The sequence below is a fragment of the Equus caballus genome, chromosome 11 (genome assembly GCF_041296265.1).
Source record: "Equus caballus isolate H_3958 breed thoroughbred chromosome 11, TB-T2T, whole genome shotgun sequence".
NCBI lineage: Eukaryota > Metazoa > Chordata > Mammalia > Perissodactyla > Equidae > Equus > Equus caballus.
Window position 1 is genome coordinate 4,045,507 of NC_091694.1, and position 244,400 is coordinate 4,289,906.

The 244,400-nt window shown below is 54.8% G+C and overlaps 3 protein-coding genes, 6 long non-coding RNA genes and 1 other non-coding gene across 13 annotated transcripts; 5 read left to right on the top strand and 5 right to left on the bottom strand.

Moving 5' to 3' along the window:
* The first annotated feature begins 14,798 nt into the window (after positions 1-14,798).
* DNAH17 (dynein axonemal heavy chain 17) lies at positions 14,799-125,531 on the top strand. 3 transcript variants are annotated; one of them, XM_070225874.1, is made up of 81 exons: positions 14,799-14,914; positions 15,826-16,201; positions 16,792-16,985; positions 17,918-18,110; positions 18,330-18,429; positions 18,691-18,776; positions 18,979-19,104; positions 19,829-19,981; positions 20,103-20,192; positions 22,029-22,196; positions 22,448-22,564; positions 27,338-27,603; positions 28,386-28,581; positions 30,911-31,057; positions 35,608-35,716; positions 36,737-36,840; positions 38,888-39,028; positions 40,978-41,121; positions 42,928-43,110; positions 45,748-46,002; positions 47,292-47,461; positions 48,145-48,367; positions 49,663-49,779; positions 49,918-50,004; positions 51,534-51,686; positions 53,459-53,707; positions 55,492-55,614; positions 56,716-57,063; positions 57,150-57,241; positions 57,655-57,781; positions 58,560-58,712; positions 60,001-60,126; positions 60,305-60,412; positions 61,097-61,228; positions 61,551-61,711; positions 62,347-62,503; positions 63,267-63,371; positions 65,574-65,731; positions 66,220-66,358; positions 66,536-66,763; positions 67,220-67,357; positions 68,625-68,757; positions 70,667-70,794; positions 71,505-71,653; positions 75,515-75,797; positions 75,891-76,064; positions 76,275-76,482; positions 76,667-76,832; positions 79,212-79,314; positions 80,029-80,176; positions 80,547-80,638; positions 82,071-82,232; positions 82,748-82,912; positions 83,102-83,293; positions 88,959-89,225; positions 90,381-90,542; positions 92,151-92,384; positions 93,717-93,881; positions 95,594-95,689; positions 95,861-96,078; positions 98,464-98,671; positions 98,989-99,104; positions 100,711-100,903; positions 101,214-101,449; positions 102,145-102,267; positions 103,698-103,902; positions 104,488-104,652; positions 104,950-105,090; positions 105,337-105,507; positions 106,291-106,413; positions 107,057-107,250; positions 110,419-110,567; positions 111,699-111,826; positions 112,645-112,872; positions 116,268-116,459; positions 120,489-120,668; positions 121,061-121,243; positions 122,362-122,544; positions 122,998-123,141; positions 123,705-123,930; positions 125,170-125,531. In XM_070225874.1, the coding sequence occupies exons 2-81, from the start codon at positions 15,857-15,859 to the stop codon at positions 125,415-125,417; spliced, it is 13,392 nt and encodes a 4,463-aa protein (XP_070081975.1). In that variant the 5' UTR covers positions 14,799-14,914; positions 15,826-15,856; the 3' UTR covers positions 125,418-125,531. The 3 variants fall into 3 exon arrangements, 2 of the variants coding, with proteins under 2 accessions (XP_070081975.1, XP_023507673.1); XR_011422768.1 differs by lacking the exon at positions 110,419-110,567; XM_023651905.2 differs by lacking the exons at positions 14,799-14,914; positions 15,826-16,201; positions 16,792-16,985; ... (48 more) ...; positions 82,071-82,232; positions 82,748-82,912 and having other exon boundaries at positions 83,107-83,165; positions 83,255-83,293.
* Positions 87,522-94,928, bottom strand: LOC138916087 (uncharacterized). Its single transcript, XR_011422769.1, has 3 exons — positions 94,721-94,928; positions 93,543-93,946; positions 87,522-88,373 (listed from the first exon to the last, which is right to left on the bottom strand). It is a non-coding gene; the product is annotated as an uncharacterized lncRNA (long non-coding RNA).
* PGS1 (phosphatidylglycerophosphate synthase 1) lies at positions 124,583-163,175 on the bottom strand. Its single transcript, XM_070225875.1, has 10 exons — positions 162,928-163,175; positions 153,633-153,822; positions 151,059-151,136; positions 149,374-149,473; positions 148,357-148,546; positions 147,238-147,416; positions 144,914-145,435; positions 135,102-135,250; positions 130,137-130,266; positions 124,583-125,262 (listed from the first exon to the last, which is right to left on the bottom strand). Exons 1-9 carry the CDS (start codon positions 163,062-163,064, stop codon positions 130,147-130,149), a joined length of 1,665 nt encoding a protein of 554 aa, XP_070081976.1. The 5' UTR covers positions 163,065-163,175; the 3' UTR covers positions 124,583-125,262; positions 130,137-130,146.
* On the bottom strand, positions 149,303-149,421 carry MIR9106 (microRNA mir-9106). The gene has a single exon (NR_128133.2). It is a non-coding gene; the product is annotated as a microRNA mir-9106 (primary transcript).
* A 97-nt stretch (positions 163,176-163,272) lies between the features above and the next one.
* On the top strand, positions 163,273-167,385 carry LOC106782941 (uncharacterized). The gene is made up of 3 exons (XR_001380356.3): positions 163,273-164,063; positions 164,540-164,906; positions 166,236-167,385. It is a non-coding gene; the product is annotated as an uncharacterized lncRNA (long non-coding RNA).
* Positions 167,386-175,733: 8,348 nt separating this feature from the next.
* SOCS3 (suppressor of cytokine signaling 3) lies at positions 175,734-179,003 on the top strand. Of its 2 annotated transcripts, XM_023651604.2 has the most exons (2): positions 175,734-176,049; positions 176,616-179,003. In XM_023651604.2, exon 2 carries the CDS (start codon positions 176,704-176,706, stop codon positions 177,391-177,393), a length of 690 nt encoding a protein of 229 aa, XP_023507372.1. In that variant the 5' UTR covers positions 175,734-176,049; positions 176,616-176,703; the 3' UTR covers positions 177,394-179,003. The 2 variants fall into 2 exon arrangements, with proteins under 2 accessions (XP_023507372.1, NP_001116851.1); NM_001123379.1 differs by lacking the exon at positions 175,734-176,049 and having other exon boundaries at positions 176,704-177,393.
* A 10,239-nt stretch (positions 179,004-189,242) lies between these two features.
* Positions 189,243-194,503, top strand: LOC138916345 (uncharacterized). Its single transcript, XR_011423546.1, has 3 exons — positions 189,243-189,380; positions 193,158-193,283; positions 193,825-194,503. It is a non-coding gene; the product is annotated as an uncharacterized lncRNA (long non-coding RNA).
* A 1,537-nt stretch (positions 194,504-196,040) lies between these two features.
* LOC138916088 (uncharacterized) lies at positions 196,041-197,441 on the bottom strand. The gene is made up of 2 exons (XR_011422770.1): positions 197,336-197,441; positions 196,041-197,090 (listed from the first exon to the last, which is right to left on the bottom strand). It is a non-coding gene; the product is annotated as an uncharacterized lncRNA (long non-coding RNA).
* Positions 197,442-199,439: 1,998 nt separating this feature from the next.
* LOC111775577 (uncharacterized) lies at positions 199,440-209,797 on the bottom strand. Its single transcript, XR_002811302.2, has 3 exons — positions 209,669-209,797; positions 200,587-200,696; positions 199,440-199,681 (listed from the first exon to the last, which is right to left on the bottom strand). It is a non-coding gene; the product is annotated as an uncharacterized lncRNA (long non-coding RNA).
* A 15,676-nt stretch (positions 209,798-225,473) lies between these two features.
* Positions 225,474-231,953, top strand: LOC138916089 (uncharacterized). The gene is made up of 2 exons (XR_011422771.1): positions 225,474-225,934; positions 230,735-231,953. It is a non-coding gene; the product is annotated as an uncharacterized lncRNA (long non-coding RNA).
* Positions 231,954-244,400: the final 12,447 nt, after the last annotated feature.

A 244,400-nucleotide genomic window follows, 5' to 3' on the forward strand; every position in this document is an offset into this window, starting at 1 on the left:
CGACCCTGGGATATGACGGATGTAAACCTAACATCTTGCTATTGTTTTTTTATTTGTCCCATCTGTTTTCTTGTCCCCTTTTCCTGCTTTTTTTTAGATTAAGTATTTTTTGTGATCCTATTTTATCTCCATGATTGTCTTACTGGCTGTTAGGGACTGAATTGTGTCTCCTCAAAACTCACATGCTGAAGCCCTAACCCCCATTGTGATGGTATTAGGAGGTGACTAGGGTGAGACGAGGTCATGCGGGTGGGGCCTAATCACTAACCAAGGGATTAGTGCCCTTGTAAGAAGAGGCAGGGGAGCTAGCTCTCAGTGTGAGGCCTTCGCGAGAAGTGGCCGTCTGCAAACCAGGAAGTGGACCCTCACCAAGAACCGGATCTGCCAGCACCTTCACCTGGGACTCCCCGGCCCCCAGAGCTGTGGGAAATAAACTTCTGTGTTCAAGCCGCCCAGTCTATGGCGTTTTCTTGCAGCAGCCTGAGCTGCTAAGAAGACAGTGGCTATTCCTCTTTTTTTGTTTTTCAATGGTTACTCTAAAATTTACAGTATACTAGCCACTTGGCTGTGATAGCTGTCACGGGTAAGTGTACGGACATACATACAGTTATGACGACGCCTGCAGTTCACTTGAAAATATTCCCCTGTAATTGGTGTGACCATTTGTGTGTCGAAGAGATGATGCTTTAACCCCAGGAGTCAGCGGCTAACTTGCTCTCCCGGATGGGCTGCACAGTCCAGGGTGGTCAGCTGGCATTTCGCCTGAAAGGGCCGCCCTTGGGAAGTGGCGACTACATGTCCTTCTAGCTGCAGCTCAGTCCACAACAGGCGCTGCACGCATTGTGTCAAAGATTGTTGAAAGGGTGTTGAAAAGATTTTTTTTTTATTGTTGAAGTTGGAAACCTGCTGCTGAGCCCAAGGGATGTGTGCGTGGGCTGCAATTTAGAGAGACTCCCCCCGCGTGGATGGGGTGCGAGACTACCTGCACCCCCCACCCCCCAGCGGCGGCGAATCTGGAACAAGCCCTCGCTGGTCCTGGGTCCAGCCGTGGGTCCAGGAGGACTTCTGACAGCATGATGCTGACCAGAGGCAACTGGAACCTGCTGCGTCTGCCCCAGCCCCTTCCAGAGCGCCTATTTGGAGCAGGGATGTCAGTCCCGCCTGCAGCTTCAGCGGTGGTGTCGTGCCTGCTTGGCTGGTTAACGTTGACCTCGTCAGTGCCATTCTGTGTGGTGGAGGCTGCTCTGAGACTTGCTTCTATTGTCATCCAGCGGTGAGGTTGGAGGGGGCCGACTCTGCCTACTCAGGCACTTTTGGTAGCTCCCGTCAGGAACCAAAAGGACTTTCCAGTTGTGCATGGTGTGGTCGTATCACAGCTTAGCTGAGCTCCCACAGATCCAAAGGGAAGAGTTACATCACTGACTCTGTTTATGAAATCATGACACTCGTCGTCCAGTCTCATCGACCAGGTATGCAGTTAACAAACAACTTGGCTGGTAAATTTCCGTCTGCCCTCATGTTGGCCAGTTTTCCTTATAAACTAACAGGAAGATGTCATATTTTAAAAGGTTTAACAAAATGGTTAAAAAGCCACTAGAACTGTCCCCTTGGGGGATTTCTAAAGAAGTAAGATTATTTAAAGTGAACAAATACGAGAATTTCTAATAGGTGAAACAATTATATCATATTTGGCAACAAAATCAAAATAACCATGGAGATAACTCCTAATATCTGTTTTTAAAATAGTAGGGTCTATAGGGAGAATTTCTTTCAAAAGCAGTTGTTTTCTCACTCATTGTTAGATGTTATCTCTGCATTGCAGAAGCAGATTTGTGTGTGCGCGCGCGTGTGTGTGTTTAAATATCTCTGGGGTAGCAATTTGCTGAGAAAAACCTCAAAAAATTGCTGAGAGGAATTTCAAAAGACCTAACTAAACGGAGAGAGCGATCGTGTTCTTGGATCAGAAGACCCCATACTGCAAAGATGTCGTTTCTCCCCGGGCTGACCCATAGACTCGACGCAGCCCTAATCAATATCCCGACAACTTTTTGTAAAAAAATAGAAACTGACAATCTGATTGTAAAATTGCTACGGAAATACAAAGGACCGAGCGTAGCCGAAATAACTGTGAAAAAGGAGAACTCATTGGGAGGACTGGCACTGCCTGATCTCAAGACTTCTTATAAAGTTACAGTAATAAGGCAGGGTGGTGTTGGCATGGAGATAGACAGACTGGTCCGTGGAACAGAATAGAAGGTCTGGAAATGGACACCAACATCTGTGATCAATTTATTTACGACAAAGGTGGAAGTCGACTCAATGGAGGAAAGATAGTCTCTTCAACAGATGGTGCTGGAACCATTGGACATTCGTGTGCAAAACTAGAGACCTCCGCCACATCTCACATTTTGAAATTAATTCGGGATGGAGCATAGACCCAAATGTAAAATCTAACACTCTAAAACTTCGGGAAGAAAACGTCAAAGAAAATTTTTGTGCTCTTGGGTTAGACAAAGATTTATAGATACATCAAAATCAATCTATAAATGAAAAGTGAAATGAAGTGAAGCCACAGATTGGGAGAAAATATTTGAAAATCACATATCTGTTCAAGAATTTATATCCAGATTACACCGAGATCTCTCCAAACTAAATAAGAAGAAAACAACCTAATTTGAAAATGGACAGAGGACTTGAGCTGACACTTCACTGAAGGAGAGATACAGATGGCAATTAAGCACGTGAGAAGATGCTCAACAAAATTAACCATTAGGAAAGTGCAAATTGAAACTACAACGAGATATCATCCCTATCTACTAAAATGGATAAAATTCAAAAGCCTGACGATACCAACTGCTGGAGAGAGAACTTCATCCACGGCTAGCAGAAACAGTACGGTGGAAAACCGTTTGGCAGTTTTTTAAAAAGTTAAACATATCCTCACCATATGATCCAATAAACTACTCCTGGGCATTTAGAGAAATGAGAACACTGTGTGCATAACAAGCCGTCACTGCACCCATTTGTCAAAACTCATCAAATGGTATACCTAAAACGGTGAGTTTTACTGTTTGTAATTTATATCTCAAAAAACCTGAATTATAGGGGCCGGCCCGGTGGCGTAGTAGCTAAGTTCGCACACTCTGCTTTGGCGGCCCAGGGTTTGCGGCCTTGGATTCCAGGCACAGAGCTACACGCTGCTCATTAAGCCATGCTGTGCCAACATCACAAACAAAATAGAGGAAGATTGGCACAGATGTTAGCTCAGGGCCAATCTTCCTCACAAAACAAAAACAAACAAAAAACACCTGAATCATAACATCCCTTCATGATAAAAACCTTAGTAAAGTCGGTGTAGAAGGAACATACCTCAACATAACAAGCCCGTATATGACAAGCCCATAGCTAACATCCTCCTCAATGGTGAGAGGTGATAAACCTTTTCCTCTAAAATCAGGAGCAAGACAAGGGTGCCCACTCTCACCTCTCCTATTCCACACAGTCCTGGAAGTCCTGGCCAGAGCAATCAGGCAGGAAAAAGAATGAAAATCCGTCCAAATCAGAAAGGAAAAAGTAAAATTGTCTCTCTTGGCACATGACATGATCTTAAATGTAGAAAATCCTAAAAACTCCACCAAAAAACTGTTAGAACAAAAATAAATCCAGCAGTTTCAGGATACAGGATCAACAAGAAAAATCAGCTGTGTTTCTATACACTAACAATGAACTATCTGAAAAAGAAATTAAAAAAAAATCCCATTTACAATAGCATCAGAAACAATAAAATACTTAGGAATAAATTTAACCAAGAAGGTGAAAACTCTGTACGCTGAAAACTCTAAGACGTCGATGAAAGAAATTGAAGAGAACAAATGAACTCCATGTTCATGGATTGGAAGAGTTAATGTTGTTAAAATGTCATACTACCCGGGGCTGGCCCTGTGGCCGAGTGGTTGAATTCCCACGCTCCGCTGCAGGCGGCCCAGTGTTTCGTTGGTTCGAATCCTGGGCGTGGACATGGCACTGCTCATCAGACCATGCTGAGGCAGCGTCCCACATGCCACAACTAGAAGGACCCACAATGAAAAATATACAACTATGTACCTTGGGGCTTTGGGGAGAAAGAGGTAAAAAATAGAATCTTTGAAAAAAAAAAAAGTCATACTACCCAAAGCCATATATAGATTCGATGCAATCCCTATCCTATTCCAATGGCATTTTTCACAGAAATAGAAAAAATAGCTCTAAAATTTGTGTAGAACAACGAAAGACCCCGAATAGCCAGAGCAATCTTAAGAACGAATGAAGCCGGAGGCATCACGCTTCCTGCGTTCAGACTATACTGCAAAGCTATAGCAATCAAAACAGTATGGTGGTGTCATAAAAATAGACACAGGCTAATGGAAGAGAATCAAGAGCCCAGAAATAACGCCCTGCATATACAGTCAACTAGGATTTGACAGGGACCCAAGCACACTCAACGGGCAAAGGAGAATCTCTTCAATAAACAGCGCTGGGAAAACTGGAGGTTCCCATGCGAAAGAATGAAGTTGGACCCCTATCTTACACCACTCACAAAAATTAACTCAAACATAAGACCTGAAACCATAAAACTCCTAGAAGAAAATGTAGGGGAAAATGTTCCTTGACATTGGTTTTAGCAATGATTCTTTTTGGATATGACACCAAAGCTCAAACAACAAAAGCAAAAGTAAACAAGTGGGACTACATGAAACTGAAAAGCCTCTGCGCTGCAAAGGAGACCATCAATAAAATGAAAAGGCAACCCGCAGAGTGGGAGGAGATATCTGCAAACCATCTATCTGGTAAGGGGTTAGTATCCAAAACACATAAGGAACCCACACAACTCAATAGCAAAAATAAAAATAATCCAATTAAAAAATGGGCAGAGGACCTGAGTAGATATTTTTCCAAAGAAGACAGATGAATGGGCAACAGGTATGTGAAAAGGTGCTCACCATCTCCAATCATCAGGGAAACGCAAATCAAAACCACAATAAAGTGCCACCGCACGCCTGTCAGAACGGCTCTTATCAAAAAGGTAACAGATAACGATGCTGGCAAGGGTGTGGAGAGAAGGGCGCCCGTGTGCGCTGTCGGTGGGAATGCAAACTGGTGCCGCCGCTATGGAAACAGTATGGAGGTTCCTCAAAAAGTTAAAAATAGAACTACCATATGATCCAGCAATCCCATGTCTGGGTATACATCCAAAGGGAATGAAATCACTATGTTGAAGAGAGAAATGCACTCCCACGTTCATTGCAGCATTACTCACGATAGCCAAGACATGGAAACAACCTAAGTGCCCATCAACAGATGAAGGGATAAAGAAGAAGTGGTATATATATACAATGGAATGTTATACGCATTATGCACATAACAAAATTTACCGCCTTGACTGTTTTAAACTGTGCCATTCAGTAGCATTTAGTACATTCACAGTGCTGTGTAACCATCACCACTGTCTGGTTCCAGAACTTTTCCATCACCCCAAAAGGAAGCCCCAGTAACCCATTAGCAGTCGCTCCTGATTCCCTCTTCCCCCAGCCCCTGGCAACCACTAATCTACTCTCTGTCTCTATGGGTTTGCCTATTCTGGGCATTTCATATAAACGGCATCATGCAGCATGTGGCTGTGGCTTTTTTTTTTAATATCATGTTTTAAAAGATTTCTCTTCCTAATTTAAAACTGAGCAAAAGATCGAAGCAGACACCTCTCAAAGAAGGAAGGTATACAGATGACAAATAAGCATATGTAAAGATACTCCATGTCATATGTCATCAGGGAAATGCCAGTTAAAACAACAATGAGGGGCCAGCCCTGTGGCCGAGTGGTTAAGTTCGTGCGCTCTGCTTCAGTGGCCCGGGGTTTCACCGGTTGGGATCCTGGGCGCATACATGGCACTGCTCATCAAGCCAAGCTGAGGCGGCGTCCCACATAGCACAACTAGAAAGGCCTACAACTAGAATGTACAACTATGTACTGGGGGGCTTTGGGGAGAGGAAGGAAACAGAAAAAGATCGGCAACAGATGTTAGCTCAGGGGCAATCTTTAAAAAAAAAAAGTGAGATACAACTACACACCTATTACAATGGCTAAAATCCAGAACACTGACAATACCAAATGCTAACAAAGATGTGGAGCGACAGGAATTCTCATTCATTGCCGGTGGGAATGCAAAATGGTGCAGCCACTTTGGAAGACAGTTTGGGGGTTCCTTACAAAACTAAACATACTCTTACCGTACGATCCAGCAATCATGGTCCTTGGTATTTACCCAAATGAGTTGAAGGCTTACTTCCGCCCAAAAACCCTACACACAAATGTTTATAGCAGCTTTATTCATAATCACTAAAACTTGCAGGCAACTGTCCTTCAGTAGGTGAGGGGATAAATAAACTGGTCCATCAGACAAGAGAATATCATTCAGCGGTAAAAGGAAAGGAGCTACCAAGCCAGCAAAAGACGTGGAGGAACCTTAAATGCATATTACTTAGTGAAAGAAGCCAGTCTGAAAAGACAACAAACTGATTCACTGTATGATATTCTGGAAAAGGCAAGACTATGGAGACAGTGAAAAGATGAGTGGTGACCAAGGCATGGGGTGAGGGCGGGATGAGGAGCAAGCACGGAGGATTTTTAGGGCAGTGAAACGACTCTGTGTGATACTGTAACGTGGGTGCGTGTCATTACACGAGTCCAGAGCCACAGGACATACACCACCAAGATGAGCCCTAATGCCACCTGTGGACTTCAGTTATTAGTAATGTATCAGTATTGACTCATCAATTGTAACAAACATCCTACGGAATGCAAGATGTTAATAACAGGATTATCGGGGAGGCAGGACGGGGATGAGAGGCATATGGGAACTCTGTACTTTCTGCTCAATTTTTCTATGAAGCTAAAACTGCCCCCCAAAATAAAGTCTCTTAATCAAAAAAAAAGTCATGTATCAAATAATTGATATGTTTTCCCAGTTTTATTCAAAGACACGTGTAACTGCCCTTCAAAACTTGGTGAGACTCTCCCCAGAGTGTAGGCTCTTGCCGTTTTGGTTAGCGAGGGCAGGCTGCTCCCAGGTAAATGTACCGTTTTTCTGTGGCTTTAGATAACATCAGCAACGGCGCCAGCACCCCACCCCCTGCCCCATTTTTGCCTCCTGCATCTCTGGATCCTGGCTTCCACGGTCTACTCGTGCATGCACATCCCCTGGGGACGGGGTGGATGCAGGTGTCTGACTGAGTCGCAGGGTGGGGTTGGAGATTGTCCATTTCCAACAGTTTCTCAGGTGGTCTGGTCCGAGGACCACCATTTGAGTAGAAGGGTCGGGTTCCAGGACCTTAAAACAAGGCTTTGCAATTAGAGTGGTCCTTTGAGCGGCGTTCGGTGAATTGGAAAATCAGATTCCAAACCTGGCTCCACTAATTACAGAATGGGTGGTCCTGGGACAGTTCCCAGCCCCCCTGAGAGCCACAAGGGAATTCTTCTGGGTTCCTGACAGGTCCCCAGGAAACAGCCAGCCATGTCACTTCTACTCCAGTTATCGCAGTGCTGAAGACAACCTTAGGGCCACCACCTAGTCCTGGTGTGCCTGGGACTTTCCTGGGCTTAGTTCTGGAAGTCTCAAGTCCTCAGAAATCCTCTGTCCCGGGGACACCCACCAGAATTATTAGTGCTTTCACGCTAGCAATGAAAGACACAGAAGACAAAAGGAGTGCTATGATTCAAGTTCCTCATTTCTCGAGAAGCCTTCAGGGACCCAGGCCAGACTTCAGGGACTTGTGCCTTGGGTGACAAATCCCCAACCCACCCCAGAGTCAGCATCTCAGGCTCCATCTCAGCCGGTGCAGGAGCCGCCCTGCTTCCCTGATAACCTCGCTGACTCAGGAGGCTGGGGCTGCCGAGACAGCCCCGTCCTGCGGAACGAGTATCCTGGGGGTAGATTTAGAGACGGCGGGCATGAGTCAAACCACAGGCAGGAAATTTCATTTCCAGACCTCGTGCAAATTCTTCTTTCCTGACTCATTACTTTTAAGGCACGTTTCGTTTTGCAGACGAAGCTGAGGAGCCCCTCCTGCAGAGAGAGACCCGCCCCCAGGCCTCATGTCTCTCCCTCCCCTGAGGTTCGGAGCTGAACTTGAACTCTCCTGGTAAACACAGCGTTCAGGAGGGCCAAGCTGTTTTTATGGGAAAAGCCTAGTGTCTGGCAGCCTTGGGCCATTGTTTTCACTCTCAGATATTACTCAGAGCATTTGATTTTCATCTTGGGGGTATTTTCTTCTAGTATGAGTTATTATAAACTGAGTCACTCAAGAGGAGATTATGCCATAACACTGTTTAAGGTTTTTTTAATATTCCAAAGCAAAGGGGTCTTTGTCCTTTTAAGACGGAAACACTTGATGTTTCCAGGGCTCTGGTAGGGGCCCAGCGGTAACGTTTTGGAAACCATTGGAGGGATGGACCACGGACCTCTGGAGCCCAGGCTGTCCTTGGATACTGCCCCGCAAAAGTACAGAGCGTGCCGAAGGGGCGATGTGACTGACGGGCAGCTGGCATGGAAAATGACGGTGGGGAGAGGGGCAGAGAAGCAGGCTCACGGCCTGGGACTGGCCGGGGCCTCCTGGGGCCTCTCCTGGAGGAACTACAGGGACATCGGAGGTCTGCCCCCTTAGGGTCAACGATGAATGGGCCCAGCTTCGAGGTTTTTGGGGTGAAAGCAGCTCCAAATTCTGAGTCCCTCGGATGTCATTCTGCTGTGCGCTGGGAAGCGTTTGTCCCTGGGTCGAATCTGTCCGCGTTTCTAATTTGTTTTGTCAGCTATTTTTGCTCTACAACAGGCCAAGGGCAGCAACACTCGCCTGCCTCTGAGGGGCGCTGACTCCCTCCGGAGCGGGAATTCCCCACCCTGCCCACATGTAGACCCAAAGGGGAGCTTTGGGAGCTCCCACTTTTGGCCCTGACCCTCTGGAAGTAGTTCTGGAAGCTTCCAGGTGACCCCACTGTGCGGCCACGTACAGAACCACTGCTTTTGGCTGCACCTGCTCCTCAGGTAACCAGTGGGGCTTGTTGAAGGGAGCTCAGGCCCTGCGGGTGGGGCTCCCCCAAACGTGGACGACCATGCAGAAAGGAAATAGGGGAGGGCCTTGACACCTAGGGAGAGGTGGCTGCTTCAAATGAATTTACTCGAAACAGAGATCAATCTTTACTCTGAATCAGTGGGTCTCTGCCTTCAGCGTGCGTTAGGGCCTCCCGGGGCTTGTTCAATATGGTTGCTGGGTCCCCACGCCCGGGTCCCTGGTCTCAGCAGTCTGGGGAGCGCCAAGCACCTGCGGCCCTAGGTCCCTCCCAGGAGATGTGGGTTGATGCTGCGGGTCCCAGGACCCCGCTCTGAGAACCAATGTCCTAAGGAATGCGACGAAAGTAACAAGCTTCATTGGAGCATTTTTAGAAATAAAAGTGAAAATTATGGAGAGCTTCTTTTATCTTACATTTAATAGAAATATAGACTTCAGGCGCCATAAGTTCTTAGAACAAGAATGAATTGGGCAGCGTGTGTGCAATCAGGTGAGCGGAAGGGCAGGGGGCAGAAAGAAGCGGAGGGGCAGCCCGTGCGGCCCCCCTGGGCCTCAGCTGGGCAGAGAGCAGGGCCCCTGTGTATCAGGGATGGGTGGCCTCGTCCACAGCAGGTTCTGATGGACTCAGGACACTGGCAGAGACAGGGCATGGGTCCCAGAAGCGGAAGGTATAGCGTGCCTGCCTGACATGAAGGTTTTGATGCCAAGGCATCCATTTCAAAAGACATCCATTTTGAATGAACAGATTGCCAGCTGTATGACACAGCCACTAGCAAAACAACCAGATAGGGAGCCGGACCCCATACCCATGAAGGTCCCCTTTCAGAAAACGTGGTGGGAACGGATAAGCCTGGGGCACCACTTGAGTGACCCTGCCTCAGTCTCCCACGCTCTAATTCCCACTCTCATGCATCCAGTTAGCCAATAATGAGTGATCCCCTCGAAACCCCAGACACCCCACTCTTAGACCCTAACAATTGCAGAGCCTGAGGTCAAGGCGTGCTCTCCCTCTCTCTGAGTCCCCACGACCTCTCTGTGTGGCCCTCGGTCGAGCCGGGTGCCCTCCAGGGCCTGTGTGATAGGTAAATCTTGGTCCTCACTTCTCCCTGATGGTTTTTGCTGAAGTGCGTCCATCCTGGGATCACAACAAGAAGCACAGGGCTGGTCCAGCCATGACGTCAGCCCCAGTTATTCGGGGAGTGTCCGTGGGTCTTCTACCAGTAACATGGGCTCGGGCGAGAGCCTCAGGTCATCACTATCTAGAATGGGCCCCAAACAACAGAAGGGCCCCCCATGACTGCAGAGAACACAGGGGCCAGACCCCTGTGGCCAGACCAGCCCACAGGGGAGAGAAGCCCTGAGGTCTGTCAACCTCCTGCTCCCCAAAACACAGAACCCCTTATTAGGTTGAAGCCTGACAAAGACCCCCTCCTTGACCAAACTTGGAACAGGTTGCTCTGAGCCCTCTCTTCAACAGGCCTTGTTCCTGGGCCTGCCCTGGGCCTGCCTAAGCCATCTTAGCGAAAAGCCCTGCTATGTTACCCCCACCCCCGACATCGACATCGGATCAGGTTCCTCATCCTGGCATTTGATGTCTGCGTCCTCAGCTGCCTTTAGTGAGAATCCTGTTAGGTTCCTTTCGCAAGAATCCCCCTCCCTTGGTGTCTGCGGTTAGTGATCTTCCATTCACCTTCCCCCGCGCCGCTCACTGGCTGTAAATCCCCAGCTGTCTTTGGAGTCGAGAGCAGCTCTTTGCTCTCTCGCAATAGTGCCGAATAAACTCTGTCTCTATCGCCTCTAGCTGATGTCCAGCTCCTTTCCTGCGGGACCAGCCCACACAGGCGTGTCTGTCAAGCCCCTGCCTCCACAGGCAGCACTGCCCGCTCCCCCTGTATAGACAAAGCCAGATTTTGCTGTGAAATCCTCTCACTGACCTGCCCTGTTTCCCAGCCTGGATCACTTGGCATCCATACATTTCTGTGCCTTGTGGGGGGCCTTACTCCAGGGCTTGCTATGCAGAGACCCCAAAGGAGAAAAGGTCCCCCGGCCTCCAAGGTGCCTGGCCTTGCGGTGACCCTTGAAAACCTAGCAGGGGGAGACATCTGTCTGGCCACACTGCCCTCTTTGTGAAGGAAGAGTCCCCTGCTGGGCCAGGCGGGTTCAGCCCTCCCTTTCCACCCAACCCGGGGGCGCGGACATCCAAGGCGGCCCTTCCTCCTGTCCCCTCTGCTGGGAACTCAGCATGAGGACATGTGGCCAAAGTAGACAGCGAGAGGATGTGTGTGGTGGGGGGAGTGATGAGACCCAGATGGCCCGGCCCCCGCTGTCTGCAAGCATCCCCAGCAGGGGAAGATTGTCCTGCAATTGCATTTAATGGTGGGTCACGTCTGTCGTGAACTTGTCTTCCCAGTTAATTCAGCAGGGAGGAAGTGCTCCCAGGGGACTGGAGCAGCCGATGAGCCTCTCGGCTCGTCCCCCACGCGGGCTGTGACCGTCAGAGCAGAGGAAATGAGGGGATGGTGGGCCGCAGCTGGCCACCCAGTGCTCTGCCCCAGACGCAGACATCAAGATGCTTCACGTGCACACTGCCCTGGCCGTTTCCGAAGGGCCCGCTGTTTCTGCTGCAGCGTGGACAGTGTGTCCGTATCGAAGGTTCCTTGTGTCATCTAGAAAACGTGAGTCCTTCTCTATCTTCTTTGATCAGGTGGGACCACAGGTGTGACCTTTCTCCACGTCACTTGTGAGTCTCTCCTTCACGCCAGGCAGAGCACAGACCCCAGGGGCCCAGAGCTGTGGTTTGAGGGCCAAAGCGGTGTCTCCCTGACTCCCTGCCGTGTCCATGATTCCACCACCAGACATTCGATCCTTTGTGTCTAGGCGACACATACACCCTGGGGAGTACAATTTGTGTGGAGGTTGGACCCGGAGCTCAGGGAGGGTTGACCCACAGGAGGGAGGGCTGCCACCTCTGTTAGGTCAGGTCTGGTTGTGGACGATTCAGAAAGCTGCCTCTGGGGGCTTCTGTTTTCCACCCGAGTTAATGGCCGAGTCATCTGCTGAGGGGAAGAGAAAGGTCAGTCGAAAAATGCAGGTTCAGAAGTGTCAACAGCACGGCGAGTTGACAAAAAGAAAATTTTTAATTGAAAAAAAACCGACCCAGCAGAAATAGCAAGCAGTATGTGGGCCTCGGCGGGTGCACAGGTGTGTGCCTGTCCCCAGCACTGCTCAGTGGCCCAGGAGGCCAGGGCACTGATGAGGTCATCTGTGTGGACACTGACGTCCCCTGGGGTGATGCAGAGGAGTGAAATCTGACAGTGATCTAGAACCCAGAGTCCCGAGGGAGTGCAGGATGGCAGGATGGCAGGATGGCGGGGGTGTGAAGGGGAAGGCACGAAAGTGGCGGGACAGCCTGGCTCTCAAGGTGAAGTGGGGTTTCTGTGTGCGTGGTAAAATAGAACGTAAAATTCACCATTCTAACCATGGCTGAGTGCACAGCTCAGTGACATCAGGCACACTCACATTGTTGTGCAACCATCGCCACCATCCATCTCCAGGAATTTTTCACCCTCCCCAACTGAAACTCTGTCTCCAGGACACGGTAACTCCCATCCCTCCATCTCCCATCCCCCGCTGACCTCCCTTCCCCTTTCTGTGTCTGCAAATTTTACTCTCCTAGGAGCCTCCTGTGAGTTCATTTCCCTGATGACTAATGAAGTTGAGTGTCTTTTCATGTACTTATTCATTTGTATCTCTTTCTTGGAGAAACGTCTCTCTATATCCTTTACCCATTTTTAATTATGTCATTTGTGTTTTTATTATTGTTATGAGTTCTATGTATATTCTGAATACAAGTCCCTTATCAGATACATGATTTGCAAATGTTTTCTCTCACTTTGTGGGTTGTCTTCTCACTTTCTTTGCAGTGTCCTTTGAAGCCCAGAAGTTTTTCCGTTTTGATGATGCCCAATTTATCTGTTTTTTCGTTGGTCTCTTATGCTTTTGGCGTCCCATGTGCGAAACCGCTGCCTCCTCCCTGGTCACAAAGATCTACTCCTGTGCTCTAGTCTAAGAGTTTTATAACTTAGCTCCTACAGTTAGGCCTTTGATCCATTTGTAGTTAATTTTTGTAGCTAGCCTGAGGCAACTTTCCTCCTTTGCATGTGGATATTCAGTTGTTCCAATACCATTAGTCGAAAGACTGTTCTTTCCCACTGAATTGTGGCACTCTTGTCTGAAATCAACTGTCCACAAAGGTGAGTTGGTTTCTGGACTCTCAGTTCCAGTCCACTGACCTGTGAGTCCATCTTCGCGCCAGCAGCACTCAGTCTTGGCTGTGCTGAGTTTCGACATCAGAAAGCGTGAGTCCTGCAACCTTGCTCTTTTTCAAGATGGTTTTGGCTGTTCTTGGTCCCTTCCATTTCCATATGGATTTTAGGCTGGGCTCTTCCATTTCGGCAAAAAAGCCAGCTGGGATTTTGAGAGGGCCTGTGTTGAATCTGTAGATAAGTTTGAGAAGAACTATCATCTCAACAGTGTTGCGCCTTCCGGTCCGTGAGTGGGGATGGCATTCCGTTCATTCAAAGCTTCTTGAACGCCTTCCGGTGACGTCTTGTAGTTTTCCGTGTGTAGGTCTTGGCCTTGTTTTTAAAAAAATTATTCGTGACTATTTTATTCTTTTGGTGCTATTGTAAATGGAGTTGTTTCGATAATATTGTAAAATGAGGATTGCTTTCTGAGTTTCATTACCGGGTTGTTCATTGCTGGTCTACAGAAACACCGAGGATTTTTGTATGTCAATCTCGTATCCTGCAGCCTTGCTAATAGTTGTTTTATAGATTTATTAGGATTTTCTACGTACAGGATCATGGCATCTGTGAACAGAGAGAGTTTCACCTCTTTTTTTCCGTCTGAAAGCCTCTTTTTTCCTTTCTTGCCAAGGCCCCCCGGCTGGAACCCCCAGCATGGTGATGAGGAACAATGGTGAGAGTGGACGCCATCGTCGTGCTCCCGACCTTCGCTCACTGTTGGGATGAGCTCCAGGAAATAAAGTGCGTCTTCCGCTCCCTCCGCCCGGCCACCAAAGCTGGCTTTTCCAGAAGATAAAGGGAAAATGCTGACAGAGGCAGAAAGCGATTGATCCCAGGTGGAAGCTCACAGGGGAAAACAAAGTGATCATGGGGGGAAATCTAATGAATATTTATTTATTTAACTACCAACTACTTAATTACATTTTTAATAATAATAAGGTTTTAGAACTAAAATTCACAACAATGACGTATAAGTTGGGAGAGAATGCCTCATCCAGGAAGAGGGCAGAAGCAAGGACTGTTACACTGTGACAGGTCAGGAGGTGTGTGATAATGTCCACGTGCCCCGAAAGAAAGACAGAAGATGTATAATAACTGAGCTAATAGGAGGAATGAAATAATAAAAATTATTTAATCCAGAAGAAGCCAAGAGAGGAAAAGAAAGGGAACCTAGAAGAGGCCAGGCAGATAGAAAGGGTTTAAGAAGATGATAATTTAAATGCCAATATATTAGTAATTACGGGACATGAAATGGGCTAAATGCTCTAGTTCAAAGGCAAAGATTGTTGGATGGAGTTTTAAAATATTACAGCCTGAGAGCCTGTCCACTGTGGGGCGTGATGGAGGGTTGCTCATTTGCTGCGCTGCCACTGGTCACTTGAGAAGGTTCCAGAAGTTCCATGGCAGTTGGAGCCCCTCAGGGAAGGGAGCCGTTTGCTTTACTGGTCTGGGAAAGAGCTGCCCATCAGTTTGTCCTGCTTGAGACTGGAGCAGCCGTTTGCCGTCAGGTGGGTGCTCGGAGGCAACGCTGGGGGCTTCAGAGGACAGAGGACCCAGGCCCTGGCGGACGGGAGACCCATCGCCCACCCGGCCCCTTCCTGGACGGCTGTCTCCCCGGTGTCCTCACTGCAGCCGCTCCAGACTATTCTCCGCCCTGCGTGAGCCCACAGTCTTCTCCTGGAAGCCCCCCACCCTGGCTTCTTCCTGTCAAGTCCTGAGGGCCAGCGTAGGTCCACCTCCCGGAGAAGCTGTCTCTGAGCTTCTCCCAGGGGCAATGTGAGCAGCTTCTGGGGGGTCTGTGAGGAGTCAGCAGTTGGATCCCTTTATGGGCACGTGGTGGAGAGTGCAGGGGGGAGGGGAGAGGCTGACGAGCAGGGCAAAAGTTGGGGTACACTCTGGCTGGGGTTAGGACAGGGAGAGCATGATGGGCTTCACACACTGAAGGTCAGGGCCAGCCCTCCTCTTTCCGGGTTTTGCCCGTGTCCTAGGGGTGCCATGTCCTTCCATCATCTCCTTTTGGGACCCTTCAACCTGACGATGCCATCTTCTCGTTGGGCCTTCCCCCACCCCTCAAGCCTTCAGACTATCTCGCCGCCATCATTTCCTTTTCCCCAGCATCCATGTCCACCTTTCCCAGCCTGTTACTTCATGGTCACAACTCACACAAGCACACACCACTGTTGTGTGGCCCCGCTCCACGGTGCCACCCACAGCGAGGCAGGGCCGGCTGTCCAGCCAGGGCAGACGGACGTGACCTCCTTGTGCCTCCCTCAGCCCATCCACAGCTGAAAGCAACACACTCACGAGGACCCTTTTTTCCTGCTTGGTTAGAACAGGGATGTCCAATGGTTCTGGTGACGGATGGGAAAGCGAGATCCCCAGAAGTTGTGTCGCATCCGTGTCTCTGCTCATTTAACAGGTGACCGCGGGTGGTGTAAGGAAACGTCAAGATGACGATTACACCAGATGTCAGACTAGAGTATTTGGAGGGAATAGCTTCTCTCATCCTGAAGTTCAAGCCGGACAAGTGGAGCAGGATGATTGGAATGGAAGAGAACGTGGCCTTGTTCACCGAGTTCTTCGAGAAGCCGGAAGTCTCGGTCCTGGTGATGACGCTCCATCCCTCGGGCATGATCCTTCCCTGCCTGGGCTTCCCAGCGTCGCTCAAGTCCAAAGGAGTTTACTTCATCAAGAAGAAACCTGAAAACATCAGCAAGAGCGACTACAAGGACCGTTTCATCTACGGGGACATAAGCCCGGCACCTGTGGACCAGCTGATTGCGATCGTGGAGGAGGTGGGTGCACCCAGGCGGCCCACCCTGGGCCAGGGACGGGGGGCTCAGGAGGAACAACCTCTGTTTCTCATACTTTCGGGGAGTGGGCTAGAAGCCGGCTAGTCAGAGGGTGGTCCGCAGCCCGGCAGCATCAGCACGGCCTGGGAGCTGGTTGTAAATGCAGAAGCCCAGGCCCGCTGCCCTGACAGCTGGGACAGGCCTGCCGTCTGACCGGGCCTCCAGGCCATCGCCTTGGTCTCTCTGGATCTCATGAGAACCTCGTCCCTGCCGGCAGCTGTGGAGGGTGTGGGCCATTCGGACAGTCGACAGGCCTCCTCAGCTCTAAGACTTTGAGTGAGGAAGGGAGAAAATGGGCTGCTAGTTCTGCCTCTCTCTGCTGTCCTGCCTCCTCTGGGTGACACTCTTGGCAGGTACGGCAGCTGCGGCACGCTGGCACGCTCTGGCAGTCAGACCGGGCAGAATGCAAGTGACCCAGTCCTCTGGGCGTTGCTGTGCTCATCTGTGAACACGCACGGAGGGCTCCCCACTCCTCCTGGGGGTCACTGAGCTGGAGATGGCGCGGGCAGAACTAGAGACCCATTTTCTTTCAGGTCCTCTACTCTCTGTTGAACCAAAGTGAAAACATGAGCGGATGGCCCCGGGTGGTCTCCGAAGACATTGTGAAGCAAGTCCACAAGCTGAAGAACGAAATGTTCGTGATGGGGGGCAAGATCCGAGGGAAGACCCTGCTCCCCGTTCCAGAGCACCTGCGGAGCCTGCACGGCACGCGGGAGTCCATGGAGAGGTAGGCAGGCCTGGCCCGGGGAACGCGCTGGGCGGAGAAGCATCTCACACCAGACCACCGAGGACAGTCTGTCCCACTGCAAACGAAACATACGAGGGCAAGATGGTGCTGGAGTCCAAGGTCAAAGGCACAAGGACAGGACAGGATGAGGCGCTGGAGCACCCTCAATTCCAGCTCTGGCAACCGCTGGACACCTGTGCTCTAGCCCCACCTCCATCACACATGTGCACCCGTCCCGGCATCACATGACATGCAAAGGATGTCACATTGTCATACATGTCACACAGCCAGGAAAAGGATACCCAGCTTTTGGATGTGGGGACTGAGGGGCAGTGAGGGGCATGGAAGGGATTTTCAGCAGGTGGAGGCTGCAAGTCAAGGGGGTGTAGCGTCCCAGGGACCCCAGGAAGCACGTGAACCCCAAGCTGTCCCCTCGCACCTGCCTGACCACCATTTACAACTGCCTGGTGTCTGAGTGATGCCCTTGAAGCCGTTACAGTGTGATAGCTTGTTGCATTTGCTCGCATCAGAGGGCGACCTCTCCTGGGGGGCTCATCCTACGGGCAGGTCCTCCCTGGGTTGTCCACCAACCCCGAACACATGCCCTGTGGTGACCCCCATGAGAACTGCCGGGAGGAGCCGCCTTGAGCACAGAATTTATTCCAGAGTTGGTCCTCCTCTGCCCCTTTCTTCGGGGTGCTGGCATCTCTGACAACACCCAGCATTTGCTCAGGGTCTGTCACAGCAGGGAGGTTTGGGGAATCCTCCGGCCTCCCGCAGGTGACTGTGAGAAGCCCCGGGACATGAGGCAGGACCGGTGCCTCTGCTGGTTCTTTGGGGCCTGTTGGCTGAATGAGGGAGGATTCCCGCCCAGAAGGGCCAGGGCTGTACCCGGGGCCGTGACAGCATCTTCTCGACCTTCTGCTCTGCAGGATTCCCGCTTCCCTGGACAGCTCGCTGCTGCACGCCATCGAAACCATCATCATCGACTGGTCCCACCAGATCAGAGACGTGCTGAGCAAGGACTCAGCCCAGGCCCTGCTGGACGGGCTGCACCCCCTGCCCCGAGTGGAGTTCGAGTTCTGGGACGCCCGGCTCATGAACCTGCAGTGCATCCATGAGCAGGTGACGCCTCTTTGTCGCCGCGGTGACCGGGCGCTCAGCTGCTCAGCCAGGCGAATTCATGAGCACCCACCCTCTCTGTGCTGATCCCCAGGAGCCCCGAGGGGACCCAGATAACCTGCGTCACTCCTCAGCTCCAGCCGGCTGCAGGGTCAGGTGGCCCTCGTCTGGGGTCTGCCAGTTTCTACTGAAGGGTTGATATTCTTCTTCTCTCCTTCTCAGCTAAATAGGCCCAAAGTGAACAAAATAGTTGAGATCCTGGAAAAAGCCAAAAGCTGCTACTGGCCAGCCCTGCAGAACGTGTATATGAACATCACTGAAGGTAAGCTGGTGACCCGCCCAAGAGCCGCGAGAAGCTGGGGATGCCTTCTGGGAGGGGCTGGGGGAGGCCTGGCACCAACCCCGGGGGGCATACGCCTCCCCCATAAGCAGCTTCCCTGGGCCCTCCTTTTGAGGAAGGCCCTGTTTCTTAGGAGCAAGTCTCGATACACACACACAGCTGCACCGTCGTCATTTCTGACCACCGCAGGTGGGGTCGATTTTCGCTCTCGCGAGCACAGGCACTTATTCTTGTTCTGCGCAGGGCTGAAGGAAGCCAACGATATTGTTCTGTATCTGAAGCCGCTGCGGATCTTGTTGGAGGAGATGGAGCAGGCTGACTTCACGGTGGTATGTTGTCAGGAGGAAGGTCACTTTGCAGGGGCTGCTCTCGTGTCTTGGGGAGCGGGGGCTGCGGGCCTCTTTGCTGTGATCAGGGGGGTGGTCCCAGGGAGTGCCTCCTCCTCCCACTTGGGGGTCCCCTCCTGGAGCTGTGGGGAGGGGAGAGCTGAGGTGGCGCCACAAAGCGCACGCGGGGCCTGTCTCTCCCCAGCTCCCGACCTTCATTGCCAAGGTGCTGTACACCATCTGCTTTATCTGGGCCACCTCCGAGCACTATAACACACCCTCCAGGATCATCGTCATCCTTCAGGAGTTCTGCAACCAGATCATCGAGATGGTACCCTCCCCCAGCCCGTGGCCGCCCCATCGTTACCATCGGATCCTCTCTCCCCTTCCACCCGGTTGTCCCCCTGCTCACACACCCCGGCCATTTAAAAGCAGGCAGAGATATTGGCACAGGGATTTTCAGGCCTGGACTAAGCTTGGGCCCTCTTGGTGGCCACCCAGAGTTCTCCCAAGACCTGGGCAGTGGCAGCCCAACCTGCCCCATGTTGGGAGGGAGGCAGAAGGGAAGGGGGCTACCCCTCACATCCCAGCACCCCAAGACTCGGACAGGGGCTTTGTGGGCTTTATCTGGTCCTCTGCCGAGCCGCCTCTTGTCTCTCTCAACACAGATTCCCTCTCCTTCCTTCTCACGAGCACGCATTTACTGGCCCCCGCTGCAGGACGGAAGGGCACTGGAGCCCGGGATCCTGCAGCCCGTAGCAGGACTGGATTTCTGGACCCCTAGTCATCTGTGACCAAAATCGGTTTTTGCTGCAGGCTTAGCTCGGGATGAAGGGGCAGGGGAGAGAAGCAGCTTGGTCTGCCGGAAACCGCCCAGTGGTTGGCAGGCGGGTTGGGACGTGAACCTGAGGGACAGCTGATGTGTCGTAAGAAGCAGATGGTGGGGCCCGGTGGTGGGTCATCTCTAAGCGCCAGAGCAGCCTTCAGACACAGGGTGCCTGGACAGCCCCCACATGACTCGTCAGAACTTCGGGGTGTCTTCTCTTCTGCCCCAGACACGAACTTTCCTGAGCCCAGACGAGGTGCTGAAAGGCCTGCAAGGGGAAATCGAGGAGGTTCTGAGCGGCATCTCCCTGGCTGTGAATGTTCTCAAGGAGCTCTACCGCATCTATGACTTCTGCTGCGCCAACATGAAGCTCTTCTTTAAGGTGCGCCGTGAGCTGCAGAGCGGCCGTCCAGCCCCCCGAGGTTGAGTGGGTGTTAGCCCTGCGCGGAGTCCGACGGAGCGGCTGGGGCCAACGTGACCTTTTCTCTGGCGCTCTCTCCTAGAAAAACAAGGAGCCGGTGCCTTGGGAATTCCCTTCTTCCCTTGCATTTTCCAGGATGAATTCCTTCTTCCATCGCCTCCAGACCATTGAGGTAAAGGTGGAATTTGGTTCACCTTCGCCGACTCTGCGCAGGCTGCCCTACCTCAGGATAGCTGCATCTCCCATCCTCACCCCGCTTTCAGATAGTCTCTCGGGAGAGAAAACGAAAGTCACACCCAAACATCCATGTCATCGGGAAACCGAGCCGTTGGGCCAGCCTCCTCCTAGCCCGGAGCTGTTAGCCAAGAGCAACAGTGACCCATTCTGGTTGCCCCTCCCCTTATCTCCTGCCCTTTGTCTTTGAGCAGGCTGACGACAAATCAAGTGACCATGGTCAGGAAGCCTGGAGGCCAAAGGGAGGGAGGTAGTGGGATACGTACAAATTAAGACGTAAGACGGGCCCTGCAGAAGCACTGTGGGTGCAGGGGGCGACACATAGCAGACGCAGATTTACAAACGGTTCCAGACGGTCTCCTCTGGGCGAAGAGGAGAGGGTTGAGGATGTGGGAGGGCAAGAAAGCTTTGCTTTTTGTTTTCTAACCTTCTGCAGGTTTTTTTTTTTTTTTTTTAACTTTCTGCACATAGTATTCACACCTTTGAAAAGGGGCAAAAACCATCCTGGAACCATTGGGCTTTGATTTGATGGTGGCGCCTTTAGCAGAGGCTTTAGAAAGCCCTGTCTGGGTTGCATCCACGCCCTCTGGGAGGCAGAAGGGAGGCCCACATAGGATTCCGGAATTTCCATCATGGGGTGCTTGCTTCTTCATGCCCGAAGGCTCCCAGCCTGAGAACTGAGGGTCCCAGCCAAGTTTCTGGCCAAGTAGCCGTTAGTTCCTACATTACAGATTCTGAGTCAGGATGAAGTTTCTGGGAAAGAGGGGCTTTTGAGGGTGGGGGAAATGGCCTTCCTGTCCACCCCCTGCCACATGGACCACATCAGCCATGCCAGCCTTGTCCTTGTCCTTGGGTGGGAAGCCTGGGAGCTCAGGGAACGCCCATGCCGTTGCTTTTCGTGGGTTTGCTTTGGTTACGGCTCGACGTGTCTTGGACTCTTTGGGAAAATGGCGCCAACCTCAGCACCAGCTTAGGGGAGTGAAATGAGCGCCATATGCACATCTTCAGTCCAAATGGTGTTGGGTGCTGTGTCAGACCCTGCTTGTGGTCCTCAAGGAGACTTTGGGATCTCAAGTGGGAAATAAGAGCTGCACACAGAAGTGTTAGATAACGTGATGGGACCGAATGGGATTAAATGCCAAAACAAAGAATGCAGATAGCAAATGGGGATTCTGGAAAGGTAGGCACCACTGTGGGCTGCAGTAGTCAGGAAAGCCTCCAGGAGAAGGCCAGACGAGAGCCACAGCTCAGAGGAAGCAGAACACACACGCGCACATCCGTCAGGCATCCTGTACGGTAGGGGGCATCCTCTCAGACCACCGTCAGGGACGGGCTCTGAGTGTGGAATGGTCTCCCAGGAAGCACAGAATTTGAAGCTTAGCAAGAGCATCAGAAACGACGGCATGCCTTTCCCACCGCTTCCTCCCACAGCTGAGGAAACGGAGGCCCCAGTAAAGTGTGGTTTGTTGAGAGACACATTTCGGCCAGCATAAGTTCGGGACAGGAACCGAGCCATCATCTCCTCCTCCTCCGTGTTCACGACTTGGAGATGATTCACGGAACTCTTCCTCCCGTCCCCTCTCCCTCTGTTCCAGAAATGACTTTAGAGAACGTTAACACAAATAAACAGAGGGCTCCCAAGATTGTCATGTGGCCCTGGGGCATCGCCCTCCGGGCTTCTCCCTGCTGGGGTCAGATCTGGATTAGTGACTGAACCATTGAGTTTGGTCACGAAGATGAATTGACTAAGTGCACTGGATTTTTTCTCCACCAGGACCTTTATAAAACAGCTATTGAGTTTCTGAAGCTAGAGAAAATCGAGCTTGGGGGCGTGAGGGGGAACATCCTGGGAAGCCTGGTCACGCACATCTACGATGAGGTCTTCGAGCTGGTGAAGGTTTTTGCTGACTGCAAATATGACCCCTTGGACCCTGGCGATTTGGTAAGTCGGGAGCCTTGGCTGGATCACTGACCAATGCCCCAGGAGTGGGAGGACACGCTGGGGGAGTGTGTGGCACACAATCCCAGCACATTTTTTGAGGACGTCACTGTGCACTGGAGCAGTCCACAGGCGATGAGCACGCCAGCTAAGATGCAAGCCCGCGTCCTGCCCGTGGGCTTGGGGGTGTTAGACCGAGAGCTCCTCCTACTTTGCACGCTGATTACGAGGTTGACGTTTTAATTCGCTTTTAGAGTTTTGATGACGATTACGCTGATTTTGAGACCAAAATTCAAGATCTGGATAGGCGGCTGGCCACGATCTTTTGCCAAGCGTTTGACGACTGCGGCTCCATTGAGTCCTGCTCAAAGGTACGCGTGAGTCGGGGCTCTGCGCTGCCGGCGGACTCACCACAGAGCACGTGCCTGATGCTGGGAGCGGCTGAGAGGGGGGTCTGATCATCTTCATTTAGAGATAAAGAGCTGGGCTCGCGAGGGCAGGGACCTTTCTCACCGTCTGGGAGCTGCTCGGCAGTGAGCACCTGGAGCAGCTCCTGTTGGGTCTCACTGCCGTTTCTTAGAGCAAGAGAAGGAAGTGAGCAGGAAGTGAGTTATTTTACTGATTCTTGTGTCCTTTTATTCCTATTCGATTCAATTCCCCCACTGCATAAAAGAGCAAAAGTCAGAGAGAGGCAGAATTGCTATAAAAATAAAATGCACCCACGTTCTGCTCGCTGAGCTGAATCGACATGCTCTTCAGCGTTTGAGGCTCAGGAAGCAAACCTGGGGTGTTGTGGGGAGCCATCTCTGAGTGGTGGGCGGTGGCCGATGTGTCTCTGTCTTCTGTGGACTTTTCTACCATTCAAAGTTGCACTCATTAAGTGTATGGTACTTTTACAAATGGAAAAAAGAAATGATGCTATGAAAAAAGCATTTTAAAAGCTGGATTGTAGAAAAGCACTAAAACCCACAGAGAACGTCAATTCCAAAGAAAACCACAAGTGGCCAATCCACACGTCTGTTTGAAGTTTGACCTCACAGATAATCAGAAAGCGCGTTTAAAACAGCAAGGTGCTGTTGTCACCAATCAGGTTGGTTAACGTTGTGAGGAGCCAGACCCTCTGGTCCCCACTGCTGATTGGCGCACCCCTCCCCGAGGACCCCTTGCCAATGGGCACGATGGGGGGTGGAGTGGGGGGGGCCTCTGAACCTTTCTGGTCCAAGCTCACATGGTGGCCAACATTTGGGGCCCACAGGCCGGTTCTCTAACTTGCAGAGAGAACGATACGCTGAGCAGCCGGGGCACTCAGACACAGCATGAAGTCTCTCTGCCCCCGTCTTCCCAGGACTTTCTGATTTTGAAACTGAAAGTCCAGCATTTCAGGGACCCCTTCGGTCCCAGGCACACTGGGGCCCTCACCAAGCAGGCAGGAGGTGCCAAATAAGCGTGAATGAGAACAGAAGGAGCCTGGGCGCTGGTCATGTCTTATGGCATCAGTCTCTTTGCTCCATAACAAATTACCACAAGGGAAGCCAGCACTGTAAATAATAAACTCAGAAAAACATAATGCCCAAAGAAAAGTTACATCCCTCCCCCCCCATCAATGTATCTGTGCTCAGAAGTTAAACAGACACGATGATGATTGGGTTTCCCAGCATTGTGCATGCATCCCGGTCTCAAAAAATAATGTGGCGTTGATGACTCAGGCTGCACAAAGACCCCCACTCACTCTGGCTCATGTACTTTTGAGATAGAATTCACACGCCGTACACTCCACCCACTTAAAGTGCACAATGGCTCTTAGTATATTTAGAGTCGTGCAACCATCCACAATCAATTTTACGTCTTCATCCCCCTCAGTCATTCCTCATTTCCCCCAACCTCCCCCGGCTTGGACAGTCACTAATCTACTCTGTCTATATGGATCTCTGTTCTCACATGGCACTTTAAGGATGTTTCTAGGAGCCAACGTGTACAAATTGAGAAAGCTCAGATAGAAGTTCGGATTTTCACCCTCTCTTGTAAAAGTAGATCCGGCCACACGGGATACACAGTGTTTCATGGTAACAAGCAGCTAGAGAGGAACAGCTGCTGTTCCCTGTGGACAGAACATGAGTGGTCCAGTTTGCCCCAGTGCCCACCACTCCTCATTGTCCTGGCCCAGCCTTCTGCTGCATTTGTGTGGCCTGCTTTGCCCCACAAGCGGCTGAGAGGGGCTGTCTGCAGGATGCAGTGTGTGCGGCTGCAACCTACAGCCTGTCTGGAGAACGGGCGCTGAGTATTGAAAGGAGCACGTGTGCGTGTATGCTGGGGAACTTCTTATTCCCCTGCCCACTCTTACGTGTGTTTGTCCACTAGGACTTTGCAGGTCGGGGCTCTCTCTTCCCTTCCCTTCACGAGCCTCCAGGAGCTGCGGGAGTGACACGCCCGCAGGAGGTGCCCAGTGGTCCCTAGAGGATCTCAGGTCCCAAGCGCAGTTCTGAGCACTGTGCTGTCTTTTTTAATTCTCACAACAACCCCCGCTGTTTGCTAAACTCATTACCTACAGTATCCATCCCATTTTACCAGCTCACACAGGTCAAGAAACCTGCCCAAGGTCACACAGTTAGCCAGCAAGTAGAGGAACCAGGACCCCGAACCAGCCATGAGCTTGACCGCTTCCAGGGCCCCTGTTCTGAACCACTCAGCCAGCCGGGCCCCCGTGGCGGGAGGCAGTCGAGTGGCCTGGGCAGCCCAGGTGGTGGCCATCTTTCCGGAGGATGTCATGGCTGGGCTTCCTGGGGCTGAGTTGGGGACCCAGGAAGCCCCCCACCCCTGAGCACAAAGATCTGTCTAATGCAAATACCAGGATGTTCCTTTGCCTTTTAGACGTTCTTTTGAAAAATGCAAATACAAGGGAATTTGAAGCTCTGCAAATGTAAGGATCACTTAAGTCTTGGATTGAGTTGGTGCTCCAGGCAAAATATCAATGAATGCAAATTAATACAGCGCCTCACTCTGTTCCCTCCTCTGGGACACTCTGCCCCCAGGTGGCTGCCTCATGCCACCTTGCAAGAGGGGCTTCCCTCCACTCTCCTCCCTCAGTGGCAGCCTCCCCCCTCCCCTCCTTCCCTCTCCCCTCCTTCCCCCTCCCCAGTCTTCCCTCCCCTCATCCTTCTCTCTCCCCTCCTTCCCTCCCCCACGTCTCCCCTCTCCCCTCCCTCCCTCTCCCGTGCTGATGCTGAGCTGCTCTGTTTCCTTCTTAGCTCTCGGCCTCCCACTGTTCTGTTGTATAGAGATCTCTATGTGTTCATTGCCTTCTCAACTAGAATATAAACTCCCTGAAGGCGGACGCTTGGTTTGGGTTCATGCAAAATGGAGCCCAGCACATAGTAGGTGCTTGTCAGCTTTCCCTGTGGAGGGAGCTGGCTCCCTCTGAGGGAGTCTTGGGGAGGCAGCCTCACTCTGGGGCAGACCTCGGGTGTGCAACCCCAGAACCCAGAGGATGTTAACACAAGGCTCCAAGGGCTGCCCACCTGCAGAAGGGTCCCCAGCAGAGGTTTCCAGCCGATCCTTTAATTTGGAAACAGCAGGTCCTCCCTTGTGAGGGGGTCTCCAAAATTAAAAGGCGATGCTGCAGCTGACCGGCTGGGCATGCCAGGCACTTAGCAGCCTTCCCCTCCTGTGAGGGCGGCACCCCCAGACCTCCCACCCGCAGGATACGGCTGGGTGTCGTTTTCCAGTAACGGGAAGGGTTGATGCCTCTAAGCTGACGCACCTGTCCCCTTCGTGAGATGAGGACATAGTCACCCCTGGGATGGGGGGAGGCGGTTCAGGGGGACACGCACTATGGCGCCCGCAGGATTGAAGCCCACCCACCTGGGCCTTTCTCCTGTAGCTCGTCCCTCCTATTAGGCCTAAATCCAGCTTCTGTTCTCTAAAAGGAAAAGTCCTTTTCTAAATTTTAACTTTAAGTTTATGCTAGCTTAAAAGAAAAACAAGGGCGAAAACAACTCTTGGGAACCATTTCCATCTCCATCTGCTCGTCTTGCTCTCGGTACCTGAGAACATTTTCTTCCCCATTTGACAACCCTGCGCTCTGATTAGGACAGGCCCTGGGGCGCCCTCCCTCCCGCCGGTCCCCTCCATTCCCTGCATGCTCCCAAGCTGCCTCAATGCTATTTCTCGCTGTCAGTAATTCACACATGGCCAGGAAAGTTCTAGAGCAATTTTCCACATGACCTTCTCTTGGCAGCAAATAAAATTAGCTTCCTTCCTAGAAGCCAGAAGCCAAAAAAAAAAAAAAAACGTAAACGTGAAATGAAGGGAAGAGGAAAGGATAGGGGAGAAGAAGTCGGGAGGGTCATAAACCAAGAAGGGAAACGTTATTTTCCCAACTGTCACGTGTCCATTTTTAAAAATGACACTGGCGACCTAATATGTCGTAGCTGCCCTGCGGGGAACTGTGGTTAGAACCTCAGAGTTTCAGTTTCTTCCCAAGGGTCAGTGGCTACTTCAGCTGGCTTTTTGGGACCTGAAAATCTCTCCTCCTTTCTCTGCAGCCACCATTTTTAGGGACAGTGGTTATATTTTTCAGACCAAAAACTGGGGCAAATCTGAGAGTCGGGTCCCACCCTTGAGGCAGCAAGAGCTGTGGTCATGTATCCCGGAGAAAGTGTGGCTGCCTGGTCTGAGCATCGTTAGAGCAGCCCTCTGCCGTGGGCGCCACCGGCCCCCCGCGCTCATTGGCTCGGCCAGTGGGGAGCCCCGGCAGGAGATGGGAGGGAGGGAGGAGAGGGAGCCTCAGGTATTTCTCCTCCCCCTGTGGGAGCATGTGGGGGTGACTTCAGGGGGTGCAGAGCTTCCAGAACTTCTGTCACATGTCCACCCCACACAGCCTCTGCCTCCAGGTTCTGGTAAGGGCCCACCTCACCCTCCAGTATTTTGGGACTCAGCACGTGTCAACATGAAGATCACAGAGGCATTCATTTAACCAATTGTTACACAGAGAAAGGTCCAAATGGATCTTTATCTTGGCAGGGTACCTGCTTTCTTGCTCCTGAAGCTTGGCTGCACACATTGCATCAACAGCCATGGGGCTGGGCGGGATGCATGGGGCAGGCGGTGGGGAGCCTACTGAAGGCACATCTCTCGTCTCTCTCCAGCTCCTGTACATGTGTGGGGGCCTCTTGGAGCGGCCTCTGATTCTTGCCGAGGTGGTACCCAGGTACTCAGTCATGCTGGAGCTGTTTGATGCTGAGCTGGACAACACCAAGGTCTTGTATGATGCCCAGATTGCAGCCTCTGCAAACGGGAATATACCCCCAATCCACAAAAACATGCCCGCAGTGGCCGGGCAGCTCAAATGGAGCCTGGAGCTGCAGGAGAGGCTGGAGACCCCCATGAAGGACCTAAAGCATGTAGAGCACCCGTGAGTGGCGGCACCGGGTGGGCAGCGCCCCTCCACGGCCGGGGCCGGGGGCGAGGGCATCTATCCCAATCCCGAGGCAATCTGACGCTTCGTATTGGCGAAGCCTTTACTTCCCAAAGCACAATCCCAGAGGACACCCCAGCCATGTGCGCCCTTTCCTCCTGCGGGCGCCTTCTCGGCAAGTGTGGTCAGAAAGAACCTGGCTTGCCCTCTGCTGATGGTCAGCCTGATGGAAATTGTTTAACAAAGGCCACTCAGATGAGAACAAGCACAGGCTGTCCACTCCGAGTCTGCCGTGGCAGGGAGGTGGCCACCATCACCTGCGTTTGGCCGAGACTCGAAGGCAGGCAGTGGAGTGGGACAGCTTGCGGAGGAACAGAGGGAAGCTTCGGGTGTGCCCCGCGGGATCGAAGGCTGTTGGCATGGGGACTAGAAGAGGGGCATCCCATGTGGTTGCGTAGGGGGCGTATTTAGCCATCTCTGGTTGGTCCTAAGTTGGAAGGGAGGGCGAAAATGAGGGAAGCTGGCCGTTGCTAATCAGGTCCTGGCCATCTGGGGCCAATTGCTCCGGGGTTATTGTTTGACTTGCTGGACTGATTGCTGCAGATTGACGGCCATTGTCCGTCTGTTTACTCAGGCTCTCGGCCTGGAAGAAACAGAAAGTGAGCTGTCTGTGTCAGCGCCCCCAGGTCTGACAGACAGAGTTGGGACTCTAACGAGGCCCCAGAGGAAGCGAGAACGTGGGGCCTGGGCCTCACCACCCCATCTGCCTCTGATGGCAGGGTCATGTCCAGCGTGGAGGCCAAGCTGACCTACCAGAAATACGACGAGATGATGGAGCTGCTGAGAAGCTACCGAGAGAAGATCTACCAGCAGTGGGTGGCAGGAGTGGACAAAGATTGCCACTTCAACCTGGGGCAGCCCCTGATACAGAGGGACCCCATCACAAACCTCATCCAGGTCAACTTCAGCAAAGCGGTGGGTGCTGTCTTGCCGCCGCGTCGGGGTCCCGGGTTCCACTGCAGGTGGGGGTGGGAGAAGCCCGAAGCCGCTGAGGCCACTCCCCTTCTGCCAAGTGTTCTTGGGGGATCGATGCTTATGTCCTGGTTAGCTAAAGCTTTATTATTTAAGTATTTTGAAAAGTATGTCCAGGATATTTTTAAGATATGAGACAAAATACCTTGGAAATGGCTTCAATAATTACATGATTTTAAAGCTTGGCTACCTTTCCTGGACTCCCAAGAGGGAACATCAATTTGAGAATTTACAAAAGAAAGGAAAAAAAAAAGGTCTTTGCAGCATCTGAACAAACAGGACACCTGGTCACGTCGGGCAAGCTGGAGAGAATTGGTAGTGTGGGCTGGGCCCGGAGAGTTTAGATGGGCACCAAGGACCAAAGCAGAGCAGCCTTCTGCCCACAAGCACTTGCCCAGCAAGGAGGCGTTTGCCCCGCTCTGAACAGGGCTGATACCAGGAAGGCAGGACACCCAGGTGTGACTTCCTCCAAAAGCTTCTCTTTCACTAAAGTTCGCTCTTTCTTTCATTCAACGAGTATTTGCTGAGCACCCCCGTGTGTCCTGGGATAGTCAGTGAGCCAGCGGACAAAGCTCCCTGTCCTCCTGGGGCTCACCTCCCTGGGGGGAGGTGGAGGGAGACGGGGAGAGCTGTGTGAGAGAGCAAGGAGAAGAGGGGATCACGAATTAGCACGACAAGAGAGGTGAAGCCTGTAACACTGAGAAAATGGTGATGGGTACCTCAAAGGAGCGGAAGGGCGGGTCAAGGGGGTCAGTAGAGCGGAGGGAATGGGGCAGGTTGCTGTTTGGGACGTGAGCACACTTGCAGGAGTAAGGCAGTTGGCCAAGCAGAGATCTGCGGGAAAGCCTTCCAGGAGAGCAAACAGCTACAGCGAAGGCCGGAGGTGTGAGTGTGCCTGGTGTGTTCTGGGAGCGGCAGGGAGGCCAGCGGAGCAGGTGGAATGAGCTCAGGGAAGGTAGTGGGAGAGGAAGTGGAGGGGAGGGCGGAGGAGGGGGGAGCACAGAGCACAGGGGAGGTGGGTGGAGAGGAGGTGGGGCGAGGGCAAGGACAGAGCACAGGGGCCTCACAGGCCGTCGGGCACTTGGGTTTTTGTTGTGGGTGAGACGGCAGTCATCGCAGGCTTTCGAGCAGATAAGGGCTTTGGTCTGACTTACATTTTTCAAGGATCCTTCTAGATGCTGTAGGGTGAATATACTGAGGAGAGGGCAAGGCTAGCAGCAGGGAGACCAGCTGGGAGCCTTTTGCTGGAACCCAGCATGAGAGATGCAAGGGTGGTGGCCAGGACGGGAGTGGCAGCAGTGAAGGTGTGAAGAGCGATTGGACTTTGATCACAGAGCCGATGAGCCAGTTGATCCAGATGGGTTGGAAATCCAGCTTTGAGGAAGAGCAGAGTCAGCCCCAGTGTTTGGGGGTGGGCAAGGAAGGATGGAATTGCCAGAAGCTGAGATGGCAGCTGGAGACAGCAAGCGGAGCAGGCTACAGGGCAAGATCGACGGAGCACATGTGTCTCGTTGAATTTGAGACACCAGTTAGCCATCCACATGGAGACATTGAGTAGGCAGGTGGATATATGTGTCTGGGGATCAGCAGTGAGGTCTAGGTCGGGGACCTAAATGTGGGAGTTCTTAAAGCCATGAAGTTGGGTGAGGTCACCAAGGTGAGAGTAGATCGAGAGGGACAAAGCTCTGTGGCTCTCCAACGTGCAAGTCTCGAAAGCATCAAGAGAGACTGATGGTGGTGACCAGAGAGTCTGGAGCCCCAGACACTGTGCACCCAGGAGAAGGAGTGACCAGCAGCTGAGCGGTCACGCGAGATGAGGCCTGTGAAGTGACCAGTGGATTCAGCCACATGAAGGTCACGGACCCGGAGGAGAACAGCTTGGTTGAGCAGCAGGGCAGAAGCTCTGTTGGAAGGAGCCCTGTTTTCATCTCTTGGCTGTAACTAGGTGGGAGGAGGGGGGAGAGGGAAGGCTGGATCCTGCGGAGGACCCAGGTGAAGCCCTGAAGCCTTTCTCCAACAAGCTGGGAAGTTACGATGGTGTCGTCCACCCACGCTGGCGACGCCAGCACTTTCTGGCTTGGGACCAGTAAATAGGGCGAAGAGGTCCTGATCCTGCCGGCAGCTCCCCTCCCCAGACACACCTCCCCCCAGCTTTGAAGTCCCCCTGTGGACAGGCTGTAGCAGCGTCCTGGGGACAGACCCTCACTTGTGTTGCCAAGTGTTGTACCATTGAGGTCACCCCTGACCTTCTTGTCATCTTCATTTGCCTTAGTTGGTGGCTGTTCTGAGAGAAGTCAAGTACTTGAACTTCCAGGAACAAAAAGAGATCCCAGGCAGCGCCGAGAATCTGTTCTCGCAGCACGAAACCTTCCGGAAGTTTGTGGGCAACTTGGAGCTCATCGTCGGCTGGTATAATGAGGTGAGCCGGCAGAGTTTTGTTTTGTTCTGTTTGCCAAGTTTCGGGTTTTGTTTAGAACAAACACAGGTGTTGGATCTCCAGGTGCAACAGAATCACTGACTTCCTTCTCACATTCAGACGTGGTTTGGAGCCACTCTCCATTATTCACCCAACGGCGGCCGCAAAGCTGGCGACAACTCAAAACAGCTGATGATGGAAATCTTGCTTCTGTTGGACTTCGGCTTCCATTACACGCCTGTTTATAGATGCTGTACGCTCCTAAATATATTTTGCTTTGGGTAATATCAAAGTCATTGGAGATTACTTCCGTTACACCCATCGAAGTGTATGGGGTGCATTTCCTGGAATCGACTAGGATTATGAATCTCCCAGCAGCATGTGGTGAAGAAGCCCAGTGTGAGGTGCTGCCTCGAGATAACCAGAGAGGTGCCTGGGGAGGTGGCTGGTCCACCCTCAGCTCTGTGGCTCAAGAATTCCTTTTCCATCTTGACTCCTGATGTCGATCCCATCTGGGGCTGTGACACAAGCACCATAAAGAGGCTGGTCATCACTGAGAGTTCCCAGTCACTGACTAGCCTTGGGGGACAACAGGGCTGCTCGTTCTGAGAGCCTCCTTCCTGCGTGGGAACCCCTGGGAGCTGAATCAGTGACCAGAAGGGACCTCGAGAACATGGACTCAGGGCACAGCATGCAGTCAATATGCCCATCCTCGTTCTAGGCACCCCCTCTCTTACAGACCCTACCCACAGATCCCAAAAAAGGCTGCCATTTGTACCCCACGACCTCCACCCCGCCCCAGGCCGCAGCAGGTTAGGCCAGATGTGGACACTGTGTCAGTTTCCTGTGGCTGCTGTAACAAACGGCCGCAAACTGAGGGGCTTGAAAGAGTACTAATGTATTGTCTTCCAGTTCTGGAGGTCACAAGGCCAAAGTCTGTTTCCTTCTGCTGAAAGCGAGGTGCCAGCAGGGCTGCTTCCTTCCGGAGGCTCCAGGGAGAATCGCTTCCTTGCCTTTTCCACCTTCCAGAGGCCGCCCGCGCGCCTTGGCTCGAGGCTCCGTCTTCACTGCGTCTTCAGATGGCATGACTCCCACTTCTGCTTCCGTCCTCACATTGCTTTCTTCTCTGTTGACCTTCTTGCCTCCCTCTTACAAGGACCTCGTGATTGCATTGGGCCTGCCCAGATGATCTAGCGTAATCTCCCCGTGACAAGGTCCTGAGATGAGTCATGTCCGCAAGTTCTCTTTTGCTGTGTAAGGTGACGTAGTCACAGGGCCCAGAGATTAGGACGAGGACATCTTTGGGGAGCCATCACTGAGCCTACAACAGACACCTAATCCAAAAAGGGGCTAAGATTCTCTCTCCGCAGAATGCTGGGAGTTCGGAATTGGGTCGCAGCCCCATTGACGGTGGATCATGGGGGAGCAGAGAAACTGAGAGTGAGCAGAAACACAGGCTGCAGCAGGAAGGGAGCAGGGGGTGGAGCAAGTGGCCAGAAAGGCCTCGAGAGAGCAGACGTGGACTTTGTGGGGCCAGTCCCCCCACGCATCCGTGTCTGTGGGGTTTCCTCCAATGGAGTTTCCTCCTTGGAGCTCACTGTCAGTGCACCCTCGAGAGACCTGTGCTGGCTCCAGAGGGTCCTGTTTCTTTCAGCCAACTTGCCCCCAACTGGAACAGCTGCCTGGGGCCTGGAACATTTTTGTTTGTGTTTTGTGTCTCAATCTGTCCGTGAGGTGCTTACTGGCTCCCGGGTTCCTGACGTGAGGGCGTCTTTTCTAGAGACACATGGGCCAGGCCTCTGTTTTTCTCTGTTTTCTTGTAGGGGTCTTGTGGGGAACGCCCAGGCCATCAGGACCACTTCCTGTCCTGTCCCTCCCCAGCCCCTTGCTGGGTTCTGAGTTGGTGTTAACAGAGCATAGATGTGCCGTGTGCCTTCCTCCTATGAGAGAAAGAAATGGCATCGGTAATGCTGTGAATCCAAAGGGTGTTTCTGTCATCCAGGACTTGCCTACAAGACGTCTCACACGGGGGATGGTGGTCAGATGACACCATGTATTTGAACAAGCCCAGAATTCAATCCCCACTTCAGATGCCACCCAAGAGAAGCGTTGGAATACCGAAAGACTCAGTGCGTGCCTGGAGAGGCTGAGGAAGCCCCGGCTCTGGGGGGACGTGACCTCCCTTCTGAACGGGATGGGAAAGCCGAAGGCGACGTGAGGCTCGCCGGGTCCTGCCATCTCGTGGATTTATCAGAAATATCACCCTGTCCCACACACACCTACAAATAAATCCACCTCAGATCCATTTCTTACTCAACTCCAGATCCATTCCTTACTCCATCCAGAGAATTAGGGCATTGGGTGGTAATGCAATCTACAATGTGTCCAATAATACTGTTATTCTCATTCACTTCATTTGCAAGATAAAATCTTAATTGACTCATTTGTGCTGTGGACCATGAAGCACAGTCTCTGCTTTAAGTGCATTTCCTTGAATTCGCTTTCTCCAGAAACCGCTGTCTTCAGCATCGGACGACTCGTGTCCATCCGTCCCCTGGGACACCACGCAGCCATGGTGTTTAGAGAAAATGAAGGTGTGGGGGAGACAGTGATGCGGAAAAGTGCTTGTGGGTTATTTTCAGTGTAAAAGACTTTCTACAATGCTACAATCAGAAAAAAACCCTCAACAAATGTTATTTAGAAAAAAACCAAAAATTGATCTTCCATTTCTGTATTTGCAAACAAAGCCCAGCCGAGCACAGGCTGTTCAGTCCGTGACGCGCGTTGGCTTCAGCTGAGTGGTCTTGTTCTGCTGATAAAGATGCTGGGCAGTCAGACGGGAGCTGAGCGCTTGCAGCCGTGGATGCTCTTTTCTGTCTTTGGAGATGCTCCTGGGCCCCTTAGACACGCTTCTTATTCTCAGCATGGTTTCTGTTGCTGAGACACCGCGGGCCTCCAGACTGCGAGTATGCACTGATGTGTGAAGGAGGCAAGAGTGGGTGTGGAGCTTTGGGGAATCTGCTGGGGTCTTTGCGGGACCCCTCGACTGTGCTTTTCTCCCAGATCACGCTGCTGGGAAAAATGCCCTAAAGGTGTGGATTTATAACACAGCCTGTTGAAAAGCAATAAACAGGGGGTATTAATCGGATCTTCTCACCACAAGCATTGTTTACGCTGGCTGTCACAACGGCATAGTAATATTTGGCTACTTTTCTGGGCTATTACTGTGAGAAATGGTCAATAAATCGCCCTCCCGAGTCTCTGAGTGACCGTATGAGTTGTGGGCAAGAGCCGCAGCCCAGGCTTCACCACCCAGGAGCGGCCCCCACCCACCTCGGCTGCCCCTTGGGGCTGGCCCTGGGTTCTGACCTCGCCGCAGCCTGCCGTCTCTGCTCGGGTCGGTCACTGGAAACTCAGCACCTTTGTCCAGCTGCTTAAATTCCGTGCAAAGGGCTCCCCTCTGACTCTACTCACCGGGATTTGGTTGCAAACATCCTAAAGAGGCACGTGGTGAGGTTATCTCACTCAGGATGTATTCTAAGCAAGGGCTCCATGACTGGGAGGAGCCGCCCCGTGTAATTGTTTCATAACCCGACTCTGATGAATGGAATCATATTTCACACGAACTCGCTTTATGATTCTGGAGACCGTTTGTTTTACTTCTGTCTGGTTTCCACTGGTAATAGCTTTTAAGCTTTATTTCTCTGCCCTTACCCACTTTTCTAAGAGTTAATCGTCTGAAAACATTTGAAGGCAGTGGCGGGGGTGGGGGTGGGGCTGGGGGCACCATTTAAAGGACTAAATGTATGTAAAGAATTATTCTGAAAGGCAAATAGTCAGCGTCTCATGTACAGTTGTAATTCTGTGTACATCCCTTTCTTTATAGAGTAGAAATGTCCTTGAAAAGTTATATAAACATCAAAATGTTGCTAGATAGAAGGATGTTACAAAGGGCGGACGGTGCTTGTTATTTAAAGGAATAATTTATAAAAACTGTCTACACTCTCCTCCTTTTTCTCTGTTTTGTGAGTTGAGGCGTTCAAGCGTTAAATTAGTTTCTTGAAGCAGCTGGAACTGTGTCAAGACGCTATGGAACCTGTACTCCTGTTGACTCTGATCTGTTAACAGCTTGAACAGCTTCTCTGCGATCCTGGACTCCTCGAGCATTAGATTCATGACCCAGGAGAGATTCTGAGCCCAGAAATGCCCCAGTCACCCATGTGTGTTTCCCTGATTCTCTGATTATGAGTCTAAGCCAGATTTTTAAAAGTTTTGGATTATACACTCACTGTTTTTGTGTTATTGTACTCCCTTCTCTTTCTACCCCATAACATGGGTAATTGAGAGTTAAGTATATACATAAATCCTGGGTAATAAAAATAATTGTAAACGTTGAAATCTCCTGAAATTTGATTTACATGTAATTCTCAATCAAATAACACTAGTTGTAACTGGCTTGGTGGGTACCGAGTAATAAGTCCTTACCGTAAGACAGTTTTCGGTCTGGCTGGATTTGGAACAAAGGCCCTGAAACTGTAGGCTTCGTTTTGCAGATAAAGACCACTGTGATGGACGTAGAATTCCCACTAGTGAAGTCGGAGTTGGAAGCAATCGATGTGAAGTTACTGAGCGCTGAAACGACGTTGTTCTGGAACGGGGAAGGTACCAAGGCCATGTTCATTTCACGTAGGGCTAAACTGGGGGGTGGGGGGTGGGGGGTGGGGTCCGACCTGTCTGGCTTCTGTCCTAAAACATACCCGAGTGGCCGCTTCTGCCTTCTGGCTCGGTGGGTCCACTCTGACCGCAACGGGGTTTCGTTTAAAGCTGAAGGATAGTTGCACCTGCTTGCCCGGTCCCAGCAGCCCATCTGTGTCACGTACAAAGAGAATGGGCAAAGACTCCTTGGCAATAACCGAGGGTTCCAAGTTTGCGAACTAGACTCGCTGGAGGCCGGGGCAGTGTGCTGGTCTTCCACGCGGGCACGCTGCCGCTGGCTCCGGGCAGAGATCCGAGAAGTAGAAGTGCCCCCATGAGTCCCCTTCCTCCCTCCATCCCACCGTGGGATCAGGCGGAAGAACCTCATCCCCAGGACCCGCCTCTGGGTAAACAGCACTGCCATCGTTTGCCCCTCCATCAGGACCTTCCAACTTGTCTTGCGCCATCTTTTCAGCCCTCCTATGCCGTCTCCTGCCTCCACTACCTCACCTAGAAGGAGGGACTGTGCACTGACCCGAACCTGGCTCCACCTGGACCTTTCTGTGCAAGGAAGCCGTGTGCTTCTTTTTTCTCACTTCCGCCCAAGAACATGTCTCTTCCAGCTGCTCCAATCCAGGCCTCTGAGAGCTTTCTAAGGAAGCTCGAGTCTCTCCAGCGTTCTGTCCATGGCTGGAGGGGCTGGGGTGCCCAGGGATGGGGGTCCCTTGGCATCAGGAGCCTGGAGTTCCTGGGCGGAATTAATAATCCGCCTGTTTGGGGATAGGGAAGTTCCGCTTCCAGAGAGGCACAATGTGCATTATTCCTCAGCACTTCCTTTCAGGGAACTCGCAGTGATTTCTTCTGCTTCACGTTCCAGATATTCACACAGGTGCTGTCTTGTAATAATGAGTGTTAAGCCAGCTCAAGAGAAGTTTTCATTTCGCTAAGTCGTTCACTTTGTGAGAGTCCTTTACGCTTATATTTTAGGGGTGTTTGAATATATTCAAGAGATGCGAGAAATTCTGTATAACTTGCAGAACAGGATGCAAAAAGCAAAGCAGAATATAGATGGAATTTCCCAGGCCATGAAGGTGAGTAAGCTGCAAGGCACAGAGTGGGGCTTAAATGGAGACCCAGGAGAGGTTCCTGGGGAAAACGGGCCCCGCGGAGATGCTCACGGAACGCGCCACAGGCAGCGGGAGCCTGCTCTTTGAGGCTCTGGACCGCACAAAGATGTCAGGGTGGTCCCAAGGCAGAAAAAGTCCCTCTGCAGAATTCAATTCCGTTCCACTGAGCTCAGCAAGTGTGCGTGCAGGGTCCCCTCTCTGCCAGGCAGGTGCCAGGAACAAGGAGGGGAAAGATGCGCTAACTCGGCTCTGCCTGCAGCATGCTCATCGCTCCTTATGGAAGCAGCACGGTCCCTTTCACCCAGCCCAACGCAGAGAACGGGGGTGGCGGGGGGGAGTCCTTCCCTAGCCTCCCCTGTGGTCTGTCGTCAGCGCCCTAATTTGCAGACATCTGCAGCGATAGCTCCAAAAGGAAGTTTTCAAAATGCCCGCTCCCATTACTTTGCAATGTCTATGTAACTCTATTTTATTTTTAAAACAATCATGTTTATGCTATATTTTGCATATCAAAATTAAATAACCAAGATGCCCCACCAGCCCCGCCACGCACCCCCGCCGAGATCGCGCTTCGGAGCAGGCTGATATCCACCACCTCCCTTTCCACCCCCACAGACTCCTGGGTTGAAATCATTTGGAATTTCTGATCCTGGCCAGCATTAGTGTTTTTTGTTAGAACACATCTCTTCTATTTGGAGACTCCTTTGGCTTTTCACAGCATGAAACTTCTATGTTACAGTTCACGTGCATTTCATCACCACCCACGTAGATGTACTCAGTACATCACAGATGAAAATCATGGCTCACCACTTTTTCTTCTGATTCAGTTTTCATTCGAATGGAGTAATTCCTCAAGTAATTTCCTCAGAAAGTCTGCATTGATGACGTACTTTCTGAGTCCTTGCTTGTCCAAAAATATCTTTCTTTTGACCTCACCTGTGGCTGTCTGTTGTCCAGGTAAAGGATGTTTTGATGTGGTCCTTTTCTTTCAACAGTCTAGAAACATCCCTGTGTCAGTCTGCTCGGGCAGCTCCAGCAAGTGCTGGAGACAGGGCAGCTTAAACAGGAGAAACTTATTTTCTCACAATTCTGGAGGCTGGAAGTCCGAGATCAAGGTGCAGGCGGGGCTGGTTTCTCCTGAGGCCTCGCTCCTTGGCTTGGAGATGGCATCTCCTCCCTGTGTCCTCAGAGATCTTTCCTCTGTGTGTGCCTGTGTCCTGATCTCTTCTTCTTGTAAGGAGACCAGTCATGTCGGGTTAAGGCCCACCCTAGCGACTTTGTTTTAACTGAATCCCCTCTTTAAATACCCTTTCTCCAAATATGGCCACATCCTCAGGCACTAGGGGTTTAGGACCACAACGTATACATGTGGGGGACACAATTCAGCACACAGCAGTCCCTGTCTTGTAGCTTCAACGTTGAGAAGGTGGACAATGGCATGACTTTCCTTTTCATGTCCTCATTCTCTCTGTCTGGAGGTGTGTGGAGTTTTTCAGTATCTTCGAGCTTCAGAACCCTCACCAGGGTGTTTCCAGACATGCGTCTCCTCTTGTTAATGTTCCCTGGACTCCCTTAAGGGTTTCCATCTGAAAATGGCAGCATTTCTTCAGCTCATCAACACCGTGTTTAGTCATCTGTTCTGTCACATGTGTCTCTTTCTGTTCTCTGGAGCTCTGATCATCTCCACATTCATCTCCGGATCTGGCCGCCTTGTCCCCTACCTCTTCATTTATGGCTTCCCTCGCCCTCAGCTCCTTTGGTGCCCTGACAAGAGAGTCAGATTCCTTCCCCAAGAGTGACTCCTTTTGGGCCTGATTGGGTGAAGCATCCCAGACGTCTCTCTGCCCCTCAAGGCCCTGACTGGTTTTGAGTTGTCATCTAAGGCTCTCTGGTCAACAGTTCTCAGGGGCCTAGGCCTCTCCGAGGTCAGCAACGGACAGGGATGTTCACATCAGAGAGTGTGCAGTGAAGGAGCGTTTTCTCCAAAGACTTTTCTCTCGCGTCTTCCTTTCAGGATTGGTCTGCCAACCCAATGTTTGAGAGAAAGGACAACAAGAAAGAGGCTCTGTTGGACTTGGATGGAAGGATGCTCAATCTCAACAGACGCTACGCTGCGGTCAAGGATGCTGGCCAGAAGATCCAAGCCATGGTTGCAGTAAGGACACGCCCAGGAGGGCCATTGAGAGCCTGCTTGCTCTTCATTAAATGGCTCAGTGGTCACAGAAGTCTGTGATCTTTAGTCCAACAGTCTTGTTTGAAAATAGCAGACCATCCCAAACGTGCCCTTTGAAGGCTGAGTCCCCTCGTCACGTGTCTGCCCTCTGTTCTAAGGGGATCAGCACCCCCTACCCCGCACAAAGTTGGTGTAGACAAGTGACATCTTGGTACAAAGTCAACAGCTCTTGTTTCCCTGAGATAAGCTGCTCGAGGGCAAGCACTGTGTCTAACCGGCGTCCTTCATGGTTTGCCCATGGTTCACCAGTGGGAAGAGCGAGGAACATTGGGGGTGTGTGCATGGCGTATCTGTGCCAACACGCTCAAATCAGGATATGTGAGGACGCACACCTCCTGTGCTGCCTAGAGAGCAGGAGATTCCTTTTTGCCAACAGTCTCAACGGTCCGTGAGCCCATGTCCCTGCTGACACGTTCAGAGGGAGAATGCAAAATGGTAGCCTGGCGTTCTGGAAGCTCTGCTTAGATTCCTAACAGTGTGGGTGTCCTTGTGCCTCCCTCACTTGGCAGGTGTTTTATCCAGCTTGCATCTTAGCTTTTGTATCTGAGGCGAATGTGAAAGGTGGAACGCTGCATTGGCCTGAAAAAGGGAGAATTCTCTCTTGAGCTCAAGATGTTTTCAGGGCAGTTTTCTGGGGTTCCCAGGGCATGGTGCAAATCATTGGTATGGACTTAAATGATGGGTCACCACACCCACACAGACCAGTGGGCCCCACGGGGAGGAGGGTCTCTCGCTGGCTGTTCTCATGATCACCTCATTGCTTGGAAGGTCGTTACCCCAATGGAGTGACTTGACTGGACCAAAAAATATTTTGTCTTTTTTCCAGATCCTCTTCCTTCCCTCTTTGCCATGGTGCCAGAAAGTCCCACTAAATTAAGATGTTAAACTGCAAAAATGTTACTTGAAAGAGTTAAGCAATTACCCTGCTAACACTCTCAGAAGTGTTGTAAACAAAGCCCAGGACAAATCCATTTGGCTTAGGGTCAGGCAAGGGATCGCAGTGCAGAGCACAGGAAGAGGGCGGGCGAGGACGCAGGGCCGTGGGGTAGGACCCTGGTGAGGCAGAGGCCAGCTAGCCAATGAGACAAGGCTTTGAGGTCACATAGATTTGCCAGAGTCCTCTACTTCCATGATAGTCATTTTAACCATTTCTTTCTACTTTACGCTGAAATTATTTAAGCCTGTGTCTTCTCTCCTCTATTGGAATATACCTGCCTGAGGGTACAGACTGGGTCCTATTCATCTTTGTATTTCCCTGTCGCACTCGGTGTCTTACAGATTCATATGTCTACCTATCCATCCCGTCATCCACCCATCCACCCTCCCACTCCCCCATCTATCCACCCACCCACCCATCCATTCATCCATCCACCAGCTCCTACTCTGTCCTAGGCATACTGCTGAGTGCTGGAGGTACAATGGTGGAAAAGACAGTCAATCGCTGTCCTCATGAAGCTTGGCTCCAAGGGGGGGCGTATAGACCAGAGTCAAATAAAGAAAAGAATTCAGAGTTGTCATCTGTGCCATCATGGGCACAAATAATGGATTGCTAGAGAGAATATAGGTGGGGGAAGGGACAGGAACCAAACCTAAGATGAATGGAGGGTGGTCAAGGAGGGCCTCTGAGAGGAGGTGACATTTGGGTTAAAACCTAAACTATTAGAAGAAGCCAGATGCGACGAGAATGGGAGAGGGTAGCCTGCGCAAGACTCTGCCATAGGAAAGAGCCCAGCACATTCGAGAAGCTGGGAGCAGAGCCGGGCATCCGGAGGATGTGAACAAGGGCAAGGGGGGTCCAGAGAGTCATTGAGCACGTTGCTTAAAGAGGGAACAGGTGAACCAGTGGAATGACAGCTGACTGCTGTTTGCAGGAGAACGCAGAGCTGTTCAGAGCGGACACAGCGAGCTACTCCTGGAAAGACTACGTCAACCACATCGACGGCATGGTCTTGGAGGAATTTGACCACTTCATCCGCAAATCCCTGAACTACCTGATAGACAACATGGTTACAGATGTGAGTTACAAATATTAGATAGATTATTTCTTTACAAACAAACAGACATTAAAATCTGCCTAGGGTGACTAACCCACCCCAGTGCTAAAACCGGAAGTCCTGCATCCCGGGACTGCATCCTCCTCAGTCCCAGGCACTCAGGACACCTGGTCACCTTAAATCTGCCGCACCATGAATCGGCCGTAGAATACCTAAGTGGACCTGAGGAGGTTGTCCTACCTTGTCTCCAGGTGACGGGTAGCAGGCACCACAGCCCCTACTCACATTGATTGGGCGGGGGGGGGCCCTGTCAGCAACATCAGCCCCTACCCTACTCGACTCTCAGCCAGGTGGGTGGAAGTGTAAGCCAGATGAGCAAACGGGACGGGATGTGCAGGTTCGTTGCATCCCGGCACGTTCTCCAGCGTTTTCCGTGGGGTTGAGCCCTTCCCTACCCATGTCTTTTTGTTATATGGCTCCCAAATGATTTTGAATATGGCCAGTAGGGCAGGATCAAAGACCCCCAGCGCCCCCCCGCCCCTCCAGGAAATGATGGTGGGGATGGCACTGAGACACCCTGTACCAGCCACAGAGGGCGGATGGCCTGTGCCTGAGCCCAGCACGTGTGCCTCGAAGGCCGGTGGTCACCAGACACTCACGGACCCTACATTCTGTTGATGAAAGTAGTCATCACCACCGACTGCAAGTTTCCCCATGCAACAGACAGCCCTGCAAGGTGTCAGCAACGGAATTAACCAATTTACAGTTAACATACAATTATAAGTCATAAATTACAGTTTCAAAGTGAGCAAAGTCACAATCAAAACTATGAGGACGCCCCGATAACAAAATGTACTCCTCAAGAAGTCCCAGGGTGTCCCTAAGTGGCCCAGTGAGAAGAGCAGACCCCCTGAGCTAGCAGCTTTAGAAAAGTCTGGTCATTTGAGTTCATGACGATTGAACTTTCATACCACTTAGCATCTGACTCAGACACTAGTCAACACCCTCCCTTGGTCATAGAGCAAACCAGGGGGCTCTCAAGTCAACCACTCCCAGGGCCAACAGGCAACTCTGTTTGGAGGAAGATAAGAGGCCATGGAGCGGATCTCATGGCCACCCGTGGGCCTTGGCCCATGCTTTGGGATTCACTGGTATGTCCAGCTATCCTCCATCCCATCGCCTTACAGAGGCTGGCCCACTCAGCCTTGCAGCCTCACGAGGGGATCCAGGAACACGCAGGGTTACTGTGTGCATGTGCTTTGTAAACGGGAACCTCTGATGGGTGTGAGGGCTCGTCCTTTTCAGAGCACAGGGAAGGCTGTCCTGCCTGGCTGTGACCCCACCACACACTGTGGCCGTGGCTGCCAGCACTTAAAAGTGAGCCAGCCACGACTCTGCATACTCTGTATGCTACCGAGCCATTTAATCCTCACAATAACCCAAAGAGATGGGGACAGTTGTTGTCTCTGTTCTATAAAATTATTATCCTCATTTTATATATTTGGGGAAATTGGGGGGTCAAGTGTCTTGCTCAAGGCCACAGAGCTAATAAGTAGCAGATTCAGGCTTTGAACGGAGGTAGCTGGTCTCTCGTCTGCACTTAGAATCACTGCCCTCTCCTGCCCTGGACTGCTCCAGCCTGCTTTTGGCCCAATGGTGGTTTCAGACCCCTTGCTGAAGAACCCACTGGGGCCACCTGCCCTGCAAAGTGGTCCCAGCCAGTGGGAGTTAGCCCTATACATTGGCTGGTGCCCAGAGTGAACATCTGGGCATTGAGAATGGCTCAGCCAAGGGCGAGGCATTGACCCCCGTGATGACCTGTTTCAGGAGAGTGTGGCACCGCTGTTTGAGGTCCGCATGGAGCTGGAAGAGGATGGGCTGGTCTTCAGTCCGTCCCTGGAGATGGGTGGGACCCGTGGCTTCCTGGCGCTGATCGAGAGCCTGATCAATGACATCTACAATGTCGCCAAGCTCATCCCCCGACTGGCCAAGGGCAGAATGAGCTACAAGGTCAGTCTGGGCTTCCTACAGCCCACCCGCTTTCTCTGCGTGGGCACCCATTGCTTTCCTAATTCAGAATTGCCTTCCTAACTCAGCAATGCCTGGTTATTTACATTTTAAATGATGATGGTTCTGAATGTGACGAGAAGCGAGAGGTTTTCCATTCTATCAAGTTCTATCACAGGACCACAGACCTGATTTCTGTCCCTACTCTGGAAATCCCATACGTCTTCCCAAAGTGGCTTCTCCCCAGTCGGCCTGGCTTTCATTCCTCCGGCGCCTCCCCACCCCCAGTGAGACGTGAAGGGCGTGTTCTTCCCCGCTTCCTGGTATTCCGCTGCCTTCTGTAATTTAAATGCTGGGACTCTGTCAGCGCTCAGGCGATTGGACAAACATCCAGTGGCGCTCCACATGCGTTAAACACCGGCCTGCTGAGTAGGACATAGTCAGATCAGATTCTAGGGAGGCAAAAGGCATAGGGAATTTGGCGCCCCTGCAGGGGGGCGGTCTAAGGAGGCATGTTTGTCAGAGCATTGTTTCTATAACAGTAAAACGAAAATTGGAAAAGACCTCAATGTCCATCAAAAGGGGAGTCGTTCAATAGATTCTGGCCCATCCATGCAAAGGCATCTGGGGGAGTCACAAAAATGAGCCAGGGGTGGAAGGATGCTCGTGACGTGCTATTAAGTGTTTACCAAGTTGTGGAACAACATTTAGAAATGATTTCATTCATCTAAACAAACACAAATCTGTCCTTCCATGGATACACTCCAAACTGTTCAGAGTGTGTACTTCTGGGAAACAGGACAGGAATAAGGATGGAGGGAGCACTGAGGATGCAAGGGGGGCTTTTAATTTTATATATTTCTACATTGCTTGAAATTTTTGATGATGGGCATGTGTTATTTGTAATAACGAATACGGCAAAATGCTCTGTACTATTAGGGGGACAGGTATGTGTATATGCACGTGTGTGGGTGCGTGTGTGCTTGTGTGCATGTATGTATGTGTGTGTGTGTGTGTGTGTGTGTGTGTAGTGAGGTGAGGACACAAGAAGAAATACCTGGCAAGGTCAAGGACAGCTTGCTAGAGGAGATGACATGTGAGCTGAGCCTTAAAGGATGGGAGGGGATTTCCAGGCAGATGGCGTCAGGCAGAGAAAATGCCTTGAGGATTTCTGAGCCACAAAAAGGTGACTTGCCTGGTCCAGGCGCATGCAGCAAGCTGTTCCGGAGTTCAGAATAGAGTTGGCCACCAGTGATCAGCTCAGGTACGGATGTGGGACCCAACTCACGCCAACGAGAGCCAGACGCCCACATGTGCTCTGGGATCTGACGGGATGCGTGTCTGGACTTCCTGCACCCATCCTGGGGCCCTGAGAGCGGCTTCATCTACTGATGAAGAAGATGATGAAGAGCGAAGCAGGCTGAGGGTCCTGGTGATCAAACCACACTCCAGTCTATGGGCCACCCCCCATCTCGTCTGTCACCACGAGATTTTAATTTATGGAGGTGACAGAGGGACATGGAGAGGTCAGTGCCACTGAAAGAAAAGCTGGGTGCTGCTCACGGTTCTCCTGGAACTGCAGGGCCACAGCGGGGAGCACCAGGTTTGGTCAGGAGGGAGAAGCAAGAGGGAGGAGAAAGCCCTGGCCAGTCTTTCTTGGGGTCTCCGAGGGAAAGGCGACAGGCCGGGGAAGCAGCTTGGGTCTGGCCAGTGTGCATCATGTCAGCTGGGCTCTGGGCTTTAGGGCTGGTGCCCAGTTATCTGGTGCCTAGCCCAGGCTGATTAGGGCAAGGGGAGGCCCGGATAAAGGAGGCGGATGAGGGTGTAAACTTGGATTGGTTGGTTTGCACATGAAAGGCGTGCTCGCTCCCTGTCCCAATCCTTGGCTGTCTCTAAGAACTGGCCCTGGGAGGGGCAGTATCTCCCTAGCCAGCAAGATTTTTTAACCTGTCAAAGCATCTTAAAATGCAGAAAATAAAAAACATGATTGATACACAGCCCCCATCTCAAGATTCTCTGGTTACATAAGCCAGCAGTTGTTTTTTTTGCTTACATCAACCTGGGTTGGGTTTTCAGTCACTTGGGACTCTAAAGCTCCTGTCCAGAGGGGCCTCGCACGCCCTTTGCTCTAGCCATCCACAGCTCAAACACCCTGCTTCCTCCCAGCGCAGGGCCTGTGCACGCATTTTGCTGCTTCTCTTGCTCTTTGCCTCCCTGTCCCGTCCATCAGCTCTCAGACCAATGGTTGCTTCCTCAGGGAGCATCCCGGCCTCCTCCCCACTGCCCCTCAGAGCAAGGGCCGGGCTTGCGATGTTTCGTGTCTGTGATTCTCTGATGAACGTCTGACCCCACCGGGGCTGTAGCCTCCGTGTGAGCCCTGTCCGTCCCCAGTGGCACACAGCAGGTTGAATGAATGAGTCGATGCATGAGTCACCCTGGGGTCTGCTGGGCCAAAGTCACATTCAGCACACCTTCTCATGGGAGAACATTGCAAATCAGCACACGTCCCTATTTCCCATCTTGAGAGGTTAGCAACGCTTCTGCCGACAGAGAGCCGCTCTCCAGGACGAGGTGATCAAATCTAAGTCCTGAACGCCAGCAAAATGCTCACCTGTTTGTTTCTCTCCTGCCCCCTTCCAGACGGACCTGGAAGACGTTACTGACCTGATAGAGATGAGGGAGGAGGTGTCCAACCTGGTTATCACTGCCATGAAGGCGGCCGAGGAGTACCAGGACTCCTTCGAGAGGTACTCCTATCTCTGGACGGACGACCCCCAGGAGTTCATGAAGAACTTCCTGATCTACGGGCGTGCGGTCACCCCGGAGGACTTGGACGGCCGGGCCGAAATGTCCCTTCCCAAGACCCCACCCACGCTCGCCCAGTTCCAGCAGCAGGTGCGTGTGAGCCCCGCCCGCTGGCTTCCTGGCCTCCGGAATTGCCCCGTGGAGGATCGCTGGTCTTGGTTTGAAAGGGGTGAATGGTTTTAAAATGTAGGTTTTATTATAAGTCAAGAGACGACTGCCATTGAAAAGATAGTCTGTGACTCACGGTTCCCAAGAGGAGGGGGCCCGCCAGGCCATGCGCGGCCACACGAGAACGAGGACGCTCCAGGGTGGGGGAGGAGGCAGAGGGAGTGAGCGGACAGCATGGGCAAGAGCCTGTATTGGGGTTTTCTCGGTCAGGAGAGGCAAGGCAAGCAGGCTGAGGATTGGCGAGTTTGAATCGCTGCAGTGGACTGCGGGGTGTCGGGACTGGCTGGCACCTGGCCTGGGGTGATCAGGACGGGGCAACACTGGGCCAGAGTGTAGGACCCTGTGAGAGCCTGATAAAGGAGGTGCTGGCGTGTGGGCTCTGGGTTGGTTGTTTGTGTAGGAAAGGTGTGCTCCCTGGGGAGTTGTCTGCCATCTCTAGGAACGAGCTCTCCCTGGGAGGGGCAGTCCCTCCAGGGCCGGCGAGGCCCCCGATGCCAGAGCATCCAGAACATAGAACATAAGAAAACAGGGGCCGGCTCTGTGGCCGAGTGGTTAAGTTCGTGCGCTCCGCTGTGGTGGCCCAGGGTTCGGATCCTGGGCGCGGACATGGCACCACTCGTCAGGCCACGTTGAGGCGGCGTCCCACATCCCACAACTAGAGGGACCTGCAACTAAGACATACAACTATGTACCGAGGGTTTGGGGAGATAAAGCAGGAAAAAAAAAAAAGGCAAAAAAGAAAACATAGTTCGTGTAGGAGCCGCTGCCTCTTTTCCTGATTAGGCAGAGAAGAGAGAGAGAGAGGCTGGTGAGTGGAGGTGACGCACCCAAGGAGAGATGCACAGGGGGGCACATTTTGCCGCACAAGGATGGGGATGGCTGGCAGAACGTGCCAGCCCTGAAAAGGTGAAGCCATGTGGAGAGGGCAGAGTTAAGGGGAGCCCTGCAGGTGCCATGGCCACACTCACCTCCAGTGGCTTTTGTCCTGTTCTTCTTCAGAAGCCCTGCTGGCCTTGCCCAATGCTGCCCCTCTCTGATGTTATCCTGGGCTGGGGATAGACTGCTGGGCACAGGGACCCCCAGGGGTGCTGGAGAAGGAGACTAGCCGGCAGTAAGGGCCTCCCGCGTGCCAAGGCTCTGTGCGGGGCACCCGCCCTGTGCCGGTGTCACCCCCACGGCCGCCCGCCCAGTGAGCAGAGGCTGTTTTCCAGATCGACTCGTATGAGAAGCTGTACGAGGAGGTGTCCAGGAGCGAGAACACCAAGGTGTTCAGCGGCTGGCTGCAGGGCGACTGCCGCCCCTTCAAGCAGGCCCTCCTGAGCACCGTCAAGCGCTGGAGCTTCATGTTCAAGCGACACCTGAGCAACCACGTCATCAACAGGTGGGCGCCAGGACCCTGCCACCCACCCTGCCGTCATCCTGACCGCGACCACAGCCCAGGAGAGCCCGAGAAATACACCAGGGGCCTCCACAAACAGCCTTCCGTGGAAGCGCATGGTGTCGGGGGGCGCCTCCGCCAGGGAGGACACGGGGGCGAAGGCCAGGCTAGGAGGCAGTGGCCCCACCAAGGGCAGGTCCCAGCAGAAAGGGGCCACCTGGCTGTGAGCGAAGGCTCTGTCCCTCTGTCCAGCCCCTATCATGGAGCACCTGCAGTGTCTGGGCGCCAGACGCTGGGGAAAGCTCTGGGAGCCTGGGTCTGGCGGGGAAGCCTCGTGTGAGGACCATAGCTGCGCCGTTACAGGTAGTGGTCAGCCGTGGGCTGTGTGGGGCCAGAGGGAGGACGATGGACTGGAGCACCCTCTGGGAGGCCGGCCAAGGCTCTCTGGGATGTGGCCTTACGCCAGGACTTGCTGGTCAGTTTGAGCAGAGCTGGCGAGGCGTGCGGTGACATGTGGGCAGAGACGCAACAAGCAGCCGGTGTCCTGAGAGGGACAGGAGCTGTGCCTCCCTCGGCGGGGCCTTGTGAAATAAGCGGGGAGCGCTGGCTGCGGTCCCTCTGCTCAGACGGGCCTCCCTCCACCCCGGGCGGCGCCCTCACTGGTGGTTCTTGCCTTCCTTCGGCAGCCTCGCCGACCTGGAAGCCTTCATGAAAGTTGCCAGGACTGGCCTAACGAAGCCCCTCAAGGAGGGGGACTATGACGGCCTTGTGGAGGTTATGGGCCATCTGATGAAGGTCAAGGAGAGGCAGGCGGCGACTGACTCCATGTTTGAACCCCTGAAGCAGACCATCGAGCTGCTCAAGACCTACGGGGAGGAGATCCCCGAGGAAACGCACGCGAAGCTGCAGGTGGACGCGGGCGCCTCGCCATGGCCGGGGAGGGGGGGACAGCCAGGCTGGCTGCGGCAAGGCAGTGAGGGAGAAGGGCTTGAAGCTGCACGGCACTTTACAGCGGGTTTAGGCAAGGTCAACAGTCAGCACCACAGCAGCTGGTGGGCGACTGGGCTAGTGGGGAGGGATGGAGAAGACAGTCCTGGGGCTGCTGCCCCCCACCGCTGGAGTTCCAGCCTCCTCCCAGATCCGGCTGCCTCTCCTCCCTGGCTCCCCTTCTCTGCCCCGGCTCTGTGTCCAGTCACACAGGCGCATTCCCCCTGCCGGTAGGTGCTGACTCAAGCTGACTCAAGCCAGTGCCCAAGACCCCACAGCTGAGAGGGTAACAGGCTGTGGGGCAAAGGGGGAAGGAGCTGGAAGGCTGACAGCCACGCAGAGCCAGTGACCACGGTGACCCCGGGCTGCCCTGGCCTGCTTCGGAGCACATGGTGTTTTGACTGAAAACAAGAGGGCGGTGCCTTCCCCTGCCACCCTGCCCAGGCCCAGCTAAAGACCGGGATGGAAGTGTGCGGCCAGTCCCCAGGGGCTCCGGGCCATGGATGGGGTAGCTGGTGTGATCAATACGGCGTTTGAGGCATGCCCCTGCCTACAGAGAGCGCTTGTCAATTGCAGGAGAAAGTGAAACAATGTGTCTTCCATCTGTGGGCAAAGAATTCGTGGGCTGGGATTTTTTTTTCTTTAAAATATTTTATGATCATATGTACATATTTTCCCAAGTGTGGAGTAGTTGGAAAATACAAAAACTCATCTGACTGTTACAGCCGTTCTTGAAATGGCAAACTTACAGAGATGGACAACAGGTGTGTGGTTGCCCAGAGTCGGGTGGGCGGGTGCAGCTACAGAGAGAACGCAGGGAGGTCTTTGTGGTGACGGACAGTGCTGTGTGCGGCTTGTGGCGGTGGCTACAGGAACCTATGCATGGGGTAAAATTGCCTAGGACTACACACGTGCACACATGCATGCACATACATGTGCATACATGTTCACACAACACGTGCACACACACACACTTGCACAAATAGATTGGGGTGAAAACTGAGAGGTTCTGTCGTCTAGTTCAGAGAAACACACCAACGCCGGCTTCCCGGTCTGGCTGTTGACAGAGCTGTGTAAGATGCCAGCACCCGGACGGGGGGACGGCATGCAGGACTCTCCATCCGCTTTTACAACTCCCTGTGAGTCTATGATTATTTCACAATAGAAAGTTTTAAAAGAACAGAGAAAGGAACGGCCCTTGGCCTCTCCTGCCGTAGGAACTGCCAGAGCAGTGGACAAACACCAAGAAACTGGCCATCCAGGTGAAGCAGAACGTGGCGCCCCTCCAGGCCAACGAGGTCAACATCCTGAGGCGGAAGTGCCAGCAATTCGAGGTAGTGCGGCCCCCCGGTGGGGCCGGGCCTCGGGGTACAGGCTCTCTGATGGGGGCAGCAGCGTGCGGGCTGCGGGAGCCATGGCAATCCAGGCTGGATACGGGCAATGCAAGCCGTCTCCGTGCGGTTCTCTTGCAGCTGAAGCAGCACGAGTTCAGAGAGAAGTTCAGGCGAGAAGCCCCCTTCTCCTTCAGTGACCCCGACCCCTACAAGTCCCTGAACAAGGTACTGTTGCTCTAGGATGAGATGGGGTCGTAACTCTGGGAACCATGTTGCTTTCTCGTGTTTTCTCAAGCTGTCATTCTTCTCGGTCCAGAAACACAGCCTCGGTGCAGCTGTCCTCCAGGCCACGTGTGTGTGTGTGCGTGTGTATGTATACATGTGTATGTGCATGTACCTGCAAACTCGGACGTTCCATGTGGTCTTCCCTGCATGGGGGGCTGCTTAGAGCTCCACTCCAGGCCCACAGCTCACACCCATCTGAGTCTCCTGCGGCCTCGCAGACCCGCCCTGCCGCTCAGCTCTGCTCTCCCTCGGAGGTCCCCAACCCCATTCACATTCAGCAGTTTCCTGTCACCGGGCTTAGCACTCACCTGTCGTCCCTGACTCCTTTCTCTCCCTGGCCCACCACCTGCAGCCAGTGGCCAAGCCTCACCCGTGTCCCCTCTCTGTTCCCACGGTCCAAGTCCATGGTCAGCGTCCAACATGCAAGTTCTACAACTTGCTGGACCCGGCAAAGCACTCAAGCTCAGGCCCTGAGGGCTCTCACGGGGCAGGAGGTCAGGAGGGTGTGGGGTGCATGGGGCCTGTCGGGGAGCCCCCGGGAGCACAATGGGGCACCACCAATGCCTCTCTGCTCCCAGCACAGTGCTCAGCACCCACTGTGACCAGACCAGCCCCCCCTTCTGCCTCACTCTGCAGCCCACAGGCTTGAGTGCAAGGGACCCCCAAGATGTCCTTCAGGGTCACCCATGCTTTCCCTCCCCCAAGCCTCTGCTTTTTGGCTTGCTCAGCTTCAATGCCCACCATTCCCAAAGGTCAAAATCCAGCCCTTTCTCCATGGCCGTCTTCTCACGCCACATTCCCTAAACCAGAATATGGATGCTCCCAGTCGCTCCTTCGAGCCCCCGGAGCCCTTATCCACAGGGCCCCAGGCGGATTCTTTGAAGAGACCCATGTGGGCTCCATTAGGTAATCATATCCACGCGTGAGACAGGCCCTTCTGCGGCGGAGTGCGTACACTGGGCTACCCACCTTTGTGCCCACGCAAACATACAACATGCTTGCTACCAAAGCATTGGCAGCCGTCCGCTCTGAGTCATGTGGTTTGGGATGACTCTTTTTTTCCTCCTCTTTGTCTAGATTTTTCTCATTTTCAAAGCAATCAAGCATTACTTACATAATTTTTAATAAGATAAAAATATGTCTATAGTGTGAAAATTGGGGAAATTCTAGGAAATCACGGACTCTCAGGAGGAAATTGGGCATTCGTACAATGTCCATTGGAAGTCAGTCCTCGGGCCTGAAAGCACAAAGATAAACCACTTTCCCGTGAATTCAGAAGTGAGGGGGCGTTTGAAGGTGGGCAGGGGAGGGCGCTGCTCCCCTGGCTGGAGGGTTTTTGTACAGGTGTGTGGGGGAAAGACAGCACAGTGATGGCTCTGAGAAGGTTTGCTCGCATACAGCAGAGGGAAGGGAGGACGGTGCCGCTGGGCGTGGGCCCCCCGTTTACTGCCTCCCTCGCCTGCTCGCAGCAACAAAAGAGCATCGCGGCCATGGAGGGCATCATGGAGGCGCTGTGCAAGTCTGGGAGCCTGTTCGAGGTCACAGTCCCAGATTACAAGCAGCTCAAAGCTTGTCACAAAGAGGTCCGCCTGCTGAAGGAGCTCTGGGACATGATCGTCATGGTGAGGGGGACGGCAAGCCGCTGGGCACGGGGTTGGGGGGCAGGCTGACATCGATGGTACCCAGGGCGGGGGGGCCTCTGCACGCGCTGTATCCCGGCACCAAGAGGAGCTGCTCCCACTATCCTTCGGCTGTTAAGATGCAACAAGCGCATTGGATGGAGGCACCTACTCTCCTCCGGTCACTCTACCCGACACTAAGGCTTTGTAGGTGGCGTACGTGCATGTGTTAGCTCCCGCCAGTTTCTCTCCTCTTGGCTCACCTGTTTTCGAAGATATTTTAGCTCTTCTCTCTTATCCTTTTGAATGAACTTCAGAATCTGTCAAATCCCCCTCCCCTCCAAAAGAAAATTATTCTGACTTTAAATGAGCTGGATCTTCCGGCGAGCTAACCTGGGGAGAGCTGCTCCCTTGGCAGCACTCAGGGTTCCCACACAGGAGCGTGCTCTATCTCTTCGTTTATTTCATTTTTAAATATACCGTAGTAAAATGTTGTAAATGTCTTCATTCTGGCCATACCGAGTCTACGTATTTCTTCCAAAGAGGGAAAAGGTCTTTGGAGTTTAGGCTGCATTACAAATGCCCGTAAAGAGAGAGTGTGGACTGAAGCTGCCTGACAGTTACTTTTTTGCAGTTAGCTGAATTAGAGTCTCTTGGCTATGAGTGCCATCACAGAACACGGTTGCTAAAGTCAGAACGAACCGCATACTGCACGTTCCCAGGAAACAACAGTCAGCACAGACGAGAGGATGGAGGGTGTATTTCCCAGGGGATAAGACTAAGCATCTACAGTCAGGATATTTCGCAAAAAAAGTGTCCAAAACAAACTAGCCAGGACACTTTATGATAACAGGATACAGAAGAAGCTTAAAACCACCAGAAAGGGCCATTGATTCCTATGGGGGTTGAGGTTTTGAGTTTTTGTATCTTCAAGGTCAATCTCTCGTAAACACCCCCAGTTTGTGTCTTATCTGACATGTGTGCTTGTCAAGCTCAGGCCTTTCCGCCTCAAGCACCTGGGTCACCATCCCTGTTTTCCTCGAGGATGAGCACTGCCAGCTTCACAGCCACTTTCAACGCCCTGCGAATCGAAGGCTGCAGGCCTCGTGGTGCTGTTTCCACTCTGTAGGGTTATTCCCAGGTAGCTTCTGCATCTTGTTTCCTACTGTCGTGAATGAAATGTCTTCTATTATATTTTTATCAGTCAGTCTAAACTAGGCTGCTCTGCAGTAACTAACAGCCCTAGAGGCGTCTCTGTGTAGTTAACAATGAAAGTGTATTTCTCGTCCATGCGAAGTCCACACTCCAGCTCCTAGTTCAGGAGCCTCCAGGCAGCACATCCCTATGCTTCCATGATCGCCAGGGCAGGCGCAGCGAACCCTGAGCCAAGTGTCAGTGATTACATGCTCCTGCCCCCCAAAGGGTCAGGTGTCACTCTCGTTTCATTGGTCAAGTTACGTGGCCACACCAAGAAGTAGGAGGAGCTGGATCCTGGGGAGCAGTAACGAGGCCACCACAGGATTTTGCCAAAGGATATTTTAACTGCTAACTTTTAGGTTGTACCCTTAAAAGTTTTTAAAACTTTTTTTATCTTTTAAGTTGTAGCTTTACAACCAGGTTGATTTCCCCTTGTATCCACCCACTTTACCAAACTCTGTTATTAGTTCTAAATATTCCTCACTGGGTTTTGCTCCCCACGAGCAGTGGCAGTGAGGCGGGGCAGCTCTTCCTGTATCTTCCCTGACAAGAGTAGACAGTGGGTGTTTGCATCTCAGGTAAATACCAGCATCGACGACTGGAAGACCACCAAGTGGAAAAACATCAATGTTGAGCAGATGGACATAGATTGTAAGAAGTTTGCCAAAGATGTGAGGTCTTTGGACAAGGAGATGAAATCCTGGGATGCCTTCGTGGGGCTGGACAACACGGTGAAGAACATGATCACGTCCCTGCGCGCCGTGAGCGAGCTGCAGAACCCCGCCATCCGGGACCGCCACTGGCAACAACTCATGCAGGCCACACAGGTACCGCTCGCCGTGGGGGCTGGAGGGCACTGCCTCTGACAGCGGCCGGCCTGGCTGCAGGACGGACCGGCCTGAGCTGCTCAGCCGGGCGACCAGGCCTGGTGCTGATCAAGCCGGGTGTGGGCAAGGCTGGCTTCACGCACACGTGACGTGGGCAGTCACACAGGGCTCTGCGCTCAGAGGGGCCCTGCGCAGAGTTGAATGCTCTGCAGTCACCATCTTGAAATTCTTAATCATTTTAACAGAGGGCCCATCATTTTCATTTTGCACTAGGCCCCGCAAATTATGTAGCCGGCTCTGGTTGTAGGTTGAATGTCCACAAGGCTCAGGAAGTTTAGGGTGGATGAACAGCTGGATCTCCCAGACTCCCCAGGAGCACAGAGTCCTAGTGCCCAAATTTCCTGAGGATGCTCCTGAGTGGGGGGTACTGGCCTTGACACCCACGGGAGCCAAACAGGAACGCTCCCCACTGTCAGCAAACATTGAACAGAACTATACCGGACAGCTGCTCTGCAGAGGCCCCCACACAGCTGCCAGGATCCAAAGACAGAACACGTGGCCTCTGCTCTGAGGGAGGCAAAGAGAGAAAGCCCAGGGCACACGGTCCTGTTCGGAAGGCCCGGTGGAATGCTCGGGAATGATTCTACAAGTGTAGAGGAGGCAGGGCCTCCGAGGGGAGGGAAGAGCAGGAAGGGCTGCAGGAGCACGTGGAAGGTGGCCTGGGCCCGGGGAGAGAGAAACACAGCGACAACGGAAGGGTCGTCTTGAGTACCTGAGTCCCGAGACCATAGCTGGTCCAGACCGCTGGCCAGCAGGCCTGTGCGCCCGATCCAGGTGCCCTGGGAGATCCCCGGGCAGTGACCAATTAGCACTAAAATGCCCCAGGATTTCAGCACAGCTGAGGACTTAGTGAGAGCCGGCCAGAGTTTTTCCCAAACATCATCGAGAGACATTCAATTCCAGCCGTTGGTTAAACCGGTTTCCGTGGCGAGCTCAGAACCCGGGCTCGGAAACATCTGTCTGTGAGAGAAGAAAATAAGCTCGGGGATGGGGAAGGGATGTGAGGACTGAGTGGCACGATGCAGACACCTGCTATTGGACTCAGCCACGCCTGTTACTACACGCCAGCTCTGAGGTGGTGCGTCAGTGTCCTGTGGCTGCCGTAACAAAGGACCACACACTTGGGGCTCGAAACCACAGGAATGTGCTCTTTTGTGGCTCTGGAGGCCAGAAGTCTGAAATCAAACTGTTGGCAGGGTTCCCTCCCACTAGAGTCTCTGGGGAGGATCCTTCCTGCCTCTTCCAGCTTCTGGGGGCCCCAGGCACTCCTTGGCTTGTGGCCACATCACACCAGTCTCTGCCTCTGTGGTCACATGGCCTCCTTCTGCACGTCAAATCTCCCCCTCCTTTCTCCTCTAAGAACACCTGTCATTGGGTGTAGGTCCCACAAAGTTAAGCCAGGATGATCTCATCTCAAGATCCTTAACATTGACAAAGACCCTTTTTCCAAATAAGGTCACGTTCTGAGGTCCGGGGGGACATGGAATTTGGGGAACACTATTCAGTCCACGGCAGGTGGCTTCTGCTATCACACGATTTTACAGGGAGGAAAGGCAAGGCTTGAGGCAACTCGTGCAAGTCATGGATCCAGTGAATGGTGACTCAGAGCTTCCAGCTGCTCCTTCTGCAGCCGGATTACTCACTCCCTGCGTCTCCCAGGACACAGATGTCCTCGACTGGAGTACAAATGACCGTGCATGGAACATTCCTATTTTTCCCCCCAGGTGAAATTTGAAATGTCAGATGAGACCACCCTGGCGGATTTACTCCAGCTGAACCTACACAACTACGAGGATGAGGTCCGAAATATCGTGGACAAAGCTGTGAAGGAGTCCGGGATGGAGAAGGTACCCTTTGTTGGCATCGAGATGCCCTTTGTGTGGGATGACGCTGGGCCTGCCGGCCCCGGCCAGCGCCTGCAAGTCTCTCATTTCACGTGGGGTCCAGCGGTCACTTCACACAAAAGGAAAGGTTCCTGGGCCTTCTCTTACCTAACCCACACAGAAATCTTATAAAACATTTCCAGAGTTTATTACCAAAGAAAACCCCAGTCCCGTTCCTGTCTACAGCTCCGTCTCTGCATGCAGTGGTATGCACATTTAGGAGCAACCTGAACTCTCTCCGTTCACGGAGCAGAGTCTGGTCCTGTCTGCCTCGTCCTCGGCCTTCTGAGGAGCTGAAGGCGGGCGGGCGGGAGGACGGGCCTCATCCGGCACCTGGGCTCGTTAATGGGCCATGGGCTGGGGCAGCTCCAGGCCACGGGGAAATTCTGGAGCGCTCCTTTGGCAGTTCAGATCTCTCTCCTGGCCTGTTTTGTGAGTTTGAATTGTCACATCTTGGCTTTCTTGTTTTTTCTCTTAACAGCTTTATTGAGCTATAATTCACATACCATACCATTCACTCATTTAAACTGCACAATTCAATGGCTTTTAACACATTCACAGATATGCGCAACCATCACATATTAGAATTAGTCAATTTTGGAACATTTTCATTATCTCAAAAAAACTCATACCGCTTAAGCTATCACCCCCCATCTTTCATAGCCCCCACCCCAGCTCTAAGCAACCACTAGCCTGGTTTCTGTCTCTATAGGTTTGCCTATTCTGGACTTTTCTCATCAATCAAATCATACGTATGTGGCCTTTGGGTCTGGCTTCTTTCCCTCGGCATGTTTTCGAGGTTCATCCATGTTGTAGAGTGTATCACTACTTTGTTCCTTTTGATGGCCAAATAATATTCCCTTATAGGGATAGACTGCATTATTTTATCCATTCATCCATTGATGGACATTTGGGTTGTTTCCACCTTTTAGCTACTATGAATAATGTTGGTGTAAACATTTTGGCTTTCTTACGGTGGGGTTTATTCTGTGTTCTGGGAAACTCTGGGTCCTTCTCAGCCCCTCGTGCCAGATGCTCTTTGACCTAATTTCTCTTCCCCTGAAGGTGCTGAAAGCCCTGGATAGTACCTGGTCCACCATGGAGTTTGAGCACGAGCCGCACCCGCGAACGGGCACCATGATGCTCAAGTCAGACGAGGTGCTGGTGGAGACGCTGGAGGACAACCAGGTGCAGCTGCAGAACCTGATGATGTCCAAGTACCTGTCCCACTTCCTGAAGGAGGTGACGAGCTGGCAGCAGAAACTGTCCACGGCAGACTCGGTCATCTCCATCTGGTTTGAGGTCCAAAGAACCTGGAGCCACCTGGAGAGCATCTTCATTGGCTCTGAAGACATCCGTGCCCAGCTGCCGGAGGACTCCAAGCGCTTTGACGAAATCGACCTGGAATTCAAGGTGAGCACAGCCTGGGCATTTCCAGAAACGACTACATTGGAGAAAATGGGGCTGCTGACACCTTGGCGGCCCCCGTCTCTTCCCAGGCCTTGATGGCAGATGCAGTGAAAACGCCAAACGTGGTGGAAGCCACCAACAAACCGGGTCTCTACAACAAACTCGAGCACCTGAAGAAGAAGTAGGTCGTCCTCACACCTGTGCAGACGAGGGTTGTCGCAGCAGCAGGAAACCCAGTCATGTGCCCCCTGCTGGCCTGGACCGGGCAAACACCCCTCACCTGCACCCCACACCTCCCACACCCCATAGATCCCCCCCACACTCCCCTACCCTCACACCGGTGCTCATGCTCCCGGCCACATCCCACCATGCTGCCCCATCGGAGGAAACACCATCTCCGGAGATTAAACAGTGCTCCCTCCTACCCAGGGATGCCCGTGGGTCAGGGGCTGGCAAAGAAGGAGTGCGTCAGCTTGGAAGGTCTGAATTACACAGGGGCTGTGGACGACAGACTGGGCGTCTCCAGGGCTGTCCGTCCGGGAGCGGGGGGGCTGCAGAGAAGGCTTCCACAGCCCCCCACCCCCCTCCTCCCAGCTTGGCCGTGTGTGAAAAGGCCTTGGCGGAATATCTAGAGACAAAAAGACTGGCTTTCCCAAGATTCTACTTCGTCTCCTCGGCTGACCTCCTGGACATTCTCTCCAATGGGAATGACCCCGTGGAGGTAGGCGAGCCCCTGGCATCCTGAACTTGGGCCCACTTCCGGCGCGACCTCCAGACTCCAGGCGGCCCCAAGTCTGGGTACCCTTAGGATGTTGGAGGCGTGTCCATGGATGTCCCTGTATCCCCTCCATGAGCTCATCCACGCCAGAAGCTGCCCAGGCACTCATCTCAGATCCTGCCCTTTACCACCCGTGCCTCATTTTCCTCATCTGGAAAGTGGGTTCGATGCCAGGGGCTTAGCGAGAAGCTGTTTTTGAGAGATACGCCCACACACTAGGTCGCCCTCGGGCTCATTCTAATAAATCTCAGGCCCCAGGAGCCAGGGAGAAAATGTTCCTCGAGGCTGTTCTGAAACAGAGAGGGTTAACCAGCTAGCTGAAGGGAACGCGACTATATTTGAATCAAAAAGTTACAGGACTCAGGAGATGAGTGCACAAGGGGGGGCCGGAAACTTAGGATCTGAGTCTGTGAGTTAGGGAAACGGGCCCAGTGCCTGGGACAGAACTTCTCCAGGAAAAGAGATGTTCGGGGTCAGACACTGGTCTCTAAAGTGCCGGGTCTCCTGGGCTGGTTCTGGGTCCTGCCTGAGAGCAGTTTGCGCCGTGCCCTTTCTTGCTGAGGCATGTTTAGTTAACGTAGATCAGAGAGGAGGGGACTATATTCCAAAAAATGAAGGATGCTTAAAGCCACCCAAGCAAGACCCAGGCCGTGTGGATCCGCCTTTCACATCCCTCGGCTGCATAAGCCAGTGTTTCCTCCCCCCACCACCCCCTCGCCAGGTGAGCCGCCACCTGTCCAAGCTCTTCGACAGCCTGTGTAAACTGAAGTTCCGACTCGATGCCAGTGGGAAGCCTCTCAAATTCGGCCTGGGCATGTACAGCAAGGAGGACGAGTATGTGGATTTTGATCGAGAGTGTGACCTCTCAGGGCAGGTGAGTGTGCGAGTCACAGAGTGAACAGACAGGGAGCCCCCACGATGACAGTGCAGCGGCGTAAGAGCCACACACCCTCCTCAGGTGTGTCGGCGTAGCTACCAGCCTCTGACTGTCTCTCTCTCCTCTTTCCTCTGCCTCTCTTAGAACAAATGCGTGAAGGGCCTCTTTATAGAATTTCCAGCACAGCCTTACCCGTAGAGGATGAGGTGCACCTTGGGAAAGAGGAGAGGAGAGGAGGGGAGAGTTGAGTTTATTAATGCCACTGAAGTTTCCTGTGGCCAAGGGGACTGCTTTGAAGGGGGCCACACGCCTGAACCCCCAAGTTCTACCACCTGTTCAGAATCATCAGCTTTATTGCTTTGATAGATAGAGAGGTCTCGCCCCCTCGCTGCCAGCTGGTTCCCTTTTCCAGCTTTCCCAGCCCGAGAAGGCCGGCTCCTTCTGTCAATAGCAAACGCCCTGGCTGCCCCTCTCCCCTCATCTCATTGCCCAACTCTTGATCAAGAAACCGAATCAGCTTTGACGTTAGCCTCAGCAAAATGTAATTTGGAGGCAAAACAGCTGGGAAAAAAAGAGAAAACCTCCCGCAAGAAAAACTGAGCCTCACCAATTTGGCGTTTGAGGGCCTGGCAGGTTTGCTCTGTGAGCATGTGGCTGGCGGGGCCAGGACGAGATCCTCCATCGCAGTTCATTCACATTCATTTCCTGCGCTTAACTCCTTCCCAACACAGGCGAGGTCTGCCCGAGCTTTATTTAGTTACAAAGAGAAACCAACCTGATTATCCCATGTGAGTTTCTCCCCCAGTGGCAGTTAGTTGAGGGTTTATATCCTAAAATACAAACTAGGCTTGTCAGCAAGTTTGTCCCACGACCATGTTGGACCCTGAGACAATGCTCTTGAGGAGCAGGTGGGGTCTCCGTTAGTCAGAACCTGCCAGGGACATGAGGGGACAGACGCTGTGTCCGGAACATCGGCAACGCCTCGGAGGCTTGGACAGAGCCTGTCTTCTCTTCTAGATTTTTCTCTGATCCCCTCCCTCCTCTGCCTAGAAATAACGTATGCACACAAACGCCCAATGCAACACCTTTTGCCTGGGCACCGCTGGGCTTCCCAGCCACATGTTTCAAGCAAGCCATTCTTACCGCCTTGTGAAAACCTTGACAATTCTACCCCTGGGAGGAGGAGGGTGATAATGGTAAATTTTCTTTTTTTTTTTACAACAAAATAAGTCATTGGAACCAGGTGCACTCACAGCCTCTCTGGTCAATGTGGCCCCATCCCCAGGTAGAGGTCTGGCTGAACCGGGTGCTGGACCGAATGTGCGCCACGCTCCGACACGAGATCCCGGAAGCCGTGGTGACGTACGAGGAGAAGCCGAGGGAGCAGTGGATCTTTGACTACCCAGCCCAGGTCTGCGGCGTGGCTGGGCGCACGGACAGCGCGGAGGGGACGGGTCTGCTGGACTCTCGCGTTCCCTGTTAACCACAGCCCTGCGGAAAGCATAGACTAACGACTGGTGTGAACTGCCTCCTTGGAAGTAGAACGATGCTCACTGTGCGGGCCTTGGGGGGGCGCTGTCTGTTTTCAGATTGCGCTCACGTGCACTCAGATCTGGTGGACCACCGAGGTGGGCCTGGCGTTTTCCAGGCTGGAGGAAGGCTACGAAAATGCCATCAAAGACTACAACAAAAAGCAGGTGTGTGGTCCCGTGCGTCCATCTGAAACTCTGCCAGGAGATTACCAGGAACTCCTTAATCGTCTAAGGTAGCGCCTTGTGGACCTGTCGTTTCCATTGGTCTAAAGCAGTCAAATGACGGCAACCCCGGGTGGTTCTGCCCAAGAGTAACCACTTCTGAAATATGTAACTCTGATTTCTTGTCTGGAAATCATCAAATGCTACTGAGAGTCTTTTTTTTTTTTTTTTAAGATTCTTGGTTAGAAATTTAGAAATTAAAGATAATTTTTAAATGGAAAGAGGAAAAGCTCCCCAGATATAGCCACTGTCTCCAGATTCTTATCTAGCCCTCTAATCTTTTTGTTTGCATATAATTGACTTATACATAAAAATATGCAAACTATATATAAAACCCTCTATTTTTACTTAATATCCACCATCCTCCCTCAGCATTAGATTTTCTTCTACCACATCATTTTTAGTGGCTCCATGGTATTCCACTGGGGGGCTGTTCCATAGCTTACCCGACCCCTAGTGGAGAGATATCCCAGAACTTTCTTCTGTGTTCCATGATTGCAAAGAAGAACCTGGTGGTCTTCCCTACCCAACTGTGAGCTCCCTAGGGACCCCCTCAGCTTGCAGACCCCCCAGTGGCGATTGGCTGGCACCACTTGGTGTCCAGCAAAGGTGCCTTTGCTCCTGCAGATCAGTCAGCTGAATGCGCTCATCACCCTGCTCATCGGAAACCTCAGTGCAGGCGACAGGATGAAGATCATGACCATCTGCACCATCGACGTGCACGCCCGGGACGTGGTAGCCAAAATGATCCTGGCCAAGGCAGGTGTCGGGGAAGGGCCCGGCGCTCGGGGACTCCAGGCCTGTTATCACTTCTTCCTGGGGGAGGGGACTCTATTCCTGGCAGTGGCCACCCCCCCCATCCCTCTCTTGGACTCGCCCCTGGTAATCAACTGAAGAGCAATCCAGTTGGAGGTGCCCGATCTTCAGTGAGGTGCAGCTGGGGCTGTGTTAGGGTTGATGCGGGCACTGGAGGAGCAGCCGAGGGTGGGGAGCAGCCCCGGGTGGGGCTCAGGGGGCGGCCTGTGGTCCAGCAGGCCTTCCCGGGGTGAGGCTGGCTCTTAGGCTCCCGCGCCTTGTGCAGGTGGAGAGCTCCCAGGCCTTCACCTGGCAGTCCCAGCTGCGGCATCGCTGGGACGAGGAGAAACACCACTGCTTTGCCAACATCTGTGATGCCCAAATCCAGTATTCGTATGAGTACCTGGGCAATACGCCGCGGCTGGTCATCACCCCGCTCACCGACAGGTGAGGACGCCCCGTCTGCTTTGTCCAGGGCGTTGGTGCCCGGCCCTGACGACTCAGGAAAGGAAATCACACTTCTTCATTGGGTTCCTCCCCATACCTCTGGGTTGTTGGGCCCAAATGTAAGCTGCCGAGGCTGCAAGAACCAGACATTTGGGTGGGGGGATCTGCGTGCAGAGTCAGTCCTGCCGGCCGCCCAGCCTCAGGTGCCGCGTTCTTGTTCCCTCACCCTGACACCAGCTGAGTGGCCTGGGGGGGAGTTGCTTTGCTCTCTGAGGGCCTGCAAAGTGGGGATATGAGTTCATGAATCCTCATGGGCTTGTTGAGGATTGAGCGAGTCGTTTAACCCCAAAGAGTACTCAGACCAGAAGCTGCTCAGAGAAAAGCCCCAGTGCCCGTGATGTGGCCACTCTTGTTTTACTAGACGCGCCCACCTCCCAAAGGCGGTGGTGGGTACAGCGCCTGTACGGTGTCTGCTCCTTAGTCACATCTGAGTTCCTCCCCTGCCCTGTCCCTTTTGTGCCTCCTTGGGGCTGAGCAGGTGTAGCATTAACACGATGAACTGAAACCACAATAAAAGAGGAAGCCGGGCGGCTGTGGGGTTGCTGGCACTCGAGATGTTCAGGGGTCCCTTGCAGGTGCTACATAACCTTGACCCAGTCCCTCCACCTGATCATGGGCGGAGCGCCCGCTGGCCCCGCTGGGACCGGCAAGACAGAGACAACCAAGGACCTGGGCAGAGCCCTGGGCACCATGGTGTACGTCTTCAACTGTTCCGAGCAGATGGACTACAAGGTGTGTGTCCCAGGCCTGGAGGTGGGGTCAGAGGTCCCCGTGGAGGATCAAATACAGCACCTCCCCAGGAGGCTGTGGCCTCCGCGCCCGGAGTGAGCTCTGGCTGTCTGGATGCCACAGGCCGAACCTGGGGAGGAGCCCAGTGGATGGACTGAGCAGCTGTGCCCCCCCCAACCCCCCCCCCCCACTGGCGGCCTTGGCCCTCCCAGGAAGCTGGGACCTCTTCGGCATGACGAGTGTGTCTGGAAGAGGCTCCCAGGGTTGACAAGCCCAAGTCCAAATGTCTTGTCCCACCTGTGGAGGTAACATCCTCCCAACCTCACTTCCAAGCTTGCCCCAGCAACTGGGGACTCCAGAGTGAGCGCCCCTGTCGTAGTTCAGCCTAGGGCTTCTGAGGAAAAGCAGGCAGGCTTGGGAGGGGAGCAGGGGTGGGCCAGGTCCCAGCTGTTATCAAAGACTATGCTGGACAGCATCAGTTCTCAAAGGGCCCCAGGAGAGAGGGTCCCCTCAAGGCCCAGGACTAAGCAGCCTCTGGTGGTGAGGGGAGTCAGGGGGTGGGCCCTGAGGTCAGGAGCCTGGCCTGCAGGTGGCGTCCTCCCCATCTGTCTCTGAGCCTCACCACCTGGGGGACCATCCTGAGACTGAGGGCGGGGCCAGCTCCCCCTTCTGACTGTCAAGGGCGGGGAGGCTCCGGGCAGGCCTCGGCCAGCTCGCCGCGTCTCTTCCTCTCCTCAGTGCGCCCTTCTCCAATCTCCCCTTCTAGTCCTGTGGAAACATCTACAAGGGCCTAGCGCAAACTGGGGCCTGGGGCTGCTTCGATGAGTTTAACCGGATCTCGGTGGAAGTCCTGTCCGTGATTGCCGTCCAGGTAGGCCCCGCCGTGTCTCGGGGCCAAGCCCGGGCACTCACTGCTGGGCCTCCTCTGGCTCATGAGCTTTCCTGTAGAGCCAGTTCCGCCTGCCCCAGGGGTGGCGTGCACGAGGATGAGCGAGACCCCAGCCCTGTCTTTTGGGGGCCCACGGTCTGGCGGGGTACACGTACACAGAAGAGAAAACAGTGAGAGTCACATACGGTGGCATGTACGTAACCGAATGTAGATGAGGGGGTGATTAATTTTGCTTGGGGGACCTGGACAGACGGCTTTCTTATACCTATCAGTGGAGTTGGGCGTTGAAGGATGCATAGGAGTTTAACAATTAGATAAGAGTGCTGGGAGAGAATAGAAAGAAAAAGGAGAAAAGAAGGAAGGGAGTGAGAGAAGGAGGCAATGTGCCTGGGTATTTTGGGAACACCCATGACAGAGTGCAGGACACAGCATGGACAGGTGAAGCAGGGCTCCCAGGTCAGGGGGCAGCCCTGGGCTGGCATGACCCCTGGCTGCCAGTTAAATTGCCTATGGGGGCCCCGCCCCGCATGTTTGGCCGAGCATTGCTGCATCGTAAACACGTGCCTCCGTGATCCTATGCGCTGGAGCTGAGAACCAGGTCCTCGCAGGGAAGCTGAGGCCAACCTTGGGGCCCAGGCTCAACTGTGATATTCCAAAAGGACCCAGAAGTCAGGATGTTGATGGTGCTCAGACCCGCCCCCCACCCACACAATAGAGAGATGAGTAGGTACAAGCCCCCTGGACTTTCCAGACCACGTGTGAGGTGAGGCTGCGGGGCAGGCTGAACAGCCCCCTCAGGTACGCAAGGCAGGCGGGCGGAGGGAGCAGAGGAGGGCGTGGATGTGTGAAACCAGCCCCGGCCTCTCAAAACCCACAACCTGGGTGTAAACCCTGATCTAAATTTACTGATTTGTCTCCTTCATTCTGTGCTTGGCAGTGATTTAAACTCTCTGTGCCTCCATTTTCTAATCTGTAAAATGGTTTCAATGACACGGGTTTGCTGGCGGGATTAGAGGTGCACACAGGGAGCCGGCACCTTCCACTGTTATGACCCTCCCTACGTGGAGTTGTCCCTGAGCCCTGGGGTGGAGGCCAGTAAGGCAAAGACAGAATGACAGGCAGCCAGCGTCCCCAGGACCCGCAGGCAGTGCTGGCCGCTGACCCCCACCCCCAGTGCAGGAGCAGAGTTAGTACCCAACCGCCAAAGTCAGTGAACAGACCTCAGAATATTTATGTAGAGACCATATCAGGCAGTAAGTGTTTGATGACTCGAATGGAGGAGCAAGAGGGGAGGCAGTGAAGAGTCCTAAGGTCCCCACCCCAGCCCCGAGCCCTGCCAGGGTGTGAGCTATCCCCGGGCAGACTGGGCTGGGGAGGAAAGTCCAGGACAGCCCTAGCGTGAGCTTTGCTCTAAAGGCAGAGACTTAGGACATGCAGCCTCTGGAAGGTTTTGACCGTGAGTGCCGGGTGCCCTCAAGTGGTAGCCTGGAGGTCTGCAGCCACCTCCGCAGGAGCAGAGAATGGACAGCAGCTAATCCCTGAAATTCAGCTTTCACCCAGTACCACTTTCTTAAAGAAGGTCCATCCTCCCACGGGTCACTGCCAGGGCAGGAACGGGACACCTAACATGGCCAGGAGGGGGAACACCCCTCAGCAATAATGAGGAAGGAACCATCAATACAGACACAACCTGGCGGGATGTCCAGGGCAGTGCACTGGGTGACAACAGCCCATCTCAGGTTACACCCTGGCCGATCCCACTTAGTAACATCCGTGGAATGACAGAAGGACGGAAGTGGAGAGCAGATCAGTGGTTGCCGGGTCAAGGAAGGGGTGGGGGCGGGAGGGAGGTGGGTGTGGCTCTGGAGGGCCACATTGGTCCTCACTGTGCCAAAGTGTCTCCACGGTCCGTGTCTGTGTCCCGGTTGTGATACTGCACTATAATTGTGCGAGATGGTACTGTGACTCGGGGCCAGACGCTGGCGAGTGGGGCATCCTTTCTTACAACTGCCTTTGAATGTGCAATCATCTCAAAAGTTAAAATTCTTTTTTTTTTTTCACAAAAAGAGACCAAGAGGGTCCTCTGCAAATTCTTAGCCTCACGCTTTAACACAAATGAAGACCCGTCCGGCCTGTTGAAGCTGGCCGTTCCCATGCTGACGTGTCTGTGTGCCCATTGTTTAGGTAAAGTGTGTCCAAGATGCAATTCGGGCCAAGAAAAAGACTTTTAATTTCCTGGGAGAGACAATAAGTCTCATCCCCACGGTCGGCATCTTCATCACCATGAACCCTGGGTACGCGGGACGCACGGAGCTGCCCGAGAACTTAAAGGCCTTATTCCGGTGTGTGGGCCCGGGCCAGAGGAAGAAGTGCCTGGGAGAACGGGCGGAGGAGGGCAGAGGGCGAGATGGGGGGCGGAGAAGTTGTGGAGACAGGGCTCCCGGGTCAGAGGGGACTAGCGGGCCAGGGCCTCCTTAACAAGCAGATGGTGGACTTCTTGCTGCCCGTGTTCCCAGGGCTGGAGGGCCCCATTTGAGGCACAATCTGCCTGTTGGTACAAGACAATGGAAGCCAGGGTTCAGGGCGACTCTCAGAGGGGTCGCATGGAGTGACTGCAGGGCCTGGAGACCCTCCATGTGGAGGGTGTGGGGGAACAAGAGAGGTGGGCAGGGGAGAGGGGAGCAGGGCCGGGAGTCCGACACCTGGCCCTAGAATCTTGACCAGTGATGGTGTGGGCCTCCTGGCAGGGGTGTGCACCTAGCTGAGGAGGGGCAGGTGGGGCGTGGGAGGAAGAGGAAGGAGCCCAGGCAGACCCCGCTATCTCCCCCAGGCCCTGTGCTATGGTGGTCCCCGACTTTGAGCTGATATGCGAGATCATGCTGGTGGCCGAGGGCTTTCTGGAAGCCCGCCTGCTGGCCAGGAAGTTCATCACACTCTACACCTTGTGCAAAGAGCTGCTCTCGAAGCAGGTGTGTAGACAGTGTCCTGGGGCCCACAGGGTGGGGCGGGACAACATTAAAGACTCCGTTGACCCAGACTGGCTTCCACACTGGCCCGGTGAAGCCTCCACACGTGCCAGTAGCGCCCCCCACTGGCCAGTGTGAGAAGGCGTGCTCACGGCCGTGCACCCGACGCTCTGCCCACAGGATCATTATGACTGGGGCTTGCGAGCCATCAAGTCCGTGCTGGTGGTGGCTGGCTCCCTGAAGAGGGGCGACCCCAGCCGGGCAGAGGACCAGGTGCTCATGAGGGCACTGAGGGACTTCAACATCCCCAAGATCGTGACCGACGACCTGCCCGTGTTCATGGGGCTGATCGGGGACCTCTTCCCAGCCCTGGACGTGCCTCGGAAACGGGACCTGAACTTTGAAAAGGTAGGTTCTGCAGGACCTCGAGTCCAGCCTGGAAGCCCAGCCGCACCAGGGCCTCCCGCCTGCCAAGGACGGCTCTTTCCATCACGTGTCGGGTTGGTACCTCAGAGTCAGGGGCAGCATTGGGGTAGGTGGCCACGTCTGCCAGCCAGCGATGGACACACACGCACGGCTCCCTCTGCTACGAGAAACACCCTGAGCCCACAGGCCGCCTCACCAGCCCTGGCCAGCCCTGTCTCAACACTAGGGAGTTGAGCAAGGAACCCAAGGGGGCTTGGGGCAAACCCAGCCCCTGCACGGAGGTCTCAGTAGCGTCAATGGCAGGACCTGCAAACATCCACGCCGGAGGGCCGCCATTTTCTTCTGGCATGTTCCGCTAGGCAGGAAGCTCCCCTACCCAGAAAGGCCACCTGGTCCTTGCACCACAGGCTCAGGCCCCGTCCTGCATGTCCCCCCCAGATCATCAAGCAGAGCGTTGTGGAGCTCAAGCTGCAGGCAGAGGACAGCTTCGTGCTGAAGGTCGTGCAGCTGGAGGAGCTGTTGCAGGTCCGGCACTCCGTGTTCGTCATCGGGAACGCAGGCAGCGGCAAGTCTCAGGCACGCCACCCTCGCGGCCGCGCCCTGGGCCTCCTCGAAGGGCCCTGCATGGTTCCAGCACAGTGGTCCCCACCCCAGGGGCCCCAGCCCAGTGCATCCGGGGCTCGAAAGGTGTCGTGGGCCAGGAAGGAAGCTGTGGGAGGGTAGAGGAGGAGGCGAGGAGCGGCCATGGGACGCTGGTCCACTGATGAGGCCCTGCTCCTCCTCGGTTCTCTGATCTTCCTGCTCCTTCCCTCTCGACACCAGTCACTTGCCTTCCTGCGGCCAGCTCCCTGCCCTCCTGGCCCCGCCTGCCTCCCTGCACCAGCCCCCCATCCGCCAACCTCCTGTCCCCTGCCATTGCCCGGGGCATGGTGAAAAGCAGGGCGTGGTGGCCAATGTCACTAATATCTGTAACACCGGAAAATTCTAAACCAGCCAAGAGTTCAGCTAGACGCCCACAGGATAGACTGTTATGCTATTCTTAAAGGTCATTTCCCAAGACTAGTAACCTTGGGACGCTCACAGCAAGTTATTTTTTAAAAGGCAGAAACCGTATGAACACAATTTTCTAAAAAAAAAAAAAATATATATATATGTATATCTGTCTGTTTACACACATATACATATGAAACATCCTCAAATGTCCTTAAAAGCCCTTTCATCTGGGTGGAGGAATTATGGGTCATTTTTTTCTCTTAATTTGTTTTTCTTTTTTTTTTTTTAAAGTTCCGGGTTTTTTTTCTTTTTTGGTGAGAAAGATTGGCCCCGAGCTAACATCTGTTGCCAAGCTTCCTCTTTCTTTTTTCTCCCCAAAGCCCCAGTACATAGCTGTATATCCTAGTTGTGAGTCATTCCAGTTCTTCTATGCGGGTTGCTGCCACAACATGGCTTGATGAGCGGTGCACAGGTCCATGCCCAGGATCCGAGCCCGTGAACCCCGGGCCATCGAAGCAGAGCACATGAACTTAACCACTCCGCCACAGGGCCAGCCCCCTCTTAGTTTGTTTTTCGATGAGCACATTTTACTTTTATCATCAGGAAACTCATGAAAATTGTCCCAGGTCTTAGCGTGGTCTCCAGGCAAGCGGCTTTGCCGTCTGCAGATGAGAAGGTTTACAGCTCACTTCCTGTCACCCGGGTCGTTGTTAGGGGGACAAACTCACCAGTGTGTCATCAAAGCAAAACAGACCAGAGCAGGGATTCTGCCTGTGGTTCGCACGAGGGGCCCCTCCCACGTGTGGATGGCGCCCCAGCAGCCCCCGTGAACGCCTCCGCCTCCACGCAGGTCCTCAGGTCGCTCAACAAGACCTATCAGAACCTGAAGAGGAAGCCGGTCGCCGTGGACCTGGACCCCAAGGCCGTCACCTGCGACGAGCTCTTTGGCATCATCAACCCGGCGACCAGGGAATGGAAAGACGGTACTGGAGCGCTGGCCCCAGGGGCCGAGCAGGGCGTGGGGTCCCCAGGCATCACACCCGGGCCCACTTGATTCTGGTCACTCGGCCGTGCTCCATGCTGTGAACGTGTGAGACTTTCCCGCGTGCCTGGCGAGGCCCCTGAGAAAGACCCTCAGCAGGCCTGGGGCGGGGCAGCACACACACACACACACACACACACACACACGGCGCACGATGACGGTGCTTATGAAAGCTGTGAGAACATGGATCCCCACCCCCAGGTTGGGAGGAATTGGAAGCCACAAGGACTTGGGATGCTTGAGCATCAGCGGTCCTGCCCTGAGCAGGCCAAGGGGAAGGGGCCCCCTCCCCGAGGCGGTTGGGAGGCGAGCCTGGAAAGCAGGCTTGAGCCTGGTTGTGGCGGCCCCGGAGCCGTGGGGTGCTGGGAAAGGAGTTTCTCCAAGGAAGGGGTTTGACGGGGTTTGCACTTTGTAGAGAGAACTCAGGGGACACTGGAGGAGGGGCTGGAGAGGCTGGGGGTGCGGACAGGGGTCGGGAGGTTCGGGGCGCCCAAGACACAGTCCAGGTGGATAGATGGGCACTGAGGAGGATGGAAGAGGCAGGGCACATGGCTCCAGGGGGATGCTGCCCACACTCACCCCGTCAGAGCCTCCGTGCGTCCCCCTCCTAGACTGGAACCCAGAGGGGGCTCTGCTCCTGCGTCCTGCCTCAAGAGGCCTCCCCAGCCCCTACTCCTTCTCTACCCCTTGCCCTGCTTTCTCTTCGTGGCTTGGTCACCCTTCCTGTCATGTGACATGTCTATATCTGCATCTGTATCTTTCGTTTCTCCCCCACTAGAATGCACTTCCATGGAGGTTGGCAGGGGCTCTGATTGTTCCCAAGTCCCCTGCTCCGAGCCTGACACATTGAGAGTGCTCAGCAGACCTTTGTTGAATGAAGGAAGGAAGGAAGGAAGGAATGGAAGGGTAGAGTGCCGAGTGTGGGTCATGTTCCACGTAGGGGTGCTGAACCTCAAAGAACTGAACAAGACTGGAGTGGGGGCAGGCCTTGGCAGGGTCAGAGGAGGGCAAAGGGCAGGGCCTGGGGTGCGGACATAAAAGAGGGTCCTCAGGGTCAAGGACAAGGGTGGGAAATGAGCCCATGGCCTCCTGTGTGAGGGCCTCTGCTGTCCCTCTGAAGCAGGGACAGGCCACCTCCAGGAGAGAGAGGCCAGGGTCAGGCCCAGTGGGGACTGAAGGGGACAAGGTTGGTCTCAGCCTCCGTGGCCTCAGAGAGCACTTCAGAGAGCACCTGGTCTGCTGTTGGCTGCTTGCAAGTCTGCTCATTCAACCAGCCTGCTCACTCACACCAGTGCTGCTCACTCACACCAGCCTGCTCACACCAGCCCTGCTCACTCACACCAGCCTGCTCACACAGGCCTGCTCACTCACACCAGCCCTGCTCACTCACACCAGTGCTGATCACTCACACCAGCCTGCTCACACCAGCCCTGCTCACTCACACCAGCCTGCTCACACAGGCCTGCTCACTCACACCAGCCCTGCTCACTCACACCAGCCCTGCTCATTCACACTAACCTGCTCTAACCAGCCCTGCTCACTCACACCAGCCCTGCTGGCTCACACCAGCCTGCTAACACCAGCCCTGCTCACTCACACCAGTGCTGATCACTCACACGAGCCTGCTCACACCAGCCCTGCTCACTCACACCAGCCCTGCTCACTCACACCAGTGCTGATCACTCACACCAGCCTGCTCACACCAGCCCTGCTCACTCACACCAGCCCTGCTGGCTCACACCAGCCCTGCTCACTCACACCAGCCCTGCTCACTCTCACCAGCCTGCTCACACCAGCCCTGCTCACTCACACCAGCCCTGCTCGCTCACACCAGCTGTGCTCTCTCTTAGGCCTTTTCTCCACCATAATGCGGGACCTGGCCAACATCACTCACGATGGCCCCAAGTGGATCGTCCTGGATGGGGACATAGACCCCATGTGGATTGAATCTCTCAACACTGTCATGGATGACAACAAGGTTCGAAGGACTCCTGGATTCCAGAGCTAACCCCAAAACCACAATAACTGGGGGGAGCTCGAGGGAAATGCCACACTTCACCACCTGCCACACATGACAGACAGAACCTGCCGTAGACTGGGACTTGGCGGGGGGGGGGGGGTCTGTCTGGAACTCTGCGCAAAAAATTATGAACAGGGCAAGTCCCCGGTCACGAGATGTGCTCCTCATATGACGCCCTGTCCTGTGTGCCCTGTCTTAGGTATTTTCCAGCAGCAGCAGCATGGGTAAAGGGTGCAAATGTGGAAAGCATCCTTGTCTAATTGACATATGGCATAACGTGGAAAGGATAGCTAATATCCTAGAAGGCAGAAACAGCATTCAGAATTATCTAGAAGTAACTTAAGAAAAGGGTTCTCAGTCAGGTGGAGGGAACTCAGGAATTCCCGGGGAAGGGGAGGGGTCACGGTTAGAAAAAGCAGATTTACTATCACAGGGAAGTCCTACCTGGTGCACCCGTCTGGAAGCCTCTCGCATTGTCCCGGGGTGGGTGGGGGCACTGGCATCAGGGACGGCTGAGAAACGCCGGGTTGGGGGAAGCTGGTCAGCTGTGGGGCGTGGGTGCGGGCTCCCTGGCTCCCTCCTCCTGGTTCTGAGAGGCATCGTGTGACGCACCATCAGGACGACAGCCACGTGCCGCTGAAAACTCACAGGCCAGTCTCCCTTCCCAGGTCCTCACCCTGGCCAGCAACGAGCGGATCCCCCTGAACCGCACCATGAGGCTGGTGTTCGAGATCAGCCACCTGAGGACAGCCACCCCGGCCACCGTCTCCAGAGCTGGCATCCTCTACATCAACCCTGCTGACCTAGGCTGGAACCCGTGAGTGGGATTTTAGTTCTCCTGCTCCAAACTGTGGCAGAGAAAGACGAGGTGCAGAGGGACACCTGCATGCGTTCATTCATTCATTCATTCATGCGATAAGTACCGTGTGCTGGGCCCTCCCCAGGCACCAGGGTCATGGTGGCGAAAGGATGAGGGACAGACGTGTAAATAAGTGATGCGAATGCACAGTGAGGCTCCAACATGGCAGCCAATGAAAGGGAAGGTTGCACCAAGGGTAAGGGGGGAGGGGCGAAGCCTGTCTTGGAGACAGGAAGTCTTCCTGGAGGAGTTGACACCTGAGAGGAGAGGGAAGTTTCCAGGTGGACAAAAACTGGGGGGAGCACTCCAGGCGGGAACCAGCCTTTACAGGGACGTGGGGGGCGAGAGCGTGAGGTTCCCAGGGCCAGGCAGTGGTCGGGTTTCCTGGATGGAGCGTGAAGCGCGAGGATGCTCTTGGTAGGAAATGTGAGGATGCTGGACCAGCTGCAGGGCCAGTATACAGGGGCCCTTTCTGCCGTGAAGAGGAGAGCTGCTCATGCCGGTGGGCAGTGGGTGGTCTCCGGGGATGGGGAGGGAGGACGGATGGATGTTTGCGATGGTTGAAATCTTGAGAAATGGAAGACTTCGCTCTGAAGGCACGTGCTCCTGCTTGACACAAGGCTGGTCACTGACAGAGCGCGTGCCAGGACAGGGAGCCTCACCCTTCCGCATCTTGAGTAGGAATCCTGGTGCAGCATTCCAGGGCCGACAGGCTCAGGAGAAATGCCTTGGCTGCAGGCGGTTCATTCCTTCATTCATCCAACTTGTACTTTCTGTGCACCTACTGTGTGTCCGGCCCTAGGAAATTCCATGCAGGGGGACTAGATTCTCCAGGAGAGCTGCGGAGAATGGCAAGAGAAGTCTGGAAACCAAGACCGTGTTGAGAGGAAGAGAAATGCATGGGGGATTCCAGAAGTATCAGCCCCAAAGGCAGAAGGGAGATGGCGTCCCACATACCCCGGGAGGAAAAAGCTTCCGGAGGACGGTGGGGTCGAGAGGGTCACATCCAGAGGGTCCAGGAGCCAAGGACAGAAAAGCTGCCACTGGACTTGCAGCTGGAAGCCCATGGGTGGCACAGGATGGAGAACTTCTTGGCGTGATGGGGCAGAAGCCAGGTGGCGGTTCATTGGGGAGGAACTGGGAGGAGGCACTAGAAATGCAGCTCTTTCTGGAAATGAGTCTTGTAGCAGCTGGGGCGACGAGAAGGAAAGTTTGTTTTTTCAGGATGAGGGTGATGTTGGAGCATGGGGAGCAGGCACGGGTGTTTCCAGGGGCGGGCAAGTGTGTGGGCGGAGAGAGGGAGGAGGTGCAGGGGTTCCTGCGTGATGAGCCTCTCAGCCTCCACAGTGGGAAGTGAGACCAAGTGCCGGAACATGGCAAGGCCAGGGTCTGAGATGGGCACCTGAGCACAGTGGCCTCTGCAGGGACAGGACGGGGGGCTGGCCTGACCTACAGGGGGCTGAAGGGCCATGGAGACCCAGCAGTGCTGTGTCACCTTCTCTAGCAACATTGTTGTCCCACTTCTGTCAGTGTCCTGTGGCTGCTGTGACAAAGGACCACAAACTGGGTGGCTTCCAAAATGGAAGTTTATTCTCTCCCAGTTCCGGAGGCCAGAAGTCCGAGATCAAGGTGTGGGCAGGGCTGGTCGCTCTGGAGGCCCTGCGGGAGCATCTGTTCCAGCCTCTCTCCCAGCTTCTGGTGGCTGCCGGTGACCCTGGGTGTCCCTTGGCTTGTAGGCACCTCACTCTAGTCACATGGCCGTCTTCTCCGTGTCTCAGCCCATCTTCTCTCTGCGCGTGCCTCTGTGTCCCAACTTCCCCCTTCTAAGGACCAGTCATTGGATTAGGGCCCACCCTAATCCAGGATGCCTTCATCTCCAGGTCCTTAATTTGATCACATGTGCTAAGACCCATTTTCCAAATAAGGTCACATCCACAGGTCCCGGGTGGACATGTCTTTTGCGGGGGCCCCCATTCTGCCCACTACACAACGTTTGAGAGTTTTCAGGGTGGGCAGCAGACAAGGCAAGAGACCAGAAACACAGTCTGCGTGGCAGCTGTTAGAGGCAGGGATGAGAAGGGGCCGGGCTGGAGGGGCGCGCTGGGGACGCCCGGCAGGGTGGAGAAGAGAGAGCCAGCAGGTAAGCCTGTATAGGCAGAGGTGGGAACCCGAGACACGCCCTTCAGCCAGGAGCAGTTCTTGGGGCCCCCAGAGGGGTGATCAAGAAGACGAGCGCCTCTTTGTGGGGGACGAGGGAGGCCCGAGTTTTGCTGGAGGAGAGAAGTGAAGAGTCTGAGAGACGGACCAGCACCAGCCCAGAGGGAGAGCTGTGCTCCCGCTCCCGCAGGTGGCTGCCGGGCAGCAGTGACTCAGGCGGCGAGATGGTGGAAGAACTCATCCTGGGGGGAAGTGAAGCGAGGATCCAGGGCCTGACGGGTCCCAGCTGCCTGGGGGCAGGGCCAGGAGCCCGCCTCAGCACCGGCAGGGAAGCCGACTCATCCTCCGTGTGTCTCTCCGGGCTCAAGTTTCAAATCAAAGCCGGCATGCGCATTTGCATGCACCAAATGACTCCAACCAAGGCAAAATTAAAATTTGACACAACCGCCTTGAAAACAGAAGGCAAACGCTGCAGTCTATGTATAGACTTGCAAATTGGTCTCTATTCTGAAGAGCCACTGTCTTTGGAATCCAGCTCCCGACTGGCCCGGCGCTGGGGCCCATGTTTTGCGTGCAGACATGGATTGTCTAAAGGCCTGATGGGTTTTCCTGGATGATCCAGGGTGCAGTGGGGCAGAGGGTTGGAGCTCTCGTGTCTCTGTCTGATGGCGGGGCAGTAAGAAGCAGTGCTTCCCGTGCCTGAGCTCCAGCTGGCTCACTCGCAGACACAAGGGCGCGCCTGTCGGCTGGGCGGCCAGGAGAGCTGTTCGGTGACGTGAGCTTCCTGCTTATGCTCCCATCCTGGAAATGACGGCTCCTCGACTGGCGAGGGAGCAGGCGCTCTGCATGCTTTTAGGGGATACTTACTTAGCACTCGCTGTGGACCACGCTCCCTTCCACGGGCTTTGTAAATATCAGCCCAGGCAGTCCCCTGAAATGGGAGTTATTACCTTCACTCCCATTTACAGATGGGAAATCTGGGACCCCGACATGTTGAGTAACTTGCCTAAGGCCACTGCTGGCCAAGTAGAGCCCATTACAAACCCAGGCAGCAGGGCTCCAGGGTCCACACCCTTGTCGTTGTGGTGGACCGCCTCTATGCCACCCACTCCAGAGGTGGCTGTGTGCCAGACAACCCACCATGGCTCCTCAGGATTGCCTGCTGCATGGGTTTGGACTCTTCCACTGAACCTGACAAATTCAACTCAAACTCACTGAAGCACACAAAAAAAGTCTATTGGCTCAATTCACCGGGGCATTCATCAGGCATGGCTGGATCCAGGAGTCCAGATGGTGTAATAAGATATCCCTGCTCTTCTCTCCTTTCTCTTCCCTTCCCATCCTTTCTCTCCCTGCCCCCCACCAGATATTGTCATGAAACCTTTCTCTCCTCTCTCCTCCTATACTCAGCTCTCCTGCCCTCAATATTAGCTTCATTTGAGGCAGCAAAGATGGCTCCCAGTTGTTGTAGGCTTACAGCACCCCCGCAGCTAGAATCCCAGAGAACGAGCACACCCCCAGGATCCTCATGAGACCCTCCTAAGGTCTGTGACTGGCCTCATCGCCAGGCGGGAGCACCAGAATGATGTAGAGGCACCAGGAGGTGTACACTAACGAGAGGGACGTGGTGGCCCCGTCACCGGCGCCTCCCGTCTCCCCCAGGGTGGTGAGCAGCTGGATTGAGAGGCGCAAGGTGCAGTCGGAGAAGGCCAACCTGATGATCCTCTTCGACAAGTACCTGCCCACGTGCCTAGACAAGCTGCGCTTTGGGTTCAAGAAGATCACGCCGGTGCCCGAGGTCACGGTCGTCCAGATGATCCTGTACCTGCTCGAGTGCCTGCTCACGGAGAAGAACGCGCCGCCCGACTCCCCCAAGGAGCTCTACGAGCTCTACTTCGTGTTCGCCTGCTTCTGGGCCTTCGGCGGCGCCATGTTCCAGGACCAGGTGAGCGGCCGCGGCCGAGGGGACCCAGCCGCCGGGAACGGGCCTCTCGACCTCCTCTAGCTGGGCCCTGGCTTCGTTTTTGTTTTCTAACAGCTCATAGATTATCGAGTCGAGTTCAGCAGATGGTGGATCAACGAGTTTAAAACGATCAAGTTCCCCTCGCAGGGGACCATCTTTGACTACTACATAGACCCTGACACCAAAAAGTTCCTGCCGTGGACGGACAAAGTGCCCGCCTTCGAGCTGGACCCCGACGTCCCACTGCAGGTAACCTCCCCAGAGTGGGGACCATTTACTGACCATTTGGGAGCAAGACTCGGTGCCCCAGCCCACGCTTCCTGATGGAATGTCCAAGTGCAAACGATTTTCAACAGTGGGACCTTTTCAGTAAACCTGGGGATTTAACAAACCCCAAGACCTCTGTTGGGGTCTGCAAGAAGTCAGCAGGAGGAAACGCTGTCCCTGCCCTCCCCCCAGGCCTCTCTGGTGCACACCATCGAGACCATCCGCATCCGCTACTTCATGGACTTACTCATGGAGAAGTCGTGGCCGGTGATGCTGGTGGGGAATGCGGGCACGGGCAAGTCGGTGCTGATGGGAGACAAGCTGGACAGCCTGGACAGCGACAGCTACCTGGTGCAGGCTGTGCCCTTCAACTTCTACACCACCTCAGCCATGCTGCAGGGTGAGGCCAGGGCCGGGGCTGGAAGCAAGGATGTGTGTCGGGGGGCCAGGGCTGGGAGAAGGGATGCGGGGGTGGGGGTCAGGGCCAGGAGCAGGGGTGCGGGGGGCCCGAGGCTGGGAGCAGGGGGCTCTGGGCCCCCCGGCGTCTATCCGGCACAGCATGGCCAACCTGCTCCCTCCTCTAGGGGTTCTGGAGAAGCCGCTGGAGAAGAAGTCAGGGAGGAACTATGGGCCACCAGGCACCAAGAAGCTAATCTACTTCATCGACGACATGAACATGCCGGAGGTGGACAAGTACGGGACGGTGGCCCCCCACACACTCATCCGGCAGCACATGGACCATGGGCACTGGTAAGTGAGTGGGGGTGGGGCTGAGGTGAGGGGCAGGGCTTCAGGGGCCAGGAGGGGGCCACAGGGCTGCCCGGGGGTCCATCAGGGTCTCCTCTCCTCATCCATTCCACAGACAAGCCCTGGGCGTCTGCTAGGCCCCAGGCTGGCAGCTGTTCCCAGAGCTCCCACGGAGCAGCACAGACACAGACAGGTCCCTCCTCCATCGAGGTGTCCATCTGGTGGAGGAGGCAGAGAGGTGCAGTTAGAGTGAAGGGAGAGCTCTCAGGGAAGACCCCCAGGGTGGTCAGGGAGGAGCCCACTGCTGGCTCAGAGACACTCCTGGGGTGGCCGCACTGCAGCTGCGAGCAGGTGGCTGAGGTGGGACTGGCCGTGCAAGCTTGAAGGGAGAGGGTCCTGGGCAGAGAAACGCCACGTGCACCGGCCCTGGGGCAGGAGGGAGGATGGCACGTGGAGGAGCCAAAGGAGGCCAGCGTGGCTGGAGGGTGATGGCTAGAGGGTGGGGCGCCCAGGGCAGCTGCAGCCGGACCCCAGGACCCATGGGCCACTGGGCAGGGGACAGGCTTTCTCCCCAGGGCAACAGAAAGCCAAGGGTGGCAGGTTGAAGTTTGCAGTTTGGAAAGATCAGAACATTTAGTGCGGTTAAAATAAGCGTCTCTTGAAATATCTGGCAAGTGGCCTGGGTACGCCTGGGGGTTCTCAAAGTAAAGGAACCTGAGAAATCCCTTCAGAAGTCAGTCAGAGGATGCTCAGAGTCTGCCCCTTACTGCCAAGAAACAGAGGCACCAAGGGGTGGTCGCCTCCTCTCGGTCCCAGCCCCAAGGAGCGGCAGAGCTGGATGTCAGGCCCATGATCGTCTGACTCCATCGCCTGCCTTTCCCCCGCTACCCGGCGCCCGCTCACAGCGCTAGCGGGCTGTGGGAACCCGCACGGACAGCAGAAAAGCGAGGGCGAGCTGCGGGGAGGTGACAGCCGGGCCAAGAGCGACACCCTGAGCGGGGCCTGGAGAGAGCTCCACGTCTTTGAGGAGCTGATAGTGGTGTGGGATGGCCAGGGCCGAGAACACGTGCTGAGGGGAGGAGGCAGGAGGGGAAGACAGGAGAGAGACTGTGAGGGCCGCCCATGTCCCCTCAAGGGGGCGCCACTGTGAGGCCCGGGAAGCCCCCAGTTCCACGCCCTCAGAGTGGGTTCATCGGGTCACGCATTCCTGCAGAATTTGCTAAACTGAGATATTTTGTATTCTTTTCTTTCAAAAGGGCCCTCAGAGTCAGGAGGCTTCAGCCCTGGGTCCACACCTGCCCGAGTTTATCCTGAAGGATCTGTAGGAGGGGGAGGCATAGTCAGATGTGAAAGATCCCTCTAGAATATCAGAGAAAGGTGGCCCCACGACCAACAGGGAAGGGTGGGCTGCTCAGTGGCTCTGTCAGCAAGTGTGGAAGGAACAGCAGCTCCGAACACCAGCTGGCACGTAGACGAGGGTGCGGCCCCTGTGGAGTGCAGACCCACAAGCGAAAGGAGAGAGTAGGAGGTCGGCAGAAGAAAACCGAGGAGAAGGTCTCCGTGACCTGCAGAGGGAAGGCCTTCTTAACACAAGTTTCCGAAGCAGAAAGTAGAGGCCAAAACAGGACTACTTTGATTTACATAGAAATTAAGGACTTTTGTTCTCAAGAGACACCAGGGGCAAACCTACACACAGAGTTTACAGAATGGGAGTAATGCTTGCAGTGTCTAAAACTGACAGTGGAGGATTATCTGGAGTGGTCAAGGAATTCCTGTAAAGCTGCAAGAACAGGCAGCAACCCCCAACGGGAACAAATGCATCATGGGGGAAAACCCAAAAGGTCAAGTACATGAAAAGACGCGCAAACTCTTCATATCCTTTAAACCCATCTGAGCCCCTGGAAGGTTTAGCAGTGCCCTGGCATCAAGGAAATTATTCTGCCTATTTAATAATCATAATCATAGTGATTAATAACTACAATGATTGTGGGGGGGGGGTGGTAAACATTTATTAAACACTTGCTGTATTTCAGGTACTTCCCAAGTGTGTTTGCGTGTGTTAGCTCATTCCATCCTCATAATGACTCGTTGCACAGATGAGATACTGAGGCACGAGAGGGTAACCAGCTTACCTAGGGTCCCGATGCTACTAAATGGAAGAGCTAGAGTTTGAACCCAGACCTACACGCTAAGCCACTCTGTTGCCTCCTGTTTAAAGATTTTTCTTGACAGCATGAAGCAAAATTGGCTGTTTCACATATAATTCATATTTATTGGGGTTTTTTTTTAACCACATGCAAGGCATTATTGGAGTAGGGTGGGGGGCCGGAGATGGCTCCTCCAGGCCGGTGGCACACCTCTACACTGGTCTCCCTCGTGCAGGTATGACAGACAGAAGCTGACACTGAAAGATGTCCATAACTGCCAGTATGTGGCGTGCATGAATCCCACTTCTGGATCCTTCACCATCGACCCCAGGCTTCAGGTAGGCAGCAGTCAATCTCGGTTCGCTCAGCTGCCGTGGGTCTGAGGCTCCCTTAGGCAAATGAGAGTCAAAGCATTGATCTGGGCTGTTAGGGTTGCGGGCTGACATCCTCCAGAGAACTCCCCAACCTTTCAGAACGTGTCAGGAAATTCTGGGGAGCGGGGGTGTCAAGAGGCTAGCCAGCCCTCCCTGTGATCCCAAAGGGCTGCCAGATTTAGCAAATAACAATACAGACGCCCAGTCAAATCTGAATTTCAGATAAACAGCAAATATTTGTTTAGCATAAGCATGTCCCGTACAATATCTGGGACATTCTTATACTAAAAAAAAAAAATTATTTGTTGCTTATCTGAAATTCAGATTTAACAGGATATTCTGTGTTGTATCTGCAACCCCACCCAGGCAGGACCTCACCTCTGAATTATCTAAGCAGATGGAGACCCGGAATACAAACCCAGGTCTGTGCTCTGAGACATGCTCTTGCCTCTGCCAACATTTGTCTTGAGAGCATGAAGTAAACTTGGCTGATTCAGATATAATCAATATTTAATGGAATTTTACCACATACAAGACACGGGGAGGGAAACTGTCCATTCTGATCATGCTCAAAAGACCTTAGACGATGAGGACAGAGTCTGCTCCCAAGAAGGTGGCCCGGGCCGTGAGCTGGTGCCCGAGAGCTGCCTGACGCGGGTTTGTGGTTGTTCCGGACAGCGCCACTTCTGCGTGTTTGCCGTGAGCTTCCCGGGCCAGGAGGCCCTCGCGACCATCTACAACACGATCCTGTCCCAGCACCTGGCCTTTCGCTCGGTCCCCATGGTGGTTCAGAGGATGAGCAACCAGCTGGTGGCCTCGGCCCTGGGTAAGCTGGCCATCTCCTCTCCTGTCATTAAAACCCACTGCTTTATGGGGCTGATGGCTTCTTCAGATTTTCCCCCGGTAAATATTTTATTTATACTTTTAAATCAATATTTTTAAACGATGCTATGTTTCAAGAGGAGCTTATAGTGAAATCCGATTGCTAGAGGGGGAGGCAGAGGATAGGAAGTTCAGCATACAGAAACGATTTACACGTCAGGAGGGCGGCAGACTTCTTCCCTCCTCAGCTGCGCACATTCTTACTTAAGTCACCATTTGATAGTCCATTTGCTTTAGAAACTATATCTGAAGCTTTGCGCTTCCTGAGGCCATTAAGAGTACATAAGAATCGATGTGTCTTTTTCCTATAACAGCCCTGCATCAGAAGGTCACAACGACATTTCTTCCTACCGCCATTAAGTTTCACTATGTCTTCAACCTCAGGGACCTCTCCAATATTTTCCAGGTACCTGCTCTTTTAGCTCTATGTCATGCCACCTTATGGCCAAGTCCCTGATCCACAGGTGCTCTCCTCCTTGCTGCTCTCAGGAGAGAAAACAAAGTGACCTATGAACTGACGACAGTGATGGTGATGATATTAATGATGATGGTGATGATCGCGATGATGTTGATGATGGTAGTGGTGATGGTGACAGTGATAATGATGGTGATAATGATATCGATGGTGATGATGAGGATGGTAATGATAGTGATGAGGGTGATAATGACGATGATGATAGTATGATGACAATGGTGGTGATGGTGACAATGCTGGTAATGATAGTGATGGTGATGATGATGGTGATAATAGTATTGGTGACAGTGATGGTGATGAGGATAATTGGTGGTGATGATGAGGATACTGATGGTGGTGATGATGATGATAGTGTTGATGGTGACGATGATGATAACGATGACGATGATGATGATGGTGATGATGGTGATGATGGTAATAGCGACAGTGATGGTAATAGTGATGATGATAATTGATGGTAATAGTGATGATGGTGATAGTGACAAGGATGGTGACGGTGATGATGATAACGGTGGTGGTGGTGGTGATGACAGTGATGATGTTTCCTCTTATTTATCGACTGTTTAGTGTGAGCCTAGCACTGGGTTTGGCCACTTACACCTCTATTTTCTCCTCCAAACAACATGTAATATGTTCAAACGTTCCCATTTTACAGAAGGGGAGCCCAAGTCTCAGAGAGGTTAAGTCATGCCCATCTCCTCCCACTTCAAGTGTCAGCTCAAATGTCACGCCCTCAAGAGGCCCCTCCTCATCCCTATGCACCCTGTCTCGCTGCCTCTGTTTATGTCATTCATAGCACCCATCGCAATGTGCAATTACCTTGTTATTTTGTTTGCCTAGTTACATCTCCCTACTAGAACACCAACTCCATGAAGGTAGGGTCTGTTGTGTTGTCACTGTGTTCCCAGAGCCCAGGAGAGTGCAGACCCTCAATAAGCACCTGTTGAACTCGCCCAGGTCACTTGGTTGGCAAATGGCCAAGGCAGGACTGGGCCCAGCCAGGCTTCCTGCAGAGCCCAAGTTTGTAACCCACTTTTCTGTGCCTTTGGTAGTCTGGCTCCCCTCCACGATCAGCCTCTCTTACCCCTTCTCTACCAGCCACCCCATTAAAGGATGAAGCCCTCAGCCCTGTCCTGTGAGGAAAACTTCCCCCCGTCCCTCAGGCCACAGACACCCCCTCCAGCCTCCAGGATTTGCATGGTCTTGGCAATCAGTGGCTTTCCTGGCCCTGAGTAGACATCGCATCAGGACCTTAGTGGATCACTCCCCGGGGAAGTGCCCATCTTCTCATTTCATCTACGTACAGCACTTGGCTTTCCCGGTAGCCCAGCTAAAGATGCTGACCATGCTGTGTCCGGGGCAGGGCCTCTTATTCTCCACAGCAGAGGTCCTGAAAACCCCGCTTGACCTCGTTCGCCTCTGGCTGCATGAAGCTGAAAGAGTGTACGGTGACAAAATGGTTGAGGAAAAAGACCAGGAAATATTGCGCAGAATCACCATTGCTTCCACCAAGAAATTCTTTGATGTAAGTCAAGCCACCAAGTTCCTCTGCTGAGCCCAGACAGGCTCCAAGCGGGCAGAGTGCCTGGGGCCAATGATAACCCCAGCCCTCTCGGAAGGGCCCTTGGGTTGGGATGGGAAGGACCACATTGGGTCCCACAAAATGACTCTGTCACGAGGGGGTCCATCTGAGTGAGAAGAAATTGATCCCTCAGTAGATCGGGCCGTGATGACCTCACTCCATCCACTTGGAGCGGAGGACGACCCTGCTGGGGTCACTGTGCTCGGCTCCGGTGTCCTGGGTTTTCTTGGCACAATTGCCTTTTTTGGATGATCAGTTCATTCCTGATATGATGGGGATTGGACCAGCTCATCAGGGAATTTTGTCCAGTGGTTTGCACAGCCCCTGGCAGCAGTGGTTTGGGCCCCTGAAGACGGCCTGGCATCCTGACGTGACCATGGTAAGGAGCTAAGGCTGCTGTTGACTATCTGTGTGCCCGTGGTGGCAAACAGCACAAGCATCCTCTCTCTCGTGTCTAGGATCTTGGCGATGAGCTCTTATTTGCCAAACCAAATATCTTCTGCCACTTTGCTCAAGGGATCGGCGATCCCAAATACTTCTCGGTAACTGACACGGCTCACCTGAACAAGCTCCTAGTGGACGTCCTGGACAGTTACAACGAAGTCAATGCGGTCATGAACTTGGTGAGTAGTGCTCGAGCTGACAGCACCGGATGCGGATTTCTCCTTCTGTCTCATTGTAAACATCCCAATGGCACTCTGGGGCTGTGTAACTCACGGCAAACGTTGCTGGGGGACTGATGAGACCCCGTGCTCTGCAAGGAGGTGAGTCCACGCATGGTGCCATGTCGAGGCCTCTCTCGGTGTCTCCAGGTGCTGTTTGAAGACGCCGTGGCTCACATCTGCAGGATCAATCGCATCCTGGAGTCTCCCCGGGGTAACGCCCTGCTGGTGGGGGTGGGCGGCAGCGGCAAGCAGAGCCTCTCGCGCCTGGCCGCGTACATCAGCGCCCTGGATGTGTTTCAGATCACCCTCAAGAAGGGCTACGGGATCCCGGACCTCAAGGTGAGACGCCGCTTTTCAATAAGCCGCCCTTGGGGAGGGGAAGCGGAGAAAACTCTCAGCACTCCCGTTTCCAAAATGAAGCCAGCCAGCACCGAGCCCCCGAATGGCACCAGCGGGGTCTTCAACTTAGAAAGTAAAGGCCAGGAGACATTTTGGCCAGTGCCCACGCCCATGCGACGAAGGTGAAAGGAAGTGTGGGTCTCAATTACCTGGGAGATTTGAGTCCATACCGTTGACAAGGGCAACAGCAGCAAAGGGACTTGGTTCTGGCCCCTGGTCACTGGATGGTTCTGCATTGTCCCCAGTTCTCAGAACCGTCACTGGCTGTCTAACTGCATGGGCGGGGCCCCGGATGGATGCTTTCTGAATTAATGAAAGAAACACTAGTGTAAACAGGGCTCCCATCCCCAAGACATGCTGCCGCGGCTCTTTATTGATTTCTTTTTCCCGAAAATTTGCTCTCTCGGGGAACTGTGCTAGTCAAACATGATTAGTCGTCACAGTGCTTCAGATCGGAACTGAAGTGCATTTGACCACGTCACATGGGCACCTCTCTCTGCCTTGGTGCTGGGGCTGCTTCTGTTGGTCAGGACAGTCCAGACCCACGAGGACCCTCCCTATGCCACACGGCCCCAACGCAGCCCTGGCCCGGCGGCTTTCGCTGGACGGATCTGGAGCCCAGCCAGAGCGTGGCGCCCTGGGACCTCTGTGGGAGGGGGTGGTCTGTGGGCAGAGGCCCTGGAAAGGACAATGGGACAAAGAGCTAATTCTCAGCCCTGCTCTCCCAGCACGGCCAAGCAGGCTGTGCCAGGGACGGCAACCTCTGGGTGGGCATCTGGCTTCTGGTTGTCAGTGTCCCCAGTGCATTCTACTCTTTCTATCAAGGTACTAACCCACTGGATTTTTAAATCCAAGTGTTAAGGGACAAGGTCTTCCCAGCCTAGGTTCTCCCAAACCCTACCTCCTGGACTGAGTCCATGCGCCATGGGTCTGCCCGGTTCTCACCTCGGCCGATTGAGCTAGTTCACACTGATCTCCCCAAGGGCACTCAGGGTGGCTAGAATCCTTGCATCTGGAGCTGTGTATTTTTACTGAGTTTTCTCCATTGAAAAGTTTCTATTCTATTGGCCAAATAGCGTTGGTTTATTTCATGATTGCCTCACACTCTCCGCTCCATCCTCATGAGGATTTTGTTCCGGGTCCCTCACTTGAGGGCCAGCGGTGGGTGTTCAGTGTTAACAGTGTTATTTCACTCGAAGGCGTTGGCTGTAGCAGCTCCGTGATCCGTTCTCTCGCAATTCATTACTCTACGCCCGCAGTGAACGGGCTCTGCACTAACCATTCGTATCATTTATTAAGCAGCTTCTATGGATTTGGAGGGAAGGCCAGAGAGATACAGGGCTAACAGACTTTGCTTGTATTAGGGGAAGCAGACTCCTGAGCAGTTACAAGATGTAATTGTTCTAATAACAGTGTCACAGTAAGATGTTATATGTATATGTATGTGTTATTAGTGTAACATACACATTCACAATGACATGATAGATATTATGTCATAAAATCCCTTCCATCATCTGTGGGCGCCCACTGGACATCAGAGATATGGCAGGAAAGGGGTCCGGATCCAACCCCGGGAACATCATGTGCCACGTGGAAAATCCTGGACTTAGTCCTGAGAAAACGAGATACCATCAAGATGTTTGAGCAGAAGAGGAGCAAGACCTGGCAGTGTTCTGGAACAAAGTGGAGGACGGTCTGAAGACAGCAGAGATTGCCGCAGGGTGACCGGTGGGGTGGTGCCGCAGAAGCCCGGTGACCCCACCAAGGCTGGAACCGGGCAGTGTAGTGAGAAGGGAGAAGGGAGTGACGTGAACCAGAACCTAGAGGTGGGCCAGCGAGGGCTCTGCCTGCCCCATGGGAGCGTGGAGGCGGGCGCCTTGCTGGGATCCTACCCATTGACCCCAGCTCCCCACGCACAGTCCCCAGGCCAGGTGGCAGCGTGCTTTTTTTATTCCTGTGAGACCTTTCCCAAGGCTGGAGTAGTAGCCCAGAGAGCTGGGCCGGACCCTGTGGAGAAGCCCTGGAAACTGAGTGAGGGGCGGCCATGGTCCAAGCAGGCCGGGTGGCCTCCCTGACTTGCAGCTGCTGTTGAACAAGGAGGGCCGGGGAGCGGCCATCAGACCAAGAGGAGGGCGGAAGCTGGGCCTTGTGTTTGTGCAACCTGTGACGAAGGTCTGAGAAAGCTCCCTGTCCATCTCGCAGCCCTGGCCACACCCCTTCTTCCCACTTCCTTGAGACCCACTCCCAAATCTTTTTTTTTTTTTAGAATTTTTTTTTTATTTGATTTTTTTCCTTTTTATCCCCAAAGCCCCCTGGTACATAGTTGTATATTCTTCGTTGTGGGTCCTTCTAGTTGTGGCATGTGGGGCGCTGCCTCAGTGTGGTTTGATGAGCAGTGCCATGTCCACGCCCAGGATTCGAACCAATGAAACACTGGGCCGCCTGCAGCGAAGTGTGCAAACTTAACCACTCAGCCACGGGGCCAGCCCCCCACCTCCCAAATCTTGTCTCCACATTCCTTCCTCTCTACCGGCAACAATGACGGCTACAGCGAGGAAAAGGGCCTCTGCAGTGTGTTCTAGCCAGAGAGGGGACCCGCAGGAGCTGAGCTTCTGGAGCTGACAATGCCGTTTGCAGCTGGAGCAGTTCTAGCATGATGGCGCCCTCAACCAGACAGGAGATGACGGGGGAGAAGTGGGCTGGGGGCAAGGGCAGCCGAGACGCAAATGCTGGGAGAAACCACGATAATGAATGCTGCGTTGCGTATGTGGGCGTCTGAGGAATTTAGGGGATACTGGGAGGAGATGACTGACACGCAAGTGGACATGGAGGTGGGAAAATGCAGGAAAAGGTGGGAGGTGGAGATGTCAGGACAGGCCACACGGCCAAAGAGGGTGGGAGTGGAGGAGAGCATGCAAGAGAGGATAAACAGGCTGAGGCAGGACGGAATCCCCGGGGCGGACAGGACGAGGGCCACGGCACAGAGCAGCTGTCAGCAGGCATGCAGCGAGTGCCACGGTGGGAGCTGTGGCCAGAAGCCCAGAGACGGTGGAGCTTTGAGATGGTGGGGTCAAGGCCACAGAGAATCCAGACAGATGGCCCTGTGGTCTTGGCCATAGCAGGCTCTCCTGGGGGCACTGAGAGAACCAGGGGCAGGAGCTGAAGAGAGAGCGAGGAGGAGAAGACGCAGCTGAAGAGGAGTCGCAGGGCCGAGGGGGCCGGTCCTCCACAAGCCGAGCCCTCAGCTCCCTTCACAGGCCTTACGGGCCTTGGGTCTTTCCAGAATCTTCTGCTCTGGCCTGGATCCTGCAGCAGTTAGTAGGCTCTCTCCAAGCAGCTTCCCTTGCCTTGGCGAGCCAAGCTGAGCCGGATCGGAATCTGAACTTGGTGCCACTTCGCAGCTTTCCCCCCACCGCCCAGGCATTCCACCTGCGGGCGTGAAGAGCCGCCAGCGGTGTTCCTGAGGACGGGCCCTTGTGCTCCGGACCTGCCGGAAGCTGCCATCAGCGCCTGCTCTCCTCGCTCCTCCTCCCCGGGGATGGCCGCTGGACCCACACCTGCAACTAAGCCTCCATAGTAGACACATAGCACGAACTCCGGGATTGTCGGCCTCCAACCAACGAACGCGATAGCTGATAGCGCTGTGAACTGAGAAGAGCGATTCTGTCTCCAGGGCAGCAGGAGGCCGAGTCCAGGGGTGCTGCCGGTGCCGACTCCCACCTGTGGCCTCTGCCTTTCCAAGCCCAGGGCTTGCCTTTGACGTTTTTTTTTTTTTTTTTAGCTCATCAAACGCACGGAATTTGTGGTTGACGTTTGACCCCAGTCACCACTCCCCCACCCCCTCGACTCCCGCTCAGGGACCTCGGCGATGTTCCTCTGAACAGAGATGCCAGGGGGGCGGGCTGCTCCCACAGGGCAGAGCTGAGCTTTTAAACGAGTACGGAGGCCCGCAGGCCTTACAGGAAGGTGAGGCACTGTAGAAAAGCAAATCAGCAAACTGAAAATTCACAGTGATACTTAGATGATGCCGACGGACATTTTTAACGTATGTTTACAATCGACATGTAAATTGGTGTATTTTTCAAAAATAGCAAGCTATTCATACTACTCTATGATGCGTGGTCGGTGAGCCAAGGAGTCGAAAGAAAGATTTCTTGGACTCTCAAGGTCTGGCAGTAGTGCTGTTTTATTTAGAGAATAGTGTGGAATAGCATGGGAACGGGACCCAAGGGCAGGAGGAGGTGCTGCTGGCATGGGGAGCTCCTGCTGCCGCTTCTGCTGCAAACATGGGTGGAGAGTAAGGCTAAATTTAAGGCATAGGTATGTGAGTTATCTCTTTATGAGACAAAGGAAAGAATATGTAAAAAGAGTTGTTAAAATGGTATCAGTGCCAGTAGGGCCTGGTTATTGGGTGGTCCTATAACTTTTAGATAAGAATCAAACCGGATTAAGTAAATGACAGAAGCCACCGCTTAAATATTATCTTCAGCTAAAGACAAAGGAGGATGTTGGGGGGGTGGTCAGTTACATGAGGTTGCCAGACAGTAAATAACTTAAGTCCTTGCCTTCCCCGTTAAGAGTTTCCAGAGATAAGGCCATCCCCCCTTCCTCCTGGTGCCGAGGGAGACAACCCCCACAGATGGAGACTTCCTTCACAAATGCAAATGTCTCTCATCTGAAGGGCAAGCAAATTCCACTCCTTGGAGCCCCCTTCTCATCTGCAGTTTTTAAAAGTAACCAGCCTAAAATAATCCTCATCACTCTGTAACATGCTGCTACTTCTTTTTTTTTTCTTTTTTTTTGCTAATCTCCTTCATTTATTCTTCCAGAATGACCATGCACTGATTTGTCGAGCTGTCTCTTTAAATCCTGCTAGTAGAGTGCTGGCAGTCACCTGAAGTGTGGGCCTCCTCTGAGGAGGGCTCCTGCTTTCCAGGGTGACGGCTCCCAATCCAAGCCTGTGGGGATTTCTTACGGGCCTTTTTTAAGGTCTCCATTTCAGGGCTTTTTTCCTTTTTCTCTGTGTGGTAAAACATACATAACACAAAATTTATCACTTTAACTATACAGTTGAGTGGCATTAAGTACATTCACATGGTCGTGCAACCGTCATCACTGCCCGTCTCCAGAGCTCTTTCATCTTCCCATCCCCCTCCCCGGCCCCGGCCCCCGCCGTCCTACTCTCTGTCTCTATGAGTTTGGCTGCCCTAAGTGCCTCGCGTAGGTGGAATCATACAGTATTCGTCCTATTGTGACTGGCTGGTTTGACTGAGCGCAATGGCCTCTGGGCTCCTCCTTGTAGCAAGTGTCAGAACTCCCTTCCTTTTAAGGCTGCATGCTCTTCCACGGCGTGAATGGACCCCACCATGCCCCCGCCACCTGTCCGCGCACGCTCGGCTCGCTCCCCGCTTTGGGCTGTCGTGAGCGGTGCTGCTATGAGTGAGCGTGTTCTCCACTCGAGGCTTTGGGTGGATTGCCTTCTACAGACCCTACACATTGTTTACGAAGCCGATCGCCAGGTGTCCCTTCCCGGGTGGTTGTGGGGGACGCTTCTACCTGAGCATCTTCTCGGCAAGGACCCTAAGCCTGTCCTCCTTGGGCCCAGCTTGACCTGACGGCGCAGTACATGAAGTCGGCTGTGAAGAACGTCCCCTCCGTGTTCCTGATGACGGACTCCCAGGTGGCGGAGGAGCAGTTTCTGGTGCTGATCAACGACCTGCTGGCCTCGGGGGAGATCCCAGGGCTGTTCCTGGAGGACGAGGTGGAGAACATCATTTCCTCCATGCGACCGCAAGTGAAGTCCCTCGGCATGGCCGACACTCGGGAAGCGTGCTGGAAATTCTTCATCGAAAAAGTGCGCAGGCAGCTCAAGGTAGGAGGCTCGTCTTCACAGGGTCCTGGCAGCCCGGTGCGGTGCCTGTTGCCTTCCCAGCCCTGGGCCTTGCTCTGTGAGGAGGTGCGGCTGCCCCCTTGCAGGCTGTGGTGGTCCACCGGGAGAGTGGGTGGGCTGCCTGATGCATGTGGGCCATTGGAGGTATCTCGTGGCCAAAAGAAGTGCTTTATACATGAGACCTTCCCCACCCCCGCCGGCCCTGGCAAGTTTAAATAGATAACCTTGAGCATTCCTCGTAGGGAAGGTAGGCTGAACCGCCCTAGTTAGACTGGGAGAAGTTTGGAGCTTTTTCTCCCTCCTTGTCAGCGTCCCATGAGGGCAGCTGCCCCCTGGCCTGGCTGCGCTGCCCTTTGGGGAGGGTCCAACCCCATAGCTCTTCTAGGCACCTGCTGGCTGTCATTTTTCCCTGCTTGATGCAAATGAAGCAAGTTTCCTCTCTACGTCCCCTCTGGGTGACACAACCCAATGAGTGAATGTGATGTGGGGGCTTAGGAGTCCCCTGGTGGATGCTCCCTGCGCCCAGCCCCTTCCTCGGTGCTCTGCCTGGCTCTTCTTCAGGGGACCGGCCACGTCCAGTGAGCCACCTGCTGTGCCCACGGAAGAAGGGACCACAGAACGAGGAGGGGGCGGGAGGCTGAGGCTTCCGTGAGAAGGAAGTGCCCAGCAAAAGGGCCACCAGGGCCCGTCCCCACAGCAGTTACTGCAGCTGGGATCCCAGGGGGTCCCAGTCTGTCCAGGAATTAGCGACCGTCCTTGGGGGCCTGGAGGAGGCTCCATGTCCCTGGGGACTCGACCTGCCAAAGGGATTGTAGCCTTTCCTGTTCTCGGCCTCATCTGCCCAACGTGGCTGCCCATTCCCCACTCCGTCCTTCATCCGGCCTTTTTGGACCCCTTTGTGGGAGCCACCTCAGGAGGCTGCGCACCCCAGCACCCTCACATCGCTGGTGAGGGTCGAAAAGTCAGTTGAGCATTTATCCATTGCAAAACAATGGCCACACTTCAAACTCGGAACCAGGAACACACTCCCCAGACATCTGAAGACAGAGCCTTTTCCTTCTAAATGGGCTTTCGGCAAAAATGACACGATTTGGCCTCAGCACCCTGATGAGCGGCTCATCTGTGTCCCTCACCTAGGTGATTCTGTGTTTCTCTCCCGTGGGCTCTGTCCTACGTGTTCGAGCAAGAAAATTCCCTGCCGTGGTCAACTGCACGGCCATCGACTGGTTCCACGAGTGGCCGGAAGATGCCCTGGTGTCGGTCAGCGCCCGCTTCCTGGAGGAGACGGAGGGCATTCGGGTGAGTCCCTGGGCTTCCTCTGCCCCCCTCGGTGCTGCACTCACAGGGCCGGGAGGCTTGGCTGCATGGGAGACAAGTGATCCCGGGTCACCTGCCGCCAGGGCCAGGGTTATGGTGAGGCAGGTCAGGCACTTGCCTTGGGCACAAAATTTAAGGGGGCCCCAAAAACCTCAGCCATCAAGATCAGTGAAGTTTTCATGCAGTATTTTTTAAAAATCAAAATTGATGCTAAAGCATTCACGATGAACAAATACCAGAAGTGTAAAAAAGGCAGGCTGCTGTTTGCTCGGGTCACGGCCCTGCATCACTGCGCCGGGGGACGGAGGTTCCAGTCAGCCCAGGGTGCCCAGCCCTCGTGGCCGCTGCAGTTCAAGAGGGTTGACGCCTGCATGCAAACACACTGAGCAACTCGGGCCTTAAACTCCGTCCCTGATGGGAGCTGATCGGAGAGCCTGTGTTCTCTCTGATAAGTGTATCCGGGGGCGCACACTTTTCCTCCTGCCTTGGGCTCCAACACGGCTCCCCCAGGGCTGCTCCCTCATCCCTGACCTGCCCTTTCCATGGGGCGTGACAAGTGTGATGGGGCAATAATACGTCTCCTTTTCTTTTCTTTTACAGCATCTTTTCTTTTAATTGAAGGGTGGTGCCCACTTTGCCGTTTGAGCTCATTGCCCCTAGAAATGACCATTCAACTCTGACCCAGCCAGTGCGAGTGATGAGCAGCCCTGGGATAAACCACACTTTGTTATCCTGTCTTACGTATTTTGAACACATATTCATTTATGAAGTAGGATAAGAAACCTGAAATTGACTTTTACCCTCATTTTTGAAATGGGCACATCCACTGCTTGTCATCGTTAGAGTGTTCACTTGCGAGACGCGCCCTTCCCAGGAACGCTGCAGCTAGGACGTTTCCCCCGAGCTCACAGATGAGGGTTTCAGTCCCCAACACAGGGGTCTCCTAGGAGCGGGGAGTGGCCCCACCACTGGCACCAGCGAGGGCTGCAGAGTCGATGCTGAAAAAACATGGGTTGGCTGAACACATGCCCAAATTAGCCTGAATTGAAATTAATGTCGCTTGGATAATTCCTGGGGCAAAGCTCCCAGTGAGCGTCTTCAGGCAGGTGGGGTAGGCCCGGGTGGTGGGGGCCGAGACCCTGGTGTGGAACGAGGACAGAGGCGGCCAGGAAAGGAGCTACTAAACCCCAGGACCCAGAATAGGAAATGCACAATAAATGCTTGCTGAATCACCAGGGTCGTTCAAACATGCTGCTGGGCCCTGTGCCTTCCCAGGCGAGCAGCTGTGTGTGAATCAGAGGGAGAGTAACAGGAATGAACTCTGCTGTCTCTGGCACTGAGCTAACCCCTCGGAGGGGCGATGTTGGCAGCGTCCACAACGGGCCCCGCAGGCGTTGCTGTCTCCTTTGACAGTTCAACCGCCAAGGTTGAGAGAGGGGGTGCAGCTCGTCCGGGGTGCCCAGCAAGGAAGGGAAGCCCCGCCTTGCTGACTCACCGTGGCCAACAGCCGCCTCTTCCCCGGGGCCCTGTCGGAATGTGGCCGTGCCTGCCGGGGAATGGGGGATGAACGGCCCTGTCTTGTCTTTGTAGCCAGAAGTCAAGACCTCCATCAGCCTGTTCATGTCCTACGTGCACACGACCGTCAACGAGATGTCCAAGGTGTACCTGGCCACCGAGCGGCGCTACAACTACACCACGCCCAAGACGTTTCTGGAGCAGATCAAGCTCTACCAGAACCTGCTGGCCAAGAAGAGGATGGAGCTGGTCGCCAAAATCGAGAGGCTGGAAAACGGCCTGATGAAACTGCAGAGCACAGCTTCTCAGGTCAGAGACAGGGGCTCTGGGGGCGGGTTCCGGAACCTTCCCCCACATGTGTGAAGTGAAGTAAGAGGAACAGGAATCCTGCCTTGGAGAAACTTCCACTCTCATACCCTAGAGTCTATTATGGGTTTTAACATGAAAAATAGATTCAAACCACTTCCGTAATGCTGGCGTTACGGTGGGCGCTCTCCCTCGGGTCCCGAGGCTGGCGGGATTGGCTTATCCGGTCAAGTGCCGTCGATGAATGTGTATCGTTTCCAAAACACCACTCATGCTGTGGGGCCCAGATCGAAAGGCTTCTGCCACACTTTGTCTCACACCGTATTGATTTTTAAATTTTCTGCCTGGCTTTAAATATCCTCTATGACGTAGTCTCGGCTTCTTCGCCTTTCCTGCCCTCTGCCAGAGAGCCTGGTAAACAGCTGCCGCTTCCCTGCCCGAGGTGTGTGCCAGCTGAGGAGCGCAGTGAGGGCACGGGGTGGGGCGGGCGGGCGATGAGGGCAGCCCAGCCCTTCTGCCCTCGAGGGAGCCTGAACCCGAACCCCAGCTTTAGCGGAAGCCCTGCTGAACTGGAGCCAGGCTGGCTTGTCCCAGCCACAGGCAGTGCTGGACAGTGCTGAACAGGTCAGGACCACCCCTATGGGGGCATGGAGGGGAACATGGTGGCAGGGGTGTCCAAGGAGGACAGAGCTTGGAGGAGCCAAGGAGGAGCCTGCTCCCACTCCAACAGCTCACTCAAAGGGCAGCAGGGAGGAGCTCAGCCCAACAGGCCATTTCTTTTTCCCAAACGTGCCTTCCAGACGCGGTCCTGGGACACAGTGAGTGCATCCCAGGAGGGGACCCTTACAGCAACTGAGCAGCCTCCTCGAGGTAGAAATTGTCAAGAATGGGGAAGAATGTCCCACCCTATCACTTACCCCTTCCCAGCACACCCTCCCACCTGGCCAGGCCTGGGGCCTCCCGGGTGCTCTGGAGGGAGCTTTCTGACTCTGGCTCCAAGCTTTCTCTCACTGCCCCACCAGCCTCCCCAGCACTCCTCGGTACTGTGACTCCGTTGACACTTTTTTATCCAGCCACCTTGAGCACCAACTCCCTGAGCAACGGGAATGTGTCTTATGCTTATGACCCTTGGCACATAATTGGTGCTCAATAAATACTTACCTTGGAGAAGCTGCAAAGACGTGTTGAAACGAGTCACAGGGAATCATAAGCAACTGATAGGCCTGCTGCTCTGCTTGGCCCGTGGCTGCTGTGGCTGTCGGCCCACCTCAGAGGAGGGCAGCGTGTGGCGGCCGGGGCCCAAGCTTGCCCATGTCTTGGTGTCTCCTCCCCCAGGTGGATGATTTAAAAGCCAAGCTGGCGATTCAGGAGACTGAGCTCAAGCAGAAAAATGAGAATGCGGACAAGCTGATCCACGTGGTGGGTGTGGAAACCGAGAAAGTCAGCAAAGAGAAAGCCATTGCTGACGAGGAAGAGATCAAGGTGGAGGTCATCAACAAGGTAGGGAGCCACGCGTGGCCTCAGGAGAGCTCTGCCGCCGGGCCTCCCTGAGCAGTCGGGACCTCCTAGGGGCAAAGCGAAGGCTGAGAGGGCTCCCAAACCAGCAGGACCTCCCCGAGGGAGAGTGTCTCCCGGAAGCTCAGGGCCCCCAGCTCTGGAGAGGGCTGTCCTTTAGAGAAATGCCTGTCCTGGAGCTGCGCCCCTCCAAGTGCAGTCCCCAGGCCACAGTGGCAGCATCCTGGGAGCTGGTAAGAAATGCAGGTTCTCGGGCCCCAGACCACCTCTGCTGCATTGGCCCTGCACTTTAACAAGAGGCCGTGGCCCCTGAGCACGTTAAGGCTGGAGAGGACTGGGTGGGAGCCCTGGTCCTCAGACTTGCTGCACAGGGAGCCCCCAAGGTTCCAAAGTCACTGGCCCGAGTGGGCTCCTAGCTGAAGGTCCATGCACTGTTGGTTTGATTTCTCATCACCCCTCCCTGCATGGCTTTTGTGTCATCAGTCATTCGTCCTCATGAGTGTTATATTAACAGTGTCCCAGTCATTGTCTGCTGTCCCCTGAGATGGAGGACGGCATGCCAACAAGTGGTTTCTATGCCTTGGACAGGAGGAGGGGCCGGAGCTGGTCCCACCTGGTGCTGGAGTGGGGCGGGGGCTGAGGCCAGGCAGGGCAGCCAGGAGCTCTTCTCCATTTCTCACTGTAACCTGTACAACCGCAACCCTGTTAGGCAGCTGGGGATGCTGAGGCCCGGGGTGGTCGGCAATGTGCCCAAGGTCTCAAAACTAGCTAGTGGCATAGTCAGGACCCGAACCAGGACCCACACCCGCACCCTGGACTCTGACCTGCTGTCCGACGCTCACATGCAGCTGTTAATGTCTGGGCGCCTGCCCCTCTCCGACCCCTGCCTCCAGAAAGGGCCCCCCGGGGATGCTCCAGGGAAGAGGCTCTGGGAGCTGCCAGCACAGCCGGCCGGGTCAGTGCCTGCCATGCCCCGCTCCCTCAGTCATGTCCCACGCCGTCCCTAGAGTAGGGTGTGGAACGGGAATCTCCGGGAAGGTCTTTCAGAGAGATCCCCTCCTTCCTGTCCCTCCTCCCTGCCCAGCCAAGCCCAGCCCTCGCTGCCTCTCCGTCACCCCTCTGATCACGCAGATGGCGCTCCTGATTGACAGCTACCAGGCTTCTGCTGGTCTCTCTGTTTGGCATCCAAAGGCTCGGAGGGGCTCCCCCGACCCGGAGAGCGAATGAATGCATGAATGCATGAACGTGTGAATAAACGAATGAATGCACAGGTGAATGGACGTGTTCTCACTTTCTCCAGGGGATGAGCTACGCCTCTGAAATGCTCACATAATGGCACCAGGACACAAGAAGGCCTCAGTGCCAGGGGGTGGTCTGTGTGGGCCCAGGTTTCCCCTCCAGTTCTGAGAGCTGGAGCCCATGGAAGGGACAGGGCCATTTCTGAATCCCAAGTCTGCTGTCGCACGGAGCATCCAGACCTGAGTGTGGAGGGGCAGGGGCGCAGGAGTGTGGAGGGGGAGGGCAGCTTCCAGATGGGGCCCAGGAGCGCCAAGGGCAGCAGGCGCTGAGCCTCTCTGGGAGCTCAGACCCCCTGGTCTGGGCTGCATGGGGGGCAAAGGGCTCCCCAGGGCTCCCCCTGCCCACGGCTGCCCAGATGGCCCACCTGCATCGAACTTTCCTGTCTGGCTTCCTTCCAGAATGTCACTGAGAAACAAAAGGCCTGTGAAACGGACCTGGCCAAGGCAGAGCCGGCCCTGCTGGCCGCGCAGGAAGCTCTTGACACTCTGAACAAGGTGAGGGAGAGAAAGAAAGAAACGGGAACCAGCCTGCGTGAGAGGAATCGCCAGGCAGTCGACTCAAATGGAGCTCAAGGCAGATTCCCTGGGGTCCTCACTGGGGCCTCCAGGTCCTGCTCAGAGGGCTAAATCCCCTTCAGGTCCGTCCCATCTGTCTGTCGTTTGCAGAACAACCTGACAGAGCTGAAGTCCTTCGGGTCCCCCCCGGATGCCGTGGTCAACGTCACGGCCGCCGTCATGATCCTCACTGCGCCCGGGGGCAAGATCCCCAAGGACAAGAGCTGGAAAGCTGCGAAAATCATGATGGGCAAAGTGGACACCTTCCTGGACTCCTTGAAAAAGTTCGACAAGGAGCACATCCCTGAGGCCTGCCTGAAAGCGTTTAAGTGAGTGAGGGTGCGGCCGCACCAGGTGAGGTGCACGGAGTTCTTGGGTCTGTCGGGAGCACATTAAGTCCAAGCCTGCATGGTCCCAGAATCTTCTCTCACCAGCCCCCCACCTTGCGATGTGCATTCCCAAGGGAAGCCTGAGCTTGCCAGGGGTGGGGCAGGGTCTGGGGCTGCACGGAGCAAGGCGGAACCCCAAAGACGGCAGGTGGCGGTCTGGGCCAATCTGGCTGGATCTGAGTTGTCCAGGCATGCAGGTGAAGCGTGGTCCCCAGCTCCTGGGGAGCCTCATCACCGTCTGCCTCAAGATCTAGGAGCCTCTTCCCCACACAACACACAGGAAGGGCCCCGGGACACGTCACACAGCTCTCCAGGACCCCAGGTGACAGTGCAGCCACAGGAACCCCTCGGGATAACAGGACAATGAGAGAGGCCAACCAGGGCCCAGAGGCATTCCCTGCAGGAACAGCTGAGCACACACACACACACACACGATGCCCACGCATGTACACACACACGTACACACACATGTACACACACGTGTTTCCTGGCTCGGGCTCTGTTGGGCATCCTTTCTCCTTTTCACTGGTCTCACTGTAAATGCACCTCATGTGGAGGGACACACTCGACAGGACTGGCAGCGCTACCTCCGGGGTGGGGGTGGGACTTGGGAAGGGTGTGTGGGGGGACATCCATGTTTTGCACCATATATTCCAAGGCGCCAGTGTTCGTGAGGTACTCCATTTGTTAGCACTCAGACCCACTGATCTTTAGCCCACGTGGTTCCTCGCTGACCGTCCCCTGGCAGCCCAATTTTAGGGTCCACCTGACCCTGACTCAGACAGAGTCATACCCCATGACCCCAGGTGAGACCCCAACATCTCCCAGCTCCCATTTATTGAGGAAGAGGGTTGGACGATTGAAAAACGTTTGATAAATAAAGATTAGTTTAAGCATAAGAGAACAGACGAGAAAAACACAGGCCTACCCCCAGGGAGCAGCTTCTATCAACATTTGGTATGTTTCCTTTCAGTCTTTTTTCTAACAGTTTTTTTCCATAGTTGGACTAATATTGTATGTGTGCAATTATTTGTTCTGCTTTGAGTCTTTGCTTAACATTGTGGAAAAAACCCACAACTTTTCCCTTTGTTATTAAAACGCTGCCCAGCTTGATTTGTACCTGTTGTATAATCTTGCCGCAGACAAATGGTAATTTACCTACTATTCCGGCACGGTGGAGGGTTTAGGCTGCTCCATCTCCACCATCATCAATCACGCCATGATGAATGTCTTCTCCTTGTCGCCCGGCAAACTTCTCGACTGCCACCACCCCACACCGTCTGCTGTGTGTGTAAAAGATGCAGGCTCGTCTTAATATTAGCCTAGACAAAGCATAAAATAAACCAGAGGGAGGAGACGACGGCTGCCTTCCCATCTAGATTCAAATCGCTTTCCAATGATTGCTGTGAATTATCCAGTCAGAATCCTTTCCTCAGACACTTCACTTGGTTATGCTCAATGACGTCGTCATCATTTTTAAAATACTAGTTTCCAGAGTGTCTAAACTGCACCTGGGGCATTTTTCCTGGTTGCTCTGTAAGATGACATCTGCACTGTTGTCTCTTTTAAATCTCATCCTTAGCTCCTTCCCCTCACTGTGGTGATCCTGGAAAACAGGGCACCACGCCCTGGGGAGGCAGGAGTGGCCCAGCAGAGCCAGGGCGGGGGTGGCCCCTGGGGCCGCCTGACTCGGCATGAGTCCCGGGGCTGCCCCTTCTGAGCTGTGTCACCTGGGAAGACATGCTCAGCCTCTCTGGGCCTGCTTACCCAGAGTAAGAAGGGGGGACGACACTGGCAAGGCGGGGGCAGGCTCCAGGAGCTGACGTTTGCAAAGCATTCAGGACGGCACTGACACACGGCACCCAACCAGAGAACTTGATGGAGAAACTCTGGTTCCACCACTTGCTGTCACTTACTTTGAGCAAGTGTCTGACCCTCTCTGAACCCAGTTTTCTTGCCTATGAATGGAGACGTTGGAGAAGGAAAATGAGACCAGTCACATAAAGCGTTAGGAACAGAGAGGATAAAAAATGCTGGTTTCCTTCCTTCATCTGGAATATAGGCCTTAAATCATTACTGTCCATTCCCCTCCCCACCCCAAACTCCACTTCAGGGGACAGAATTCTGTGTTTTATTTTTTCTTCTTTCTGTAATCGTTAAGATACCAAAAAGAAAATTCGTTACGCTCCTACTGCTCTCGCTTGTAGTCAGTGGCCAGAGCGGTGCACGCATGCACGGGGGCAGCACGGAAGGCTGGGAGATCACACCACGTGGGCCTGCGTCCCACAGAGCCCACGCCAGCGCCGCCCCACTGTTCCCTCTCAGGCCCTACCAAGGCAACCCGACGTTTGACCCCGAGTTCATCCGCTCCAAGTCCACGGCCGCCGCGGGCCTCTGCTCCTGGTGCATCAACATCGTCCGCTTCTATGAGGTGTACTGCGATGTGGCCCCCAAGAGGCAGGCCCTGGAGGAGGCGAACGCAGAGCTGGCTGAGGCGCAGGAGAAGCTCTCTCGCATCAAAAACAAGATCGCTGTAAGAGCTCGCTCGCATCCCGAGGGAAACCCCAGAGCCACTTGCTCACGCCGCCCGTCAATATCTCCGTTTAAAAGGGGTTGGCACGGCCCGCCATCGTGAATGATTAAGCAGCACAAGAGAAGGCAGGCCACTGTGGGGACCAGATCAGGCCAGGAGGCCACTCAGCGTCCGAGGCTCCTGTGCCCCAGAGGGCTCCTGGCATTTATGGGAAGCTCTGTTCCTTGCCCAACTGTCACAGGGCTCGGCCATGCTCCCAGGGGGCTGGGAATGCCTCCCGTTGCTCGATTTTGGGGCCTTCCATCTTGTTTTTCCAGGAACTCAACGCCAACCTGAGCAACTTAACGTCGGCATTTGAAAAAGCGACAGCTGAGAAAATCAAGTGCCAACAGGAGGCCGATGCCACCAACAGGGTGATCTCGCTGGCCAACAGGTAGCTCGCTCCTCCCCGCAGGCCACCCTCCTGTCTTGCCAATGCCCTGAAAGGGACGAGCCCACAGAACGGCCTTGGGAGGGGGAGGAATGAGCCCCAGGTGGAAGCAGCAACATCCCAGCTTTCACTTTTTCAGCACAAAGTCATGAGGATAAACCTAATGACTAATTATTGACCAAAGTCCCACCCCTCCCCTCTGGACCCCCATGCATTCAGTGACCTTCAGGAAACACGACCTTTTGCAGTGCAGAGCCCCAGATAACCCAGACCTGCCTGGACACTGTATCAACGGGGGCTCACTCTGGGCAGCACCCCGTTGTAACCCACCCTTAGCCAAACCGTGGTGTAGGGTGCAGGGGGCAGGCTTCCAGGGTCCTTTGACAGCGCACGTCCACTTTCTAGTGTATATAATGCATGTGGACTCCAGAGCAGCGGCTTCCAGTGGGAATACATGAGCCACGTCTATCATTTTAAATTTTCCAGTTGCCACCTTAAAACACTACAAAGAAACAGATGGAATTGAGTTTGATAATATATAACTCAAAATCTGATCACGTCAGCGTGTGATCAACATAAGAATGATCAATGAGATGTTTTATGCATATTTCATTCTGACTCCTTGAAATCCCATGTGTACACCTGCAGTCACGTCTCAGTTAGGACCAGCCGCAGCTCGAGTGCTCACCAGCCACGTGTGGCTCGTACGGCTGCCCTAGTGGACAGCGCAGCTGTAAAGCTTTCTTGCCATATTTTTGAAAGTGAGCACCAGGACCCTGGCAGGTGGAGTCAGTTCTAGGGTGTGGCTCCTGGTTGTATTTCCTCCGCGCCAGTGGCTGGTGACCGTTGACTGGTTGTCGTCAGTGTGTTGTAGGGACCCCAGGAGATCCCCATGCTGCTTGGGGTTGGCCTCAGTAAGGTGCGGACATCACCACCCGAGGGACCGGACCTCACCTGCCAAGAATACAAAGTGATCTTTCGGCCATTGGCAAGTCAGGGCTCGTCGGAGGGTGCTGCAGACAGAGCACAGTGGGCTGGATGGGGCCCTACCCTTTCAACAACTGTGTCAACGCTCTCAGGCTCATGGTGTGCCATTTTGGGTCAGCGACCAGTCCTGGGGCCAGTGGCCTGAGAAGCACGCTGCACACCCTGGAGTCCCCACTCCACACAGGGCCAGGTGCCCCCTGGATGCCACACGCACCCCCATGGCCACCACCCGGCCTCCGCCTCTATCCAGACTTCCTGCTAGCCCAAGGGTGGGCTCAGTGGTGTCCAGGCAGCAGCTTTCGCACGGGGGCGAAATGCTCCAATGTCGTCAGCATAGATGTGACATCAGTGCACATGGCTTGGAGAAGGGAAGCACAGTGTTCCCAGATGCCACCACAAAGCATTCATTTTGCTTCCCTAAAGCATTTTTTCCCAAACATTTCCCCCAAAGCATTTTCATTGTTGAAGCACTAAGTCCTGTAAGTGTTCGAAGCTCTGAAGATTCCTGGGAGTCAACGGTGGAGGAGGGCCTTCCTGGGTCTTCGAGCCCATCCTCTCTTTCACCCAGAGCGCGCTCTTCGTTTACCGCCCCCCTCCGCCCCGCCCCATGTTCTCATCGTAGGCTGGTAGGAGGACTGGCGTCAGAAAATGTCCGCTGGGCTGAATCGGTGGAGAACTTCAAAAGCCAGGGGATCACTCTGTGTGGGGACGTCCTGCTGATTTCTGCCTTTGTCTCCTACGTGGGCTACTTCACCAAGAAATACCGAAATGAGCTGATGGATAAATTTTGGATCCCTTATATAAATAAACTAAAGGTAAGAGGTATGGTCACGTTTGTCCCTTGGGAAATTTGGGGAGGTCCCCAGCAGGGCAGACCCAGCCCAATCTCACCTTCGCTCCTGCGACTGAGGCTCCGGCCGCTCAGGGTTTACACTGTGGCCCAGTGTGGCCGATGCTGACATCCTTCCTGGCCAGGTTCCAAGCTGCTTTGTCAGGGTGATACAAATGGCTGTCTTGTCCCAGATGGCCTGGCTCGCCCACTGTCTAACCGCAGAACCACCGTATTATTTGGAGAGCAATAAGGTCACGTCACCCTTTCTAAGAAACAGCACGTCCCTTCGGCAGGTCCCCATCCCGATCACGGAGGGTCTGGATCCCTTGAGTCTGCTGACCGATGATGCAGACGTGGCCACTTGGAACAACCAGGGCCTCCCCAGTGACCGCATGTCCACTGAGAACGCCACCATCCTGTGCAACACGGAGCGCTGGCCCCTCATCGTGGACGCCCAGCTGCAAGGCATCAAGTGGATCAAAAACAAATACGGCGAGGAGCTGAAAGCCATCCGCCTGGGACAGAAGAGGTGCGTGACGACGGTGCAAGCAGGAGGGGTTCCAGAGGCAGCCGCTGGCTGGAGGGCCATTGTGCTGGGAAATACACCCTAGGCATTTCACACTTGTTAAATGGATGGACAGAGCTTTAAAGACTGGCCCACAGGTGGATTTTTTTTTCGTTTTTTAATATTTGACCTTGGGTAACAGCACCAATAGTAAAAAATCCAACTCTGGGCTCTTCTCCCTTCCCCTCATTACCTGCCGCTCCCGCAGGGAGGAAGCACTGACTGGGCTCCCAGCCTGGCTTGGGTCCTGTCTCGCCATTTGCTGGCCAGGAGACTGCAGGCTGGTCATTTTCTCATCTCTCATCTCTCGTGTGGTTTATGTCCTCGTCAGAGATGAGAAACAATGGCCGTAACAAAGGCTGCCCTGCGTGCCTTCCCAGCGTGCTGGGGAGATGGATGAGACACAGATGCGAAATGTTTGGCTCTACAGCCATAACGCAGCTCCGTTGTCACCTCCATTCCCAGGAGCCCAGTGGTGATTTACACAGAAGTCTTTGGGTTCCCCTTAGGGAAGGATGAGTTGCGGACAGGAATGGGTTATTGGCCCCTTGGTCACCTCTCCCTCGGGCCTTCCTGCTCTGACGGCTGCCTCTTGGGGCACACGATTGCACCGTCACTGAGCCCTATGTCATTAAATGGCTCCTGTGCTGTGCCCACAGCTACCTGGACATCATCGAGCAGGCCATTTCAGAAGGGGACATCTTGCTCATCGAGAACATTGGCGAAACTGTGGACCCCGTGCTGGACCCTCTACTGGGCAGGAACACAATTAAAAAGGGAAAGTAAGCTGCTGTGTCCACCTCTGTGGTTTGACCCACGCAAACACCCTCAGTGGTGAGGTCTGGCCTGTGTACAGAGGGAAAGTGCGGGAATTTCCTTTGCCTTCCTGGTGGGCAACAGGGATGTTAGCAAAATGCTCATGTGAAAGAACCCCCGGCTACCAGGGGAGAGATTGTGGGGCCACACCTCAGTTAGGAATGTCCTCCCCAATATTTTATTAGTGATTACCTACAGATGGCGATCCTTAATGATCATGGTTTTCTTCTTTCTCTTTTGATGCATTTTGCAAATCTCAAGCCTATATTACTAATTTTTTTATTCAGGTGAAATTCACATAACATAAAATCAACCATTTGAAACTGAACAGTTCAGTGGAATTTCGTACACTCACGGGCTGTGCAACCACCACCTCCATCTGGTTCCAAAACACTTTCATCACCCCAAAAGGAAACCCCATACTCACTAAGCAGTCCCTCTCCATTCCCTGCCACCGCCAGGCCCTGGCACCCACCGATCTGCTCTCTGTCACCATGGATTTGCCTTTCTGGACATTTCCCATCAATGCAGTCACACGACAAGTGCCTTCTTGTGTCTGCTTTTACTGAGCGGAGTGTTTTCGAGGTTCATCCGTGCATAGCGTGTGTCCGTGCTTCGTCCCTTCTATGGCTGGATATAGTCCATGTTCTGGGTGTGCCATGTTGTGTTTATCCGTTTACTGGCCGATGCACTGAGCTTGTATTGCTTTTCTAATATAAAAAAATTAACTTTAAAAATGTAAACATCAGAGTTGATCTGAGCCGCTTTTAAATGCAGGGGTGCGTGCAGGAGCCCAGAACAGAGGTGGCAAATAAGCACACGGATGTCCTGGGCTCTGAGAAGGGCCTGGCAGGACTGGTGATACCCAAGGGGAGAAGTGAGGCCCCAAAAGTGAGCTCGATCAGAAAGAAGAGAGATGAGAGCAGGGAGCCAGAGAGAAGAGACCCCCCACAGTGGATCAGCAGACCCGGGTTGGCCCTGGCTGCTCATCAGATTCACCGGGGGAGCTTCCGGAATGTACTGGCATTCTGAATTGGGATGTCGGTGTCTTTCTGATGTTAATGGCTGTGGGGCTGAACCCAGGCAGAGGATTTCTGTAAAGGCTCCCCAGGTGAGTATGACGTGCAGCCAGAATCGAGTCAACATTACTCCAAAGATCAGAACAAAGCAGCGGGAGAAAGAGCAGGTGCGTCTTCTGGAAGGGCTGGGTCACAGGCCAGAGAAGAGGATTAGAGCGAGGAAAGTCACAGTCCTTTCCCAGTGACCAAAGAGGGGCTCAAGAGAGCAGCTTGGCCTGGGGACAGGCGGCCAGGCTGGTGTGAAAGGTGGTCTGTGTTTGTGTTGCTGTCGCTGGTCGTCAGGACCCCCTCTAATCCCTTCCTCCCCTGACGGCCAGGTTCATTAAGATCGGCGACAAGGAGGTGGAGTACCACCCCAAGTTCCGCCTGATCCTGCACACCAAGTACTTCAACCCCCACTACAAGCCCGAGATGCAGGCCCAGTGCACCCTGATCAACTTCCTGGTCACCAGGGACGGGCTTGAGGACCAGCTCCTGGCCGCCGTGGTGGCCAAAGAGCGCCCGGACCTTGAGCAGCTGAAGGTAATGCGGCCTGACGTCGCCACACGCGGCACAGAGCTGTCCGGCTCAGGGACAGAAGGGCAGCGGGTCACCGTGAGGTTCCCTGACCCAGTGGGGATGTTGCACTGAATGTATTTTGCACAACAGAATGAGTCACTCTTCTTCCGTGCTACCTCCCAAAGCTAATTCTAAATCAAATGACCGCTTCACCGAAAGAGAGAGTCCCAGCGGCGCCCGGGCGGCCCTAAGGCACCAAACTGCTGCCCCATGAGAGTCGTCTTGACTTCTCGGCCCTGCGCGCTGGCCACTTCCTTCACTCTGTCTTAGCTACTCATGGGGGCTCAGAGGGGTCCCAGGCCCCACGCTTCCCCCTCGGTCCCCAAGCCCTTGCCACACGGTTGCTGATGACAGGCAGCCACAGAGGCCAGGAGCAGGGCCTGCACTGCTCTGGGGTGCCCACTTCTGCCGCTGCCTTTCAGGCTGGACGTGTTTCTCTTGTCCGAGTCCCGGGGCCTTGGCTAAGCTGCGGAGAGGCCCCGAGCGCCCAGCTGTGCAGCCAGGTGGTGCCAATGGCTGATCTCCCTTCCTGGGTCTCTGCTCCTGCAGGCGAACCTCACCAAGTCCCAAAACGAGTTTAAGATTGTACTGAAAGAGCTGGAAGACTCTCTGCTGGCCCGTCTGTCGGCCGCATCGGGGAACTTTCTGGGAGACACTGCCTTGGTGGAGAACCTGGAGACCACCAAACACACGGCCAGCGAGATCGAGGAGAAGGTGGGAAACCATCTCCCGGGCCGCCCCCTTGAGCCCCCGGCCAGAGCACATGGGGACCGGCAGCTGGGCTGAGAGGGGCTTCCTCCAATGGTCACTGAGAAGAGAAGCCACAGTCGCACGAGGGCATCTGGGGGCAGGGAGAAGGGGCAGCGGTCCCCATCCAGCCTCCGGCTATCTGCCGGCAGTCCTCCCAGACAGCTTCCGAGGGAGCCAAGGGCTCTGGACAACGTGGGCCCATCTGCTCACTGGCTTTGACCACCTGCTGGTTTCACTCAAACCCCTTTTGTTTGTTTCCAGGTGCAAGAGGCGAAAATCACCGAAGTGAAAATCAATGAGGCGAGAGAGAACTACCGGCCGGCTGCGGAGAGGGCGTCCCTACTGTACTTCATCCTGAACGACCTCAGCAAGATCAACCCCATCTACCAGTTCTCGCTCAAGGTCTGGCCGCGTCTGGCTCCTGGTCGGGGCGCCTGGCATCCGCGACGCCCCAACCATTGGGGTGGTGCCTGTTCACCCTCTGAGGGCAGATGGGGGTGAGGAGACGAAGCCAGGGGACAGGATCTGTCCAGCGCCAGCACCCCAGGGAGGGGCTCTCCCCCTGGTGCCCCCAGATCTCCGCCCCCAAGAGAAACAAACCAGAGCCCAGCCCTGCAAGCCGCCATGCGCCCCGTGCCCCTTCCCCAGGCCTTCAACGTGGTGTTTGAGAAGGCCATCCAGAGGACCATCCCCGCCGAGGAAGTGAAACAGCGCGTGATCAACCTGACGGACGAGATCACCTATTCCGTCTACATGTACACGGCCCGCGGGCTCTTCGAGCGAGACAAACTCATCTTCCTGGCACAGGTTACGTTTCAGGTAACGTCTAGCCAGGCCACTGAGTGTGGTCGGGGACCCCTGGGGGCTGGCGTGCACAAGTGACAAGGTGACACTGAATATGACCCAGAACATTGAGACACACAAAGGAATTGAAAACAGGCGTTCACACAAACGCCTGTACACAAACACTCACAGCAGCACCGTTCACAATCGCCAACAGGTGGGAACAGCCCACGTGTCCATCAGCTAATGAATGGATAAACCAGACGTGGTCTCTCCACGCACGGGGACATTATTTGGCCATAAAACGGAATGAAGTGCTGACACATACGACAACATGGATGAGCCCTGAAAACATGCTAAGCGAAAGAAACCAGATACGAAAAGCCACGCATTGTATGATTCCGTTCATATGAAGTAGCCAGAACAGGCACGCCTATAGCGAGAAGTAGATTGGTGGTCGCCAGGGGCTGGGGGGTAGGAATGGGGAGAGACTGCCCTTTGGGGTGATGAAATTGTTCTGGATATAGATGGAAGTGATGGTTGTACAACAGCGTGAACGTACTAAATGCCACTGGATTGTGTACTTCAATAGGGTTAAAACGGTAAATTTTATGTTATGTGTATTTTACCACAATTTAAAAAAAAAACGTGAAGACCAAGTTTTGCCCCGACCCAAAGGGGCAGGACGGTGCTTCCCCTGCAGGGGCGGTGTGAGCTCCTCGACATCCATCCAGCGCCGGTGACAGGCTCCTGCCAAAGGGCTGTTGGCCGCCCGCCCCACTACTGTGGGACGACATCTAAGCAGCCCCTGTCCCCCAGGTCTTGTCCATGAAGAAGGAGCTGAACCCAGTCGAGCTGGATTTCCTCCTGCGGTTCCCTTTCAAGGCCGGGGTCGTGTCGCCAGTGGACTTCCTGCAGCACCAGGGATGGGGAGGCATCAAGGTCGGTGTTCACACTTGAATGCTGTGTGCTCTCTCCCCGAGGCTGGGCCCTTCCTGCTCGAGCTGGGGATGTTTACAAGGTGCTACTGGCCATGACATTCAGTAAAACAAGGGCGCCCTGAGGTAGGGCCGGGAGCGATGTGCTGCCTGCCAGCTCTCGGGGCACTCTGCTTTCCTCCTCGAATGCAACACCGTACATTATGGCCTGCACGGTCCCTGCACGAGGCAAGCTGAGCCCCAAGACAGGCCCCAGGGCGCGTCCAGAAGTCAGCCCTCCGCTGCTCCCCTCACCTCCCATTTCCAGGAAAGTTCAGTGTAAAGGTTATTCCTCCGATCTTGGACATCACACTTAGGAGCCCTCATGTCCCAAGGTTTCAAGGTCTCAGTTCAACGAGACCTGAAGAGGTGGTCCCCTGAGACGAGAATGGCCTCCATTCCAGAGCCCTCTTGAGGAGCAGCCCAGAGTCACGTCCCCAGATTAGACCCCTCCCTCCCAGGTTCCCAGCTGCTTCTCTGGTTTGGCCGTGGTGCAGTTGACACCAGCAGCTCACTGTTTCATCAGGGCCCTGGGCTCCTCCTAAGGAACGTTCAGGGGAGGAGCCCGGTGGAACCTGGGGAGAGCTGGAAGGGTTGTCTGCCCCCAGGCCCTCTCGGAGATGGATGAGTTCAAAAACCTGGATAATGACATTGAGGGATCGGCCAAGCGGTGGAAGAAGCTTGTGGAGTCGGAAGCCCCAGAGAAGGAAATCTTCCCCAAGGAGTGGAAGAACAAGACGGCTTTGCAGAAGCTCTGCATGGTGAGGTGCATGAGGCCGGACCGCATGACCTACGCCGTCAAGTGAGTGTCCCCGCCCTCCCGGGGCCTGGGTGTCCCTGTCCCGGCCCTCGCCAAGGCAACAGGTGTGCAATTTTGGCCACCACCACGGGGTGAGGCACCCTGTGGACATCCTTCTCCCCATTTCACAGAGGGAGAAAATGAGGCTCAGAGGCATCGAGGCATGGCCCATGTCGTTCTTGGGGGACAGAGGCGGGATTCTACTCTGCCGATTCCATTTCTGAGTTCTCCTTAGCTCTCAGTGTTTCAGAAGGTGGTTAGAGGGACCCTTCGCCTCGCACTAACCTAATTGAGGAGGGATACCCCGGGATAAATGATGGGAAAACAAGACTCCCCAAGTGAGCCTCCAAGATTTAAAAAAAAAAAAAAAAAAAAAGGATGGGCATTCATGACCTCCGTGGCCACACAAACAGAGTCCTTTTAGGATGTTGTGGGGAGAAAACAATGGCAAAGCCATCAGCATTTGAGGACTTCCGTGCCCTCAATGGCTAAATTTAAAGTAAATCTTTTAGTTTTGTCAGTTTGGCCTCGTTTGCAAAGAGAACTGTTCTAATTTCATGAACAGTTTCTCTGGACCTGAAACCCCTCCTTGACTGGAAAACTAATCACCAAGGCCTTTGAGCTCCCCGTTCCTGTCACTCCCCCGCTGGGCCTGTCACTGCACAGGACTCCAGGAATAGCTACGTCACGTATCCAATGCTCAGGGTCCCCAGGGTAGACGTCTGTGAGGTCATCCATCTTCTGGAGTGGAGAGAATTCGGCCCCTCCTGACCCCCCAGCTGAGGACGGAGCTGCCACAGGAGGGAGGACGGAGTCCACAGTGAAACGAGCCCAGGCCCATTCTCGGAGGGGCTGTGAGTCCTTTGAGGTCTTTGCTTTTTATTTGTCCCGGTAGCCTGAAAGCAGCCTGATTTCCCAAAAGACGCCCACGTCCCTAATAGAATTCCCCTCCGGCCAAGTGGAGGCCTGACTCACACCCCTCGGTTATTCACAGACCTTTCTGTTTTGCTTTGTCTTCCTGGGATCGAAGAGGAAAGGGACTGGGAGGGGTTATGGGGCGGGAGGGGAGGAAGGGGGTGAAGTGAAAGCAGAAGTAGGAGAGTCATGCTGGTCCCAGAGAAAGCAGGCCAGCGTCCTGGACTCGGCGTTGGCAGAAGGTGGGACAAAGTTTGGGAGGGCTGAGTGAAGGGCACCCGACCATTGCAGCGGGAACACCGCCTGATTGGGGAGCTGAGTACTTTGGGGGGTCCACACCAGCCGCCTCCAGAGCGCTTCTGAGAATCCCAAGATAACACACGTGAAAGCACACTGGTGATGGAGAGGAAGGAAATGAACACAGACTGCGTGCGCCTAGCAGCGGTGGGAGACCCAAACATCAGGGGAACCCAAATCACGGCCCGTGACATTTGTGTAATGTTGAGGACAGCAGATTTACCTTCCTAATTATATAGAGGAGTGTAGCTTCAATGCAAGGAAATTCCCATGGACAGCGAACAGTAACAGCAAACTCATCAAGGGCACGCTCACAATGTCCTGCCTGTGTTAACTCACAGGGCCCCTCCAACAATGCCTGGAGGCAGCCTCTTCCACCACTCCCAGTTCACAGGCCCAGAGAGGGGGGTAAATCGCCCACAGTGGGGCGGTGTGCTGGCAAACTGGCTCTCCGAAAAAAGGCCCTGGTTTGCACACTTGCCAGTTTCCGTGGTGTAAATGCTGCCCCCCGGGTTGACCCCTGGGAGCTGGCTCCAGCACTCCGGTGCCAAGGACACAGCGCTAGGACTGGTGCAGCCCGCCTGGAACCAGCCACACACTCTCCTGCATCAATTCATTCGCAGAGAATGACCATGTGGCCTGGCAACATCATTAGCAACAGTGATTTAGTGAGCTGGTGACTTGGTACATTCTAGAAGTCCTTCCTGGACAAGGATCCCAACACCTACATTCTGAGTCAGTTCCCAAGGCAGGAACGGAATACCACTGGAGGTCATCAGGAACAGCATCCCACCCCCGGCCTGTAGTCAGCATCGGTTCAGGAAACTACAGAAGCCATGAAGGCCAGAGCAGAGGATGAACAACGGATAAAGGTGTCCCCAGAAAGTCCCGAGGGAGTGGGAAGGCCCGCCTGGCTCCAGCTGGCAGACTCTCCGTTGAATCAGAGGGAAGGAGGGGCTCTAAGGGAACAGGTCCCCCTGAAGGGCTCACAAGATGCTCAGAGCACTCAGCCAGCCGCGGAGGATGCACGAGCTCTGCCTGGCGTGCTGCGCCGGGGCCTCCCGTCAGACTGGGCTGGACGGTACAATCTTCCCAGCTTTAGCTCCTCTGATCCCTTCAGAATGTAGTAAACTCAGCCATCTGTGGTCAAGGGAGCGGGGAACGGAGCCGAGATCCAAGGTCACCATGAACAATGCTAGATCTCCCAGAACAGGGGCCTCGACTAACCCCAGGCTCATGGGGCTCAAAATGGAGAGTCTGGGGCTCGGAACAGAGAGGCCTTTATGTAAAGAGAGGTGCTTATGGAAAGTCGTTTTTTATTTTCTCTGATTTTTCTGATGACCCATGCTTTGTGGTCCTTGAAACTCACCAGAATGGCTCTCATGACACTTCCTTCCTCCTCAAACTCCCCAGTTGGGGGAGATCGCCGGGACACAGGGACCAATCTATGTTCTGCTCCTTCTTGCTGCCCTTGTCTGCACAGCAGATACGAAGCGTGTGGGAAACAGGGAATTGCTAGAAACTGACCCCCTCACTGGGAGCATCGAGGGCCCTGAGCATCCGCGGCTGCCTGGTGCTGGGGCCTGGTCTCCTAGAACGTCCTGAATTGTGGCCCATCATGGCCCCATTGCAGCCAGTGTTCCTTCCCAGTTGACCTGTGCGCCTCTGAAAACGGGCAGCCTCAGCTCGTGGAGGCCCCCTCTCACTTGTCTGTACTAGGCGGCTCCGAGGACAAGTGCATTGCAGGTTCCAGCAGGAGCAAACACCGCCAGGGTGGGAGGCACCCCCCGCCCCCCGCCAGCCTTCCTGTGCACAGGGGAAAGCCCCTGTAAAGACCTCGCTTTCTGGCCAGAGACCTTTCCCTGCTTAAGAAAGTCCACCAGGGAAACAACGCTTGCCCCTGGGTCACAGCCCACCGGCCCCCTCCCCCTGCGGTCTGACTAAGCGCGTCTCCCCCAGGAACTTCGTGGAGGAGAAGATGGGCAGCAAGTTTGTGGAGGGCCGGAGCGTTGAGTTTTCCAAGTCCTACGAGGAGAGCAGCCCCTCCACTCCAATCTTCTTCATCCTTTCCCCGGGAGTTGACCCCTTGAAAGACGTGGAAGCCCTGGGTAAGTGTAGCCCGCAAGCGATGGCCTCAGAAAGGGACATATGTCAACGTCATTGGTCATCAGGAGATGCAAATCAAAACCACAGTGAGCTGCCACTTGACACCTGTGAGGTGGTTATTATCAAAAACATAGAAAATGACAAGTGTTGGGAGGATGTGGAGAAATTGGAGCCCTTGTACATTGCTGGTGGGAATGTAAAATGGTGCAGCTGCTCTGGAGAGCAGTGTGGTGGGTCCTCAGTAAGTTACACGTATATTACCATAGGACCCAGCAAGTCCACTCCTGGATATACACTCAAAGAACTGAGAAGAGGTGTTCAAACAAGCGCGGTTCATTCAGAACAGCCCAAAGGCAGATACAGCCCACGTGTCCATCAGCAGATGAACGCATAAATGAGATAAGGTCTCTCCACACAATGGAATATTATTCAGCCATAGAAAGGAATGAAGTGACAACAACAAACAATCCTGTAGAGACAGAGATTGGATTGTGGTCACCAGAGGGGAAGGGGGAGGGAGGAGGGTGAAAGGGGTGATTATGCACACGTGTGTGGTGAGGGATGGTAATTAGTCTTTGGGTGGTGAACATGATGTAATCTACACAGAAATCAAAATATCATGATGTACACCCGAAATCTATATAATGTTATAAACCACCGTTACCACAATAATAAAAAAAAAGGAATGAAGTGCTGCCACATGCTACAACACGGGTGAACCTTGAAAACATGATGCCAAGGGGAAGAAGCCAGACACAAAGGCTCCCCCATTAGATGATTCTGTTTATCTGCACTAACCAGAATAGGTAAATCCACACACAGAAGGCAGATTAGCGGCTGCCAGGGCTGGGGGGAGAGGGATGGAGGGCGACTCTTCAATGGGTACGGGATTTCCTTCTGGGGTGATGAAAGTGTCCTGGAACCACATAGATGGTTGCACAGCATTGTGAATGTATTAAATGTCACTGAATTGTAGGCATTAAGATGGTTTTTTAAATGGTAAATTTGACATTATGTGCATTTTACCACAGTAAAAAAACGGGGAAAGTGTGGAATTCCCAGCTGTGGATCACGGTGCCTCAGCCTTTGTCATTCAATCACCCCGTGCTTTTCCTGTTTTTCTTTTCCTTTAGGGAAAAAATTGGGATTTACCATAGACAATGGGAAACTCCACAACGTGTCCCTGGGGCAGGGACAGGAGGTGGTGGCTGAGAATGCTCTGGATGTGGCTGCAGAGAGGGGACACTGGGTCATTCTGCAGGTACAGGGGTGCCTGCGCCTCTAGGGTGGGGGCTCCCCCCACTGAGGTGGCCTGGGGATTGGCCTGAAGGCCGGCAAGAAAGCAGGTTGTGGGACTTGCATTCACAAACGTGGCTGGGAAGCCCGCCACCCACGGAGGAGGCAGGAGGCTCTGCCTGGGTGAGCTGGGAGGCGTGGGGCATCAGGACTGCTCAGACGAGAGGGACTCCACAGCGGTGAGAGAGACACTGGGCTTTATGCCAGAGAACCCCTAGAGAGATACTATTTAAATGACAAAAAGCCCTGAGTGGACAGAAGCACCCCCAGCCTCCCCTCAAGGGGGGAAGCGACAACAGCCCAGGAGGCGCTCTCTCCACGTCTCGGGCGAACCCTAGCACCACGGCCCCCCTAGATCCCCACTTGCCCCACAAGCACCTGCAGGCTGGCCGGCCAGCCCAGCTTCCACAGACCCCACGGGGGGCTGACCTCAATGCACAGGGCCTAGCCTGGTCCCAGGTGGAGACCTTGGCTTCAAGTCATTTCCTTTTCCCCAGACTTCTCAGAGGAGGGGCAGGGATCACAAAATCTCAGCCTTATGCAGTGGAGGGCGGGAAGGACTTGCCATGAGTGGAGGGCTTGGATGAATGAGCACAAGTTCAGTTGCTTAGTTATCCAGCATGTCCAGCGCCCCCGCCAGGGTGGAGGGCAGGGTGGGGAGTACGGGTGCTGACAGGAAGAGCCCTGCCCTGCCCCACCAGGGGACACGGCCGAGTAACCCATCCTTGTGGACTCAGGGCAGGGAAGGAGTGAGTGGGCGCTAAGTCCTGGTCTTTGCTGTAGAACATCCACCTGGTGGCCCGGTGGCTAAGCACCCTGGACAAGAAGGTGGAGCGGTACAGCACAGGCAGCCATGAGGACTACCGCGTGTTCATCAGCGCCGAGCCCGCCCCCAGCCCCGAGTCCCACATCATCCCCCAGGGTATCCTGGAGAACGCCATCAAAATCACCAACGAGCCGCCCACGGGCATGTACGCCAACCTGCACAAGGCCCTGGACCTCTTCACCCAGGTAGGGCGGCTTCCCCTCTGCGCGTGCCCAGCGTCAGTCCCCGAGTCTGAGCAACCTTCATGACCCAGACCAAATGGAGTCTCTGGGCCCGCAAAACTGAGCACCAGACTCCATGCTGGTTCTCACCCATCCGCTCCATCCGCAACACACACACACACACACACACACACACGCACACACCTTGCATGGCAAAATCAATATACTCCTGAAAGACTGCACACAAAACGCAACCAATTTAAAGTGCTACAGGAGTATCCATCACATACACCTTTATAAAGCAAAAAAGCGTATTTTTAATCAGTTTCATGACCTGCAAGTCAGCACAGGCAAATGCGGTCTGGGTCCCTGGTTGTCCGAGCACCTTAGGAAGGGGCCAAGCTCCCAAGGGTGGTTCCCTGACTGCCAGTCAGCTTTGCTGGGGCCGCAGGGCCTCCCTGGTCCCTGCTCTCACTCCCCTGAGGTGTGACGCGGTGGGTAGGCCAACTGCTGATGGGTGGGGCTGCAGCCCCCACAGCTGGAGGGCGATGGGTGACGGACGGGAGAAGTAAGGTTGGCCTCGCTGGGCTCTGTGTCTGGCCATGCCCAGGTCTCCCTCCCTCCCCACGCTGGCCCCCCCACCTCCCCGCCTTCCGTAGGAACGCTGCAAAAACACGACCGGGCGACCTGCACTCCAGGACAGGCTGTGGCGGCCTCGGCCTGCCTGGCCTGTGAGGGTCTGTCCACTCCCTCTTCTGCCCAGGACCTCGTTCACGTGCATCCTCCCTCCTGTCCAAACTCACAGCCCCCAAGCCGCCCCTTCTCTGGAGTCCTCCCTCACATCCGTGCTCCCTTCTGCAAACCTCTGGCATCTGCATTCATTCTTTCGGCACCTGACCATCTTCTGTTCTGTACTAGAACTTTCTGGGTGCACACAGTTGACCTCCCAATTGGAGTCTAAAACCTTTTGAGGCAGAAACATATCCTCTGATAACAACTAACAAAGATCTAGTTATGGAGTACATTGTGCCAAGAATCCATAACTTCTATATCTGATTTATTTAATATATAAAGAAAAGCTTATATGAAAATATCTGAGTCATCAACTAACAACTCCCTCTGGCTTTTAAAGGACCCACCAAGGTCAGAGTGTGAAGTCACAGAGAGCTGAAAGCAGGGGAACAGACATTCCCAATGGGTCACTCACCCCTTCCTCCAAACAGCAAATGCTGTGCACCCAGGACTCTGTCGGCACAGGGACAGAACGCTGAACAAGGTCGCTATGCAGGTGGCTGGCCTGCAGACTAGTGAGGGACGTGGACGCGGCCACAGGAATAGAAACGCAGTGTGATAACACACAGGGACCCAGGGGGATGCTGCTCACACTGTGGGGCCCAGGAGCTGTTTGCTGCCACCTCTAACAAGATCAGTATGGAAACTAAGAAGAGGCGTCCAGTGACTCTGGACTCTGGGGAGCAATTTGACATAGCTGTAAATCCAGGCGCGTGATGTTTTCCCTGGTTGCTGCACTCTGCTGAAGAATCAGCCCGTGCTAGACAGGGGTGGGTGGCGAGGCAGGCAGGAGTATGGAGCCGGCACCAGTCAGCACACAGAGCGGCACCGAAGCCAGTCCTGGCTGGGAAGGCGTGCCGAGGCAGTCAGCTGAGACAGAGGGCCAGCAGGGGGTAGCCAGGGCCAAGAGGCAAAGAAGAGAGTATGCCAGGGCCTTGGAGACCCAGAGAGCTGCTCCCCAGGCAGAGTAGAGCCCAAATGGGGCAAGCAGCGGCCCCTGGGGGGCCATGGGCACTGGGGAAGGGCTGTAGGGAGGAGTGGGGGAAGAGTAGTTGCTGTCACGCAGGCACGAGGCGGAGCTGCTGGTGAGGATGGGCACCAGGGTATGTGGCCAGGACTCGCAGAAGTGCTCCCTGACTTGGTCCAGCACCCGAGGCATCTGAAAAGACTGGAGGGGAGGCCCCAAGAAGGCTGGGCCCCACTGCCTCCCAAGCGGACCCTCATAAGTGTGGGGCCCGTTGCCTTCATGGAGCTGTCACAGGAAGAGGCGGTGGTGGCTGGGACTACCCAGGCTGTCCTCCGACACATCTGTGACCCCATAGCCCAGAGGCCCAGGAGGTTGAGGACCAGCGATCCAACCAGTGAGAACTCTCTGGAGGCAGACACCAGGCTTTCCCTCATTCTCAGGGGCTGGCGAGTTTCTCCCTCGGGCCATCTTCTCTTTTGGTCTCCACGCCTTCACTGCAAGCCGATGTCTGGAAGGGACGAGCCAGGCCCATCTCCCAGGCCCACAGGCCATCGTGCCATCTCCATGACAGGCAGTGGGGAAGAACCTGGAGGGAATGTTGGGGTAACAGAGCCCCCCATCTGTGCCTCCAGCTGGACATCTGCCCAGACCTTGTCCGGGCCTCCATGGAAGTCAGGACAGGCCCCTCTCTCAATAAACCGGTGGGGTTTTTTTCCTGGCACTTTTCACCACCGTGACCATTTCATGGATGTCTGTCCCCTCGTCCAGCTTTCTGGCCCCTGTGCCTGCAGCAGAGATCCTGGCCCAGGGGCACTCACAGTCAGCGCCGAGTGGATGAGACAGAGCACAGCTTAGCTTCCAGAAGCTCCTTGTGTTCAGGAGCCACCCACTTCGCAAAGCCTCATCAGTAAAATCTCACAAAGCCACAGACCTGTGATTCGGAATCGGGGCTGGGTGTGCCTTTCCATGGGGCCACGTAAAGGCAGGGTTACTAGGCACCTCTCCCCTCCTAGGGAGGCTTTATGGGGTGTTCTTAGAGTCTGGGATACTGTTTGTACGTAAACGATGAGGAATGTTGATAATTGCAAAGGAACATTATGTCTCACTAAAGGAGTCTTGAAGTGTCCTGTATTGGGGAATATTTTATTAAGAAGTAGTATTGAGGAGCCAGCCTCATGGTGTGGTGGTTAAGTTGGGCACACACGGCTTTGGCGGCCCCGGTTCGCGGGTTTGGACCCCAGGCATGGACCTATACCAATCATCAGCCACACTGTGGTGGCATCCCAAATACAAAGTAGAGGAAGACCGGCACAGACGTTAGCTCAGGGCGAATCTTCGTCAGCAAGAGAAAAAAAGTAGTATCAATAATTTGATTTGTAATCAGAACTTAAGTGATAAAACTGCATTTCTGAAAGAAACAAGAATAACAAAGTGTTCCCCACCCCAGCCTTTACAAACCGGGGGAGGGGACTCGAAAGACCAGCTCAGAGCATAAAGACCAGCTCAGAGATAAATGGCTTTATCTCCCTACCCCCCACCCACCTGTACCCCACTCACCCAACCTGCACCCCTGCAAAGCAGCTGGCAAAGACAAGACTCTGGTCCCGCCCGGGGCGTCTCTGTGCGGGTGCTGCCTGACCCGGAGCGTGCGCCTCCACAGGACACCCTGGAGATGTGCACCAAGGAGATCGAGTTCAAGTGCATTCTCTTCGCCCTGTGCTACTTCCATGCTGTGGTGGCCGAGCGGCGCAAGTTTGGGGCCCAGGGCTGGAACAGGTCGTACCCCTTCAACAACGGAGACCTCACCATCTCCATCAACGTGCTCTACAACTACCTGGAGGCCAACACCAAGGTAAGGGCACGTGGGCCACCGGCTCACCTGGCACCCAGCCCGGTTCTCCCCTAATCCAGCCTTCCCCTCCCTCCCTCTCTTTCTTGTAACTTGTCTTATGCTTAAGAGTCGTTAAATAGGTTTCACAAGCCAAAGAAAATCTGAAAACAGCAGGATCACCTACGATCCCACCAACCTGGTATACTTATTAGCCAGTCCTCTGCCACCACCTCCTGCAGTTGTCAGCTGTCTGGCAATTTTTTTCTACTTGTCACACTCCATGGGGGTCGTATCTCTTTGGGGATCTGCCCGTCCTGCACCTGAACATGAATTTCCTCCAGGAAGCGCAGGACTGCTGGGCGGCGTGAGCTGGGAGGGGACAAGGAAAGGCCTCCGGGGCCCTGGGGCTCGCCAATGCTCAGCGTCTGGAGACAGAACCCCGGTCTAGAGGGAGGGCCAAAACAGCCCCCTGGAAAGACGGGAACGCTTCCTTTCATTTTTATTGAAAATTAAGATGAATGTGTAGTCATATGCATACAGCTACAGAGGATGAAAAGGAAGCCCGCGTCCTACAGGAACCGTGTCTAGCAGTGAGGTGCAAGCGGGCCGACTGCAGACTCCGAGGGGAGGCCTGCGTGGCCTAGAGGACGTGAGTGCAGGTGTGGGACCAACTGTGCAGGTGAATGCACATGGGAGCCCTGCGGTCAGCGGCACTGCCCCCGTGGATGGCCCAGCGCCCGCCCATCCAGAGAACCCCAGGCCTGGCCGTCTCATCGGGACTGAGAGCAGTCCTCCCCACCTCTCTCGGCTCTTCCACGATCTTACTCAGGAAAAGCCTGGCGCTGACACAACACCTGCCTCTGTGACCCCAGGAGGAGGCAAAGGGCTGTGTACCCCATGAACCTTGGGTTCCTCCTCTTGTCCCCAATCACTAGTGACAAGGACTGTGGAACCAGCGCCTTCTCACACCGACAGGTGGACAGGGAGTAAGAGCAGCACTTGGCTTGCCCAAGAGGCCCCGAGACCCTGCTCAGGGTGAGGGAGCGAGGTGGTCAGACAGCTGAACCGGGCAGCAGCCCCTCCAAGCGCCCAGGCGGCCAAGGAGGCGCCCACCCCTTTGTGGCATGGTAGAAATGGCGCCGGTGCCCAGGAGCCTGAGTTTGAAGCCCAGCTGGGCCCCTCGCTAACTGAGGATAACACCCCAGCCTCAAAGCTTTGGCGGTTAAGCAAGGACAGGCGGGACGTGCCCCGCCGCGCCTAGGAGCGCTGGAGCCAGGGGAACCCCTCCTCTGTCCACACAATATTGTAATAAATGTGGGTGGGAGGGGGGACACTAAGTCCAGGGAGGGAAGGGCAAGCACAGCGCTGCACGTCCACTCCCCATGGGCAGCCTGCAACAACTACAAGGGGCCCACCTCTGATGACCTCTGCCAGTCGATGATGTGAAACCACCTTGCCCCTCGGCAGCCACAATGGAGCTGCCAGCCCAGACTGTGGAGAAAGACGGCCTCCCAGGATCGCGCCCCAGTGGGAGCTGGAGGGCTGTCTGTCTGTCTGCTCAGTTCCCCGGAAAAACACCCAACCTCGGAGGAGGTGGGCGAGCAGGAGGGCAGCACAGCCGGCAGGCGGCCCCCGCGCCCCGCGCAGCGGCGGGCAGGGTGGGCTCCATATGCAGAGGGCAGGACACGGTGCTGGCGGTGGCTTCACCCACAACAGGGCTGAGCTGAACCCAGGAGCACGTCTTCTGACACCAACACAAAGAAAGAAACGCGAGGGAGAGGATGTGTGAGGATTTCCATCACCGCAGTTTCGTTGGAGCAGCTCTCTCGGGCATATGCGTGTGGGAGGCACAGCCCTGCACGGAACTTGAAGACGTTTACTTAGACACTTCCCCATTACACACACGCTCACACACACTCACACACATGCAGAATCCCAGGTGGCTAAGGACTGCTTGAGGACGTGCACTGCGCGCTCCAGTGACCAGCGGGGTATGGGCAAACGGCACACAAGGAAAGCCTGTGCCCCGCTGAGCAGTGTCGCGGTCAGGCCCTGCGCACCAGGCCTGTACCACGTGGCCCTTCCTTCATCCGAGCTCGTGGCCCCGGGGAGGCCACGTGAAGTAACCCCCTGTGATGATGTCATCTGCATCCCACGGCCCGTTCCGTCCTCCCGATACCAAGGAGTATAGATCAGTGCTTCCCACCCTGGAGCGCTGGTCAAACCCAGACCGGCTGACTCAGACCCTCAGGGAGAGGCCTGGCATTGCGTCTCTGATGAGCACTCAGGGATCTCAACCGGCAGGTGTGGGAACACGGGTGGCAGCCGTCCCTGGTAGTTAGTCCCACTGCCTCCCTGCCCTCGGGGAGGACTGTCCCCAGGAGGTGGGTCGTGGGGGCCAGGGAGGCAGAGGGCAGTGTGCCCAACCCAGCTATTTCTCACAGGGAAACAGCAGCTGTCCCCAAAGCCAATAAGAAAAATGCAGAAACAGCAGCTCAGCTCATACTCAAGATAACCAAGAAAAGAAAAAATTTTAAGTCACAAAATGACAATTTAGAGAATACTAGTATTTTGAGTATAAATTCATGAGACCAAATCAGACAACTGATTCATCAAGTTCTTATTCAATTAACTTTAATTTGCGAGTATTTGGTAGACAGCTGCTTTAGGCAAGGCACGGTGCAGTTACCACCTTACACGAATGCCCTGCTTGCACGCACGGAGCTGCATCCTTGGAGAAAACGCAGGGGTGCAAACGTACTGACGGGCCAGGCGCACGCAGCGAGGTCCCACGTGACAGGCAGGGCGTCCAAACTGGGGGGGTAAAATACACCTGGGGTGTTTTCTTTTTTTGCTGGATTTCAAAAGCTTGGTACAAAAAAAGAATGTAAAATACCATGTTAATTTTTCTGCTGATTGCCTGTTGGGGTGATCTTTTCACTCTTCCCAAGCGGCTGCTGGGAAATTTGGAATTAACTTGTGGCTCCCGAGTACTTGTGCTGGAGCCCTGGGCAGGAGGAGCCACACGCCAGGGTCCTGGAGGCCGGAGAGACACATTCGCCGCTCTGTAGAGGAGGCCGCGTTTGAGCTGGCTTCAGAGGATGAGTGGCGTTTTGGCGAGTGGCGACTGAGAGGGCGTTCAGGCTGAGGGCAGAAGGCAGAAGCACAAGGGAGGTGGAGAGCAGTGGCAGTAGCTGAGGGCAGGCTGTGGGGCTGGCGGTGGCAGGCTGAGCGCGTGCGCACTGCCCACTGTGGCCCGTGTTCTAAGCCCTGGGAGCCAAGGTTCTGGTCGGTAAGTTATTGTGCGAAGCTCACCGCGCTGCAGCCCCGTCAGAGGCACGCGTGGCTACGAGCTGCTGGGAATGGAGCAACAAGCAAGGAATGACCCGGGCGACCTCAGCCGGGCTCAGAGGGAAGACTCAATCGTGCATCTGAAGATACGACTAACTGGATCTCATGGCCAAAAAGATACGCGGTGCCTGAGAGCCAACACCCAATCACATAGAATTAAACTGCTTTTGCTGAAAGTGGACAGCAAAGGGAAAGAGTCACAGATGGCTCCACGTCTGAGCGTGGATAACAGAGGGAGGAACAGGCAGAGAAAGTGAGCTGGGGCTGGGGGTGGACGTGTGGAGTTCGGGGTTCTGGCAGATGAGCTCTAGCGAGGTCACTGTCAATGCAAAGTGCAGAGGAAGCTGCGGGTGGAGGGCCGGGGTCGTCCCTGGTTAGGGGTGGAAGCGCAGTCTGAGACAGAGGGAGGAGGGCCCCTCATGAGAGAAGCCAAAGGGGAAAGAGAGTGACAAGGGCAGCTGGCCAACAGAGTCAGACTGAAGGGCAGTGGCACAGGGAGGAAAGGTGCGCCTTGGACTGAGGGCAACAGGTGAGCCTCAGGCCTGGTGGGCGAGGAAGAGGCAGGGGTGACAGAGGAGAAGCAGCTGCTGTGGAGGAGAGGGCCCTCACACAACAGCTGAGCCCCTAGGCCTGACGTTCGTTTGTACAGACACAGCCAGGCAGGGGCACCCTCCCCTAACCGCCTCCGTGCTCCTTCAGGTGCCCTGGGACGACCTCCGCTACCTCTTTGGGGAAATCATGTACGGCGGCCACATCACGGATGACTGGGACCGCCGGCTCTGCAGGACGTACCTGGCGGAGTACATCCGGGCAGAGATGCTGGAGGGAGAGATCCTGCTGGCCCCGGGGTTTCAGATACCCCCCAACCTGGATTACAAGGTGAGGGAGCTGCTTCTCGGGGACGATAACAAACGAAACAGGAGCTCACTCTGTGACGCAGCCACTACAGAGATTAATGACGTCCGGGCTGGCTCCCTGTGAGAGTCGTGCGTCACAAACAGAATATCAATAACTGAGCAAGAAGCCAGGCCTCCAAAGTAAGAGAGGGCTTGAAATGCAGCCTCTGGGGAGGGAGAGTGGAAACTTCCTTTATGTAGCTGGGGAGCAAAGGGGGGCGGTCCAAAAAGCAGGTTGGAGAACCAGTGGGGTTTGTACAGAGAGCAAGACGTGGGTGGAACATTCTAGTAAGAAATGCTTAATAAACGGAGGACACAGGTTCCAGCTTGCACAGCTTTACCTTGGCAGCCTGCTTACCAACCGCCCCTTTTCAGAGCTACCACGAATACATCGACGAGAACCTGCCCCCCGAGAGTCCCTACCTGTACGGCCTGCACCCCAACGCAGAGATTGGCTTTTTGACGGTCACCTCAGAGAAGCTGTTCCGCACTGTCCTGGAAATGCAGCCCAAAGAGACCGACTCGGGAGCAGGCACAGGAGTCTCTCGCGAGGAGAAGGCAGGCACCCTAATATCCATCCAGCGACAGCAAAAGGGCAGGGCCTAGAACTGGGGGTCGTGAAGTCCACCCCAGTGGGGACTTGTCAGCACCCACACTCAGGCCCCACCCCAGACCTGAGAATCAGAAATTCGCGGGCTGGGCCTGCAGGCTGGCTACCAGGTCCCAATGGCAGATGTAGGCTCAGCAAGAGTATCCAGGGCCTAGAGAGGCAGGAGATGTTCAGGTACTTGGGCGCATCTCGGCCGGCCACCCTCCCTGAGCCTTCTAACTTCACCACCTGGGTGCCAGGGAAGAGTGCAGGCCATCCTCCAACCTTGCCCAGCGAGCACAAGAGCAGCAGCCAAAAGTCCTGGGAGAGCAAGTGTGGCCCTTACAGGACACTCCAGACACAACAGAACAGTCCTCCAGATGAGCTTAGATGGTAACAGTGGGCAGATCCCACAAACACTCGAAGCAGAGAGCTCGGAGAATGTTTCAATAAATTCTCACCTGTCTGGGTCACCTCTGCCATCTCATGAGGCATTAGCACCTTTGCACTTTTTAATATATTCTGGACAAGTTCTCTTAAAAATTAGCTAAGTATTGGGCTTCCCAGTAAGCAGACCAAATTCTTGATTGGAAGACCCTCAGTGCTATGAGGCCCTGGGACCTTTCCTAGATCTGATGATTGAAACCAGAAATCTACTGATGGGCATGGTGTACGTGACCCCATGTGGGCCACCCCTTGAGAGAGTGTGACCAGCACAGTCCCTGCAGACAGCCCACATGGAGGACAAGGTCACAATCCCATGACTGCCAGATGATCTGATGGGGGAAGGAAGCTGGCACATCTCAGGATGTCTGAAGGCACCAGGCTAGGGAAGCCTGATGCTCCCATGGCCACAGCCATATGGCCGTGACAATGGGACTAGAACATCAAAGCCTCTTGGCCAAGATTCCCTTCTCCTTGTCAAACGTGGGGCTGCACCTCCATGATCCTGATTTTTCAGCAACTCCACTTCCCTTTGTTCCCAGATTTGGAGCTGTGAACGTCCGGGGCAGCTACCTGACCTGGATGCTGGGGGAGGGCTGGCAGGTGCAGATGCATGACGGGACTTATTGGGACTGATTTCCAGGTGAAGGCTGTGCTGGACGAGATCCTAGAGAAGATCCCGGAAACGTTCAACATGGCCGAGATCATGGCGAAAGCAGCTGAAAAGACCCCCTACGTGGTAGTCGCCTTTCAAGAATGTGAAAGAATGAACATCCTAACCAACGAAATGCGCCGTTCACTGAAGGAGCTGAACCTGGGGCTGAAGGTGAAAAAAATATGGGTCAGCCAGGCCCCGGGGACATGACTTAGGAAGTGGGCCGGCGGCCGCAGGCTGACTCACCTCCTTGGCCACAAACCAAACAATAAAGCCCAGGCCACTGGGCGCCTGGCCCCTCAGGCTCACTATGCCACTGCCTCCTCTGCATTCCCTGGCCTAGAGTTGTAGGTGCTCCACAACAGGCCATGGAGGTCATCTAGACTGTTCCCTGGCAGGAAATGTTGGCGTGGCCACCGCGGGGCATCTGCAGAGGCACCACACTGACCCACACTCCGTGTCAAATTACATTCTCAACAACTCACAACACACGCAGGGGGCAGGGAGGGGGTTCTCCCACCTTGCCAAGAGCAGGTCAAACAAGGCACACAACTGACCAGGTCTGCGTCCCTGCCGAGAGGCACAGCCTAGGACCCTAGGCACTTCCATCTGTGTGTCCCTTAGGGGGAACTGACCATCACGACCGACATGGAAGACCTGTCCACGGCTTTGTTCTACGACACTGTGCCCGATACGTGGGTGGCCCGGGCCTATCCCTCCATGATGGGCCTAGCGGCCTGGTATGCTGACCTGCTGCTCCGCATCAGGGTAAGAGTTTTCCATAGGAGTCGCTGCCTGCCGGGACACTCAGCAGACCCCGCCCCCAGAGCCGGCAGGAACAGGGCTGGGAAGGGGGAACATATGTTCCCGCCCTGAGGCCTGGAGGCCCCTGCTGGCCTGGCCTTTGTCAGAGCAGGGCCGGAAGGGCCTGGCCCACGCCACAAAGACGCCTGACAATGCAGGCACTTCCTCCTAAAGGAAGAAAACAGTAAGCTTAGAGAGAGAGCAGCTTCCATCAACACAAATATAGAGAGCTCTCTCTAACAGAGCTCAAAAGCCTGTGAACCCCATCAGATTAGCTGCCTTCTAAAAGCGGCGAGGTGACGACAGCAAAAGCCTTTTTTGGGCTTCCAGATTGTCCTCAAAGTTAAGCTATCCTTCCTTGACCCTTCTCTTCCCGTTCCCTCATTTAACATGGAGCCAGACAGTAAAGCCACGTCACAGGCAGGCGGCCGAACTGCACTGATCTCTTATCTCCAGGGCCCTCTTGGCGCTCTGCTGAGATGCGCACGAAAGGTTCTAGCATTATGCCTGCTCACGTTTCCTTCCAGGAGCTCGAGGCCTGGACAACAGACTTTGCCCTGCCCACCACCGTGTGGCTGGCCGGCTTCTTCAACCCCCAGTCCTTCCTCACCGCCATCATGCAGTCCATGGCCAGGAAGAATGAGTGGCCGCTGGACAAGATGTGTCTGTCTGTGGAAGTGACCAAGAAGAACCGGGAGGACATGACTGCTCCCCCCAGAGAGGGCTCCTATGTGTACGGGCTCTTCATGGAAGGTAACAAGGGGGCCCGTCTGTGGAAGCTTCCAGAGCCAGTCCTCCTTGGCTGGAAGAGAGAAAGTAGCTCTGGCAAAGACAGGCTGTGTGCGTGCTGTGAGGGGGCAGGATGGGAGAGAGGCGCTCACGGGGGGCCTGTGAGACAGGTGACATGATTCTGAGAATGTGCTGAGAGGCTGTGACCAAAAACACGCCAGTGTAGGCAACCAGCCTGGATCTGCTCTGCTGAAAATGGCAGGCTTATCCTCAGATGTGAGTGCCTGTTTTGGGGTGATGAGGAACTCAGCCCTCCCAGGCCTTGGAGCAGGGAGCCCAGGATAGATGGGCATTTTGGGGTGAGGGTTGATGTCCAGGAGCCCACCTCTGCCCAGCTCCTGTCCTAGTCCCCCGCTGTGGCCGGGACCTAGCAGCAGGAGGGGAGTGAGGCCAGGCGCTCATTCAGTCCCCTCCCACATCAGCCTTGTCCTGCGCGGAGCAGAGGCCAGACAGGCCCATTTCCTCAGACCCACTCCGAGTTCAGAGCCAGCTACTCCACCACACACCTCCGCCTTACTCAGCGACTGACGTCACCCTGACGTGTGGGGGTGTCAGGGCTTAGCTAAAGGCTCAGGGCTCCCCAATTCCCACATCACCAAAGACAAGCACAGCAGCAGACATTCTCCATGTTTATTTTGGAACTACAGACAGGAAATATAAATATCATTAAATAGGGTGAGTAGAAATAATAGCAGTCTGGCTAAAGACACGTAACAATTATATGTGCGTACATGTAATTATTTATACTGTGTATGTACACATAGTTTAGACATTCCATATGAAGGGACTCTCCTGTAATTGTCAGCTGAGTTACGATTCCTGCCACTGAAACTAAGAAGGCTGAGAGATGAGGCTCTGAACACAGCCCGTGTAAACGACAGGACCAAGAGCCTTACGCAGAGCTGCTCCTCAGAGCATGGCGAGACACCTGGGCAGTCACAGCGTGCACAGTCATCTACGGAGTCCTCTTTGCAACTCCATCTTTGGCAATTCCCGTGCCAGTCCAGCACCTGGCCTGAGCTCTCTGGAGGAGGGGGGCCAAAGCCGGTGTCGCAGGGGCACTAGCCTATCTCTGCAGGGGTGGGAGTGCAAGGCCAGACCTCTCCCTTCCAGCCCCTCCCTTCCATCACAGCCAGCACACCAGACAGGAACCAGTCACCTCACCACAGGCCACCCTGACCCTCAGCCGTGCTGTCCCCACAGGAGCCCGCTGGGACACCCAGACCGGAGTCATCGCTGAAGCTCGGCTAAAAGAGCTGACGCCAGCCATGCCCGTCATCTTCATCAAGGCCATTCCTGTGGACCGCATGGAGACCAAGAACATATATGAGTGTCCTGTGTACAAAACACGCATCCGAGGCCCCACCTACGTCTGGACCTTTAACCTGAAGACCAAAGAGAAGGCAGCAAAGTGGATCCTGGCAGCTGTGGCACTGCTCTTGCAGGTCTAGCTCGCTCCCTGGGTCCTGCCTCAAGGCCCAGGCTCCCCTGGGCCAGATCCTACCACAGCTTCCAATTTACAGTTAGAAACCCAGCTTTGCAATTATCACTTATTTTTACAGGAACTCATAGTTGCTTTTTGTTCTCCTAAATCATCAAAACACTTTATAACCGTGCACATCTGGACTAGCCAAAGGGTGGAGGGCAGCCTGCAAGAGGGGTGCGGATGGGATCAAAACAATGCAGTCACTTAGTTGTGCCCGTTGATTCCCTTCAGCTGGCCTTCAGCTCGGTGCCTGATGGCCACCAGGGGCCTGACACAGGCTTGGTGGTAAGGCCCCGATTCTCAGCAGCTGGGACAAGCACCCCCAGAAACCAAACCCCTAAATCCTGACTTCCTAGAGGGGTGAGTCGGGTTTACTCTTCCCCACAAGCAGCACATGGGATGAAGGTGTGGCACCACACCCTTGGCCAGATGCCACATGCAAACGACCCAGCAATGAGGGGCCAGGGCGTTCCCACAAACAGGAGCTGCCACCTCCACACAGACAATCCCCGAGCACACCTTGCCTTCTCTCAAGGACAAGAAAGCCTTCCTCAATGATGGGAATGGTCCCTCCCCACCCCGGGATCCTGAAGAACAAACCCATCCACAGAGATGCCATGTGTGTGTAGCAGATGCGCCTCCCCATCAACTGCCCACTTTCTGAAATGGCTGAGACAGGACATAATGAACACAGATTCAGGGACCACGTCAAACGTGTGTGTCCTGGGAGGTCCCAGGCCTCTGATTTCCACACTAAATTGCTCAAGTCCAGAGTCTCTTTTTCCTACTGGGCAGCATTTTCATCTTCTTCCATCTCCCTCCCCTCCCCCTCGCCATCAGCTCTCACTTCCCACACTGGGTGGTGTCTGCCTCGAGCAGCCTAACTTGCTGCCTGGGGTGAGCAGGGGAAAGGGATCAGGGCTTATCAGAGGGTGTGCCCCATCTAAAAGTAGGGGGTCACTGCTCCACAGCCAAGAAATTGTGACTTCCCAACAAGCCAGGCTTCCCAGCAGTGAACTGCAATCGGGGAGCAAGCAGTGCGGTGGGATGAGGAAGGCCGAGCCCCCCGTGCCTGCTGACAAGTCCCTCAGCCCATCTGTGCTTCAGGCCTCAAGCTATCCAGGGAGAGGGGGCTAAGCAAAACAACTGTGTCCTACAAGGAAAGGCAGTTCACAAGCACACACAGCCTCCTGCCCAAGGTGGTCAGCAACAGCCTGCCCACGAGCCAGCGGGGAAGGGACGAGAGGCAGCCAGGCAGCTGTCCCTCACTCCCTGGGCTCCTGCCCCAAGGGAAGCATCTGCTGTGGTGCTGGTCCTGGGGCTGCCCAGGGACAGACCTGGCTGAGACCTCAGGTGCCCAATCTGACTGGCAGGAGGTTGTTTCTAGCTGTATCCAGAAGGATCTCAGCAGAAGTGAGACCAGCGAGCCCCAGACCTGTCTGACTCTCCATGGCTGATGCAGGACATTCCAGCAAAGCGACTGGGCTGCCATTCAAGGAGGGTTAGGGTAGTGGGTAGACAAGAGGAGACGATCAACTGGAAACTCAGGGGCACAGGGAAGGCAGCTAGTAGGGCCCACAAACTCCAGATAAGACAGCCTTCAGAGGGCCCACAGGCTGGCACCCTTCATGTTTTTAGCAGAGTAAAGGGAGCCCCCTAGGAATACCTGGGCTCGTTCTAAGCTCAACTTGATCCTGAAGTTTTGTGAAAACTTTTTTCTGAGTATTCTCACCCAAACCATGGGTAAAGAAGAGGTCTTGGAAGCCCAAATTCTGAGGCCAATAATTCACAATAATCCTGGGGCCCAGGGGGGCTAAGAGGGAGAAGGAAAAACCTCCCTCAAAGCCTCCCTCCCTGTGGCCTGGAGAATCCGCCCCTCTGCGGCTCTGGCGAGGAAGGCAGGACTTGTGGCCGATGGGCCGGGCTGCTGCCAACCACCTCTGCTGGCCAGGAGGGGTCACTGCAGCCCTTCATGTCCAGGCTGGAGGGACAGGAGAGCCACTGCTCTGACCAGAGGAGATAAAACTGCCAGTGGCCACCATGCAACTCATTTTCAATCCCTGGTAATAACCACGAAACGGGAAGGTTTTCCAATTTTGCCTTTAGAGCCAGAAATAAAACAGTAATTTATTCCACACGTACATACTGTGGTTAGCTGACAAAATTATATCCAAACTTTCCAAGAGATGATTCACCTTTGGGTTGCAAACCAGTGATGGGGAAAACAGGGGGTGGGACAAAATCCGCTTTGCATCTCAAAGCACTGAGGCCTGGAGCAGGCCACTCTCTGCATCTGTGTCTCACTCCTGGCTGACTCAAGAGTGGGGAGCCTTGGTTCGGGGAGCACTCCTGGGTGGGAGAACCTGCCAGGACTGTCTTGAACGTAGCGAACAGAGACAAAGGGAGGAGCTGAGTGAGTGTGGAGGGAGCCGGCCACAGATTGCTCAAGCCAGCTGTGGCACAACGTTGACTCTGGTCCCACAGAATCTGTAGGAATGCACACGCTGTTTACCGAAAACCTCTCTCCAAACAGAAACCCAGTGCCCTGGCACATTCTTTTGGCTTCTCTGGTCTAATTGTCCCCCAGGACAATGTAATCACTAGTCTGAAGGCAAACAGTGCTAAGTGATGTGCTGCTGCCCCAGGGCAGTGTGGCTGTGGCCACCACTCCACCCGGTTCCCTAAAACCGGCAGATCTGCCCGGCTCTGCGGAGACAGGCTGCAGGCACTCTTGGAACAAGACAAGGTGCTCCCAGCACTGGAGCGCCCCATGCACACAGCATGGCTGGGTGGGCCAGACCAGCACGGCCTTCTAGAACCCAGGAAGGTGACTGTCGGAGCCGCCAGCCCTCAGAGGAAGACACGTGAGGCTCTTCCAGAGGCCACACGCAGGACGCAGGGATGGAAAGGACGGGCTGCCATGCCCTGGGGCCGAGGCCTTCTCTCTGGAAGCCCTTTCTCTGGGCGAGGTTCAAGCAGCTGACGATGGAGAGACTGGGCAGAGACACACACAGGCAGGGCACCTTGGCTGTTGATAAATACACATGACGTGTTCTAAAGATGTCCTGCTGTGAGAAAGTGACACAAAAACCTTTTAAGCAGATCTAATAAAAATGAGGTTCATTCTTCAACAAATAAATTGCAAGGGGAAAAAATGAGGGAACCGGATTAAAAGAGATTTAGGTGACATCACCCAATCACTAGGCATAGACCTTATGTGGAGCCTCAGGTCGAACAAACCCAAGGGAAAGTCAAAGTGAAATAAAAAATATTTACAAAGCAATTGGAATTGTGAATATCTTCCAGGTATTTGATGATACTAAGGAATTCTTGCTAACGTTTTAATCAGGTGTGACATTGGTATAATGTTTTGGGTTTTTTTTTTGTTTAAGCGTTTATATTTTAGGGGGAAAAAAGCAATATACACATTTGTAGAAATATGAACATGTGTAAACATAAGAAACAGATAAAAGAGTCAAAAGAGGCTGCTTGGGCCAAAACCAAGGCTCCCCACTCTTGAGTCAGCCAGGAGTGAGAGACAGATGCAGAGACAGCTGCATTTTGTTGGTCTTTTAGTATTTTACTCTCTAAATTTGTACATTATTTGGAAAAAATTAAAATACTGAAGAAAAACTAAATGATGACATAAAATACACTTTTTTAAAAAATGAGGTTGAGAGGAGAACCATGGTACCAGGAACCACGGGAACCCACACCGCCAACAGAGAGCCAATGCTGAAAACACACCAGCCACACACGCCTCCATTCTTGTCTGTGACTCTTTCTCTCTCCCCCTTCCCCACAAGCCAAAGGTCCAACCATTCCCATCCTCACCTCCCAGTGAGGGCTGGACTAGCAGAGCCTGGAACGGCCTAGGACAACTCCACCCAGAGCGCCCCAGGACACTGATCCCATGTGGGGCCATCTAGGGGTGAGGTCAGGGTCTGAAGGGATCTGGAACAGAGAGACCCCCATCTCTAACGGCAGCCGCAACCTGCTGGCCTCCTGGTGTCCTGACAGCCAAGGGGCAGTTCAGGTCAGGCCTACTCACGTCCCACTGTGGGACACAGCCAGCAGCTCTGGGTGAAGCAGCCACCTCCACCACTAACGGCAGGTTCCTTCTGAGTAGGTAGAGCGTGACCTGTTACCTGTGGCCAGCATGGAGCACATCACAGCTCCGTAAGTGTATGTCACAGAAACGTCAGGGAGCTGAGGCAGCAGCCCTGAGGTCTGGCGGTCTCATCCCAGCAAGCACAGCTGGCCAGGGCGGCAGGCCAGACCCACTCTCCCAACCAAAAGCGCTTCCTCCCCCCATTCCTCCTGCCTTCTGGACCATGTTCAGCCTCGAGCAGGGGAACGCGGAATCCACCTGTGCACCCCCGCGTCACGAGGCCCTGACCCCAGGGCCGCAGAGCACTGCATGTGCTGACCCCACCACGGCCAGGCTGGGCACTTGAGGGAGAGGCAGCACCTGATGGAAGGGGAAAGAGCTGCCTAATTTAGCATTAGGTTTCAAAAACTTTGATGAAGACCATCCATGACCTGAGACATTACACCACTCGGAATGGAACCAACAAAAGGACCAAAGAGCCCTGGAGCCCAGGAATCCCAGACAAAGCGGAAACCACCGCCCTGCTAGTGAAGTCCTGGGAAAACCATGCTGGGGCGGCCCTCGAGCCAGCACCTGTCCGTCCTCAGAAGAAGTTCTTGATCAGTGGAGTCACCATCTTCACCCATAGCTTCACGTGCCGACTCGGCTGCTCGAAGGTGGCGGAGGACACCACCCCTGACCTCAGGTACAGCTGCTCTTGCTCCTGAGAAAGAGGAACAAACAGGAGTTAGGGGTCTCCTCCAGCACCCGGTGACATGCCTGCTGGCCCCAAGCTCGCATGTCAAGCAGCCCAGAGACTCCACTGGGGCGGGGGGGCCAGGCCCCGCAAAACACTCCTTAGAAAAGCTAAGAAGCCGGGCAGGCCCAGTGGTGCAGCAGTTGAGTGCGCACGTTCCGCTTCAGCGGCCCAGGGTTTGCCAGTTCGGATCCCAGGTGCGGACATGGCACCACTTGTCAAGCCATGCTGTGGTAGGCGTCCCACGTATAAAGTAGAGGAAGATAGGCACGGATGTGAGTTCACAGCCAGTCTTCCTCAGCAAAAAGAGGAGGAGTGGTGGCAGTTAGCTCAGGGCTAATCTTCCTCAAAAAAAAAAAAAAAAAAGAAAAGCTAAGAAGCCCGTGCTTCTAAACTTTTAAGAGCAAGCCATGTACACAACAGGCAATTTATAGATGAAGAAATACAGCTGGTGGAAAAAATATTTAAAAGTTCACCCTCACTAAATGAGACAGTGCAAATTAAAATGAGATATTTTTTAAATGAGACAGTTTTACTTCTCCCAAACTGGCAAAACGTGGTTTTGTCACGTCACGGCCCCGTGCTGACAAAGGCCCAGGAGACACTCGCATGCTGTGGACAGAAAGGGGAATCGAACCACCTTTCTAGAGAGCAAGTTAGCAACAGGTATCAAAAGTTTTAAAAAGCTCCACTTGTAGGAGTTTATCCCAAGACAATAACGATGCACTCAGAACCATGCACTAAGAGTCTGTATACTGATATTGACCACATTTAGCAACATTTATAACAGGGAAAAACTGGAAACCACCTAAATGTCCAACAACCAATTAAATATAATAAACCCATATGACAAAACAGCATTCATCATGAGATAATCATGGTTCTAGAAGAACACTTATTTAATAATATGGGAAAATGCACAATATATTAAGCAAAAGATGCTAGATATAAGTAATTTCATTAAAAAAGCAAGTTATACCTTTTCATACACACACAACAAAAGTCAGAGAGGGAATAATAAAATGACTTCAGTGATCATCTCTGCATGAAAGGGCTAGTGTCTTCTAATTTTTCCTAATTTTTACAATGAACATTCATTACTTTCATATTTAAAAACAAGCTACAAAACATTTATATAAGCCTATCTTAAAGTGTGTTTGGCATCTCTGAGAGAAGAAACTTCTCTTTACACCCGCTGCATGCTGCCTTCAGTAAGAAGGGATCTGATGGAGCTTCCGAAGGGCAGCAGGCAGCAGGCAGGGGATGCGATTCTCACCGCTTCCACCACTCAGGGCTGTGAGCCCCTCTCTGAATCATATGTCCTTTTATCTGTAAAATACCGACTCTCCCATCCTATGGGGAGGATCCAACGGCAATGGCTGTGAGAACACTCTGTCCACTGCAGGACCAGGAGCACCAGAGGAAACCCCGGGACAATGCCGCCCCATCCCGTGGGGCAGCTGCACGCTGTCTTCTCTGGAGGCAGAAACGGAAGACGCGTCACTGGCAAACTCCTCTGACCCAGAGAGAACGGAATGGAGGAACACAACAGAGTATGTCCACTGCTTTTTCTGTCAAGGGTGGGGAAATCGAGGGTCTCCACTTCATTTCTTCCTGCACATTTTTCACACTCACACCCCTTTGTCGTGAAATAGGTGCTCTTGAGGCCAGGGTCCACGCTGCACTTCCAGACTTTTCCATCCCAGCTCTAACCCTCCAGCCTCCTAATTGCTTCTGCAAAGGACCCCATCCCCGGCTAGATGTGCCTGACAGAGGAGCCAGCTTTGGTCTCAGGGGGCTGGTTTGCAGAAATCTCCACAGACCCGGCTCCAGCTTTATGTTTTCAAATGAATACACAGCCAAGATTTCAATTAAATTACCAGAAACACTTAACTTTCTTCATAGACTCCACAACAGGGATGGAGAAGGAAGTCAGCTGACCGAGGTTACAATGCCGTTCAAGGGAGTCGTTCTGGGGTCACAAGTGGTAAACCGTGCTCTCTGAACAAAACCAGGAAGCTTTCAGTTTTTATTGTACGTACTAAGTGCAGGGAGGGACTTCGGATTCTGATAAAAATATCTCCCCATTCCTAGTGCCCAAAGTGATACAAACAGGGCCCTTCTCTGGATCCCAAGGAGAACTCCAGAGGCGGCTTCTGAGAGCAGGGACCCGGGCAGCAGGGCTTTTAGGGACTTTCTGGGCTGTGGGGAGGTTGTGTGGCTGGGCAGTCCCAGGATCAGGCATCAGACGGGCCTCTCCGGAGGGTGGCTGCAGTCCTAGTATATAAGTATACAGGCAGAATTATCTAGAAATGCATTTCAAAGGCACAGAAATCAATGTGTCTCTGAAGAACGGAAGAGCTGCAGTAGCATGAACTGCCACCCTCCCACAATCAAAAGCCCCTGGGATTCAGGTTTGGGAAGAAAAAGAAAATATCCCAAATATGTCATTTGGGAAAGCAGCTCCTGACCACAACCGGCCCAGCTTTTCTCAAGATCCAGGATGTGGGTTCAGTCCCCTTACTCAGGAAGTGGGGGAGAGCAGCCAGTACCAGGACCCTGTGCACAGGCCTGGGGGACCTGCTCCCCCAAATCAACCCAGATGCAAGGAGACCTCGTCCTGGCCCAAGGCCAGTTCACACTAACGACTCTCTACGGACCCAGGGCAGACCCTCACCGACCAGGCATCTGTGGAAACCCAGCTCTCCCTGCAATGGAGGCAAAGGACCAGGAGACTCGGCCAGTGAAAGCTGCAGGTCTGTACTTTCACACCAGCCTGGCTCCAAGGCCATCTGTCCCCTGCTGGAACCTCAGCTGTGGGGGCTTCCTCAGTCATTTGCTGGAAGTCTCACTATGGTAAGAAACCTGCTGAGCAGATCAGATTCTCCCGCTGGCCACCCAGAGCACGACCGCTGCCACTTCCTCTCGCCCGTCGTGAGCCCTTCCCGGCACCAAGGCCCCACTCAGGCACTGACAAGATTCCCAGATCGCAGGAGGCAGATCCCAGGGAACACGGCAGTTACCGTTTCCTCGTCCATCAACAAAGGCTCCAACAATTTCGCAACAGTAATTCCCAAACACTGGAGAATAAAAGCTTAACAAAGTCAACAGCTGAAGCTCCTGAGGGCTGGCCTACAGCAGTGTTATCTGTATCCCATGACTCAGGCGGGAAGCTGGCACCTTCCATGGAAAGGCTGTGTTGTAAAGGTCACTGGACCCCGAGCCTAAAGCGTCGTCTAGGTTCCACACACACTGCTCCTGCGCTTGCCCGCTCAGAAGTCTGTCAGCAGTGCTGCAGGTAATCCAACACGAAGACTCATAGAAGGGCACTAACGGACTCAGCAACTTTCTGTTATTCTCTAAACAGAAAATAAAATCCTCCTCTCATGGAAGGAGGGCCGAGACCACTGCCTTCCTATCCCACTGAGGAAACAGGGGTCTCTCCCCTGCTTCTGGGGACCTGTTGGTGGGTCGCCAGCCGGCCAGAGGCATGGGGCTCAGGGTCCCCTACCCCTGTAACTCTCCAGCCCTGGCTTGGGAGAAAGGGCTGCTCTCCAGAATTCCAAATGGCTGAGAGCACAGACCTGACCAGACACTCTGAGAACTCTCCTCCAAGGAGAGCGGGAGGGTCCTCAGTGGGCCACCTGTGCTCGATCACCAGTCCACACCAACATGTGGAGCCAGCCAAAGCAAGTTTGGTTTGCTCTCAGGTCCCGTCTCCCCCACTGTCGGGAAGAACACCTGCCTCCTCCCTCTCAGGGCTGCAAGGAAGGAAGTCCTACTACAACCAGGAACATGAGAAAGACGGCACAGATATACCAAGACACTGGCGTTCCTCAAGGGAAAATGAGCCCACCTGCCCAACCGCCATCCCGACAGGGCTGGGAGGCAGAGGCAGCCCATGAGTTTCTGCTGGGCCCCACAGGCCGCCCACCTCCAGACCCTGCGAACACACCACGAAAGGACCGTGCTCCTGGCTGGGCACTCCTCCAGGCACTCGCCACCACCTCCCGTATATTCAACCCCAAACCAGATCATTACCAAGTGAGACAACTGTGAAATGAAATGGAGTCCAAGTCAGCAGTGCAAAAGGACGGTGCACACCGCCTCAAGGGCAGACAAAGCCGTGAGGGGGAGGTCGGAGCCCCCAAAGTGCGTGAGCGCTGTGAATCATCTGTGCACCGGCACTCTGGCTTCTTCGAAGGTTTGGCTCTTTTTCTGGTCTCTGTCTCTACTTGCAAAGACACTGGCTCCCTGCATATCCTTTCTGCCTGGGGGGCAACCTTCCTCCTGCCTCTCCCTCCCCCAACTCTGAAGCACCTCCTTGGTCTTTTCAGAAATGACTGGAAGCTGCTGAAGCTCTTCCCCAGCAGGCCCAGGTCCTGTGCAGCCCTGGCTCCTAACCCTCTGCACCCTTTCATAGGTGATGTGCATTCTTAGAAGAGGTTTGGAACCACCGCTGTATTGCCATCCCAGTGAGAAAACACTGTTCTCTTCTTGTGCGGGGAAAGCAAAAGTCCCCCAGGATGTGAAGTGGCCCCTGCAGGGGGAGGAGGCCGCAGCAGTCAGAGTGTGTTTGACTTCAAAGGATGGCCCAGCAATACCACCTTTTGTTTCTTTCATGACCGGCCATCCCTGCCATAGGCACACTTGTGAGGACTCTGGTACTTTCTGACTCTGCTCTCAATCCCTGGCAGGAGACCACGGCGAGAGTCAGCTCTCAGGGGACCCAGTGACACAGGCAGGCTGAGCACGCAGCTACACCCCCACTCACCCCAGGAAATCCCACTGCCCCAACTAACCTGGTGAAGCTGCTGCTGCAGGGCCCGGCTCTCCGTCACAATGGCAATCTGGGCCTCCAGGTCCCGGTGAACCGACCTGTACCCAAAATTAGGAGAGCCAATCAACGTGAGACAGGGCAGGCTGCTCCCTGCCAGGTACAGCCAGAGGCCTGCAGGGAAAAGGAAACGTGCAGACAGGAAATGAGCATAGCATCTGCTGGACGCCTCTCCACGCCTCATCTCAACCTAAGAGAAAAGTGGCCCAGCACTGGGCTTGCGGTGATAAGACGGCTGCTGCAGCCCGAGAGGACAGGCTACAACAGGACTTGCTCTCCGCCCCAGGCTACTTGCAGACACACTGCCTCAGCCCCAGGTGCTGCTGGGGAGCGAGGGTCTGTGGGGCAGCCTGGCACTCCAGGGACGGCTCGCTGAGATGGGCTCTTCTGTCTTCTGCCATACTGCACGCTGGGCCCTCTGCCCCCAAGCACAGCGAGAAGTGGGTTCTTAAAGGGAACCTGGTAATGCCCGAGCTCAGGTCCTGCTCTTACATCCCCCCTCAATGCTAACCAGAGCCCCTCCCAGAGAGTTCAGGGCCTCTAATCTCTGCTCTCCGAACTGCCCCAGCCACATCCTGGCCATGGGAACTCACAGCCCACTCTGGCCAGAGGCTCTGGCACCCTTCCATGAGCACCAACCTATGGGAGTTCACTTCCTACCTGCTTCTCAGGATAGAAGCTACTGCCGTGCTAACACGATAGGCTAGGGAACAGCAATCCTTTCTATCTAAGCCAGCAGGCGTGGGGCTGTGATACGGAGATGACAAAGGCACTTGGTAAGAACAAGTCTACTCCATTCTGTATCTACCTGAAGACAAGCTGGGCCCTTCCTACCTAGGGACACGCAACTCTCCCTATTTCAGGCTGCTGACACACCATAAAAGACTGTGAAGCCCAAAGGGGTGCCAGAAGTGAGAGTCCCTGCTGGGGACTCAGGGACTTCCGGGCCGGACAGGCCAAGTCCACTAGAGGCTAATGAAGGAGGGAACCCATGGGGCCCTGTAAGTTTCTGTCCAGAGAACTCTGTTTCCCCTTCTTTGCTAGGAAATGAGCCAGCTGCTATCACAGTCAGAGAAAAAGCAGGCCCGGGATGAGCAGCCATGTGGCAGTGGGTACTGCCTCATCCCCCTGCCCTGGGAACTCGCTGTCTCTGACAACACCATGGTGACATTTCTGTAATGAAGGTCTCTCAGAATCCTAAAATGTCATGTGACAGACAACAGGAAGGTCCTCTACTTTGCACCCTGTTGCCCCAACTTGGTCCCCCTCCCCTGAGTTACAGGGCCTGCTATCACAGGCCAGCCCCCATCAGAACTACTTCTCCTAAAAAGACCATCCCCCAAACCTAACCTCCCAAGGACACGTGCTACCCTGGGCTTCCTTCCTCCTACGAGGGCCCACATCTGGGCCTGACCTCTGTCCTTTTCTCCGCACTGCACCCTCACTGGCACCAAGAACGCGTGGCCCAGGAAACCCAGTCTAACGTCAGTGTGACCAAGTCGGGCCCACACTCCCCTGCTCAGGGCCAGCCTCCTCATGCCCTCCCACCACCCTCAGTCTCTCCTCTGCCAACAAGACCCTTTCACAGGGCCCACAGGCGCGCAAGATCATCATAAGTGAATCAACAACATGTAATATACACCAAGCTCCTAAAATAGAAGGCCATTTCCTAATTCTCACTCAGAGCAAGAGCATTTCCAAGAACATCTTGGGTAAGAGATGACGACGCTCTGCTGCCTGTTCCTGTAATGTGCTTCCCCCCACACACACACACACACAGGGGCCACATCAAAGCCACTTGCTTGCTTTCGTGTATCGCTCAATCAACTGTACTGCCCGATCAACTGTACCGCCCCAGCGGGCCACTGTTGTGCAGACAACCACGTGGCTCACCTTATCCCATCTCAAGAGACCACAGGGGTGGACAGGCTGGCCCCTGGCACACTGCTACAGATGCCCAGGGAGATGCAAGTAAAATGGCCAAGGCTTGTCTTCTACCATAATGGCCCCCCATCTGCACTAGGCTCAGCTGCCCTCTCCCCACCTCTCCACAAAAGCCTGGAGCTGGGAGAGACGAGGTGAAGCCAGAGCTCCACCAGCCTCAGAAAGGCAAGAGCTCCACTCCCTGCTGTTACTCGTCCCACTCTTGTGATGCCAAAATCAGCCCCTTATAAACACTGGGTCTGCTCAGTGCTACTTGTCCAGCCGGCTCTCCCAAGCCTGCCCAGAAGGGGCCAGGAGAGAGTGAGAAGCAGGGAGGCCTGATACCCACATGGTGACATGGGAAGGAACTTTTCCAGACCTGTTTTTCTTAATCGCCTCCCCCAAATGGAATTTTACTATCACAGATACACAGTACATCTGTTTGTGTAACGTACATATGTATATCCATCATAAGATGCAGATTTTCTCAGCACCCTCCCCAGGAACCAGTCTCGCCTCCCGGGAGCACTATCGCCCCGTTGGGAACGCATGTCTACACCTATCCCTCGTCTCCTCTCTCTTCCCTGCCACTTCTGCCTGGCTTGGCTGGCTTCCTCTTTGGCCTAGGTTGGACTTGAGGTGAGCACTCGGGATTAAAGGGGTAATGCTGACCACCTGATGAGGCCTGCGATCACCCCACCAGCTACCCCTGTAGTCTAATTTGCACTGCAATCCTTCTCCATCAAAAAAAAGATAAAGACCATAAATGGCGAGACCAGCGCCTGTGGGTGAGCCTCAACAAGATGGCATTAGTGCAGTGCGGGAAGCCCAGAGAAGGGTGCCCCACGTCACTGCAGGCGGCCTCACATAGCACACGCCCCAGAGTGCTCCAGGTGAATGCCAGGGCCGCCAGGGACTACAGGCCTTCCAGATTCAAGCTCACCAAGTCAGGAGTTTTTAGTCATTGGTCTGTGCCCTGAGGACAGCTGGGAAGTCTTCATTTGGCAAGAGACCCTTCTGAGCTCTGGGTCAAACCTGCGCTGCTGCTCAGGACGCTGGAGTGAGCACACGCACAGGTGAGAGCCCAGGACAGGGACTCGCTGTCGGGAAACACCACACTTCCTAGCCAAGCCATAAACCTTTATGAAGTCCCAACTCCTCTCCCCAGGGCCTGACCTTTGGGCCCAACATCTCTCCCATTCCAGGAACCACCAGGTAGGGACAGCCTTCACAGCAGGAACAAGAGCGAGGGAGTGCACTGAACACGGCAGTTCACAGAGCAGGGAGAGGCCCCGCCACGCGGGGTGCCAGGAGGACGGGGGCCTGTCTCTCACCACGATGTGCACACGCAGCAGGGTGCAGAACATGGCTGCCCATGGAGCCCCAAGACTTCCACTGCTTCTCAGCTCTGACACTCCAGTCTCCTCTTCTGACAGTGAACACCCGCCTCTGCTCTGCTGGCACCTACGCTCCCTCCTCCACGCAGGCCCAGCATCATTCTGAAGGGCGAAGCAGACGACTCAAAGGCTCCCCACAGCGCTGCTCACCGTGGCCTCTGAGCCCTTCCCCACAGGCCCCGGCCACCTCCAGTCTCATGCCCACTGCTGCAGCCCTCCTCACTCCACTCTGGCAGCTCTGGCCCCCGTGCTGCTCTTCAAGCCTAGATGGTCTCAGGGCTTCACATTTGGTTCCCTCTGCCTAGTCCTCTACTGTCCGAGGTCTGTGTTCCCTGTCACCTCCTCAGACGGGCCCTCCCTGACCCCCATCTAAAAGAGCCTGTTGGCCTGGATCCCCGGCCCTGCTTCAGTCTTCTTCAGAACCCTTTCCACTACAGTACTTGACCCTGTATTTGAACAGATTTGGCTGCTTATTGTCTGCTTCCCATGAAACCATCAGCCTGAGGAGGGCAGGGAGTCAGTCTGTCCTGTTCCCAAAGATTTCTTCCCAATGCCTTGCATGCTCTGGGCACACACACAGCAGGCATGCAATATATATTTGTTTGAATAAAATAAATGAAGTGATAATAATAATGCCTCTTCCAACAAACGAGGATTGAATTAAGTATTAAAAAGCTTTGAGGATCTGAAGCAGGAGCTTGTGAACATTTCAGGTTAGAGGCCTTCTTTCAGGATCTCTCCAAGAAAAATTCAAACTTACGCACCCTGCCCTCACCTCCCCCACAATATTTTGCAATAAATTTCAGAGGATTCTCAGACCCCTATGAAAACAAGAGGGGACAGAAGACATCACGGTCCTATCCTCAAATGGATAAGCATCTGCCTGTTCTGACAACAGATCAGCACCAAACACTCCAAGAGGCCCCGAGGCTGGGGCACGCTTCAGTCTAAGGCGAGGAGTTTGCACAGCACCGCCCCCGGAGCACACCTGCCAGTCTCAGGTGAGAGGTGCCCACGTGGGCCCTGGGCAAACAGGGTGGAGCTGCCCCAGCTCTCATCACAAGTTCACCTTTGGGCACTATGCCAAACAGCCTATCGGGAAGGCAGTAAAAATAGTGACAATTCTTACAATGATTAACAGAGTCCTCTGTCAGCATGAGCCAGAAATCTCTTAATCCAGTGGCCCTGCCCCGCCCTAGCCACACACACTGCGCTAACACGAGAATACTGCAGCCAGATGACACCGAAATCGACATCTTAAAACTCATTTTCTGATCCTTCCCTAAAATGTACGCCTGTAAGCAGAGCCCGTGTCCCCCAGCATAGACGTGGCCCCTGTGTGAAGGGCTGGGGCTGGGGCAAGGCCTGGAAAGCTGCATGTTTCTTGCTCCCAGCAAGAAGTCCCCTGAAGTAGAGCACCTCTCCGCTCGCTTCCTGGCCGCAGAGCAGGACCTGAGAAGACACGCGAGCTGGGCCTGACACATCTCAACGCGCGCTCAGCCTCTCCTCAAGCTCCTGCCTCTCAGGACCTCAAGAGGTTAGCTGGTTGGCACATGGTAGACACAGCGCTTACAAGTGCTCCCAGCCCCTGTGCCCTGCTCTTGACCAGGCCTAGGTTTAAAAGGGAAATCCCTGGATGCAACCAAGATGTCCTTCAGCAGGAGATAAATAAACCATGGTACATCCAGACTATGGAATATTATCCAGCACTAAAAAGAAATGACCTATCAAGTGAGGAAAAGACATGGAGGAACCCTAAATGCATGTTACTAAGTGAAAGAAGCCGGTCTGAAAAGACTACAGACTGTGTGATTGCAACTCTATCACCTTCTGGAAAAGGAAAAACTATGGAGACAGTAAAAATATCAGTGGTGACCAGGAGGTGGCGGGAAGAAGGGGTGGACAGGCAGAGACAGAGGATTTTGGGAGCAGTGAAACGACTCTGTAGGATACTGTAATGTGGATGCGTGTCACTACTCGTGTCCAAATTAACAGAATGTACACCACCAAGATGAGCCCTAATGTAAGCTGCGGACTCTGGGGGAGGTTCGTCAATTGTAACAAATGCACCACTGGTGGGGATGTCGCTAATGAGGGAGGCTGTGCAGGTGTGGAGGCAGGAGGCACCTTCTGCTCAATTTTGCTGTGAACCTAAAACTTCTCTTAAAAAATTATCTTTAAAAAATAAATAAAAGGTACAAACTTTCAGTGATAAGAAAAAAAATTATTACATGAGCTAACACATGTGAAGTGCAGTGCCTGGCACTTAACATCTGTACAATAAGTGAAAGCAGATATGAAAAAATAAAATCCTCAGGGTCCATTCGAGCGAGTCTCCTGTGGCATTCGAGGTACTTCTCGTTGGAGTCCGAATGCCACCCCCACTCCCAGAACCCTGTCCCACCATGCCTACCAGGTGAGGAGCAGGGCCAGGCAACAGGAAACTGACAAACCGAAAACCCGAAAAGCTGCTAGCTGACCGGGGTCTAACATGGACCCCCACCCAGCCTGCACTCTGCAATGGCCCCTCCAGAGGCCATGAAGCTGCAGGGAAGACCTCTAGCTTCAGGGTCCCCCTTCACTGACCCACAGGGAGAGCAGCAACAGAAGGACAGGCAATGAGGTCACCTCTCCTCACCTAGGATCCAGGACCCACTGCCCGTCCAGCAGTCGTCTACCTGCGATGCACAGAGCCCCTCCACCCTGTGTGCTCAGCGTCCACTCCCAGGGCGCCTCTCCTCGCCTATGAACTGCATAGTCATTTTACAGAAACTCGAATGCATGACCCAGTGCTGTCACCCCATTTTACATGGAAGTTGAACCAGGTCCCTCCATCTTTGCCAAAAGTAAATTTGGGCTGAGAACAAGGCTTCGAGACTCCAAGTGTGGTAACCTCTCCACCAAAGCATGCACACACGGGGTCTCCTTAGTATTCTGAATAGGCGTCCTTTGAAAAGATCCAAATAAAAACTACACAGATAAACCATGTTGCAAAAGAAGTCTCTACTACATGCCTTTAAATAGTGGAAGGTTCCTCTGGTTCTCTGAAGCAGCCCCATTTATTAAGATGTGATAGACACTCAAGCCTGCTAAGAAATTAGCGAAGTGTGCCCGGGCGGCATCTCTACCCAGCCCAGGGAACAGAACCAGCACTGCGCCAACAAATGCTTCCACATGTGCTCTTCCCAACAAGGTACTGGAGCTGCTGCTCCAACTTCCCAGCAGTACCTGATAAGACAGAAGATGCTAAAGAATACACTCTAGCGCCTGTAACTTCCTGTCACTGGACTGGACTGCTATCCACTGGCATCTGGTGGCTGGGGTGGTCATTTCCCCCGAGAAGGCTGTTTCTCTCCACTTAGCCTGTCAGCGTCCCAAGGGCAGGGACCGGGCAGAGCTGCCTCACATCACCACACTCACGGGGCCACCAGCAGGCTCAACACAGATCCTCCCTGTGCCTGACCCCCGCGGGGGTGCAGTGCTGACAAAGGGAATACTGTCCGAGGCACAAGGATCTGGAAGCAACAAACAGAGCGTCCCGGCTCATTTCCTTGCCCCACAGCTTCTGGAAGCACAAGGAGCTGAGATCAGCCCAGGCCTGTCCTGCAGGAACTTGGGAAAGGGAATCGTGGTATCGGCTACTCAGCCATCTGCAGGAATGTTCCGGGGCTCAAACACAGACACGCCCAGGCAGACACACCATTGTACCCAGCACCAGCCTTGCAGAGGGCAGACAGACAATGGTCCACCGCTCCCACTATCCAAATCCATGCCGCCATCTGGGCTGCCTGCTCATACAACATAGGCTGTCTCTCCTAGACTGCTTCGGGGGAAGTGACCATCAAGAGATGAGCCAGAAAAGGGGCCAACTTAAGACTCCCACAAAGATCACAGCTATTAAGAAGGGAAGGACCCTGGCCTCTCACTTGAGCACTGAGTGACCTGTGACCTCCAGCTCCTGGTTTTAGGGTGATGCCCCCTCTGCTTATACAAAGCCCCTCTCTACATACTCCACCCCCCAATTCTCTCTCTCTCTTACACACGCAGGTACACGTGCCCTGGGATTCCTGGCCTTCCCCATGGACCCAGCACTCCGAGATTGCAGGACCCCACCCACAGAGGGTGGGAGGGAGGGAGTGGCAGAAGCATGCCAATCCGGGAAAAGGCAAGACACACTGGAAAAGCCGGTTTGGTGCTTCTGTTTCAACGGTAACTGGGGAGTCACTGCACGTTATCAGCACAGCTTCAGGGAAACAACCCGCAGCACAGTCAGAACTGATAGGCCAGGGCCGGCCCGGTGGTGCAGCGGTTAAGTTCGCACATTCCGCTTCTCGGTGGCCCAGAATTCGCTGGTTCCGATCCCAGGTGCGGACATGGCACCACTTGGCAGAAGCCATGCTGTGGCAGGCGTCCCACATATAAAGTAGAGGAAGATGGGCATGGATGTTAGCTCAGGACCAGTCTTCCTCAGCAAAGAGCGGAGGACTGGCAGCAGATGTTAGCTCAGGGCTAATCTTCCTCAAAAAAAACAAAAAAAAAAGAAAGAACTGATGGGCCAGGCTGAGCTGGGGGGACCAAAGTGAAAAGGGACCCCTTAGTGGTCCAGCCACAGTGCAGACAAGGAGCGAGCCTAGACGTGCCTGTGTGCAGCTCCCCAGCCACATGTGTACATACACACCCTCTCTGAAGCTCAAAGCTTCTCCCGCTGTCCAGCTCTCTGTCTCCAATACCCCCCGCCAGGCACTGTTATTCTCAGAAGTAACAAAGCCAACCCTAAAATACTTTCCACACCACCCCACTGGCTGGCCCTGCCTGCCTGAGACATCTGACCCCCGGCCTGGCTTAGCCCATATCACATGCTGGGATAGGGCCTACAGTACAAGAGCGTAGCTCCCTTCCCACACCAAACAATGCCACCTGCTTGAGCAGGCATGTAGGCTTCAAAGTAGGAAGGAGGAACCACCCAAGAGGCCAGAAGCACCACCATTCTAAGCATAAGAGTGGTTCTCAAGGTATCAGAGGGGCCGGCCAGTGCGGTGGCGCAGCGGTTAAGTGCACACGTTCTGCTTCGGCAGCCTGGGTTTGCTGGTTAGGATCCCGGGTGTGGACCTACCCACTGCTTGTCAAGCCGTGATGTGGCAGGCATCCCACATATAAAGTAGAGGAAGATGAGGACGAATGTTAGCTCAGGGCCATCCTTCCTCAGCAAAAAAGAGGAGGATTGGCAGCAGATGTTAGCTGAGGGTTAATCTTACTCAAAAAAAAAAAAAAAAAAAAAATTAGGTATCAGAATCTCCTAGAGGAGTTTCTTAAAAATATCATGTTGGGTTCAAACCCCCGGAGAGCTGGACGCAGGAGGTTTCGGGTAGCCTGGGCTTTGGTATTTCTCAGAACATATCCCCAGATGAAAACCACTGGTTTAGAAAAAAACAGTTCAACCTGAGGGTTCAAAGACAACCTCTAGACAACACAGATGAGTGGCTGTGGCAGTCTGCAGCCTGGATTTCCCATCTGAGATGGGAGGCCGAGGCAACACTACTGCCTCCTCCCTCTCTCAGTACTTCCGGAAGCCTCCAGGACCAGCTCAGGAGCAAAACAGGCCCCTGAACCACCAAAGAGAAGTCAAAAAAGCCATGCACTCAACCTGTGGCTCAGGGGCCCATGCACGGTTCACTCTTCCTTAGACACAGGACTAACCACCTTGGCTGTGCGAGCACCAGAAGAGCGGCCACGCGGCGAGAGGCCGGCGCACTCATAGCATCAGGGAGCAGCGGGGATAATCCCGCTCTCCTCACAAGGTTTAAACCCGTTTATCCACATCTCTGATCCTGCGCCTGGGATTACGCCACATGGGGGCTGCTCCATGGATGCACACGACTGCCTGAGAGCAACTAGAACAAACATGCGATTCAAACTACGACCCATTTACAGGCAGCACTGTACACGTACGTATTGTAAGTATATAGCCTTGATTTTCTCAGCTATATAAAAAAAGTGAAGGATTGGCATACAGGAAAAAACCCAGCAACGGTGAGGAAAAGAAAAAAAAAACTAGGCTGTTTAATGCCAAATAAATGATCCCTAATGAATCCTCTGTCCCTGAGAAGGGCGTGGCCCACACAGGAGAATGCCAATGATCAAGGAAAGCCTAAATCAGACGTCTTTTCATCTATTTGAGGAGAGAGGTTACATGAACATCGTCTAAAACAGCTACCAAATGATTTGAGTTTATACGTTTTCGCTGCATAAAAGGGAAGGATCCTGCATAACTGAAATGCACCTGAACAGGATGACTCTGACAGGCCTGCAGGGCCGTCGTGAAGACCAAAAGGGACGGGGACAGAGCTCTAACAAGCAGGCGCGGGGCAAGACGGGCGCTAACAAGTGAGCCAGGAGAGCGGGGGCGCGTCCCCCTCCCGGGCTATCCCGTGTTGGGGGCAGTCCTCTGGCTGCGTACCTTTGGCATGAAATGTCCAGCCCCTCCGCCAGTACTCCTGCAGCTGGACCCGCTCCTGCTGCCCCAGGCTGCACACCTCACTGTAGAACTGCTGCTCGATGTGCACGTAGGCGGCTGGGATGGCACCCGCCACCCCCTTGGCCCCAAAGAAACCATTCACCTCTGGGGAGGCCAGCAGGATCTGGTACTCGGCCCGTGTGCCCAAGACCAGGTCCATGTAAGCCTGGGTCAGGTTGAAGTAGCCGGTGGTGAGGTAGACCTTAGCACCTCGCTCGGCCTCTGTCAGCAGGGTCTCGGTGACAATCTCGTCAATATGGATCTCAAAGGGCTTCATCTGGATCAATGGATAAATCCAGGTGTCGGGGGCTGGCCTCCGGTCACCAGCAGCGGCTGCGTCTTCCTGGGTCCAAAGGGAGTCGCTGTGGAAGGTCTGGGCATGCAGCATCTGCTGGCGGGTCCTAGCTGAGTTGATCACATCCATAACCCTCTTATTGGCTGCCTGGCAATATGCAGCTCGGTCACCTAGGGGACACATGGGAAAGAGGAATAAAGGGCAGAGAAATGGAGGCTCTGGACTCCAGCGCAGCACAGGGGACATGGCACATGTCCCATTAGACTTCAGTGAGAACACTTATCAACAAAGACCCGTGCAGGAATGACAGAACAGAAGGAGAGCGAGCTACAAAGCCTGACACAACCATGACAAAGCAAGCTTCACGGGGCTGGGGACAGCGCAAGGGAGGCTCCAGGACAGAGCATGGACGGGCAGGCTCAGGCCCCTTCGTACTGACACAAGACACCGGTGACAACTGGCTGTCCAGACACAATGAAGGGAAAAGAAATGATGACCTTAAATGTTGTTAGGGAGAAAAGACAGAAAATTAACGAGCTAAGGCATCCAACTAAGAAGTTAGGGGGAAAAACAACAGGATAAAACAAAAAACACAGTATAACGAAGAAAATTATAAAGAGAAGAAATTAACAATGAAATCAACAATACAAAAATGGAGAATATCAATACTGTCAAAAGTTGATTCTCTGAAAAGACTGGTAAGCTAGCAAGCCTTCAGCAAGGTGGGTCAAGAATAAAAGAGAAAGAGGGAAGGACGGCTGTCCTGGTCATCCTTACTCGCTCACACACTCTGAGCTGGGAACAGGGACACACACCTGAGTGTCCCTCAGGGCTGGGCTACAGAACAAAGAGAAGGAATGGCCTGTGCATGGAACCTTCCTTATTGGCACCGAGGAGCCACCAGGGAAGGAGGCAGCCGCCCTCCACACGTTTGTCTCGGCTGTGAGTGTCCCTGCATCTCTCTGTTCACTAATGCCGTGGGACCACCCCTTCTGAGCCGCCCTGGCCCCCGAGCACGTGTGTTGCCCAGCTTCCCCGACCTGACCCCTGAGCACGCTGACTCTCATTCCTCCCTGAATGTGGGGCCCTGTTCATGAGTGGCCTGTTGAATTTAACCAGGGTTCAGCCAATGTTTTCTGTACGGGCCAGTAAATATTTTAGGCTTTGTGGTCCAGAAGGCAAAATTGAGGATAATACATAGGTACTCATATAACAAGAGAAAAAACAGATTTCTATAAAATTTTTAGTGATAAAATTCAAAATATAATAGTCATAACTGAGCATCCAGGCTGGCAGCAGGCAGGCAGGCACACAGATCACGGACTGGCTCCGAGGCCCACAGTTTCCCTGGCACCCAGGACAGGGCTTCCACCAGACATCCCCACTTGGATGCTTCCATTCTGGGTCGGGGACCTAAGGCCCTTTCTCCTTCCCCGGACTGGGTTAACCCCTTCCCTGCTTTGCTGGCACTGCTGCAAATTCAGCAGTAGACCTTCTTAAAGGCCACCAGGAAGCCAAAGCCACAGGAATCACAGGAATGCAAATGCCCCCAGGAAGCTGGCTGCCAGGATTTGCTGGTTCCAGAGAGCAGAGCTGAGGGCTCTCCCATTTCACTTCCCAGGCAGGAGGCCACAGACCTCAATGGAGCTGAGAGCCACAGAGCCTCTGTGCTGCAGAGCTGGGGGCGCTGGCCCTGAGGAGGGCAGTCATTTAGCAGACTGCTTCCTGTAAGCGCAGGACAGGCTCCTGGCTCAGCCCCCGGCACCCAGACCCGAAGCTCACATCCCCGCCTTCCCAGGCCGGCTCCCTCACCCACAGAGCATGACTGACGGCCAGTGAGTCACATCTGTCTGGCTTCAGAGACAAAAGCAGAATGAGGCTCTGCCACCCCAGTCTCCCAAGCCCGAGGCAAGGCCACCAGAGGCGTGCTCTCTTCAGCCCTCACCCCACCCCCACAAGCCCAGGACCCTACCTTTGTAAGGGTGCACCATCCCCTCCGCCACCTGCACCGTGTCATCCCCCCGCAACTGCAGGGACACGTCCCCCACCGCGCCCACCAGCTCCGTGAAGAAGTCTGCAACCTCGGGACAGTCCTGCAAGAACACGTAGCGGTCCTGGCGGTTGGTGAAGTAGGAGTCACTCAGGTTTGCACTGCAGGAAGGAAAGAAGCAGCTGAGGACTCAGGTAAGAGTGTGTCACGGCAGGCCCTAGTGACCCAGGGCTCAGGTTAACCAGCAGGAGCAGGGGAGTGACAGGCTCGGATCAGGACACAATAGCAGCAGCCAATTAACAAACAGCTACTGAGCATGACCACTCACAAGAGACAAGATGGCACTAAGGTGACACCAAAAAGGGAACCGCAAAACCCTTCCCCTCACAGAGCTGACAATCAGCTGAGAGAGGAGATGTGACAATTACTAAGCCAACTAACCACACAGGGCTAGTTACCAGTCCCGTGCTTTGCAATCAAAAGACCTGGATTTCCATCCTGGCTCTGTATTTTTCTTCTTTTGTTTTTTTGGGGGTCTGCCTATTCAAGTTATCCATCCTCTCCAATCTCTGGTTTCTCGTGTATAAAGTGAGGAAAGTATGACAGAGGGTCACCACGAGAATTAAACAAGACGTACACACAAGGGGCTTAGCGTGGTGGCTAGCACACAGCAAGTGCTCAACAAACCGTGGCTATCTCTTAATCGCCCTTTGTGAGTTTCCAGCCTCCACAGCAAACACGGTGCCATGGAAGACACCAAGAGAGCAAGGCAACCAAAGTGGGTTCTCAAAGGCTTAAGGAGACAGATTTTCCCTTCTCCATGTTCTGCTGACTTCCACCCTAGAGAACTTTTTTTTTTTTTTGCACTGAAGAAGAGTCGCCCTAAGCTGACATCCACTGCCAATCTTCCTCTTTTTTTTTTTGGTACATGAGCTGCCACCACAGCATGAGCAATGACAGACAAGTGTGTAGGTCTGCGCCCAGGAACTGAACCCCAGGCCACCGAAGCAGAGCATGCTAAACTTAACCACTAGGCCACCAGGGCTAGCCCACCCTGAAGAAGATTAAGGGGAGATGCTCGACGGAGGGAAGCAAGCTCACCCACTCAAGATGACATTGTTGTCAAAGAGGTACACTTTAATGTGCTGCAGGCCAATGGTCTCGTTGAAGCGCTCAGGGATCAGGAGCCGAAGCAGTCCTCGGAGGTTAGGGGTATGGAAGAGGGAGACTCGGACCTGTTCTGGAAACCTCTGTAAGAGCGGGAGCAGCATTGTGCGAGAGTTCTTTCTACCTGAATACATGGGCGAGCAGAAAAACAAGGATGGGCGACTCACACTAGGTAGCAGACCCACCTGCCAGTGAGGAATCACCCACTGCGGGCTCACGTTCGCCTGCCGCCCGTTCAAATCGGGCAGACCACCTAGTGCTTCTTCCAGCCGGGGAACTCCGACTAAATCTGTTCTCAACACCAGCCACGTCTTGAGGCAGCACTGGGGTGGTCGGTGCTGCAGATATCTGCTGTTTTAGCCCCACCTCCTCCTGGGGTGTACCACTCTGCCCCTATTCTCCTCATTTCTGCTCTGGGCGAAGATGACTCTGCCCACCCTGAGCCCTCACCCCCAGCTCCCCAGGCACACAGCCTGGCCTGGGCCAGTAAGCACCCTCGGAGGCCCTGATGGATGGCCCACGGACCACTCAGGACCTCTGGTCTGACCAGGAGGGAAGCAGTCTCACTTCCAATGGACAAGATGCCACGGCAAGACAGCCCCGGGGCCACCAGAAGCCACCGCACAGAGCCTGAGAATGAAGCCAGCCCAGAGGAAGCAGGGCCAGGAGCTGGGTCCTGGTGACACAGCTGAATCCCAAATCATGACCGGCCTGAAGCAGGTCAGTCACGGGAGTCAAAACAATTCCCTTTTCTGCCTAAGCTATGTTTACTTGGGCTTTCAGGCACTCACCACAAAAGGAATCCTAACAGACATGAGGCAGTCCTGGGCCAGCCTGGACGGTCTTAAATGGCCTTGCCTCTGCCTGAGGACCCGGGAGGCAACAGTGTAATTCCTAAAACGGAGGCTCTGAAAGAGGGAGAATCAGGGCCGGGGAGAGTGTCAGCCCTACCTCGAGAGCCTCGTGTGAAGTCCAGGAGAATGGACACCTTGAGGTCTGAAGGAAACTTTGTTTGGAGTGACTTTTCTAGAGTGCTTTCCAGGCAATCCACCTATCAAGAAAAGAACCCCGAAAGAACAGAAGTATGAGATCCAAAAAGATGATTATGTATGAAAAAACAAATCAACTTGTCAGCTGAGACCCTGCCATCTTCTCTGAACACACATGCGCACCATGAGCACTCAGGAGCCAGCGCAGCAGAACGTCTTCAGTTGAGAGGCCTCTGTCACGGCAATCAGAAGACGCCGCCTGCCGCCCTCTCCCACCTGAACCTTGTGGAGACAGCGGCCTGAGGTCCAGAAGCGTGTTGCTGAGCAGTCTGGACCTTGCCACTCCTGGACACGCTCCCTAACACACCAGCTCCCACACGTTTCACCAGATCACGCTCACAGACATACAACAGGCAGTGCCCAACACATGGAGAGGACTCAGTAAATACTTGTTGAACGAATGAATCCAAGACCCAACCTGCCCACGGCCATTCTCCATGGGTTGGACACGACATTCTCTTCCCAGGAGAACAAACAGGCTTCCCAAGCTTGCAGCTCAGGGGACGTCCTGGAATCAGAGGGTGGCCTCCTTCCTAGGTGAGGAAGAGGAGAGTGGAAGCACTTATGCTCACCCACCCTCAATCTCCACACCCCAACCCCTGCTGTCTCCCAGCTCCTACCTATGGGCTTCTGAACAAGTATGAACCAAGAAACAAAACTTATTGTGGGCAATGGGCCACTTCAGACCTCAGAGTAGAAAGCCATCCCAGAGACAAGACAACAGAATGATCTCATTCACAGACTCACATCAACTCAACCTCTGGATTCCGCCCACACACCAGAACCTGCACTGGACTCGTACCACAAGGAGCAAGCCTTACACAAACCTGCTGATTTCTGCTCCTTCCCACTCCTGCCCATGTCACGGTAAGTGACAAGTACGGCATGACAGCAAGTCCGGGGGAACAAGGCTTGCTGTAGACCTGACACCTACACCAGCCCTTGGCATGAGCAGCCAGCCAGCCTGACCTGCACTCCAATTCATCTGTCTAGTACAGGCTCAGAACACCTTTGCTGTAAAGGACCAGATAGTAAATATTTGGCGCTCTGCAGGCCAGATGGTGTTTGTCACAATTACTCAGTTCTGCCACTGCAGTGAGAAAGCTGCCATAGACAAAACACAAATGAATGAGAGTGGCTGTGTTCCAATAAAGCTTTATTTATGGACACAGAAATTCGAATTTCACAGGCTTTTCACGTGGCATGAATATTCTTCTTTTGATTTTTTTCCAGCCTTTGAAAATGTACAAACCATTCTTACGTCACAGATTAGACAAAACAGGCAGCAGACCACATGTGGCGTGTGGGCCGTGGTTTGCCAAGCCCTGGCCTGGAGCAGCCTAAGGACCCCTGTGCAGGGTGAGCAGGACGCTGGCCAGCACGGCCAGAAGGCCCAGGATTAGACCTCCCTGCACCCCTTCACCACTCCTCTGACACACCTCAGTATCTGAGGCAACAAGAACAAGAGCCGGCCACAGACGAAGGCCATGGAAGGGCAGCTCAACCCCAACTCCATGGGGCTCTGCAGCCATGAGGTTTCGGGGTGATTCACTGCTGCTGCTAGGACCACCTCCCCTTAAACCTTACCAATTCCTGTTCCAGAGGACCTGTCCCCAGGTAGAGGGATGCCATCACGACCCGTCTCTTGGCAACTTTTATTTGCCCCTGAAAGAGGAGAAACAATTCAAAATTCACAATCATCATTTTCACAATTCACTGAGAAAATATAGTCCTTTGACCTTGGCAGCAAATGATAATCGAAGCTGGATTATCCTCTATCTTCACCAACTAATATTTACAGCAAGTCCAAAATGTGTATGGTAGCCTACCAAATCAGGACCCACAATCCTCACACAAACACTCAGCCTGAAAGGACAGCGTGACCTAACTGTAATACGAGACACAGTGCAGCCCCTGAGAGAGGAAGGAGGCCTGTGCACACTGATCTGGAAGGACACCCACAACGCACAGCTGGGAGACAAAAGGCAGGTCACCCAACACAATGCAAACCATGCCTCCACTGTTGACACCCCCTCACTCACCTGTACAGGCAGACACACGTGGGTGTGTGTGCAGGGCATGGAAAACACACACCAAACTGCCAAGAGCTGTCCCCAAGGAGGAGAGCTAGAGAAGGGAGCGTGGGTGCGAACTTGCCCTCTGCTCTACCCCCATCTGCATGATCAGGGTTTTTTAACAAGCATGCATTACTTTCGAAAGGCAGAGAGACAGGCACCTAGGCACATACACAGAGGAGACCAACATTCAAAGATGACACGTCACATCAGTCCTAACATCCGGTGTCCTCCCACTAGACCTGCTCCAGCCCCAGGAGAACAGTGACCAATCTCTGGAGTTCTAAGCAGTCCCACCCCAGAGGAGGTGGCAAGGGCAGAAAGAATGCAGCACAATCAAAGGTCAAGCTCCCGAAGGGTACACAGGAGAGCACGGCCTCGCAAGAGGAGCGAGGAGAAAGCATGGCACACGTCTGTTTTCCTACCAAGAAGGGATGTCGCACCCACAGCCTGCACGGTCCACAGAGGAAGAGGGGCATCTTGCCTGAGACGTACATGAACACACCACTGGGAAAAGGCTCACATCCAAGAAAAAACAAAAGAATTTCCCACATTGGCTGCTTCTTGTGTTTTGTTATTTATTAAGAAGGATGCTTGTGGGGAAGGTGATTAAGAAGAAAGGAAAACAACAAATAAGGTATAAGGCAATTTCATCCAGGCAGCAAAAGACTATTTGACTGTGTACTGTGCGACCCAGTCCTCTGGTGCACTCTCAGCTCTAACGGGCCCAGGGACCAGCAGAACCGCCGTATTCTTTCTTCTCAGGGAGCACAGGCCGCTCTGTCTTCCCTGGGAAGAAACATCCCACTCAGCAGAGTACAGGCCGGGAGACTCTGCCCAGGACTCAGTTCAGAAAGCAGGAAAAGGAGGCCTCGGCTTCTTCCTGGCCTGTAGGTGAGGCCCCTCACGCCTCCACACCCCCACCCACCCGTCCTGGGCAGGTGTGCAGCACGGCCCGGCCTCCCGGCCTGGGGATCATCACATGGAGACAGTCAGTCATCACCCAGAGCTGATCAGGGCACCGAGAAGAACATCCTTTGAAAAACCTGCTTCTTCAAGCCAAGCAGAGAATCAAGTGGGAGCAAAGAGCAAAAGGCCTCAGCATCAGTTCTGCACAAACAAGGACACACAGGACAGACAAACTGTGCAAGGAAGTGGAGGAGAGCACATGCACATGCACATACAAACGCACGCACACTGTCTTGTGGAATGAGCCAGGCAGAAATTAAGTATGGATCTACAGATCAACACGGCAAAAGGTGAGAAAATGTGCAAGCATTCAAATGCACTAGAGCTCATTCTGTGGAAAAGTGAATCTCTACATATATTTTCTATTATCTCCTAGCATTCTGCCAGTCTGACCTCATCATACCTTAATTCTAACATCATTGTTAATATGAACTCAGAAAGTTCATGTTAATAAAAATTAATTGGCATTGAATTACTTCATTCTAATTAGCAGTTTAACCTCAAGTAACTAGACATGGCATGAACATCTGAGTAATGTACTGAAAGCTGAACCCCACAAATGCAAAATTGAGTATCTGTATCTCTACCAGGAGAGAGAGGCACAAACTTCAGACAAAGTCACAGAAAAGAACCAAGATTTTTACACCAGGTATATCACATCTACCAAAATGATACTACTGTGTCTTGGAGATGTTTCCAGGGGCAGGGGTCTGTCATGACTAGAATAAAGGTTTTTTCCTTCCTAGACATCTCTAGCAGAGACATGTCCATGTGGACCACATGTCCTCACTAACCTCTCCTTTAGCAGTCTACACTTTTAACATAGAACAGAAGGAATCAGTCGGTCCATAAGAATCCAAATCCAGGACGTGACACTCACTGCCCCACGCTCTGAGCTCCTCTACCTGGGACACCAGCCACGCAGGAGACCTTCTGACTGTAGCTTGACTTAATGATTTGTGAAGCTGAAAACTAACAGGCAGGGCCCACAGGAATAAGCTGAGCAGCCATCTAAAGCTTCTAGAACAGAAGGTGCTTCTGCCCAGGACTCACTCAACCTTATGCCCCAAACCTCTAACTCAAATGTCTTTCCTTCTCTCCTTTAGACACAACTTACCTTCATGAGCTCAAAAAACTCGGCTGGGGAAGAAAGCACCCTGACGTGAGAACTGGAGACTCCAAACTCTGGAACCAGGTTTCTGATCCACTGGAACCTGTGCACGCCCTCTGGACACAGGCAGCAAGGAGGGGAAGTGACCTGGGGGACAGTTGGGGACAGCAAAGGACCCAACAACAGCCATGGTGACCTGGTTAAAGAGACATGCAAAGGGTCATACTTCTCAAATACTTCCTCAAAAGTCTGTCTCAGGGGCCGGCCCCATGGCCAAGTGGTTAAGTTCACGTGCTCCGCTTTGGCGGCCCAGGGTTTCACCGGTTCAGATCCTAGGCATGGACATGGCACCGCTCATCAGGCCATGCTGAGGCGGCGGCCCACGTGCCACAACTAGAAGGACCCACAACTAAAATATACAACTATGTACTGAGGGGATTTGAGGAGGAAATAAAAAGAATATTGGCGACAGTTGTCAGCCCAGGTGCCAATCCTAAAAAAAAAAAGGTCTCACTCAGCTACTTGGGGGGGAAGATGGAATTTTGGGGAGAGGTCAATTTCAGATTTTCTAGACCATTTTAAGTGAGCCCAAGTCAAACTCTTCAAAAGCATTTTTCCTCCAGCCCCTACTAGTCGAGCAACTTGAGAAGTACCGATGCCTACGGACAAACTCCAAACTTTAAGTTGATTCCAAACAACTCCAAATTTAGGGCAGCCGCAGGGAATCCAGAAAAGCCACTGGCTGGTTAGTACTGCCACCCCCAGCAAATGCACCTGCACAAAGCCGGTGAAGGCTGTCTAGAACAAGAGCGAGTCTGGCATAAGTCTGATGATGCAACCCAGACTCGCAGGTGTACAACTGATGAGATAAATAGGGCTGACAGGGAAGGACGGAGAAAAATAAAGTTTTCTCTTTAATACTCAGATATTGAGAGAAAAGCTGGAGCAGAAAGAGGTCAGGGAAGAGGAGGTCATCTCAAGAGGTGCCCACGGTGACAACAAATGCCCCTTCACCATTGGACACATCCTCCCTGGGGTCACACCCCGTGTCTGGCCAGCACTTGTCCAACTACATGAAGTGGCTCCACTCCACGGAGACTGAGATGGCAGTAAACACGGTCCTGCCCATGGACACACATCTCTGCTGCCCAATGACTGGAATACCTGCAGGGGCCAGAGGAAAACTGACCACACACCAAGCGCCCCACACAAGCCCGGCCCTAATCTGAATTCCAGCAATAGCAGCAGGAAAATCCTCTTCAGTACGTGACCTTCCACCACGGCCTCAAGAGGGACTCTGGGGAAAGGACACTTAAACACACCAAGGCCTAAAGGGCCACAAATTCCAGGAAGATGATTTCATTTACTTGCTTCATGATAAAGCACTGAATCTTCCCAGGGTTTGTAAATGTCCCTACACAGACGCCAGATGGCCCACAGCTGTGCTTCCCAGAAAGCCCACCGGCCTGTCACAGCCGATTCACTGCCAATTCACTGCCAAGAGAACTTTAGTCGATGGGTGGAAGGTACCAGCCCTCCGGATCTGCATCCTGGGAAGTCGGGGACTTGCCATGGGCCTCAGAGGGCAGAGGTGAGAAAGCAGCCATCCTTTCCTGCTGTCTCTAAAGACCCGCTCATGAGCATCAGCTTGCTCAGTTTCTCTGGCTTCCAGGTAATGAGCAGCAGCTTGCAAATAAAAGGCCTCGGCACGTAAACAAGGCATTGCTGCCTCCACTGCCCAAACCGGAGGCTATCCGCCCGCTGTGCTCAAGGCTAACTTCCAGAGAGGAAAGATCCTTCAGACCAACAGAAAACCACAAGACGACGAGAAAGTTGCACAACAATCTATCAATTTGAAGCCCCAAAGGGGGCCTAAAGTCTAATATTCATTAATTAAACATAGTCTATTTGAGGTGGAAAGCCCCATAGCAGCGTGAGATCAACTTATCTCCCAGCCTCACTGCACTTATCATCTCTGAGACCATATAAAAGAACCAGGGCGTCACCCGCCGCCCCAGGCCATGCAGTCTGGCCCCACGCATCCTTTATCTGGGCCAAAAGACTCACATCAGCTCCCAAAAAGGAAGATGAGGAAACACCTCCTTGGCACACGGCAACCCAGGAGAGGGCAAGTGCCAGCTTGGGCCTCAATCCAAGTCATCACGTGAGCAACTATGGATCGTGGAGCACAGAAATGAAGAACTGGACATGGCCCCTGCCTCCCACAAACTTGGTGGCCTCACAAGCTTACACACCTGAAATCATCTAAGAACAACACAGGAGAAAATGCTAAAATTAATCAAAGGTCAAAATATACAGTGCATGTGCTTCCAGTGATCAAAAACGGGAGCCGGCAATGCCCGAGCTACTGTGAAGGCTTTACAACACCCTGCCTTCAAAGGGGCTTTGAAAACCTGGTAGGACTCAGGGAATGTGGGTGGGGGGGTAGGTTGCTGCAGGCAAGGAGAGGCGTGAGCAAAATGAGAAGCAGGAACTGGCAAACACCACCATCGCCAGAAAAACCCAGGAGGGTCTCAATAGGCAGCCCAGAGAACACACACGCCAGGAGTCTACCGGGGTGTCCGGGTAGGATGGGGGGGCCGGCACCCGGACACACCCTGTAGACTCCTGGCGTGTCCGGGCACCGGCCCCCCCATCCTGCCCTGGCGAGAGGCTCTGGCAGGCTCCTGGCGGGATGGGCTCGGGCGCCCCGGGCTACCTTGGGCAGGTCTCGTCCCTGTCAGGCGGCTCGCCCTGGGAATGTTCCACCACGGCCTCAGTCCAAGATTTATTGAGGGCTTTTTTATGTTAGCTTCCTGTTTAATCTGTGTACTGACAGGTTTATTTTTGTTAGAGAGGAGAAGGAGCTGAAAGCCAATTAGGTTTCAGGGATTCACTGCGGAGGAGACCCAACTCTTGAGTGGCAATTTTATATCCCCGAAGAGGAAGGTGCTTTGGAAAGGAGAACAGAGTTTTATGAAGGCCCCACAATGACAGGACAGGCCGGGGAGACCCCCTCGAGACTGGCGACACCCAACACCTAACTAAAGGGCCTCCGCTGGGGCAGAGGCAGTAAGCCGCGCTCTGGGTGCGCACTGCTGGCTTCTTGGGAGCCTGCTCGGGGGCCATCTTTTTCTTTCGCCTCAGCAGGAACCCCATGGGAGTTAGTTCCCGCTTTCCACCAGGTGACTCCTGGGAATCTTCTCAGAAATGGTGTCCCCATGCTAGCAGCAGCCCCTACTGCACCCTAGTCCCAGTCCCAGGGGCCGGCCACCTGCACGGGCGATGCCCTCACTTCAGGAAGCTTGACCAAGAACTACACGTCCCAGCTCAAAAACTTAAGCCCCAAGAGACTTGAGGAGGCAGGGAGCTGCGGTTACTTTACCAAAAAAGCAAAGCTGTCACACTCACATTTAGAGAACTAAACCAGCACACACACAATTTCCACATCTAGACTGGGCTCCCTGAATCATCTCCTTCTAGATACCACCTAGCTCCTACCGCTGGTTCTGGGGAGGAGGAAGTGGTCGGGCATGGGGGCCCAGATAAGAAGGTTCTGCCCACCTGGCCTCTCGAAGGCCGCTCCTTTACTCCAGCGTATCAGCGAAGTTTAGAGAACTGGGCCAGGGCAAGAGCAGGGGCAGCCCGGGATCTGCACCCAGGCCAGCGCCGCTTCACCATCCAGCCCCCGGTTCGGCAGCAGAGGCAGCAACAACACACACACACAGGCCACACTGCACAAGGGCCCACAAACTGCAGTGCTGAGGGAAACAGGACCGGCCTCCTCTCCAGAGGGCAGGCTTCAGGCACCCACAAGACACCTGACTCCGGGTAAAGGTTCAGCCACGTGATTTAAGCCTTTCCATGGAAGCTGCAGTCAAGTTCTCTGAACTGGGGAGTGGTCTGGGCCTCAACACCGAGGACTCCCAACCAGGAGCCCTGTTCCTCCTCCCAGAGAGGGGCCCGAGGGAGTAGGGTGAGAAGACGGAGGGTGGGTAGGGGTGACTCTAAGAGGGCACAGTGAGTATGAAGGGAGGGGTGCAGCGGGGCGGGGGCAGCTTCTTCCCACCATCTCTAAGAGGAATCCACACCTGAACTGCCTTGACTAAGGAGGGCACACACTGACTCTCCTGTCCCTGAGCTCCTAGACTAGGGGCCACCACGCAGTGAGGACAGAGCAGCACGCCCACCCCCAACTCATGAGAGGCCTTGGGGAACGGGGGAGAAGGCATTTCTCCTCTTTGTGGGGCCACAGGAGTGTTCTACTTCACCAACACTTTGAAGCTGTGCGTGCTCCGTGGAAAATACTGCCACACCTTGCATTTGCCCTGTGTCTGGACATGCAACAATGTGCCTGGAGGTCCGACCAAGGCCCCACATGGTCCGTGGAAAGATGACAACAAAGAAAGGCAACCACCAGAGAATTACACCGAGGTCGACGCTTCACCTTACACGCCCCCTCCCCAGCTGTCACAGTTTCAAAGGATACAAGTCTGCTTCCCCTGGGCCACAGGACGAAGTGTCACCCCCTACCAGTGGGACACAAATAAGCAGGCCAACGTCCTAGGGTCTTTTCAAAATAGGGGATGTGGGGCTCTGAAGAAAGACTATAGTGATGCTAACCACACATCCACAATGGACAGGACAGGAGCTCAGTTCTCTGTACCGCACATGGGGCATTAAGCGTCCCTCCTGTGGGCTCAGAGTCATGCGCTAAAGGTTCACAAGGTCTTCTGGAACTGTAAGATAAGATCCATGGTACAAACTCTGCGGCTTGGAGCCCACCCAAATCTGTACAAAACGATGAGAAAAGAAGTTTTTAAAAGAAACTGAGCTTTCCGGATTGCTTAAAAGAAACTGAACTCTCCAGATTACAATATTTTCAGAAACTAGTTTTTAAGAAAAACCCACCCTCCCCCCTCAGTCAGACACATTTAAACGTAAAAAAGTGAACTGATGAGAAAAGAGCAACACTTCCTGAGAAAGGCTCAAGAAACTACAAGAAGGTACTGTACTTCCTGCAACCCTGGCAGCAGGCAGCCCTTCCTGACTAATGCAAGACCTCAACCCAAGTAAGGGAAATGAGTGTGAATTCCCGTAGCTTACACAAGACCAACGGCCCGCTGAACTCCCACAAGAAGTCCAGCACGAGAGGCCATGGCTGCCAGCATTTGGCTACAGGCTGGGCAGACTCTCCTCTTGGCTTGCCCAAAAGGAAGTAGATTACATCGAGGGAACAGAAATCTAAAATATACGTAGAGCCCACAACCCACCTCGGGGAGCAAGACAGACCAGGCATATCAAAGTGCCTGGCGAGAACCAATCACATTTCTACCAACACAAACCTTCCACCAGCCTGACTTCCCAGCAGCCTTGAAATTGACGCATTTACATTAATCAGATCACATGTTTACCAGGGGATTATCTATCAGAACACTTTAATCCCAGGCTAGTTTTTGTCCATCTGAGCGCACAAAACTGACTGACGCAGCCTCATTCATCACCAGCTGCAATGTGCTCAGGGGATACCCATGTTAGTATTAATTTAATGAGGCTACGATTTAAAAGTCAGTCAGTTGCAAATCTTACTTTAATTCCCTGCAAGATCAATTTTGAATTATTTGGGGAAATTAAGCTTTGATTCTAAATATCCCCCTCCCATCCATTCTACTACTATAAATAGACCAAGAGCTGGCTCTGCTAAACTCTACGGGTAAGGAGGACTGGGTCTCAGGATCAGAAAGGTCAAAGAAGTGGTAATTTCTGGAACTCTAGTGGTCCCTCACAGTACAAACCACTAACAAGCTGAACAAGAGTGTGGATCTGCCATTACACCATAAGAAAATCTAACTAAGAGTCTGCTGGTGATCTGTTTCCTTCTTATAACTCAGGGAAGTTAGGACCCTCCTCTCACCTCCCCTCCAACAAGCGAAAACGCACATACCCACACCTAGGATAGAGAAAACAGGACTTGAGTTTCAAAAATAAGACTTTTCTGCACATATAGCTCAAAGTGAAAATAGATTTTTTTTAAAAAAAGGGGACCACAGAGAAAATATTTCCTTGTCTGGCAGGTAAGCTCAAGATTAGGAACTAACGCCCTCTTGACACATTTCCCACTAGGCCTCATCTACTCCAAGTAACAACTCAATTCTGTGTAGTCTGATGATTCCAAAGCTATCTGGAGTTTTTTGTCTCCTTCTCCTGAGCCCAGATCTGCCACAGTCAACTGAATACTAAGCACCACCACCTGGATGCATCTGGGTACTGATTAAGATGCCCCCAAAGGGCCAGCCCAGTGGCACAGTGATAAAGTTCGCACGTTCCCCTTCAGCGGCCGGGGGTTCACCGGTTCGGATTGCGGGTGTGGACATGGCACCGCTTGGCATGCCATGCTGTGGCAGGCATCCCACATATAAAGTAGAGGAAGATGGGCATGGATGTTAGCTCAGGGCCAGTCTTCCTCAGCAAAAGGAGGATTGGCAGCAGTTAGCTCAGGGCTAATCTTCCTCAAAAAAGCAAAAAAAGATGTCCCAAACTCACTTTGTCATCTTCCCCCAAACCTGGTTCTCTTCCTTCACCCCGTTTTAGTGAAGCGCATCACCATCCATGCAGTCACCCAAGTCAGAAACATGACCTACCTCCTTAGCACTCCCCCTACACAACCCCCCACCCAGAGCTGATTCTAATCCAACCCTCTCCTCCATCCCCACCGTCCCTGACTTCATATAAGCCCCCCCATCTCAGGCCTAGACCCTTATCAAAAGAAACTATACATGAAACCTCAGAGCTTGCTTCCCAGGTCTAGGCCCAGAGGACTGGCTCGCTCGCAGCTCCTCTCTCTCCCTCCCTTCCTAACTCAGCAGCCCCAGTCAGCCCCTGGAAATGATTTGAGTACCTGTGGAACCTCAGAACTGCCGTCCTCTGCTGCTACAATCATCAGCCCACGTCACTCACTATATCCTTCCTTGAACACCCACTGCCCCCTTCTTCACCTAGCCTACTCCTACATGTCTCCAAAACACACTCACCACCACCAGGAAGCCTTCTCTGACTCCCAAGTGTGCCTCTTACGTGCCACCATGACCTTTTCTACCTGACTTTACTATTATCATCTGTTCATGGGTCTGAGTATCTTGAAGGTGGGCTATGTCTTTATCTTTGTTTACTTGGTACCTAGCACAGAAGACCAGTGCTCTATGCATGCATGTTGAACAAACGAATGAACCCAGCAGTCCATCGTGATAATGAGTCAGAAGCCTGCTTAAGAGAAGACAACGGTATTTCTAGATCACTAATTAGAAGTAATTTTAAGTGGAGTTCTCTGTCATTCTGGCTGTCTCCATAACTGAAAGGAAACCAGCTCAGTAAGAGAATGGTCCCCTCTCACCACACCTCTTGCTAGCCACGTGAATTCAACAGGCCCGCCAACAGCTGAGTCAGATCGGCAAACTAAAATCTAAAATAATTTAAGTTCATGACTACACAGAACTATTATCAATGAATCAATGATCAGAGTTACAAGAAACCACATCATTCAGGGAATGAGGAATTGGGAGGTGTGACTGAACAACGGAGAAGAAACGAAAGTCAGCAGCCAACAGAGGGTGAGCGGCCACACAGACATGAGTAACCCCAAACAACAAGGCCATGAAGAATCGGAAAAACTCTGCAAACCAAGTAAGAAAAAGAAAGGGTCAGGAGCCTATAGCACTGTACTAGTCCCGGTCAAAGCCTTTATCCTCAGTCCCGACACAGACACTATTGCCAAGGATTATAGGACACAAATTTCTGAGATTTGTGTTTCTATGTTTGTGATTCAACTGAGTTTCTGGTTTAATTGTTGACCCGGGAAAACAACTCTCTCTCTCCACTTAAAAAGAAATATGAAGCCACACAAACTGTACCCACAGATACTATTTACAAAAAGGACTTCAGGAAGGCAATTTAGAGTATCCCAGCCGCCACACTGCCCCTTCTCCCCCAAGAAAACACTCGAGAAACGTCTTTTTTTTTTTTTTTAAGAATTTGTGGAGATTGCCCCAAGATTCTTTAGTAATCAATTCCAACGTTAAACAATGATTAATAACGAAGTGTTTTTCATCGAGTTTAAACACATACAGGGAAATGATGAAATCACCTGAACATCTCATCTTTGAGGGAAGAACATTTTTTGAAACTTTAAACCAAATTTCTCAGTGGTTCAATGCCAGGACGTAGAAGTCACGTGACTTCCCTACCCACTAGAACGGACAGGTCTTTGCTAAGCACCAACTACAGACAGCGGAGAGGCCACCTCTTCCACACCACCCCTCCCACCGGGTTCAGTGATGTGAAACTTAAAGCCACTCAGATCTAGGCTTCCAAGAGTTTCGTCCTGCGCTGAGTCTATCACCTAAAAGTTCCCCTAAATCAAATTTGAATTTCTGCTGAAAATCTTCTAACATAACCCAATACGAAGCAATTTCCTCTCTACACCGAGAATCAGCACATAGGCCTGGACCACAGAGCTCTGGACCAGGAGGTCTCAGCCAGGAGGTCAAGTCTACCCGAGGAGCAGAGCTAAACATCTAACCGAACACCAAACGCTACTAAAGGATGCAGTTCCGAGGAGTTCTTTTTTGTAAGGATCAGGGGTAAGGCTCGTTCTCTAATAAGAAAAGGATTTGCACACAAAAGTACTGTTTCTCTTTTTTTCCTATTAGCCATAGCAGCAGGCCTCTTAGGTCAGCGTGTTCTTGGCAAATGTTTACTCTGAAAGACCAGCGCCTGAACAAACTGCTTCAAAGCCTACTTCACCATTTACACAACTCACTTCAGTACTTTTCCAGAAGGCAGGCCCTTTGAAAAGTGTCAAGGGGGTTCGAGTGGTTCCTCTTTCCTCGCCTGAGTGCCACTGACTCAGGATTGCTTCACAGCCCTCTCGGGCAGGATGTGAGAAACGCTGCGTGCACAGAATCCCAGCAGGGCTGATTCACTCCCGCCAAGTCACCCCGCCGCCAGGATGACTTAAGGAAAAGACCCCTCCGAGCCCAAACAGTGTCCCTCGCGGGCAGACGCTCCCACACGCACACCCGGGGCTCGAACCGGCACGGGAGGGCGGCCCGCCCAGAGCGCACGCCCCGCGCCCCGCTCAGCGGTCCCCGCGCGGCGGCCCGGCTCGCCCGGCTCCGCGGGGTCTGCGGGGTCTGCGGGGTCTGCGGGGCCCGGCCGCGCACCCGCCCCTCCCCGGGGAAGGCCGCGGCGAGGCGGGGCGCGCGCGGGGCCGGGCGGGCTCGCGGGGTCGGGCCGCCGCTCTCACCTCCTGCGCCCGCGGTCCCGGTTCCTGCCGAGGCGGTCGGACAGGCGGCCGAGGAGCGCGGCCAACCCGGGCCGGCCGGGCAGCAGGCCCAGCAAGCGCCTCCAGAACACCGGCCCCGCCGCCGCCGCCGCCGCCATGGAGACTCGCCGCTTCCCTTTCCGCTTCCGGCGCGCGAGAACTTTATTGACAACCGCGCGCGCGGACACCGGGCGGCGCGCGCGCGAGCCGCGGCGGGAGGCGGCCCCGCCCCCGCGGCCTCAGTTTCCCCGCGGCGGGCGCCGGGGTGCGTCACGCCGGGGTGCCAGGCCCGGGAGGAGCGGGGCGCCAGAGCCGCTCCCCGCGCCCGCCCGCCGCGTCCCGCCGCCGCAGCGGCCGCCGGTGGGCATTACTTTTCAGGCCCCCCGGTCGCGTCAGGCTGCCCCTGATAGGCTGCGGCACCTCCCCGTAAGGTGTCAGTTAGACTTGGACAAAACTGGGTTCCCGCTGACTCGCCTTGGCGCGATGAGCACGGAAAGCCCCCACCGGACTGAGGCGAGACCATTTTTCACCATGTCAGCCCTGGGCCCTGCAGCTCCATGGCACAGAGCAGCCCAACCCGTCTCTGTGCAGTGGCTGAAGACCCCCCTCCATCTTCCCAATGCGCCCATATACACGCTGTAACCTGGAATGTACGGTCCTATGGCCCAAGGGGCTGAAGGAGCTCATCCCTAGAGCCAAGAACGCTTTTTGTAGTTAATTTTCTTTTCTTTCTTTCTTTCTTTTTTTTTTTTTTTGAGGAAGATTAGCCCTGAGCTAACATCTGCTGCCAATCTTCCTCTTTTTACTGAGGAAGACTGGCCCTGAGCTAACATCCATGCCCATCTTCCTCTACTTTATATGTGGGACACCTGCCACAGCGTGGCGTGCCAAGCCGTGCCACGTCCGCACCCAAGATCCCAACTGGAGAACCCCAGGCGACGGAAGCAGAATGTGCGAACTTAACCACTGTGCCACCGGGCAGGCCCCTCTAGCTAATTTTTAAAAAGGAACATGTTGCAGTATTCAGAGAGGCTGAAGAGATGGCTCTGATCTGTAACATGTGGCTCCTTGGTGGACCCACATGGGCTGGAACTTGGAACCTGGAAAAGCTGTAGGAGGTAATCATATCCTGCTTATTCCAGGGGGGGTGTTGTGAGGCTAAAAGGATGGCCACACTGGACGAAAAAACATTCTGAATTCCACTTACACCAAATTATCCCAAAAAATCAATTACACGCTCCCTACAAGAATGTTCATCTCAGCATTGTTCGTGCTATCAAAAACGTGGAAGCAATCAACAGTGGGGGAGTCGGTTAAATAAGAATGGCACATCACTATGTTGGCAGACCATGTATCCATAAAAAACTATGTTCTAGAAGAATGTTTCATGACAGTATGTGTAAAGTCCGAATTTCCAAAGAGTAGTATACTTATCTCATTTTGTTAAAAATTGGAAAGAGCGCATGCATACAGACAGACTGAAAGTAAAGACACAAAATGTTAACACTGGTGATTTGGTGCTATTCAAGAATTTCCAAACTGTTTACAATCGATGAGTATTTCAGATTGATTTTAACTTTTCCTTTACATTTAGATAGCTTTACAAATGAAGGTGGAATTTGATTCAACTCTTCCAAGTTGCAAGTGGTGAATCACCCGATTTCCTAACTTCCAGTAACTGGAATGAGACCATCCGTTGCATGGTTCTACTTTTGCACGGTGCCTGGCATGGGACAGCTGCCGAGTCAAGTTGCTGAATGGCTGCACCGTGATGCTCAGTGGTGAGGACCACGTGGACCACGGGAGCATCCTAATCATCCTGAAAAGAGCTGGCAACCTCTTTTTGCATGTGTCGCTTTGCTGTTGAGGTATGAAGTGCGACAAACAACCACTGTACCGTACCACTGGGAATTTCTGATCCAAAATAAATTGTAGTAACACACGGCGATATTGATAGCATGGTAAGTTAAACTAATAAGTATTTACATTAAGTATAAACAGACAGCAATGACCCATCCCTTCTGAAGCCACACACAGAACCCTTCTGGCCTTCACAGCTAGTTTGAAACAGCCAGAGCGGCAACCCAAGTGAGGCAACCATGACCTTGCCCCAGGACACGCACATTTAGAGGTTGCAAAAATTTTAAATAATGGTTTTCAGAGATTGAGCAATTTTTAAAATGGTTATATTTACATGATGACAGCACAAACCCTCTTTCCACCAGGAGGAATCTTTTTTCTGGGCTAGTTGGGGAGAATAAGTAGGGGAGATAAGGCCTGCTCAGATTACACAGGTGGCCCAGAGAGCGTGCCTGGGAGCACCCAAGGAGAGCGGCAGTCTGGAGCAGACACTACTACTGCCCCTGCGGGTCCTCAATTCCCACCCTGATGACCTTGAACGAGCAGGCCTCTGTCCTCCCGAGAGCCCCTGGCGGCTCGGAAGCCCGTCCGCTGAGTCCTCCTCACCCTCCTGCCTTCACCCACTGCCTTCTCGTTAGTCTGCCCGCTCCTTCCCAAACAGGAGAGGCCAGGGTTAGCATGACAGGGTCGATAGGACGGATGACAGAGATCATGTCTTCCCAAACGGAAAAGGAAACCCATTCATTAGAAGGAGAGTTGACGTCAGGGAGTGGTGGGCTGCTGCCCCTGATAGCGAGGCTGCTCTCCCAGGCAGGAAACACCAGGAAATCCTGCGCCAGAGCCTGGGCCTCACTGTCTGTGATTCACTCTCTGAACCCAAAATCCTGCCAATGTAGGAAGAAGGCCCCTCCTCCCCAAGCCTCCTTTGCAAGAGAGGGTCTCTCCCAAACACAGGGCTGTTTGCAGATTCAAGGGGCAGGAAGAGGCTGGCCAGCCCGTCTTCTGTCTCAGCGATGAGAAACTCTCCTATGGCAGTTTGACCTAGGGGCTGATCAGCTGTTTCTGAGGAGCACACTCTTGTTTTATGGGGAAGGTAGCCTAGGTACTAAGGATGGGATGGAACCAGCCTTGGGACCACTGCCTGCCTTTTCCTCCATTCTTCCACTTGGTCACCCCCGGCCTCACCAGCCTGGCCCCTTTTCAACCCCTCAAACTCCCCATGCACGTTGCTGCCTTAGGATCTTTGCATTAGCTGTTCTGTCTGCTTACAAATGTATTCCCCTAGCTTCTCTCATCCTTCCAAGTTCTGTCCTTCCCCAGAAATGCTTTCTCAGCCACATAACAGGATTGTATTTTCTTCCTGTTGCTTACTGTGATCTAATCTTATTTATTGGTTTGTTGTTGTGTATTTTGTCTCCCTGCCCCCCTAGAATGTGAGCCCATAGAGCCTTGTTGCTCTGAGCACCCCGAATGGGACCGGGCAGCAGAAGCAGGCTCATCAACACTGGTGTAACAAATGCACGCAGGGCAGAAGGGGGTGAACTCCAGAGACTCCGGCTGCAGAGACAGCCACCCGGCTGTGCTGTTCCGCCGAGGGTGGAAGCAATGGTGGCTGGACCTCCTGGGAGTTTACCGACCTGCTGTCACATAGCAGTTTGCAAAGCTGGCAGTTCAGGCCAACCTTTGGAGGCTGGCTCACAAGAGCCCTCCATCTCCCTTCAGTCCACCAGCCCCTTTCCTGCCTTCATTCGCCCTGGGATACAGTCGCCCTGCTGAGCTGTTACTCTGATCTTTTCCAGTCCTTGATACCGTTTTCCCCAACACTAAGACCTGACCCCAGCCCTCCCGGGTATAAGGCAAGCTTCCGTTCCCTCAGAGCAGGGGTTGGCAAACATTTTCTTAAAGGGCCCAACAGTAACAATTTGACACTTTGTGGGCCAGATGGTATTGGCAATTACTCAACTGGTGCCAAAGCAGCCACAAGCAATAGGACTGAGCACAGCTGTATTTCCAATAAAACTTTATTTACAAAAACAGTCCGCCAGCCCATGCACCATAGTTTACCAACTTCTGCTTTAGAAAACCGTATACCTGGGGCCAGCCTGGTGGCACAGCAGTTAAGTTCACATGTTCCACTTCAGCGGCCCGGGGTTCGCTGGTTCAGATCCCGGGTGCGGACATGGCCCCACTTGTCAAGCCGTGCTGTGGTAGGTGTCCCACATATAAAGTAGAGGAAGATGGGCACGGATGTTAGCTCAGAGCCAGTCTTCCTCAGCAAAAAGAGAAGGATTGGTGGCAGATGTTAGCTCAAGGCTAACCTTCCTCAAAAAAAAAAAAAAAGAAAACTGTGTACCTGGCATAGGCCCTACTAGGCCTGTATGACCCTAAAACTGAGAGAGATGAAGTCTTCTGGCACCAGGGGCCTGAGCTGGTTGGAGCTATGGGGAGCCCCAGAGGAGCTGAAGGTTGTGAAGAACAAATTTGTCAAGCATGGAAGCTCAAATCAGCAACCTCACCGGTAGGGGTGAGGAGCCGGTCGACGTTTCTGCATTTATCATTTAAACTTTTCAATGTCAAAAATCTTGTCATCTGTAAAACAAAACACCTATTGCTCAATGGCTCCCTCGCCACAGAGAAGCCCAGGATAATCTGGCCTTTCATCAACAAGAAACCAGAGCCCAAATTTCTGGAAATGCCTCCTGGGCAGAGCGTGCTGGTTTGTTTCTCTGTCGCTGGTGAGAGATAAATGCAGCTCTCAGTTTCAGGGGAATCTCGGCCTCCTGTGGCGTGGCAGGCAGCCAGCGCCACCCCAGCGAGGAGCTGCGTGCCTCCTCGTGATCCAGCAGCCCAGCGCGTGGGGAAACACGGCGGCCCATCGCCAGTTATGTCCTGGGAATCCCGGGCTCCCTGAGCCCTGAGTGGGTGGCCGAGGCAGGGCTGAGGGGCTCCCTGGCAGAACCCCACCCTGCGGTCGCCTTCTCCTGCTTCTCCCTGCTCAGCCCTCATGGCGAATTGAAGCAAGCAGCTGAGGTGCCCTGGGGGAGGCTGGCATCCTCATCTGGCGCAGGGCAAGTCTTGCTTGAGATGAGGCCAGGCCTAAGCAGGTGGGAGGAGGGCTTTGGACTCCTGGCCCAGGCCTGACTGATCGCCAGTCTCCTGGAAGTTAGGAAAGAGACTCAAGATGACTCCCCCAAAGTCAATCGCACTCTTGCCCTCTAGCCTTGAGAGGGGGAGGTGGGAGGACAGAGGCCAGGTCGGGTTGCTGCCTGGATGCCTGCAGCTGCTGGCAGGGAGGGAGCGGAGGGAGGAGAGGACAGCACATAGATGTGCTGAGCTGGAGAGCCCATGTCGCACTTAAAGGGCCAACGGAGACCTGCCGGATCACCGATTTTTCCAAAGAAAGCTCCCGGTTCAGATGCGGATGTGAAATTTCCAGATTTCGAAATGTCGTCTCAAAAAATTTTTTAAATACAGGCCAAACAATGCATCTATGGGCTGTATTCAGCCTGCAGCTGACCGCCTTGCACACACTTTCTCGTCTATCATAAGAGTCCCAGGTGCCACAGGAGGACGGGGTAATGGCAGAAGATCACAGCGCACCTGTTTGTACCATCTGAATGCTGAACCATGGGACTGCATTGCCTATTCGTAAAACACATTTTAAGTTTCCCCAGTTCCAGAAGTCAGAGAACATGCCTGACTCACCTCCCACGGATAGAGTATGCTCATCTTCTCGGCTCAGAGCTGCCTCAGATTGAGCTCGGAAGCGGGGAGCTAAGCCTTTAGTGGGCGGGAGGGAGAGTGAGGCAGAAGTGAGCGGTGGAAAAGATGCTTGGCAGCAGAGCCCAGGTGCCCAGGTGCTGGTGGTGCACCCCTGCCTGCAGGGCTTGCTCCTAGCACCTACAAGCTGGGAGACTTGGGGAGGTCAGGTGACCTCTCCAGACCTCAGCTTCCCATCAGCTTGCGCATGTCGCTTGCTCAGGAAATCCCCTTGGATGTCCTTCCCAATAGATGAGGTCTCCCCATAATATACTCACACAGCCCCCGGGGACTTCTCCTTCGCAGTACTTAGCGAAGTCAAAATTAACTAATCATGACATCAATTGTGGGAGAAATTTTCCTTCTGAAAAGAATCTAAGCTCCATGAGGGCCCAGACTGATGAATTCCGGGCACCCAGCTCAATCTCTGACACACAGTAGGTGCTCAATAATTGTCTCCTAAAGGTATGAATGAATGAATGAATGAATGGTTTTCTAAAATAAGTCTTGCAAGAGCAAGAAATGACTCAGGGTGGGTCCACCTACCCCAGAAATCTGGACCCCCACCAGCATTTTGTGTACGATTCTAGGAGCTGATGAAATCCTGGGAAAGGGCAGCTCATGTATCCTGGGTTAGGAAACTGACCTACACCCCCGTGAGGCTGGGTAAGTGCAGCACATGCAGGGGAGGAGAGGAAGGCATGGCCTGGGAGAGCCACCGCACCGTCACACCTTAGAAGCTCACCTCTGTCCCTGATGGACACTCCCACCTCCCACTCCTTCCAACCTGCTTCTCTGCCATTGCGGCTGGCTCTGGACCCAGGGAGCCAGGGAGAGGGTACATCATTTTCCCTTTGAGCTTGCCCAAGAATCAGTGGGTGACAAAGCGTGTGCCAATGTGTGCCTCACAATGCGGAGGAGCCAGGGACCTTCCCAGTGTGTCACACACCTGGATGGGGGACTCAGGAGGTCCTCATGGAGACCCCACCACTGCAGGAAGCTAAGTGCAGGCCGTGGGAGGTCAGTTCAGATGCGACATGCACACCCAGGTGAGGTGGTGAGCAGCACCTGACCCAAGAGCCCCACCAGTCAGGGGCTCCCACTGCAGTGCTCCAGCGGCCAGCCTGGCTGTTTTAATTGTCGGGCAAGCCAAACAATTGCATCCACCGTGTCCCCCACGGGCCCTCAGCTCTCCAAGGGCGTCTGGGGCCCAAGGCACGTCTCCCAGGAGCCAGCCTCACCGCTCACCCCCCTCGCGGGCTCTCCTTCTCCTGGGCACTGCCACTTTAGCTCCAGGCGTTGGGCCAGCCCTCATTTGCATTGCAGCCCAGATGGTTCACCACAGCCTCGCTTCCCAGAACTGCCCGCTACCCTGGTGTCTGTTCCCGGGTGCAGGCGCGGGCACAGCGGCTGCTTCGAGGTGAATAGAGACTCTTCCCACCCCTGCCCCAGACAGAGCAGGGTTTGTTGGTTTGGGGTCAGGGGAGATAATTGGCTGGAAGCTAACTCCCCTCACTCTCTACCTCCCAACTCAGAACTTGGAGAAGATGCGGATTCCTCTTAGAGCTGGTGGGAGGAAACTCCCCTCCCTCCCCAGATGTTCCCCACACACTTCATGCCGTCTGCGCCCTCCTATAGTGCCCCCCCACTCACCCACCCGCCACCCTCCCACCGCCTCCCAGACCCCCTCTGCGGGTGGAGGCATGGGCCCCCAGGGCAGGGGTCGGGAGCTCAGGCCCAGCCCCAGCCGCAGAGGGAAGGAGGAATCTGAGAGGGCAGGGTGGGCGGGTGGGTGAGCAGGCGCAGGCGGGTGGGTTGGTAAAGTGTTTTCTTTCCCTCCCTCGGCACTTTTTCTGGGAAACGCCAGAGGCCGGCTGGGCCTGGAATGCCAGGCTTGAAAGAACTCCTCCACTGCTCGCAGACATCTGAGCCACAAACCTTTTCATTAGCTCTGGGGCCCCTCCCGGCAGGAACAAAGGCCTATAAACTGGAATGCAGCTTCCCGGCCACAGGCCATTGTCCTGGCATCCCTGGCCCGCCCCTCGGAATTGTCTAAAGCAGGAAAGAAAGAGATCAGGGTCAACCGGGTATGCGACCCCCGAACCTTTGCCCATGCGCTGGAAAGGTCATCTCCACCATAGGCCTGCCACCAGCAATGCTGGCCCGCCATCAGTCCTGGTGGGCGGGGGCTTCAGCTGAGAGGGGCAAAGATGCACGGAGCTGGGCTGCCCAAGGAAGTCCAGCCCTGGGAGGTCCACACTGGGGCAGCAGGGGCCAGGGCTTCAAGAGGTCAGGTGAGACACAAGCCCCCAACATCTTCTCCAAATTGGCCAAGAGAAAGAGGGGCAGGAGGACTCTCCTGCCCCTTTGCTTTCACCACCGGCGCTGGACCAGAAGCTCCAGAGGGAAGGAACCAGGCTCTTTTCCCACCATTGTACCCCCTGGCCTGGCCAACTAACTGGCTCATAGTAGAAGCACAATTAGTGTGGAATAAGTAATATCAGGCCCCTGCACAGTGAACCCCCGGGCTGCCTCCTTGTGCTGTAGAAAGCCCACCAATCTTGAAGGAGGGAGGCCTTGGGCTTGGTGTTGAGCAACTCTGTGGTCTGAGGCCAGTCTCCTAACCCATCTGGCTGCAAAAACAGCCACCGAACAATGGCAACCTTAGGGCTCGCCTCCCACCCCGGGCTGGCCAGAGGACAAGGAGATCATCTATGCAAGTGTGAGATCTTATGCTCACTGAGCCCGGCCATAGCTCCCAGCGACCACTCCATGGGCACCAGGGTTCCCATCTGTGAGGTTGGGGGAAGAGCTCATCATCTGTCACACACCATGAGTAAGTGGAGCCCCACAGGCAGCTGAAACCACTGTGTACTTCCCCTCCATCATGAATGAATATCTCTATTATCTTTATGACCAAGCATCTTTGCCTGGAAATGGGATTCTGACTTCATAGAAATTCTGCAAAGGGAGAGACGAGGAAAAGGCGGGAGTCTCCTAAATCCCTTAGCTGGGAAAACAGCAGAGTCGGACAGAGGGGCCAGACCTGGATAATGCTTCTCTCCCCTTGGGCCCCTGGCAGACAGGGAAGGCAAGAGACAGCACTGCCTGAGGTCAGCCCTGGTTTGGGCATCTCTCTTGCCAGGAAGTGGGTCCCTGGGAATGTACCCTGTATTGGCACAGTGTCTCCTCTCCCACTTTTCCAGCAAAGTTGGAGTCCTCACACCCTTGGTCTTCAGATTAGCAGGTTTAAGATTTTATTTTATTGTTTTTTCCTTTTTCTCCCCAAAGCCCCCCGGTACATAGTTGTATATTCTTAGTTGTGGGTCCTTCTAGTTGTGGCATGTGGGACACTGCCTCAGCGTGGCTCGACGAGCGGTGCCATGTCCGCACCCAGGATTTAAACCAACGAAACACTGGGCCACCTGCAGCAGAGTGTGGGAACTTAACCACGCGGCCACAGGGCCAGGCCCTAGCAGGTTTAATAATCTCCACCAAACCATCCACAGGGCTTCCAAACCCTCTGTACCATCTATACAGCCGCTCCTGAGCCCCGCAGGAAGAAAGCAAAAGGTGCTCTAGAAGAAAGCAGCAGGTGGTATCTAAAAATGTTGGAAAAGAGAAATCAACACAATCCCTTATTTAAAGATTCACTGAGTACTTTGTATGTACCAGGTTCTAGGCTTACAAAGAAAAAATTAAATATAGTCCGTTTCCTCAAGGTTCTCACTGGACAAGTAGTCAGAGCATGTTGGTCAACGTGGAAAGAGGTACCCTGGAAGTTTAGGCTGCACCTCTGACAAATCGCAAAGGAAAAGTAGAAAACAGCCAAGGTGTGGAAGGTAGTTCCATGGCGGGAAGCGAGCATGCACAGACCCAGGCCTGGCGAACGTTTTGCAGACAGCCTGGAGCTCCACGTAGCCGGAGCAGGAGGTGTCCGTGGGCCGGTGGCAGCTGGTGAAGCCGCAGTGGGGCAGAGAGCCTTAGATACACACTCGCTGAGAGGTTTGGATCATCCCAAAGGCAACGGGAAACCCCTGAAGATAGTAGAAAGCCAAAGGCAAACCTGATGGCGGGCTGTACTGTTTGAAGACAAGCAGCTTTTTGGAATGTCTTATATAGAAGATATATCTCTCCAAAACATCAAGCCATTCATGGCCATATCCATCTCCCAGTACCCGGGGCTACAGCAGCTCAGCTCTCTCTCCTCAAAGACTCCTCAGTGCTTCCAAAATAACCACAGCTAACATGCATTGGGCATTGAATATGTGCAAGGCACCATTCTAAGCATTTTGTATGCACGAGCTCGTTCAGTCCTCACAACAACCAGATGAGGTAGGTACTATTATTAGCCCATTTTACAAATAAGGAAACTGAGGCACAGCTGGGGAAGTGAGTTACTCAAAGTCATGCAGCCACTGGGTGGTGGAGCCCGAAGAGCAGTTCAGTCTCCTAAGTCAGTATGCAGGGAGCCCAGGCCACCTTCCCACTGAATGCCCCGCCTGACCTTCTCTGGCCAGGGCAGCCCCTTTTGGGGCCCTGGGCATGCCTGCTGACCCTGCCCCCACCCCCCTCTTGAAGTCATCCCTGTACTCTTGGACCCACTCTAAACTCCTCGCTAGCCATGCAGACTTTGCTGCTGGCCCTCTGCAGAGCCCAGGCTCACTTGGGTACCATGCTGTCGACATTGAGACTTACCTGTTTCAGAGGAATGAGCCTCTCCAATCAGACTGGGATTCTGGAATTCCAGGGCTATTGCTTCTTCCTTATCTCTCTCCCCCTTCAAACTCCCCCTCCCCCTCAAATGAACCATCATAGCCTCATGGGATGGTAATCACAACCACCCCTTTCTCCTGGCACTCACCACTTGGGGGTCCCAGGTCTCTTGCCTCGCCTATCTCCCTGCAGGATTCCCCCGGCACTTCTGTCTTCCCAGCACTTCGCCCCATGCCTGGCAAAAGCAGGCACTCAATGAGAGTTTGTGGAATGGATGAATGAACCTGACTTGTGTCAGAGCATTATCATTTACAAAGCACTTTCTCATCCATTAACTCGAGGGCTATTCCTTGTGAGTCTTCTTTGCCCTCCACAGGGCTCAGCACAGAACTGTATGGTCATGGTGCAGCCTCCTAATAATCAATGGATGAGAAAAAGAATGAACTCATTATGGAGAGAAGGAGCATCCATTTCAATCGCCTGCAAGCATCCTGAGGGCAAAGACCGGGTCTTATTCATCATTACATTTCAATGCCCAGCACAAGGCCTGGTACATAGAGTCCAATATTTGTGAAATGTGTTGAATAAATCAATTTCCCTCTCTGCAGAAGTTACAAGAAGTGACAAATTTCCTCCTTACTATTGCTCCTCTAATAGACTCCGAAGGGAGAGTTGGACTGAATTGCTTCCATTCCTAGCACACTTTGACATGCAGAATCTTTTCTTTTCTTTTTTTTTTTTTTTTTAATCTCAGATCTCTGATGGGAAAAAGGTTCTTCTTCCTATTTTGCAGATGGCAAAACTAAATCCCAGAGAGGCTGGATGTCCTCCCCAAATGCCACTTAGTCCCCCTGACATGTGTGGGGGAGCGAGGTGATGGCACAGATTGAAGACAGTGGCGAAGGCAGGGAGGTGCCTTTCGGCTCCTGGAGAAGCCAAGGGGCCAGGTCTCTGCGGTCTAGACTCCAAGTTGCCTGCTGTTGGCCCCCTGGCCCTCCTTTCCCACTCACTCTCTTCAGTCCGGCGGCATTTGGGAAGAAGGTAGGGCCCAGGGCCCACAGCCCCTGTGTCCTGAGAGGTGATGATCTCAGTGCTGCTTAAGCTGGTTCTCAGGTGTCTCTAGCACTCCACTGCCTGTTTGGGGACAGATTGCAAAACTTTCCATCCTTCAGAAAGCTGGCCCTGGTTAGCCCAAACCAACCACATCCATGCCAACGTGACCAGGAGCAAATCTATCACTCACCGCAGTCACCTCCTCTTCTTCTGCCCTGAAAGAGATCAGACCCCCACACTCAGAGGTAAGGGGGGGGCACCTTCTAGGTGGTGGTGGGCCATCCGGAAGTGGGCTGAACTCCTGAAAACTGCTTTCTGGAAATCCTCCCCATTCCCAGGTCTAATTCCAGACGATGATGTGAATTCTCTTCGGTCCCTCGGCTAGGTCGCCGTCCCAGCTCCTGAGCCATCATCCCCACTGCCCCCACTAGTTGGTTCCCATTCCAAGGCTTAGGGGGAGCAGCTCCAAACTATACTCCATTTGCTAGACCCCAGGGCGCCCTCTAGCGGACGCGGGGTGCGGGATGGGGCCATCGTTCGCCCTCGGGCCAGTCCGGCTGCGGAAGAGCACCTGGCTGGACCCACGCGGTACCACGCAGGTTTGGAGACCTACGTGTCAGAGAGTGGTGGTTGTTTGTTTTTGCTTTTTTGGTGGTGAGAGGCGGCACTCATGTCAGCGAAGCGAAAGAACCTGGCAGTGAGCTGATGGGCTGAGGCCGGACAGCTGCCACGCCGGCTGCATCCCCTCTACCCCTGGGACTCCTGGCTTCGCCTCGGGGACATGCCCACAGGTGACTGTCGCGCCCCGCCTCCTGCTCCCATGTCCGGCCCCAGCTTCGTGGGCCGGCTTTGGGGTGTCCCCAGTTCCCTTGCGGCAGTCCCGGGCCTCCTGGGGCCGCGATCGGGACCTCGGGCAGACTCGGGGGGAAGAGGGGGCGGCGAGGGGGTGTCCCCGCGAGGTCCGAGAAAAAGGGAAGGGGAGCCGGGAGACTCTCCTGCTCGGCCTCCTGGAACTGCCGGCGCTCCTGGAGCGGCGCCCCCGCCTCTGCCAGAAACTGGCCTTCTTAGAAGGGAGGGGGAAAGTGTGAATGAGAAGTTGGGGGCGGAGCGCGCGCGGGGGAGGGGCCGCTGCCAGGAACGCGCCGCCGGGGCTGGCGCCGCGCCCGCCGGCCGCCCTGGCCGCCTCGCGTCGCGCTTTGTCTCCGCGCGCGTCTCTGCGGGTCCCTGGCCCTGCCCGCGGCCCGCCCTCGGCCGCCCGCGGCCCCTCCCTCGCCCTCCGCGCGCAGCCTTTCATTGCTGCGAGTAGTGACTAAACATTACAAGAAGGCCGGCCGCGCAGTTCCAGGAATCGGGGGGCGGGGCGCGGCGGCCGCGTATATACCCGCTAGCGCGGCCTCCGCGGCGGCTCCGACTCCGACTCCCCGCGCCGCCGCCGCCGCCGCCGCCGCGACTCCGGCCCCGAACGCCGCCGGCCCGGCCCAGCTCCCGCCGAGGCCCCTCGCCTCGCCCCCGCCCGGCCGGCCCAGGGGCGCGCAGGGGGCAGGGCGGGCGCCCCGGCGAAGCCCGAGGGACGCGCGCGCGAGGGCCCCTTTGTGGACTTCACTGCCGCCAACATCTGGGCTCAGCGGGGGCCACAGCTGGCCGCCGCGCCGCCGCCTCGCCTTGGGGACCGTAGGAGGCGCAGCCCCAGGGCCAGAGACTTCAGTTTGGGACCAGGTAGGAAGGAGGGGCGCGGCATGGGGAGCCCTCGCTAGTCCCGAGAGCTTTTCCCGGTTTCCCCTCCCCTTCCCGGGTCATTCCCGGCAGAGAGGGAACGAGGTAGGGGGCAGAGCGGATGGAAGCCGGAGATTCCAGGTTCCCGGAATACCCAAGCTGGGGCCCTCGGGCTTCTCCTGTCCCCTCCCTACCGCCCATGCCTCGGATTTCTCTTTCCGTCCCCGCCGCCCGAGGCCACCGGACTGAGCGGCGCCCAGAGCGTCCCGGGGGCCCTTCTCCCGCTCCCCGCCCGGGCCACGCTCCTGGAGATCCAACTTCCGCGCCTGAGTTTCCCACTCTGCGCCCTCCCAGTGCGCACGGGGGAAGGGGCTGCCGGGGTCCACCCTGCCGGCGGGGCGGGGGCTGGGCGGACTCTGCGGGGTGCCCAGGTCGGAATGAGGGCCCAGGCGAGGGCCTTCGGGGCAATGGGGTGTCCTGGCCGCTCTGCGGAGGCAGGGGAGCCGGGGCGGGCCGGGCGCGCTGGAGGGTTCCGGGCACTCACGCGGCGCGCGCCTTCTTCCCCGCAGCCCCCCGGGATGCGGTAGCGGCCGCTGTGCGGAGGCCGCCGAGCAGCTGCAGCCGCCGCCGCGCAGATCCACGCTGGCTCCGTGCGCCATGGTCACCCACAGCAAGTTTCCCGCCGCCGGGATGAGCCGCCCCCTGGACACCAGCCTGCGCCTCAAGACCTTCAGCTCCAAGAGCGAGTACCAGCTGGTGGTGAACGCAGTGCGCAAGCTGCAGGAGAGCGGCTTCTACTGGAGCGCCGTGACCGGCGGCGAGGCGAACCTGCTGCTCAGCGCTGAGCCGGCCGGCACCTTCCTCATCCGCGACAGCTCGGACCAGCGCCACTTCTTCACGCTCAGCGTCAAGACCCAGTCGGGGACCAAGAACCTGCGCATCCAGTGCGAAGGGGGCAGTTTCTCGCTGCAGAGCGACCCCCGGAGCACGCAACCGGTGCCCCGCTTCGACTGCGTGCTCAAGCTGGTGCATCACTACATGCCGCCCCCCGGCGCCCCCTCCCTCCCCTCGCCACCGACTGAACCCTCCTCCTCGCCCTCCTCCGAGGTGCCAGATCAGCCGCCGGCCCAGCCGCTCCCGGGGAACCCCCCCAGGAGAGCCTATTACATCTACTCGGGGGGCGAGAAGATCCCTCTGGTCTTGAGCCGGCCCCTCTCCTCCAACGTGGCCACTCTCCAACATCTCTGTCGGAAGACCGTCAACGGCCACCTGGACTCCTATGAGAAAGTCACCCAGCTGCCTGGGCCCATTCGGGAGTTCCTGGACCAGTACGATGCCCCGCTTTAAAGAGAGCAACGGGCAGGGGTCGGCGAGGGGCGTGGGTCCCCTCTCCTCCGTGGCACATGGCACAAGCACAAGCATCCAGCCGTGAGGGTCCTGCAGCTCTGGGTGAGCCAGGGGGTGGACAGGCCCCTCCCTCCGGCCCTCCCCCCTGCAGAAAGGGGCAGGCGGGACCTGGAATGTGTTTGAGGGAAGGGGCGGAGCCACCTGAGCGCCCCTCCCCCACTCCAGCTTCTCCGGAGGAGCCAGCTGGCCCGGTGGGACAGCAGCAAGGACAGCAGTGGATTCTCTCCTCACTTCTTCCACTCCCCCTGCACTTCCAAACAGGGGACACTGCGGAGTGTTGAACTATGAGAACTGCCGGGGAATCTTCAAACTTTCCAACGGAACTTGTTTGCTCTTTGATTTGGTTTAAAATGGAGCTTTAAACCTGAGCAAGTGTCGGGCCTGGGAAGGGTGCCGAGAGAGGGTGCCTCAGGGGCCCCAGGGCTGCAGGCTGGCCAGCGCAGATGGCCACTCCCATCGCCCAGCCCAGGTGAGGAGGGTGGCTGCGTGGTCCTCCCCTGGCTCTGGGGAGAAGGGCAAAGGGTGACCTGAAGGGGACTCTTCTGCGCCCCCCCTTCCTCCCCTTGGGACAGCCACCGGAAACACAGGTCCTAGAGTCCAGGGCCCGTCCCTCGTTTTAAGGGGGAAGTGGCATTTGGAGGGGGATGACGGACTGGTCGGTTCTTCTTCCCCACCCGTGCTATACCTTCCAGCACCTGCAGGGTTGGGGAGGATGGAGGAGAGGAGCCATCTTTGACCCCAGACCCCAGACAGTGAAGACGGGGGATTCTACTTTGTGCCTCCTGACTATGTCTGGCTAGGAGATTCTCGCCTTAAATGCTCCCTGTCCCATGGATAGGGACTGGCACACAAGAAGCCAATCCAGCCAGAGGCCAAGGGATTCTCGGAGGGCACGCAGCTGGCCACTCACCATGGCAGTGGGCAGGGGGTAGAGATCCATGCCTTCCAGCTGAGCGCTGGTAGAATGCTAGCCTAGTTGGTATTGGCCAGTCACTTGCGCCTCACCGTGCCTGGGCTCTGGCCAGAGCAGAACCACCAGGTCCCACAGCCCCCGAGGCCCTGCACCCTGTCCCTCCTCACCTGGGGTGGGGGGCACAGGTAGGAAGTCACCGGGAGGCCAGGGCCCCAGCTGCTCCCACTCTGCAATAGCACTGATTAGTGAAAGCTTCCGGGAATGTAGCAGCGATGGGACTACCTGGAACTGTTCTTTTTTGGGGGAAAACTGAACAAACACACAAAGTTTTCTGTGTCAGGTATTGGGCTGGATGGGGCAGCTGTGTGGTGGGGTGTGTTTTTTTTCCCTGTTATTTTGTGGGTTTTTTTGTTTTTTAATAATGTTTACAATCTGCCTCAATCACTCTATCTTTTATAAAGATTCCACCTCCAGTCCTCTCCCCTCCCCCTACCCAGGCCTTCGAGGCTGTTAGGAGATGCTTGAAGAACTCAACAAAATACCAGTCCAACTCAAACTTTGCACATATTTATATTTATATTCAAAAAAGAAACATTTCAGTAATTTATAATAAAGAGCACTATTTTTTAATGAAAAACATGACTTGAGCCTTTCCCCCCCCCCCCACCCCCGGCCCCTTCTGTGCCTTGCTTTCTCTTTCACCCACACCCACACTCTGCATCCGAGAGGAGGAGGAAAGGAGCCACCGAGAGTGGCGGCTCTGCCCCCTTACTGCCATGGCGCTCCTCGCGGTGGAATCAAACTCGACTTCACGTCACTCACAAGCTAAGGCAGCCACCTAAGACTGTACCGAGAGGGGTAATTCCTGCTACTCTGATTCAGATCTGACCAGAATATGCAAAGCAAGTTCGAAGGAAGCGCTTCAAAGGGCTTGCAGGGAGTAAGCTGAGCTGTGGTCAAAGCTTTTAGAGGCTCCAAGCTATTAGAGGCGCGCGGCTCCTTGGCAAGGAGGTGTTCCGAGAAAGCCCAGGCTACAGGGTCCTGGGGGTGACCCATGACCTCAGCACAGCCGGGTTCATGGGAGGTGAGGGGAGGGGTAGTCCCTGTGCGCACCCTGCACCCTGCGCGGTGGTTGGGGCCTTTCCCAGGGGCACTGCCTCCCCACACCTCCAGCTTCCCTCCCAATTAACTAGGAGCCCCAGCTTGAGCAGTGGCCAGGCCGCATGCTTCCCAGTAAGAACACCCATCTATACATATATTTTTAGTCACTCCCATCCCCTGGGCATGGCGAGCCCACCTAGGTTACCTTCCCAGCCAACTCCACAAGGCAGGTGTTATCACCCCCATGTTCTCAGATGCAACTGTGTGCTCCATGGGAGCAGAAACTGGCACTGGTCACTTCTGATGCCTAGGACGGCACGCAGTAAATATTTGTCAGTTGCGGGGGGCAGCCACTCAGGTTCACGGAGGTTAAGCAACCTGCCCAAGGACAAACCACTTGGGAACGGGGGAAAGACACAGGATTTGAACCCAGGAGCATCTGCTCTCCAAAGTCCATGAACTCTCTCTGCCTCCCTAAGAACAAAGTAGACGCGTTGTCCCTAGGGGGGAGGGGGCTCCCCGTGCAAAGCCAAGTTAGTATCCCCCACACGCACTGCTCTGGGGTTTCACCAATACGGTTCTGCTAAAAAACAGAAATTACCTTCTCTGCGACATTTTCCCTCCACGCTTTCTCCTCCACCAACCCCCCAGACCTGACAGCCGGAGAGATAAATGCTATCCCCATGTCAGGGCCACCCCTCTTCTGAGCCTCCGATGCCTGAAACAAATGCCAGAGCCCTCTTCCCGGCCCAGCCTCCCCAATAAGCTGCTTCAGGAATCAGTGTCCAAAAGACAACTGAGAGAGTAAACAAAATCATTTTTCTTTCCCATTTCCTGGAGTTTTGGGGAAAATAACCTGATGTGACGAGAAGGGGCCAGGTCAAGCGTGCGAACACTGAGTGGACAAAGCACGTAAAACCCACAGTGGAGGAACTGTCACCTCTGGAACTGGGAGCACAGACCCAGGTAATGTCACCTTCCCAGAGTGCGAGGTCACATGAGGGAACCAGTGGGGCCTGGCTCCCCAGCACCTCCCAAGAGGATGAAAGGCTGGGAAACTTCTGGCAGGCTCTTCCCTGCCCTGGGACCTGCCAGCCATCACCCTCTACCTCCCACGGCAAAGAGCTCCACATCTGCTGGAACCACAGCCCCAACAGAACCTTAGAACCTGGAGAGCACCAAGCCCCCGTCCTCAGCCCAGAGGCAGCTGTGGGGCCAGAGTGTTCCGAGTTCACAGGGCGCTAGCAAAAGGACTCGGCCTTCTCTGGCCCGGGAGGAAGTGGCTCTCTCCACTGCCTGGAGACTGAAGGTGGAGGCAGGGAGACCCCTCAGTCCTTTCCCTTGATGCCCACCGCAGCCTCCTTCCCACACTTTTCTCTGTTGCTCCATTTTCAGACCACAGACTGGACCGACCCTCTGGTTTTGCAGACAAGGAAACGAACGGAGTCCCAGGGAAGGAAAGTGGCTTGCTCAAGCTCACATAGCAAGCTAGCAGCAACACCAGGACAAGAATCTCTCCTTAGGTCGCTCTGCTCGCCAGTGCTCTTTCCTGTTTTCCCTTCTCATGTCACCCCTTGTTGCAGAAGTCTTTCTGTACTTCTCAATCCTTTCAGGGGCACACAACCCTCCTGCAAAGGACCTAGTGGGGGGCCTTCCGTCTGGTGGCCAGAGGTGGGGTGCGCCTGGTGCCAAAATTTGCTAAGAAGCGCCTGGCAGGGTGTGGGGACAATTCCTTATGGCTTGAGCAGACACCCAAGCCTCGGTGGGGTTGAGCAGAGCACAGCAGGGGGACCCTGGCCAACAGAAAGGGGGGAGGTCGCCTCTCCCCTGACCCTGTGCCCTATTACGCTGCTCCCGGCTCTAAGAATTCACCCCCAAGAGGCCCTATCCTCTCTCGGTGGTGCTGTTTTTGGGCAGGCCTCCTGATGAATTCCAGCCAGGAATGGGAAATCTAAGGCCTGCTCTGGGGGGAGGGAGGAAAGGAGGCCAGAGACAGGGGCTGGAGATGGAAAATAAGCCCGCACGTCGTGTCCTAGTCTAAGGAATGAGGAAGGGTGTTTGGGAGTGGGTACCGCCGGAGTCCCAAGCAGAGAGGGAGCAGAAGAGACAGACAGTCGCAGAGGGGGTCTGAGCAGAGACAGAAGTCTGCGGGGTGGGGGACAACGTGCACAGGGGCGGGCCGGGAAAACCGAGGCCGAGGGTGGGAAGAGCCGGCACCGGGCGCACCTTCCCGCGCCGCGTCCCGCCCCCTCCCGTTTGGGCGGCCGCCGAGCGGGCGGGCGCGTCGCTCCGAGGCCGCCCTCTGCCAGGAAGAGTCACTTCCCGGACACCGCGGGAGCCCTGGCGGAGCTATGCGAAGAATGTCCGCGCCGAGCCTGGCGGGTGGCACCTCCCGGGTCCGCGTAGCCGCCGCCAACACCCAGTCGGGCGGCGCAGGAAAGGCAGGCCCCGCCCCCCGGACCGCCCCGCCCCGCCCCCGCCCCGCCCCGCCGCCCGCGGAGCGCGGTCGCCATGGCAACGGGATTACAGGCGCAGAGTGCTGTTTATTCTCAGCCGAGTGCCAGGAAATTCGGCGGGGAGGCTGCCAGGCGCACCTCCCAGGGGTGGGGGGCGGGAGACGGAGGAGAGGGTGGACCAGTGCGCCCGGGGCTTCTGTGGGGAGGGAGAGAGGGAGGGAGTCCTTCGTCACTGGGGGTCACTGACCCCTCGGAGGGGGTGCTGCTCAGAAAGCACTGACTTTCCCGGCTGGGAGTGGATTAAGTTTTCTCGTCCCAAGGAAGCCGAGATCCCCCTCCAGGCCGGCAGAGCTGCCCTCCACCCCCCCCCCACACACACACACACCCTCTATCCAGGGATCCTGTCTATGTAGCCCCACAGCCTCCTCACCTTTCACTCACTCATTCAGTCAGCAAATATCTACTGAACGCACCCTGTGTCGGGACCCGTCTGGGTCCGGCGGATTGAGTGTTGAATAAGCCAAGGTGCTGCTTGTCCCGCTGTCCCGAGATTTAGTGAGAGTGACAGACAGTAAACTAGCACACAGGTGGATAAAATAAAGATAGACTGCTGTTTGTGCCGCAAAGATGTGTCTTCAAGTCACGTTTCCGTTACACTGCACATCCACGATCCTATCTCAGCCTCAGGGTGACCAGCTCGTCCCGGTTTGCACAGCACTGTCCTCGTTTAGCCCTGAAAGTCCAGCCAAACCAGGAGAGTCAATTACCCTCCCCTCAGGTCAGAATACATCCATTTCAGAGATGGAGAAACTGAGGGCTGAAATACAAGGGCAGTTCTTCCAGGGTCCTGGGGCTAATCAGAGAGAGAGCTGGAGGCCCTGAGAATCCAGAGCTTTTTCCGCTAAACACTTTTCATTGCCCAGAACCAGCCCCACCCCCCCCAGGCCCTTGAAAGTGCCCAGCACCACCTGCGGCTGGCCCCATAGGGAGTGGATGAAGTAGCTGATTCCGGGACTCCAGCCCCAGCTGTTCTGAATCAGAAGCCCAGAGGATAGTCAGGGAGTCTGAATAATCAACACCTCTCCAGGTGACTCGGAGCCCACTCGCTGCTGCCTTCCTTCGGGGAAGACGAGCCTGGATCCTCCTCTCTTCCTGCAACGGGGAATTTCCTCCTTGAACCTTGACTAAGCGGGGCGCTGGGAAGTCAGCAGGGAGGGAAGGCCCGGGTTGGGTTCACCACCTGCGCTGCTGTGGCAAGCAAGCATGGACAAGTGCAGCCCTTCCCTCTCCTGGGCTCCAGCCTCTGGGCCCTGGGCCGGAGGATAGTGGGGGCCCGGGGAGGAGCACTTCCCCCCAGTGCTGAGCCCTCCCAGCTGTGCTGTGCTTTGCTGGGAAGAGGCCAGGCATTTGTGAAATCCTTGGGTGAGCCTGACCCACTGTCATGAGGACTGCCTGTGGAAGCTGGTGTGGGGAGGGGGATGGGGGGCTGTTCCCAGAAGCGGGGAGAACTCTGGACTTCCCACTCCTAAGCGCTCTGGATTGCAGCACAGCCTTAAGCAACAGTGGCAGCTGGAAGGTTGCACTGCAGAGAGAATCAGAGGCCCCCGACTCTCTTCTGAAAAGAAGCCAGGGCTCCAAATGCTACAACTTTGTGCAATCCTCATTAATACGATCACTGCTGCTATTCCTAGCAATAATCAGGCCCAGCTTTAGGAAAAGGCTGAAAACCTAGACTCAAAAAAAACAAACAAAACAGAATGCAAGCTCATTATTTACATTACACAAGAAAATTTATTTCCTCTCTTTCTCCTCCCTTCCCTCAAACCTTTTCATCCAGAAAACGTTATTTAGTATCTGTAAGGTACAAGGTGTTGAAGGTAGAGACGCGAAATGTAAACCCGAAGAGGCCCTGGTCCTCCAGGAGGCTGCTCTGTTGCACAACCACAGGGGGCACTATTCACAATATGATCTTTGTGGATGGTATCCCATGAACCTGTGTGATGGGGGCTGCAGTGTTTCTGAACTTTCGGGTGCATTAGCAGCACCCAATGCTTGCCTTACTGCTCCAGGTGATACCAATGCAAGTGGGAACCCTGTTCTGGGCGCTGTGACCGGTGCTGGAGATCAGTGCCAACCAGGAAACATTTGGACTTCAAGGGGCTTACAATCTGAAAGGGGAACCAGACGCAAAAACCAAGAAGTATCCTAAAAAGGAATGAATGTAAAAATATAAACGGTATACAGGGTACAGCTGGGGGCCCCCAGGAGGAAATGACCTACAGTGGTTTCCCAGAAGAGGTGACTCTCTCTAGCGAAGGCGAAACAGCAGGTGTTCCATCGGCAGGCAGGCATGGGACAATGGGGCATTCTAATCATCAGAAACAGGGAAATGGCCCGGAAAAGGGAAAAAACTTTGGGGAACTTCAAGAAGTCCCCGTCAGGCACATCCATGCCAGACTCATCATCTAAAAATACTGCTTTCGTCACGTCACACACAGCCTGTCCCCATAGGATCCACACTGGTTCCCCTTGGCCCTTTCCTCTAAGTAAGGTTCCGGTAGTCTTCAGGCTCTCACGCTCATGTAAAGCTTATCTTCTTCAACTCCCCCACTTTCTCCACCCCTCACTGGAGACACACTTCTTCCCATCAAGGTGGTCTCCCCATCTGCCCACCACATGCTTCACCCTGTGCTCACCTGTGAGCCCGTGTCATGTTGGGGTTATCCCACCTGCCAGCAAGCCCTTCTCCCCTCTTGGAATTCTGCCTCTCCTTCGAGGCTGCCTCCTTTCTGATTCCTCCCTGAAGCCCTCCTGGACTTCCACAGCCCTGGGGAACTTTCTACCCCTGGAAGGCGTCCCTTATGTGCAGCCTCTGCTACTCATTCCCATTTGGCCACATGGTGCTACTGTCTCCTGATTTCTTCCGGGCTGGACTGTGAACTCTTTGAAGCAAGAAAACTCTCTCTTACTCACTCCTTTGACAATTATTTATTGAACACCTACTCTGTACCAGGCACTTAATCTTCTGCTTTTTTATGTTCTTCACAAAATCCAGCAAAGTGGGTAGTGCCCGGAGGAAGGAAGCCCACCAAACGCTTGACCCGAGGCTGTACCGAAGAAGAAATGTCTTGTCATCACCGGGCTTCAGAATTCATTAAAATCATATCTAAATCATTCACAACTTTTTACTTTGGGAGGCAAACAGGCATTTTTAATTTTTAGCACATTATGTTTGCATAAATTGCACTTTTATTTTTTTCCAAAGGCATCCTAATATGTTATCTCATTCCATCTTCCCTGTATGGCTCGGATGTAAGTGAGGCAGGTAAAATGAAATATGTTGCATTTTCCAGATGAGCAAATTAAGGTGTAGAGGGGATTTAGACTTGCCTCAAAGCACACGGATAATTAGGGGTGGAAGCAGAATTAGAACACTGATCACCTGACTTCAAATCCAGTGCCCTTTCCACTACTGCCCGTGCCTGTGTGTGAGAGGCCCGCCACCCAGGACCGCCACTTAGCAGTTACTGTGAAGACTCCCAAGTCACCCAGTGGTGGCTGGGTCCACACTTGCCTCTCATCAGAGAACAGCTCAGCCCCAGGGGACCGTCCCAGGGCTGTCGTTCCATGCATGAAGATCTCGGCTGGTTGCAGGGAGCTCCAGGGTCCTCCCATCTCTCCAGGGGTGGGAGCCTCAGAAGTTCTGGGCCCCTGCTCCCAATGGACATAGAATTCCCAAGGAAACTCCGCGAGACCTCAGGCCAACCCTATGTGCAAGCTTTTGGTTGAAGCCTCAGAAAACCCCAGTATTGCTCTAAAATATCTTTTCTGGAAGCTGGGGGATAGATTAGATGACCTCCATGCCCCTTTCTGTTACAGAATTCTATGAAAAGGAGGCTAGAGGGAGAGGAGCCAGTGCCCGGAGGGAGGCAAGCTGGTTTCCAAGTGTGGTCCTCCAGTTATTCAGTGTCCTTTTCAGTGTTCCTTGGCACTGATGGAAGTAGGCAAGGGGGTCTGGCAGGCAGGCGACCCAGAAGATATTCAGACACAGGCCAGCATTGCCTAGTGCGGGGTGGGGACATTCAATGGCTACGGGATACTGCTGTACACATTGGGGCTTCCCCATTGGACTCCTCAGGCCATCACTCTTGGGTTTGGCTGAGAACTCAGCAAGGACCCTGACCAGGCTTCAGCCAGAGCCCCAGAGTGGAGGGGAGGAGCCCAGGAGAGCAGCCGGCCCTCCCGCAGGCACGCTGCCAGGCCTCTCCGGTCTAAGAGAAGGAGCTGAGAAGGTCAGCCAAGGGGCCCAGCTGCCACAAGAGACCTTGTGCCCACACCAGGCTGAGGACTGAGCTGGTCAGTCTTGAGTGGGGGACGGGGGGGGGCCTCAGCCTTGGCAGAGTATACAAGGCCCTAGGACCATCAGGCTGGGCTCTGTGGGTGGTAGGAGAGACATCTGGAGAGGAGCCAGTGAAAAGGGCCAGATGCTGGTAGAGGCTGCAGGCCCCGAGAGTAAGATGGGGAAATAGCCAGAGACGCCTGGAGGACTTCCCAGACGTGCACGGGATGGACGTGTTGCTGCACGCACATGCTGCTCAGCGCATTCTGAGCTCTGTCTGTAAATGCAACACACAGTACTGTCGCTCGGATGTGCACTGTGGACTATCTTTCCATGGGGTGATGTGTGATGGTGAGTCATTCCAGTCTAGGTCCCCTTAGCAACACAGCTAACCAGGGGATGGATGACCAGGATTCAGTGTGGAGGTGATGGCAGGGCTCCGGGCTGTCCTCTGGGAGGAGAAAGCTGGCCTGGACCAGGATCAAAAGGTGTCTGTTCCCTGGTCTCAGCCCTCCTTGCTAGTCTCTGGAGGGTTCTGTGGGAAACAGACAGGGACTGCATGGGAATGCTGTTGGCCCTGGTCCCCCCCTGGTCCATGGAGTAAGACTAAGACAGGTTCACCATCCCATGGCCCTCTCCTTGGTCCCGACTCTGGAGGAAAAGAGCTCTCACTGAGCGTGTTGTATTCATGTCACAAACGCTTTCATGGCCGTGTTTTCGACATGCCAACCACTAGTATAAGCGCTTGAAAAGTATGAACTCATTTAATGCTCCTTAAATGTAGGTCCTTAAATGTAGATCCTATAGGATCTACATCTTAGATCCTATAATTGTCCCCATTTTTTCAGTGGAGGGAACTGTAGAACAGGGATGTAACGTGACTTGCCCAAGGTCACACAGCTAACCAGGAGCAGAGCTGGGATCCAAACCCGGGCAGTCGGACTGAAGTGTATCTGCCCGTGGCCACCATCTGCCAACCCCATAGAGGCCCTGGTATGGCCACAGGAGAGGAGTGCTGGCAGGGGGGCAGGAAAGCTAGGTGTGATCCCCAGATCACTGCTTCCTGGTGAATGACCTTGGGCGGGGACCCAACGGCCTTGCCTCGGTTCCTAATCTATACATGGGGATCTCCATAATATCAGCTTCGAGTGTTGTTGTGGGGTTGAGACAAGACCCTGTCACAGGTTTATGATTATTAGCAGGCTCTCCCTGGACCACCAAGCTTCCAACACCTCCTGTTGACCTGACATGCAACCCCACGCACTCCCGCTGGAGGAAAGTGGCAACTGTCAAGGCTCAGCCACTCGTTCCACAGTTTCCTGTCCTGGGTGAGAGGAAGATGCCGAGGAAGTGTCCCTTCCTGTCTCTTCCTTGGTCTCTTCCAAGCCTTTGCTTAACAGGCCTGCTGCGTTTCCTTCTTCTTTTCTTCAACTGGCCTCTGTCTGACATTTGGTGGCTGTATGACTTTCCTGGGGTTGTCGTAACAAAGGACTATAAACTAGGGGGTTAAAACAAAAGAAATGGATTTTCTCACAGTCCTGAAGGCCAGAAATCCACAATCAAGGGGTTGGCAGGGCCACAAGCCCTCTGAAGTGTCTAGGGGAGAATTTTTCCTTGCCTCTTCCCAGCTTTTGGCGGTTGCTGGCAATCCTTGGCTTGTAGACGCATCGCTCCAGTTTCTTCCTCCGTCGCCACATGGCAGTCTTCCTCATATGACTGTATCCAAATTCCCCTCTTCTTATAAGGACACCAAGTCATTGGATTAGGGCCCAAACTAATCCAGTATGACCTCATCTTAACTAATTACAGCTGCAAAGACCCTATTTCCAAATAAGGTCTCATGCACAGGTTCCACATGGACGTGAATTTTGAGGACACCATTCAACCCAGTACTGCTGATTGGTCCTGCAGGATCTTAAATTAAGAGCATTTTTTTTTCTTTCCTTGCATCTTCCAGGAAGAGCCTGAGAAATGTGTTTCTTGGGCACAGGGACAAGTGGAATGCCCCTTTATCTCTGTTAAAGACACCTTGAGAAAAGAACAGGCTGGGAAGGCGCCCAGGGATGGAGCCCCGAAGATGGCCTAGCCAAGAGCAGGGCTGAGAAGCAGACTGCACGGCCAAGGGCAGCGCCTCTGGGGAGGGAGCATAGGCCTGCAGCCTGCCGGCGGCGTGGCTGGTCCTCCACAGACATTGCCTCATTTAGCTGCAGGGATGTCTCTTGCATTTCTCGGGTGAAGAGCCTCAGTCTTAGCAACCTCAGATGACTCCTCACACAAGAAAAGGCATCCTGTAGAAAGCTTATTCTGAGCTTCTGTGGGCAAGAGAGAGGGAGGTGGAACCATGGGGCTGGGCATGGGAAATCTGGCCAGTGCCACACTTCCTTGGCAATGTCACCCAGGGAAATGTCCAGGGGATGCCCAACAGCCAGATCTTTGCAAAGCCTTGGCTGTCTGACATTGAGGTGGACATGGGTGCACAGCAGCCTCCATCCCCCAGATGCTCCTGTTGAATCCAGACGACCAGGTTAGAGAGCTGGGGATATGAAGTTAAGGGGCTTTCATCTGCATCTTTCATCACTGCATCCGTGTCCTCCTCACGGAGGAGGCGTGATGGAGAGAGCCTCCAGGTGGTCTTTGATAGCTGAAGGGAAAGTTCTGGGTCCTCCCCAAACCCTCCTCAACCAGGGCCCGCAGCCCTTTCCCCTGCCCACTCTGCCCCTCATCTGCAGCTGGGGACACTGGACAAATGTCTGACCCTGAGAGGCTCTCTGGGGTACCCAAATCTGACTTCTAGAGCCCAGGAAAGGAGAGAGGGAAGATGCTAAGAGGGCACAGGGTTATGCTTTTACCTGAACCACAGGAAGGGGACCGCCCTGCCCCAGCATACCCGCAGCGACTCTTCCAGGGACAGGAAGTCAGCTGAGTACCGAGCAAGCAGTGTGCTGTGCCCCCGGGTGGGGGTGGGGGGGCGGTGCTGTGCTCAGGCGCCTGGGCCAGCCGCTGCGCTTCTGTTCTGGGTCATACTGGTTCCCACACTCAGGAGGCCAGATGGAGTGGGGATTAGGAGCCTGGGTTTTCACCCGGGTTCAGTGTGCCTCCTCACAGCTGGGAGACCCAGGTAGGTCTCTAATCTGCTCCCCATCTGTACAATGAGGATCCTAACGGTCCCCACTTCCCAGGGGTGTTGTGAGCTCAGTGAGCGAACACCCACATTGCATACTACACAATGAGCGTTCAGTCACCCTGGCTGCTCTGGTGTCCCTGGGAAGGGGCTGAGCCCCTGGACAGACTTTACTTCTTGCAAATCATCTGGCATTTAAGTAGTGGCCTGACCTGCGTAGGGGAGAAGCAGCACCTTCCTGGCGGCCCCACCTGGCCTACTAACTCTCCCTGGGAAAGCAACGCCACTTCTCACACACCGAGGGAGCTCTCCCTACACCCGGGCCCCTCTCTGGCTGGCCTGCCCAACCACAGGACAATCAGGCTTTCCGCCAGGCAGTTACAGTAAGCCAGGCCCGCCCTTCCTTACGTGGGGTACCACTGTTCCTCGGGTCCCGAGCCCCAGTCCCATAGAAGAGGCGAAGGGGGGATCAAGAGCCCCCTTCCCAGCCCTGTGCACTGGTCAGCTCAACCTCCGCCCCAGGACATGCTGATCTCCCCAGCGATTTCCAGGGGCCCCCTCATCCTGGCAACCACTGGGCCCAAGCTGTGAAGGGCAGCTGAAGCAGCAAGGAAGGCTCAGAAGGAGAGGCTGACTCACTCTAGCCAGGCTGGGCCCTCCGTTAGTATTCTTGGACCTCAGCCTGGGATTCCTGCAGGTTCTGACAACAAGTTGGACCATCCTCTTGTATGAGTCTGCTTCCAAGGTTACCCTGAGGGGAGGGAAGGGGAGGGAAGGGGAATGGAGAGGAGGAGAGGGGAAAGGAGGACAGTGGAGTGGGGGAGGACAGGGGAGGGGAGGGGAGGACAGGGGAGGGGAGGGGAGGAGAAGGGAAGTGAGGGGAAAGGAGGGGAGGGGAGGGGAGGGCCCTGGCAAGGGTGTTGATGCACCAGCAGCTTCAGGCCTGGGGGACAGGACAGTGGCATGGGAAGGCCTAAAGACCCCAAACCTGATTAAGGAGGAAGGAGGTGGGGAGAAGGAAAAGAGGACCCCATTTAAAGATGGCAGAGTGCATTACATAATTATTCTATTTTAATCATAACAACCCTGGACTGTAGATATGACTAATCCCTGGTTAATAAATGAGGAAACTGAGGCTGGGAGGGGTTAAGGAGGTTAGCGGTGTGTGGAGGGTCCCTGACAGGTGGTGGCTGCACGGGCAGAATGTGAGGTCAGCTCAGGCACCTTTTAAACTCCGGCTCAGCTTCAGTGTCCGCTGAGCTCACCGCGGGGAGCCTGTGCTGAGGCAGGCGCACAGCCTCCCCGGACCACCTGGCCTCCGACCGCACCTCACAGCGTCACCCGCATTGCAACAGGCGTGGCGGGGGCGCGGTGAGGGCAGCGGCGGGGTGTCCCCGGAGGCCGCCCCGCCCCCGCGCGGGATGCTCCCGATGCCTCCGCTGGGCTCGGGCGCGCGCCGCGCGGGGCCCGGGCCGCGGACGGGGCGCGCCTTGGTCCCCCGGTCCGGTCCGCGCCCATGGCAACCGTCCTCTCCCGGCAATGTTGAAAGGGGAAGGGAACACACACGCGCCCGCTGGGCTACGCCGCCAGCTGCGAATTCCTCACTCCTTCCATCAGCGCGGCCGGCCCCCGACGGGCTTCCTCGCCCGCTCTGAGGTCAGCGCCCCGCCCGCCGCCTCGGGGCTGGCCCCGCGCCCAGGATCCCGGCCCCCCACCCTGCGTCCGCCTGCTCCCGGGTCCCCGAGCCAGGATCCCCGCCGGCGCCCCGCCCCCGGCCCCTGCGCCCGGGTCCCCGGCCGTGCGCCTGGGGCCCCGCTGCCCGGTGCGTCCCCGAACTAGGCGACCCCGCTGCGCCGGCCACCTGCCTCCGGGCCGAGCCCTATTTCGGGCGCTGGCGCTACGGGCCTGGGCAGCCCTGCCCGGAAGGAGGCTATTCTGGGCCGGGCCGGCCGAGCAGCTGCGGCCCCAGGGCTTCCCGGCAGGGTGCGCGCCCGGGACAGAGGGCACGCTGGGGCAGGGCTCCCTCGCTCCTGACGCCCCACCTTCCTCCCAGGCCGCGCCCCGCTCCCTCCCCGTTTTGGAGAAACCTAGGTCCTTCGCTAGGCTGGGACCATTCTCTGGTGCCAGATCACTGACAGAGTGGCCAGAGCCTGTGGCCACTGGGGCTCTCTCTGCTCCCAACTCTCTGTCTGGGATGGTCTTTTCAGCACCCTGTGCTTGTCCAGGCACAGCCTTTGAGCCCACATGTCCCATTTCCCTGCCCTTCTTGACTGTACCCCTCACCCATGGGTCCATATGGTTCGATGTTGAATCCCCAGTGCCCAGCACAGGACGGGTGCCTCCAAAATAGCCACCAAATGAAACTGTCACATTTGGTGTCACATTTAGGACACCAAACTCCAGCTCCTTGGGGTCTTTTTGCATCCTGTCCGGCAACCCTTCTGACGTTCATAAGTTCCAGCTGCAGCCTGGGCCCTTTCCTCTCCAGATGGAGTGACTGCTTCCACGGGTGGCCTCTGCTTGGTGGATAAAGCCAAGGGCACCTGCACATGTGGCCCTGGTCCCTCTGGGTTTACTCTGTGACCTTAGGGCCAATTGCTGTACTCCTCGGGGCCACATCTTCCCTCTGTGAATGAGGATAAGAATATTTGCAGCCCGTGCCTCATCATGGTTGTAAGGAGATAAAATACATGCACCACCATCAGAATGCAAGTCCCTCCCATTATCTAACCCAAACTCCTCTCTCCAGGGCAAAAGGTTTCCCAAAGAGAGTGTCTGAGAACTCTCAGGGAAGGAAAGGGGAGGGAAGGTGACATTTATGCCTGCCCACTCTCCGCTAGGTGTTTTAAGTAAGTTATGTCATTTAGCCCAGCGCTTCCCAAACTTTAATGTCAGCGCGAACCACCTGCCTCTTGCTAAGATGCAGACCCTGAGTCATGAGGCCTCAGGTGGGGCCTGAGATGCTGCGTTTCTAACCAGCCCCAGGGGCTCTCCATCCCCCCATGCTAGGAGGAGGGAGGGAGAAGCCCCACAGCAGGTCTGCCGGCGTTCACATGAAGAATCTGAGGTTTAGAGAGATTAAGCGGCTTGCTGAATGTGGCGAGGCCAGCGCCCAGGCCCAGCTGGTCCACAGAATGTCCCTGTCCCCTGGTGCCTCAGCGGGGAGGGTCCACCAGATGGTCCTCTCTTGACCCCAGACTTCTTTTCCAGATATTTACACCCTCAGCTTCCTTTCCTTTTCTTTCAAATTATCACACTGAGTTATAAAACATGTGTGTGCTAAATGTCTACTTATCCTCAATTAAAATAAATAAAAAATGAGTTATATATGAATAAAAAATGAAACTTATGCCCATCCCTAACTCCTCTCAGCTCACTCCACAGGAAAAGAAATCCAGTCTACAACTGACTACCCATCCTGTAATTGATGTCATATAGTTTTGTTTACACCTGGGATTGGCCAGCGTTAACACTGTAGGGTATAGATAAAAGGTCAGGAAAAAAGCCACCAAACCTGAGAAGGAAAGCTGGTGAGTGAGCAAGTGAGCAAGCAAGTGAGCGAGTGAGAATGTGCACGTGTGCAAGTGAGTGAGAGAAGAAAAAGTGGTTCAGATAAGGGCCCAGGAAGGGTCAGGAAACCACTTTCTCCCCAGGGCCCTCTACTTCCATCTTTCAGGCCTAGCTGGGACAGGTGAGGGAAACCCAGAGACCCAACACCCTGCTTCATGAATAAGTGACAGCTGCTTGGAGAAGCTTTGACTCACTTGTCAATAGGTGGTGTACTTCCTGACAGAGGCGGGAGCCTTCACGCTCACGGGGAAGTGGAAGGATAATCAATTGACGGTTAATTAAAAGTGGAAGTTACTGGGAATACCGAATTGCTCCATCAAAATTCAGCAGGTAAGGCAGTGTTTTCCCGACGTATGTCTGTGTTGGAGGTCAGAGCTGAAATACAGGACATGGGGTCCTAGTTTCCTGAAAGAATAGTGTCTGTCCAACCTTGGGGGGCTTACAGTCCAGGGGGGTGGTGGCACTAGGGCCAGAAGCTTGGGAACTTGGCAGACGAGTTCAGGTCCTGACCCCTCTCCCTGTGCCGGGTTCTCGTCTGTTGCACGGGATGGTAACCCCCCCGAGGGAGGGCTCTGGGTTCTGCCTCAGCTGTGGCCAGATTATCTGTTTCCTCCTTCTTTAACCTGGTCACCTGCTCCACTGAGCACCCCAACTCTATCTCTCAATTCTGGAACCGAAGGAAGCCTTACAAGTCTGGTTTCCTTTAAAGACCGACAATTCTCAGCATTGGGTAACTGGGGAAAAGTCACAGGCCTCCTTTCTGAGAGGGAAGGCGCAGAGGCCACTCAGCTCGGGGTGAGGCGGAGGGAGCGGGCAGGAGGGAGGGAGGACTGGGAAATCTCACATTCTCACTTCTGCTTTCTGCCCACAGCCCTCTTCTCTCATAACTTCCTCCGAAGAGCCCACTGCCCATTTGCATATGTCTGGTTGAAATTCCGGATCAGAGCGTCACTCTCTCCTCCCCATGGCCCCCAGAGGGCGGCTGGAGCATCACTGGGGAACCAAAGGGTGGAGCAAGGGGCCATGGGACAGCACTGACTGCCCCAAAGCTTCCCCTGGCTGATTCACTCTTATTCAATAGATGGGCCGTTTTCCTAGAATATTGCAACAGGGGTAACCGGGTTTTTCCAGAGATTTCCACTCTCGATGACCTAACCCTTAGCCCCTCAAGTGGAAATCAAGATGACTCCCACTGGCAAGGACTGGGCATTTGCCCTCTGACCTTGGTGTCCCTCCATTTTATGCTGTCTCAAGGGCAGAACTCAGTCTTCCAAGAACCCACTCATCATACCATCAGCTGTGCGCATGGTAGGCTCTGGGCCCATGTTTTTCTTTCTTGATACATATTTGTTCAATGGATGGGCTAACTGGAAATTACTTACCCTGATGAAGAAACAGGCAGGCAACACAATTTCAAAATTCTTTAAAAAAAAAAAACTATCTTGAATTTTACCTTGTTCAACGTTATGTTCTTCACTTTAGGTCGTAAACTCTCTGATTCTAAATCCTAAACTCTTAGTCATTAAATTCTAAGCTCTTTGAACAGGAAATCAAGTCTCCTCCATCTTTTGTCTCCCTGGTCCCTGGGTCACAGTCACAGAGTGCATGCTCAGTGGATCGTGTTCTGTCGGATTGCGTTGTCTTTCTTAGCTGTTGCTTGGAAAGTCACCCCCTTACAGAGGCAGGCAGAGCATCATCCGTTCGTCTTGGACTGAGTTTAGGGATCACATTGGTGGTGGGGATGAGGTGGTCTTTATTCTGGTGAAGACTCTGATGTTTGAACACCAGAAAAGGAACTACATTGTGGGGTCCCTTTTCACACAGGGTGATCCCCTTTATCATAGCCAGGGAAAGAGACATTGGGAATTGTCAGATGGGTATCCTAGACTTCAGTGGATGTTTGTTCAAAAAGTTAAGGGAATTCTGGCCAAAAAATGCTATAGGTTATAAGAGTGAAAATGGGTCAATCGAGGAAAATTATTAACTGGGGGGGGGGGGCGGCGAGATCCACAGTTCAGATAATCCGATCACAAAAGATCTCTATGAGAAGGAACGCTGATGGGTGGGGGTACTAAATCAAGCAAGGGGAACCTTCTAGGGAGCTGAGGTCATATTTCAAAAAAGATGAGGTGAGAAGACGGAGAAAGGAAGGAAAGAAGAGAGGGAGAGGAGGAGGAAGGAAGGAAAGAAGGGAGGCATTCCACCAAAAGTGAATGCCAAGGGAGAGACCCAGCCCTTAGGTGAGAAGACGGAATTGTCTCAACAGACAGAAGAGGAAAGAGAAGGAGAGCTGCCTTTGTTGAGCGCCTACTGTGTACTGGTCTGCCCCCGAAAGACTGTCAATTTCACCAAAGCCCTGAGGAGCAGGGGCTGTTGCGAATGTCCCGCAAGGGAGCAACTCAAGGTGGCCACACCCTCGCCACTTCTCCAAATGGCCTCGCAAGGCCATGCAGACCTGCTCCAAGTTGTACTTGCTTCTCCATAAGACTCAGAAAGAAAGCAGGGCAGGCTGAGGTTAAGAGGGAAGTGAAGTCCGAGATGGGGGAGCGGCGCATTTTCTCTCATCCCTGAGATCGGGAGAGGGACAGGAAGATGGGCAAACCAGGCCCCTGTGGGGCAGAAACCAGACTTGAGAAACGGGAACCCAGTGAGGATGACAGTAATCACCAGGGCAACTCTGGACTGAATCATTAAACAAATTCCTTTATTCATGCCCTTCGTCAACAAACGCTTACGGAGTATCTCTCGGTGCAAGCGACTGTGTTAGGCATTAGGGGTGAAATCTTGAATTGGGGTGGACGGTTCCCTAAAGGAGCTTAGCAACTACAAGCAGGGAGATGACAGTATATAATGATTGTAATGGAAAATATGTTTACCAGAGAAGTAGAGATAAAGAAGTCTGGGGATCCAGGGCTACTCAGAAAAGACAGACTCTAACATTGGAAGTAATTTCAGGGAAGCTGTCGGATGTGTTCATAACGGGTAAATACAACAATGTTTATAAAGGCAAAAAAACTGAATCCAGTTATGTGGGATCTGTTGAATAGTCTATGTCCTTATAATGGAATACTACACAGCCCATAAAAATAGTTTATGTCGTGGTACTTTTATTCATATGTGAAGATATTCACGAAATATTAGTGAGTGAAAAAAGCAGATGACAAAAGAGTATTTAGATCTGGTTGCATTGTTATGAGGTTTTTGGCATATGCGCTTTTAGATGTTTTTGTTTATTTATTAGATGTTTTTAGAAACTTGTAGAAATATATACCAAAATGTTTAAAGTGCTCGTTTATGCAGGGGGGGACTTAGAGTGCTTTAAAATTCCTTTTCATCTATCTGTATTTTGGAATTTTAATAAAATGAATACTTTCTATCCTTTTTTCAAGCATAAAAAAATTAAAAGCTTACTATTAGCAACGCAGGCCAAAGGGAGTCCTTTCTTCTTGGGTTGGGTTGTCAGGCCATAGAAATGCTGTGGATATGGAACACCTTGATTCCATCAAAACATCTGACTTTCTGTGATAACCTCATGGAAGACATGGAAAAAGTAGCCTAGGAAATAGTACAATTAGGTTGTAGCAGCTAGAAAGAGTTACTAGAAACAAGACAAAAGTCTCTCGATGAGTGAGCAATGCCCATCTGGAGGTCAGTCTCCGGAGAGGCGCCACGGCCTCTGGCCTGGCCCAAGTCGTGTGCAACATTTTCATCAAGGACTGAAGTGAAGACCACGAAAGCAGATGACCAGATTTTCAGACAAAACAAAACTAGGGTGTAATCTAACTTATCTGGATTCAAAAATGGTGACAGCCTAGGTAGAACAAGAGGTTGAAAGACACAGAGGGAACTGAATAGGATTAAATACGGAATCCTCGATCTGATGCCCAGGCGCTCCAGAACTGGGGGCGGAGGAGGAAAGACGCGGAGGCGTTGGCTGCGCTTGGATTCCATGGGACATGAGGAAGCCGCCGCGTCCCTGGTCCCCATCGGGATGGAGCCGTCTCCAGTCCTTTGTGGGCAGCCGTGGGCACTGTTCTGGGTGACACGTTTGAAGCGCAATGTCGGGAAACTGGAGGGCGTCAGGGGAGGAGGACAGGAAGGTCTGAAGACTCACGTTCCCCAGGGGCAGGATTCGTCCTGAGAGAAGAAAGGGCAAGAGAGTTTCACCGGCTAGCTGGCAATCATGGGGACAGGGCTCCCCCCCAGATCCAAGAACAAAGGAAGTTTCCAGGAGGCTGGTTTCAACTGAGTACAAGGAGGGGAAAGCGGCGTTCATCTGAGAGCTGGACACAGAGCGCCGTCTCATCCAGCCCTCCCGGGAGAGCCCCCCCACCCCTGCTGTCCACACAGGAACACGGGTCTGTGGGAGGCCGGGAGCCTACCACTGACAGAAGTGCTGCGGCAGAGGTCAGCTGACAGCCAGAGAGGCTGGACTGGACCACCCCAGGGTCCCCTTCCAATTCACTGGAAGCACCTCCCCTGGGTCTGTGTTTGCGCAGAGGAAGTGGGAAGTGACCCAGCAAAGCCATGACGGATGACAGGGCCCTTGAGCGTGGGTGGCCCCGGGGAAGCCTAGGCTGGCTGAGTGGCTGTTGGAGGAATGACAGCAGCCTGATGACAACACAGAGGTGGAGGGGATCAGGCGATCAAGGAGAGAGAGACACACACAACACACTTTGGAGGGGGAAAGTAGGGAAGAGACGGGAGTGAGAGGCTGGCGGGGGGGGGGGGGGGGGGGGGGGGGGGCGGGGCGAGGGAGGCCGGAGATGCCACGTGGTCCTCGGTGCAGAGCCCTGGAGGCGGGAGGGGTACTAGGCAGCCTGGGAAGGGAGGGATCTGCTGGTTCTCCCTGACCAGGGGCCGTGGGAGGAGAAGGGACAGGCAGGAGCCTGCTGGGTGCAGGGTGGGAGCGAGCCCGGTTTGCTGCAGAGGGCTGGTACTGCGCCCAGAGTGACTCTCCATCAGACCCTTAGTTCACCTGGGAGTTGTGCCCGAGCACCTCAGTGTGTCAGGGACTGTGGGGTGCTGGAGGCTTCAGAAAAGGAGGAAGCCATCCTCCCGCCGACCCTCCTGGATTCACCTTGAGCTGGGGAGACAAAGCGTGGACACATGAGCAATAAGGGAGAATCCGCAGCCCATCACAAGGTGGGATGAGGGTGGGTGGACTCTGGAGTCAGAAAGACCTGAGTTCAAATCTGGAGTTGGTGCTGTGTGGCCTCAGGCAAGTTCCTTAACCTCTCTGAGCCTCTGTTTCCCTCTCTGTTATGAGAATAAATGAGACCATGGACGTATAAGCACTGGGTCAACCCCCAACCCCCACAACATAAATGTGAGCATGCCTTCACTTTGAAGTGAGCACTGCCAGCCTTAAGTGAGGAGAAAAGCAGGTGGGGCTGGCCCAGTGGCGCAGTATTAAGTTCTCATGCACTGCTTTGGTGGGCTGGGGTTCACCAGTTCGGATCCCAGGTGCGGACCTATGCACCGCTTATCAAGCCATGCTGTGGCAGGCGTCCCATATATAAAGTAGAGGAAGATGGGCACGGATGTTAGCTCAGGGCTAATCTTCCTCAGCAAAAAGAGGATTGATGGCAGATGTTAGCTCAGGGCTAATCTTCCTCAAAAAGAAGAAGAAGAAGAAGAAAAGCAGAAGTCAGGGCCTCTTGGAGGGAAGACCCAGCTTGCGCCCTGAAGCAACGTTCGTTCACTAATTAGGAGCTGGGTTGGAACCTACCATGGAGAGAACGGATGAGTTCCCAGCACCCATCATCAAGGAGAGGGGGAAATGCCATGGAGCTTGAGCCTGAACAGGCTGGAAGCCGGCCGTCCCTAGGGAACTGGGCACCCGGGCCATCTGCACCACTGCTGAGTGCTGACAAGGCCCCTGGCGAAGGCACACAGCTGGGGGCAGCCAGCAGGGTCGGGGCCCTTGGCAGCGGCTGCCGGCTTTGCAGACGGCGGGGAATTAAGAAGTGTCCAGCATCGTGCACATGCCCACAAATGGCCAGAAAGCTCCGAGGGCTGTGGGCAGGGGGTACACTCAGCCAGCCCCCAGAGGGCGAGGGAAGCCCATGCCAGCCGAGTGCTCCGGGCCCCGTCCTCCAGAGCAGCACCCCCTGGGCTTATCCCCGGGGGGCAGATCCCCCTCTTTGAGGACCGTCTCTGGCCTGGGGCCTCGGCTGCTATCCCAGCCTCCCGGAGGGAGGGTGCAGAGCCACCCATGAGTCACTGCGCCCACTTCCTGCCACATGGAACCCGTGGCTGAGTCACTGGCCCCCCAAAGGGAAAGACTGGCCACAAGGCAGGAAAGCTGGAGCCCGATGGCGGCAGGAGTGGGGGGTGCTGGCACTCTGGTGCCACTGCTGCCCTGTCCCATGGCCACGGTGCCTCGGGCCGAGCCTGAGCCCTCCAAGCAGAAGCGACCACTGCCAGCGGGGCTGGCTCTTTGCTGCTATTTCTTCCCCCAGCAATAATAACAGTATCACACCCTTCAAAACAAAACAACCCCAATTTTTTATTTTGAAATAATGTCAGGCTTACAGAAAAGTTGCAAAAATACTGCAAAGAATTCCTGTATGCTCTACACCTGGATACCCCAAATGTTAACACTTTACCACGTTTGTATGTTATTTTCTCTTTCCCCTTTCTCTCTTCATTTTCTTCGCAGGACATTTGAATGTAAGTTGCAGACATGAGGGCTCTTTCCCCCGAAACACTTCAGTGTGTGTGTCCTAAAAACAAAGGTATTTCTTAGAGAGTCACAGCACAAGGATCAACCTCGGGAAATAGACTTTGCGTTAGATGCTTTCTACGTGTCACCCGGATGCTCCTGGTCTGTGCATAGGGCCAGCCCTGGGGGGCTCCACCGGGCCCACACCCCAAGCTCCTCCCTCCTGCCCGGCCTGGGCTGCTGAAGCACCACGCAGCATCAGTGAAGTCTGGGACATTAATTTGCTGGAGGGTGAACCTTTGGCTAGTGGGAGATGGGAACCTGTATGTGAACTCTCTCTTCCACCTGCTGTCTGCCCTCAGGTCCATTTTATTCAGTGTCTTGGGAGACATCCCGGGAGTTGCCATTAGTCACATTACATCCTCAGGGGCAAGCTGCTTCCAGGACCCCGTACTCAGAAAGGAGCCTCGTGCTTGGGATGTGGTGCTCTGCAGTCACCATGAAATTCTTAATAACTTGTGTTTTCTAAGTGAAGTCCAATGGGACGATGGAGCACGTGCTACAGCTTGGAGCCGAGCTTCCCATGCGGTCCTGCCTCCAGTCTTCCAGGGATGGGCTCTTGGTCCCGGCTCCCTCACTCCCCTCAGCACCCACTGCCACCCCCCAGCCTTACTGCTCCCACGATGCTCTTGTTTCTGCCCTCCTTCTTGCACTGCGCTCACACTGCTTCCAGACCCCAAGTCCCTAGGTGTCCAGTCGAGAGAGCATAGGCCACTGTGGGACCGGGGAGCACAGCTTCCTGCCTCCCGAGTCAACAAGGAATCCGGCAGTAACGTCCTCTTCATTTCTGGAGCCACTCCCCAGGCTCAACCCCTAGTCCTGTGTCAGCATCCCCTCCAGCAGGCGCTCTTCTTCTGCTACCCATTTTACAGAAGAAATAACCGAGTCTTGGAGAGGATAACTCACCCTAGGTCAGCCAGTACTTAATCGAGCTGGGTTCAAACTCTTCCTGCTCTGAAGCCCAAGCCATCACTCGGCCATTGACTTGATTGTGCGCGAGGTGTCTCCTTGGTTGTCTAGAAACAGGGTAATTGATCTCATTCTGTGCACCACACTGGGTTGCGGACACGGGAAAAGGTGCTGGACTTGGAGTTGGGAGTGAGGTTGGTGAGGTGGATGGGAGTGATGCTGGCGCCCAGGCCACATGGGCCCAGGATAGGCTCTCCGAGGTGGCCGAGCCGGGGCTGGGCCTGGGCCAGGCCCACCTTCTCGCCCGTGGCCCAATTCCCATTTCCACCAGGCAGGGAAAGCAGATCTGAGTCATCAGGGGCCCTGTCCCTGACTTCTTGCCTATATATCGTGCATTCCAGTCCCTGGCTCTCAGCAAAACCCCACTCACTTCTCATCTCGTCCCACCCTCTTCCCTGAAACAAGTCGAAGTTTCAAGCTGGGGAGGAGGGCACTTGCTCCAAGCTCTTCGGCCTGCAAACTGAGGACCTGGGCTTCCGACAGAGGTCCTGGTGGATTAGAAGATGTCTGGGCTTGCATCCTGGGGTGAAATCCTGTCCCTGCTGCTGAACGCCCATATAACTCTGGGCCAATTCACCTCCCTGAGTCTCGACATTCTCCTGAATGAGGCTGAAGATAGTAGTCACTTACGGAGAGAGGCCCTGGAGTGTGAAATACAAGAGCCTCTGGAGGTAGCCCCACAGCTTTGTGAAGATCATCTCATCACCCCCTCAACAAAATCCCTGAGGGAGACACTATTAGCACCTCCTCTTTACAGAGGATGGAGCAGAGGCTCAGAAAGGTTAAGTAACCTGTCTAACGCAACCCAGCTAGCAAAGCGAGCCGCAGTCTGCCAGACGACTGTGCAGAGCAGCCGCCCTTCCCAGCCGGCACTGGCCCCGGAGGAACAGCCAGCGCTGGCCGCCAGCCAGGGGCTCCCAGAGTCCAGGGCTGCAGCCATCCCACACGGCCAACCCCCAGAGGAGCAAGGAAACCCACCCCCTCCAGATAAACAAGACACTTCCTCCCCAAGCCCGGGCCCAGGAGGAGGAGGCGCCCCGAACACAACTGTTTATAGAGACAGATGTTTGGGACGGAAAAAGAGAGACAGCCCTTCTCTATCCCCATGGAGACAGAGGAAGTTTGCAACTTGGGCAGAGGCAACTGGAACTGCAAACGGAGAAGGGGAAAGACGGGAAGGACCCAGGTCTGACCTGCTGAAAACATCTGACATTTTCAGATGCTCCTGCCCAACAAAGGGGCGTTGCCCAGGCAACGGGGTTGCGGGCACAGGGCTGTCATCCCAGCTGGACCTGGGGCCAGAGCCAGGAGATAAATGAGTACACGTGGGAGGGCGATAAATACCATTGAAGAGCAGCGCATGCGCACCTGGGGGCCTCTCAGCCCAGGGACCTCCGCCAGGTGGGAGGTTATCCATGGCCCCATCCCTTCTCCTCTCCTCTCCCCTCTCTCCTCTCTCCTTTCATCCTTCTTTATTTTCTTCCTACCCCTCTCTCTCCATCATTCCATCCCTCCCTCCTTCCTTCCTTGATTCCTAGGTGTTCGACCTTGCCCTGCCCCAGCCCAGGAACCACGTCCCCATCTTCCTGGGGTAGTTGGCAGGTGGCTCTTGGCATGGCTGATACCACAGGGCTGCTTTTGCGGTGGAGTGAGGCCCCCGGGGGCCCAGCCTGGCCATATTCTCCAGCTCTCTGGCTGGCTGGAGACCCTGGGCATTTCAGGCTGTATCTGTCGGGAAGGAGGGAGGAGGAAGGAGGAGAGCTTTGGGGCCTTTCCTAAGGACCCCATCCAGCTCCTTGGAACTCCTCTGCCTGGCCCCCAGCCCTTTCATCGGTACTTGCTCCCTATCCCAGGGTAGAGCCAGCTTGTCTCCCGGCCGGGCATTGCTTCCTCAAGGCACTGGGTGAGGGCTGGCGATCTCTGGTGATGATGTTGCTGCCATCTCACTGTCCCCGAAGCCACGATGTCGTCCACTGCGGGATCTACACTGTGGCTACCTGCAGGCTGACCTCCGCCAATTCCCTGCTACCTCACCACACTCCCGTCACAGGAACCCTAGCTCCCTTGTCCAGCTCGCCCGGATGATCCTGGTCTCTGTCCTCCTCGCTGTCCTCCAGGGGTTAGGGGAGGGAGAGGACGGGGGACTTCACATGAACTCTGGCCGAGGTGATGGGAATCCCTGAAGCCAGGATGTTCTGTGGGAAAGAGCTAGAAGGAAGAGCCGAGCTGCAGCGGCCAGATTGGTCCTGGGGTCAGTGCCTGCAAGTCCAAAGGAGGGAGCCTGCACCTTCCGGTCCCCAGCCTCAGAAACCTCCCGAGACACCCCATGATGGGAAGGCAGACCACAGCTGGGCCACATGTTTATCCAGCCTCGCCCGCCCAGAAGCGCGCCCCAATTCCCAGGCTGACGCTGGGAGTGGGAAGGTGACAGGAGAATCGTCCTCCTCTGACACAGGGGGAGGTTAACACTTGGCAAGAAGCACTGGGCTGGAGGCCGAGCAGAGGCCATGGCCAGTGGGGACGGGACACGTCCACAGTCAGGGGGCAGCAAGGACAGCTGTTACTGGCCCAGGTTGTGTGAAGTGGTGGCTCAGGCGGAAGGCTGGGGAGGAGCGGGTGGGTGACGACGGAATCAGGGATCCAGAATCACTGGGTCTAGCCCTGAGAAGGCAGGACTGGAGCCCAGCACTGAGTCACAAAGACACCACCCCAGGGCAGGGCGGGAGCCTCCGGGAGGACAGAGGGTAATGGGAGTCTCCGGTCAGCCCCCATGCAAGCCTGACGCCAAGGAGGAAAGTCAGGCTGCACTCCTGATCCCCAGAGCAGCCTGGCCACCCACATCTCCTGGAGGCCCAGCCCTGGGACAGAGGCCCAGGACCCGGCCCCTGCTGCCCAGCCAGCACCCAGGAAACAGTGTGCAGGCTCAATTCCTTCCTCTGACCCCACTAGCTCGGGGACCCTGGGCAAGTTACTTAACCTCTCTGGGCCTTAGTTACTTTGTTTATAAAGTGGAGATAATAGCTCTGACTCTGTTGTTGTGAAGCTCAAAGGAGACAATGTGCAGCAAGCATGTTTAATCAACAAACACTTATGAGCACCTGCTGTGTGCCAGGCGCTGTGCTAGGCTGCCTATTAGGGAAGAGGCAGTGCAGGGCGGTGGGGGGTGTCCAACACGAAGCTCTCACCTGGTGAGGGAAAGAGTGTGTCAGCTGCACCCCCAGGAGTTAGCCAAGGGGGAGCCTAGGATAGGGGGCAGTGCACAGGAGCCCACAGGCCGAGTCCCACCCGGCCCACAAAGGATGGCTTTTACGTTTCTAAATGGTTGCAAAACAAATCAGAAGAATACTATTTCAGAAGAAGAAGACACGTGAAAATTAGATGAAATTCATATTCCAATGTCCATAAATAATGCTTTTTTAGAACACAACCACGCTCATCAGTCTGCGAATTGTGAATTTGCAATTCATGCTAATTCACGTTACAACAGCAGAAACTCGAATATTTACTCCCTGGCCCTTCTCAGAGTTTGTTGACCCCTGACCTAGGGGAAGATTGTCCAGAGGCCAGGGAGAGACGGAGGAACTCTCGGGGCGGCGAGGGAAGCCCACTGACTGGAGCGTGGAGATGCAGATGTGGCAGGCCTGCAGTGGGCGGGAGCGAGGTGACTGTCCACTGCATCCCCACAACCCTCGTCAGTTCCCACCCGGGAGAGGACGAGAGCGGAGGGCAGGGGGTTCTGCTCAGCTGCCACCAGCCAGGTGCCACCCTGCACACGGCTCCCAGGGAAGGGGGGAGGCGGGGAGGGACAGGGCAGAGAGCTCCCTATTCCTTATCACCAGGAAGCAAGGAGCAGTGCATGGGGCTCCCTGAGAGCTTGGAAATCAGAACATTCCCCATCTTCTCCAAGGAAACTGGGAGAACCCGCTCCTGCCCTCTGAGGGACTGCACTCCCTTTCCCCAAGGAGCCAAGACTGGGGATTGGGGCTCAGGGAGGGAGGGATGGGGAGGTTACCAGGGGCTGCTGTCTTGATTCTAGAGGGGGCCCCAATAAGGTCTGTGGGGCGCTCCCTCCACCTCTGTCCAGCTCCTGCTCAGCCACAGCTGCAGGGATGCTGACATAGCAGATCTAGGGCTGTCCCCAGGGGCCCAGAGCTGGCCTGCATCTGGCCAAGAGGTGCGGAGGTCACAGCTGGGCCCTATGTGATCTTCTGAGAGGGAGAGGACGGATGAGAGCAGATGAGGGCGGGAGAGCATCATCAAGGCTGCGTCTGGAGGCTGGGACCACAGGAGGTTTTCAAGGGGACACCTGGCCATTTATGGGGCAAACCAAGCCATCTAGCTGGAGGAAAGCAGTGCCCACTGCCATCCCAACATGCTTGAGGGCTGTCCCCCTGGGTGGGAAAAGCTGCAGAAGCCCAGCCTGGAGCAGGTGGGGAGATTGCTCCACTGACGGCTGCAGGGGCCAGGGCCTTCACTGGAGCACAGAGGAGAGTGGATTCTTGGGGTGAGGGGCACCCAGATTTGCAAACCCAGGAGTGTGATGGGTCGTGCCTCCTCCAGAAGCCTCCTCTGTACATTGGTCTCCGAGATCCCTTCTACAGGTGAGGGCCCCTGGGCAGCTGCGAGAGACCAGCTGTGCTGGCCCAGGTATGAAGTGAATCAGGTATAGGCTGCAAGCAAAGTGGCTCTGGGATTGGGGCGTGTGCTGGGAAATGCAGGGCCATCCCCGAGGATAGCGCTACGGAGAACAAACTCCACCAGTGAGGCTGGAGGCAGAGGTTCCTGCTGTGTGGCTGAGCCTGCCGCCAGGCCAGGCAGAACTTCAGGGCTCCCCTCCTCCCCCTTCCTCCTCTCCACCTGCCACCCCAGCCGTCCATGCTCCCCCCCACCCCCGACCGCAGGACCTCCTCAGGCACTGGGAGCCTCCATCGCCGGAGTGAGGCCCCAGGCCTGGTCTCTGGTCCTCTCCTCTGGGCCCGCACCCACTGGGCTCCATCATTCGGGGGAGCCCCACCTCCCGGCGTCCGTGCTTGGCTCTGGAACCCGAAATGCTCAAAGCCAAGGCTGTTGCCTCACTCTCCAGTGAATCTTCCAGCCAAGGTCCCCACCCTTGTCCTTTCCCATTCCTCCCTCCCTCTCTCTCAACTTCCTAAAGCCCTTCCCCTGCCTGCCTGCAAGTCACCTGACTGGGCAGCCGAGCCCCGCCCCACCCAGATGCCCCACCCAGATGCCCCACCCAGATTCCCCAGGCAACAACTCACCCAGCTCTGAGAACCGGGACGGGAGGAGATGGAGAACTCCTGGACAGCGCTGTCCTTGCGCTGCAGACCTCCACCCCTTCCTAGCCACACTCACGCACCCGCGCTCCTACGGACATGCACACGAACACGCCTGTGCATGCACACATGTATACATACACACTGCCTGTGCACATGCACCCACACATGCACATGCATGTATATATGAACATGTATATGTACATATGTGTACAGGCTTGTGGATACACATTCACGTGTGCACCTGCACACAGACGTGCACACGCGTGCACACTTGCACGGTACGGTGGGTTTCACACCACACACTCCCTCCTCCCAGGTTCCTGCAGTGTTCCTTCCCGCATTTCAAACCCCCTGCAGGGACCTGCACTTGCGACTTGGGGTCACCATTGGCTCCCCAAGGCTCTTGGCAGAGTGGCACCCTCCCCAATCCCTCAGGACAGTTGAACTTTCCTGCTCCCAAGAACTGGCATCAAACGCTCCAATATATTTTTTACAGCCGAGATTAAAAAAAAACCAGGGGCCATACCCGTGGCCCAGTGGTTAAGTTCTCGCGCTCCGCTTCGGTGGTCCAGGGTTTTGCGGGTTCGGATCCTGGGTGCGGACATGGCACCGCTCATCAGGTCATGCTGAGGCAGCATCCCACATGCCACAACTAGAAGGACCCACAATTAAATAAAATCTACAACTATGTACTGGGGGGATTTGGGGAGAAAAAGCAGAAAAAAAAGATTGGCAACGTTGTTAGCTCAGGTGCCAATCTTTAAAAAAACAACAAAACCAAACCGATGCCCCTATTACTGTCTGATATTGCTGAATGATTGGGGGGAGGGGGAGATCCCCGCCCACAAGGCTCAGTTTCTCTGGGAAAGGGACTTTCCTTAGAAGGAACCAAGGCATCTTGTATCAGCTCTTAATGATTTGGGAAGGGAAGCTGAATAGCTCTTTACTGTAATTCGAACAACTAAATTATTCATCGAGAGCAGCAGACAGAGATTGGACAGTGACCGGAGAGACAGGAGACCCCAGCCCAGCCTGGTGACCCAGACATGGGGCCACCTCCCCCTGCTCCTGAGGGACCAGCACCGAGTTAGAGGGGTCTGGGGAGAGAGCGGTCCTGGGGGTCCCACGGAGTGGAAGGGCATCAGTGCCAGCTTGGAGATGGGGGTGAGAGGAGACTGAATCAGAGGGCCCTGACCACGTGGGGAGCCACAGCGAGAGGCGCCCCTGGCCCCCCAGGGACTTGTCCTGATGGAAGGGTCTCACTCACTCCAGCCAGGTAGACCCCAGGCCACAGCAGGCTGGCACTGTCCTGAGAGGCCAGGGTCCGAGGTGCTTGGCTCCCCGATGCCTTCTCCCTCCTACAGCTGGAACCTTCCCTGCTGACCTCAGGCAGGCGGGGTGGGAGGGAGCATGAGCAGAGTCCTCCCCAAAGTGCAGGCCTGGCCGCCGCCTCCCACAGAGACTCAGGATGGGAAGGCAGGGAACAGGGGACATCAGAGCCCCTTCCTCAGATTCAGAACACAGCCAGCTCCACTCCCCTTCACTCCTGCTCTGGGTGCAGGGAGGCACGAGGGTGTGAGAAGCCAGCTCTCCTGTCCTGCTCACCTCGCAGTCCCCCAGGGCTCTGAGCCAGGACCAGGACAGAGGGCTCCGAAGGGGGCCTCAGGCATTGTTCTTTTGTCCTTTTTGTTGGGACCCGCTCTGCCTGTCCCTGCAGAGGAGTGACTGGAGGAGCAGGGGGAGGTGGGGAAGAGCCCAGGGCGCTGACGGCTGTGGTTGTCTGGTCACATCCTCTTAGGTCTCCTCCGCAAGAGTCTCCATCCCCACAAGGAAGGTTCTGGGGGGTGGCATGAGGCTTTCTCTGCTCATCTTCCCTCCCGCCCAAGCGCCTGGACCTGGTGGGTGCTCTGTAAATCCGAATGAACACACGGATGATGGATGGAGGGATGGATGGACAGAGGAAGGGAACCCGAGATCAACGAGTGAGTGCGCCTGTGTGAGGACAGACTCGGTGAGTGAGGAGAGGCAACGGAGTGGGAGGGAAAAGTCAGGACAGGATAAGAGGAAAAGTAAAAGAGAAGGAGGAAAGCCGAGGGGCAGCATCGTGGTGGAGAGAAGTGGTAGAGAACGTGCTGAAATGGGAGGTGAAAGTCAGTGCCTGGGAGGGAGGCTGAACAGGAGGTGTGGGGAGAGGAGGAAGAGAGGGAGGAGGGGAGAGGGGGAGAGGAGAGGAGGGGAAGGGGGTAGAGGAGGAGGAGGGCAGGAGGGCACAGCCTTTTGGAAAGTGGAGCCCTGGGGCCAGCACGTGCTGACTCACCCGCCTGCCTTCAATTTTCCCTGTTTCCTGGGGATTCTCATTTTATTTTCGGGAAAGCTGCCTACTCCGTGACTAATTTGTTCTTAAACAAACCAAACCCAGGCAGTGGGGAGGCTGGGCGGGGCCTGAGTCACTCTCCGCCCAGGGGGACCACACCTCAGCCCTTGGCCCGGGCCTCCCCCTACCTCCGGGGGCCCCTCAACCCTGACCTGAAGGTGGCTCTGAGGCACCTCAGAGAAGCACTGCTCGCTAAGGGGAACACCCTGGGCTGTGAGGGATCCCAGGCAGCTGAGTGAGCTCCTTGACTGCCTTGTCCACTGCCTAGAACAGTGGCTGGCAGGCACAGAGCTGATGCTCAGTTAATGTTTGTTGACTGACCGACTGAGTGACTCTTTGGTCCCTCACACTTCTCTCCTGCCAGCTCCTCCTTGAACCCTTCCTCTCCTACAGCCCTTCAGTTTCGTGACACAGACTTTACTAAAAGTTATCCTTCAACACAACCATATCCTAAGCCAGACACTGAGAAATCGTTCCCTCTGGATCTACATGACCATCACAGGACCCTGCCTGCCCCCTCGGGGTGCGCTCCTAACAGCTTTGCCATCAGGGCTGCTCAGGGGTGTCTGCCCACACCCTACCTGTGCCCATCTGGGGGGGGGGTGAGGGGGGCCTGCAAACCAGGCACTCTGGTAGGCAGGAGGGAAATGCTACTCTCTCGGCTTTACAGAAGAGGAAACTGAGGCTCAGAGAGGCCTGAAGTCACTAAGCCCGAAAGTAGCAGATGCAAGATTTGAACCCAGACCTCAGAGCACCCTCGGGTACCCCAGCCTGCCATCTGCTATCCTCCGCTGAGGGCTATGAAGCCGGAACCAGGCCCGGGGGGCAGCTCAGCCTGGGCCTGGAGGGTCGGGAGGATAGGACCCCGCGGGAGGGGGAGGGGGAGAGTGGGGTGTTTCCTGCGGCTCGGGGGGCCCAGCCAACATGCAGCCCGAAACCCAGGTCTCGGCCGCGGGATGTGTGCAAGACCAGCCTCCTCCGGCGAATGGAAAGAAACACAGCCTCTCTATTTCCATGGTTTATCTCATCCTTTGAAAATCTCAACTTTTCTAAGTACATAATATATAAACCTAGTAATAAAGTGCCTATAGCTTGTAAATAAATAAATCCACACGCACTGGAACACTTTCCTGAAAGGGAGAAAACCGCTCCCCCACCCCCACCCCCACCCCCAACCCCAGGGCCCCGGTATAGCAGGTGCTCAATCCACATCCGCGGCTGAGGGCGTGCCCAGCCCCCAGCTGTGGTGGGGGGTGGGGTGGGGTGGGGGGAGGGGCAGGCAGCAGGGAGGGGGTTCTTCCAGGGTTCCAGGGTCAGGAGACAGACCCCGCCAGCCCCCCGCCCCCACCCCGGGGCCCAGGCCCACCTGCTCCCTCGGCAGGGCGTGGCTGCGCCGGTTCTGGTGCCCGCCTGGCGCGGCGCCACCTTCCGCGGGGTGGCCGCGAGGATACCGGGAAGGGAGGCGGGTTCGTTTTGCAGCTGCTGACATCCCGCCCCACGGCTTCCCCGGCGGGTCCCCTCCCCGGCCGCGCGCCAGCTCCCTCCTGCCTCCCGCCCGCCCCCGGGAGCGCGGTCCCGCCAGGCCCTGTGCGCCCCGCGAGGCGCCGGGTCCCCCGGGGCTGGCCCGCTCCCAGGGCGGCCCGGCCCTGGGGCAAGGCGGCCCCGGGCTCCATCCATCGAGCCTCTCCTCGCTCGGGAGCGCGTTTCCAGTAAGCGCGAGCGGAGCCGGCCCGAGTTCCCGACAGCTGGCCCGGCGCGGGCGCGCGGGGATGCCGCCCCGGCTGCGTCTACACCAGCAATCAATGCGCGCCGGCTCTCCTCCCCCCTAGTGGAGCAGCGGGGGCCGAGACCGCCCTCCACATCACACAGAGTCCTGGGGTCATTCCAGGGGTGGCTCCCTTACTCCTTTCCGTGGGGGACAAGTCACTTTGTCTGCTTGCCTGTCTGTAAAATGAGTGACAGTCAACCCCACCCCAGAGCTGTTAACCGGTGCGGGCGCCCAGGCCCCTGCCTGTAGACCCCACGGAAGTCATCGTTCCTGTTACACAGCAAGTCCTCGTGGACGCCTCGCCGGAGTGTCTACGCTGGCCAGGCCCACGAGCCAGTCGAACCAGCCAGCTCCTCCCTCTTAACTAGAACTATTTTCTGCACACACACAGCCCCCCGCCCCCCCTCCTCGCTTTTTCTTTTTAGGGAATTGGGCAAACACACCCTCCTAAAAGAAGCGGGAGCAAGGACTTGCGCTAGTCCAAGATTGGCGGCTCGGATTTGCCTCCCTGGTGCTGAGGCATGCGGCTGTGGGGGGCTGGAGGGGGGGGTTCTGGGAGAGGAGATATAGGCGTCCTCCGATGGGGGAGGGCTGCGGGAGGGGCCGAGAGGGGCTCAGCTCGGCTCCCCAGGCCCCCACTCCTGATCTGGGAGCCCGGTGGGGAAGGGAGAAGGAAGGAGAGCGAGGAGAAGGAGACGGGGTGGGCGACAGAAGGAGACGAGTCTTTGGGAAGTCTGGGGGAGGGGCAGGAGCCAATGGAGGCGGCTGCACGGCCTTCCCCCTCCCTGGGTTGACTTTGGACCCAGCCCCTTCCCGGGAACCTAAAGCAGGAAGAGATCAGGGGGGTCTTTCGCTCTCACTAAGCTGCCTGTGTCAGCCCCTGGTTTCTGCCCTTTCCAGATAAGCCAGAAAGGGGGCTTCTAACGGGGGCCAGAGTCAGAGTGGGAACCATAAGTCTGCTCGACCCTGCACAGGGTGTCCTCCTCCCCCTCATGGCTTCCTGCTCACCTGCGGCCCCTGAACTCCCTCCCCACCCCCCACCCCCAGCTCAGACTCCAGGGGGCTCAGGGGCCTGCTTGCCCTGGCAAGGCAGCGTGGAGGAGAGAATCCAGGATGTCCCTGAGGATGGGGAGGCTGGGGCTGGGGACATTTTGGGGCGTTTGGAATGGCATAGTGAGAAGTGTTGCTATTGCAAATTCACTTCAGAGCGTCTGGAAATGGCAGATGGAGGATTTCAGGCAGCGTTCATTTCAGGGGGATCCAGCTCTCAGGCCCGGCATGTGGCCCAGCTGTCCGAGGGGCTGTCCTGTTCCGAGGTCCAAGGAGGGTGACTGCCTGGCACCAACCCTTCACTGGGGTCTCCACCCACCTGGAGTAGGTCCATTCATGCATGAATGAATCCGTGAATGAGTGTGTATTCAGGCGTCCATTCATAGATTCCTTCACGCATCCATTCATGCATTCATTCAGGCTCTCATCCCACCTTTGCTGAGGGCCCCAGGCAGGTCAGGCAGCCCCTCAACCTGGAGCTACTGTGGAGGAGCTCTGTCATGGTGGAGGGGGCGCCCCATTATAAGCCTTAGCCCCCGTGAGCACAGGACAGAAGCCTCTAAGGTGGACTTGGGCACCAGAAATAAATTCTTTGAACTGAGATAACCATAGATTCACGCGCAGTTGGAAGAAATAATATAGAGAGATCTCAGGTACAGTTGGCTCAGCTCCCCCCAACGGCGACATTTTTCAAAACTATGGTACACTGTCGCGGCCAGCACGGTGGCCTTCATGCAATCTGTCTGTCTTATTCAGGTTTCTCCAGTTTTACTTGTGTGCATTTGGGTGTGAGTCTGGTGTATACAGTTCTGCCACCTGTCCTGAGTCGTGTGTCGTCCAGAGAAGGTTTGCCACCACCAGCATCCCTCATGTGGCCCTTTATAATCAACCCCCCCAAACCCCCGGCATCCCCCGGCATCCCCCGGCCCCCAGCCTCCGGCCAGAAGTGAATTTGGAGCAGACGTAGGAGGTGGTTGCTCTCACACCCCCAGCCCTGGTGGCCTGTGTCTGTTAGTGCCTCCACCTCCCCTTTCGGTCAGAGGCTGCGTCTCAGGCCTGGCACACGACTTGGCCTGCCGCGTGTGCTTGCTGGAGGATGGGGCCATACACGGCTCACACCCGGAGGACAGACTTGCCCAGAATAGCGTGTATTGCATGCTATGATTTGTGGGGGAAGGAAGAAAGTGTGTGTGTCTGTGTGTGTGTGTTTGCATATGTGTGAAATACACTTGGAAGGATACAATCAGAAACAACTTGTACCCTTGGTTCCTTCTAGGATGGGGAAGTAGGTGGCTGGGGACGGGGGTGTATTCTTCCTATGTCGGCTGTAACGAGTTAGTGGCTTCAGACACGCGAATTTGTTATCTTACAATCTGTCCTCTGAGTGGGGGAATCGGGCAGCGTGAATGCTGGACCTGTGGGCCTGTGAGCGGCTGATTCAACCCCCCGAGCCTCAGCCTTCTCCCTGTTTGATGGGGATGGTGACATTTCCTTTCCTCAGGGGGCTGTTGCGAGGATTAAAGCACTGTACACAAATCATCCTAAATGCTCCCCAAACGGTGACGGGTGGTGGTGGAGAAGATGGTGACAGAAGCCGCCTGCTGGCTTTGCGTCCGTAAGTTACCTGCCATACCCTCCTGGCATAGAGAGAAAGCAGTCCCTCCACCGCATGGCCACTTTGTGCAGAGGCTCGGTGTCCTCGGGGTGCCCCTGTGGCACCTGGAGTTCCCCTCCTCCTGCAGGGGAGGAGGCTGGGGAGTCAGTCACCCTGGGACCGCCTCCCAGCCGCACCTGGCGTCTTGTCTCAGCTCCCCGACACAGAGAGGGCACAGGAGTCTCAGGGACTGACAGCACAACCCTGGAGCCAGGCGGAACTGGCTTGGAACCCAGTTCTGTCCCCTGACGGGCCCTCGGTCGCCTCTGCTTCCCCAGCGCCCTTTCCCTTCTCTCGGTAAGAGCCCCCCGGGGTGTGCGCTCCACCACCCTTCTTGGCCTTTGTGGTTCAAAGACCCAGAGCGGGGCCTGACCCAGGAGGCCTGGATCAGAACATGCACACATTTGTTGGTCCAGGCCTGCGGACAAGACCCAAGACGCGCCAAGGCCAGAGAGCCCTGGACTTCTCCTGGAGCTGCTGCAGCCATTTGGCCAACACGAGGAAGAGGCTGCCTGAGGGTGAAGCCAACAGAGGAAGCAGAGCTGAGAGGTGGAGTGACAGTTCCTAGGGCACACCGCTGGTGAACTGGATGCAGTCCTCCCTGAGGCCCAGCTCTCACCCTGTGTGTGTTCGTCCTGTGAGCCAATCGTAGAACCCCCTTCTGATTGCTTAAGCCAGTGCAAGTTGGCGTCACACGGTCCTGACTAATAGCTATTAGCTGAGTGACCTTGGGCTGCTCACGTGTGTCTTCTGTGCCTCAGAAGATATGCTCAGTGGCAATAATAATACCATTGTTAATAATGCCAATCATTAATATTAATAATAATTAATTAACAATAACAAATAATAATGCCCATATGGCTGAACACCCACATTGTGGGGGCGGGGGGAGGGGACAGAGATTCTCTCTCTCTCCAGAGCCAGCAAGACCCTGTCAGGAGAAATCCCCCATTAGCATCTGTGGACACACCTAAGGCGACCCCCGTGCGTCACACCTTTGTTTTAATCTCCTCTGTGAGTGTGGGCAGAACTTGGGACTGGCTCCTAACAAACAGAATGTGGCAAAGGTGAGGGGCTGTCCCCCCATGGTTGCCTTGTACAAGACTCCATCTTAGCAGGCTGGAGCGAGACACTCCCCCTGCAGGCTCGGCGAGGTGAGCAGACATGTTGACGAAGCCCACGTGGCAAGGAACTGTCGCCTCTAGAACTTGAAGGTGGCCTCCAGCCAACAGCCAGCAAAACCCTAGGCTCCCAGCCACACAGCTGCAAGGGGATGAGTCCTGCCAATAACTGGGAAGAGCTTGGAAGCAAAATCCTCCTCGGCTGAGCCCTCAGGTGAGCACACAGCCCCACCACCCCCATGATGGGGGCGTTGTAGGATCTTGAGCAGAGGACCCAGCTGAGCAGCCCCTGGACAACTAATCTAATGAAACTGTGAGATAACAGGTGTGTATGTTGTCTTAAGCTACTAAATTTGTGATAATTTGTCACACGGCTTAGAAAACGAACACAACACCCAGCTAAGGTCTGAGGTGTCAGAGAGAGAAGCCCCAGAAGGGACTGGAGGCCAAGACTCCTTGCTCACTGAGTTGGGGTCGAATTTCCCAGGGTCTTATGGTTACTTTGGCTGAATTACAACTCGCCCTTGAGTTAGTGGTTCAAAGCAACAGTCACCATTTATTGTGGCTCACCGTTTCTGTGGGTCAGGATTTCAGGGGTGGGTCAGCTGGGCGGTTCTGGCCTGAGTTATCTCATGAGGCTGCAGTCGGATGTCGGCCAGGTCCTCGGCCATCTGAAGGCTTGACTGGGGCTGAAGGATCCACTTCCAAGATGGTTCGTTGGCTGGAGGCCTCAGTTCCTCTTCCCATGGGCTTCTCCATGGGGTAGTTTGAGCATCCTCACGGAATGGTGCCTGGCTTCCCCCAGAGCAAGTGAACCAAAAGACCAAGATGGAAGAGGCAACGCTTTATGACCTTGCCCCAGAAGTCACGTACTTCCACTTTGTTGTGTTCTATTGGTCACACAAATGGGCCTGATTCGGCGTGGGAGGGGCCACCGAGGGCGTGAATACCAGGAGACAGGATCACTGGGGCCGTCTGGGAGATGGGCCACCATACAAGGGATGGCAGTGGAGACAGGGGCTGGTAGGGGCTTGGAGAGGGCTATGGGAGGAAGCTTGGGGACTTGAGAGGCTGGGAGAAGTTCTCAGAGCACCCCCAGGCCCCAACATGTGAGGCCTTCCCCAGCCCCCTCCTTCTGCAGGTCAGGGAATGAGCTGATTGAAGGAAACTGCAGCTCCCAGTTTTGCTTCTCCAAACAGAGCCCTGGACCCCTGGGAACTGGGGCCCTGCAGAAAGAGGCAAGGGGAGGGAGGGGTACACCATCTGAGCCATTCATCCTGGCCACATTGTCATGGCTGGTTACTTCCATCGCCCCACTATCCATGCAGGTAAGGCTTATTGCTCCCTCAATTTAGAGTTGGGGGAAGTGGGGAGGGGGAGACGAGGGTTACATCCATTGCGTGCTGCCACTGGCCAGGCCCTTCATAGCCTTCTCCCATTAAGCTTTGAACAATTCTTGCACTGGGTCCCATCGACCCACACTATTGAGGTGAGGAAACTGAAGTTCAGTGGTCCCAGGGCCAGTCGGGTAGAGACTAGAGCAGCAGCGGCCCTAATGTCCTCAGGTGATCACATCAAGGCTCCTGCCCCCAGGGCCTCCCTCCTTGGGCTGAGCTGGGAGCAGCAGGCGAAAAAGGAGGGAAACAGTCTGGAGAGGTCAGTGCAGGAAGCAGCTGTGGTGGGGGAGGCTGGAAAAGGGCTGGCAACCCTGCCCGAGGTGACCTGAGACCCCAGCTCTGACACTGCCGGCTGGCCTGCTGGCTGCCAGCCTTCCCCTCATTGATCTGGGGAGCTCAGGCTCGTGTCCCTGGTTGTGCAGGCTTCCTGGAACCATCTCACTGTCTCCTTTGAGGCCAGCCCCACCTGGCTGCAGCGGGGACACCCCCAGGATGAGAAAGGTGGGTGCCAGGCACCCCGAGAGCCACTGGACATTCTGATCCCTCTCTGCCACCTGGAAGGCCCTGGGCTTAGGGTCCTGGAAAAGGGTCCTTGTGCTTCAAGGGGAGGGTCCAGTGGGAATGCTGAGGCCAGACTTGAGGAAGGACCTAGAATCCCAGAGGGGAAGAACAGGGTACTCTCCCGGTCAGGCAGATCAGGTAGACCTAACGTGCCCCACAAGAAGATTCCGGAAGGTGGATGGGGAGCCCTAGGGAATGATATGGGAAGGGGCACAGCAGTGAGAAAAAGCTGAGGAGTCCCCTGCGGAGCCCAGGGCACCCACCCCTGCCGTCCCTTCTGGGCTCATTGCTGGCGTTGAGTCCCACCCGTGCGTCCTCCCCAGGGCCCCACGACGAGGGTTGTGCCCGCCCCCTGCTCACCCGTGTGAGAAGTAGGGTCACTTGCCCAGCTCACCGCCTCCCCCAGTCCTGACCCCAGGGCTGCGGGTCCAGAATCTGCATGAGGGCTGATCTCTGGGAAACAGGGCTCAGTGCTTTCCACGTGTGACCTCACTGAAACACGAGAACGAGGAGGTTGGGGCTGTTACAGGTCCCGTTTCATAGACGAGAGGTCCAGTGGGGTCCAGTCGTGTGCCCAGTCCCCCTGCTGCTTGGTACCAGGATTAAAATCCGGGCATCTTGCAGTAACCAAAAGATGGGAGCAGCCCAGGTGTCCGTAGACGGAGGGATGATAAACAAGATGCAGTCCATCCACACAATGGAATCTTTTTTGTTTTTTTGTTTTTTTGAGGAAGATTAGCCCTGAGCTAACATCTGCCGCCACTCCTCCTCTTTTTGCTGGGGAAGGCTGGCCCTGAGCTAACATCCATGCCCATCTTCCTCTACTTTATTTGTGGGACGCCTACCACAGCATGGCTTGCCAAGAGGTACCATGTCCGCACCCGGGATCCGAACCAGCAAAGCAAAACGTGTGAACTTAATCACTGAGCCACCGGACCGGCCCAGATGGAGTCTTATTCAGCCTTAAAAAGGAAGGAAGGTCTGACACCTGCTACAACATGGATGAACCTTTAGGATATTATGCTGCGTGAAATAAGCCAGTCACAAAAAAGACAAATACTGTGTGATTCCACTTCTATAAGGTACCCAGAGGGGTGAAATTCATAGAGACCCACAGTAGGATGGCAGGTGCCAGGGCTGGGGAGGGGATGGGGAGTGAGTATTTCGCGGGGACAGAGTTTCAGTTTGGGAGATGAACAAGTTCTGGAGGTGATGGTACAATGTGAATGTACTAATACCACCTAGCTGTACACTTAAAAATGGTTAAAATGGTAAATTTTATGTTATATATATTTTACCACGATAAAAAATATTAAATAAAAGCAAAAACCTCCAGGTATGGAATTCAGTATCTATAGTGAAACCACCAGGGCTCACGGAACCACGCTGCGAGGTCCAAACCTTTGTTTCTCACTGCCCCCCCACCAAGTCCCTGGGCCAGGGGATGGGGACAGGGGTGGGGCAGCCAGTGCACTGGAACCTAGGATCCCACAATCTGGGAGTGCCAGGCCCTGGAGCCTTAAAGACGTTCTGGGACAAGCCCCACGGGCAGCAGCCCCACAGGGCCCATCAGGTGGTGATGGGGCAGCCAGACACGGACTGTTCCTGCCCCAGTCTTACAGAGCACGGTGCCTCGCTGAGGCACCCCCACAGGGAAGACAGGGCACGCCCACACACTGTGGGACACTGCGGCAACTGGTCGCAGTGCAGCTGTCTACACGCACACATGCACGCAGGTCCCCTCACCCAGACCACCTGAGCTGCTGGAACTGCCCTGGGAAGCGGGGATCCTTGCCCCCCAGGAACCCAGCTCCTCTCGTAGCATCGTGCCCAACCCCCACCCACTCATCTCCACTGCTGCCCAAACAGCAGCTCGAGTGCCCCCGACACGGGACCGTGGCACCGAGGCTCAGGCAGGCCCGGCTGGAACCTGTACGGAGGCTGCCTGGAAATAGAAGGCCAAAGAATGCAGTGGGCAGCTTGGCAAAGGGACAGACAGCCGACTGGGCTTCCAGTAACATGCTGGCCCTGCCCTGACCTCGCCCACCGGCCCAGAGCCTCAGCCAATGGATGCCGGGCCCCGGGCGCCAGCCCCAGCAGCGCCAGCCCCGCGTAGCCGCTTCAGGACCCTCCCCGGTCACCACCCCCCTGCCCCCAGCAACAACAGGACGGGAACTGGATCCCTGTCCTCGCAGGGTTCCAGCCATGCCGGGAAGGGGGTATCTTTAGCTTCCCTTCCTGGAAGCCCACTGGCTCCCGTCCCACTGTGGCCCAGCGGTGTCGCCTCCAAGCCCAGGCCGCCTCCCCTCACAAGCACTGAGTCCCTAGAAGAGGAGCAGTCACCCCGGGAAGGTTTGCTTAGCTAGTTTGTCCCCCATCCAGCTCGGGACCCCATGCCCAGCTGTACATGAGACCGCCGACCCCAGTTCTTCCTTCCCCGCCTCTGGGGGGTTCTCATGAAGGTCGCTGCAGGGAGCTATTGGCCAAAATACACCCGCCCCTAATCTAAGTGGAGGACCTTAAATAGTATCACAGGGAGTCCCTTTCCCCAGAGGGGGAGACTGAGGCCCCCAGAGGGGATGGGAGTGGCACAGGATCACAGGCAAGTTACAAACGGGTCAGGACAAGACCTGGGGCTGTGCCCGGCACACTGGTGTGTTTTCCTGGCACCGGGGTCGCATCGTGACCTGAAGAGCTGTTTGTGAACTGCCCCGGGTGGGGCTCCTGGGCTGCACCACCTCCCGCATGCAGGGGTGGGCAGTCAGAGTGGGTGCGTGGCTTCGAGAAAGTCGGAGCCCAGAAAACTGAAGAAGAGAGAGCAGCACGTTAGCCAGGGCGGTGGGGCTGCTGAGAGCAGACAGTGGGGAAGGGCTGGGTCCCCAGAGGGAAGAAAAGGCCCGACAGAAACAGCACCCCACTGTGGGGCTTCTCCTGGGAAGAGGGCCTGGGGCGGGACGAGTGATAAGTGGCTGAGTCAGCAGCAGGTTGGGAGGACAGGCTGGGTCTCCAGCCACGGAGTGGCCCTGGGGCCTCGGAATGGCTGAGGGTGCAGTGGGCCCCGGGTCCAGGAATGAAACCCGTTAGGTCAGGCCTGACTTCATTTCTGGGCCCAGAGAAGACCGTCACACGGATTGTTAAGCCAAGACCTCTGCTCACATTCCATGTGCTGGGACCGGGATGGAGGGTGGAGAGGGAAGGCCGTGCTGTGGGCCCCCGGGGGCTTATGGTTTGTAGCGGGAGGGAAGGCAGAGTCTGTGGGCAAGAAGAGAAGTAGGGGTCACCTAGTCAGCAGCAATGCAGGACAGAGAGCAAGAAATGTCAGAGGAGTAAAAAAAAGTGCCGTGCCAGCAAAGGTGAGCAAGTTTGTGGCGGGTGTGGGTGCAGAGCAGCTCAGGAGGCCCTGGGGGCAGGCAGCCTCCAGGAGGTGCCCAACAGGATAAAGGCAGTGCTGATAGCAGACATGGGTGCTGGGGGCACAGTGCTTGCAACACCATAAAAGCAAGAGGTGAAAAGGATGGGAGGTGCGCACTCTCATGCCTGTGATGCCAGCTGCAAGTAACAAAACAGAGACTTAAACCGTAAAGTCATTCATTGTTTGTATAATAAAAAATCCAGAGGGTAGGAGTTCCAGAACTGGTTGGCAGCTCAAGGATGTTGGCAAGGGCCCAATCCTTCCATGCCACCAATTTAAGGTGACTGATCATCCTGTTGCCCAAGGCTTTCCTAGATTTAGTACTGGAAGTCCTGCATCCTGCGAAATCAAATTACACTTTGAGTCACCCTAGTATGGGAGAGGTTGCTCCCCATGGGCACAAAATAGCTGCCGCAGCTCCAAGCCTCACACCCTCATGTGACAGTGCACCAAGCAAAAGGAAATGGGATGCAAGCACAACAGATTTTTCCTTGAACTTCTCAGTAGCTCTCAGAGACACTCCCCTTACATTTCACTGGCAGGCCTGGGTCACACCGTCACCCTAGACCAATCACCAGCAAAAGAGCAGGAGGTTGGTATGACTGGCTTACACTCATCACTATTTATCCCCTGGAGCCTGGGCTGTGTTAATGAGGAGGAAGGGTGAATGGTTGCTTGGTGTGAGGCCAGGCTGGATAAGCCTGTTCTAGTCCCAGTTCTGCCCCCTCATGGCAAGTCACCTGTGCTTGGCGAGCTTCGCATCCTTCACCTGGAAGAGAGGCGAGTGGCTGTTCTCACAGTTCTTGGGAGGATCAAACGAGATCATGAAGGACAGCGCCAATCCCAGCATCCAGCAAATGCAAAGCAGGATGGTAGCTGGTGTGGACGTAGACCGGCCGCACACGCACTGTTTTCAGTTCGACTCCCAAGACAGCCGCCAGTCGAGTGCACACCCCTGCCCACGGGCTTCAGTCTCCCACTGAAGCGGGTGCTGGAGGGTGGGCGGCGAGGTAGGGTCTTCAGCTCTGCTCCACTGAATCCTTTTCTTCCTGCACAACTCTTTTCCTTGATGTAGATTATTTCTTTGAGGCGCTTCCCTAGAAGGGCAAACATTGAATCAAAGAGAATGGACTTTGAGACGATGCCTTACTTTAAATTATATATGCAATTCATGATCGTTGTAGAAAGTTTGGAAATACAGAGAAGCATAAAACAGGAAATTAAAATCGCCTGGTTGACTTTCTATTCTTTGAAAAGTAAATAATTTTTAAACGCAGGCACCTGGCCAATTTGGGGGAAAAATTACTCGTGCCTCGCCCGGGTCCTGCTGGAGGTCCCCACCCGGGTAACGGGCCAGGGATCTGTCTCCTCGGGCTGAGAGCAGCTGCAAAGTGAGAGATCAGAGGGCTCTGGCCACAGTGAACTCCAGAAGCTCTGAGGGTGCGGTCCAGCGAGGAGGGGAGGGGCGGGGGACCTGGGCTGGGCCCCTGGGGGACGCCTGGGCATAGCAGGGGACACAGGAAGGTGCAGGTTTTCACTACGGCTGAGAGATTGGGGCTGGCACGCTCAGAGGGGCTTAAGTGAGACCTGGACGGTGGGAAGTGGAGCCTCAGGGGGTCTGGAAGAGGAGGAGGGTGCAAGCAGAAGAAACAGGGCATCCTGAGCTGGGGATGCATCTGTCCATGAGGCCAGTGCTGCTGGAGTCCAGGGAGGGAGGGGAGAGGGGCCTGGGAAGCCCTGGGGAGGAGCTTGGGTCACTTCCCCCGTGGAACCCACACACTTGGGCACCGTGTAACTGGAGAGTCCCTAGGTGTGGGATCAGATGTGAGTTTCAGAAACCGTCCTTGCTGCTGTTGGGAGAAGACCCCAGAGGGAGAGGAGGAAGGGGGCCCAGGGAGGAGGCGCTGTGGGTGTGCAGGTGTGAGGCGGGTGGGACGGCTGCATCGAACGTGGGGTGCAAGGGAAGAGAGGGGTCAAGGACGAGGCACCGTTTGGGGCCCGAGTAGCTGGCAGCACAGAGTTGTCGTTTCCTGAGCCGGGAAGACTCTGGGAGGAGGGCGAGGGGAGAGCGATGAGGACGGTTGGCACCAGCCAGGCTGGATGCTGACGGTGCAACGGCTGTGTCCGGCGAGTTCAATGTCAACACCAGGCCAGCACCCGAGCCCCACCCCCAGGAGAGTGAAGCGCATTGTTAGGTTTCGGGTTTTCTAAGTCTTTTTTTATTGAAATATAACACACATACAGAAAAATGCAGATCCCAAGTATACGGCTGCTCAATTTTTAAACTTAACACACCTGTAACCAGCACCCAGGTCAAGACACACTCAGTGCCAGCACTCCAGCTTCTAGAAATCCGTCCAGAGATATTAACCACCACATTGACTTCAAACGCTGTGTCGGTTTTTCCTGTTTTCGTACTTTCTATATCAATGGAATCATCAGTGGGAACTCTTTTCTGCCCGGCTTCTTTCCCTCAACACTGCGTTGGAGAGACCCGCCCGTAATGATAAGAGTGCCATTGCTGTAGGTTCTCGTTGCTCAGTGGCCGGGCCCATGTTTATTCATCCATTGGCTCCCTCCTCGGTTCAGGCCCCCTCTCGTGCCCTGGACCTGTCCCTTCTCCCCTCTCACCGTCATCCCTCCAGTAGTCTTCCCCTTATCCCCCACCACCCACCCCAGATATGCTGGACAGTCTCCCGTCCCATCATCCCCCAGGACACTACGTGGCACTACGTCCACAGCCTCCATCCCCTGCTCCCCCCGGCAGAGGAGCCCTTTGACAGCCCCTCTGTCCTCACTGCCCCCTCTCCCCGCTGCACAGCATCTCCTCGGTCTACTCAGGCAGACTTTGTCCCCACTACCCCTCAATGTCACCAAAAAGCCAGCCCTCGTCCCATCTATGGTCCAGTCTCTATCCTTGTCACATGGGGTCTTCAGCAGCGTCTGACCCGGTTGGTCTCTCCCTCCCCTCAGATCCAGCCACACTCTCCTGGGTTTTTCTCCCTCCCCATCAAGCAATCCTCAGTGACACCTGCTGGGTCTCCTACAATTTGACTCAACTCTGACACTGTCTATCTGGGGATAGCATCAGATCCCCTTAGACTAAGGGCTCAGTCCCACAAGACTGCCCCCCACTCCAGATGCCACTTGAAAGCAATAGGTCCCCACACTCCCCACGCCTTGTTTGACTTGGCTCCAAATTGGAAGTTCCCAGGACCTCCTCCCCCTGGGTTCGATCATTTGCTAGAACAGCTTGCAGAACTCGGGGAAACACTTATCTATGTTTATCGGTTTATTATACAATAAAGGAGATATAAAGGGCACAGATGAACAGCCAGATGAAGAGATACAAAGGGCAAGGTCTGGGAGGGTTCTGAGCTGGGACGTCAGCCTCCCCATAGGCAGACGTGTTCACCGACCCTGAAGCTCTCCAAACCCCGCACTGTTGCGATTTTTATGGACGCTTCCTCACGTAGGCATAATCGATCATTAGCTCCACTTCCAGCCCCTTCCCGGAGGATGGGGGGTGGAGCTGAAAGTTCAAAGCTTCTAATCATGGCTTGGTCTTTCTGATGACAAGTGACCGGCCCCCATCCAGGAGCCCACCCAGAGTCGTCTCACTAGAACAAACGACATTCCGATCACTCAGGAAATTCCAAAGGATTTAGGAGCCCGGTGTCAGGAACCTGATTGAAGACCAAATATTAGAACAAACGATGCTCCTGGTGTTCTTCTCACTTAGGAAATTACAAGGGTTTTAGGAGCCCTGTGCCAGGAACTGGGGGCAATATAGAGAGAGAGACTGAGACCAATAAATACATGCATTTTTTCTATTACTCCACAAAGCCTTTCGCCACCTTTTTAAACAGCATGAAGGCAAAGACAGATGCAGGAAGCAGCATTCTCTTTGTGAATGATTGCAAGCTGCAACAGTGGGAAAGCTTCGTTGCTGCAGCGCTTTCTTATAAACCATTCGCTCAGCCTGGCATGCGTAGCACCGTCTGGAGCAGCCAACCCCAAAGACCACATGTTTGGGCGTTGGCCTGGGAGCCGGGCCAGCACCCACGACTGGCCTTATTTCTGGGACATTCTCCCCAGTTAAGGAGCGAGACCCCTTCCAGTGGTTGGACACTGTGGCACGTCAGCAGCGGCCCAGGCTTGCGGCCGAGTTTGGCACACATTTCACAACCTGTGCCCACGTGCCCTGGGAGACCTTGAAGCCTCGCAGGGTCCAGTTCTCAGCGTTCTCACGCTCCCAGCTCTGTCTCGCCAGCAAATGGCGAAGGCTGACTGAGCTCCTCCCCCAGCGTTCTAAGGGAGTCTGCTTCCCTCTTGGCCCCTATCTGCCTCCTGGACCACCACTTACGGTCAATCATTGACCCCTCGGAGGTCTCCATCCCTTGGAACACCCTGGGGACCTCTCATGCCCTCCCTCGAAACCATTACCTGTGTTTGCCTAGCCTCCTACAAGATTGCCCTGGAGGTCTGCGTTAGGGTCAAGCAGGACCAGCCTGTGTGGACTTGAAGACCTTCTGGAAGAGGGATCCTGGAGAGACGCAAAAGGGAGTGGCCTAAAGCAAGGGTTTCGAGGGTGTGTCCCTGGGCAGCGATGGCAGAGAATCCCAGGGACGTTGCGCACATTGAGTTTGGAAATAACGGACCCAAGACCAAGGGTAGAAAGGTCAGAAAGTAAAATGGCAGATCTGGGGTCAATAGTAGTACTCTCCTGAGGCAGAATGTTCCAGAAATCAAGCAGGCTGCCTCACTCAGTCGTGGCTCCTTACGACTGGGCACTCAGGAGAGACTGAACTTCTCTTGGGAACGTAGAAAACTGTGTCTGCTAAGATGCTTGGGATTGCAAATAAACAAAAACCAAGTTCAACCCAGCTGAACATCAAAAGGCACTGAGTGGCTCCATCACTGAGTAGTCCAGGGGTCCGGGGAAGGCTCCTCCATCCACAGGAGCAGTCACTGAGAGGGGCCCTGCTGCCTGGGGACAGGCTCCAGCCTCGCGGGCTCTCCTGAGTGGTCGCAGGATGCCCTCGAGCGGCCCTGGGGCCACATGCCTCTAGGTCCAAATCCAACAGAAAAAGAATGAGTCTTCTTCCGGGTACAGTGGAAGTTCAGGGTTTATGTCTCACGGGGCCATCTGGCCTGAGTTGGGATGTTGGTCCTGAATTACGGTGACCAAGGGGGTGAGATGTTCAAACTGACTTAAAACGATCAAGGCTCACCCCTGAGGGTGGAGATGGGTCAAGAGGGAAAGTGAATGGTGGGGAGGAAAACAAAAAATGTCCCCCCTGAGAGGTGGGCTGGGCGAGCCCCGAAATCCTATGATTATAAGCGCCTAGAGGACATCTGGAGATGCACAGGGTGTCCACATAACAGGGGTTCGGCAAATGATTGTTGAGTGAATAAATGAAAGAAAGAGAAAAAAGGAAGGAAGGAGGGGCGAGAAGGAGGGAGGGAGGGAAAGAGGAGGGAGGGATAGAAGGAGAGAGAGAGGGAGGGAGGGAAGGAGGAGGGAAAAGCACGAAAGAAGGAGAAAGCTGCCAACAGAGAGGCCCATTTGCAGTTCTGGCTTCCAGAAGCCCGGTGGACACGGGAGCAATCAAGGGCAGGTCAAGAGTAGAGGGTCCCGGCGACAAGGAAGAGTCCCTTCTGAGAGCAGTCGCTGAAGCTTGCTCTTCCCTGGGAGGGAGCAGTCGAGTCAAAGACGGAGAACGAAGCCACAAGAAGGAGGATGAAACCCACAGGGACCACCAAGCTGTGGAGTGGGGCCCAAATGGAGAGGGCAGAGGTGATCTGAAGATAAGGTGGGCTGGCCGGGGCTGACCCTGGGAGCGGTGGCCCCCACGTTCCTTTGATGTCCACCTTGGCAAACTTGGCAGACCCGGAGGCAAAATCTCAGATCAGAGAAGGGTGAGCCAGTGTGAAGGATGCAGCCAGACCAGGCTGCAGCGCGGGAAGACCAAGTGGACAGGACCAGGCCCCATTCCCTCCTACCAGCAACCTGGGGCAACTCTTGGATGCCCTGTAACCGACGAGTGTCCACAGCACCTGGGGAGGCCCCAGTGGGCCCAGGGCAGACCTTGGAGAGGCCTCCAGCTAGACTCTAGCTCTGGCCTCCCTGCTGGCTAGGACACTGCCTTTTCCCAGAATACCGCCTGCCCCGAAGGCCATTCACCTCGGCCGGTCAGGCTGGGCCAGAGGGCAGGTCCCCAGCCTAGGAGCCAGGGGTGCAGGATGGAAGATGCCAGCAGAAATGTCCCATGTGCCCCCACTCAGGCTGCCCGACGCACAGGTGCTGTGGGGGCTCTGAGATGTTGGTCCGAAGGCGAGTGAGCTGTCCAAGGGGGACCGGGACAGAGGCTTCCGCTCTGAAGCATGAGGATTTCTCTTTCCAAACGGTGCAATGCTTAGGCTGAGGCTCTGAGTGTCGACCACGGAGCTCCCACCTACCCAGGGGAACTGGAGGTGCAGCGAGGCCCAGAAAGCTTAACAAATGGTGGGGCTGACCAGCCTGAGTGAGATCCCGGCTTCAGGAATCCCCACTAACAATCCAGGGTGGACTTATGTGGGCTCAGAGATTCTGCCACTACGACTGGGAGATTCAGAGGACGTCAACCTTCAGCCGGGTTTTGGGGGAGCAACTGACCTGGGGACCAGGTGAGTGTGTGCCCAAGAAAGGAGGGACTGACCTTTGTGGGGGGAGCTCCTGGGGGCCTGGGCAAAGGCATCAGCAGCATCTCCACGGTCCCTCTGCATTCTTCATGCCCTTTTCTTGCTGGGAGGTGGCTCCTTGTCTGCTGCACTTGATGACACAGGGATGGGGCAATGACGGAACCGGGAGAGCTGGCCTGGCTGCCACATGTGCGGGGCCCCTGGGTCAAAAAGTATTGAGAATTTCAAAATGGTGACAGTAGAGTGTTAAACCCAGCGGAGGGTCCTTCTGGGCATGGGGCACCTGTACCGTTTGCACACCCTGAAGCCAGCCTGGTGGCAGAGGGAAGAAGATGAGAAAAGTCCACGGTAAGAGGAGCAAGAACGTTATAACAGCATCTTAGGTGCACGCACAATATGTACAAAGGCCCTGTGGCCACACGCCAAGGGTCCTAACAAGAGCCCTGGAATCTGCCTCCCTTTAATTCCTGTGTCTCAGTTAAACCTCTAAATTACCCCACAAGATAGGAGTCATTCGTCCCATCTTAGAGGAGGAAGTGAGGCTCAGAGAGGTAAAGGGGCTTACCAGAGGACGCTCAGCTGCCAGGCAGCAGAGTTGGAATCCAAAGCCAGGCCTGAAACCCCAAAGGGCTGTCTTGGGCCATCCTGGCTGTGTTCCCCTCCCTGGAGCTGCGGGGCCCAGGCCCTGGGTCTCCCTTCCTGGGTTCAAATCCCAGCTCTGGCCTTACAGCCCTGGCAAGTTCCTCAGGCTCTCTGGGCCTCAGTTTCCTCAACTGTAAAATGGATATTGCATTACTGGACCCTACCCTCTGTAGGGTTATTTCTCATGGTATACGCAGAATGCTTAGAACAGCACCAGGCACGGAAGAAGCCCCAAATTCCTGTCCTCCATTGATGCCACTGTGGTTCTCATTTGCTGTCCTCCCTGCCTCGGCGCCCTTTGCCCCCACCACATGCCCCAGCTTCTGAGTCTTGCCCACCATCCAGTAAAAAGACCTTCTCCCCCTGCAGAAAGCCAGGCCACTGCCCACCGCCGTCCGCCCAGGGGGGACACATAAATGTTTTCTCCGGCACACACACCCTGCAGCCGGCTACTCTCGCCGGGCTGCTCTCTCCGGGCTGTGCAGCTGCACTAGGTGGCTTCCGCCGAGCATGAGGCTGGGATGCGAAGGTCTCCCTCTAGCGGCCCCAGAAACAGCAGCTGCTCACTGGGGCCCGACTTCTGCCTGTCCATCCGCAGGAAGCAACAGGAACCGCTCCTGCTCCGGGCTGCAGCAGAACCCCAAGGGGCCCCAGCTCCCTGCCAGCTCCCAGCCAGGCCTGGACACCTGCTTCTGTGGGGACCTCAAGGGGGTCCCAGGCTGGCCGGAGTAAAGCCGGCCACCATCTGGTGCTGGGTGCCACCCCAGGGCCCACGTCCTTCACAGAGCTAGCAGAGGGAGCCTAGCACAGCGGGGAGCAAGGTGCCCCAGGCCCACTGCCTTGATCTCGGGGGTGGGGGAAAGAGAGAAGAAGGGCAGTCCAGGAAGAAGGGGAGGCTGGACAAGGCCCGGAGGCGGGAGGCTGCGTGGAATGCTTGGAACTCTAGGCGGCTGGGCTTTGCTGAAATGTAAAGGGGGTGAGGGGGCAAGGTGGGAAGAGATGGAGCTAGAGGGGTGAGTGACCACCGCACAGAGCGGGCGTGCAACGAATGAGTGAATGAATGAAAGAGTGAACCACCCAGCAGACGGCTCTGCCACTGTCGTGTCACAGGATGCCGTGAGGCTTCCTGACAACATTCTCAGGTCCCTTTCCCTAACCTGCTGATTTGGACTCAGTGGGAGGGAAGCCAGAGAACCCAGACGTTAACAAGCAGCCCAGGTAATTCTGAGATCAAGTCTGGAAACTTCCTGGGCCCCCTGTGCCATCATCTCATTGCCCGGGCAGGCCCCAGGCCCGAGCTTCGGGGCCAGGAGGCCTGCCGTGAGCCCCGGAAACTGCGTGTGGAACCAGAGCCCCGGATTCCGAGGCAGGAGGGATTGGCGCACCCTGCCATACAGCGGACACCGGAGTGACTCCAGGGCTCACGGTTTAGGAGGGCTCTGGTGACCTCAGCCAGCCATACCCTCTGGGGCCCTGGGCCCACTCAGGAGAGGAGGCACCTTGGCCCCAGCCCGCTTGGAAGGTGCTGGCTGCCAGTGGAGCAGAGGCCCAGGCTGCGGACCTGCGGCTCCTGCTGGCGCCACTTAGCAGCCGTGGGTCCTGGACAGCCCCCTTCGCCTCTCGGAGACCCGGTTTCTGCACCGCTAGATGGGGCCATAAAAGTTAATGCATTCTTTGTGAGCTTTCTTTTAAAAAAAAAAATTGTGGTAAAATACACAGAACATAAAATTTGCCGTTTTAACCATGTTTAAGCTTTAATTCAGTAGCATTAAGCACATTTACATTGTTGGCAAACCGTCACCAGCATCCATTTCTAGAACCTTGCGTTTTTCCAAACTAAATCTCTATCCACATTAAATGCTAGCTCCTCATTTCCCTCTCCCCCCAGCCCTCGGCAGCCACCATCCTACTTTCTGTCTTTAGGAGCTTGACTACTTTAGGGACCTCATGTAAGAGGAATCTTACAGTATTTGGCCTTTTGTGACTGGCCTATTTCACTCAGTGTGATGTCCTCAAGGTGCGTTCATGTTGCAGCAGCTGTCAGAATTTCCTTCCTTTTTAAGGTTGAATAATATTCCCTTGTATGGATGGACCACATGGTCCCCCAGGGACATCTCGTACTTGATTCCATCCTTGGGGGTAGTGCTTCTCAACTTTTCCATCTTACCCCCACCTGGCAATAATAATGAAGATGATGATGATGTTACTGTAGTGGGTTGAATTGCATGCCCCCCAAATGTTCTTCCAGAACCTGTGAATGTTACCATATTTGGAAAAAAGGTCTGTGGGGATGCAATTAAGGATCCTGAGATGAGGTCATCCTGGATACAGGTGGGGTCTAAATCCAACACAAATGTCCTTAAAAGAGAGAAGAGAAGACCAACAGAGAGGCACAGAGAGAGAAAGATCTGAGACCGGAGGGGCAGAGCCTGGAGTGAGGCAGCCAAGGAGCGCCTGGGGACCCCAGAAGCTGGAAGAGGCCAGCACGAGTGCTCTCCGGGAGCCTTCCGAGGGAGCGCAGCCTGCTGACACCTCCATCTCAGGCTTCTGGCCTCTAGAGCCCGAGAGCCCATTGCTGTTGTCCTCAGCCGCCCAGTATGTGGGAACTTGTTCCAGCAGCCCCAGGACCCCAACACGGGGGCCATCCCGTGAGAGGCCGCTCCATGCACTCCTGACCAAACCTTCGAGTCAGTCTTTTGGTTTTCATTTCACTGGCTCAGGGAGTCTGAAATGTCAAGCAACTTGCTCCCCAGGCCTGCAAAGAAGTTTCTTCATCCGTGTGAAGTTGGCCCGGGACCCCTAACTGCTGGGCTGGCCTCCTGACCCCGCCGGTGCCCCCAGGACAGCCACAGAGAGCCCACTTTTTCCGAGAAGGATGTTTTATGTGTTTTACAGGCATTCTGTTATTGTGTTTATTATTTACCGTCAGTTTTAGGGACATAAAATTGCAGCTGTATTGTTGGGAGTAAATTTTATTTCCATGGCTTTAAAACACAAACCAACAAAAATAATAATCCCATTAGTAGCTGAATATTGTTATAATTCTGTAGAATATAAATTTTACTGCCGTAATAACTGTAAAGTACCAAGAACCCATCACAGCAAATTATTGGGAATAAATGTTACTGCTGGGCCCCAAACACAAATAATAATTCCACTCTGGCTGCAGAGGGGCCTCATCCTGATGATCACAGATGTGCAGGGCAGGTGGCTGTCAAACGCTAAGATGACGTCCAAAAACTGCAGTGGTGTTATTAGGAATCCATTCTATGCCTCTGACAAGACACAAATAAACAAATGATTCCCTTCGTAATGAAATTTTCAATCATCCTGCTGACAAGAATTTTTTACTGCTGCAATTGTGAAGCTATAAAATGCAAAAAGAAGCCATTTCAGCTCCGGGAAAGATGGCATGATAAAAATACAGCATCATCTGCAAGAAATCTATGGTTTTGCCCGAAAGTAGTTCTTACACTGGGAAATGGGGGTGGGGGGGCGGTGGGGGATGGAACTAGGGTTGCCAGATAAAATCAGATAAAATAAAATATGCTCAGTTACATTTGAATTTCAGATAAACAACAAATAAATTTTTTAGTGTAAGTATAGCCCACATATTGCATGGGATATACTTATACTGAAAAAACACTTGTCATTTATCTGAAATGCAGATTTAGCTGGCACCTGTTGTTTTGTTTGTTTGTTTTATTAAATCGGGCAACCTTAGGTGGGCCTGAAGAACAAAGATGACCGTCCACCCCATAAGTGAATCCTTAAAGTGAAGAACTGAGGGGACTGTCACAGGTACCAGTGCTCAAAGTTGGCCATGCAGGGTGTTCTTGGCCTCAGTTGGCTTAACCACGTCCCCAGGGCTTTTGGGGGAGGAGAAGTGAGGGGTGCTCTGGGGCTGTTCCCACAGCCTTGGCACTGATCGCTGGGGTACGAAGGTAAATGACGAGGGGATTAGTCGTGGCTTTGATGGGGATTCATGCCCCCGTTTCATTTACGCTTCACGACTGTGATGGGAGGCGGGGGTATGCCGGTTGCTGTTTTTCAGGAGAGTTTAAGCAGCTGGCGCGCGCGGTCACCCGGCTACACAGGCAGCTGTGGGACTGACAACGCCCGCGTTCTCTCTGCTGACGGCAGGTCAAGGTCGTAGAGAGGCTCACCGTGGGCGCTTCAATCAGCCTGCAGAGGCTGTTCACTTGGGAGCCTATTCCTGCTGTCCGTCAACGCTTCGCAGCCGGCCTCCGAGCCCCCAGGAACATCATCAGCCTCAGGGACTTGAAGAGCGAGCGCTAGTTTTCAATCAAAAGTCGCATGATGCAATTTTGATGAGATGCTCATTTGCCAAGCCTAGCAGCAAATGACCTTTGGCTGCTGTAAAAATTCCACCTTCAGAGCTGGGCAGCTTGCCCCTTTCCCCTTCCAACAGGAGGAAGTCAGGAGAGGTGAACCCCAGGGACCCCCGGAATAGGCTCCACCCCAGGGGGCCTTCGTACATGAGCTCTGGGCCACTCCTTACATCAACAGTTCTCTTTCCTGTCATGGCCCCGACACGGGGTTTTGCTTAGTTTGGTGGGGGCCGTGGGTGTACACCCTTAGCGCACGGGCACGGGCAATGAAGGAAACCCCCAAGTTCCAGAGCACTGAGAAGATGCCCTTCTCCCCCGACCTCCCACCCTCCCCATTTCCCGTTCCCCGTGCTCCCACAGGCTCCTGTGCTCCACCATCCCCGCGTCCCTGGACACACAGGTCTTCTTTTCTGCTTTTTGTTTCTTCTTAATGCAAATAAGTTGGAAATATAATAATATTCCCAAAATATACCCAGAAGCCAGCCACTTCTCAGTGCCTCCACTGGCACTCCTTGCAGAGTCCCTGGTCTCCTCCTCTGCCTGGAGCCTCAGGCCTCCTTGCAGTTCCTGGAACACACACCCATCAGTCACCAGGGTTATTATTCCCCAGTCAGTCACCAGGGTCATTATTCCCCAGGGCCGTTGCTCCAGCTGTCCCTCAGGTTTCCTTTGTGGCTCATGGTTTACCTTTCACCGCCTCCAAGGCCTGGCTCAATCACAGAAGGCCTGTCTCCATCACCTCCACAGGGAGCCTGCCCTGAGCAGCCTATTGAAGTCTATAATCCATCCCTGGCCCCGCTCCTGGGCCCCCTAACCCAGCTCCCCTTTATCCTTCAAATACACTGTAAACCTCCCTTCCTCGTCACGAGTCTGTCTTCCCAAGGGAATGTGAGCTGACAGGCAGGCGGTTTGGTCGGCGGCGCTGACCCCAGCCCCTAGAACAGGGCCTGGCTCTTAACAGGCCCCGAGCAAATAGTTGCTGAATAAAGGAATGCGTGAAGGAGCAAGGAGCAAGCTGGCTTTACAGAGCGATCTCTGGACCTCATGCGCGTCTGCACCCATTTATTCTGGGGTACGGTCACTGACTGACCCGTTCACCTGTTAGTGGTCTCTCTGTCCCCTTTGCCTGTTCCTGGTCTCCCTCTTGGGATTAAACCCTCTGAAAGCCGCCACCGCACCTTCCCCCTCACAGCCTCAGGGCCCAGCCCTGTGTGCTGCAGGCGCCCCTGCATCTCTGAGGCTGCCGCTGGTGACCACAGGCCAGCAGCTGCAGGGACAGGGTGGGGTGGGGGTGACTGGCTGGGCAGGGCCTCCATCTGTGCTTTGCATGGTGTTTTGCATAAAGTGGAGTTTAAAGACAGCCCGCTTCCCTTCCTCTTCTGGAGCTTGGAGCCTGGGGGAATCAGAGAAATGGCCTTTTCTGCATCCCTAGACCGGGTAAGCTGGGGCTGGAACCAAGAGCAGGGTCCCCAGAGCAGCCTGCTCCCATGGTAGGGGGGCAAGGCTTGCAGTGCCAGCCAGAGGACAGAGGGCCACTACTGGGCTCCTGGAGAAGTGGGAGCACCTGGACTCCTCCCTGGCCGCACTGGGCCTGGGAAGGTGGGCATGGGGGAAATTGGCCCCTGGGACCCCAAAGGGCTGGCCTCCACCCACCACCTGGCCCGTCTCCCAGAGGCTGGGTCACAGGGTGGAGCTTCTGGCCACAGAGAGGGTGGGGATGGAGGCTTCGCTCCCCAGATGCTGTGCCTTCTTTCCTCTTTCTGGAAAAGGAGGGGCCGCCCTGTAGGCCCTGGGAACCTGCCCAAAGGCCTCCCCGAGACCATGCTTGGCTGCCTGCACCTGAGTGGCCGTGGGGGTGGGCAGGGCAAGGACTACCCGCCCCTCAGGGGGAGCCCCAGATGCCAGGAGAGCAGAAATGGGGGAGGGGAGGAGTGTCAGCTCTGTGGGCAGCCCTGCAACCTGCCGTGTCCCCACAGGGTGGAGGGGAGAGGCCCAGCCCCCAAAGCAGGGTCATGGGAGCTCTGGAGAAGATCCCTGTCTACTTGCCGGGGAACTGCCGCCTCCTTCTGTGCCTGCCGGGCCCGTGGAGGGAGGCACGGGGGCAGACAGGGAGCAGCTGTGGGTTGTGGGGCTGTGGGTTGGCAGGTGTTGGCTTCAGGTATGGCTGGGAAGGTGCCTGGGCTGGCAGCCAGGTGGGAGAAGGGGCGCAGGGGGTGTCCCCAAACCCCTCAGCACGCTGTACCAGGGGGGGTGGAGCCCCCACTGGCCTCTGCTTCTCTTCCCAGTTGTCACTCAGAATGGCCCTGCTGGACCTGCCTGGAGTGAGTTAGCCCAGCTCTGTACCTTCCAGGGAGGGGCTCATCAGGGAATAGACGCAAGGGGCGGGGGAGCACTGCAGGGAGGAGTGTGGGGGGAGCAGGTGGGAGACAGCCTGGCGGGGGGCTGGGCCCTGGCACGAGCAGAAGCTGGCACCCTACCCCACCTCTGTCATTACCGGAATCCGGAGGGCCTCCTGGGGTCTCAGCAGAGCTGCCTGCTGGTAAGTCCCTTCCCCAGCGGCCCCTCCACCCCCCACAGGCCCAGCTGTGCCTGCTGCCCCAGCCTGGCCCCACTCCCGGCTCCCGCAGGTGATCTCCTGGGGCCCCGAGGCGCTGGGGGTAGGTGGGGGTGGGCATCCACACCCAGCTGGTTCTGCCCCTCCTTCTGCAGGGCCTCCTCCAAGACCAGTCCTTGGTTTACAGGAAACGTGGCATTAACGCCCTGGCTTATGGGCCACACGGGGGCAAAAAAGACCCCTGTTGAAGGCGGGGCAGGGGTGTGCTGTGGGCACTGAGCAGGTGGGGGAGGCCCTCCCCCACTCCCTCTGGGCATGGATCTGAAGTCTCTGATCCCCATGGGCAGGGTCTCCTCAGCTTCACGTCCTCCCGTCTTCCCATGACACCCATACAGCAAACCCTCTCCACAGGAGAAGTTCAATAACACACCCAAGGCCCCTGGGCCAGGCCGACGAGCAGGGTTTTAACCGAAATCGAGCTGAGTCCACAGTCAGCTGCAGGGGGGCTTCCTTCTCAAGCCCCTTCCCAGAAGGAAGGAAGCCCGTATTTTTAGACATCACAGCAACCCTTTTGGGCAATGAGCACCCCTTTCCAAGACGCCATCAGCCTCCAAACGCCTCATCCTGGGAGAGAAGGAAGGAACCTCAGTGCCTCCCCCACCAGCCTCCCCTGCACCCAGGAGCTCACCAAGTCTTGGGGTCGCCCTCCCCACACCAGCTGTCCAAGTCTTGGGCCAAGGAGAGGGCAGGCCTTCCCTGGCAGGGACTTGGGAATGCCCACCCTACCCTGGCAAGGGCCCAAAGTCCCAGTGCTCGGGTCCTGGGCTGCACAGTCACCGCTCAGGCATAGACCTGCCTTTGAACCCCAGCTACATGCCTTTGGGCAAGTCACCTGGCTGCCCTAACATGTCCTCACCTTATGCTGGGCATCACAAGCGGCACCCACCTCACTGGGCTGTGGGAGGTTAATTGGGACAGAGCACGGGGGGCACAGAGCCTGGCCCGCAGCAGGCTTTCAGCACACCTTAACTAGAACCAGAGGGGGAACTGGCATCCAGGCTGGGAGTTCTGCAGCTGACAGGGGCTCAGGCTCCGGGTAGGATTCCCAGGAAGCTGGTGGGTCAGCTTGTCCAGGGCATCAGACCACTCCAGAGAGGCAGGCACAGAAAGGAGGGTTGGGGCCCAGTGCTGAGAGCCGAAATCCTGGAGGGGCCCCCCCGAGGATACCGACAGAAGGAGGGAGGCCATGGGCGAGCATCGGCTTTGGCCCTTCTAACGGGCTCTTGATTCCGACAGACCCAAGACCTGCAGGCATTTCCCAGTCAGCGGCAGACAGACCGCAGACGTCCTACAGTCAGCAGTGGAAGTTCTGGGCTTGGCCATCTGGCCACTGGCGTTGTCCACGTGTCCCCGAGTATGAGTCTTCTGTGGCTGCTGTAAGAAAGCCACACACTGGGTGCTCACAACACCAGAAGCTGAGTCTTAACTTCAGAAGCTGAGTCTTAACTTCAGCATCAGCAGGCCGGTCAGCAGGGCCACGCTCCCTCTGACGGCGCTAGGGGAGGAGGCTCCGTTGTCTTTTCCAGCTTCTGGTGGCCGCAGGCATTCCTTGGCCTGTGACAGCATCACTCCAATCTCTGTCTCCATCCTCACATGGCCTTCTCCTCCGGGTCTGCTCTCAAATCTCCCTCTGCCTTAATCTTATGAGGACATCAGTCATTGGATTTAGGGCCCACCCAGAACACCCAGGATGAGCTCATCTCGAGTCCTTAACTTATATCTGTAAAGACCCTGTTTCCAAATAAGGTCACATGCACAGCTTCTGGGGATCAGGGTGTGGACATATCTTTTTGGGGGGTCACTGTTCACCTGGAGGGTCCCATGGTGGGGAGCCTCTCAAGGGCCTCCCTCCACGCACGTGACCGCAGGCTCCTTCCACCAAGGGTCCACTCCCGACACATTAGCAGCCGTGTACAACAGTCCTTGCAGCAGCCCCGACCTTGCCATGGAGTCCCTGCTCCTCCTGGCGTCTCCTGAGTTTGTACAGCAGGAAGGGGGGGGGGGGCGCTTGTTCAGCAGCTGGAACTGTTCTAGAATCCATTCTCTCCTCCCCTGTGGGGCCAGGGATGGCTCCCAGCCCCTCCGGCAGTGAGTGTGGCCCCGTGATGAGATTCCACCCTAGCCAGGGCCTCTTCCCCCTCCCGGAGAGCCGAGGTGGCTGCGGGCAGAGTGACCTCAGGAGCTCTACCTTGAAATGACGGAATGGCCATCCTCCTGGGTCCCTGAGGGGAGGATGTTCCCCTGACTGGGGGCACCCCGCCCCAGGCAGTCACGTGAAAGAGAAGTAAACTTCTCCACAAGCCATGACTACTGCTTCTGGAACTTGTTACAGCCCCCAGACCCACCCCAACCAGTACCAGTCATGAGAAATAGAAACCCGTCTCAAACTAGCTTAATCAAAAGGAGATGGAAACACAAATCAAAATCACTGTGGGACACCACTTCATATCCATTGAGATGGCTATTATTAAAAAAGAAACAAAAACAGAAAATAACAGGCATCAGTGAGGATGTGGAGAACCTGGAACCTGGTGCACTGCACGTGGGAACGTAAAATGGTGCAGCTGCTGTGGAAGACAGTATGGCGGTTCCTCAAAAGGTGAAACCTCGAATTACCACATGATCCTGCAGTTCCACTTCTGGGCATATGCCGAAAAGAACTGAAAGCAGGGTCTCGAACAGATATGTGTGCACCCCTGTTCATAGCAGCGTTATTCACAACAGCCAAAAGGTGGAAGTGTTACCAAACCTGATTCGTTTTGCCCACCGCACAATTCTGCCAATCACTGGGACGACGAGTTTGCAAAGAGAAAGGATTTAATCACAAGACGGCCAAGCAAGGAGGCGGGAGAATCCATCTAAGATCTGCCTCCCCGAGAATGAGGACTCAGGGCTATTTATGGGGTAGGGGGCAAGGTGGTCTGAAGGTGGGAATAGATGACTGGAGCTAATTGGTGATCTGCGCGAGCATGGTCAAGCTTCATGCCTCTTCACAGGATGTGTGTTCCCAACATGGCAGTGGCCTCATGACCTGAGGGTGGAGTTTTAACCTCTTGACATGACAAAGTTACTTGTGGAGCATTTGCACAGGCCCAGTTGATGGGTCGGTGGTCTCAACCAGCCTAACTGGACACAGGGTCCTAATCCCTAAAAGACAGCTCAAACATCTGTTACAATGATGACCCAGGTGCCAGTGAGATGTTATCTATAGGAACCTACTGGGAGTCGGATAGCATATTGCTTAAGCAGCACAGTGAGCAACGGGAAGGGAAGCGACTAAAAGCTATAATTAGTAATTGCAAAAGAAACTTTAGCTACTAGCTACCTAATCAGCAATGCCTAACTGTTTACGAGTTTCAAAAGCAAACCAAGTGTCCGTGAATGAATGAATGGATAGACAAAATGTGGTCTATCCATACAAGGGAATATTTCTCAGCCTTAAAAAGAAAGCAAATTCTGACACATGCTACAACATGGATGGACCTTGAAAACACTGTGCTACGAGAAATAAGCCAGTCAAAAAAGGACAAATATTCTATGATTTAAGAATAGTCAAGTCCATGGAGACAGAAAGTAGAATGGTGGTTCCTGGGGGCTGGGGGAGGAAAGAACGGGGAGTTAGTATTTAATGCGGACAGAAATTCAGTTTGAGACCAAGAAAATGTTCTGGAGACGGATGGTGGTGACAGGTGCGTTATGTGAATGTACTAATGCCACTGAACCATATACTTAAAAATGGTTAAACTGGTCAATTTTATGTTATGTATATTTTACCTCAATTTTAAAAAGTTTAAAAATGCCCTACCGAGAAGAACAAAAGACAGATTAGAGGCTGGCCCAGAGGTGTAGTGGTTAAGATCGTACGTTCCACTTTGGCAGCCTTGGGTTCGTGGGTTCAGATTCCAGGCGCAGACCTACACACTGCTCCTTGAGCCATGCGGTGACAGCATCCGACATACTGCATAGGGAAAGATTGTCACAGATGTTAGCTCAGGAACAATCTTCCTTAAGCAAAAAGAGGAAGATTGGCAACAGATGTTAGCACAGGGCCAATCATCCTCACCAAAAAAAAACAACAACAAAACAGATGAGACAAATATGGGAAGATATTAATAATTATGGAACCTGGGTGATGTTCTGTGGGGATTCGTTATGCCTCTCTGCCTACTTCTGGTTTTGGGGTTTCCTGAAAACTATTTTCATAATGAAAATTAAAAATAAAAAAGGGGGAATTGAATTATCAACCCTGCTTCTTCACTCCCTTCTCATAGAATTATGCATCCATATCCTTGACTTGGGGCATAGCCACCTGTCTTAGTCTGTTCAGGCTGCTATAACAGAGTACACTGGGTGGCTTGTAAACCACAGAAGTTTATTTCTCACGGTTTTGGAGGCTGGAAGTCCAAGATCAAGGCGCCAGCACGGTCAGGTTCTGGTGAGAACTCTTTCCCGGTTCCTAGGTGCACCTTCTGCCTGGGTACTCACATGGCAGACGGGGCTGGGGAGCTTATGGGGTTTCTTTTATAAGAACACTAATGCCACTCATGACGGTGGAGATCTCATGACCTAATCCCCTCCTACAGGCTTCACCTCCTGATACATCATCTTTGAGAGCTAGGATTTCAACATGTGAATTTGGGGGGACACAAACATTCAGACCATAGTGTCACGTGACTTGCTTTGACCAATGGGATGTTAGCAATGCGCAGTGAGTAGAGACTTGGAATGCGCTTGTGCAACAAACTGGCTCTCTTGCACTACTGAAATAGCCCTGGAAAGAACACACCCTGCATAGCCTGCCGGTGCAAGGAGGATAGGAAACCTGTGGAGCAAACCCAGACCCAGCTCACGGCCTGGAGCCAAGCCCAGCTAGGCCCAGCCTGGAGCTGCTGAACCCCAGCAAACCCACAGAGAAAGGAGTAAAAGACAGAGGCTCACTACTGAGTGCCACTGAGATGGTGGGACTGTTTGTTATGCAGCCTGATTACAGCAATAGCTGACTGATACAGGGAGTTCTCATGGAACCCAAGGGAAGTCGCTAGTCAGTGCTGTCACTGCCAGAGGAGCTCTCTGGTTAAGTTAAGCAGAAGAGTAGTTTGTGGGTATATTGGTTAGCACAGAACGGCCTGCATGGGATAGCCCTGCTGGATCCTCATTGCATGCTGCCTGCCCCACCACAGGCCCTGTGAACGATCCTAAATTACTCTTTGCCTTGGCATCTCCCCTCACGTTTCAAAGATGCAGGTGGAAGCATCTGACCGGTCACTTTGGTCATGTGCCCACTGAGTTTTCAGAGCCTGGGAGAGGAAGCAGGGCCCTGCCTCCCTCCTATCTTGGGATTCCTCCAAAGTAGGAAGGGCGTTTGGACACCAAGCAACCAAAAGGACAAACGTCCACCATGGGCAGAAATTCAGCGAGGGGCTGAGGCAGGCTGGGCTCTCGGTTCCGCCTTGGCCCCCTGCCACAGACGCAGAGCGCTTCAGACAGGGATCCTCCTGCACCACATGCCTTCCCCACAGCTGCCCACCATTCCCAGGTCCTCTGCACCTAGCTGCAGCCACCTCGAGGGAGGCCAGCTTCTCCTCCGCTGCAGAAGCCCACAGGTGAGGTGTCCATGAGCTCCCACCAGAAGCCTGCCGCCGAGGGCAGGGAGGGGCGCTTCCCAGAGGCGAGGAAGAGCAGGAGGCAGGGGAAGCAGCAGCAGGTGCGGCTGCAACACAGAGTCTGGTAGACGTGGGTTCAAGCCTCGGCTCCAACATTCACTAACTTGGTGACTTGGAGGGTTGCCTAAGTGAGCTGTGACATGAAAGTCAGCTGGGCAACAACTCCGCCTCAAAGGACTGTCGGGAAGTACTAACGTCCCGGCACGTAGCAGATGCTCAAGGAAAACAAACAGCGATGCAGACAGCAGCCTGGGAAACAGGACTGAATGAACAGAGAGGGCTGCCCGCCGGGAGCTGCAGGCCGGGGAGAGGGAGGCACACACCCCAAGCCCCATCCTCCATACCCCCAACTCCTGCCCGCGCCTCCCACTTGTTAAACCCGACAGAAGGCAGAGGCAGAGGGAGCCCACTGACGTGGCCCCACAGGGCAGCCTCCCAGGCACAGAGCAGGCAGGGGGTGGGTGTGGAAAGGTGACGGGATACCTGGCCAGGGGCATCCGAGTTTCCCCGGAGGGCTTCCCCAGCGAAAACCACTGCTTGCTGGACTCCTGTGCTGGGGCTAGGCGCCAGAGCTCTCCCTGTATTTGCAGACAAAGGGCCTCATATGAGGTACCTCCTGGGGTCATCGCCACTCCTCTCTCCCCTCGTTCCCCCCCCCGCCCCCCCGCCCCGCCTCTCTCCACATATCAGACCTGTCACAGCCTCTCCATCCCCCATTGCTGTGGTCTTGAAACTGGTAAACAGCCATTGATGATTAGGCAGCTAGTAACTAAAGTGTTTTTCTGCAATTACTGATTATGGCTTTTAGCGGCTCCCCTGCCCATTGTTGACTGTGCTGCTTAAGCAATACTATCCGACTCCCACTAGGTTCCTATAGATAACATCTCCCTGGCGCCTGGGTCACCATGGTAACGGATGTGTGAGCTGTTTTTCAGGAATTAGGACCCCTTGTCCAGTTCAGGCCAGTTGAGACCACCAACCCATCAACTGGGGCTGCACGAATGCTCAGCAAGTGACCTTTTTGACGTCAAGAGGCTAAAATCTCCACCCTCAGATCCCACTAACAACACCATTTTGTGAGCACGGTCCTCTGAGGAGGCATGAAGTTGGCTACACTTGTGCAGACCATCAATTACCTCCCCTCCCATCATCTATTCGCACACTTCAGACCACCTTGCCCCCTACCCCATAAGCATCCCTGACCCCCATATTTGGGAAGCAGATTTGAGACTCGTTCTCCTGCTTCCTCACTTGGCTGCCTTGTGATTAAACCCTCCCTCTGCTGCAGTCTTGTCATCTCGGTGACTGGCTTCCTGGCCCATGGGGAAAGATGAATCAGGTTCGGTAACAGTCTCAGCCCAGGCCCTGTCCTGGCTCCACTGACCAGGTGCTATGGTCTCCAACCAGCTCCCTAGCTGGGTCTCCTCTCCCCAGCCCATGCGCCCCTCAGCTGCAGGGCCCACGTCTCTAAGCCAGGTCTTCCCATGCCTGCACGTGCCTGTTCTCACGTTCACAGGTGCCCAGCAGCCACAGGGGCAGGGGCTGACCCCTGGGCATGGTGCTCAGGGCCCCCACCTCTTCCACGATGCTGTCCCCTGGGGCTGGCAGACGCATCACAGCATGGGTCCTCGAGCCAGACAAAAAGGGTGTGTGAGCCCAGCTTTGCCACTCAGTGTCCTCACATTCATTCCTTCCTTCATTCATTCATTCAACAAGCCCTCATCTGTGTTGGGTTCTGCACTGAAGCCATGCAGACCCATCAGGGAACAAGCCCACACCCCTGCCTTCACAGGCTTGTCAGGAGAATCAGATGAGTCCACCTCGTGTACTTAGAACAGGGCCTGGCATGGGGTCGAAGCTGTAGCAATGTTTGCTCTCATTATTAATACGAGTACCCGTCTAGCACTGTCCATGGGGCTGAGCCCCACCCTCCTCAGTTCCGCCAATGCAGGGATCCTTACCTGTCTGACCCCCGCCCCAGTCTGGAGGGCTGGACTGCTGCCCTATTTTCCTGTCACTCCCTAGTGCCTTCACAGGGGCTGGGGCAAAGTAGCAGTGCTGGGTGGAACCCATGTAGCCCAGGGCCAGCCTCACAGGTCCCCCACAGTGGGGTGCCTCTCTCCTGAGGGTCATGGGACCTGCGCCTAGCCCCAGAACAGGAGTCCAGCAAGCTGGGGGAAGCGCTCCTAACAGTGGGACAGGACCCATTCCCACTCCTTGGCCCTGGAGGATAAATGAAGCAGAGGTGTGGCTCGGCAGAATCTTCCAGCAAGACAGCAGGAGGGAGCAGGGGGCGGGTCCCAGGCAGAGGCTCAGCCCTGGTCCTGCTGAGGGAACCCGGGGTGCAAATTAAATGTCTAGTTGTCGGCTGGCCGGGCAGCAGGCAGCCAGCCTTCCCTTTATCATCTGCTGCAAAGCATTTACAGTCAATAAATGGGCTAATTAATTCTCTTCAAAGACCTCTCAATTATTCATCCAGGGCTACAGAGAGAACAATTAGAGCTCCTCCCGCTCACTCTGCTAGTAGAAGCAGGCTGGGCAGCAGAGCTGAGCCCCCTGGGACACAGGGCCTGGGGGGGTCCCCAGGGGCCCCTCCCCCCACAAAGGCGGGGCAGACCTTGTCCCTTGGCCCAGCAGGACCGATCCCCTCTTCTTCCTTAAACTTGCAAACAGCCCAGATCATTATCCTCGCTCCCCAGGGGGGAACCTGAGACCCGGCAGGTGGTCAGTGACTTCTGTCCAACAGCCCATCAGAGCAGACCTGTGGACACAAAGCCAGGCTCCAGGCGTGCAGCCCCCTGGGGGCACTGCCAGGTGCCAGCACTGGCCGCTGGACCTGAGCTGAGCCCTCTCAGTTCCTACGAAAGAGGTTTTTCCTGGGAGGAGGGGCAGAGGAGGAAGAGGGGGCAGCTGATGGGGCCAGCAGCGGCAGGCCGATACCCCACCAACTGCAGGGGAAGTCACCCTTGCAGAGTTGGAGCCCAGTGAGGGCCCTCGGGTTCCCCTGGAACGGCCCTGGAGCCCCAGCAAGGCTCCTCTAAGGCTGGGGCCTTAAATCGGGGGCTGGCTTCCCTTCTCCCCTCCAACTTCCTGAGTTGCTCAAGTCGGACCGCTGGGGCCTTGAGGGAGAGGGCCCCGGCCTGTTCCCTCTCCACCTCCTCCTCTCTGGCCCAGGCCCCCCCACTGTCGGCTCACCCCTGACTCCCCCAAGAGCAGCGGCCGGGAAGCGGAGGGTTAACTCCCTGCCGCTCCCAGACCGCGCAGTGTGGGGGGTGGGGGGCCGGGGGCGTGCCTGTCGGGAAGTATGGATTTCTGCAGTGGTTTTACTGGAAAAGCTGTAGCTGAAGGTGGGAGGGGGTCACCATGGCAACTTCTGGCCATGGGAGCAGGTTGGCTGGTGGGAACCAATTCTTCCAGGGGCCCAAGGGGGCCCGGCTGGCGCTTGGCACCCGGGGGTCCCCACAGCTGCCTCCCGGGGGTCCTCAGCGCCCTAGGGAAGCACAGAGACCCTCCCCAACCTGGAATTACCGATTTCCCCGCCTCCCTTCAGCAACTTCTCCCCCAGGCTGGGCCCCTGACTCAGCCACCCCCGCCCCCCATTGAAGCGCCCCAGACCCGAGCTGTTAATCGATGAACCAATTACCAAGCAGCGGCCAGGGAGCTCGCGGGAATCTCCCTCTCGAAAGAGCTTTACCTTGGGAGAGAGCCTCGACTCAGTGGCCTGGGGTGAAATCAGGGAATGCCACGGAGGAGACGGCCCTCCCCGGCCAGCCCAGCCGAGGGGACCTAGGATTCCAGGGGCCCAACAGCTCACCCCGCCCGGCCCCACCCGGGAAGATTCCGGCCGCATCGGCAAGTTCAAGGAAGTCCTCCCCACCCCAGCACAAACACGCACGCCCTCCCCGCCGGGGCCACGGGGCCTCCGGAAGCCCCACGCTGGGGCGGGGGAGACCGCCCTCGAAAGCCCGACGGCCCCCTGCCCGCGCTCCCTGCCCCCGTGGAGTGCCAGGCAGGAGGGTCGGCTCCGCCCAGCGCCCCCCCGCGGCGCCGCCCCCCACCAGACCTCAGGTCGGGACCCTCCGCTGCCCTGCTCCAGCAGCCAATTTTGCCCCCGGCCCCTGAGGGCCTCCTGGCTCCCACGGGACCCAGGGGGTGTCGGGCCAGGGCTCGGCGGGCACGGCCGGGGGTGGGGCGTGGGGGGGGGGTACCAGGCCCTCCAGGCTCAGGTTCCTGGGGGCCCCCGAGGGACGGCGGGGATTGGCCTCAGAGCCCCACCCCCGAAAATCCTGCAAGCGCAAGGTGGGCGGGGGGTGTGTGTGTGGGGTGGGGTGCCGGGGAGGCGCTTCCAGGAATCTCCAGTGGCGCTGCCCAAACGGCCAGGAATAGAGGGCGTATAGAGGACATATGGAGCTGGGGGGACCTGGTGGAGGGAGGGGTCCCAGTGAGGGGGCGGACCCTGCCCACTACCCTCCCCTTGCTCCAGGAAAAGCCACCCGCCCGAATCCACGCGGTCACCAATCCCTGCTCTGCTAGAGGTTCTTAGGCCGGTGACTCGTTCCCAAGCTCAGTTTCCTCATCTGTAAAATGGGCAGGGTAAGACCTCTCCTGTCTCCAGGGGGTGGTGAGCACTGAGCGAGACCACTAAAGCTCCAGCACGTGTCTTGGTGTGTGATTCCAAGGTCACGCCCGTTCTCTCCTCCCCTATCCCCACCAGGAAAGACCTGTGACCCTTCTTAAGGCCTCCTGGGTTGCTGCTGAGGGGTGGGGGTCCCCACCCTCCTTGCGTCCACCAGGGACGCCCCCCGGGAGAACCGGCCTCTGGCGTGGCGCCCCCTGCTGGCAGTTGGCGCATTCCAGCGCCCCAGAGGTTAAGGACACCTGCCCCGGGGGCCGGACGCTGGACGCAGCTGCGGCTTCCCGCCGGCCGGCAGTGCCTGAAAGGGTTAACGGCCTCGGAGGGGGTCCTTCCTTCCCTCACCCCTAGTCGATTTAGGGGACGCCTAAATCAGCTTCCCGGGCTTCCAGCTGCTCCCCCTACAGTCCCCTCCCCGGCCCCGCGCCCGCCTGGGGCTTCCATCTCGCTCTCTCAGATCTGCCGAAACCCGATAAAACATTTGGGGGAGATGAGTGCTGCGTATAAATAATTAAGACCACATGCATATTCGCCAACAAAAAATTTT

What these genes read in the sequence shown, in the direction of transcription:
- DNAH17 (XM_070225874.1), top strand. Translation starts at nt 15,857, where the DNA reads ATGACGATTACACCAGATGTCAGACTAGAGTATTTGGAGGGAATAGCT. An exon ending in GCATCAAAAACAAGATCGCT is followed by an intron (nt 98,672 to 98,988) that starts GTAAGAGCTCGC and finishes TTGTTTTTCCAG; the next exon opens with GAACTCAACGCCAACCTGAG. An exon ending in ACCTGCTGCTCCGCATCAGG is followed by an intron (nt 123,142 to 123,704) that starts GTAAGAGTTTTC and finishes GTTTCCTTCCAG; the next exon opens with GAGCTCGAGGCCTGGACAAC.
- PGS1 (XM_070225875.1), bottom strand. Translation starts at nt 163,064, where the DNA reads ATGGCGGCGGCGGCGGCGGCGGGGCCGGTGTTCTGGAGGCGCTTGCTG. An exon ending in CTTCACACGAGGCTCTCGAG is followed by an intron (nt 148,547 to 149,373) that starts GTAGGGCTGACA and finishes CCATGTATTCAG; the next exon opens with GTAGAAAGAACTCTCGCACA. An exon ending in TGCAGCAGCAGCTTCACCAG is followed by an intron (nt 130,267 to 135,101) that starts GTTAGTTGGGGC and finishes CCTCTTTCTCAG; the next exon opens with GAGCAAGAGCAGCTGTACCT.
- SOCS3 (XM_023651604.2), top strand. Translation starts at nt 176,704, where the DNA reads ATGGTCACCCACAGCAAGTTTCCCGCCGCCGGGATGAGCCGCCCCCTG.